This window comes from Epinephelus fuscoguttatus, linkage group LG9, assembly GCF_011397635.1.
Source record: "Epinephelus fuscoguttatus linkage group LG9, E.fuscoguttatus.final_Chr_v1".
In the NCBI taxonomy this organism is placed as follows: Eukaryota; Metazoa; Chordata; class Actinopteri; order Perciformes; family Serranidae; genus Epinephelus; species Epinephelus fuscoguttatus.
The window spans coordinates 20,658,929-20,885,110 of NC_064760.1; the positions used below are offsets into that span (position 1 = coordinate 20,658,929).

Genomic DNA, 226,182 nt, shown 5'->3' on the forward strand with positions numbered 1-226,182 from the left:
TTCAGCCTAGTCTGACAAGCATGAACTGATGAAGCCTCTTGGATAAGAGGTGAAACATTTTCTAAGACAAAACTAAGTCCAGTTGCGTTCGATTCAGTTGCCTTGAGATAACTATGACCTGGATAAATGAGAATATCCACAGGAACATTTGTGACAGCTTACCATACTTAGGATTATCTGACCACTCTCACATTTGACTTTAAGATGGCAGCTGCCAAAAATGTGTTTATTTCCTTGGGTGAAAACTTTAATATTTTATTTGGCAACCAGCTCTCTCTTGCCCAGACTGCTGAGATTGGCAACAATGGTCAACAAATGTTGGCCTTCTCACCATATTCCCCTGAGAGTATGGGAATCCACTGAGCTGGGCTCCCACATGACATTCATCAGCTGTTAAAACACCACAAAGTGAAATCTGTTGGAAACAACACAGGCAGGAGCACAGATGCTTTGATCCAGTTCATTCTCCAGCCTCATGACCCCAGTATACCCAGTGATGGCATATGTATTTAGACTCCTTGCTGAAGTAAAATTACCAATACCACACTGTTAAAATCCTTCATTACAAGAAAAAGTCCTGTATTCAAACCCTCACTTAAGTAAAAGCATGTACGTATTATCAGAAAGGTGTATTTAAAGTATAAAGGTTAAAAGTACTCAAGTGATTTCGGATCATTTTCCCGTCTGGAACACGTCCGTTTGTGTTTCGTAGCTTTCATAGGTGATTTTTTTTTTAATGGTAGAAAATTTCTTAGGGTTTACCACGTGTCTCCATGGTAAACCAAGGCACTTTAAAATCATCTTCTTCTTCTTAGTTTGTTTTTAGAGGCAGTTTGCATCCAAAATGTTGCATTACTGCCTTCTACTGGGTTGAAAATAAAGCCCCTTTGACATAGAACCAAACAACTGCAGCATCATGCCAAAATTGTGTGTGATTTTAGACAGCATGCCTATTAGATAAGCAAAAAAGGCGCGATGGGTGTGTGACGTGTAACACAACAGCATCGGCCTCTATAGTGTGACATAAAACATATGCATCAACAGTGCTTTATAAACAATAGAATGCTGCAGGGGTGACATTTTTTGTTGGACAACTCACAGGTTAATGTTGTCCTTGTTCCCTCGACTAAAAAGCCAGTCATATTTTTCCTCTGGACTTTGGATTATTGCAGAAAGTCTCTGTGTTCTACAGAAGTTTATGATAGTTACATGTTTTGTCCAGCAAGATAATCTTCACAAATGAACACCACTTATATGATTTTTGAAGCATAAATGCAATCGCCAGAAGTAAAACACTAATGTTAGACTGTAGACAAACGACACTGGCTGTAAAGCCGTGTTCTGTGTGATGATGTTCTGTAGTCTCATTTAGCCACTTGTTTAACCGCCTTTTTTAAGACACATAAAGGCGTCAAAATTTCCAAATGGATTACTTACTGGCATACATTATGTCATAGAACAAAAATGTGAAAGTCTCTTAAGCTTGTGTTAACCACAGACCTTATTTCAGGCATCTAACCAAAAACCCATTGACTTCGAGACGAAGTAAGAGGCAAAAAAATGCAAACTCGTTTTCAGGTTTTTGGACTCATTCCTGCACCATTCTATAACAATGGCATAACGTGGCAATAACAATCTTTTACTGCTCCTGTTGGGAACTGCCCATTGGTTCGACAGCCCATTGGTTCAACATCCCATTGTTCCGACCATATTAAACTCATTGTTCCGAAGTCCGTTCCGAAATCATCATGATGCCCTGTGTTTAAGGTCTGGTTAGGTTTAGGCACAAAAACCACTTGGTTAGGGTCAGGAAAAGATCATGGTGTGGGTTGAAATGAAAAAGAAAGTGACAAACACATAAGCCGTGAGCCTGCTCTGCCTCAAGCCGGTCGCGGCGCACCATACGCCCGCTGCGAGCCGTTCAGCACCGCGTACAGTCGGACTAATGGGATGTCGAACCAATGACATGGACCCCTCCTGTTATGGTGGTTAATCTCGTCCTCTGCTTGAAATAATATCATATTTTTGGAAAAATGAAGCAGTGATTCCAGAGAGAAGCAGACAGAGGGGTCTACAGTCTGTGTTTGAAGGATATATCCAGGATGTCAAACTGACTCAGCAGCAACAACAGGTTCAAAAGACAAAGATAGTTAGAAGCTAAAGCCGAACTATAGGCTACAGATCACAGTGTACAAGTGAACCACCACATCACTGCTGATCCCCACACAAGACAATGAATATAAAGGGAAACTTTGCTGATATTGAACCAGCTGTGTGGCATCGCAGCGTGTGCAGATGAACCGTGTTTGGCTTCGTCACCGTGCCTCTGCCAGCACCTGGACATCCACTGCCGGATGGGCAGGGGGAAGTCAAACAACATTCCTCTGCGCACAATGTGATGACACAGCTGGTTGAATATCAGCAAAGTTTCCCTGCTTCCCTTCACTGGTTCCTGTACAGCAGGGTTGGTCTTTGTTTTATAATCATTAAAAAGCAAAAGCAGCATGTGTACATTCAGTGGGCTATATCTTCAGTAGCTAGCTAGCTAACCCTACACTTTCCAGGGTCTGATTTTGGTTTTGGAACAGGGAAGAAACGTATATCTTTTTCCAACCCCTCCAGGTAACAAGTATCATTAATACATGACGTGTCCCAGGCACAACATTTAGCTCCAAATCCACAAAACCAGCCTGAAAATGAAGGAAATCTGAAATGACCGCATTAGAGTCAATGGAGCACAGCTGTGTTGTTGTCAGACCCTGGTCTGAGCCGATCTTATGCTATGTTATGATTGGCCAGTCTGTGTCTGGGGGCGGGACTTAGCGAACGGTCAATTTCGGCCACTGTTCTTCTTCACTGAATTAGCTGCTAACTGCTAGCTGCTCTTTTAAGTCTCCCAGCAGTTAATCACACATAAAACACATGTCACTTATCCCGTCCATGATCCTGTCCTACCAGCTGTCCCTTTAACACATACTTTGATTCAGTGCTGTTACTAGACGAGACAACTCTGTCCCCACCTTCTGTGATTACCTTCAATATAAAATGGTGAAGCGAAATAACACTGTGAAATTCCTGCCTTAAACAGGCAGTGTAAACGGGACTTATGACTCAATTCTCCTGTCCCCTCATCCTCTAATAAAACTAGCCTTGTCAATCCTGAAAGCCTCCCTCAACAGCCCCTGCACTTCCTCTCCTTTTCCCATGATATCCAAAAACCTTCTTGTAGCATCATTTCTACTCTCTCAGATTTTCTTTTTGCCTCAGCAGCACAGTTACTCACCATGACCAGAAATGCTAAGAACTCATCTGTCTTTACACAAACAGTTTTCATCATGTTTTCTACCTGATTTGTTCTCTCTTACTCTTTCCTAGTTGCCTCCTCATGACTTATCCTTTTCTTGGATTTGGTCTCCACATATGTATCATATCCACATCTCTACAGTGATGTAGTATATGAGCTGACTGTCATCAAGGAGTTCTGTAGAACACATACAGTACATGAAAGCAACATGAGCAAAATAGCAGAAGAAGACAAGAGGCATACAGGCCAGCAACATTCATATCACATTCCACATGAGTCAAGGATTATGTAAAACAGCTACATGTTTCCAACGGGGCCATTCATACAGACCTTCACAGATACTCAAATGACTAATCATTTGAATACCCGAATAACCGGTAGTTGTTGGTTGTCAGACATTTCCACATTTTTCATTTCCAGTGAGTCCAGTGAGTCATCCAACAGGTGAGTTCTTCTTAAGAACTCAAAACAAAATATCTTCCTTCCTCTCCAGAGCCTCTCTGCAGATCATTACCATACCTTTGTTATCAATCTTTCTTGTAATACGCCTTTTGCATCGAGGCAACGCACAGAGAACAAGGGTTTTCCACCTATAACAGTATAACCCTATATGGGCCCTAGGCCTTTTTGGGGTATTTTTACTGCCTTTACTTTTAAGCTCATATCACAGTCATTATAAAGGCTACATACACATGCTATATCTTGTTTTTTTCAGGACAATCTGGGCTAACCAGATTTACCATCATTCCATGTCCTCCTATGTGCCTGTATTTTATATTAATTTTTATATCAATGAAAAAAACAAATCCGTATGACTAAATTCTTACATTTACATTACATGTATCTCACCATAGCAAGTTGGAAGAAGACATATTCTGCCATATATGAAAAGGGGGAGACTCTCTGGAATCTGGCAATATAAGAACCATGATGGTGGGACATTCTGTCACTTCCCAGCTGTCCAAAACATGTGGTTTGTGCCAGGCGGACATAATTGCCAGTATTTTTTCATTATTGCAAGAAATTCCATTGACTCATTCACAAGTCAAAAATGTGTTTTATCTGAAAGAAACATGCAATATTTACATCTAAGATAATAGAAAAATAGTCAACCAAGTGCAATGATGTCCTCCAAGAAAGGTTATATACTGGGGGGACATTTTGGGCATGGGGGGGGCATGTCCCCCGCAATGTATATGGTGACTACGGCCCTGTCAGCATGCATAATTAGGCCTCAGTTGTCTGGGTGCGCAAAGGTGAAGTGGCTGATTTTGGTGATTGAGGTGGAGTGCCAACTGGACAATATGGAGATGAGATATTTGCATCTTGAAAGCCGGACTACAAATGTGGATAGACAGGGAGAAACACACACAAGCCTAAGATGTGGTAAGATACAATATTCCTCACTATATGAAGTGACTGATAACAAGATCTGTATAATGGATTGTAAAGAAATTCCTCAGGTTTTTATTTTGTAGACAATTAATCTGGATTTATAGCGTGATGGGATGACAGCACAATGATGTGTGTGGTATCACTGGAAAGCTCTGCTCCTGCACTTTCATGAGATATGTGTGGCATTTCTGTGCAACCCTGCATTCGCGAGTAATCCATCCAAGAGTAATGTGTGTAACTTTACTACTGACATGTGCTTGGTCTTCTCGGGAAGCTACGATTCCGCTGTTTCACGTGATATGAATGGCTTCTCGCTATGACGAACGGTTGCGGAGAAAATCCACAGAGAAGAACGGGTGTGAATTTGGACGCACTATGCGTCGTTCGGGCCCATAGGGCTAACTAACATTTACTTTATTATCGTTCACTCTGCTGATTATTTTCTCAATCAATTAATAATTTGGTCTGTAAAATGCTAGAAAATTGTTAAAAATGGCCGCCACATTTTTTTAAAGCCCAACCTGATGTAATCATTTGCTCAAACATTCTAAAATGAAAAGATATTGAAGTTACTATCAAATAACTCAAGCTGGAACTCACATAATTAATGATATATTATAGTATAACTGATCGATTAATCGATGAATCGCCGCAGCTCTTTGGTTTGAAGTGGTGAGCCAGCTATCTGACTTGCTTCTATATGCACCCATGTTGGTCCCATAGGAGATACAGACAGTGAAGTCATACATTCAGCCTTTTTTATGTCACAGTGTGTACTTTACTTGTACGTTCCTCTATGACAAACTGAATGTGGCGCCACTAACACCTCGATCCATATTTCAGGTGCTGATGTACAGACAACATAATCTGACACATCCCCGTGTAAGACTTTAGCTGTTCCAGAAAAAAAGTTGCATTTTAACTTCGGGGAAGACATTTAGGACCTGATCAAACCACTAAAAATCTTATGTCTTGACAGGAAACTTGCAGGTTGGTGGCCCCTCAATGTGTACCACAATGATGTAGGATAAAAACCTCTCTATAAAGTACAGTTACATCTCCAGCCATTTTGGTTATATGCCTATATTAAATAAAGACAAACTGGATGTGAGGTCACATTAGGGAGAGCGGCAAATAGTACATTTTTTGTTTTTAATTGTTGCTAATTGTTGGAGTTTATAAAGCGGTTTATTATTGGACACATTTTAAATGACACGTAGAATAAAGTTATTTTGATTAAACATTACTATTTTAAGTTCAGATTGGGTTATGTTCTTTTTCTGACAGAAGCGTTTGTTGCACATGATGTGTCCAAAGAAATCCAACCCTGATTTCTGTTCTTGGAGTTTCTGACTATGAGAAATGGTGTAATTTTGGAGAATTTTTAAAAGGAGTCCTAATACACTTCTTTTTGGGGTCATATTTGTAAAATTGGGGTCTACTGGAAAAGATTTAGGTGCTTTAATGTTCAAAAAACACTTTATTTTTGCGGCACCTCTGTCTGAAATACCCTTTTTTTTAAATGATCCTCATCCTCCTTAAGAAAACATACCTCCCAAACCAACACATTCTCACTTCGACCTCGTGACATATCAACGTTTGGTCATGGACCTTCCACATCCCCAACCCCCCCCCCCCCCCCCCCCCTTCCCTCCAAGGAACTTTTTCAAGGAATGTCTGGGGTTGAGGGAATGTTTTTTATCTGGGTAATTTCGGTGGAAACACACAGAAATGATAAACGCTCATGCGGTGGAAAAGGGGCTGATGTCTTCTTTCAAAATACAATTCTGTTTTCAAAGGAAATTTAACGTTTACATATAGTTTCTTTCAAAATAAAAGCACTTTTTTGCACCACCCTCTCCCCTCTCACAAGTATAAACAGTCCCTAAAATGTGGGTCAAGGTGGCACCCCCTGCCCTTACAGGCTAGTGTTGGGTAATTTAATGAAAAAACAAGTCACTGTATTTTATTATCTCACTATGAAGTTTTAAAATTTTGCAAATTAGTAACCAAGTTAAAGCCTAACTGTAACTGTCTAATAAAATACACTATGAGGAAAAAGTAACGCCACCTGAAAAGTAGTTTCAGTATAAAGTAACACAAAATGGATCCAAGTAATAAACTTTGCAGTAAAATTGCTTCAGAATTATTAGGACTATATAGGTGAGCTGTCATTCCACTACTGCTGACTGGGTCATCCCCCTGAAGTTGTACTGAACTGAACTCAGTGTTTGCTGTATGACAGCCAGATAATGTTGGCAAACACAAGCTGGCAAGTTCAATTCACGGTCAACGGCTACAACTTTAGCTGTAAGTATATAAAAGTAGAATGAAGCTGGCTGTTCACTGAGAGAGGTTTCAACAAATGAGACAACTGAATGAATGTCGCTCTCTGTTTAACTCACCAGTCTGCTGAGCGTCTGGTCGGCTGTCTGTGGGAATGAACAGTGAATCATCCAGTGATGTTTATCTGAATGTTTGTCTGTCTGTCTGTCTGTCTGATGTTTGTCAATCTGTCTGTCTGTCACTATAACCCCATAAACAGACAGGCAGCCTGTTTACTTGATAAAAGTTAACTGGGGGGGATGACATATTTTTATGTCGCTGCTTATTCATAAACTCATGCCTTGGTTCAGGACGTAAAGAAAAAACAAAAACACCACAGTTCAGGTATTTTGATTCAGCTCATCTCCTTATCTGTGACCAATCTCCTGTTTGGTTATTTCCTTGAGAGAAAATAACTGTCTATGAAACAGACAGTTATTTTCCTTGAGAGAAAATAACTGTCTGTTTCATAGTACTGCTGTTTACTGTCATAGAAAACTGATCCACATTTGCAGATGTGCAATGTAATGAAGTAATAGTACTTAGGTGTTGTTGGTTTTTTTGGAGTATTTGCTCTTTACTTAAGTTTTAATATTTCAACTTTCATTTTTACTCATCTTCATTTTCTTGCATAAAATGTTGGAAAAGGCCTGCCTTTACTCAGATACATTCCCCATAAGCATCTTTGTAACTTACGACGAGATAGGGAGGGAAAGGAGGAAGGAAGGAGGGACCAATGGAGCAGACCTAATTTTTCTTCAACTGTAATGTAAACTCCATTTCTAATGTCATGTAGGCCTACGTGTTAAGAAGAAATAAACTTCATAATCCTCAGAATTCCGACGGCTAGCATTTTCAGTAGGCTACCAGAACTTACTTGAACTTTTACTTTCAATACCTGAGTACGTTTAAGATCATGAAATTACTTTTGATACATAAGTACAGCAAATATCAGATACCTTGACTTTTTCTCAAGTAATATTCTGATAGGTGACTCTACCGAAGTTATTTAATGTGGGATATCAGGTAAAATGGGACAAATTAGGTTTAGCATCTTGGCTCTATAAGCAGCCAGTAACAAAACATGTTGTTGTATTGTTACTTCAAATGTGCTTTACATTAAAAAACAATCATTTTGATTGGTCCGTGATGACTAGTATGGGCAAGGGTTAAAAAATTCACTGGTTCCAGAAGTTGCAAGGTAAGCCAGGTAACATGTTGGTTTTCTCCTTCTCATAATAAAGATACAGCAGCTAAAACAATAATAGTATAACAAAATGCTAGTTGTAGGATGTTGCATTTTATTAACTGTCTGACTTATAATCAAAATATCACACAAAACACTACTTCTCATGGGGAAGGGTTTTGAGTGAGTACTTAAGTGAAACTAGCATGTGTTTGGGCTTCCAGGCGCCCCAAAATCATGAGCTGTGCTTTTGTGTGTCACTCTGTAATATATATATATATAAAAAGATATGTTTCATATTTTTCTTATGTAAAAGATATTAAAGATGATGCGGTGAGTCCATGTCTGCAGGGCCGGCTCTAGCCCATTGGCTGCCCTAGGCGATATTGAGAATAAATAAAGCTATAGAGACCAAAACCGTCTTTTCTATCAGGCTGTAAACATGTTTATTTCTACTGTAAAGTTGGGCATTATAACATGGGGGTCTGTGGGGATTGACTGGCTTCTGAAGCCAGCCTCAAGTGGCCATTCAAGAAACTACAGTTTCTACAGTTTTTGCTGCTTGGTCAGCACTAAAGAAAGCTCTTATTATATGGGGGAAAACATGCTCACAATTGTCTTGGACGAAGCTAAGCCCAGGATGCTGCCATGCTGCCCTTGTGAAACAGTGTCAGGGGTGAACTTGTTTAGGGGGAACATTTGCACCTGGGTAGGTGAGCAATGTCACTCTGTGCTTCAACTTTCAGTGATAAAAAAGACAAAGATTATTTGATAGTCAGTGCCCTAGAAGTGAACATGACTGAGTTCACTGGACCCATTAAAGCCCCAGACAATATGCTAGCAGTGTGTGACTCTTGTAGAAAATTATTAAGACCATATCACAGAAGCTCATGTGAAGTGGAATGAATCGGCACATTTGTGAAGTCACTGTCACTGGCTCAAGATGCTGCCAGAGTTTAAGGATGTGGCAAATCGACTCAGATTGGCTGTGTCAGAACGTTGGGCATGAGAGTCCTGCGAGATAGAGTCTGGACTTATCGGAGGTGCATTCACAAGTTGTTTTATTTGAAGTAGATCTTTACAACAATTCACTGAAAGAACAAAGCAGACATGCATCATTGCAACATCCAAATCTACGACAGAAGTTGCCACTGCCAGCGTGTAACTTGATAGCTGGGAGGTTGTTGTTGTTGTTCCCCGGAACAAAGGGGATTTGGAAATGGTAACACGCAGATAGCAGAAGGAAGGGAGAATGCTGGCTGAAAACAATGGCCCAGTGACAGGCTTATAGCCACAGTCTACACCTGGTCAGACAACATGCAAGCAGGCACACACATGCAAGCGTAGACAATATGTCACCAAGGAAACAGGCAGCAAGAGAACAAGGAAAGCATGAAAAAAAGCTGAGACAATCTTTTTCAATAAATGGTTAGGTTAGATTAATGACTGAATAACTAATGACTAAACTGATAAATGGATTTAATAATTTAAAAAACAAACAGGACTGTCCCATTTTACCTGAACATGTCATTAGAGTGAGGTAGAATCAGAATTAGAAATACTTTATTGATCCCTGAGAGGAAATTATGATTCATTACAGTCGCTCCGATGTAAAGAATAGAGAATTATAAGAAGTAAGAATAGGAGTATGAAATAAAAGTGTATAAATATAAAGCAATAAATAAAATGAAATAGAAATGAAATGTGCATTATGCTACTCCTTACACTACAACTTAAGATATAAAAATCAACACCTTGAAATGAGGCTGTAATTGTGAAACTACAATATATGCATTAGTAGAATTAAACAACAATATAATTAGAGTAAACATAAGAATATGTGCAGTCATGTGCATTGTTCGTTGACATAATATGTACATTCAAGAAGTGAAAAATATTGCAAGTTGCAAACTTGAATAATTGCACTCAACAGATAATTATGAATTATAAATGCAGTAGGTTTAAAAAAGTCCAAATGCCAGTCCACTGACTCAGAGAGGCTGACACTCTGAGGGAGGAGTTGTACATGTTGATGGCAACCGGTAGGAATGACTTCCTGTGGCGCTCTGGGTGCATCTTGGGAGGGTTCATCCCCTAAGAAGGAGTTCTTGACGTGTTTCAGTGTTCAAAGTTTTTAAAGTGTTGTACTTGACAGCATATTTTCTTTATAGAAAGTGCCCGAGTTACTTGACTTTTTTACACCTATAATGATTAAAATAACAATGTCAAAGACATTTTGTCAATTGTAAATCCAACTGTGGAGATGCATTTTAAAAACAAACCAGGTGCTTCAGAATGCTTCAAATCAGATGTTTTTTTCAAATCTGATTATAACATGGTCTCAAACAAAAGATAATTTTCAATGCTCACCTAAATCCAAAAACTAGATTACTCAAAACTCAACTTTGTGATGTCATCAGGTATAAAGTCTGGAGCTGCTTCACAGACAATACATTAGAGCACCCAGGAAATTGTTCTGAGTATATGGGCACATTTTCTGTTTCACAACTGAGAACACTTCAATAGAAGAAAGCTTATTTATAATCTATAAATCTAAACACCGTTTATGGACGGTCGGTCAGCTAAACATTATCAACTTATAACAGACAGTGACACCTCTTGGAAAGTTTTTGTGGCACTTATCTTTCAAAATCTGTGCAGGAAGGTCAGACACACCAGTGTTTAAAGATTAATTAATCGATTATGCAGTGGCTTAAATTAAAATCTAAACATCATGGAAAAAGCTAAAATAAATGAATAACTCAAGATTTAATTTGGACTTGGGACATTCAGAGGTTTTTAAGGACCTGCAGACATCTTGATCATTTTCAACACATCACAGTCTGCCTCAGTGTTTTAAGGTGAGCTCAGAATGTCCAGACATTCATTTTAAATAGCTCAGGTATGTATTTTGACCATTGCATTCTGTGTATGTTGGCCGATTAAATGAAGAGTAAGGTAATAGAAAATCTGGACTTCACTTCACTACCTCATGCTGCCAGGTTACATCTCACAAGCTCAATTTTTGCCACAAGATTCAAGTCTGGAAAGACATCCACTTGAGAGTCAATTCAGCCTTGTCAGATACACACCGGACCAATCAGTAATCATATTTCCCTCTCCAAAGCCAGATTAGGCAATGTTGATTTTAAACGAAACACAGTCATACAACTGCAGGTTTTCTGAGGATACTTTTGACAGCTGCCATATTTTTCCAGTCGTGGAAACTGGAAGCAAAGTTGACGGCCCAAGTCAACAGTGGTGTGTTTGTCCAGTCAGCAGAGGCCCATGATTATGTCTGGGTGAGAGACAGAACTGTACAGAAACTCTATTGTCCAGCCTACTTGAAATGGCATCTGTGTCCAGATAGTTTATCTGTGGCTGGAGGATTTGGTTTGCTATTTTTAAATAATGGAGGTGGTGGGGGGAACACATGAAAATAAGGACAAAGTAAATGTCTGATAGATTTTTGGGCTGGTGATGAACACTGCACCTGAAACTTGCCTCTTAACAGGGTCAGGGTGTAATAGTTACAATAGGTTTGGTCGCATACAGTTGTTTGGGGTCCCTGGGGCAAAGAAATCTTCTAATGTTTTTTGTGATTGTTTTTTTATTGATGTGTGTTGCTGGTTACATATTCCTGCTGCGTTCTTGTTGCTTTGGGTCCTGCTCTGTGCTGTATTGGTAATTAATTGCGGAACTGCAGCTCTGAGTTCAAAACGAAACTCCCAAAGAGGACAAACACAGTAGATCTTGATTTTGATCTTCATTTTGAGTCCAATATAAACTCAAATAATAAAGGTTTTATCGGACTATCGGTGGGCTGATTGATCCCTAAAATTTTCAATACTAGCTAGTACTAAGAAGCTTCTCTAACTACTAGTAGCACTAGTAGGGGAGTGGCCCGGGTCGAACCCAGGCCACTGCGGCAACAGCCTTGTACATGGGGTGCCTGCTCTACCACTAAGCCACCTGTGCCCCAGCACTATTACCACTAATTACTGAAGCTACTAGTAGCTTCAGTGTTCGTTATAATAGGTTCAGTAACTTCAGTACAATAGAACTGACTCTGACAAATCACTGAGTAGTAATGACAATGTATTCAGAAGCAGCCTATGATGCTGTCACCCTAACATAATGACTCACTGCCCTCTCCTACGTGAAAACAGAGTGTCCCAGGAATAAGTCCTAAAATGCGGTAATGACCTGCCCTACTCCCTTCATGACTGGCTAGTACTCATTGTCTTTGTTGATCGGATTGGTTAGGTTAAGGCAAGAGGAGTGATAGTGGTTAGGGTTAGGGTTACAGTGTCAGGGTAAGCCAAGCTGAGGCAGAGTAAGGCGAGCCATTTCTTTGCTATCCTAAAATTCGCAAATTCACTCCTGGTTCCTTTGCCTTAAAGTCACTGTGTCTTTTTGAATTGGTTTTTGGTCAGATGCCTGAAATAGGGTCTGTGGTTAACACAAGCTGAATAGACTTGACTTGAAGAAGAACTATTTGTTGGCACACTGGGAAAACAATGAGGTCTGGGACTTCCCTCCAAGCAGAGGACGAGATCAACTACCATATAATAGGGGATGTAAATGATTGTTATTGCTATGTTATGTCATGGTTATAGAATGGTGCAGGACTGAGTCCTAAAACCTGGAAAGGAGTTACCATGTTTTGCTGGTCACCTCGTCTAGAGGTCAACAAGTTCTTGGTTCTTGCTTGAAATAAGGTCAGGGGTTAACACAGGCTTAACAGAGTGTCACATCTTGTGCTACAACTATGTCAGTAAATAATCCACTTCTTATTTTGACACTTTTATGTGTCTTAAAATGGTCAGTTGCTAACAAGTAGCTAAATGAGACAACAGAGTGGTCAGGAAACAGTTGGGCTGTGGACACTGACTGAGTATGACTGTGGAAAGGAATTGAGGGATTTTAGTGAAAACAAGGAGATAATTAAGGAAAAGTTAAGAATGTTAAATATAGTTTGACTCATCTAAATAATAATCTAATTGCCTGTAGAAGTGCCTCACTACATGCAGCATTGCATGTAGCAGCTGTTAAAACTGTACTTCATGTTTTTCACCCTGGGAGGCAGTAACGGTCACTAACGCCTCTGCGCAGGCGCAGTGGCACTTCACACAACCGCAATAAGCAAACATGGCGGCGGCCGTCGACAGTGTTGTGAAAGTGTAAGTTTACCTTTATTTATTGTAAGAGTAAAACGAGCTTTCATAGAGAGGTGAATGTATGATTGGTTAAACATCATGTTAGTGCAGAGTACTGAAAACTGTGAAGAGCGCATCCTCAATATTCAGCACAATATTTGTCCCAAGAGAATAACGTTATCCACTGAGCTAATGCTAGCTTGTTAGCTTTGGGCAAATCTAAATGAGGCGAGCCCATTATGGAGCTGTATTTCAGCCACAACTTATCCCTAACTTAACCACTCAGGGTATGTTTAAGATGGTGTTACACACATTATATTCACGCTGTTACTAGCCAGCTGCCTGTAGGTGAAGAAGGTAGTTAATTTAGTAGTAACCTGTCAGCTTGGCGGGTGCTTTGTTGTGACGATAGGCTTGCTAACAATCAACCTTTTGTTCTGACATCCCTCCATCGTTACTGTCGGTGTTAGGCATTGTAATGAAGTCAGGCTCGGCTATGTGTGTGCTGGTAATAAAAGCAGGGATAGTACAGTCAGAGCAACAGTGTGTGAGCACTCTGAGAAAGCAATGCGACAAATTGGTTTCAGGAGAAGCCGAGAATTAATGAATACTGTGTTGGTGAGGAAGGGCACTTACTCCTGTAGCATAGCGATTATTCATTCATTCATTCATTCATTTGGTTACACCGCCACATAATTATGATAATATTTAAAAATGTCAGAGGGGGAGTGAGAATTATGAATTACGGTGCAGTATGTAAGTAATTTAGCAGTAGGTTGTCCATTAAAAGCATTTACAGTAATTCCACTGCTCCTATTGTAGGTCAGGTTCTTTGTCTATCATATGCACAGCAGTTACAGAGAAGCAAGTTTTGGCAATAAAAATCTTAAGTTTTAGGCTCCCTCCAACAATGCTGACTAAAGCTGTATTTAAAAAAGACGATAAGTAAAAGCAAGAAAAAGTAAAAAAGTAAAACATGGCAAGTATGTGTACGCACAATGGTGTAACCAGTTGTAACAGTGTATCAAGTGGTAAGTGAAGTGAGGATCATTAGACGCCAATTTGTGTGGTTAGTTATCACATAATCAAAGTTTAGATTACTGCAACATATAACCATTCAAGAAAATGTGTTGAATGAGATTTTTTTTCCTTTGCTCCTAACTCTGCTATGTTTACAGTTACAAGATCTGATAAATTGGCCAAACTGATATCTGATGGCTGATATGAGCCCCTATGAGGATAGATCAGTATCAAGACTTTAGTTTGGAATAAACAGATAATAAAGATATTTTATGTAAAAACATTCTGAGGTTAAAAAAAAAAAAAAGTGCTTGCTGTTACATAGTTATTTGCCCAGAGGGCTCTTAAAAGTTATTTTTTTAACTTCAAAATATCTCACAAAGTAAATATCTTGCCTTGGTCACAATTTCTTAGAAAAATGATGGCGTTCTTTATGAACAAAAGACAGAAAGAGGCAGGAATTTCTCAGCTACTATTCTCAAGGTCAAGAACTTTGTTTGTATATGAAATGTGCTTATGTTAAAAAAAAACAATACAATGAAATCTGTGTCAGAGGTTGCAGAGATAAATGTTGCCAACAAGTTCAGTGCAACTCGCCATTAAAAGAGCAAAAAGTATGGCAATAGGGAGTGGAATACATAATGCATATATTTTACAGATACTACTTGGATACATTAAAGTAATCGCTTAGTAGTGTTTGTGGCACACACTTTTTTATTATTTTAAAGCTTAATTTGCAATATTTATTCATCACTGATTATTATTAGTCTACCCTGAGCTTTGTAATTTAACTTGTCTGTTTCCAACTTTCACATTTCAGGCTGGGAGAGCAGTATTACAGAGATGCAATGGAGCAGTGTCATAGTTACAACGCTCGTTTGTGCGCTGAGCGTAGCATCCTCATGCCTTTCCTGGACTCTCAGACTGGTGTAGCCCAGTCCAACTGTTACATTTGGATGGAGAAGAGACACCGGAGTGCAGGTATATAACTAGTGCAGAATGATAATTCAGCATTGTCATTAATTGACTTTCAAGTCAGTGATATAAAGATGATTCAATCAAAGTCATGTCATCATGTTGCAGATACTACTATATGCTATAATACTCCATGTTTGTACTGTACTTTGAAGCATGACATCTACACAAAAATCACAAGACACAAGAAGATCCAACTATTTAATAGTTGTAGTAGTTGACATTACACCAAAACTTACTTCACCTGCTGGTTCCTCTACATGTTCTGTGTCTCATCAGGTGTTGCTCCGGGGCAGCTGTACACCTACCCAGCCCGTCGCTGGAGGAAGAAACGCCGTTCTCACCCTCCTGAGGACCCCCGCTTGGCTTTCCCCCCTCTTAAAGCAGGTATCGCCTCTGATGGAACAACCTGTCTCCCATCACATAACCAGTCAAGTTGGGTTCATTCATCCTGCTATTACCTTTCCAGTAAAATGTTACGAATATATTTACTATCTGTTCATATTTAACGGTTGGATGTGGGACGCCCTTTCCTGTTAATTAATTTGGGTTTGTTTGTGTGTCTGTTTCTATGATCATGTCATGTCATGCATGCATTACATTTTTAATTGGTATGTGTAGCAGATTTGGAGATGAGTCTGAAGCGCGATGCGCTGGGGGCGGTGGACGGCAGCAGTCTGGAGGCTCTGCTGAAGGGGGAGCCCCTCGACAGGAGGAGTGGAGTTTCTGACATCCGTGGCCCTGAGGATGACTCAGCAACCGTGGAGCCACCTGCTACCTCGACAACCACTCACACGTCTTCTGGGCGTGTTCGCAAGGTATGGCTCAAAGCTGGCTGAATATTCTTGTTTTCTGTCAATGCAACTGATGTTTAGAGCTTCAAAGTACCACTAATGACGTGAAAAATTTTAAAAAGCAAATACCACCTAACAATTGGTGTCGACGGGTAAAAAAAAAAACTTACAGTTGGTCTAAAAGGATTTCATTTAAGGGCAGAGGACAAACAATGGATTTAGGTTGTAATACAACTGTCTTGTGTTAGATGGACAACCTGTGAAATCCTGGAGGGATTAAACAACTTGGAGTTCCTCCCAAGCAGTGTAAATTTTAAGGAAATTTTAATTTTAAGGAAATTTAAGGAAAGTTAAGTCAGTGGGACTTAATCCACACCCTCTCACGACAGAGAGTCCTGGACCATGATGACTACTTGGACGATCTGGATGATGAGGACTTTGAGGACGAGACCCCCAAGAGACGGGGCAAGAGCAAGTCCAAGGTGAGTGCCGCATAATTTTGTGCAGTCAGTTCCTTGTGTATTTGATGTTTCAGTGGTGTACAATGTGTCAACTGTTCAATGGGTTCCTTAGGGCCGCAGTGACAAGAACGGCAAGAAAAAGCAGGAGGCTGCAGCTGCAGCGCTGGAGGAGAGGGACAAACCTTACGCCTGCGACAGTGAGTAGGAGTTTGCTTTGCAACGGCTGTGTGTGTCATGCATGTCAGCAAGAGAGGCTTTTGCTTTTTCCCCTGACAGACAAAAACAAGCCTTCTGCCATGCATGGTGTGATCTGAAAGACCCCATCTGGAACTTAAGTTTGTTAGCTTAGAAATTTGAAAAGTTGCCCATTCAAATGCGTTTTCTATTTTTTTTTTTTTTTTTTCTTGATGCCGCTCCGTGTGCTCTGTAACTTCCTGCTGGCCAAAGCTCACTCTGCAAATGCTCACCTCCGCTGTATGAGATTGCTGCTACCGTGTCAGCCAAATATTAACCATGTGAAAATAAGTTAAATACTAAAAAAGTGAAGCCGGTTGTGGATTGATGAACAGCGAAGTTTTGTGGTTCCACCTTGGGCCTTTTTTGATGGTAGAAGTAGCCGCCATCACTATAACACTTTTGTATGACCGTGTGTGTGTGTGTCAGTCTGTGGGAAGCGCTACAAGAACCGTCCTGGCCTGAGCTACCACTATACACACTCTCACCTGGCCGAGGAGGAGGGCGAGGACCGCGAGGAGATCGAGGCACCACCCACTCCTCGCCAGCCTGAGGAGCAGAAGAGTGAGTCACTCTCTAGTGCTGAGAGAGAGACAGAGAGAGAGGGGAGGGAGGTTTGGTTGCATGCCATGTAGCATGTGTGTGTTTGTACAAGGGAAGTCTCTCTGTCATTCTTTTTTTTTTTTTTTTTTTTCATTTTGCTCTTTTCATTTTTTGATTTTCATAATTTTGAATCCCATGTTTGGGATCAGACTCAATGTTCCTGACTGAAACATGCTTGCACAGTTGGGATCCCTGCCATTTTTTTTAAGCATATCATCCATCTTTTTTTTCTTCCCCCCCAACACATTCATTGCATTGCTGTTGTTTTCTTCGGTGCACGCGACACCGTGTTAGAAAATCCATTCAACAAGTGCGTTTTGTCAGTTGTCACTCATTCATTAGTTTGGATCATCAGTAAATTACATCATCAGCCAAGTATTGAGATAAAAAAAAAGGTGGTGTTGGCTGATGCGCCATGAACAGGGGTGTAAAACTGCTTCAGAGTTTAAAATATTTGAGTCATGAACTGTATTTTAATGCACTTAGACAAATAACATGTGGATGATAATAGATGTATTTAACTCATCCTCCTTTATAACTCCTTTTAAGTGACATTTTTTATGTGTACTGAACTATTTCTTCACTCATTCACCTGCTCAGCAACTAAGAAGGGTCCCAATGGGCTGGCAATGCCCAATGATTACTGTGACTTCTGTCTGGGAGACTCCACTTTAAACCAGAAGACTGGCCAGTCAGAAGAGCTGGTGTCCTGCTCAGATTGTGGACGCTCAGGTATGTCCTTGTCATATCACTAATTGACTCTCCCCCCCCCCTTAGTTACTGTTGCTATGCCTGTTGAGCTTTCTGTTCTCGCATGGCACAGAGTGCAGTTTTCATGGTTATTTTTATCCCACTTGACAACATCTCTCCTGTGTCGTCTCCCTCCTGCAGGCCACCCAACATGCTTGCAGTTTACACCAGTGATGATGGCTGCAGTGAAGACATACCGCTGGCAGTGCATTGAGTGCAAGTGCTGCAATGTTTGTGGCACCTCAGAGAATGACGTGAGCCCTTTTTGATATAATGTCACTGTATATGTTGAATATACCTTATAGACTTTTTCATTACTATTCTGTTGCTAGAGCAACAGCTTTGGTTCCTGTTTACTTCCTGTCAGCCACTGCATAAAGAAACATTACCACAGGAAATATAAAAGCTGCGTCTGAACTTACATACTAACATGCTGTTAAGTAGGTTGAAACAGCAGGTGATGTATTTTAGTATATCCAAAACCGTAGTCTAAAAACCATTAGAACGTGAATTGCATGCTATTTCCAGAGAAACATTACAATATGCAACCACTAGACACTACGCTGGCATAAATATCCCAAACTGTAATGCGGTAGTGACAATAATGCTTATAACAATGGACAGCTACTGGGGCATTTCTGTAACGTCAGTAAGTAATAAATACCTCTTTAGAGGTGAATGACTTTGGACGTAGCCTGCTGGATGTGGAATTTAGTAGGGTTGGGTACCAAAACTCGATACTTTTTGTACTTCATACCGATTCACGTCGGTACTACCGAGTATTGGTGCCAAATTTCGGTACCTGAGGTGGAGGCGGAGCGAGAGCGCATGACTCGCACCTCAGACTCAGCAACAATGGTGACAAAAGTTAACGTGCAGCAGTGTTCCTAAATGTTCTCAATAAAATGTTGAAACTGAGAAGTTTAGACTATGGGCCCGAACGACACGTAGTGCGTCCAAATTCACACCCGTTCTTCTCTGTGGATTATCTCCACGACCGTGCGTCATAGCGAGAAGCCACACATATCACGTGAAACGGCAGAACTGTAACTTTCCGACAAGGCCGAGCACTTGTCAGTAATCCAGTGTTTTCACAGTGAAAAAAAATTGATAAAGTTAAAATAAAATGATGTATAACAGAGCTTTCATACAGCTTTGCACACACATTACTGTTGGATGGATTACTCGCGAATACACACTCGCACAGAAATGCCACACATATCTCATGAAAGTGCAGGACCACACACATCATTGTGCTGTCATCCCATCACGCTATAAATACAGATCAGTTGTCCACAAAATAAAAACCTGATGAATTTCTTTACAATCCATTATACAGATCTTGTTATCAGTCACTTCATATAGAGAGGAATATCGTATCTTACCATGTCTTAGGCTTGCGTGTGTTTCTCCCTGTCTATCCACATTTGTAGTCCGGCTTTCAAGATGCAAATATCTCCATATTGTCCAGTTGGCACTCCATCAAACTTTGTATGACAAGACCAGCCACTTCACCTTTGCGCACCCTGACAACTGAGGCCTAATTATGCATGCATGACAGGGCCGTAGTCACCATATACATTGAGGGGGACACGTGCCCCCCCACCAATACCCAAAATGTCTCCCCAATATATAACTGAAACTGAAAAACAAATATTATTTTGGAGGACATCATTGCACTTGGTTGACTATTTTCTATTATCTTAGATGTAAATATTGCATGTTTCTTTCAGATAAAACACATTTTTGACTTGTGAATGAGTCAATGGAATTTCTTGCAATAATGAAAAAATACTGGCAATTATGTCCACCTGGCACAAACCACATGTTTTGGACAGCTGTGAAGAATGTCCCACCATCATGGTTCTTATATTGCCAGATTCCAGAGAGTCTCCCCCTTTTCATATACGGCAGAATATGTCATTTTCCAACTTGCTATGGTGAGATACATGCAAAAATGTAAGAATTTAGTAACACAGATTTGTTTTTTTCATTGATACAAAAATTAATATGAAATACAGGCACATAGAAGGAAATGGAATGATGGCAAATCTGGTTAGCCCAGATTGTCCTGAAAAAAAACAAGATATAGCATGTGTATGTAGCCTTTATAATGACTGTGATATGAGCTTAAAAGTAAAGGCAGTAAAAATACCCCAAAAAAGCCTAGGGCCCATATAGGGTTAAAAAGTACCGGAATAAGGTACCGTTTGGTACCGGTACCGAATTCCAGATACCGGTACCAGTACCATATCGGTTCAATTATGAATGGTACCCAACCCTAGAATTTAGGGAAAACTATTGACGAACATACCTGTGAGATTACGTGAAACAGCCTGTTTGCTGGTGGTTTACATTTTCTAACAGCTGAAGTAAAGTTACTCTTACAGACGTGATAAAAATCCAAAAGGTTAATCAGGCCTGCAGGTGCTGTAGAGCTGAGGTCACCACAGGTTACCATGGTTATATGTCTCCCTCAGTTAAGGAGGCTCTCAGGATGTGCTGTGGTAATTACAGCTCAGTGCATGTTGTTTCATGTTGAACATACACACATTGGGTATGTAGTGCATAGTATGTGATTAAAGTTGCAGTCATAGGGACCCATTGAGAACGGTTATGTTGTCAAGTTTGAAAAGGTCTAGATTGATGCATTTATATATTTATATCATTATTTCCTCCCCCAATTATGTCAGTGATGGACGCCTGATAAAGAAATACTCCTCAGCCCAGGTTACATGATGAAAACACATTATTTAACCACAGTTCAGTCCTCTGTCTGCTCTCTGTGATCACCTGTGCTGTGTTTTAAAGCAGCCTTAGTGAGGACAGAGGGCTGAAATAGAGAGAGAAAGGTGCGTGTTCTAAATTGGGTGAACATTTTTGTTATCAGTCTCTTGCCTGGTTTATCTATTTAGTTGTCGACAGTTGCAGATATAGCTTTGATAAATGTCCAGCCAAATATCTAGCTATCCTTATTGAACACAAGTTAGTTTGTACAGCAGCTCATGAAACCAAATGAGAAATGGTTTCACCTACTGTGTTTTTGTTTGCCATTATCCATCCAAAATATTCCCCCAAGAATGTGACCTCCAAACGTAAAGCAAAGGTGGAAGCAAGATGGTAAAAAGTTAGTTGCCACCACTTAAACATGTGTCAGACAAATTGGATCCCTTCACTGCTGTTTCCTCTTAGTATATAACAGCACCCACAATTTTTAAACCCACTCCTCAAATGTACTGAATCAAGTTGGTGGTAATGCTTCAGTTGAATAAATGGCTTCCAGTGTAAATGATATGTACATGTAGCAGTCACTCTTTTGTCCTCTTGTCTAATCAGTAGCCTGACCATGATGTTTTGTTTTTGTAGGACCAGCTGCTGTTTTGTGATGACTGTGACCGAGGCTATCACATGTACTGTCTAAGTCCTCCCATGACTGAACCACCAGAGGGTAAGCTGACACTGAACACTTTGCTGCAGAAGTTAACAGAATGGAAGGACGTGCTTGTTGTTACACATCCTTGATATCATCGCCATGATGCACCCCTTCACCCAGTACATCCAAGGTTACTTTCATGGCACCTGCAACACATCTGGTCTCATCTGCTCTCTTACCCTTGGGAAGTGAATGTTGTTACACATTCCTGATATCATATCGTCACTTTGTACTGGGTTTAAGGCTGATACCATGATCAGAATCAGAATGCCTTTTATTGTCATTGTATTATCAAAAACCACAAAGAAATTAGGAGTGCTTCCCCTACACTCAGTATATCCAAGGTTGCTTTCATGGAACCGGCAACCCATTCATAAATTTTTCAATTCAAGTCAGTTTTATTTATAAAGCCCAATATCACAAATCACAGTTTGCCTCACAGGGCTTTACAGCATACAACATCCCTCTGTCCTTTGGACCCTCACAGCGGATAAGGACCCCTAACCCCTAACTTTTTAGTGATTACACAGTCCAGTTGTCTTTCCAGAATTAGATACTATAAGCCTGTGCTGTGATGTACAGACAACAGAGAATAATCCATATTCTTCTCTAAATGGAGACTAAAGCCCCGTTTTCTCCACACACTTACAGTATGGTACCTTTGGAACCAGCAGTAACCCTTCAGACATGGTACCTAGACCGTAGTGTTTCCACTGCAAACAGTACTCTTAAATGTTGGTGGGGTTGTTGTCACTCACTGCTCCGTCCAGCACTCACTATATTTCCTCATTACCGGTGACGCAGATGGAAGTCTGCACCTTGTTTATCGTGCACGGAACGAGGCTGCACGCCGACATTTTCAGAACAAAATAAAACAGGCTGCAGTGAGAGTCTCTCTCCATGGGATATTTAAAAATAGTGTGTTTGTGCATTTAGTCCTTCTCAGGCAAGCTCAGGGGTTTAGTGCTGGTGGAGTCCACAGGAATGACGCTCCACGGCACTTCTTTTTTTTCTCTGAGTGAGGTTTAGAATATATGCAGTTCACATAACCAGGTTGAAATTAATCTATATAAATGCTTGTAGATCCGCTTATTACTAAAAGTGTCACATGTAAAAACTACAGTAATGGTCACAGTGAAATTTAAGGTGTGCTGATGGATTCATGTCATCAACTCATGCATTGAGTAACATTACAAGGAAACGTTCCACCTTAAAAATTGCCAGCAGGCGGCCCAGTGAATTAAGTAAATTTTTCCTCAGACTCCAGCTGCTGAGAGAGGCAGCAAAACATCCTTTCATTTTACAATCTATGAGTAAAACTCTCCACGGTGTGAACAGTGGTTACATGAGCCTCAAAGCAGAGTGACTGCCTGCTACTGACCAATCAACAGACTGCAGTGTTCACAGCCCCACCTTTTAGTACTAGATCTGTGTGCTAGGTACCCCAACAGAGGGGTAAGTGGTACAGAACGGTTCCATTGGTACCACCCACAACTTTTCACAATGGGAAGGGAAAAAAAGCGTACCAACCTGGACTGAAGCGCACTGCTTGGTGGAAACGAGTCTTAAATAAACAAGTGTTTCCTCACAGTGATGTCAGACTAGCTGATGGTGGATTCCTTTGTGTGTTTACAGGGAGCTGGAGCTGCCACCTGTGCCTGGCTCTGCTGAAGGATAAGGCCTCCATATACCAGCAGAACCAGAGCTCTGCCCCTGAGTGACATCATAGCAGCAAGTCCCACCCCCTCAGCAAAGGGACCCCGCCCCCAAATGGAAACGTCAGACCTCCTCTCAGTCCGGAGCTCCAGGCTCTGTCCAGATGTAGCTGAGCCAGATCGCAGATCAGCTTTAGAAGTCTTAATATCTACAGCGTCAGTGGGGGGATCAGTCAACACGGGGATCAAACTATCACTACCAACCTGCCTGCAAAGCCCCCACAGGCTTGCCGTCAAACACATACACATCGTGCGTATAAACAGTATCGACACACACACTCTCTCCTGGACTGTTACACACACTAGATACAGAGACAGAGAGCATGCAGTAACCATAGTAACTGCTGTCTCCTTGGGAGCTCCCAGGAGCAAACGGATTAGCATTACAGCTAATTATCTGCACCCTTTCACACTCAAAGACAGCGCGGACTGTCGAGACAACACAGTTTTTTTTTTTTCTGCCAAATAATCTATTTTTACTCCCTGAGTGTGGGAGAACAAAAAAAATCACCACATACACAGTGGAGGAATATTATTATTATTATTATTATTATTATTATTACTGTTGTTATTGTTCTGGTTACTAGTGGACTTTTGTAGTGGCATTTGTCTATGTACTTTTGTCTGATCCATCGGAGCGTTAATCTTTTAAAGAGGTTTCCCCGAGGGGAGCCGGTCAGTGCCAAGGTCCACCATCATATGACATACACACAGCAGTGACCCATGGAGCTTATCATAATCATGTTGGCCATCTTTGTTTCATTTTATATCTGTGGGACAAAGATGGTTTAAAAAAAAAAAAAAAAGTCTTAATTTTTTGTCAACAAAAAACTTTGGCTTTGACTCGTTAAGCAGTTGGCACAGAATCTTTGGCTTGTTTTAGGATTGCACCAAAACCAACTTTCCACCTCTGATTCTGTTACTGGATTGATCAGTTAACAAAACATTATACAACGGAGCATTTACTGTTAGTCAGACTCAAGAGACAAAAACATTTAGTGTGACGCCAGTCTTCAATATTATGATTCCATCAGACTGTAAACATTCTCTTATTTTGAAAAATCTGACTATAAGTCCAATAATGTTGTTTTTATTGGAGGAAACTGACCAGTACATGAAACTAGTAACAGAGGTGCATCCTTCACTCCAAGATGTTTTGTGCTGGCCTTTTACAAACAGTTTGGCAGTGACACCACCCTTTTAAACAGCCGCTGTCAAACCAGTGACACAGGATCATTCACAAACTGTAGCTGCTTTTATCATTTGTCACACGAAGGCAGATTTGCATGCAGATTGCACCTGTATGAATGCACACACACTCACACCACAAATGTTGTTTTTTTTTGTTTGTTTGTTTTTTGTTTTGTTTTTTACATTTTATATTACCTGATATTCCATTGGTACTGGGAGTTTTTTCTAGTAGAGTTTTGTAAAGTCTATGGTATAGCAAACACTTCAAGTATATAGCTCCTAATGCATTCAATGTACTGTATTGACTTTTTCTATTTTTGTTATGACTGTGACATGTTTGAATTTATTTGATTATTCTTATATGTCAGACCTCCATTATGAGTATTTGTAAAATGATGTACTTTGTTGTACTATTTTTATTTTTACATTTCTTTGGTATCAAAGCCGATTTAGCCTGACTGAAATAAAAAATCACTTTGAATTATGCATCCATTGCAATTTCTTTAAATGTATCATTTCTGAATGCACAAGTCTAAAACGTAATGACATCTCTGTGAAGTTTAACACTGACACATTGTACCATTTCCTGTACATACGGAACAAAGTAAGCACATTCTTTCTAGGCTAAGAGTAGGGTGGTGTACTATGACAAGTAGATCACATTACATACTGTATACAATCTATATGAAGTGTGTAATGACACCCCATTATGTGTTAACAAGCTGGATCATCTATGATGTGGACTTAATGTGTCCCAGCTTCAGCACTTGAACAGCTCCTCTCCCAGCCTGCTGAAGGCTGTAGAGCTGTCCCTGGTGCTGACGTGCTGCTCTATGTGACTCCAAGTTAAAAAGCAAAGAAAACCATAGTACAGCATATCATATAAAGTAAAAAAGAAAAAAGTTCATAAAATCATGGGTGATGAAACATTAAAGAAATGGTCATAGTATAGCATGTCATAACAAAAAAGTCACCGTATAGTATGTCATAAAAAGTAAAGTAAGTAAAAATAAAAAAGGTCATACTGTAGTATGTCATGACGACTAAAAAAAAAAACTCACATTATAGCATGACATAAAAAGTAAAAATAAAGGTTGTAGTATAGTATGTCATAAAAAACTATGAAAAACAAGTCCAAGTATTTTTTTCATGACTTTTTTTCATGTTTTTTTTTTTTACGACAAATTTTACTATGACTTTTTTTCATGATTTTGGACGACATACTATACTATGACTTTATTTCATAGTTTTTGACGACATACTATACTATGACTTTTTTCATGGTTTTTTTACGACAAATTTTACTATGACTTTTTTCATGGTTTTGGACGACATACTATACTATGACTTTTTTACATGACTGTTGACGACATACTATACTATGACTTTTTTACATGATTGTGGACGACATACTATACTATGACTTTTTTCATGGTTTTGGATGACATACTATACTATGACTTTTTTCATGGTTTTGGATGACATACTATACTATGACTTTTTTCATGGTTTTGGATGACATACTATACTATGACTTTTTTTATGGATTTTGATAACATACTATACTATGACTGTTTTTCATGGTTTTCGACAACAAGCTATGCCATGACTTTTTTTTCATGACTTTTCATGACATACAATACTAGGACATTTTTTCGTCGTTTTTCACGACATACTATACGATGACTTTTTTTCAAGATTTTTGACGTCATATTCTTTTATGACCCTGTTTCATGATTTTTGACTGCAACTATACTATGACTTTTTTTCATTGTTTTCAACGACACACTGTAATATGACTTTTGTTCATGGTTTGTGACGATATACTATAATAAAAAAGTCATTTAATCATGAAAAAAGTCATAGTATAGTACACCATAAATGTAAAAAAAAATATTCTGAGAAAGAAAGGTCTTTTTTTATGTAAATTACGAAAAGAGAAACCTCACAGAACAAAACATTTTATTTCACTCAACAACACACACACTCAAGGACTCTCTCCAAACACATTCAAAAACACCTTGTAGCAAACAGTGGCTTTTGTTTCAGCACATTAACACCACCCCTGTGCTGAGAAGCTTTGAGGAAAGAGGGGGCGGGGCCTATGTCATGTACAAGGTCAAAGACAACAGTGGCTTAGTGCAATTATCTGGAGCGTGATGTTCAGCCATGCTATGCTGTGTACAACTACAGACACAAAGGCATGATGAAAACTCGACATTAAACTTTACAAAAAAATAACGTCACACACTGAGAAGCAACTATATAAACTTACACGTGTATTCATCTGGTCATTGAGGTTACCTGTGGCAGTCATTAAGTATTAATAAGTAAACTAACACACTTTGGGGTTCCTTATACAATGGTCTTGGTTTCAGAACACAATTTCAATACTTTATAAATTTGTTGTGAGACAGTGCATTATCAGTTGGGTTTGATTTCACAAAGTCTGGGCTTGAGGTGCTCAGTACAAAACTATGTAAAATACTCGTTTATCAAAGGTAAACAATGCAGCTTTCAGACAGCTGGTGTCACACGCTGCTCAAACACGTACAGCCACTGTGGAGTGAAATGAAAAGTCATCCATCTGTACGTCTGATGAATAATGGCAGCAGTGAGGGTGGAAAACAAGTCGCACCACTTGTTTGTGCATCCTTTTGTGTGACTCCGTGCGTGGGTGTGGTACATGAGAAGTGCGTGTGTCCTCTATAACCTCTCGAAGCCGACGGAGCAGAGGAGGAAGATGGCGTAGAGCAGTATGAGACAGAGTCCCAGCTTGCGGTCCAACCTCCAGCAGTTCAGATGCACACACAGGACCTGAGGAGGGAAAGGTGGAGAGATTAATTTCCTGTTGCACTGCCCTTAATATGATTCACTCGGCCTGAAAACAGAGACGAGGGCTCTCAGGCCAGGCTTTAATGTAACAATGGTCAGATAGGACGGAGATCTAACTCACAGTGAGTGTGACTGAGGCCAGCAGCAGAATCACTGAGTACACCAGGCCTTTGCTGTTGATTGTCACCTAAAAACCAGACATGATAAAGCATTAGTATGTTGTGAAATCATGAGGGCTGCTCCGTAATGGTCGACCAGAAAGGTCATTATTCGGCAAGATTTTATTGGTCGCTTAGTCGCATAAATAAAAAACGTGAAACTCTGTTAGGAGCTGCGCCTTGTCAAAATAAATCAAAACCTATATGTACCATGTGGGAATTTAATTTGAAAGGACAGACACAGGAAGAGGCCATGCTCAGCAGTCAGACAGGAGTCACGTTACAAACCAATTGCAGCCGACAGATATCTTTCCCTTCTCCCGTAAATATTCAGTCTGTGGTAACAAGAGTCACAAGAGTAGCACCCAGCGCCCGACCTCACATTTTCCAGGCGGTTAAAGACGATATGTAATAATTAAATTAATATTGCAAACATGTAGGTGACTAGTCGACTAATGGCCCTGAAGTTGGGTTGATTTTAACACTGGAGCGTTTACCACCTTGGTGCAGTTTGTTTGAGCAGGTGGGAACACAGATCTTGCACTCAGGCACGGACCAAAACAACCAGACTGAGATCTTGTTGAAAAGATGGTCTCTGTCTGCGCTATGGTGTGTTTGTGCTGTGGCTACAAAACAGCCCACGCTTGTCCTCTCTATTCACATCAGCGCTGAACAGGTGTAGGCTGTGTTGAAGATCACACTGATGCCCTGATGGATCTTCAGAAATATTTTTGGCTGATGAGCATGACACAGCTCAGGATGATTAATGTGCGCGTCCTTCTCTCAACTGTCTTCGTATGCTCCTTCAGCAACACATTATTTCCTAGCTGCACCTTAATTTTCAAACTGAATGGAAGGACAACTACTTGGTTCGGATCGAGGTCGGAGCACGTTCTCACCACAAAAGAAACGCACCAGAGTTTATTTGTAACCGGACCGAGACCACCTCTTCAAGAAGGTCTCTGTCTAGTTGTTTTGGTGCAAATCAGAGAGCAACTGCTGTGTTCACACCTGCCCAAATGAAGCGCACTTAGGGGCAAATTAACTTGAGTTCAATTGAACTGAACCAAACAGGACAGGTGTGAAAGCATCCAATTACATCCTAGTTCCTGACTCTGATCAGAGCAAACGAAACCTTTAAATACAGTAATTTACTTTATTTCCCCACCAACATTCATGTATAAAAAAATGTGTTCACTTCCTCTTTGAAATGCTTGACTGGAGTATTTTTTAAGTTTTTTTAGAGAGGTAAAAACAAAAAAGAGAGAGACAGAGGGATAACCAATAGGATGTTGCTATGTTTTAGGATATTGGGTCGAGTCAGCTGTACAAGAGACAGAAAACAGCTGGTGTTACCACTGATCCGTAGCTGACGATGAGAGTCCTCAGCGCCCAGGGGAAGCCCAGACCGAGCAGTACATCAAATATATTACTGCCAATGGAGTTGGACACAGCCATGTCACCCATCCCTGCAACATGTGACACACACATAATGACATGCATGTGAAAACAGGAAATGTGAAGGCATTCAAATGACATCAGACATCCAGTCAGACAGCTTGAGTTTTTTGCATAGTTTCTGACTGAGAATTAATTCGATTTACTTTTGTAACACACTAAAATGTGCAACAAAAGCTTTGTGGTACAAATCATTCATCTGCTGCTGTAAAAGAAAAAAAAATCATAAAAAAATCATAATATAGTGTGCCAAGAATAACCTTGATTTAGTTTTGTGACACAGCAAAATGTGCAAAAGAAAAAAAAAGCTAGGTGGTATAAATGATTCAGTAATGTAAGGATGTGTTCAGACACTTAAAGTCCTCCTTTTGATTATGTTTATGTCACCTGAAATGTCTAAACTTGACTAAACTGACTTGTATCTGTGCAAAAAAACAAACAACATAAACGAATAAAAGATGCTAACTTCACTGATCATTCTGGTAAGCCTACTAGTCACTGATTTTGGTGCACAACAGACTCGTCATCTGGGTCTGATTGAAAAATATTTGTTAAGTATTTTCTTTAAAATGTGTCTGTAGAGGAACTTTAAACGCACACACACACACACACACACACACCTTGCCGGGCGACGATGAGGCTGGCCATGCAGTCGGGGACACTGGTGCCGGCTGCCAGAAAAGTGATGCCCATGATGACTTCTGGGATTCCAAGTGTGTAGCTGATTATGGTCACCTAGACAGATACACAAAGGGAAGACGCCGTGTATCTTTACGTGTGTGTGTGTATGTGTGTGTGTGTGTGTGTGTGTGTGTGTTGGGGGGGGGGTACATTAGTGCGTCTCGTACCATCCAGACCATGAGGTAGGAGAAGAGGGCTATCCAGAGCGTGGAGGACAGGAAGGTGAGCAGATACCAGCGCTCCCACCGCGGCAGGTTACAGTCGGGGATGGTGCAGTGAAGCAGGATGCTCACGGGCCAAGAGAGCAGCCACTTCAGACGCACACACCAACCATCTGAGGAAAATATGCAAAAGACACACACACACACACACACACACACACACACACACACACACACACACACACACGTGTGCACACAAGTTTCCCCACAGGGATCATTACAGATTCATCTAAACTTGTAAATTATTCATGCAGCACGGCCTGTGAATCTTAGCATCATCCCTTTTTAATTAGCTCCATTAGCGATTAGCCCATCTATAACACTGCGAAACATTAGAAGTGTGTGTGAGAAAAGCCAAAGAGGAAGCTGTTATGTTTGTAGCAGCATCAGCGATGACAGTCTGAGTTATGAGTTATACAAATCTGCTTGCTGATAAAGTAAAAGGTCCAAAGATTTTGTAGCTTTAATATCTAACACATGACGAGTGTCTGCTCTCATTCACCACTCACCTGGCAGGATGAAGGGTTTGAAAGGAGCACTCTCCTCCTCTCCATCCTCCTGCTCTTCCTCTTCCTCCTCGTCCTCTTTCGGCTGCACTCCCCCACCTGTCTCCCCCCCCGCCTCTTTAACTCTCTCCCTTTCTCCCTCCAGCGGCTGCCTGTCTCCCTCGGCCATCGTCCCGTTCTCCCTCCCCCACTGCCCGTTAGCACCCAAACCGTCCTCCCCTGAAGCTCCCCCCTCCTCTGAGCCGCCCCGGGCCCGAATCAGCCTCTGTCTCTGTGAGCGCAGAGGGAGTGAGAGAGGAAGGGAATGGAAAAAGGAGAAAACAACATGACATAAGAAACAACTTCATCTGACGGCAGCTGACAATATGAGCACTGGCAGGAGGAGTGGAGCATCCACCAGAGGGGATTTGGAAAGCACTGATCGGGGGGCATGGTGCAGAGCAGGGGCAGGAGCGGCGGTCGCACTTTCATTTGGCACTGGAGATGACAAGCACACATGCAGGAGAGCTGAGAGAGTGAGGAAGCCGATTTGGAGATTGAGTTCTTGTCTGTTTTTGTGTCTGGGATAATGTTATGCATTAGGCAGCAGTCTGTGTGTGTGTTTGTTTGCGGGGAGCAAACAGGATGTTGTTTGATACGACATCAAAAATCCATCTCTCCGTGTTTCTGCCTACCTGCAAACCTCCTGCACAAAAACTGCACTATGAGGAAAATGTTGCTATAGCAAATTTGAAATATCAATACAGAAACTGAGAACACAATTACCTTAAACAAATAACACCACCGCCAAACTGAAATGGCAGCCTCTAAATCAAAGGGACTTTTCTTCAGGCACAAATGGAGCTTAAAGATTTCTCATGATGGCAGACTGTGGGAAGACTGAAAGAAAATAACCTCTTCAGTTCTGTTCAGCAAAGAGAACAACAAACAAGTCTCACTGAGGCCTGCTGTTTTTCTCAACATCCCTTCGTCTATATATATCTATATACGCACTTTTTCTTTGTTTTCTGCCATGACTAAATGACTAAAGGGTGTCAGTTCAGCATAATCAGATGTTACCCAGTCATTGTAAACCTTTCACCTCTTCCTAGCTGGAAGCAATGTGAACAAGTGAGCCAACCAAAATCAGAATTGTTTCAATGTTTCCCAATGAAGATGTCCTCATCTGCTCCGTGTGTAAGCGAACAGGCTAGGCAACATGTTGCTTGTTTGAGAAAATGTTCACCCTGGCACTATGTTGGTGTCGCTTTGTAACGACCAACCTATTTTCAGAGCAACAGCAAGGCATTGTGGAAGCTCACTCAGAGCTCAATAAGCTCCCTGATGCTCATCGTAGATCTGGATACTTTTTCACGAAACATCCACCACAGTTTGCTGGCTTGCTGCATGTTAGGATGGGGTGTAAGTTATTGCTCTGATCTGATTTTTTTTTATATCTTCACATAGTTTTTTAAAATGTGGCCAATATCAGATTCCAGTGTGAACTGGTCGCTGTCCTGAACTGACTGGCTTGCGCAAATCAACAATAACAAAGACGTCATGCACAGCCATTGGGAGCAATTTGGGGTTCAGTATCTTGCTCAAGGATACTTCAACATGCAGACTGGAGGAGCTGGGGATTGAACCGCTGATATTTCCATTGGTGAACAAACCGCTCTACCTCCTGAGCCACAGCTGCTATTTGTAGTGAGGTGTGTGAGGATGCGGAGTCAGAGGCAGGAGTGGTGGGATTGTGATGCGAATGGCTTCATTGAAACTGATTTCATCCAAAGTATCAGAAGGTAAAGTGCGACTTTAAACAACATCTGTTCATCACAGCTGTGTTTCATGTTTGTGTTCACCAAGTGACTTTAACCAGGGCAGAACTGAGACAATTGTCGATCTTTAGTGAATAAAAGTCCCATGAATTCTGCTGTGACTGTTCAGACTAAGGTCAAAAAAGGTTGCAAGAAATCAGACCAGTATCTGTTTTTTGGATTGCAAATGAAAGTGGCCCAAATCAAAATTGATTTTTGCTGTTTGCACTGTTATGGGGGGAAAAAAAAACACAGATTAGTCACAAACGAGCAAAAAAATCTGATTTGGGCCTCTTTTGACAGCAGTCTGAATGTAGCCATAGTAAAAGCCCCGGAAACTTTGCAGTGATGTCATTTTTAATGGTGCAACACAATTTAGTAAAGCAGCTAGTTAGCAGTTACTGAGAGCTTAGAGACGACTTTACAACACAAACTTAAGAACAGATGTGCGAGTGTCTGTGCTCCAGTTCAGGAACATAAGGGTGAGCGCAGTGATCCTTCACCATATTTAACTTTTAACATGACCCTGCTCATCTGACAGTGACATATTAAAATGCAGCACATGCACATTTAAATACCCACCAACCCAGCCAAAAAAACCAGGGGAACTTGATGTTACATGAAGGGTGTGAGGAGCGCGTGCAGTGTACCTCGTTGATGACCATGCGTCCTGCCATGCGCAGGCGGGTGAAGGGGGGGAAATGCGGGGTGATGAGAAGGCGGAGGCTTGCCTCTGAAAAAGAGAGCTGGTGGGGGTGCAGGTTCAGCAGCTCATCCACCATCACCACCCCTGAGTCCTGGCCGGCCACCACAGACGAATCTGGGGGAAGTGTGGGGAGATGGAGGAAGGTTAGATGAAGATATAAGTGAAAAGGAGAAGAGCTTAAAGTTATGCTAGGCAGGATTTTCCTAAATCATCATTTATGACTCACTATAAGTGTGTGGTGGTGTACTTATCCGCAGAGACTTTGCCCTCTGCCTCTATTTTCTTATTATTTTGCTGTGTTTGAGACATGCAGGTGAGGTTGGGACATTATAAAGAGGTAGCAACCAGGTAGTAGCAGCATGCATCCAAAACGAAGCTATGAAACTCACAGATACAGCCCAGAAAAAAACAGAAATCTGGCAAAGCTTGCTCCAGAACAAGAGTGAATATCTGGTGTTGGCTTTCACTTTCGCTGGTGAGCAGCGAAGGAGAGGATAGGGATGAAGAGGGACGCACAGTTGGCTTGTTTTCTGTTGGACACGTAGGCTCCAGCGGTTAGCTCAGTTAGCGTGTTTAAGTATTGGCTTTCCATTACAACAAATGTAACAGTCTTGCAATAGAAAATAGCTTGCAGTGTACACACAAGCAGTTTAAGTAAGACGGCCAAGATTGTTGTGTTTACAACCAGTAACCAACACTTCCTGCATTGTAAACCTTTAATAACACAGTGAGCGACAGGCAGCAGACAAACACGGAGACAAAGAGGACAGAGTGACAGAGTGGAAAAAAGATTTGTCCATCAAAGTGGTCTAGTTCTATTTCAGCCTGTTGGAAATCCACAGGGGAACAGAAATGGGTTTGACTGGCAGCCGTAACTGTGTCACTGGGTCTGCTGAATACTGGAGCTTCTTTGATATTTTGGATGTACACATGCCAACGTACAAACACGAGCTCCAGCACCTGGCTTCAGCGGCACCATGTCATTGTCACAGTCTCCGATACTTCCGACAGCAGTGGTCCGCCGCAGGCTGCTCAGACACGGCTGACCTGCCCTGCTGCAGTGTCTCTCTACCAGGCTGCACAGAGATCTGTTGAACCTACACACACACACAGGTGTTCTGTCCTTAGTGGGCATGGAGCACATGTTGATACAAACAGGATGGAAAGGTGAGAGGAAGAGAGAGACTCACTTCATGATGAGTATGTAGATTCCGTACATAGAGATCAGGATGATGGTCTCCCACCTGAAACACGCACGCAAACACAGATTCATAACCACAACATTCATCACAGTGACAGTCAGAATACCTTGCAAACTAATTTTCAAACAGTGTAATAAAGTTTCATTACAGTCTTACCACATGACTTTCTCATCATAGATCACCTGCAAACACAATGAAAACACACTTAAGTTACACCTCAAAGAAAATCACTTTACACACCTTATCATAGGAACACAATAAAAGATTGATTAGCTTAATCACGGGTATGTTGAAGAAACTGCAACACACAAATGAAAAGTACATATTTGAAAACATACATTTGTAACAAGTTTTGACTTAAGCCATGTGTACACATACACAGATATTTTAAAAAAAATCTGTAATTTTTTTTTAAATGAATAAAAATCTGTCCACATGACCTTCGTTTAAAAAAAAAAAAAATGAACACACTCAAGTGCAAAAATGACTCTATATGCTCGCCGGCGTTAGTGGTCTACTGCAGTCTGCCCTCATTGCAAAGGTAGTATTCAGGTTAATGTTATCTTTTTTCAAAACATCCACTGGAGATCTAATCACCGTTGACTGCCCTGCGATATAAGAACAAAGAAGCTCACTCAAAGATACAAGAAATGCTCTGCACATGTAAAAGTTTTCCTTCATGATGTCAAGCTCAGCTCACATCCCAGCTACATCAGCTGATCTCAAACAGCCCAATCAACTGATGCTCTTGCCTGCCTACTGTTGCTGCTTCCTCTGCAAGCCGCTTTGCAACCCGCCTCCACCCCAGCTCCTCCTTTTCATGCTGGGTCTGACTTATCAATGTCATTTCTGTTTGTCATTGATGCTGCTCTGTTCTGTTCCAGGGAAGTCTTTGCTGCTGCTCTCCCTGCCCCAGGCTTTCCTTGTTTGCACGTGGAAGGGCAGAGAGGTGTGTTCTCTCTGTCCCAGGCTTTCCACATAGGCACAAGGAAGAGGCTTTCTGCATAGACCCGAGGAGAGGCAGAGAGGCCCCAGTACAGAGCCATACCACCAAATATAATACTGCAAATGGAAATAAAGTTTTCTTTGACTGAAGTGTTCCTGACTGAATTATCATTCTAGGCAGACTTTAAACTGTAGACACTGAGGTAAACCAAGTAACACCCGGCAGAGCAGACGTGGTGCAGCAGTGCTAAGTTTAAGTGTATGGTAGTCATTAGACCAAGCAGTGCTAATGATACGTTATTTCTGACGCATGTTGATTATACAAAGTAATAAAGTAGTAAAGTAGTAAATCGGCATCTTAGAAAGCGTTTTTAAAAGTCTTCATTTTAGTGACCTAAAACTCTGTTTACGTGGTGACAAAAACGTAGAGAAAATATCTGTTTAAAAAATCTTGTTTGCAATTCTAAAAAACAGACACATTTAAGTGATCCTAATTGAAGGTTTTTTGTGTGTGTTTATGTTAAAAAAAATTATTGACTGACAGGATAATAAAAGAATATTGCCCTCAAAAATCCAGTATCAAGTCAAGCAGTAATATATGAACTCAGCAGCTTCTCCCGACTGGTAGCCAAATATATATTGTAGTTTGTGGTCTTGTGAATGTAGGCTTTAAAGTAAGTAAAGGTGATTTCTGGAGGCTTCCTCACCAGGATAAGCACCACTATGGACAGGATGTAGAAGACAGCATCACGAAACAAAGGCCACCAGCTCAGAGAAATGGGCTGCAGAGAGAAGACATGCACATTTTCATTAATGAAATCAAGCAAAAAGTGTAAGATGTATAATGATGTGATCATTTTCTGCACCAGAGAGTTTTACACTGGCAGAAATTGCTTTTACGTTTGAGATTGTATTTGGTCATTTGTCCTCTTTTAGTTACTAAAATAAGATCCTGGGGCTCCTTCTAGCTTCTGGTATGAAGACGGTGTGTGTACCTGTCCAGCAAAGATACCACAGAGCCCGATGATGACCAGGATGTTAAAGACAGCTGATCCCACGATAGTTCCCACACCCACATCTCCTTTTGTGATAAACACTCCTAAAAACAAGGGACATGAAAGAACAAGCTGTAAAACATTAACAGAAACAAATGTAATGTGACAATCTGTGAGAAATGGTGGATTGTATCTCCATCCCATACATTAAATTACACAAAAATGGACATTATCTCTCTCTCCTCTGAACAGGAATATTGCATCTTTGTTCATATCCACAGGGGCTGGGCAGATATCTTTTATCTTGTGTAGAATATTCACTGCAATATTGCCTAAAGTCCCTCCAACACTTATGAAAACCAGCCTTTTTTTCTGTAGAGAATAAAACAGATTACTTCTGAGGCAATATATGAGGAAATGTCCATTCTTACAAATTACAGCCATACATCTGTTTCTAGGCCATTTTAATAAGCTGCATGTTATTTCTTCTGTGAACAGCAGCAGGATCCAGGATCAGTCCCCTGTGGTGTTCCAGTTTCTCTCAGTGTGTGATGGTTTCTGTCTTTGCTTTATATCTGGGCCACAGTTTCCACAGACTGTGAACAACAAGACGTCTTTTTAATTTTTCACACAGGAAACTTTGATCTCATCGATGCCAGTGCCTGGATTTTAATATTTCAAATTTCTTTGGTCGTTTCCACTGAGATTGTACTTTTTCATCTCAGTCCACATTTACTGAAACCCTAACTTGCAGTGTTAGGAGTAACTGTGATTCAGCTACTTTTGGAGGTAACTAATTGTATCTGATTACTTGCTCAAATTAAATAGCTCAATCATTACTCATCACTTTTGTCTTGATAATAGCCAACAAATGTAGCCTGTTTTTCCAGGTTATGATCTAACGTCACCTGTAGTGATATGTGACTCAGTCAGAGTGGAGGGTCTGTCAAGGCTACGATAAATGCGCCTATCAAAACATATCCATATTATTCCACTACTTCCTTTTCATCATATTGAAAACGGTAATAATTGACAGCTGTCTTGTCTCACACTGTGCCACAGCAACACTAAATAATATAGCCAAGTGTGGATTAGTAAGAGCAGTGGTTCCAACTGGTGGGTCCCGGTCCAAAAGTGGGTCATGGGTCCATTCTGAATGGACTGCAAGTGACTTGCGAACATGTCAAGTTTTGTAAAAAAACACTTTATTTTGAAGCACAGTGAATTTCTGGCACAGAGCTTTTGTTTTAAAGTGCCATTTCCTGCTTTAGAGTGAGCGACTAACGGGCAGCTACTTGACAGAGACAGCACACTAGCTCGACAACATGGCCAAACGCAAGTAGGGGGCAGAATATATTAAACTGTGTGGACCCTGAACAAATGACTAAGGAGATATCTGGACCCCGTGGCTGCACCAGTTGGAAACCACTGAATAAGAGAATTGTTGCAGATATTAAAGTAAAGTAACGTAATTAAATTCACTGTGAGATAAGTAACTAGTAACTGCAACTAATTACTAATTTTCAGTAACTTGCACAGCACTGGTGATACTGACTTTGCAGCCCAGGTGCCAGATGGCCTGACGACCTATTTTCTAATTCACAATGAAATAAACTGACTCACACTATGATTATTTTTGTGCTTTGAATGTCAATAAGGTGCCAGAGAGAAAAGAACAACATAAAATGAGCTTGTTTTTTCTGTTTTTAAAAAGTGCATCTAAATCTAAACGATTTAAGACTCCAAATGTCCTGAAATCCTAGAAATGCCCCTGCATACACCTGAGCTTTGCAGGGCTACTGTGACTGGACTTGCCTCTTATCCAAGAAGAGTGAGAACAGCTTACCAACAGGCAATTGAGAAATATTATTAATGTGTGTTTATTAACTGGCCCCTGACCTCATGTCATTTTGCAAAAGTGGCCCTTGGGCAAAGCATGTTGAGTATCTCTGTCCTAACTACTTTGTGAACCGACGAACAAACAACACTAGCAAGAACATCTGAAACAATTCACAGGTGGACTGTCAAACCATCCAATAAAAATGAAACACGCTCCTCTGGCTGTCTTTCTTTATGTCTACTTTACGCTTGAAATCGGTTCCTCTGCCTGCAGACACTTGAATTCTCTCAGTCTTAATCAACTGAAGATGCATCTGATTGCAGGTAATTGGAGTGCTGATGAACAATCCACGGGCTAACTCATTTGAGCGAGTTACTGATTACACGAGTGTCATACTGACCAATTAGAGAGGTGAAGAGCTCGGGGGCGGAGCTCCCAGCTGCCATGAAGGTTGCCCCGGCAACATCTTGACTGAGCTGAAGGTTCTGGAGGGAAAAACAAATCCCGAATCAAATGACTGATCAGACGAATAACTGTGTATCCAAAGTCTAACTATTAAAAACACACAAGTGAGCGATATGTGATATGTTCCTTCAGTACAATGAACCTGGGCACTGCAGTTTAATTTGAGTCAATCTCACATGCAGGGAATAATCACTAGTGCGCCAAATGTGTATTAATCCGCGATTGAAAATAGTCCCCAACAAATGCACTTTACTCCTGTTTGAGTAATGTTTGCTAAAAACTATAGTGCCCATCTGTTTGGGGAATTTTTGAGCCTTTCATAAAAGCAAATAAACAAAAACTAAACAATACATCTGTAAATTTTCATTTAAGATTTACATCTTCAGCTGAAACAAATTTAAAAAAGGGCTTGTTGCTGAATTATACAGATGGGGAAGACAGAAAGTGGTGATAGATGGACTGATGCACTGTTGGTCTACGTCTTTTTGAAGGAAATATAGACAGTAACAAAATTAACTCTGTCCTAACACAAAGACAACATGAACTATCGAATTGTAGACTCAGATTGTTTTCGCACTCAAATGCATGATTTTATTTATCTATTATGATGTTGTTAGTTCATACCTCTGACACTTTTTCCAGCGATGGCACAAAGTAAACATCACACACGATGGCCAGCGCATGAAACATGTAGATAGCCTGTGAAATACAGGAGACATGTGAGCACATGGCTTAAATAAGTGAGTCTGTTTCTAAGTTTAATGCAACAAAATGTAGCTTCCTTCATTTTAAAGAGCAACTAAACCCCAGGCATTTGGCTTGAGCGTCTCCTCTCTGAAACGTGAACAAGTATCAAAAAGGGGTGGGGCTGGGAGGTCTCCATCGTGCCAAAGCGCACGCACACAAAATAAAATAAATCCAATCTATAGCCTGTGCTTTAGGTTGTATAGCTCAGCAACACTTAGAGAAAAACAGCTCCCTGCACTCAAGGTGATGTTTTTTTTTGACAAAGTGTAAAATGACAGACCTTCTCTGTAATCTTTTCGGCCTTGTCACAGTCTCGAGGGGATTCCTCTGTCTCTTTAAGAATGCGTTCTCCAGTGTTTGTTACCTTGATGCAGCCTTGCATGAATTACCCTACATGAATGAACTGTATTCCATTGAGTGTTTATTTTAGTTGTCTGTACATCTTTTGCACCACTTAGGCTACACTAATATATCTTCTTATTGGCCATTTGCTCTCAGCCTTCTGTTGCACTTACAGTGGCATGGTGAGTGTGACAGACCACTCAAGAGACTCTCTCACTGAGCTGAAATCAAACGAGTGCTTGTAACTTCAATAAATAACGTAAATAAATAGTCTCATACTGCCTTTTTCGTTTACGGTGTGTGGTGTTTCGTCGTGGGTGGGGCTCACACACACAAGAGCTCAGCGGAGTGGAGGAGAGACAGACAGCTGACAGTTGGAGAGTTGATAACGGCTGCACTCTATGTTGCTGTGAACAAAAGCTTTTTGAGTATAAAGTTCCTTTTACTAGCGGAGTTTGGCAACTCAATTATATAAATTAAAACCGGTCTCGATGAGACGCCAGGTCTGGTCACAATTGATGCAGCAAAGCTGTTCATTTTTATAGACGTTCTTTGGATTTAAAGCTCTTAAAGCCCAACAAGTCGGCAGCTACCTGCTTGAGCCAATGTTAGTTAGGTGCTTTGATCACACAGACAAATATGAATGTTAAAACTGTTGTCAGTATGGATATGCTACACACATTGTTAGTTTGCTTAGATACTTCACAATTAAATTGTTCAGTTCATTTTACTGAGCATCAAAGAAGACCATAATTTATTCAGATGTAGAAGTTTTATGGTAACTCACTGACTGACGGCTCGTCTCAGTCTGCCACAGTTTGAGTGGGTGGTGACAAAAGCTGGCTCCGTATACCTCTCTTGGTACAAGATTAGTCAGTAGCAAAATTCAATTCCAGGAGCCAGGTTTCAACCTGTCGAGGGTAGTCACAAATCCAATCATGTAGAATTTAAATACGTTGCACTCAAATGTGCAAAGCTGCACTCAAGATTTGGACCTGAATCAATCAGCAACACTACTAAATACCCATATATATTGGTTTTCAGCTAAAAAGTGGTTTGGGGGTTTAGTTACTCTTTAAATTCTGGTTTTCAGGCAGAGCTGATACTCACACAGAGGACATGAAGGAGTACCGCTCCCTGTCTCCTCTGCTCCATAGTGAAGATGTCTTCAGGAAAATCACTGATAGCTGGAGAAGAGATGGGAAGAAGCAGAAAGACATCTAATGATGTATAAAATGAGGGAAATCCCTGAACTAAAGATGAAACGATTAGTGAATTAACTGATTAGTCGATCCAAAGAAGAATCGGTCGGCAAGTAGAATCAATTAAAGGGGACCTGTTACGCTCATTTTCACATTCATACATGTATATAAAGTTTCTACTAGAACACGTTTACATGCTTTAATGTTCAAACTCTCTATGCTACAGCCACTGTATTCACCATCTGTCTGAAACACTTCATTGTAGCACCTCTCTCGAAAGCCCAGTCCTCTCTAATTGATGAGTGTTTCCGGTTCTTCAGTATCTCGCCAGCTGGGGAATGACTGTATCAAATTATAGCGGCACTTTCTACCATGGAAAAACACCAACTAAAGCCTCACGAGCAGACAAGTTCCAGCAGAAATATGATCTGAAATTGTGGAGAAATTAGCATCTGCAACCAAGATTACATGTTTCCCTGACATTAGCATGTAGCTACATTTAGCAGTGTAAGCTACGTAATGTAAACACTCGACAGGCACAATTTTTTCCCCAAGAAACTAAAGGTGACTTTGCTGTACTTTGTCTTCTGTGATTGCACACTGAGTATCTCTGAGTTTGGGAGTGTCAGTTAGATAAAGCAAGCAATTAGATGACACCGCCTCGGGCTCTTATTTCCTCAGGAGATTATAGCTGGCATTTTTTTCTATTGATTAATGAAGAAAAATAATCAGCACATTAATCAGCCATGAAAATGACAGTAATTTGCAGCTCAGCCCGGCACCTCCAGTCACTTGTGTGTACATGTGCGATATGTGTGTATGACTTGGTGTTATGTGTGTCCGGTTGTATCCCCTAGCAACAAGTGCCGGGACAGCTTGAGGTCATGTGACTACACAGGTTCAGTTGCATTCAGTTTCTCGTCCAGTTTCGTTGAAATAGCTCATCCTGTAACACTGTGTGCCACACTGTCCCTCATGCCATCTACACCCAGGTTCATTCATATTGACTTTCTTCTGCAACTCGAGCAACTCCTATAAAGTCAACCTTCAGAGCCATCTAATTTGGCTGAGTTAAGACGATGCATCACAACCACCCTCTGTCCAAATGTGAGGCTGTGCTTGCCAGACTGCACTGTCTTGCACATAAGCTCAAACAAATGCCCCGGCTCACTGCGCCATAAACAAAGCTTTTATTATTGCGAGGCAGTTCAGAACAACACTAATCTGGAGCGTCGCCTCCCAAGTGACTTTCTGATTTATAGAGGAGTCTGGATTTATAAAACCTCCACTGAAGATGAAGGTACAAAAACATGTGAGTGAAACAAGCGTGACTGAAGTGAATGAGATCCTGCACAGAGGCGACATTGTGCAGCGAGAGGCTAACATGTATCATTTGCAGGGATGGAGACACAGATATGGTGGGATATTATGACAACCTGTCACATGATTTTGTTTGGACACAGATCAAACAGTATATTTTTATCACCAAGAACAAGACGTGCTCTTGAAAACAGCAATATGGTAATCTGAAGAAAATGTCTTTGAGGCCTTGAAGTTAATCTGTACTGTATTTTCCCAATGCAGTTTCTCTAGCCTGATAAATGCAGATCAGTGTATTCTCTGTAATTGGCTCCAAAATCTCTTCATCTCACACCAGACCATAAGACAATGTCACTGTTTTTCTTCGTCTCTCGAAAACAGCCAAATACACCCGAGCACACACACAAGTGATGAGAGAACTGCTGATGAGAGGCCACTAATCAGCAGGTCACCACGACAGGGCAGGCACTTTGAACAGCTCCAGATGCACACACACCATCCAACCACAATTTCAGCATTCAGTTTCCTAGCAACCGGGTCCCCTCAAAGGCCTAACTGTGTTTAAACATCTAGATGAGCAGAGTTTGAAGAAATGAAGGATGAGCTGGAGTGGAGAGGTAGATCGATGCACAGAGGAGATAGACTTGGATTAAACACATTAATAGAGATGAGACGTGCTGCCTCGACACACAACACACACACACACACACACACACACACACACACTGGCGTTACCAAGATCATCACAGTGATATCACATTCATTATGGCATGAATATCAAAACCTGAGCTTAAATCTGGGCCTGTTAATGATTGAAAAGCTTATCATTTCACTTCATCAGCCTCAAAAGTGACTGTATATTTTACATTTTTTAAGGTAAGAAATTCTCTTCTTTGTATATAAACACACATGGTAAATGCCTCACCAGATCTCCTGCTGTCAGTCTGGTTGTCAGCTTGCTGGATGAGCCCTCTCTTGGAAAAGGAGATGCTGTGATCCATAGTGGGTCCATGTGAGCCTGAGGAGAGGGGTTGATATATAAATGCATACACTGATAAAATATACAGGAGTTATGATACTGGATATGTGAGTGGCTGTCAAATACAGTGAACTTACCTAACTATGGTATTTATTTTGTCTACTGTGCTGCTAAAACACTCTTTAAGGTTTTAATTAGCCTTTAATGTTATGCAAAACATTTTAATAATGTGCTTTACATGGTTATAAAGAACATATGTAACAGCAGATAAAAAAATCAGGACAGCTTTATGTAATTTTTCCTTGAGAAGCACCTGCAACATCACTGAAGTTGAAGATCCAGGCGGCTGCGAGCAGACCGACTCCACAAACGCAGAACCGGGGGAGGAGCCGCGTCTGCCCCGGTCTCCTCGGCGCCTTCATCCCGCCAGCCGCCGCCGGTCGCCGGCTCTCCGCTCAGAACATGTCGCCTCCTCCTCCACCTCCTTCTCACGCAGCCGGTCCCGTCTCCCCTCTGTTTGCAGACCGGATCCAACTGGCCTGTTGCTCTATCTTCCCAAATTTATCCTCTTTCAGCTGTTTTTAGCTTCTGGATCCATCCACGGTGCGGGAGGAGGTTGGAGAGGTCCGGCCTGCCATCATCAGCATCTCAGCACCGACGCAGCATCCGCATCCACCGGCTCAAACTCTAGCAAACACACAATGAATCATCGGCCAGCTCCTACATACAATCATCTCTCGATTCAGAGCATCCCCCTGTCCCTCCTGGCCTACATCTGATCCCCCACTTTATGATGCTCCGTGTGAGAGGGAGGGGGTGTTTTCCTCAAGTCACAGACGAGACCACCAGGGAGCGCCTTGAGCTGGGAGGGGCGACTGTGGAGACTGTGAGGCATGGGAGCACACATACACGTTTACTGCATGTAATCCAAAATGTGGCGAGTAATTAGAAACATTTATAATGTTGAAGTGAATCTGGGGGACTCAACAGATGATAACAGTGACGGGCTGGTCTGTTGGTGGGTTGTCAAAGGTAATTAATGGTCTTACTGAGAGAAGAGAAGAACTCATCTCTTTGTGAAAGGGCAGGTTCACTTTATTTAGGTCTATCTTGACAATACAATACTCCCTTAACAATAGGTACAACCCCAATTCCAAAAAAGTTGACAGTGTATAAAATAAAAGCATAAATAAAAACAGAATGCAATGATTTGTTTAGCCATTTCTACCTATATTCAATTGAATACAGCACAAAGACGAGACATTTAATGGTTGTCTTTGGTAAATATGCGCTCATCCTGAATTTGATGCCTACACACGTTCCAAAAAAAGTCTGTAGAGGGGCAGCAAAAGACTGAGGAAAGTTGTGGGATGCTCAAAAAACACCTGTTTGAAACACCCCACGGGTAAACAGGTTAACTGTTCACAGATTAAAGTATCATGATTGGGTATGAAAAGTGCTTCGTCAAATGGCTCATTTGTTCACAAGCAAGGTTCATCACTTCATGAAAAACTGTGCAGGAAAATAGTTCAACAGTTTAGAATCTTTCTCAAAGCACAATTGCAAGGACTGTAGGGATTTCACCATTTACAGTGTGAGTGCCTGTGACCTTTGACCTCCTGTGGCAGTAGTTCCCAACTGGTCCTGCCACAGGGTCAGGATTTCTCCTCAGTTATTAGTTCAAGGTCCACACATTTTAATACATTTAGTGTCATACTTGCTTTTGGCCATGTCGTTGAGCTAGTTTGCTGTCTCTGTTACATAGCCGCCCGTTACTCGTTCATTCTACAGCAGGGGATGGCACACGTTCCTGAGTCACTTGTGGTTCATTCAGAATGGACCTGCAACCCACCAGTTGGGGAACCAATGCCTTAGGCGACAGTGCATTAAAATCCGACATGACTGTAAGAGGGATATTTCATGGGCTCAGGAACATGTTCATCGCTGCATCGTCAAAGGGAAGACATATATCAACAACATCCAGAGACACTGCAGACTTCTCTGGGCCGCAGCTCATTTGAGACGGACTGACACAAAATGGAAAAGTGTGCTGTGGTCTGAGGAGTTCACATTTCAAATTGTTTTTGGAAATCATGGACGTCTTGTCTTCAGGGCTAAAGAGGAAAAGGACCATCCAGATCACTGCAAAGTTCAAAGCCAGCATCTGTGATGGTATGAGGGAGTGTTAGTGCCACTCTCACATCTGCGAGGGCTTTTTGGAACATGTTGCAGGCATCAGATTCAGAATGAGTGAGTATTTACAAAAAGAAAAACAACAGAGTTGATCAGTTTGAACATCAAATATCTTTGTACTGTAATCAGCTGATTATACATCATCAGTGCTTTCTGTTTTTATTTACATTTTACACAGTGTCTCAACTTATTTGGAATGCGAGTTGTACATTGAATGAGTTATTGGTTGCTGTAACCATCTCCCCCTAATGGCCACGAGGAGATCCCCTTCTCAAACAATTTTAATGTAAGCAAGGTTCCTACCCCACTTTTCCAGACTCAGATTTTCATACTTCTCCACAGATGTTTCAGACCATATATGACTTCAGAGTACAAATAGCTAGATGTTTATTATGTAAATAAACTGTTGATATGTACATTAGATTCTGACTTTGTATGCTTCTGTGTTGCCAAATAATTGCCAGAAAATTGTAGCTGAGTACTGTAGCTCACACAAATCGATTAACGTCAAACTAAGAAAAGTTCATGTCTGCACAGAGAGAAAGTAAACTAACCAGTTCTACCTACAGTCATATTATTTTCCTTTAAATGGTCCCTATAATTGTGACTGTGTTGGCTGCTTGTTCCAAACGCCATGAAAATACTCCGCTTGTAGATCAATTAATTTAGATATACTGAATTTTATATTTTAGAAAACAGAAAAGGGGCAATAGTCTAGAAACACAAATATTTTTTCATAGTCTCTTTTCTTAACACTCATCCAGACCTAAAAATTACTAAAAATCAAATTCCATACTTTTCCATACTGTGTAGAAACCCTATGTAAGTGAAATCTTAAAAAACAAAACAAAAAAAACAAAACAAAAAAAAGATGTCCACAATTCAGCAACCTGAGTTTAAAAAAAATCAAGTGTTTTTTCAACCAAACTTAGTCTTTTTAGCAGGAGAAACAATGGCAAGATTTTTTTTGTTCAGTTTAAATAAAAATATTTCTGTACATTATTTCACTAAAGGTATAAATAAGCCATGCTGATAGATATCTGATATTCCAACTCACACATTCAAGTCCTGTTAAATCAGACTTACTGATATAATTAAATCTAAAAAGAGGGGCTTCTCAGAGCAGATGGTTTCAAATCAAATTGGCCTTTTTTTCCTGCTTTGATTCAGCCCTGTGATCCGCTGGGTAGAAACATATTTAACTACCATAAGCAACAACAACAAAACACATTCAGGCAGAAAAATGGAGGTAATGCGTTTATAAGAGCGTTCAGATCAAACAGGAGGTAAGGCTCCATAATGCACACTGCAGTAGGGCTGTAACATCAAGCGCGCACCACTCCACAACTTGTTGATGGGAAAAAAGTTTCCTGAACAGCTTCCTGAAGCTACGAAGGCTAAAACTGTGAGAGCGATGACAGACAGCAGAAATACTTCTGCTGTCTGGAGGGCTGTTTCCAAGATACCTGCACACCTTCGGCAACAGAGAAACCAGAGGGATGATGATATATGAGCAAATGTAAAGAGAAAGAAATACAAAATGTATTCCTATGCAGAATAATGCTGTTAGTTTGACCTTTCACATAAGAAACTGAAGTACCTTCTGTTCTGACGTTCTACTGTGAGACTTTGAGGTTTCCGCAGCTTCTCAGTCTCCTCCTGTAAACACAGAACCAGACATCACTACAGCGCTACAGCTACAGTCACACAGCTGCTGTCTGACAGACTGTTAATCTGGGTGTTGTAGTGGCACACTCTAGTGGTCATTTGTAGAAGTACAGGATACTGAAACAAATCTACTCTCAGTTGGCTCGCATGTGCGTGCTTGCGCGAGACTGTGAGACATGGGCACCGCGTTCGTGTGTGTTCACATGCTTTTGCTGGTCTCACGCACAAGTGCGCACACATAAGAGAGGCAGTTAGAGCTACAGCCTACAATGAGGCTACAAACAGAGTTCAAATGACGTTTTTCCAAACAACTTTTTACGTCAGGGCTTCAGGACACTTGGATCACTACAGACGAGCAGATATTTTGTGGACGTTTGAATCTGGGGCGCCATAAGCCTCCATTAGGTCGAGTTGTAGGTGGAGAAATAAAATGTATTATTATTATTTATTATTGTGTTGCTACCCCCTCTCCTCTGGGATCTCCGCAAGTGTTGTGAGGACTCTAAAACTTCACCTGAGTCTCCCTCGGCATATGGGTGAGTAGATAATGGCTGAATTTTCATTTTTGGGTGCACTATCCCTTTAAAGTTACAGTAAGGTGTGAGGTCTCCTGTAGGTTTAATCTTGAAAGCAAAGATTTGGTTAAAAAACATTTCAGGTTATGGTTCTGTTAGGTTATCCAAAAAGTGATGAGACAACCCAGTTCTGTCTCTAATAAACCAAGTTGGTGATGGCAAATTCGTCAAACTAAAGGCTTCAAAATGGTATCTATAAACCAATGGGTGACGTCACACTGGCTACATCCACTTCTTTACAGTCTAAGGTCTATTTACAGGAGGGAGGTGTCATACATTTCTGAGATCTGTGGAGTCTGACATGCTGGTTTTCACTTCAGCTGACGAGGCCAGCAGCTTCATCTCCAGTGCAAAGGACAGAGGGGGACTAAGTGGTCCTTCCTTTCCTCCCATCAGGTCATTCTCAGTAGCACTGGAAAAAAACAGCAGACACACACTGTAGTGTGGGGCATACAGATGGCTCACTGTGCGTCATGATATTCATTCAAAGCAAGAGGATATTGTCTGTCAGGGTTACAGTGAAGCCTCATCCAGTCTGTCCTCCAACTGCTCTTTCAGCGCCTGGTTGGTCAGCCTGAGATCCTGGAGTACAGAAACGTGACCAGACAACAAAACACACTTCAACATCTCATAGCATGAAGACTTCATCTGACCGTGGTCAGCAGCTGAGTGAATGCTGTTATCTCTACCCTCTCTGAATGAGAACATCTTTACCTCTATGATGTTGGAGCACTCTTCTACTGTTTCCTTTGCGTATTTTAACTGCAAGTCTCTCTGTAACAAACACACACAAGAAAAAAAGGTGATGTTTAAATAATAAAAGACAAAAAATTGTCAGGATATTCATGGTGACCTCCAAAAAGAAAGATCAATATTTATGACTTTTTGGTACGTGGCTACTGACGTCTCTGTTCTTACCTGATGAATAACCTCATCCCTAACCTGCAGCCCTAACTCAGCCTCTGCCATTTCCCACTGAAGAAACACACAACATGACAAATCACAATGTATACTGACTAACTGTAGAATGAATGTAGAGAGAGTAAAATGGTTCTCCAAGTTGAATCCATGGTGTTACCTCGAGGGCTTGAAGTGTAGCCTTGGACTTTCTCAAGGTGATCTTGTCTCGGTCTCTCTCCTGCTGAAGGCTCTTGAGCTGAAAAAGTCAGGATGACATTTAAATGTAAAAAACTGTTTTGAAATTTCTGTACCACTTCTTAGTGTAGTACATGACAGATTAAAGTTGCTGACTGAAAAGTAACAGACATACCTCTGCAGTTAGCTGCTTATTCTGCTCCTTCAAAGAGCTGGATTCCTTCTCCTGCAATAAACACATCATGAAGGGACACCTGGAGATATTTAAAAAGATAACCATCAGCCCATATGACTGGTTGAGTTTTAACTGTTCTAAGGAAATCTGACATGTGATTTACTTTACCAACTGTGACTGCAATGATGTTTAGACACACTCACTATGATAGTGCTCTGTTGGACAAATAGGGGTAGTGTAGATGAATGCTGATAAGTCCCAGAACAAGTCTGATATGGTTGATAACATAGTTGGCTTTATGATGTCAGGATTACATATTCACATTTAAACAGACACCAGTACAGAATCCAGTGCCTAGAATTTGGTAATGGTACCCAATGGTACCTTTAGTCAGTAGTTTACTTTCTCTGTAATGATGAAAATGTAATTTTTTGACAAGCTACAGGGGTGAAGTATTGGACAAAAATCACACTTCTGCTCCTCTGCACTTTTCTAATCATGCATGGAGTGAATCTTCTCTTTTTGTCTGTGGGCCTACGTATATGTGTGCTCAACTAGCAGAAATGCTAGGCTTAACTAAAAACAATCTAAAAAGAAAACAGATCAGACACCAAAACTATCCTAGAGGATCAGTATTTTGGCTAGCTGGGAAGCTGACAGAGTGGCAGTGGATCTCCGTGCCCGGCTTCCAGACTTCAGGGCGCTCCTGCTACCTATCTGACACTAAACCCGGCGCCTCTGCAAAGCTCTGTTGCTGGCCTTGGAGCTACGTGGCTGGCTTCCAGGCTTAGGGGCGCTTCACAGCCCTTCCATCTCTTATCTAAACTCAGCATTCTCACTCAGATGCAGTCTCAAGTACCAAAAATTGGTACTGATGGATTTAAAGTGAATTTATACTCTGTGGTACCAACATAATTCGGTCGGTACCTTTAAAAGTACCAAGTTCTTTACCCAATCCTTGCTGACATTACTCTATGTTATGACTGTAATCAACAAACTCGCAATCAATGTTTTCCAGTGACATACATAATGAAAAATACAAAAATCTGAAACATACAATTTTGATGAGAAAGTCTGTCATTTCTTATCAAATGTTGCCTTAAAAGTAAAATCTCTGACATAAACTTAAGTGTTAATGCAAGTGAGATGCCACTGCAGTGAGGGCCTGCATACATATGTCTACTACCTGGATTGGACTACAGTACAAGACACAATTACAATTACACTAAAAATCAAGAGGAAATCAAGGGTGACAATATAGAGGTTTGTGAAAGATTACAAAAACATTCAAATGTAAAGCTTTGTCTGTGAAGTAACCCTGAAATAGAGCTGAGCACTGCAATTTAAGACTAGATTTCATCAAGGATTCTGCTGTGTGTGTCTGATGTCATGATTTAGTGTGGTCTTAAAGACAGCATAACATTTTTACATGATAAGTCTAAATATCTTTAAAAAAAAAACACCAGTTATACATTGTAACACAGTTACACATCTGGTTACCAATTCCTGAATCTTTTTTTCGAGGCATTTCTTTGCTTCCAGGTCATCAGCCAGGAGACCTCTGCAAGGCTCTGCTTCAACCTGCTGTGCTTCCCTGATGATCTTCTCCTGGCTGCAGACACACAAACAGTTTTTTTCTGACCACAGCCTGAAAGCACTGGTTCAAAGCCACTAAATAAAGCAGAAATCAGGGCAGGCACGTACCAAAAACGCTGAATAATTAAGTTAAAAAAAAAATACATGCTTTAACATATTCTGTGTTGGAGGTAAGCCAACAGCATGTCTGTGTACAGCAGGAAGATCAAACAGATGACTGATACGCTTAAAGATAATTGCAGTGTTAAGAGTGGTTATCAAATGGTTGAGGGACCCTTCTGCTGATGAATATAGAATATCATGTGTGACTACTTACTCTTTCACTTGTTTCCTGAGGAAGGCATTGTCTGAGCGCAGCATTGCCATTTCATCATCTGAGACATCCAGCCATTGCCTCATCTTAGCATTTAGGTCCTTCTGCTGGTTTAGGCTGAAATTCAGCTCTGCTATTTCCTCACACATCTCCTTCTGTGCCCTATACACACACAAACAGACACATACACACACACACACACACACCAGCGAATCATCAAATATGCTGCTAAGTAACTAAACCAAAGATTTTTTGTTTTGTTTTTGAGGGTTCACTCAGTGAACATCACTTACAGATTTTCCTCTGTGACGTCCATCCTGCTGGCTTACTCCTCCCTGGTGCTTGTGTGTGACAAAAGGTCCAGCAAAAAACATACATAAGCAACACAGCTTTAATGATATATCTTTTCTCCAACCTTTTTTTCTTTAAAATGACACATTGTGACTGGGCCCACTGGATAGTACTGACAGTGTGAATCTCCAATATTACAAAAGGGTTACATCTGAATTCATTATTTTAGGCAGAAGTTTATATGTTGAGAAAAAAAAATTGTTGCATGAAGACAAAGGAGTAGAAGCACTGCTGAGTCTTGGTAGTAGTCACACACAGGTGCTCTTGCACTTTATATGTTTTGATTGAGAGTATACTTTACTCATGCAATCAGCCCTTCACAAGATGAAATATTAATTCTGTTGCTTTGCATCTTATCACTGTGCAGCATAGCCTGTTTCTGGACATTTTTCAGCCTTATTGCCCAGTTTAAAAGTAATCAAAAAGTTATCAAATGAAATGACTACCATTGTGAAGTAATCAAAGATCAATATTTATTAAAGATACTTTTGGCAAGTATCAGAAGAGCCATAACTTGCAAATGGTTGCAAGTTGATCCTCCAACATTGGGCCATGGCTGGAGATTATAAATGAAATATACTGTATGGTAAGACTTCATTTTATTCTAAGACTTGAGATGGAAAAATATACAAAATATTGGGAGAAATGGACCCTGCGATAGTCTGGCGACCTGTCCAGGGTGTACCCTGCCTCTCGACTAATGTCAGCTGGAATAGGCTCCAGCTCCCCGTGACCCTCAAGAGGCTACGGAAATGGATGGATGGATGGGAGAAATGGATTGTGTATGAATACTGCTGAGAAAAATGTGACACTGTATGCCAGGATGTAAGTGAAAAATGTATTGTCATTTGACCTTGTAACACCAATGATGACCTTATGTTCTTTTTTTCTCATATAAAAAAAGTAATCAGATGTTAAAAGTTACACTACTTTAAGGAAATAACACATGTAGTAACAATAGTCACATTATTTTTAACAGGGTAATAGTAATCTGTAACCTATCACATTTTAAATGTAACCTTCCCTACACTGCTAGTATACTGTACAATAATTCTTACAACACTGTGTAAAGCAGAAATACTTGCAGGAAGACCATAATATCCATTTTCCAACCTTTCAAGGCTGATTTCATGTGACATTTTGAAAAAAATGACAGATTTGGGGATAATGATGACTGTATCACAGCATGTTAGTGGGGGGAAAGGTCACCTTGAGTATGTGTGAACATTATCTGCCCCTGCTGAAATACTTCAATCTTTTAAAGTCACCCAATCTGGCATGAATAACTCAACATTACCCCATAAGCACAATTTCATTAGCAAGTTATAGTAACAAGGCTGTTTCAAATGTAACGTTAGCTCAACACAGCTAGCATTGTCAAGTTAACATTTAAAACAAGTGAAGTACACGAGCTTATCTCATCATTAATTCGCTAACTGGCTAAAATACTAACATTTCACATAAGTTTAGAAGCGTAAAATATGCGTAAGTTACTGTAATTAAAAAAAAATACGTCGTGTCATTTCTAACACCCTTCATTTACGTTTCCACAGACTTTGCTAGCTACTGTTACTGTTAGCTAACATGTAGCTAGCAAGACAAACTTTCCCCAAATTCCAAGTTAACCAAAAAAAGCATACTGCTTAAACTGCAAAAAATTTATAGTGATATTCACTATAAAATGGACAACAAAAATGTCTTACCGGCGAGTAACTCCAAACCACTTCAACCTAAATTAAAGAAACTAATTGAAGTCCTAGCTGTGCAGGAAGGAGGCGTTGCCAGGTGCGCCCATACGCTTCGTAGCAACCGACGGGAACACCAGCGGTTACCACAGCGTCATTTGACGTCAGACCCGGAAGAGCTACGCTTTATTAATTAATTAATTAATTAATTAATTAATTAATTTATTTATTCACTTATTCATTTAAGGAAACAATCAGGTAAATAAATAAGGAGCACAAAGAGCGATGTTTTTAGAGTTACTCTTCAATTTGTCCATGTATTTTAGTTACTTGAAGTTATTTATGAACACAGTGAAAGAGGAAGTACATCTTTTCCACTCACAAGTATGAATGTAATATTTACCCAAAATAATCACAAGAATATACAGTACAGGCCAAAAGTTTGGACACACCTTCTTATTCAATGCGTTTTCTTTATTTTCATTACTATTTACATTGTAGATTCTCACTGAAGGCATCAAAACTATGAATGAACACGTGGAGTTATGTACTTAACAAAAAAAGGTGAAATAACAGAAAACATGTTTTATATTCTAGTTTCTTCAAAATAGCCACCCTTTGCTCTGATTACTGCTTTGCACACTCTTGGCATTCTCTCCATGAGCTTCAAGAGGTAGTCACCTGAAATGGTTTCCACTTCACAGGTGTGCCTTATCAGGGTTAATTAGTGGAATTTCTTGCTTTATCAATGGGGTTGGGACCATCAGTTGTGTTGTGCAGAAGTCAGGTTAATACACAGCCGACAGCCCTATTGGACAACTGTTAAAATTCATATTATGGCAAGAACCAATCAGCTAACTAAAGAAAAACAAGTGGCCATCATTACTTTAAGAAACGAAGGTCAGTCAGTCCGGAAAATTGCAAAAACTTTAAATGTGTCCCCAAGTGGAGTCGCAAAAACCATCAAGCGCTACAACGAAACTGGCACACATGAGGACCGACCCAGGAAAGGAAGACCAAGAGTCACCTCTGCTTCTGAGGATAAGTTCATCCGAGTCACCAGCCTCAGAAATCGCAAGTTAACAGCAGCTCAGATCAGAGACCAGATGAATGCCACACAGAGTTCTAGCAGCAGACCCATCTCTAGAACAACTGTTAAGAGGAGACTGCGCGAATCAGGCCTTCATGGTCAAATAGCTGCTAGGAAACCACTGCTAAGGAGAGGCAACAAGCAGAAGAGATTTGTTTGGGCCAAGAAACACAAGGAATGGACATTAGACCAGTGGAAATCTGTGCTTTGGTCTGATGAGTCCAAATTTGAGATCTTTGGTTCCAACCGCGTGTCTTTGTGAGACGCAGAAAAGGTGAACGGATGGATTCCACATGCCTGGTTCCCACTGTGAAGCATGGAGGAGGAGGTGTGATGGTGTGGGGGTGTTTTGCTGGTGACACTGTTGGGGATTTATTCAAAATTGAAGGCACACTGAACCAGCATGGCTACCACAGCATCCTGCAGCGACATGCCATCCCATCCGGTTTGCGTTTAGTTGGACGATCATTTATTTTTCAACAGGACAATGACCCCAAACACACCTCCAGGCTGTGTAAGGGCTATTTGACCAAGAAGGAGAGTGATGGAGTGCTGCGGCAGATGACCTGGCCTCCACAGTCACCGGACCTGAACCCAGTCGAGATGGTTTGGGGTGAGCTGGACCGCAGAGTGAAGGCAAAGGGGCCAACAAGTGCTAAACACCTCTGGGAACTCCTTCAAGACTGTTGGAAAACCATTTCAGGTGACTACCTCTTGAAGCTCATGGAGAGAATGCCAAGAGTGTGCAAAGCAGTAATCAGAGCAAAGGGTGGCTATTTTGAAGAAACTAGAATATAAAACATGTTTTCAGTTATTTCACCTTTTTTGTTAAGTACATAACTCCACATGTGTTCATTCATAGTTTTGATGCCTTCAGTGAGAATCTACAATGTAAATAGTCATGAAAATAAAGAAAACGCATTGAATGAGAAGGTGTGTCCAAACTTTTGGCCTGTACTGTATATCATATATCAGAAGTGTTTGCATCCAGGTTGTCCATAAAACAAACTGTACCAATGTAACTAAGTGATGGTATATTTTCAATTTTTAATGGCAGCCAGTTGTGAATATCAGAACAAAACAAATTTACAAATGGACATTTTTTAAAAAGACGGTCTTTGGTTCATCTTCTGAGGAACAAAATGTGCAAGGGTCTGCTTCAAATTTAAATCTTTAAGAAAATCATTAACAGAGCATATTTTACACAATTTCAAAGTGAGTTTCATTGGCTTTAGGAGCAACAGCACATGATAAGTGAATTGAAAAGGACTTTTTGTTTAAATGGACCTCTTTTTTATCCTAATCATCATAATCACTGTTGTCCTACTTTTTATTGTTCAGTCAACATCATCAACTTCTAAACAGGGCAGGCAAGATGCAATCAGAGAAAACTGCATGGTGCTTTTTATCATACAGAGTAACAGAATGGGAACCGTTTTGTAGATTTGGTTGTATCTTTTTGTTGAAACGGTAAATTTTATGGAAAAATCTTCAAGGGGTGAAAGTTTCCTGCTGAACTCAATAAATCATACATAAATAATACCAATCAGCTTTAAAATCGATTTCTATTAATGGTAATAACCCTGTTGTTCCATAATAAAGAATAGCATGGTAAAAAGTAAATGCTATGCTTGTTTGTTTGTGGAAGTCAGAGAGCTTTACAGGAAGTTTAGACAAGTCAAAATCACATTTAAGGAAGAATTAAATCTTTTTTTTTTTTTTTTTTTTTTTACAGCTGATTATTATAATTGATCTATGAACTTAAACAACTACAAGTACAAAAGACAAAACAATCAAACTGAAAAAATGTTCAACGGACATGAACTTCCCTTGAAACAATTTATTCAAACACTGTCAAATGGCAAAACCGAACATCAAATGGTGCGACTCATATGAAACTGCACAAAAAAAGAAAGAGGCAGACGTACTGTATATATTCAGCAAACAATTAACAATATTTACAAACAATATTTTTGGCTGAAATGTAAATTTAGTGTCGGTCAAATAAGAGCACCTGTCAAAACAAATGCTTGTAATGTTGCACTGTGTTTTAAGGCTCGGAGGATAAAAAAAAAAATACAAAAGCAAAAGTGCAAAAGAGAGGAGAAACAAAATGATTGTACTGAGGTAATAGATGTCCAGTTGGCATGTGAGACATGTTGGCTGTGTCCTCAATCTGTACTACAGACTAAACCAAAGCAGGATTTGAGCATGTGTGTGTTCGACACACTCTAAACAGTCAAGTGAAACAGCTACAGCAGCACCTCAGGAAACAAAGAAATAGATATATATATATAATTTTTTTTTGTTGAAAAAACACTGTTAGTGTTTTGTATCAAACATATTGTATAAAACAGCAATGTGTGGTGACTTCCTGTGTACTCGCTGCAAAAACAGGATGCTGTGAAGGTTATTTACAGTGTACACTGTGTACGGTTAGAGTGTAGTAGGGAGTGGGGACACAGCTGCTGCGTGAGTCAGTACACCTCATGCTGTTATACTGTCGGTCTGTGTTCCCTGACTGACTGAAACGTGGACAATGTGATGTGAAACATGGGCAGAGACTGTTCACATGACGTCCATAGGTAGATTTACAATGCTGTAGTCACTAAATGACTTCACATTAGGCTGCAAATGGAACACTGGATATCATACCATGTACAGTCTCTATCAGTTGTCTTCATACACACACGCTGAACCCTTCGCATTCTCATTGAGTGTGTTTACATGGACATGAATAACTTGTTTATGGTCGTGTTTTTGGCGTATACATTTCATGTGTTTGCACATGTAGACACCACATCCTGTTTTCAGACACCCAAATATGCTACGTGGAGTTCTCCAAAAGAAATCAGGATGCTGTTGCATGTTAACACCTTATCCCAGTTATGAAGAGGCGCCAACTTCCTGCACAGGTGTCACTTCAACCAAGTGGCATAACAGAAATACAGACAATGGTGGCATCCACTGAATCCCTGTCCTATACAAAGTGGTAATAACTAGGGCTGCACAATATATACAAACAAATCATATTACACTTATTTTGACACATATTGCGATTGTGATATAAGTCACGACATTAGTAGAAATGGTCATTTTGAATGAAATGTTCCCTGATGTCTGGAGTATGATTTGTAGTCCGAGGCATCTTTGTACCAACATGTGGCTTTATTTTTAACGGTAATGACATATTTAACCTTTATCAAAAATTGCAGCTCCTAGGATTTGGATATTTCACTTGGTCATACTGCAATTCTGATAATATTTTCATTCACTGTGCAGCCCTAGTGATGACAGCTATGGGCTGGCACCAGTGTGGAGGACGGTGTTAAGCTGCTTTAAGGAGTAACATTAGGTGACAAGCTACTTTAAGTTAGTGTGTGGTTGAGACAGAGAAAAAGTGATGGTCAGTGCGGTTGGTAGGGGTGGGGGAAAGAAATCCATGCAGCATATATTTTGCATGGCAATATTCTATCAATACACGGAAACTTAGTGTTGATCTTTTATTATGCACATTATTATCATTCATTTCATTTTTCCATGACTGCTTATCGTGTTAGAGGTCTTCCAGGTACTGGAGCCTATCCCAGCTGACACTGGGCGAGAGGCAGGATAAACCCTGGACAGGTCACCAGACTATCACAGGGCTGACACATAGAGACAGACAACCATTCACACTCACATTCACACCTATGGGCAATTTAGAGTCACCAATTAACCTGCATGTCTTTGGACTGTGGGAGGAAGCTGGAGTACCTGGAGAAAACCAGTGCTGACACAGGGTGAAAATGCAAACACTCTCTCTCACGGAAGGGCTCCCCCACCCTGGGTTCGAACCAGGAACCCTCTTACTGTGAGGCAACAATGCTAATTAATGCACCACTGTGCTGCCTATACATATATATATATATATTTTTAAAACAACTTTTGGTGCTAGAATAATAAAATCAATTGCTTTTTTGGGCTACAAGATGTTGCTGGTGTTTTTTTTTCCTGGTGAGGACAGCATTTGTCTCAATCAGCGGCATTTGGCAGGAAAAAACAAAGATGGAAGCACCGGAGAAATAAATCAGAAGTACGCCGTTGGTGTTTAAATCAAACGTCTGGACTTAAATCACAATATATTGTATCGCAATACTCAGCATATTGCAATAATACCGTATCGTGACCTAAGTATCGTGATAATATCGTATTGTGGGTCCCACCCGTAGCTTATAAGAAGTGATGTGGTAAATTTACAGTGTAGCATCAAACATTTCCAGTTGCTCTCATCTTCCATTGCCAGTTTGTTTTTGTAAACGACCCAGTGCCCGCGCAAATATACTGCAATAATCAGCGTCCGGGTTATTATGATTCTTTACGTATATGGGGAATATGAATGACCCAATTTCTCTGTGCTCTTGTAAGCACCATACCCTGACTATGATCATAACTGGGATAAACCTCATAAACGGCATATTTATGTCCATGTAAACGCACTCAGTGTCTCATTTGGTGCAACAAGTGCAGCAGTAGTTAACTCAGCTAGAGCTCAGGAGTGGATGCAGACAGGTGGAGAGCAAAAGCAAGTCATGATGCTAGCAGCCAGTGCACAACAGCAGATTCATAATCCTATGGACTATTCAGGAACAGTGCCAGCCAAATTTGTAAAACGTTCAGATTTAGGCAAAATAAACACTTCTAGAAATTCCCATTTAAGTAGTATACCCTAGAGGGCGACTACCCAGGAGTCTGGATCAGTAGCTGCGACTGCTTGTTTATGAAGACTTCAAATTATAATTTCTGTCAAGATCAATAAAATACATTCTCATTTCAGTGCTGTTTTACATAGATTTTCAGTGCTCAGTATTCCAGAAGAACTCTGCTAATTTCCGTGTTAATATCCTGAGGCCAGCCTCAATAAGCGTTACTTTAAGGTCGAGGTCTCTCAGAGTAGACTCATAATTTCTTTGTCTCAGCACAGGTGAAGGCTACAGAGAAGATACTGGTAAACATTTATACCCAGTGACACCTTAAACAACCACACACTTCTTCCCATCACAAGCTACCTCTTCGTGAACTGAGGCGATCTTCCCTGTTTCTGCTGCTCCTGATTACATTAACCATCACCACTAAAGCAAAGACACACAGTCTGTTAACATTCAGACTCTTAGCTGTTACCGGGTGGGCTCCAGCGACCCTGTGACCTGGAACGTTATCCCGTCTCCGGGCAGAGGTGATGGGATGAGCGGGCAGAGCCAGCAGATGTACCAGCGAATGCCCAGAGAGTGACGCAGGTTACCCAGGAGCCCCAGGCTGTAGGGTCGGCGGGTCGAGTACCACTCCCTGGTGGTCTGTCCCCGAAACATCAGGAAGAGATGGAAGAAGAAGAAGGCGGAGACCAGCAGGAAGCCCACCACGCATGTGTCGGCGATGAAGGCGAAGGCAAAGGCACGTGCTGAGACCTGGCCTGGAGAGAGAAGGGACAGCAGGTTACATTTGTATGCGTAATAGATTTGGTTACATTTCTGGGATTCAGCTCAACACAAATAGGAGCATAAATACATCATCATGCTGCTGTAAAATTTAAAGAGAGCTGTGGGGAGAGTAAGTAAAATCAAAGACATAAAATATAAAGTTTGCCTCCACCATCTTCCACACTTTGGTTCTTAACATGTCGTCCACATGTATTTATTAATGCATCTTTCCCTGGATACCACTGTGGGTGATTAATGGGACGTACTAACCGGAGCTTTCTCTCTAGTGAGTTCTAGCAGATAAAAATAGAGCAGACAAGAAACTAATGAAGCAGGCAGCACACGACATCTATGGCATGTCTGTCCATTGCTCTTACTTAAATTGTAGAGATTATTTTCCCCTGAATTGAGGGTCTAAGGATAGAGTTATATGCTGAGCAGCTGTGCAGAGGCAAAGTTGTGATCTGTGAAATAAGGCTTTACAATTATTATTCATTAATTTATGATGACTACTTTAATGGATTGCCTTCTCCAGGTTGGGAGAGAGTTACTGCCTCGAGTTCTCAGGGTCTTGTTCACAAATGAGGGTAGAATAGAGTGTGAGATGGACAGGTGGTTTGGTGCAGCCTCAGCACATCCGGAGGGAGCTCGGAGTAGAGCCGCTGCTCCTTCATGTCGAAAGGGGTCAGTTGAGGTGGTTCGGGCGTCTGATCAGGATGCCTCCTGGGTGCCTCCAGTTAGAGGTGTTCCAGGCACATCCCACTGGTAGGAGGCCCTGGGGCAGACCCAGAACACACTGGAGGGATTACATATCTCATCTGGCCTGGGAACGCCTTGAGGTCCCCCAGGAGGAGCTGGAAAGCGTTGCTGGGGAGAGGGATGTCTGGGCCTCTGATAAGCAGGTGAAAATGGATGGATGTCTATAAAATATGGAAAATGCCCATCACAGTTTCCCAGAGCCAAAAATGACTTCTTCCACGAGGAATGCTTTCCAAAGTCATTTCAGCTGCTTGTGTCCGTAATCTCATTCTTTCCATCACTACCCAGAGCTCATGATCATAGGCAAAACAACTAATTGATTAATCAAGAAAAGAATCATCAGATTAAGTTTTAATAACAATAATCATTAGTTGTGGCCCTTTTTGACCAGGAAACCAGAAAAAGATTTTCTGCATTTGATAAGTTTATAATGACTTTTCTTTCCTCCAACATACCTTGTTTCTATGTAGGAGCACACTCTGCTTTAAAAGCAAAGTCAGTGTGGGAAAATATATAGATTACATTCTGCCTATCACAGTATGAGTAACGCTGGTACAGATTTAGTAACCACAACTATGGCACAAACCAGATCCTACCTGAAACCAGCATGATCCAGGGTATGAGCAGCAGCAGGACACTGTGCATGGTCACACCTTCCTTCAGTATGACGATGAAGACCTCTGCGTTCATCAGAGTGGCGTACAGCAGCCCCGACCACATAAATAACAAGCAGCTCAGGAAGTAGCGGTAGTTACGGAAGCCCACGCACTGGCCAAAAAAGACGCAGTGGTGATCCCGTCGCAGCACACACACTTTGCAGTCGTAGCAGTGGGAGCAGCGAGGAGGGGTGTGTGTCTCGCATGTATAGCAGAACCTGTGTGGAAAGATAAGAGGGGAAATACTGTTATCTATAGCTGGAGATGCTCCCAAACATTTTATGGATGAAACTGGCCTGTTTCTTTAATCTCACTGAAACATGAAGACTGTGACCATCAGTTGGGGCACACACCAATGGATCCAACAAAGTCTATTCTGATCTGTCCAACTGTTAGGGTTACACAATCTCTTTTCTCTTCTATTAAACATAGAAAAAAAGGATCTGTAACTAAGGATTATGATCGTTCACAATTAATCTGTTGATTATACTCTACAACAGTGGTTTTCAAACGTTTTGGGCTAGTCAAAATCTCAAGGCACAAATGTATTTACACCTCTGCACAAAAGCTTCTATAGCGTGTTCTATTTCGTCCCTACTGACTGCCAGAGGCGGTGCATAAGCACTGGATAACTCCGCCCGCGCTAGCGCATGTCGAGTACGAATATCAACAATGTCACCCGTGACCCCTGCGTGAACTCCGGGAGGCTATATCTTCCGGTGTCAGCAGGTGATCTGTTCCTTCATTCTTCTCGCGATCGCGCGTCGAGGTGTACGTAAGTGTTTGCTGTTGGTTTCATGTGTTGCTGGCCCTGGGCAGCCTCGTGCCTCTGTGGTGGGAGTAACGGGCTGATGCTCGTCCTCCCAGGGGCTGTGGCCAGCGTGTTGCACAATTGCATGTATGTCGTTGTTCCTGCTCTAGTATTGTGGCTTTGCTGGTATGACGGCGTTCCCGCCCCCCGCTTCCAGCATTGCCTGCAGCTGCTGACGGCTGTGTGAGCAGGTCAGTGGAAGTTGAATTCTGATAACTGTGCTGTTTTTTGTTTGTTTTTTGCAGTTTGGGATTCAAAGTGAAAGATTCAATTGTGATTGGTGACGGTGGTGTTTCCGCTACCCTCTCCCAGCTCAGTTGTGTTTGTCAGACTTATATTCACACACATATATATATATATCTATATATATATATATATATATATATATATATATATATATATATATGTATAAAAAACAACAACAAAAAGAGAAAGAAAGAAAAGAGCGGAAAAGGAAGAAGGCTGATAACCTTGTTGGTGACGGTTGCGTGCCCGCCCCCTCTCCCAACTTGGTCTGGTGGTTTTGTTCAGTTGTGTTGACATTTCCGCTCCCGGCAGTGTCATACTTTTCTGGGCTCCTCACTGGCTTCTCCACCTGGTTGCGGATGGCGCACGCCTGTGGCAACTGCATGACCCCCCTTGAGCCTGAAGACGGCCATGACCACTGTGTGGCCTGTCTTGGCGTGGACCACCTGCAGGAGGCCCTCACTGACGAGGCCTGCATGAACTGCAGTATCATGCCTCGGTCAGTGAGGTTGGCCCGACTGGCCCAACTGGGTCCTCCGGCCTGTCTCCCTCCCTTCCAGTCTGAGAGGCCGGACTTCTGCGGGGCTCCTGCGCAAAAGAGGACTGCCACGCGGAGTGGGAATGCTGCTCCCGCGAAAAGGAGGAAGACGGCGGCAACGGACCAGCTCTCCTCCAAGGTCGACTGCTTGGCTGCTGACATGGAGCACATGAAGGCGCTCCTCATGAATCTCCAGCCTGCTGGTGGGGTGGCACCTCCTGCTGTTGTGCCGGCCCAGGAGTCACCACCGCCACTGGACGATGCGCTTTCCATCGCAGCCGTCCGAGTCAGTTTGGGACTCACAAGGTAGTCCGCCCCTCTGACGGCGGCAGGCTCCTCCCGTTCCTCTGCCCAGAGTTCTCGGCGGGGTCTGATGACTCCTCCATGGGGCCATCATCCAAGCAGCCCTGGCACGTCTACAGCTCGATGCCCCAAGCCGGGGGCAGGCTCCCAGTGCGTTCCATAGGCGCAACCCTCCCCCGGCGAGGGTTACAGTGCCGCATTCTCCGGACTTCTTGAAGGAGCTGCACTCCTGTTGGAGGGACACTTCAGCCCTCACCAGGCCGGGGTCGGATGATCGGGCCTTGGCTGCCATGGAGGATGCCGAGTCGGTGGGGCTCCTCCACATGCCGGCAGTTGAGCCTCCAATCGCGGCCTTGATTGTGGCTCCGGATGAGGCGATGAAGTCCGACCCTAAGTGCCCTTCTGCGCAGTGTAAGGTTACGGACGATTACATCTGCAAGGCCTACAACACAGCAGCACGTGTCGGCCGCTTGGGGAACACCCTCTCCCACTTACTCCTTGCCCTCTCAGCCTCCCTGCAGGAGGCACAGGTGGACGACTCCGTCCGCGACATGTGTGATGCGTCACTGCAGGCTTTTGCCTACCAGACGAGGGAGCTGGGACGGCTGATGTCGACGCTTGTCCACACTCGCCGTCATGTCTGGTTGGCACAGTCACCTCTGACGGAGGCGACTCGTAGGGTCCTTCGCCGGGTGCCAGCAGAACCTGGGGAGCTATTTGGCTCTGTTGCTCTGGATGCACTGGACCGCACCGCTGAGGCCGACGACACCAGGCGGCGGCTTGCGAGCCTCCATAAGAGAGCACCTGTTTCCAGGGGCAGCTCAAGTTTTTCATCTGCCCCTCAGGGTCCTCCACGACAATCTCCCCGGGGTGGCCACCGGCGGCGGCGGGACGAGAGGAAGTCAGCGGGTGACTTTCGCTCCACTCTGCGCCGCTCACCTCGGAAGCCTCAGGACCCCAAGCCCGACCGCCGCACTTCCGGCTCCTCCAGGGGCCGGGGGCCTCGGCGCTAGGGCCACGGGGCCGGTCGTCGGCTGCTTTTCCCAGCAGCAGCTCAGTCACTGGGCTGCCTGCTCGCCAGACCCCAGGGTAGTTGCCACCCTGACCCGGGGTTACGAATTGCAGTTCCGATGCCGGCCCCCAGCCTTTGGCCGGGTCACCATGACGGTCATCCACGACTCGGCCAAGGCCCAAGCCCTAGCCCAGGAGCTGTCCACCCTCCTGGACAAGGGCGCCATCACACCGGTGGACCCCCTCCTTCAACCCGGGGGACTCTACTCAACCTACTTCCTCGTCGGCAAGAAGGACGGCGGACTCCATCCCATCTTGGATCTACGCGGCCTAAACAGGTACTTGAATTTTTTACCGTTCCATATGTTGACCTCAGCGGACGTGATGCGCGTGATCCGGCAAGGCGAGTGGTTCACGTCCATCGACCTGAAGGACGCGTACTTTCATGTACCCATTGCAGCTCATCATCAGCCCTTCCTGCGATTTGTCCTGCGATCAGTTCAGGGTGCTCCCCTTTGGGCTCTCCCTGTCTCCCAGGGTCTTTACCCGGTGCGTGGCAGCGGCTCTGGCGCCGTTAGAGGCTGGGGGTATGAAGGTGCTGCCATACCTGGACGATTGGGTGGTGTGCGCACCTTCCCGGGCCCAGGTGGTCCAGGATACGGCCCGCCTTCTGACACATGTGGCTGGGCCTCACGGTCGTCAGCGTGGAGAAAGCTGTTTGGTCCCCACCCAGCGAACCGCCTACCTAGGTCTGGTCCTGGACTCTGTGGCCATGAAGGCCTACCTGTCAGAGCGTCGTGTGGGCGACATCCTCCGACTCCTTCTTCTCTTCAGGAGGCGGCGGCTGCCGTTAGTCATGTATCTTCGCCTACTGGGCAAGCTGACGGCGCGTCGACGGCCATTCCTTCTGGCCTGTTGGCATTGCGCCTCCAAATGTGGCTGAACGGTTTTCGCCTGGACCCCAAGCTCCACAGGCGCAGACTGATCACTGTCTCGCAGGCATGCGTTCGCATCCTGGCGCCTTGGAGGGACCGGGCGTTCCTGCTGGGGGGTGCGCCCCTGGTTGCTATCCCATCCTTTCGGGAGACCGTCACATCGGATGCATCCCGTTCAGGATGGGGTGCGGTCTGGCGTGGCAGGCCGGCTCAGGGACAGTGGTCTGTCCGGGACCGCGCATGTCACATCAATGTGCTGGAGCTGCGGGCCGTCCATCTGGCGCTCAGGCACTTTCTACCGCATCTACAGGGGAAACATGTGCTGATCCGGTCAGACAACGAGGCTGTTGTCTCCCAGATCAACCATCAGAGGGGCACCAAGTCGGTGCGACTGTTAAGTGCGTCCCGGTGCCTGCTTACATGGGCCGCTCCCCGTCTGTCCAGCCTGCGGGCTGTGTGGCTGTCCGGCGACCAGAATCGGGTGGCGGACTTCCTTTCCCGACACAAGCCTCCTCCGGGGGAATGGAGGCTTCATCCGGAGGTCGTGGGGATGGTCTGGGGCATTTTCGGCAGGGCGGAGGTGGACCTTTTTCCTCGAGGGAGTCAACTCATTGTCCCCTCTGGTTCTCCTGGACAGAGGGGGACAGTCCTCTGGGACGGGATGCCCTGGGGCACGAGTGGCCCGACGGCCTCCTGTATGCCTTTCCGCCATTGCCTCTGATCCTCCCGACGCTACAGCGGGTCCTTCAACAGGGCCACCGTCTCCTCCTGGTGGCCCCGTTCTGGCCAGGGAGGATTTGGTTTCCACTGCTGCGGAGGCTTTGCTGCGGCTCGCCATGGCGCCTCCCAGAGAGGATGGATCTCCTGTCACAGCTGGGGGGTCGGATTTGGCACCCCGACCCCTGCCGTCTCCAGCTTTGGGTCTGGCCACTGCAGGGCCCGACCCGCTCCTGACTGCTTGCACTGAAGCGGTCAGGTGCACCATTTCGCATGCTCGTGCACCATCCACCCGCCTCCAGTATGAGTGCAAGTGGCGGAGGTTCTCTGCCTGGTGTGCAGGCAGGGGGGAGGATCCCGCCTCTTGTACGGTGGCCACCATTCTGGAGTTTCTCCAGTCTCTCTTGGAGGATGGTCGCACTCCTTCCACCTTGAGGGTGTATGTGGCGGCAATTTCATCGCGACGTTTTGGTTGAGAATGCCACCGTGGGGTGCCAGCAGTTGGTGTCTTCTTTTCTCAGGGGGGCACTGAGGCTGCGGCCTCCGGCGGCCCCCAGAGTTCCGGCATGGGATCTCTCCCTGGTGCTGGATGTCTTGTCTTCCTCGCCCTTTGAGCCCTTAGCCCAGGCTGATCTTAAGTGGTTGTCAATGAAGACAGCCTTTCTCCTTGCTGTCACATCAGCAAAGCGGGTTGGGGAGCTGCATGCTCTCTCCGTCAGTGAGTCCTGCCTGCGTTGGGGCCGGATGGTTCGTGGGTGACTCTCTGGCCGAACGTTGCGTTCCTGCCAAAGGTGCTGCCACGCACCCATCTCAACCGGCCGATTCATCTGGCTCGGTTCGACCCCCCGTCGGCCGACTGTGGAGCACAGTTGTTGTGTCCTGTACGGACCCTGGCTGCTTACCTCAATGCCACTGCGCCTGTGCGACGAACAGACCAATTGTTTGTGTGCTATGGGGTCATAACAGAGGTTGTGCCCTCTCTAAACAGCGCCTGTCACATTGGATTGTGGATACCATCTCCTATGCTTACAGGGTCACTGGCCGTCCGTTGCCAGCCGGGGTCAGGTGCCATTCGACGCGGGGGGTCTCCACGTCCTGGGCTGCTCTGAGGGGTGTTTCACTGGAAGACATCTGTGCTGCGGCTTCTTGGGCGTCACCTTCCACGTTCCATCACTTTTATCGCCTCAATGTTGCTGCTCCCCACCCGTTGGGCGTGGTCCTCCGCCACAGGACTTCTGATCAGTGAGGTAGGTCTGGGGGATTCTTCGTGACATTGTTGGTATGTGTCATCCAGTGCTTATGCACCGCCTCTGGCGGTCAGTAGGGACGAAATAGAACGAAAGTTACAATGGTAACTACGGTTCTATGAGTCCTGGATGACCGCCAGAGTGTCTGGTCACTCTGAATCCTCGCGCGCTCGCGAGCAGATTTTAGGAACAGATCACCTGCTGACACTGGAAGATATAGCCTCCCGGAGTTCACGCAGGGGTCACGGGTGACATTGTTGATATTCGTACTCGACATGCGCTAGCGCGGGCGGAGTTATCCAGTGCTTATGCACCGCCTCTGGCGGTCATCCAGGACTCATAGAACCATAGTTACCATTGTAACTTTTGTTATCACTCTTATCACAACATAAGACAATAAAAATAAGATAAAATAAGACAGGTAGCTTTCATGATACTGTCTACTGTGAGTTCTTTGTGCTCTTTTCTTTCAGTGTCAGGTTGTCTTCACTGCTGCTTTGTTGTAATTTGCCCTGTACAATAAAGCGATCCATTGTCTCACTCAAAGCTTTCTCCTTTTAAATGTCATCATCCCTCACACTGGCTGCCAATCAAGGCTTTAGATGTGTCACACACTTATAATTCCCACATGCAAACGGTGACAAATAGGTTCCCATGGAGGTTTTTTTTGTAATCAAATTAAATTAAATTACATTTTTTAGCTAGAGTTTGCCTCTTTATCAGGAAATGGATGCGCACAACATACTGATACAGTCAATTAAACAATCATCATAACTTTTTTATGGTTTAACATTGCAATAATAATGTGTAGTTATCACAAAATCCATTTGAGGACCACTGACCTACAATATATTAGCAAAAACTGTGAGAAAAGCCTGTTAAAAAAATGGCAAGAGCCTAAAGTGACTCCATCAAATGTCTTGTTCTGACCAACCAACATTTACAATTCACACCCAAAATATTACATTTACTACACTATAGGGCCAAGGAAAGCATCAAATCCTACATTTGAAACCTGGAAATGTCACATTACTGCTTGAAGAATTACTAAAATGATTACCAAAATAGTGTTTGATTAATCTTTGTTGATCCAATATTTGATTCATTGATTAGTCGTTGCAACTCTGAAGACCACTACTGTCTAAAATACTATTTTAAGCTTTACACGTTAAATTAACTGGAAATAAGTGGCCTGGCACAAACTATATAAAACAGACCAGAAGAACAAGGATGTTCACACACAAGCCATATACTGTACTGTATATCCACACACCAAACCAAACCCACACTATAATATAAATGATATTTCCTAATCTACAATAACGCCTCCTGCCTCACCTCCAGCCCTGACCCATGCCCTCTCCCCCCAGGAACACCCCCTTGATGCTGGGGTTGGTCCTGAGGAACAGCAGGGAGTTCCAGCAGATGTTCCCCAGCATGAAGTACTGGGCCAGCAGGTGGACCGCCTTCCACCAGCTCGACCACACCGTCTTCTTCTGGTCCGCCTCCAGCGGAGCTTCGACCAGCACCAGGTAGCTCACCTCGCCGGTGATGGAGAAGACAAGGAAGGTGTTGAGGACCACGGGGAGGTGGCGACACACCCTGTCGACTTTAAAAAACACCTTGCTCGCAAAACTCGTCATGTTTCCTGTCCGTCCACTTCGTCTCCGTGATGTGACAGCTGAGAGGGCGAGGACCGATTTAACAGACGCACTGTGGGAACCGCTGGTTAGCTTAGTTAGCTAAATATAACTCTGTTAGCTCTCTGCCCGAGCTCAAATAAACCGCATCATATCTACTACACTTTATATAACTTCCGGACAATTCAATGTCATGTCATAGCTGAAATAAGACGCCTTCACTCTCCCTTAACCCTCTCCTTACCACGATGTCTGCTACTGGACGGAATCAGGTTTCTGCTACCAGGTGTTACATGAAAATACAGCCGGAGTGCAACAACACACTGGTTCCGCTTGTAACTTATAATACCAGTGTGAGCCACTTTAAAAATATAAATCAAAAATAAACTTAGATTTTATTGTGGGTTTGTGTTACATATTATTATTGAGTCTTCTTTTTCATATTTGAGCCGAAAAAAGGTTGGTCCAAACTCACTTCTCTCTTTCTGTCCCCTGTATTGGTCCAAAAAAAAAGATAAAATATTTGTATTCAGTCTTTTTATTTGTACAAATTTGTGCCTACAAGAGGTTGGTTCAGACATGTCCCCTGAAAAAATGTAATTTCTGACATGTTCCCGTTCCCTATATTGGTGCCAAGAATAATTAAATATTAGTATTAAGTCTTATATTTTATTTCATTTTATCTTTACATATTTTGCTGAAAAAGGTTGGTCCAAACACACCTCATAAACACTTCTCATTTTTGGCCTGTTCCTATATTGGTCCCAAAATAATTAAATATTAGTATTAAGTCTTTTTATTTTATTCACCTTAACATTTTGTGCCTAAAAAAGTTGTTGCAAACACATCCCCTGAAAACATAATTTCTGGCTTGTTCCTGTTCCCTGTATTGGTCCTAAGAATAATTAAATATTAGTATTAAGTCTTTTTATTTTATTTTATGGCTTGTTTCCATCTGTCTTTTTTCTATTTTATTTTATTTTAATACATATTTGTGCTGAAAAAAGGTTGGTCCAAACATACCTCCAAAAAACTTCTAATTTCTGTCATGTTTCTGTTCCCTGTATTGGTGCCAAGAATAATTAAATATTAGTATCAAGTTATTTTATTTAATTATTTATTTATTACATATTTGTGCTTAAAAAGGTTGGTGCAAACATATTTCCTGAAAATATGTAATAATTGGCATGCTCCTGTTCCCTGTATTGGTGCCAGAATAATTAAAAATTAGAATTGAGTCTTTTTTTTAATTTTTTTTTTTTAAATTAATTCTAGAGCACATCCTCAGCTGCTGTTCGAAAGCCCTGGGTGAAGGGCGCTACCGCTGGTGCCATGACCAAGTCCTGAAGGCCATAGCGGATACCATCTGCAGTGGTATCAGCCACTGCAAGTGCCTCCGCCCAGTGAAAAACACCATCACTTCCGCCAGAGTTGGGAAGAAGCCTACAGCAGCTGCCCGGACCACCTCCTCCGGCCTGTTAGCAATGGTACAAGACTGGGAGCTGAAAGTTGATCTGGGGAGGCAGCTGAAGTTCCCAGAAACTGTCACCATAACATCGCTAAGGCCAGACCTAGTGCTGATCTCTGAAGCCTCCGAGCAGGTCATCCTCTTGGAACTCACTGTGCCTTGGGAGGACTGCATTGAGGAGGCCAGTGAGAGGAAGAGGGCCAAGTACACCGAGCTGGTGGAGGAATGCCGAAGCAATGGGTGGCGAGCAAGGTGTGAGCCCATCGAGGTAGGATGCAGAGGGTTCATAGGCCAGTCCCTCTAGGGTCTATAAGATGCTGGGCATCACAGGAGCCAGTAGGAGCCATCAAGTTGGCCACCAAGGCAGCAGAGGTGGCATCGAGGTGGCTGTGGATCAGGAGAGGAGAGCCATGAGTGGGGTAGAGCTACCTGGACACAAGTGGGGGCTTGATCAAACCCGGCTGGGTCGTATGGGAGAGGGTGCCTGATTGTTGAAAGACCCGAAAAACCCAATGACCCCAGGTTACATCACTGAAGATGTATCCAGGAGCACCAAGTTGGTGTATTTTAAAGATTTATATTTTTTACACTTTGTGCCTAAAGAAATGGTTCAAACATATCCCCTGAAAACATATAATTTCTGGCATGTTTCTGTCCCCAGTTTTGGTGGCAAGAATAATTAAATAATTTTTTTAATATGTGAGTTGTCTGTCTAAACTAATTTCTCATGTGAAAGTGAATACAATTTTCTAACTGGCAGAGGTGTCCACTTCAGGTCCTTCATAGCCCCTTGAATTCTCCATCTCCCACAACACTGCCCACACCTAATTATTACCAACACTTACATGAGTATATGATTCATCAGTATGTGTAGTTGAAGAGTAGCTTGCTAAGATGGATGCATATGATTAAAACAGGATACATGTTTCATTATAAAAATGTGTTCACGCTTAATAGCATAGAGGCCTTAATAGAGCGCTCAGATGTGTATGTAAAGTGCATGTCTGGTTTTTTGTATGTTTTTTCCTGAGGTGACAGTTTGCTGCTGCACATCTCTGAATATCAGAAACTGAATAGAACTTCGTTTTCAATATATTGCAAAAAAGTAGAATATTAAAAGGCATTCAGACCCATATGTAAGTGGATGTTTCATTTGGTGGTATAAAACAACTCTCACTAGTTATTAACCATCATCGAGCCCATGTGTGACCTCGCAGCATGTCTTTTGTCCCTCCCCCAAAGCTCAGACCTTAATCCCTGATAATCTCTGCAGTCAGTGAACGCCTGCAGTCATGGCTGCCCCGATGGAGAATTTGCCATCTCTTGGACATCTGACCGGCACAGAGAGGAACACTTTGACAAGACAAAGAGAGCACCGGATAAAAAAGAGGTAAGACCTTTGAGTGCTGCTGTGAGGTCAGGGAGAGGAAGTCATGGGGGTTTGGCATTTTTTTTCTTTCTTCAAAATGCATTTAGTTAATATCTTTCCATACAAAAATGACCACAATACTGTTGAACTGCTACAGATATTTGTACAGTAAGGTAATACAGAGAGAGCCCATAGTGTAGTCCTATAACATTTATAGATTTTTATATAGTCTAGTTTACAGTAGTCTATGTAGATCCATGTACCCTGGCATCGCTGACAGGATGCAGAAGATCACACCCCTGGCCCCATCTGCCATAAAGGTAAAAATTGTTGCCCCAAGAGTGTAAATACTCTGTCGGGATCGGAGGCTCCATCCTGGCCTCTCTGTCCACCTTCCAGCAGATGTGGATCAGCAAGCAGGAGTGCGATACACAGGTTACTATGATGCCGCATAATAATGCACTCTAATGTCTCTTCCTGTCACAGCATCAACAGGCCAGTGATGTTGCAAGCTGACCTTTCAACTCCTCACAGTCATCAACAGCTGTAAGTGCACAGACAAAAGACACTGTCCCTCACTGTGTATGTTGGTGTATATATCTCAAATCTGACTCTGTTTCCTGCAGCAGGGCAATGCATCTGCAGCAGCGCTGGCAGGAGCTAAAGGAGCGAGAGCTGACAGCCAAACAACACAACAGGCAGCTGCTGCAGCAGTTTGAGGAGGCACAGGACACTCTGAGAGAGATGATAACCCTCACTGCGGCCATGAAAACTATTCGGGTGCACAGACATAAACACAACTAACACTCACTTCTGTATTTTACCTCTGCCTCTGTGAAGCTCTGGCGCTGAACCTTCTTCTTGACCTTTGGCCCCCTGCAGATGGAATATGAGAGGTACCTGGAGGAGAGCTCCCCCCGCTGGAAGCAGCAACTCAAGGAGAAAACACAGACTGCTCAGAAGAAGGTAAGAGCGGTTTGTGGCCAACACATAGAGCAGGTTATGTCCTTTTAGTAGAGCTATCAAAGTTTAAAAAATTGACACTGGAAAGATATTTATATAAATTCAACCCTAACAACAGTTGCAAATTAGATGATGTGCAAATGTTTCTTTGACAGAGGATGGAGGATTATCTGCAGTCATGTCTAAAGAGCACAGAGGAACGAGTGACCGAGTCCTCTGCAGATCGACCTTTACCTTCACAAGGTTTGTCCTCCTCCCTCAGTTTTAATGGTGGGTTCTAGACATTCCAGACTATCTAATACGCATCTTTGGTTGCAGGTGCGTCCACAATGCCACAAAAAATGTCTGCGCCTCCACAGCACTACAGCCAAAACAGACACTCAGACTACAGCACTCCTCACCTCCCCTACATGCAGCCTCACTGGCAGATCCACCCTCAATCCCAGACAGCTAGGTTTCCCATCAGAGCGCCCTATCAACCTCAGAGCTCCTTTCATGTCCCATCTTTTCTCCCACCACCTCACCCATTCCAGCCCTACCCTCTCACCTCCACACCCACTCATCATCACCCCAGACCCAGGCAGGATCCACCAGGCTGGGCTTCCCACTCCGACTACCCTTGGTCCTGGACTGTTGGTGCAGCTGCTGCTGGTGGTGGTGGTGCAGCTGGTGCAGTTGGGATTCCTTCAGGCTCCGAGGCTCTGTGGGGCCAGCTCTACACGGAGGAGCCCCCTCCTGAGATGAGGGTGGCGCAGGTGGTGGGAGAGGAGGCAGGTGCAAGCAGGGCACCGAGCTCAAAGAGGGAGAGAAGTGGCAGCAGCAGGAGCAGTCATCTGTCCCAGGAGCTGGACATCAAACCAGGTGGGGAAGAAAATACGATAAGTTTAACGTCAGTGTGTGTAAGCTTATTTTTCCTCAGTAGATATGACTTCACCTCTGACGTGGGTTGTAATTTTTGTTGTGTGTGTATGTATGTATGTATGTATGGTGTCTAGTTCGTCTGTCAGGTGGCCATGCAGAGAGCAGTGAGAGCAGCAGGGAGTCCAGTCAGGCGAGCAGAGAGAAGAGGAGGGAGAAGAGAGGAGGATCACAGCATTCCTCCTCAGACGTAGAAAGGTGCAACTCTCAGCAGTAAGTGATATTCAAGAGATCCATCTGGTATTTGTTACAAACAATTTGCCTAATCTTTACATACCGCACCAGCCTTTCACTATTCAATAAGGTCCTCACCCAACCTGCTTGTCCGCTCCACCCAATTTACTTACCTACATACCTTCTGTCTTTGTAAGATGTAAAACTGTGTTGGTGGCTCCTAACTCTTCTGGATTGTCACAAGTTGAACATTTGAGTTGTTAGCAGTTTGATTTAATCATAAACGGGGGTGTCGTAGTGGGGGAAATTGGGACCTTTTGATCCAAAACCCTGGAATTAAAAGTTTGGTTTCATTTGCAGTTTTTTTGTTATTTCTAAGTAATTACTGCCAAAAAATAATTAAAATTGGCTGAATAAATAAGCTTCAAGCCTGAACTGTCTATAAAAAAAACAGTGAAAGCTCTCCGAGGCCCCCCTCACCCGTTAAAGGAGTAAAATGGTTTAGTCCACCCTGCACTAGGGTTCATCCTTTAAATCAGCTATAGCCGAGTGAGTGACTGCTTATAGCTTTCCCAAAGGAAGTAAAATCAAGAAAAGAGGGAAAGACAGCAAACAGACTTTGTAAAATAGATTTCAAAAGGTGTTTGTGAGAGACATGAATCAAAAGACTAAGGGTGAGGGGCTCACAGAGACTGTTTAGGCCCAGAATTTGGTGCTACGCCCTGATAACAATACACTGAAGACCAGCTGGTAACCGTACACAAAGTCAGACAATGTTGCACAACAACTACCTCCAAAGTGATTTTGAAAAGGTTAATTTAACCATAATTACAAAACTTTAAAGGGACAGTTCACCCCAAATCAAAAACCTTTAGAGGAACCTTTACCTTACCTTTGGGGTGGCAGTGGTTCAGTCCATTGGAACTTGGCTTCAGAACCGAAGGGTCACTTTAGTCCCTCTAAGGACCAAATATGGGGCGAGGACTGGTAGCTGGAGAGGTGCCAGTTCACCTCCTGGGCACTGCCATGGTGCCCTTGAGCAAAGCACTGAACCCCCAATTGCTTGGGGCACCTGTCCAAGGCAGCGCTCCCTCATTCTGACATCTCTCCATTTAATGCATGTATAGGTCCTGTTTGTGTGTGTGTATTTCAGGCCTGTGTGTATATGACAAGAATAAAAAAAATCTAGTTTTACCCTCAGGGATTAATAAAGTATATCTTCTTCTTTAGTGCTATTTATTAGTCTAGATTGTTTTGGTGCGAGTTGCTGAGTGTTGGACATATTGGCCATAGAGATGTCTGCCTTCTCTCTAATATAATGGAACTAGATGGCACTCAGCTTGTGGTGCTCAAAGCACCAAAAAATAAAAAATTGAAAACCAGCAATGTCTCTTTCCAGAAATCATGACTTTATTACTCAAGATAATCTGCAGACCTTGTTGTGAGCAGTTTCATGTAGGAACTATTTTCTTTTACTGAATCTCCAACTCTCAGCAGTTCACACCAAAACAATTTTTTGATAAATAGAATTACAGGTGAGATGGAAAATATATGACTTTGGGGTGAACTGTCCCGTTAATACTTAAATAGAAATACAGCTGCTTCAAGTGGTCATCCAAAAATAAGCCCTTTCTCCAAAAATGTATATTAGTTATAAATTATAATACACACAAAGGAAAGCATAGAATTTGAGCACAGCACACCTCAACTTTCCTTTGAATAGTTCTTACATTAAAGTAAAATTAAGCAGTATTTCATAATTTAAAGAAAAGGAAAATAGAGGAAGTGATTTTTTTTATCCTTTAACTCTTTGGGTGACCCTGAAGGTCCATATAACCCAACTTATACACAACCCTATCTTGTTCTGTACCATTTTATTTTTCATCAATTCCTCATTTCAGGTCATCTGGGACTTCCTGTGCCATCATGGTTGCTGCGGTCACAGTGGCCCAAAGCTCAGAAAGTGACAGCTCATCAGTGAAAATAAGAACCAGTTCTAGCAGGAGGACGAGGAGAAGTGGGGGGCTTGCTGTGGGATCACCGAGTGCTGAGAAGGTGACGAAGGAAAGGACCAAGAGCAAGGGAGATGACTCAAGTAGTCCATCAACTAGTGAGGAGCTGGGGAGTCCAGTGGAGCAATCCAAGAGTAAAAAAGTGGGGGATCAAAGTCCTGATGACAAATCAGAGAGCTGCGGAGAGGAGTCTGGATCCCAGAGGGAGGAGGACTCAGGAAGTGTTAGTATAAAGATTGAACATGGAGAAGAAATGGAAAAGCAGGAGAGTAGCAGCTCTGAGCAAGGCAGTGTGGTGGAAAAGGATGAGGAAGAAGAGGGGCATGAGGAAGATCTGGAAGATGGAAAAGATGATGACGGTGAAGAAAAAGAGAACAGTGAGACAGATGAAAAGCAAGAGGAGAGAGGAGTGGAAGATGATGATGAGGCTTCTGAGGGAAAGAATACAACAGAGGAAGAAGATGAGGAGCATGAGAAAGATCTGGGGGACGGATGTGATGGTGGTGACGCTGAAGAGAAAGAGAACAGTCACACGGATGAAGAGCAAGAGGAGAGAGGAGGAGTGGAGGATGATGACGAAGCTTCTGAAGGAAAGAGTACATCAGAGGAAGACGAGGAGGCCGGAGCAGAGGATGAGGCTGAGGAGGAGTCGTCGTCGGAGAAAGATGATGGTGAAGAAGAACAGTCAGACAGGTTGAAGAATGAAGACAGTGAGAACGGAAAGAAGGGTTCAGCATCTTCTCAGGATGAAGAGGTGGACGAGGATGAGAGTGAAGGAGATGAGGACAAGATGGAGGAAGGAGAATCAGATGAAGGAGAGGAAGGAGCGGGGGAGGAGAAAGAGGAGCAGAGAGATGGAGCAGAACCAGAGGATGAAGAAGATTCAGACGACAGTATCATCTTACCACAGAACAAGTAAGATAATGAAAGACTTAAAAGATCTAAATCACAAAAGCAGCACCTGACCTTCATTCAATCTGTTGTTTCTAGATCTAAAAAGATGCACATCATCCAAGAGGAGGCACGTGAAGATGATGAAGAGGATGAGGAGGGGAGTAAAACAGCCTCCTCCTCCGATGACTCAAACGAGGGCAGTGATGAGGATGATGTCGAGCATCTCCTCGCACCTCAAGAACAATCACAGAGGAAAGAGTGAGTTCTGTTTTTACTTTTCTGACAGAAAAATACATCATGAAATATAAATCTAACTTTTTTTTTTTTTTTACACATTTTCAGAGAAAAGGACCTGAAAGCCAACGAGGAATCCAAAGGTACAGTATCGTCTGTCTTAACTGTTAAAGGATGGATAGATACAAACAAAAAGAAGGTCTTGAAGCTGCTCTCTGTTTAATTTGTTTTCCAGCCGTCTGTGACAACGTGATGGCTTTTCAAGTGAAGCCGGACAAATCAAAGTCTGACCACCAAAGTGACTCTGATGAGTTTGACGACTTCTATGGCTAAATGTGTTTGTCTTAACTGCTGAAACCGAAAGGACAAAACACTATCTCAGAATTTAGAGTATAAAAAACTACTTATGTTAAGTCAATGCTAGATTTGATTGTTTTATTTGATTAGAGATATCTGTCAAAAAAAAAAAAAAAACTCTTGCCTAGAATAACTCCACTGCATTAAACTACATTATATACATATCAAACAGTTGTTTCTTTTATTTATTTGGACTACAAGTTAAACTACAAAGCAGCTTTCTTTTACCTTTGATCAGAAGCACAGACACAAATACAATCCTCTGACAAACTGCACTCTGGGAGCTGCGAGTACAAAGAGTGACGGTTTATTGAAGAGATTGTTATTGCTGCTGTGTTTTATATTCCACCACAGACATGTTTGTCATATAAAAATAAACCAAAGGGCACGACGGTTGAAACATTACAGTGAATTGTTGTGTTTGTGTTTTTATTTTAACATATCTTACATCAGCGTGCCTGGAGAGCAAAGCACACTGTTCCTGTTCATCTGGCTCATTTCTGGTGATGAGCATTCAAAGTCTTAATTTCCTCTCAGATTTTCACCACCTGAGCAGCCAAACAGGGGCTCACTCTCTGTCCATCCTCTGATGCAGTGCTGCGCTGAATGAGCATCCTGCCATAGGTCCCGCCCACCTGGCCTTTGGTCAGCCGTCCAGGATTGACGCATACACAGCCGACCACGTCCTGATGACAGGGAGAGGACATTTTAAAATACATAATGTATAAAATAATGCAAAAAGACCATGCCCATTTGAAGTGTTTTTTTCCAGACAAATGAAAGTAAAGCTTGACCCATTAAAGTCTCTAGTGCGCTTACTCCATTGGCCCTATGATGTGGAAGATCCCGGTAATTTTATATAAAGAAGTCAAACATTTTTGGCTTTATTTACCACTGAGCAACGTTCATAGGAATGAAGGAGTCCCCGCTTTCAATGCTGTATCATGTTCTCTTTATACATCCATTAACTGCATTAACAGAAACAGGAGATCTTGTACCTTAACAAAGTAGCGCAGCTCAGAGGGAACAATGAGGACGTCAGGGGTCAGCGGCATCTGACCGAAGCTCTGGAACTTCTCGTAGTCCATGTTCACCTCCTCCACAGGTGGATACAGAGGGTAGTAACTGGAGGTAAAAAACCCAAACATGCCATTCTGTTAATAGAAGGGCATCTTCAAAATAGAGATAACAACAGAGCTCTATCAGGACTCCTACCTCCTCTGGGTCAGCATGTGTTTCAGTATGCGGGAAAATCTGTCTGATCCAGTGCCGCTGCAACACAATACATTTTCAATTTCAAGACTGTACAGTGATGCCATCCATTGAAATATATAATAATAATAACAATAATGCAATCGCTGCTTCTGAACTTTAAATTAACTCCCATAGAAATTCAAGTGTGGCTGAGAGGACGGTCATGTGAGCAATGTCACAAAACTACGTAAAAGTTTTCAGTTCAACATGTTTTCCTGTCATTTCTAACTGAATGCAATTGCTGGATGAAGATGTGAAAATTAGAAATCTTCCTCACTAGCTGATCTCCTCTGCGCCCATGTGGAACAAGATGTCAGTGGACGTCACGCCAAAGGTCACACCATCAATCAGCAGGGTGCAGGGGTCAGGGACGAGGGTGACACGCTGCAGAGTATGAAGAGAAATGCAATGTAAGACGAATAAGTTGACATTGATTTTGCCATCACTGGGCGAGTTCTCTGAGTTCCTCTGCTTTAATCTTCTTCATTAGACGCCTGAAAAAGGGGGCTGCTACTTGACCTATTTTAACTGTGCGTTCACACCAAATGCGATGGACACGATGAACGCCACAAGTTTCCATTCAAAATCAACGTAAATGACGCGATGTCGCTTTGGGCGATGCGTTTCAGGCGATAAGAGCGACGCGATGAAGCGATGACGTGTCCATTGCCTCATCGCGTGTGTCGCTTGAAGTTGAAAAATTTGAACTTTTCAAGCGACATCGTGTGACGCTCTGCCACGACATCCAATCAGCGTTGATATCCAACCACGTCACCGACGTAGTTACGTCAGACGCACATTTCAAAAAATGGAGGAAAGAATCATTGTGGCTGTGTGTGGTTACACCGAGCTATATGACACAACGTCACCTTTTTACCGGGACCATAATAGAAAAGAAATGGCCTGGAAGAAGGTCAGCGAGGAGGTGCAGCTTCTTGGTAAGTTGTGAATATTTCCAGATGCAGCTCTTGCAGGAGGTGATGATATTCACCCAGCTGCGTGCGTTTCTGGAGGATATTGTGAACCCAGACATGGCGGCGTTTGGGTCTCCAATCCAAATCAGATGTCCACCACAGATAAAGAGCAGCTACGGTAGTTAACTCAGCCATGGCTGACGAGAAAATAGCGGGAGGTGAAGAAAATTGCAGGAGGAGGGTTGCGTCATCGCGATTGAAGCGATGATCAAAAAGGTGACATTTGTGATCAAGCAACGCGATACTCGCGTTACGGGCGTGGACATCGCGTCCATCGCGTTTGGTGTGAACGCACAGTAAGACTAACAACTCCCTAAATCTGAACTTTAAAATTCTCCTATTAAAATGAGGTTTGCCATAATTTCTCACAAGCCTGTTGCATGTGCTCATCAGCAATAAACATTTATATAATGAACATGTACAATTATATAGTCAGGTCTTCGTGTGTCTAACCTGGGCCTGGTCCTTGCCGAGGTTTGGCAGCGTGAAGGGAGGCTGTGGGTAGATGAAATGATGGTGGATGTCTCTCTGAGAGGGCACAAACACCAGGCGGCAGCCAACACTGGATGAAGAAAACATTAGGCTTCATTATGGTAAAGGCTTCTGCTTACAAGATGCCATGACAAAAATGGCAGTCTTGAAGATTAAATAGCAGAAACAGTTCAGGGAATTATGAGACAAACCTTCTGGTGCCATCCACAATGCTCTCGATGCATCTTGAGAAAATGGCCTCAAACGTCTCGGTCACCTGGGCCTTCTATTTCAAACAACAGGCGGAGATTGTTATAGTCACATACATCAACCAACATGAGTGGAGGAGCTGGACACAGGTAATGATGGTATTGAACAAAGGGAAATTCCCATTGCCATGTATTGATGACATAAATTCAAATTAGACTGTTTTACAATGCAAAACATTAGATCTAGGAGCAGTGGGTATTTTAGGATAAACACACAAACTGTCCACTGTCAAACGTACCTCAATTTGTTCATGTTTGGAATCCACAAATGGGCCCAGCTGAAGAAGAGAGTGGAGAATTAGAAAACCTACACATAACACGCAGTCATGTGACAACTGTGTTTGTGTGAGATACTAAACTGTGACAGAGGAACAGATACGAGCATTTTGTGCATCTTGTGAGATGTGTTTATCCACCTGTATGTGGAATAACTGCTGTTTGTGATACAGCAAGGATAAATAAATAAATAAAAGAAAGTGACTTTACCAGCAGGCAGACATCAGGACGATCTCTGACAATGACACTGATTAGGTCCAGCAGAGGGTCAAAGTTCAGGCTGTCAGAGGGAGTGTACGGCCCGCATGCCACCAGTACATTTATTGGCTCTGCAATCACATCATATGATGAGTGTGGATGCAGTTTACATGACAGAGAGAAACTAACTTTAACACCAGCAGACTGCAGTCACTCCTGATATTGAGGTTGAAAGCTGAAAAGGACAAGTTATTGTTGATGGTAAATGTAGATAATTGAAGCAATAAATTCCTCAGTGTGTGCTATATTGACAGGGAAAGCTAAGTTCTCTCGAATATCCGTGTCATGCCTACATGTACCAGGATGCATTGCATGTTCTGGATGGTCCCCACCAGCCATATCCTCTTGTGTGGCAAATGCAGCAACAGCTGCAGCCTCAGTTGCTCTCTGCTGCATTTCTTCAGCTGTCTATTCTAGCTTGAATAAATATGACTGAATATCCAGGTCAACAGACTACTACCAACACTGGCTGGCTGTCCACATAAAAGATGGCAGATTTTTCCTTAAAGGATGTATATTTATTAATCTAATCATTAGATTTACAGAAAATGTTACAGATTTTATCAACAAACATCACTTACCTTCATCCGTTTCCATTTTCACCTCAGAAGTGTAGAAAGGAAGAGGAACTCCCTAAAAAAAGAAGACTTTTAACAGAAGATACAAACAGGCCCCAGTTCTAAAAGTTAAAGTAATCAGAACTGCTAAAGTTGTGGACAATATCTCAAGTTAATATTGCTTTGTAAAGGTATAGCTGACCTCATAGAGTTTCGACGCCATCATTTTTCTTCCGGTCGTGTTCATCCCCTCCATCACCACCACCTGAGAGAAGACAACAGAGTTTCATACACTGTAGGTGGACAGTTTTTTATTCTTATGTGGCAACTGGTTGTCAGAGTTCTCGGTCAGACACTGGGTGAGTCTGCTACCCAGGTCCTTGGCATGCTCTGTTACTCTTGGTGGTCATGTATCCTGCTACACACAACTCAGTGCACAGGAAAAGGAGTGACCACCGCTTTGTGCATGCATTAACCCTGCAATCAGTATGCACTCTACTGTAGATTTCAGTGGCAGAATACAAGGCAGACAGTGGCAGAAAGCTGCACAGTTGGGTGTAAAATCCATCTGTAGCTTAATCTGCTTAATGAGAAGTGTCCTTTGGCTTACCTGACCAGGAAACAGGGAGTAGTCTTTAAGCTCTGATAGGTCAACAGGCACTTGCTGACCGCCCTGCTCTGGTCCTGCCTCCAGCAGAACCGACTGTGCATTCAGTTTGCCATTACTGTCACAGCAAATCTGACCCAGCACTGTTATACTGTCCTAAAGGTGGAGAGATGTAAAACACACCAAAGTGAGCAGTCAGGCAACACTTAATTATACACATATATTCAATAACTATAAACTGTATCTGGTTTAAATCAGCTCATAAAAAAATGTGGGGCACATGGTAAAGTTATATTGATAATCAAGATAAACATGTATAATATTGCATATATTGCAAGTTGCAACTCATCATGCCAATCTTTGGTCTGAACTCAGATTAAGATATCCATAAAGTTACCAGAACATTTGCAAATCACATTTTAGGTTTCTACGATTTTACAGGTTTTTGGCAGCAGTAACACACTGCTGTACCTGAGCAGGCAGAGAGACGGGGGAGAACTCTTCGATGTTGAAGTGAGACTTCAGGCTGTCACCAAGCTCCTCTATCTTCTCTGTTAACACTGGGGAAAACAGACGCACACTGTTCAACTTCAAACAATATGTAGTAATATAAACTGTTTCTATTTATCTGTGACGGGTGTGCACAGTTTCATTTAAAATTCAAGAGAAATGTATGAATGTCAGAGTTATGCCATGTGGAGATTTAAAACTAAAGGAATCTTCCCTCCAAAGTAGTTTTATGAATTCACGGCTCTTTTACGTTTTTGTCTCTCACCATTTCGAACATCGCGCAGCCTCTGAAACATGTACTTGTAGCTGCACTGGAGAGAGTCTTCAGGCCCTTCCAGCAGCTCCAGCTGGACGCCTGCGCCCTTCCTGCCTGCCCAGCGGGTGCCCTGCACGGCTCCGAATGTAACCACCACCTCCCCTTTTCCTCCTCGCTGGCTGTACTTCTGGGATGGCGTTGCACTTCCAAAGAGAGAAGGGAATAAGTGTCAAAGTACAGCTAATGTCCATCTTAACAAGTGATTCAGTCTATTGGTAAAAAGTTCAAGTGCCTTGGTAGCAAAGTGTTTACAGGACATTGGGTCATCCCAGGTTTAATTCCAGCCTCGGGACCTTTGCTGCAGGTCATAAAATAAAGGTGAAAATGCCCCAAAAGTTATGTTTAAATTTTCTTTAAAAAAGTATAGACTTCATCCATGCTTGGTTGAGTATTTGTAACTTTGTAATTCAACTAATCAAAAAAAATTACACTTTGAAACACAATACATCCTCACACAAGCTTTGTGATTTTAAGATAAACTGAGATTAAATAATCCTGTATATTGCTTGTTAACACTAGCCAAACACCAAGTGCAGGAGCACTATGACCTTGTGTGGATTCAACTGAGTGTTTGTCTGTGTTGTTGAGTACCTGGGAGAGAAGCTGGCAGGTGACAGCAGCAGGCCCGGGCTGGCCAGCAGAGCTGCAGTTCTTTTTGAATGAGGGTGTTCAGGAGTGGTCAGTGCTCGCTTCTGAGAGCCCTATGCGCGCACACACGCACACACACATTCAGGGTTGAGCACACAAGTGAGTCACACATAGTTTATTTAGCTTCAAAGGCATATATCGCTACATAAACACTACATGAAGTTACTGGTGTTGGCTTACCTTAGCAGGAGTAGAGTAAGCATCCAGTAGATTCTCCTCCTCTTCCTCTACTTTCATTCTGAACAAATAATGTCAAGGACTGTGACACAATAGCATTACCCACACTCATTAAAGACAACAGATAAATCCAGATAGACAAGCATGAAGACTTCACTGTCAAGGATACAGGTCCTGTAATGTGTGGATATCTCTGGTTCTGTTATGAGTCTCTTCTTTCCTGAAGCTTTGTTTGGATTTATTCTTCTTATTTAACACCTGCAAAGACAATGAACTCGCTGTGAATACAAAATTGGTGCCGTTTGTGACAGTGAGGACAACTTTCAACTAACAAAGACCCAAGTTCGCAGCAGCAATATCAGTAACACAATCCATATATGACATGTGACAAAACATCAGTTTAGGATCTTGTTACCTCATGTTCAAATTGTTCCAGGGTGTCCATAGAGAGTTTTAGTCCATTTTTTGTGGTGCTGTAGGCCACCCACTCCAGCACCATCTCATCCGCCTGGATCCTGTTACAAATACACTGCTCCACCACTGAGGGACAGAGGAGATATAAAGGAAAGGAAGAGCTTTTAAAAATGGGATGTAGTGATTAGACTGAGTAGTTTGTGGTTGCTGTTAAGTGTGCTGTTTTCTGCTTCATAATGCAAATGTCATCTTTGTTATTGTCTATGGTTTGTCTGCTCAGAACATGATGGTTTATGCTAGTTATTGTCAGTTATGTGCAAATTTATAGTGTGCACCATTAGTGTGTTGCTATCCCTTTTCAAGTCTTTAATCTGTTGTCTGCTACATGTCATTAAAGGGCTGACAGTGTACAGAGCTATAAGGTATTCTCTGTTAAGCAGAAGTTGTCACTTAATAATAAGATGACAATAAATACTGTACAGTTACAACTGAAAATAATACTGTATATCAGCAGTGGGGGCACTATCACTCTGATATAAGTACATTTAAATCAAACATATGAATGATGATTACAGATGCTTATGATGCACATAAAATAGTTTGAATCAAATGAATATAATCCTTTTACTTATTTCATTTATCACAAACAACACACACTAATGAACATCAGTGTTATATAAATGTGGCAGATGTGTCCACCTGCAGTCACTGTCAAGATCGCTGTTAGGCAAATGAGCAAGACAAAAGAACATAAATGCCTACTTAATAACATGAAACCTCATCAACAGCGTTAAAAATCAGACACTATACATAGCATGTACCAGTACAGTAGTGTCACGTTACACACTGTTGACCATTTGGGTGGCTGCTGTTGCTCTTGGCTTAATTTGCAGACATTAGCGGGTGTTAGCTACTTACTCTTATCGAGGATGGCGTCATCTTGGCAGGATATGTCGAACACTTCCAGCTCTGATTTTAGGCTTTCTCCGTTTACTTGAGTCATTGTTTTGAGTTGTCTACCTTCGTTGTTAATCAATGCAAAAATGTAGATGATAAAACTTCAGTAGGTCTCGATGCTAACGTTAGCTATGCTTTCACTTCATAGCAACAACGACAAGCTAATCCTCTCCACAAAGCGGGTGCTAAATGCTAGCTACAGCTGTTAGCTACACGTTAGCGTGCAGAGTAGCTCCAATCGACATCAGATGCACATTTCAGTTTATGATTTTACCGCGAAAAAGTGCTGCCGGTGTTGGCGGCCGGACATACGTCACATCTCAAAACAATAGTAAGCGGAAGTGAGCAGCGCTACAAAAATAAAAGCTTCTACCGCCATCTTGTGGTCACCATGAGAATGTTTATTTAGTGTCAGCCCTCAGACCTGTCGAAAATATGTTAAACCAGACTGGTTATCCTTGCTTAACTTGTTGTACAGCCACAAACAATAGTATGAACTATTACTAAATGATGCAATATTTAATATTAAATAATAAAGGTGTTTATTTGTTTTTATTTAAGGGTTTAAGGCAAATTTAACTAATATAAATCGCTTTTTAAACTTTTTCTATTTTATAACTGTCTTAAGGAAACATCTGGTGTCACACCCAAACGTTGACAAGAACTGTGTATTTGTTCAATTAAAGGTTAAATAGATATCTTTATCACCAGCACATTTACAACATGCACTGCTGCCCTACTTTAAACTGCAAAAATATTCTACTTCACAGCCTTCCATAAACTCTTCCAAGACAAACAAGGACACGCTCAGATTTCTGTTCTTGTGGGCTCATCATCGCTCTCAGGATGTTCTTCCACCTGTGAAAGTAATGACGCGGTGTAAAATTGAGGATTATTGAGGTGTTGCTATAGTAACCGGTTGGTGTCAGTGAACAACAAACATCCCACTCACCTGGGCTGAGTAGCACCTGCCCCTGGGAGTGAATTTCCATGATGTCACCCTCCTCAGTGATTCACGGAGGGAGGCTGACAGGTTGTGAGTGTCACGCACCTGACAAACACATACATTATGGATGCACATCTGACTTCTGTCACACGATCAACACGCATACATGTATATAAGTGTGTTTACAGTGTCGCACATAACATCTTTGCCAGTGTTAAATTATGAGAGTTGTTGAAGTGAATGACTCTTTTATTTTAGAATGAACTGTATCTGCAGGGACTATAACTATATCTTTTCACACCTTCATCCTGTTCAGACAGGCGTTTCTGAAGTCCATGTTACTGCTGCAGCTCACAATACTGATGGACGAACTGAGAATCACCTCAGCAGATGAACGCAGCTTCTCCTGGTCCTTAACAGCCAAACATACACTATTAGGCCCATTAAGATATTTTCATTAACATACTGATTATTTTTTCCAATTAACTGATTAATCGTTTGATTTATAAAATGTCAGAAAATAATGGACAATGACCATTAAAATCTCCCAAAGCCCAGAGGTGACATCTTCAAATTCAACAACAGCCCAACGTGCAAATGTGTAACATCTTTAGGGCTGCAGCTGATAATTATTCTCACTGTTGATTATTTTCTTGTTTTATCATTTCATTATTTGGTTTATAAAATGTCAGAAAATGGTGAAAAATGTCAATCAGTGTTTCCCAAAGCTCAATATGACATCCTCAAATGTCTTGTTTTGTCCATGACCCAAAGATATTTAGTTATATTTAATGTACTATTCTATAAAATATATAATCAACTTTTAAAATTGTTAAATTAAATTAAATTAATAATTCATTATTAACTACCTAATGCTACTAACACCAATAATATAAAAATGTAAATTATAAAATTAACATTAAAGAGTGATTAAAAAAAAACTTTCATCTCCAGTGTGTATGTGTGTGTCAGACTTGCCTTTTTTCTGTAATTTTGGGCTTTCAGCGTGTTCTGCAGCTCGGTCTGCACGGCTGATGTGACTGCCCGCCTGTTGTTGCTCAGAATATCCTCCAGGTAGCGCTCTATCAGCACCTCTGTGGCTGTGGGAGGATCAAAGACACAGAAAAAAAAATGAGAAAGACCAACTTTAGTGCAGTGCATTGTGATTAGACATGCAGCTGTCTCTCACCCATCATATCAGAGAGCTGGCAGGTGAAGGGGTCACTGTGCTGCAGGGACAGGAAAAGCAGGAGACCCTGCTGCACTGCTTCTTGCTCTGGGTCCTCACTGTTTTCTTGCTCTACTGTGTACACAGTGCCTCCGCTGTGCACAAGATCTGCAGAGAGGATGTTACAACATGTTTTGCGGAGTAAAAAAATGAGAGAATATGGGAGGAAAACATGATCATTAGTGACGATATTCAGTCTAAATGATAAACACACTGCAGGTCTACACTGGTACAGCTGTGGGGATCAACAATCCCAACATGTGCGTAATATCAGGGTAATGGAAGACGCACCTTGGGGTTGAGCAACTAATTGTTACATTTGGTTTTACAGCTCTAGCTTTAAAACCTGAGTTCCCTTTAGTTTAACAAGCTAACAGATGTTTACAAAATCTTTTCTTGGGTGTAAAACAACAACAATTCTGAGGTATGGATCCTCTTCTCTCAAAATACCAGTGCAGACTGTGTTATGGCTCCTTTTTCTGTTTACATTCTGTACTGTGAATGAGTAAGCTGCTTGTGATTTCCGATGCCTGTGGTTTTACTCGTGGTTGTGATTCATTGTTTAATCTACAAGGACATGAAACGCTTATTATGCAAGGGCAGTTTCTGAGAAATCAGCTATGGAAATCAGCCATTTTTTAAGTAATACCAAGATTATTAACGGATGATTAAGCTACATTCCAGACAAAGTGTCCCTTCCCACTGAACCAATTTAGACCTAATCAGCTCACTCACACATGTTTTAGAATAATCCTAGCTTTAGCCTCGTCTTTAATTAACTTCACCGCCTGCCCGACAGAAAATCTCTAGTTACTGCAGGACTAAATTAAGGCCTAGATTAAACATTGAAGAAGGCAGAATTACATTTAGAAAGGCTGACTGTCTGGACACACAAGGAGTAGATGGTGTTTTTCAATGAAGACCAACCACCTGGTTGTCAAGTACATTCAATCATTGTCACGAGAACCATTTCCAAACCGTATTTGTAGGTACAAAGAAAATGCTCCTAAGAATTATGGTTGTGTCTGCAGTTGAAAAATTAATTTTGGAAAGGAGGTGTTATGTCGCCTGGATAGTCTTTTTTAAAAAACATATCAGATAAAACACTAATGTTGATCACCCCTGCAAAATTTTAGACTTTCTCCTCTTTTTTAATATTAAACTTTTCCACTTTTTCAAACTCTTATATCCGTCTATGCTCTCTTCAAAGCCACCAAACTCCTTTGACAGTAATAGTAATTTAACCTTGCAGAACACAGGAGCTACTGTTTTACCACTGCCTCAATCACTTACTTAGTTTGTGTTATTGGGTGTCTTTGGTGAATCTGAACTAACCCTTTAAAACACCAAAGTCACACAATAACACAAACAAACTAACCGATTGAGAAAGCGGTAGACCAGCAGGCAGTGTGCTCTGCAAGGTAAAATTTCCGTTTTTGCCAAAGGAATCTGGTGGCTTTGAAGAGAGCATAGATAATGGCTCCAGCTCCCCGTCAGAAAGGGAAGTCTGATGGCAAGGTAAAGTGGTAAAAATATTCTATATATGGCATCAATTTTAAATGTGTTTTTTTTTTTAACAAGTTCTTCTTTTGGGTGACTAAAATAAGTTTTGCTGACACTGTCATCCACAGCAGTACACACATAAAGTATTTCTTTATAAGGCATGATAAAATGTTGGCAGCTACACCCACTTAGTTAAAGTCGGGGTGACATCACAGTCCAAGGAAAATATGACCAATATTAACACTGATTTCTGGTAAAAGAGAGGAGCGTCCAGTGTCGAACTTTAACACGTTGTAAACCCTTTCTCCACCCCAAAATCTCTGTGAGAATGTTTTGCACAGTGACTTCACAACACCTCTTGCATCATAACTAACTGTACGCAATAACAATAAGACACTAAAGAAGATTAGTTGCATGTGAATGAATTCACAGGAGACAAATTTAAGTCATGCAATGACAATCATTTCACTGCTGAAGCCCAAAATTGCAGCGTTGGAGCCTTTTCTCCGTGTCACTCTGAGGTTTTTGTTATTGTATTCTGTGTGTGTGTTCTTCTTCTACTTCTATTGTTCGGTGTGGTTTCATTCATATAATTCAAATCAGGGGCCTCTGTGATCCATTAAAGTTTTTATAGGCAGCTGCAGGCCAGGGCTGCGTGCTCATTCTCTAATAAATAAACCCAGGTGGTTGAAATTAGTCTGGTTCATTTCAGGCCTCATAAAATGTTTCCGAAATTCTGCCTTTTAAGACAGGATGAACTGTCCGGGGCTTTTATTTTTACCCTGTTAAGGAGAAAAGGTTCTCACAGTTCCTCTAGGAAATGACCTAAACTGGCCATCAGTATGTTTTGTTCTTATCAGTGACTGTTGTCTACCTTTGGAGGACAAGCAGTGAAGACCGTGCAGGCCAAGTTCCTGACAGTCCAAATGAGAAGGGAGGTTCTGGAAGAAGGTGGAGGGCCCTGTGAAAGGGACATTACTGGGGCCGCATACCAACACCTAGACACATGTGAAGTCAAGGAAGACTAATCCAAATCAGATGCCCGAACAACTAAGTCAACACAAAGGAGCAGCAGTTATACTGATTTCCGCCCAAGATGTCTGATTTCATTGTTTTGATCATTAAAGCTTATGACCTTGAGGTTTCCGTTTGTAGATTGCGGTTTGGTTTGTAACTTTCTGAACCAACAGTCACACCCATTTTATGTCATGACTGGCTGGCTGTGCGGACTGCGGAGTAAGAGAGTAAGGTGGTTTTTAACCGTAGCTCCCTTTTTTACATACAACTATTTTAGTTTTATGTGAACAACCAAGTGCAACCCTATGAACGCCTTCCAGGAGAGACTGACTGAGAATGTGCACCGTCATCCCCATATCTAAACAACACTGCGTCTCCGCCCTCTCTATGACAAACAGCTTTTCCCTGGGCATTCGTGTTTAGCTGTTTGGAACAACTATTAACACTGTTGATTACAAATGTGGTCGGACAACATGTCTTTCAAGCTAGTTCTTTTCAACACAACACAACCCTGGTAAGACTGTTGACGATGTATTGTTGACGACAATACTCTCTTCTGTGTACTGTGAAATTGTATTATAATACTTATATTGTAAATTACAAATGCATTATTCTAATTGTACTTTTTATGGCCTCTCATGTGGAGAGTGAAGTTTTAGTTGTTAAAAGTACTTGAACTCAGTGAACTCACTTCCAGTGTGGGAGCAATGCACCATTTTCCAGCACAGCGCCATGGCCTCAGATTGGAGGTGCTGACCTTCCCATCTGCCTCCACAATACAAACCATCCCAGTGCGCACTGGAAATGATGGTCTGGCTGAACCAAACCATCTATAAAAATAACTCGGCCACGCCTAGAGGTCCTGTCCATGAAAACCACACACAAACTTAAAATAAAACATAAAATCAGCAAAGGATATCTGAATGTGAGTAAGCTGTGTTGCCAGATTAGGGTACTGCAGCACACAGGGGCTCAGGAGTGTAACAAGCTGGATGCTGAGCTCCCCGAACAGGCCCTGGTCCATGACTTCAGGTGGGATGCTGAGTGGCAATCTGCCTCCGAGGACAGGGTGTCCTCCCTGACACCAGCATCCTTTCTTCACACACTCTGGAGGCCTTTGAACCCAAGAAGACAAAATCACTTTCTATAAACAACAGTGAACATACCTCCATCCATCCATCCATCTGTTTTCATCTCCTTATCCGGGGCCAGGTCGCGGGGGCAGCAGGCCGAGCAAAGCACCACGTCCCTCTCCCCAGCAACGCTTTCCCCTTCCTCCTGGGGGACCTCAAGGCATTCCCAGGCCAGATGAGATATGTAATCCCTCCAGTGTGTTCTGGGTCTGCCCTGGGGCCTCCTACCAGCTGGAGGTGCCCAGGACGCATCCTGATCAGATGCCCAACCACCTCAACAGATTTGGAGGTGCTAAACACCTGTACATTTATTTTCAACATCTTTGTGTTGCATTAATAGATGAGGAAAAGATTATTTTGTTTACACATCTGCTACTAAGAGAATTGAGACAACACTGATCCACACAAACAACCACACCTTAAATAATATCAAAAACAACATTACTGACCTTGCACTAGAGGTGACATCCAAGATCAGTGCTGGTTGGTTTGCCCATGAAACTTTACTCGTCATCTTCACTCTGCAGGAATATGAACGATGATGTTAGCACATCATAAAAACAGAAGGCAGAAGAGGCCTGGCTAGAGTATTAAGTTTTTGTGTTTGTTATTATGTTGTAACTCATAAAGCCACAAACAGCCACTAGTAAAATCAGATCTATTGCTGTGAGGGAAATGATCACTTTTTATTTTTAAGTAAATTTGTAATACACACTTTACGAGACAAAATAGATCAGTTCTGTGTAATACAGAGTGAATGAATTAACCAATACATTGAGTGTGTCAAATGTATACAGAAGCTAAACATAATCCAAAAACACAACTTAGTTAAGCAAAAGAGTTTCATCATGAAATAATCCAACAGATGAGAAATGTGCTTGACCTCCAAGAAAAGTAAATCTTTGAGCTTAAACTGGAAAGCTGGTAGTCATACCTAAAGTCTCGCTGAAAGATCTGCTGACTGAATTTGAATTTAAGTTGGATTTTGATCTGTGGAAATAAAGGGCAGTCAAATTTTGCTACTTAATTTACCACTATCCTGTAGGTACATGTCAGAGGGAAACAGATCCTACCTTAGCGTTAGCCAAACTGAACGCATGTAAGAACGTTTCTATACGAGCGCACCACTCTGGACTGAAAAGTCTTTCATCTTTCATCTGTGTAATGCAAAGATATAGACAGAGATTATATGTCATCCACAGGCTCACCGTGATCATCTATCAGTAATCACATTGGAAGTAGAAGGAAATATACTAAACTAAAAGTGTAGCATTAATCATTGACATCTGAGTAAGCTTTGTCCAGCTACTACAATCAGTAAAGTGATTCCACCCAAATATCTTGTGCTTAATAAAAAGAAAATACTCAGGCTCTAATATTAGTCCTTATAGTGCAGGAGACTATTGTTTGTACCTGAAAAGACAGGAGTATTTTGAGGGAACCATACAGGTCGGTGAAGGCACCCAGCTCTTCAGGGTCAGGCAAAGGACACGGCCATGAAGAGGGGAACATGCTCTCCTTCAAGTCTCTGAGGACTAATGTAGTAAAAGACGGTGATGAAGTGTATAAAAGCTTAAGAGTTGTGTACATATCAAGTGTGTGTGTACATACCAGGTTGGAGTGCTTTCATTTTAATCCCTGTACACCAGGGACCAGCAGCTGCAACTGCACCACAGATGCGAACACTGTTAAAACACTTTCTGTACATTGCATGCTTTATATCCTAGAAATCACAGCTGCTGTCACTTCCCTTTTTATCTATAACCTAGGTTTTTCAAGCAATCAAGTGCGAGCTGAAATTAGTCAAAATAAATGCCTACTGGTGTGACTAATTCATTCATTCATCTTCTAACCGCTTCATCCTCTTGAGGGTCGCGGGGGGGCTGGAGCCTATCCCAGGTACATCAGGCGAGAGGCAAGGTACACCCTGGACAGGTCGCCAGACTATCGCAGGGCTGACACATAGAGACAAACAACCGTTCATGCTCACATTCACACCTATGGACAATTTAGAGTTACCAATTAACCTAGTCCCCAATCTGCATGTCTTTGGACTGTGGGAGGAAGCCGGAGTGCCCGGAGAGAACCCACGCTGACACGGGGAGAACATGCAAACTCAGCACAGAAGGGCTCCCACGCCCGGGATCGAACCGGCAACCCTCTTGCTGTGAGGCGAGAGTGCTAACCACCACACCACCGTGCCGCCCTGTGACTAATTCATTTTTTAAAATTATTTTATTGTGGTGATCTGTTCTGTTTTCGTACTGGATGGATATCTGTATCCTTTCCATATTGATGGTTACCAGTGTTAGCTTTTGTTGTTTACCAGTGTTTGCTATTTTTATTGAAACAGCCTAAAATGTATGACACTGCTATTGCAAGTGGTGGAATGTAACGGAGTACATTTACTCAAGTACAATTTCAATATTCTTGTTCTTTACTTGAGTATATAATGCTACTTAATACTTCTGCTCCACTACATCTCAGAGGCAAATATTGTACTTCTTACTCCACTACATTTATTTGACACTTATAAGGTATGCATGATAATATTGGTACATCATTGGGATTGGCCAATATCGATTTTAAAATAAACTAAAAGAACTGGCCAACATGCTTTCTCCTACTTTGCACAATGTATGAATATTACATACATTGAAAAGCACTGTATTTCATGTCTCTGCTAGTGGGCCATCACAATAAAAGTATGCATGTATAATATAACATTAATTTCACTACAGAAGAGACTTGATGATCACTTAATTAAGGGAGGGAAAAAGTTGATATATCAATATCAGAACCGTTAGTTCTGTCAGTCAAATGAGTTGTTACATACTGGCATATTGGATATTGGCAAAAAATCCAACATTGTGAATCCCTAACACTTATAGTTACTGAACTCATAATAAAACATTGATGAACTACAACATAAAATATTCTTACATGTATTTCTTTAAGATAAACACAGAATAATGTAATATTCTAAATTAATATAACACATTTCCCCCCTTTACTCACCAATTACTGCACACACATGTAGACATACTAACAAAGACTAAGAGCACTAACACTCCTAAAGCCATTCTGCATACTGAGTACTTTTACTTTTGATACTCTAAGTACATTTTGCTGATAATGCTTCTCTACTTTAACTTCAGTAACATTTTGAAAAGGGTTGGAAATGAACTTCTGAACCAAAATAAACCATCTGCCACTGTGGCTGGTGGTCTACAAAATCTACCAGCAACTCAACAGATTAACATTGTTTTGTAGGCTGGTGAGTGAAGTAAATCCAGCAGCCATTTTCATATTTTACCAGAATATGGCTGGTGGCTGGCGCTAATTTCCAATCCTTTTTGAATTCAGGACTTTTACTTTTAATATTTGTTTTACTGTGGCATTTCTATACTGACTAAAGTAGAGGGTTTTAATACTTCTTCCACCTATGACAGTTGCAACTATCTACAACCTGGTAGTATACAGGTGCTTGTGAATAAGGCAGCTCAATGTATCAGTGTTTTAATGCCTTTTTTCCACTTAACAGTTATTTAACTATATTTTACAAGTAAATTTAAATAGTGGTAATCAAATGTATACTATATTCCTGTTAGAATTGCTGCTCAAGCACACTTGGCCTCAAATTTGATACTTCTATTTGACAAAATGGGGTACCCCACTGTTAGGCACTTAAATGCCACTGGTAGTTCATACTCATGAGGCAGTTCAGATTATGAGACCATGATGTGGTGGTTTTAAACTTACCAGTGCAGTTTGTACTTTGAACAGACGCTTCTGTTTCAGTCCACAAAAGCACCAAAAGTCCTCCTGTAGTCTTAAAGCAAGGGTGTTGTCTGTGCTTACCAAAAAGCATGACCAACCGCAACACCTGCAGTCATAATTAAAAACACGAACTCTTACTTTAGCTAATGCTAGCTTAAACTATAACCTGTTAGCTAGCTAGCTTCAACCCTTTGATAACCAGTTCTTATTTTATCAATAATGACGAGTAGAGACAAACTGTCAATAAGACAATATTTTAACCATATAAACTTTATGTTTCTAGCTAGAACAACTCTAATTTACATTACCTGCTGTATTTCTTTGAGCATCTTTAGCTGACTGAAGCAGTTTAACTGCCAGGCACGCGCTGAGTAGCACGCGCTGGTGGTTAGATTGCGCGCGTGCCTGGCCCACTCATGTAGGCACAGTATATCTCCCTGTCAAACAATATACAAATTTCTACACACTTTAAATAACAGCCAGCAGAGATGTTAAATCTGTAAAATAACTGGTAATACCTTACAAGTAAAACGAGGACAATACAGTAGATAAATCAACAACACATTTGTAGAATTTACCATGACGTTTCCCATTGTTATAGAGTTCCTGAAAGCAGCACAGGACCATAGTCAGGAATTTCAAAATGCTGAGGTCATAAACCCATAAACTCCAAAAGCCAAACTTTGTTAATGTTTCTTGCACAACTTCTTCCCCTCTAATGTAATGGTGTCAAGATTTGCTGACTTAGATGAACAATACAGATTTTGCAACAATGAACCTGATCTGTTTGTTCAGTCTGTTCAGTTTTGGACACATTGGGAACATATGTTTTTAGAAACACTGGTCACTCTGTAAAGTTCAAATTCAGAGATGGTATTTTTTTTTTTTTTTTTTTTGAAAGTTGTTAATTCATTGAATTTGCATGATCATCAACAGCATGAAGGGTTCTGAGAGCTGTGAACGAACACAAAGCAGCAGGCCCAGATGGGGTACTGGGCAAAGTACCGCGGAACTGCCCATTGGTTCGACATCCCATTGTTCCGACCATATTAAACTCACTGTTCCGAAGTCCGTTCCGAAATCATCTTGATGCCCTGTGGTTAAGGTCTGGTTATAAGTTTAGGCACAAAAACCACTTGGTTAGGGTCAGGAAAAGATCATGGTGTGGGTTAAAATGAAAAAGAAAGTGACAAACATATAAGCCGTGAGCCTGCTCCGCCTCAAGCCGGTCGCAGCACACCATACGCCCGCCGCGAGCCGTTCAGCACCGCGGACAGTCGGACTAATGGGATGTCGAACCAATGGGCTGTCGAACCAATGACATGGACCCAAGTACTGAAGACCTGCGCTGACCAGCTGTCAGGGGCCCTAACAAGGATCTTTAACATCTCCCTGAAACAGGCCACTGTTCCATTGTGCCTGAAAACAGCCACCATCGTTCCTGTGCCCAAGAAAGCCTCCAGAAGCAGCCTTAATGACTACAGACCAGTGGCACTGACCTCTGTGGTCATGAAGTACTTTGAGAGGCTCGTCCTGCCCCACCTCAAGTCCTGCCTCCCCCAGAACTTCGACCAACACCAGTTTGCCTATAAGGCAAACAGGTCAACAGCAGATTCCATAGCCACCGTCCTCCACACTGCTGTGGGCCACACAGAGGGGTTGGGGAACTATGTCAGGATGCTGTTTGTTGATTTTAGTTCGGCATTCAACACCATATTGCCGAACATCCTCTTCCAGAAGCTAACTGACCTGGGATTCCCGCCCCTCACCTGTGATTGGATAAACAGCTTCCTGATGGACCGGCCACAGACAGTGAGGTTTGGGACCCTAACATCCACCACTCGGACACTGAGCACAGGTTCGCCTCAGGGCTGTGTGCTAAGCCCTTTCCTGTATGCTCTATACACATATGACTGTGCCCCCCTCCACCACTCTAACACCATTGTCAAATTCGCGGACGACACAACAGTGGTGGGCCTCATCTCTGGCGGTGGTGAGACAGTATACAGGGAGGAGGTCCAGAGGCTCGCAGCCTGGTGCTCAGCGAATAACCTCCTGCTGAATGCCAGCAAAACCGTGGAGATGGTGATGGACTGGAGGAGGAAGAGACCTGACCCTGCCCCACTACAGATAGAGGGCATCTGTGTGGAGAGAGTCTCCTCTTTTAAATTTCTTGGGGTGCATGGATGTGCACCTACTGCTTCTACTGTTCCACCATACAAAGTGTGCTTTAACATGTGAATAACAAGAAAAGTATATTGACCACCTATCATTGTAATCTGCTTTCTTGTTGCCATTTTTCTCCTACTTAAATGCTTGTTTCTGCTTGTTTGTTTTATCTTTGATATTTGTCCATTTCAGTCTGTCAATTCTTTTCTTTTCTTTTTTTTACAATTGCTATGATGTCTGACTTTGTATAAATCACTGCTCTTAATAAAGTTGGAATAAAATAAAATTAAATAAAAACTGTCTAAAAAACTGGGGAAAAAACCCCATTAGGTCCAAAAACCCTTTATTGTGAAATAATAAAAACAACCCTGCACACATGCTACTGCTTTATACTTTCATATTCAATCAGATGTATCCATATTTATTATACTTTAGTTCTTCCTAGATATGGTCTAAAAAATGCTGTGAGTGCTCAGAATCTTTCCTATACTGAGTATGTGTAATCGCAGAATTATGCACCTCTTCTTGTCATTAAACCAAACCAAATTTTAGTAGGACAAAAGGACAAACTCTTACGAGAACATCCACTCACAAGCATTTTCTTGAGCTTTAAACCACGTCTCACAGTCTTCCTCAGCTGACTTTTTGGTGCTGTATCCTGTCTGTACTACATTTGATCACTGACCACTGTGTAAATCTTTGTAGCATGCAAAAAGGAGTTTTTTTTCTCCTGTTATTGCATGTTTAGACATTCATCTCATGCAAATGAGCCCCACAAACACATGTCAATCTGAGTAGATAGCATAATTTACTTTATTTGTATCTATTCAAACATGTTAGTATGTATGAAAACAAAGTATGAAAATAAAACACTATAAAAACATTTTGTCTGTCTAGCTTTCAAAGTGCCTATTTGTATAATGAGAGGCTTCCTTTAGCGGGAATCATTTTCCCTCTTTCGCAGACCACTCCTTGTATCCCCCTGCATAGTTACGTGCACTGAAACAGAAAACAGAGAGACAATAATAAGAAGAAGTGATACATGTAGAGCCAACGCTTGAAGGCAATATTTCTGTGAGTGAACAGAGTACACAAAATTGTTCTCAAGTGTACACAAGTTGTTGATTTGGGCTGTCTGTTTAAAAACAAGACGGGCTGTATGTATGTGCACGTGTGTGTGTGTCCTATATAATGTATAGTAACCAATAACTTATTCACTTCACGTATCCAAGTTCGGAGGCCTTGTTTGTGGCCGTTCCCCCTCGCTTGCCCATCTGGCAGTGAAACACCAGCTCTGGCGCATCCAACGGTGGCTTGGTTACTCCATACTTGGCCTTGAATTCTTCTGGCATCAGTGCAAGAGCAGTCTCTACTGTATCAACTGGATGAATAAAGGCAGGAGGAGGAGAAGGCAGAAAAACATTTCAAGATGAAATAAATGACAGATGATGAACAGATCTTTTCCCCTCTGTGAAAAGGCATTTAAATGAAGCTCACCTGGCATGTGAATGGATCCTGGAATTTGTCCTTTATCAAACTCCTCTTTAGTGCGAACATCAATGAGGAGGAGATTCTGACTCTTTCCCAGAAGAGCTTTCAGATCCTCATAGGAGATCTCCTTGGTGACTGGCAATGAGAGAGAAAACACATTAAAGGCTCTGCTAAGTCTGATAAGCCTTTGTTGAACTCCCAGAAAACTGCAGCATTCACTTTTTTAATTAACACAGGTCAGTCAGATACCAGTTTGACATGAGATTTCATTACTAACCATTCTTTCTCTGGTGTGTGCACCTGCACACTGTGGTACAAGAGTGCATACAGCCTGATAATAATCACACTCATGATGTGGTACAATCAACACTGATGGAACAATATGTAAGTTTCTGCCGCTATGGGGTCTCAATGCTGTCATTGCGGTCAGTTTCTCCTGGTTAGGATTCCTTGAGTGTTCATCATATTTACTGAGAGCCGAATTATCAGCAGATGTCTCCAAATCAAATGGACCAGGTGATTAAAACTGCTAAAAACACTGAATAAAGAAGTTTCACACTAAAAATCAGTGTTTCTCTGACGCTGTTCGGCACAGCAGGGGCTGAAGCCAAATTGCCACTTAGGTTTGCTTAGCTTGTTTCTCTGATAACTTATGATTTAAATGTTCAATGACTAAAATCCTTCATCCGGTTAAAACATATAGTTAAAAAACGAACAAGATTTTAAAAGTAAATTGTAACAATGAGGCTTAAAACTCCATAAAAAGTCCATTTATGACAGCTTCTGGCAGACAACCACAACCCTGATGCATGTGCAAAGGGGACATGACGTGACCAACAGGTGACCAAATCAATAAATTTACAGATTTCTCTGAGTTTGAACATTGTTGAAAATGTTTGGAACCTTGTAAGTACACACCTAAACAAAATACATAACAGTGGTCTAGTTGTTTTCAGACATTTTATGCAAAAAAAAGTTACATAATATATCTTTAAATAGCCTATAGTTTGTTAGTCAGTGTTATTAAATGTCATCATACTTGGTTCCCCCATCAATACCTCACATAAAAAGTATCCCAATAGGTTCCACACAATGGGGTATACAGATTTTGAATTTAGGGAAAAAGTGAGCACTAGTATTAAGCCTTGTACTTGGAAAATATCTTGAGGTATCAGAATCAGTATCAGGAGAACAAAACAGATTAAAGTGCCATTTGGTTTTAATTAGTTGAGAATAGTTGATGTGATGAATAAGGACATCTGGAGCCAGTCTGGGATAAGGAGCTGAATGCCGATTTTTTTTTTTTTTTTTTTTTTTTTTTTAACTCATGATGTCCACCTCCACCTTAAGGGTACATTCCTCTCTAGAAGATTGCTCCCTCATGTTGGCACACATACTTTTTCTTATCAGACCGTGTGTGTGTGTGTGTGTGTGTGTGTGTGTGTTCAAAAATAAGGAGTGAAGGCACAATAACCCCACTGGCCTTTGATGTAACAGGTTATGGTGTGAATACACTCATCATGTTTATTAAATCAGTTTGTTGGGTGTTGCTTGGGTTACAAACTGCCATTCCCTGGAGAGACTTGTAACTTCCGGTTTGAGCACAGTAACACTTTAATTGTGCTGAGTCATTCTGATTATGCATATTAAGAAATGATTAGTAAACATTCATACATTAATCAATTTGTTTACTTATTTAATATTTATCAGCTAGATAATCTGTGCGCGTGACAGTTATCTTAATACAACTAAGCACCCACCGTCAACATTAATCGTTAATATAGCTCCTGTTAATGCCACTTTAACGTTACCTGCGACAGGTACTCACTAACTAGCTAAACGAGTATTAGCTAAATCTTTAGCGCTAACTAACCAACATTAAGAATGTTCTATATCGTTATTAGAGTACAGATAAGCTGCAGTTAGTTAAATGAGTCTTGTTTCAGCGTGAGAGGTAGAAAGAAGGCTCACCCGGACTCGCCATCCTGCTTGTATATGAATGATAACGTCAAACGACTTACTACAATGAAAGACATCTTCCTCATATTGTTTAGTGACACGTCATTGGCTAAGACGCCGAGGGGAGGCGGGACTTAGCTTGAAATTCTCCAGCCGTTAGCCAATCAACGCCCCATAAGCAGAGCTAGTAGACTTTCAAAATAAAAGTCGAAGTTGGACTGTTGTAGGATTGAGATGAAAATACAGACAGCAGACTTAAAATGTTACAGTTAAAAGTCCTGCATTCAAATTTTCACGAAAAGTATTATAAATAAAATATAGTTTAAGTATTTAAAGTACTCCCTAGGCAGAATGGCCCATTTCAGAGCGTTACAATATACTGTATATACATCAACTGAATTAGTATTGATCCATTACCATGTCATTTTAATGTTGTAGCTGGTCGAGGTTGAGCTAATTTTAGCAACTTTATATCCCCCTAAAAAGCTCAGTCTATAAAAATGCATCATATTCTGTAAATTGATGATTTGTTTAATAAGTAAAGTAGGCGATAGTTAAAAGTATTAATAACCTTGTATGTCAAGATTATACTTTCAGTTCCTTATGATTTCCTTATTTCCTTGAGAGAGAATCTAAAGTGTGAATGAGGTGGAATAAAGGAACTGAAATCAATAAGCTAAAGTCGTTGTAGTAGTAGTTACAGCATCAAAACACAGAAACCAAAATAAAGAACTTGGTACAATACCAGACAAAAATAGGCATGGGAACAAGGATCCATAGTGGTATTAAGGATGAGATATAAGAGATTTAAGGTTTTTTTTTTACCCTTTTGACAGAAGACAAGAAAGGTTTGTTGAGACTGGTGGTAAGATTTAAAACAAATTCCCATCTAAAATGAACTTGAGAAGTATAAGATAACACAAAATGAAATTACTGAAATAAAGATAAACCACTTTAATACTTTCCAGAACCACGTACAGATGGATAACAGAGTTAAAATATGAATAAATGAGAATGCCAGTGTTCCCATACAGCCTATAAAGGGTCAATGACTGGTGATGAGGGTTAAAATGATGACAATCATATGGTCTGGCCTCTGCAGTCACCGCACCTCAACCTATACCAACATATACGGGGCATTTTAGGCCAATGGTTCAATTGTCCCTCCAATGAAGCTGCAGAGACTTGATCCTAAGGGACATTAAAGCTGTTCTTTTTCATTAAATTGTCACCCTGCTGTAGGTTATAAAATGTAGGCCTGTGTAAAACCTTTCAGATAAAAGCAAACACTCAGCCAAGCCATTTTACAAATGTTTTTATTAAAAATATCTTTTAGTTTATTACAAAAGTCAGTACCTAGAAATTAATATTTACAATGAAATTCGGCCATGATAAGATTAAAAAACACTACAACAGACCTAAAAAGGTTAAATTTGCCAGCAAATAAACCTGTAGTTCTACCACAAAATCACAGAATGACTCATTTGTTAGTGTTATTCAATGAACACCAATCCTCTATCCCCAAGTATGTTTACATATTCCTTTAAACAGGAGTGTAAACAAGTTCTTTGTTCTGTAATCAATGACAACACCACCCCAGAACTGTTTGTCTCTTGGTCATGATTACACCGTTGCTGTGCCCCCTGTGTCCAGGGGCCTGTTCAGTGTAAGTGGGATGGATTGTCTGTGCTGATGTGGATCACAGAGTCCCCTCTGTGCTGTAAGAAGGGTTCCCAAGTCCATCAGCAGAGTCTCTTTTTGCCTTTTTACGCATTTGATGCATCCAGATGATCACAGCTCCGATGATGAGGAGCAGAAGGAGGGCGACTCCTCCTCCGATAATCCCAGCCAGCAGTTTATGGTCAGAAGATTCAGGAGGGTCATAGCGTTTACAGGAGAATTCTGATGGGGGGCTCTGTCCTGCATTGTTCACCGCTGCCACACACACCTTGGTCCCAGCTTCCAAAGATTCGAGCAAACCTCGTCGTGAAACGTCCATAAACTGCAGGGGTTCACGTCCTTCTATCACCACTCTGTACGCGGTCACCACAGAAGATGGAGCACACCACTGGACCTCTATCTTCCCTCTGTCACCCCCTTCACTGACTGGCAGCAGCCCTTGAATACGTGGTGCATGAGGAGGCTCATCAGCCCTGCTGACCCCGGGACAGAGGCACTTAGTCCTTTCTGAAATCTGGTCGCAGGGCTCTTGATTCTCTGAGCAGGGGTTGAATTGGCAGAACTGGGGTGCCTGAAGAAGGACAGTTTTCTTCACGGAGTTCACCACCTCAGTAGAGGGCATGCGTGTGTGAAAGAAGTCATCATCATCGTCATCATAGTCATCGTCTGAGCCCATAGCAGTGTATTTGATCTGCCGGTGAGTGTCAGGAGGGGAAGTAGAGGCGGCATGAGTGGAGAGGTGGGAGTGGAGGAGAGGCGAGGCTCCCAGGAAAAGGAGAAGCACAGCAAGGTTCCTGAACAGTGACATCATCTCTATGGACAGAAATGACAAAAGATGAGAATGAATTCTAAAGAATATTAGTCATTGCAAACACAGAAAAAGGATATAGATGGATCACTGGCACAGTATGTGTATCCATGCAGTTGTAGAGAGGACATACATCTTCACTGGTCTATTAATTTCTTTTAACCTCATATCTTAAAGGCCTAGTGTGCAGGATCTAAGGGGATATATTGGCAGGAATGGAATATAATATTATTAGTAAATTTTTTAGTGTATAATCACCTGAAAATTAGAATCTTCATGTTTTTGTCACCTTGGAATGATGTTTATATCTACATAAAGAGCAGTCCGCATCCAAGGAGTCTGCTATGTTGGATTGTTATGTTTCTACAGTAGCCCAGAACGGACACACCAAACACTGGCTCCAGATAGGGCCCTTTTTGTGGTTGCATCGGCCACTCTAGCTGGCAGCCCTTCCGTGCCAAACGGCATCGAAACTGCCTCATTCAGTGTTTTTACCAATTTAAATCACCAGATCCACTTGTTTTGGAGAGAAGGACACCTCTGCGGCTAACTCTGCTCTCTATAAAAAACTCCGTCTGACTCTTTCAGCTTTGATATCAGCTTTTACTATTTTACTATCAGCTCTAATTTTGACCAAAAACACACCGACTGCTTCATCGACAATACACACATCAGAATATGTGTTCAGGGGCCTGAATCATGAGTTACATTTGATAAAGCCTGTCTCTCTATGAGTTATTAGGCTCCACTGAACATGACGCACAGCTGCTTACATTAGAAGATCAGACGAAACACTGATTTTTAACACAAAACTGCCTCATTCAGTGTTTTGTCCGGTTTAAATCACCAATTCCAGTTGTTTTGGAGAGGAGGAGACCTCCGCAAATAATTCTGCTCCCCAAAGACCTCCTGAATGCCTGGATCTTAAGTTATCAGAGAACAAAAGTAAGCACAAATAAGCAGGTGCTGGTGGCCCGCAAAACACGTTGACTGCTTCGTCGACAACACACACATCAGAATTATCTGTTCAAGGGCCTGAATCATGAGTTACGTTCAACAGAGTTAGTTTCTCTATGAGTTATCGGGCTCCACTGAACCTGACACACAGCTGCTGACATAAGACGATTAGAAGAAACATGTAATTTTGATATAAAACTGCTAAATTCAGTGTTTTTACCAGTTTAATCACCTGGTCTGTTTGTTTTGGAGAGGAAGAGACCTGAAGATATCTTAATGGGGAGTGCACCCTTGGTACCTTGGAGAAGGTTCAGCTGTTTGTAATTTGCATTCCTCACTGCCAGATGCCACTCAATCCTACACACTGCTCCTTTAAGATAAAACCTTCAATTTCTCATAATTTCCTTATTTGCTTCAGAAGAAATGTAAAGTGTGGATGAGGAGCAATAAAGGAACTGAAATCAAGAAGCTAAAGTCATAGTAGTCGACGTAATAACTGCGTCAAAACACAGAAATGGAAATACAGAACTTGGTTACAATAGCAGACAAAAATAAACAAGGCAACAGGGATCCACAGTTATACTAAGGATAAGAGATATGAGACTTAAAGATATTTTCCCCTTGTGACAGAAGACAAGAAAGGTTTGCTGAGCCTGACGTATATCAAACTTCTTTGTCTTGTTGACTGAGAGGCTACTCGACCAAAGTTTACAGCTTGGAAATGAATCTGTGTATAATCAAACATTTGCGGTGTTTTAGTTTCCATCCTGTAAACAGCCTTAGATAAATAAATGCTGAGTGCTGGAAGAAAGAAATACAACTATTGGGGTGACCCAATCAGCATTTCCACTGTCTCCTGGCGCCAAGAGTTCTGTGGGAACCCAGAGCTGGAGCACATATGGATTTTCACTTGACACAGCAGTACTGTTCGAACATCTGTTCTCGTGACTTAAATGACTAAAACTCTAAAGGTAAACACCAAACCAGTCCAGTGTTTTGCCTGTAGTCAGCACATATCAGAATAGTCATAATAGTGACTGGAAATAAAGTGTAAGAAATGGTTTACTGTACCTGCTTGATGGTGGTGGATACTTAAAGTCTTCTGTACTCTGTCTCTCTTGTTCTGTCTCTGTCTTCTCTCACAGCGTACTCACTACAGCCCTCAGCTCTCACACTGTCTTAAGCTGTTTCTCTCAGACTCTCCCCTCCTCCTCAACACCCCCTCATTTTCTCCCCTCGGTGCCTCTCCCTCCCCCTGTACTCTTTCGTGCTCTGCCTCGCTCCTCTGTCTTTTTTCACATCTCGGCACCCTCTCTTTCCCAACTTCCAACCAGTTGCTCTTTTATATTTCTTTGTTTGGAATTTTTGAGAGAATGCGTGTCGGCACAGTGAATGTGGGGTTGGTGGGGGGGGCATGTGCCCGGGTGTTGCTCAGCATATTAATTTGCTGGGCAGTAGCAGGAGGCAGGCTTGTGCTTGTTGCAGTATGTGTTTGCTTAACAATCCGTAGGTGCAGCAGCCTGTTTTTGATTACCTTTAAAACTTCCTGCATACTCTGCAGGTGTCCTCGTGGAAACCAACAGGACATAAGGTCACTTCAGTGTGTTTATGTGTGCCTGTCAGAGTGGGGGGTGAAGAATGCATGCATGTGTATTTATAATAGACCCCCTCCACATCTTCTGTGGTCCCCGTTGTGACAAGCTGGCTGCAGGGGAACGATAAAAGCTCTCCCTGCTCTCCTCCTTTTATGGGGTAGAGCTGGCAAAGAGGCTGAGTTCTTTCTTCTTCCAAATGCCCGCATTGTACTGATGAGGGGAAATCTACCCGGGCAGGAGCCTCCTTATTTCCCAACCTCAGAACTCGAATGACTTACTCAAGCTACACCAGTAAACATCCTGTTGACATCTGCTTTGCCTTGCAATAAATGGTTTCATTTAAATTTGAGTCTGTTTATTATTAAGTGCGTTGTGCATTTACAAGGAATTTCTGGAGGAGCAAAACCAACAACGTAAAGAAAACCGCAGTTAAGAGAGGTTGTGAGAGTATGCACTTGCATGTACAAATCAACTTTTCTTGTTCATATAAAGACAAAGTTATTTAATAAAATGTTCACAAGAAAAGGGCTGAAACAATAAATCCCTGGGAGATGAATAAACACTGAAGACAGATTTAAATGTATGGCCACTTTAATTGTTCAGCAGGGACAAGATTTATGTATTACTATTTCTGCATTAAATTTTTGGGGAGAGAATTTGGTGTTCAGAATGATGTATGAATATTGTGTGTTCAGTTCTATGCATGAATTAGTTATACATGTACATGCTAAAGATTAATAGAAGTGGGACAAAGTTGCTAGTAAGTTTTTGTACTCCTAAACTTTGAATTTCGAGTCCTAAACAAGTCAAATGCATTCTTCACTAAATGTAACAGCATTTCAAAAACAAAGTAATAACATATTACATTTACTAACACTGTGAATGCTTTTTAATATTTGTTAAAACACGTTTGTTATAATAAGTTTGACTGAACTTAATCATAAAAAAGTAGTGCTGACATGACACTTTCATCACACACAGCACTGTTAACCAGCAGCACAACAGAAATTGATTTTGTATGTTTCTGTCCATATAATGTCTACAACTTTCTCTTCCCAAATTTGAAAGACATTTTCTGTCTATTTTTCCCTTAGTGTGTTACTGTATGCTGTTGCATGTTTTATGTGTAAATGAAATTAAAAGAGTCGATTTAAGAAATAAAGGGAATTGAACTGATGTGCGGCACACTGTCTAAATAATGTATTTTTAGTCTTTGAACATGTTGGAAATTATCAAGTATTTTCAAGTCACAAGGCTTGAGTTCATGTGAAGTCAGGAGTCATTAGTGTTGTTGAGTTGCAAGTCTTTTTTGCTACTGTAAAGTCACATCTGAAGTCACAAAGTTGTGACTCAAGTCTGATTTGCGTCAAAGTCATGTGTCTTAAGACTGAAAGTGAAAGAATCCAAAACCTACTTAACTTCAGAATAAAATTTGCTGTAGCCTAAACAGTGGTGGGTGAAGTCTTCACATCTCGTGCTTTAGTAAAAATAGTAATACCATACTGCCATAGCGGGTAAACTCCCTTCATACATTTGTGTTTTTTCACAAGCTTTTAGTCGGGTTTTTAAGTGTATTTTTTGTTTTAGGAATTAGTATTATCATTGTCATTATCTACCCTTTTTTAAGAATAATAATAATAATAATACCTTTTTTTTTTATCATGTCCTGATTGTTTTTATATGTGTAGCACTCTGTTATCTTATATGATATTTTATGTTTGTCATGTATGATGTATCTTAAGCACATTGAGTTTACGCTTGTCATATGAAATGTGTGATATAAATTAAAATGGACTTGACTTGACTCTGCTCCTCTTTCTTGGAATAACCTTCAAAAAGAGTTCAAACCACGTGAACTGGTCTCTCTGCCTGACTTTAAAGCTCTCATAAGTACAAGGATGAATGGATCGGTTGGTTCTTGTCATTGTGGAGACAATATTTCTACATGTTACTGTATATCTTTTATGATTTTTATTGTGTTGTTGTTCGGCTATAACGTTTTTTGAAATGCTGCTGACTTGGTCAATTCTCCCATGTAAAAGAGATCTCAGTGGGCATAACCTGATTAAATATGGGTTAAATAAATAAAAATAAATTTAAAAAATTGCAGTTTTGCATTGAAAAATATACTTGAGTACAAAAGTATTTGCATCAAAATATACTTACAGAACGAAAAGTGCTGATAATGCAGAATGGCCAATTTCAGAATAACATACATTATATTATTGGATTATAAATATTGATTCATTCACGCATCGTCACTTTAAAGTTACAGCTGGTAAAGGTGAAGCTTATTTTATCCTGCTGTGTAGCCTGTGAATCACCCCGCCTGAGGAACAATAAAGTTTTATCTTAATCTTCAATATTACATCATAGTTAATTTGTTGAATGTACTTTGTATTATTATTCTGAAAAGTAACTAAAACTGTCAGACAAATGTGGTGGGAATGACAATATTACCCTCTGAAATGTAGTGGAGTAGAAGTGTTAAGTAGCAGAAAACTGTAATAATCAAGTTAAGTACAACTATTTAAAGTTTGTATGAAAGTAAAGTACTTGAATACTTAGTTACTTTCCACCACTGAGTGTAGTTTTTCATACTAGTAAGCTGTCTCCTAATTGCAGAGTGAGCTTGACGCAGCACATTGTTTGCTCATTCCAAACTGGCAAAGGGGCTGAATTAAATTAATCATGACATTACATTTATAGTGGGTCTAGAGCTGAATTGCAGTCTGTGGCAATCATTGTTAATTTTATCATCATGTGCTGGCTCAAAGAGAATGAGGGTGAGTCATGAATGAAGGCGTGACAAGTCCTCTTTAACAAGTTTTCTGTAAAATGTATTGCTTGTTGCAGAGATTCTAGGGAATGAGCTGAAGTTTTGAAATCTACTACATGGGACTGATTGGAAAAGGCGGTGCCTGGGAGACGAGAGACGTCAGTGATAGCTTGCACCTCCTGGTTCTTGTTTTCACATGGAGGGCATGTTGCATCCAAATGATCTTTTCTCTCTTGGCTAGATGACACACCCAGCTGTGTTTTGCAGTGGCGGGTGGCTGCTTCCAGCCAGATATTTCTATAGAAGGAAAGAGAAAATATGCAATGGAAAAGAAAATTGGCCCTTTTTGGAAGAGACTGAAATGTTCAGCTAATCATACGTCTGTTTTAGATCTTGGGGAATCATACAGTTCCCAAGACATTTTTAACATTATTTACTGTTTAACTATGAGTATCTGTTGGCTTTTGTGATCTCTTTCCAGTCTGAAATATCTCATCAGCTACATCAATTACCATGGAACTTGGTATTTATTGTAAGTTATTACGGAACACAATTTAGTGGAAAATTCAGACGTACATGTGCTGTTAAGACATTGTAGATGTTGATCAAAGAGGAGGGCTTCTCCTTGAGCTTATCCTCATATCTACAGTTTTTCCAGCTTCAAGCGTCAAGTTGTTTTGGCTGCATGAGACAACCATCTCTTCCACCCCCGTCTGTCCCGTCCACAATGTCTGATAACTTCGAACAACCTGCCCGAAACTGCATGGTACAGGTTGCTGTGACTTATCAGAAGTCGAAGTCATTCATTTCAACATTCATTCCTGAACAAGACAACGCAGGAACTTTGAGCTTCAAGTCGTTTCTCAGATTTCCAGTACAGTGGTCGTTATCAAGTATTTCACCAGCTGATTGCATAAGGTCATGTCAGAATCAGAATGCAGTTGATTGGGTTTCACATAGGAGGAATTTGCTTTGGTGTATTGGTGCATATCATATCTAGGGCGATAGGTCTAGGTCTACTCCTCTTCGTCCATCAACATCGGTAGTGACTGAAAGAATGAGATCACGAATACAAGTGGCTGAAATGAGTTTCCTCCATGGGATGGCTCGGCTCAGCCTTCAAGATAGGGTGAGGAGCTCAGACATCCGGAGGGAGCGTAGAGGAACAGTAGAGCCGTTGCTCCTTCATGTCGAAAGGGGCCAGTTGAGGTGGTTCGGGCAAATGATCAGGATGCCTTCCGTGCCTCCTGCTGGAGGTGTTTCGGGCACGTCCCATTGGTAGGATGGTAGGGCACGTCCCATTGGTAGGTCCTGGGGCAGACCCAGAACACATTAGAGGGATTACATATCTTGTCTGGCAAAGGGGAGCTGTAAAGCGTTGTTGGGGAGAGCAACGTCTGGGGTGCTTTGCTCGACCTGCTGCCCCCACAACCCGGCTTTGGATAAGTGGATGAAAATGGGAAAACAAACGGACCTGATGGTTTAAGCCAGTGGTTCCCAACTGGTGGGTCGTGGTTGCATTCTGAATGGACCACAAGTGACTCACAAACGTGTCAAGTTTGTAAAATGCACTCTTTGAAGTGCCATTACTTGCTGTGGAATGAGTGAGAGAATGGACAGCTACTTGTCAGAGACAGCAAACTAGCTCGACTACATGGCCAAACGCAAGTATAACGCTGAATATATTAAACTCTGTGGACCTTTAACCATGACTAAGGAAGAATCTGGGCCCTGTGGCTGGACCAGTTGGGAACCACTGATTTAAACTGAATTAAAAAAAAACTGAATAAAGCAGTTTTTATGTTAAGAATCAGTGTCTTCAATGCTGTTCAGCTCATCGCGGACAGGCTGCTAGCCAAAGCACCTGCTAATGTGTGCTCAGCTATCTGCTCTGGTAACTAAATGTGTGCTCGTCTTTTTTATGATCCAGATATTCAGGGAGTTTTTTAGCTCTGAGCCGGATTATCCACAGAGGTCTCCTCCTCTCCAACACAAATGGCCCTGCACATGGACTCCTGGCCTAGCAAACACTAATGTGCACCCATCTTTTTCCTCTCATAACTTAAGCTCAAGACGTTCAGCAGGTTTTTACTAGAAGCCAAATTATCCGCAGAGGTCTCTTCCTCTCCAGAACAAACAGACCAGGTGAAAAAATAGTAAAACCACTAATAAATCAGCTTCATATTTTAAAAAATCTGTGTTTCTCCAACACTGCTTGTCGCAGAGGGGCTGCTAAGTACAGTGGCCAACACAAAAACGCGAATGGCCCTATTTATAGCCAGTATTTGATTTGTCCCTTCTGGGCTACTGAAGAAACATGGCGGTGGACTTATGTACAATATATCTGAACTAAAATATAAGCATAAAACAGTTTAACTGCTAATTGTAATGGGCATACAACACTGTTAAAGCACCTCACCCTGTTCTTGAATCAACACAGTTTCAAATATAACGTGACATGGCACTGTATGTATGTCATTGTTTCTTTTGGGGATCATAGAATTAGCCTGTGATCAATACAGCTATTAATACTGTATGAGTGAGCCACTGGAAGAGGCATTAGAAACATTTTGACCAGCTCGTGTGCTATTTGTACGAGTGAGCTCATACTTGTGTACGGGTTGGATTACATTGTAAAACCAAAGAGCTCCTCTCTTGTTCAAATAAGGGAAAAGGACAAGAAACAAGAATGTGAAGTTTTTACAGCAACCTCAAACCATCTGTGTTTTTTTAGATCAACTTATTTTGTCTTGTGTACTTTGCCTCCGACTATTATATCCTTTATCACTTATCAGGGAGAAAACAAAAGGACTCTGAGCGCGTTCGTGCTCTTTGCTGAGTAACACTCATGGTCATGGGCAGGTTGGTCAATCCCTGATGAATGTCTAGACTTATCTTTTGGGTGAAACCAGGCGCTGCGCAGGAGGCAGACATGACAATGCTCAGATTGCACCACTGATTTGTCTTCACTGGTAGTGAGTTAGGTTGTCCTGGTATTCACCTTTGACCCTTCAATAGTTTTCTTCTAAGTGGGCGACATCACAAAGGAGACTGAGTTCACTGTGTACATTTTCCAGTGCCACTGACAGGCCAGCATGCTGGAGTTGTTTTTAAAACTGTTGCTCCGAGGCCTCCGAGGACCAAAGGAAGCCATAAAGTGAGTCATCCAACTCGAGAAAATGACTGGCCCGCCAGTGCATTCTCCCTCACTCACCACTGCAGCGTGTTGGAGCATGCTGCTGAACATGTGTCAGACAACCTGCACGTATCCGTGCTGCCATCATGGAATCAAAGACAGCGCCACAATTTCACCAGAGCGTTGTAGAGTCTTACAGAAACTTAATGCTTTCATTTCTTAAGTCAATAAAGTAATAGACGATTAAGGCAGGAATTCCCCTCCGTTTAGCAAGTTAAAACAAAACCCTCTCCTTTCACATGCACTCACAAAGTCAGTCAGCCTCCATCCCTCAGAGTGTGACTTAATCAAACTCAAAAATGTGTGGGCCTCTCTCACAGATGCTCATTCCCTCTCCTACCCACACTTCTCCGAGGAGTTGAAGTATTCTAATTTAAACAGGAAGCACTACTGATGGCTATGTCCCCATCACCTTTGACCTTTACTTCATTCAAAAGGAATCCCAGGGTAGTCTTGCAATCGGACCCTCTGAAGTTGTGTGAACTGCTATTTTTAGCTTGAAAACACTAGAGCCAGAGTTAGCTATGCAGTCTAACTGATCCTCAATGGGTTAATTTGAAACAGACGTGTGATGATGAAGCAGCTCCATCTGATGATGAGGTCCCGCATTCCTGCCTCCACTACATGTTTGTGTGATTATAAACTATGTGGAATCGACAGAGTGGGCTGCTTATCACAGAAAACATCCTGCAGCAGACAGAGTTCATCTTAAATCCACACAGCTTAACTGAATATCCATGGATGTTGACAGATATTAACCTTTGTTTGGGGAGGAAAACTGTCATATTAATTTTACACGAGACAATTCAAGACAAGATTTACCTGGATTAAGTGCTGATGCTATGGCAACATCACATGTTGACATGTCTCGAGGTGTTTCCTGATGACACACCTCAAATAGATTACACAATATAACATATACAGAGTGTGAGTGGAAAGTTGGCATGGTGGCCACACTGCACTGGTGGTCATGGGTCATTACCTGCCAGTGTGACTGCAGGACTAGATTAAAATCAATATTTACAGAAGGCCTTTATACTGCAGCATGTTCGTAGTGGTCTAAAACACATCTCACCTATTCCAGATAAGCCTGCTCTCACTCTCAAGGTGTCAAAATACACTATTTAGGCATGTGGCACTGTTTAACGTCTGTGTGAGATGCATCTGGTTTTCCACCAACTCCAGTATAGACCCATCTGTGTTATTATTGGACGTTCAGAACAACGGATGCAGTTTAATGAGCATGAAAGTGCACTCAGGGTGACCCAAGAGACTGGTGATTTAGACTGACAAACAGTGGTGGCAGCGTTTGTGCCACGCAAAGCAGGATGTTTTGTAGTGACACTGCATTTTGAGCCGCATTTGTGCTACTTGAAGTTGGATGTTTTTAGCAACCTCTGCTGTCTTTTCCTAACCATAACCAAATAGTTTTGCCGCCTAAACCTAATTGCCAACCCTCGCTTACTACCATGTTGGTGCCAGTCAAACCCAGGTGTTTTTTTGCGACATTCGGGATCTTTTCCTAACCATAAAAAAGTAGTTTTGTTGCCTTTACCAAACCGCCAACCCGTTCACAACACAAAAGGCTGCCCCTGACATCATTTTAGTAACTCCAGGGCTTTTGCCCAAGTTGCAAAATATGAGTAGGGATGAGATCATGTTGTCTACGTGCAGTGGTGGGAAAACTACATTAAAACTGTAGTTCACCAGACTACTAGCTACTTCACAGTGAAAAGTATTAAAGCTTTTAAGTAGTCCCCCAAAAAATTAGCTTGTAAAACTAAATTCAAAAAGTAGTTTAACTACATCCAAACTACTCTACTACTGAGTAAAGTGTACGTGTGTTGGATTTAGGGACCATATTGCGTACAGCCTAAAAAAAGGCGTACGCAACTTCCCATGCAAATGTTGTGATGTACAAAACAAGAAGACGTGATGGGAGAAGTTCTGGCCTGTGCTTAGGAACATTTTGGAGACGAAAATTGGTGACGCAGATAGTGAGGTGGAAGCCTGATTGTAGAAATTGTCAAAAATGGTGCACACCATTTTTGGCTTTTGTTTGTATGTATGTTTTTAGTATGGATCCTATGCACTGTTTTATAAATGAGACCCCAGGGCAGGCCAGTTCTCACAGAGGCAGCCTGAGGATGTGTTTTAAATAGAGGACAGGAAGCAATTGTTGGGGTGGAATCAGGAAAATGCTAAACTTTTATGGAAATTCGTAGTATTTGATTGCAGACGTCTTGGTTGCAAACCAGAGGTGATTTTTGTCAAATAGCAGGTGACTGTCATTAAATGACAATCGTTGACACTGAGAAAACATAAACTACATGATCCAAAGTAGTTGACTATAGGAAAAAACTACTGAGATTTGAATGTAGCTAATCTGTCACCCAGCTACTGCAAACTGTAGTAAAACTAGCACTTGAACTACAAGTATTTAATTACTCTCCAACACTGCATGATATGAAACAATTTGAATCAGTTTGGGATTGTTCTCTAAGTGTAATAATTTGGTTGACATTATATAAACATGAATTATGGTTAAAGTCAGCTGCCTACAACCTGTTGCACCATAAGGACAATAATATAATATTTATATGTCTAGCACTTATCTAAACAAGGTTACAAAGTGCTTCACAAAGTGCATAGAAATAAGAGAACAAAACAATATAAAGTAAATAAAACCTAGAAAAATATGTTTTAAGCAATGGCCAGTGTACTGGCCAGCCTAATCTTCTTCAGGCGGGGAATTCCAGAGCCTCGGGTCCTTGATGGCAAAAGCCTGGTCACCTTTAGTCACAGCAGCCTCGATCTAGGGACGACTAGCAAGGGTAGGTTTGAGGATCTCAGATCATGACTTGGAGCATAGGCAGTCAGAAGCTCAGCTATATAATTAAAAAAACAAAAACAAAGACAAATACATGGGCTAAGTAACTGTGTACTCCGCTGAGAGTCAAACCTCGGGTCACTTCTGCCCTGAACAACTCCTTACACAGAGTTTTAGCTCCACTTAGTGGTGAATACCTGTATTTCTCAGCTGTATCACATGAATCCAAAAAACACACAAATCCCCTGGAGTATCTCTGGGAAAAATTTGACAGTGGTTGTTGCGTGTTTGAGGTTATCTAATGGACTGGTAAATAGGTTTTGATTAGATTTAGTCTTTGTGCCGGGGCAGCACACAAGACAAACACACAGGATCAAAAGGGCACAGTGTGGCTAAAAGCATTTCATATTCTGAACACTCATATTGCATAGTTGGCATATCCAAAAAGATTATTATACAGTCTCAGCTAGAGCTGGTGTTTTTGTTGCTCACTCACTTAAAAACTCTGCTCAAGTGTGAAATTTTTGCCTCTTTAATTTTCTCTGCCTGAGGAGCCTCTCTTTCTCTCTGGCTCCCTCTCACTCACTTCATAAAGATGAATCAGAAGAGGCAGAACATCTTGCGTTTGGAAATGTTACACTTGACCTACATGTTTAGAAACAAAATATAATTATCATCCCAGCCTGACTGCAGACTATAAATTGTTGTTTTTGGCAGTGATGTAAGGAGTATTCAGATGTTTTACTTGATTAAAAGATAACAGTGAGACATGACGACATCTATACATTCACTCCATCACTATACTTTGTGAAGCATGTATATATAACTTGAGCATTTCAATTTTATACTTTATTTCTCTGTTCAGAGGATCAGTTCAGATGACACATTGTACTTTCTACTCACCTACAAGGATCGCCTGTTGCAGTGACAGATACTTGATCATTTGTAGATTCATATTTTACATACATTACATAACATTACAACTGTTTAGCTGAAGCTTTTATCCAAAGTGACTTACAGTAAGTGCATAAAAAATGTGGACACAACCCAAAAAATGGAAGGCGGAGTAAAATGGGGAGAACATGCAAACTCACACCCCAGGATTTGAACCCCACACCTCGGATTCATACTAGGAACCCTCTTGCTGTGAGGCCTTTTTCTGCATAGATAGTCGGCAGTTATAAGGAGTTTTAAATCAGATCTCAAGAAATGGTTGTACGTAGGCCTATTTAAATACCTGATGTTTCATTGTCTGTTTTCTTTTAATGTTTTTTTTTATGTTTAATGTAATTCTTACTTTGGTATTCAGTTTGCTATCTTGTAAAAGAGGAAGGCTTTTTTTTGCATATTTCAATTCTTGACAATTTCACGTTTTACACAGTCTGTCATTGTGATTAGCATGTCATGTATGTTTTAAGTCTTGTCAGTTAAATCTATCTATCTACCTCTAACCATAATTACTGCACACATTATATTTTTGGCTTATTTATTACCCAAGTTACTGTGTTATTTAATGGGTATATTATTTATACTTAAGTAACATAGATTTAACAGTATTGAGTTACTGGTAAATTATTATTTCATTGTCATTTATAGTACTTTGTATAATGTTTCATTTGTATTTTCATGTGTGGTGTTTAAGTGGAGTCATTGTGTTCCCTTGGTTATGAGCTTATTGGTTCCCAGCTGCTCTTGTTTTGTGGGGATGATAGAACTGGGGAACACCAACAATCAAGAAAAGAGGGTTACATATCTATCTATCTATCTATCTATAGAGACTACTTTATTGTAGTTATATTGTGTGGGCTACTTACACTTCTACTTGTAAAGGGAGTAAGTTCATACTGCTAAGGTACTTTGAATTTTGTAAAAGATATACTTTGTCAAAAATGCAATCGATAAAAAGTAGGCCACCATATTCCCCTTTGAAACAAAACTAACCGCTTTTTAAATCTTTTATTCCCTCTTTTAAATTCTCTGTAGATTTTTATTGTTCTTTTATTGATAATCAGTCTATTAACTTTGTATCATTTATTCATGAATTCATTTATTCCCCTGAGTTCCTTGGTACATTTTGTGTTTGTTTTCATTTATTTTTACTCATCTATTTATGTGTCTACATGTTACAGTATGTGTGAAAGGCAAGCTGTTATAACTAATTGCCCCCTGGTCTGATTTATAAAGTTGTCTTAATCTGAATCTAGTTTTTGATGGATATATTTGAGTCACTGAGGAGTGGACACCCACCTTAGCTGGAGTCAGCCCAGAAATAGGCGGGAACATGGAGATAGCCTTTTACTCCTGGGACAGTATGTACAGGAAGTGTTATGTAGGCTACTGTACATGAGGTAGGAAACCATTAAACACATATGGCAACGCAAACTTCTGTGGTTAAAGCACCATATTGTTTCAGGTGTCAAAGGAGCACCGGCTGAACTTGTTTTGTTTGTTCCCAACTGTTAACACCTACTTTATAAACATACTTAACACGCTGATAAATAGTAAACTCACCAGTACTGTAGCGTTATATGGCCGTTATATAGTCTGGCTGCTAACCGTCACTGCGTGTGGTTTGACCAAAGAAGCCTTCAGAGGATTTTCGACCATAAGTTAGGAGACATTTTAACAGCTACAAAAAAATAAGCAACCCATCTCCCTCTTCGATAAAATTATATTAATTTATGCGCAAAAATCAGGCATTTTAACCTCAGATACGCCTGGACCGGATGTAACCGTCGACGGTAAACTATTATAGGATGTAGCATTAGTTCGTTAGTGTTACCCGCCCAGTCTGAGGACGAAGAAAGTAAGCTCGCGTCAGACCAACTAAAGCTGAAACACTCGGCTATTTCCGTTAACCCGAAAAAAAACGAAGTGCAAACTCGTCCCACAACTGTACCGTAACTGTACCGAAGCTCCGCCATTGGTTCCAACCGTCCATCCGCCGGGGAAGGGAGGCGGGGGCGAGCTGTTGAATGACGGCCGTAGCTCTGTTGACACTTTTAAGAGCCGAGACAGCCTCCGGGACCCACACAGGCCTACCTATTTTACATTTACACCGTGTAAAGATAGCAGATGAAAGAGGAGGAGCGCCCAGTCGTTTCTTTAAACACCGGGGGGGATGTTGCGGACAGCGCGCGGACTGCGTGACGGGACGACACGGTGTCGAGACTGAGCGGACGTTTTCACAGGTTGATGATCCTTTTTGGCACCGAGCGGGGGAAGCCAGCAAAAGTAAATATATGGTTTTAGTCTATAGGCTGTGTGTGGTGACACGGGCTCGCTGTTAAAGGAGAGAAAGGCGGTGCCTGCTAGTTCCTGGAAAAATACAGACCTCCGACCAGAATGACACATTTAACGTCTGCAGATTTGGGTTTATTCGCTGAAGTTGACGCTCAGACTTGGGCTCCGAGCAGCGTGTAGGAGGCTCGTCTCTCAGCCAGGGACCGTCTGTCTCGCACATTTTGACAGATAGCCAATCAAATTTGTTATTCAAATCAGTGCTCTTATGTCAGTGACCTATATCTCATGCATGTGCGCCAAGAGCCCACAGTAACCTCTCCACCACCAGACCAGACAGCATGGGGATCAACGGGCTAGACAATCAGGCGCAGCCGTCCAGCGGAGTGTCCCAGACTGAGGATCCAGCTGCAGACTCTCAGACGGAGCAAAGAGATGCTTCCCAAGAAGCAGACAGAGGCAAGGATGATCAGGCGGCGGGCAGCGAGGGGAAAATAGTGCAGGAGGACAGCACCGTGCAGCTGTACAAGCCGCCCCCATCCCCAGCTTCTGAATCGGAGGTTGTTGTCCAGGTGGAGGAGCACGGCCACAGACCCGCATTCGTCCCACCCGAGGGAGGCTTCGGCTGGCTGGTGGTTTTTGCGGCAACCTGGTGCAATGGGTCGATCTTCGGCATTCAAAACTCTTTCGGCATCCTGCACATGATGCTGGTGAAGGAGCATGCAGTCCCAGACGACAAGACGGCGCAGTTCAAAGTGGGTGAGTACCAGACAGTCGGCTGAGGAGAGTCTGATGATGACGATGAAACAAAACAAGTGGTGCACTGAAGTACATATGCATGCATGCTTTATTACAACAATTCATTTGGATATTACACCTGCAGTGGATATTCATTAGATGATGAGAACAACACCACCTTAATAGCAGTGAACACAGTATAGGTTGCATGCCACACACATGCATCCATGCCTCTGAAGAGATGTGGGTCAGCTCAGAGTTCAAGTGAGTTTACCCTGCACTTTAAGTAGCACACTATAGTGTCATATTACACATGTGCCTGGCACTGCATTTGAAGTCTGTACATTGTTTTTTCCTCGAAAGAAGCATCCATGCATTGCATCGCAAATGCTGCTCGCTCCTTGTTCAGAATGTTTTGGAGAGCACCATGCTGATGTTCAATCATTAACAGGCATTTAACTGATCCACTGTGATGTGGGTATTTTAACTCCGTTGACTCTCTGCTGCAAATCCATTTACCTCAGTCACAAACAACCCTTTGATAAAGTTTGTTCCCCTGACGGCTGAAACTTATAGAAACACCACAAACATTTGAAGTACACTTGAAAAGTGGGACCAGACAAACTTTCGAACTTGTACATCCCCTAAATATGCCCACAGAGTGTGATATGTGATCTATTGCTGCATTTTGAGTTTTGGTTTTCCCCTATTATGGCTATTAAAGACATGGGAGAGACTGAGGAGTATATGAAAAGCTAAAAGACCTCGTGATCATTTAATTTCAGGAATTTATATTCATTGTGTCACAATAAAGCTGCTGTTGAACACTTATTCTGGCATTCGTGACCGGAATAAGGCCAATGTTCTCACAATTTTCCTGTTTGTGTTTGTTACCATGGTGGAAATTTTGAGCTCTAAAGCTGGAGTTTAAACGCAGCATCCAGTTTATTGTCACTGAAGCATCTCTGGAGGTTAAGTCCCCTGATGGTGTTTGGAGTCTTGGCCTCTGTAAGTGTAAGACTGTTAATCACATTAAAGAACACTGTCTAAATGAGTAATGACATGAGCTTTTTTTGGGAATCGACTCTCTGGATGGTGTGTTTACGAATGTTTTTGAGGAAGGGAGCAGCATGTAACAGGAGTCGTATTTTTCTTAACTTCCTGTCAAGATCCACAATAACTAGCGAAGCTTAAGGTCAGGGTTGCAGAAGGGATTACAGCAATAAGACTGATCCTTGAGACAAGTTCAACCCTTTTTAATCTGCACGAAACAGTTAGCGAGGAAGAGAAGACATACATTGAAAAGACTCATTTGATTTGTTTATCTAAGCACAGGTTATTATCTTTGTAGGTATCTTGCACCTTGTCATTTCTAATTTATGTCAAAGTTGGGGGGCAGTGTGACGAGGCATCGCATTACCTTCAGGATTTGGGGCCTGAAAACAGACACCGGGCCAGATGCATAACGTAAATCTTCAACAGAGGGCAAGGTATTTCAATATAACTCCCTTCGTACTTTTGTTTTTGGCCTGTGAAGGATTTCCAGCCGTTCTTTGGATATGATTCTTGTTTTTTTCTCATATGTGAAAGGATTAAGCTAGCAGTCTGAGTACTGACCTTTTCCCCCTCAGCAACAGACGAAAACAGAGAGGAAACGGCTTAACAACAATAGTCACGGTTGTAAAGGCTCCTTTTGAACAACTCTCCAGTCTGAGGGGGAGCAGTCTGTAAAAGTCCTCTTATTCACATGTGTGGGACATCTTGAAAAATACACGTTAAAGTACTTCACAAACTGCTGGACCGTAAGGAGAGAAGGCAACAAGAAAAGATTGGGATGTGATTAGGTCTTTTTACTGAGCTCTATTATACTGGGTGTTTATTAAGCCTCGAGGGGTAAACAAGAGATTATCAAAATAGCTCAGATGTATCAAGGTGGGGGATTAGAACAACTTTCTTTTTAAGTCCAAGACAGTAATGAAGGAGTGGATTATGAGTTGCAGATGGTGGTGTTGTTGTTCTCAGTGATTATTACAGCATGGCACAGTCGGAGGTTTAATTCCTGTTGGGAATGCATGTACAAAAATGCCTGTGTGTCAAGGTGCGTAACGGACACGACATTTTTTTAAATTAAAAACCAAAACCACGGTGGACATGATGTTCAGATTGCAGCACTGTTTCGGCAGCATCAGAGTTTGCAAAACCTGGGAATGTGTGTGAAGGGGCGGAAGAAAGGGACTGAGCGAGCAAGTGATTAATTTTTTATCGATACTTGAAATGATTGCTGTCTATGTGCCGCTAGTGTGAAACTGATGAGTGGGATGATTGGGATGAGAAAGAAAAACGGGGGTTCATTCAAGCACATTGTGTCCCATGTGTGTCTAAACGTCGAGATGAAGAAATTACTTAGCAGTATTAACCGTATTAGCAGTATTTAGAGAATTTCGTTGCCTTGTTCAAAGTCATATAGATGATACTGCAACACAAGCTCCATTAGTCATACTGCTCCATCAGTAAAAGAGAGTTTTTTAATCACTTTAACTCCAGTCTTAAGTGGATGGACGATAAATCTTACTGACAGCAGCATTTGGCCGATATGAGAGTTTTCCATTAAATGCTGAAGACACTGATAATGTATACATGACACATAAGGAGCCTGGCTTTTAACAACGTAAGTGTGAAAATGGGTCGACATCACCTCCATGCCACACCTGCACAAACATGCAGGATAAATTGTATACAGTGGCTCAGAATATTTTTGCTGCGGCTGCAGTGATCTTTGAGCAACAGTGGTATCATACAAGTTCAACTAGTCAGAGATTGGCCTGTGTGTGTTCAGATGTCAGGTTGTGTGTTTCATCATGCCACTGTGTTCTTTGTGAAACTTTGTTCTGTGTTATTTGGCTTGGCAATCATGAGTCTTAGGGTAAAATCAATATCACTTTTAAACTTTTTGTACCTAAGCTGCAGATAAACAGTATTCAGCAGTTTATTACTGTTACTATTAGTGCTGGAACTGTAGATGTCAGGGTGGAGAAGCTGGACAGAATTAACAGTGTGTGCCCAAGGTGCACCGAAGGGCAAGCCAAAATCCCAAGGCACACTTGTATTTATATCTGTGTTATGATGTGTGTTATCACTCTTATCACGACATAACACAATAAAAATAAGACAGGTACCTTTCATGATACTCACTACTGGCATTTTTTTTCTCTTCTCTCAGTGATAGGTCGTCTTCACTGGTGCTTTGTTGTAATTTGCTCCGTACAATAAAGCGATCCATTGTCTCACTCACAGCTTTCTCCCTTTAAATGTTATCATCCCTCACACTGGGTGCCAATCAGGGCTTTTGATGCATCACACACTTTTAATTCCCACATGCAAATGGTGACAAATTGGTTCCCTGTGAAGGTTTTTAAATTAAATTAAATTAAATTACATTTTTTTATCTAGGGTTTGCCTCTTTATTAAGAAATGGGTGTGCACAACATACTGATACAGTCAATTAGAAATTCATCCGTAACTTTTTCTATAGGCTCAGTTGAATATTGCCATAATAATGTGTAGGTATCACAAAATCCTTGGGATCATGGCACATCATTTGAGAACCACTGCTTTAAACGACAGTGTCCAATTCTAGCTATTCAATGGTGGGATCCCCTCAGCCCTCAATTAGATAAGATGACGTTGCAGATTTCAACACTGTATTTTTTAGTTTCTTAGAGTGGAAACAGACAGATTTTCAACTGTTTCTGTGGCAGTAATTCTGATAAATATAGGGACTCTCTCCCCCCAGTATTCAAATGTGCTCAAAATGTCCTCCCCATACACTGTTTGCCAGTTCTGCTACAGGAGATACTAGCTGCAAAGAACTTACTTTAATACTCTTTGGTGATTGGGAATAGCTACCGAAAGCTACAGAGGAAAACAAAAGCGCCACCCTCTTCCTGTTTTGGTTGGACAAGTGTTAACACGCTTCATTTGTGCCGTAAATTGAGCCTTTATTTTCTCAGGAGATCGTACCTGGTGGCAGACAGAATTGCATAGTAAAAGATGGTGTCATCATTCTATAGACATTACATTGTGCTAGTGGTGGTATATCAATATTATATCGGTATCGTGATATGAGACTAGATATTGTCTTAGGTTAACTTTCTGAACTTACCGGACTGTTCTAGCTGTTCTGTCATTTGCCTCTGGACACTTAGTCCTAATACATTTAAATAACTGATGACTATCAAAAGTCTCATTGTGTAAATATTTTGTCAAAGCACCAAAAGTTAACACCACATTATTGTCACAGCATTGATATTGAGGTATCCCATATCACACAGCAGTCAGTTGTGCAATCAACATTTACTTCATAATGATAAGTTAAAGCAAAACATGTGTTTCCACTTTAAAAGGCAAACCTTAGCTCAGTAAAGACAATTTAACTGTCAGGATTCAAACAGGTGTCTGTTTTGTCTCAAGCAGACTTCTCCGATCATTAGCATACCACTGTGCTCTTTGTAGCTTCGCTGCCCCCGATTTCACCAGCATCTCCAGGGCAGCTCGAAATCCCAGGTTGGCAGATCAGAGAGTACTGTGGCATTTTTGGCATTCCACAGGGCAGGGGGGATGGGTTCAGGTAGGATCAGAGTCTCCTAAAGCTCCATATAAACAGGTACAGATGATCAGAAACAGACGTGGGCTGGTCTTTGTTAAATGTGGGTTCGGTTTAACATCCAGAAATGAGTGGATTTATGTATAGACAGTTTTCTTGCAGGTGTAAATGTTAATAGTTGCTAAAAAAGAACCAATAAAAAGAGCAGACAGATAGGTGATAAATAGCATCATCCAAAGCAAGTGTTTGTGATAAGTATGGTCCCGACATAAGCTCCTTGAATCACGCTAGTATCAGATAGAGGCTGCCAGTTGTAATATAGCATTGGAGTAGCACAACAGATTGTGTACAAGGAGCGAAGGCTGGGAGCCGAGTTGTTACTCTCTGCAAGACAGGTCCAGTATATATCCATATAACTGTCTCTTGCATTATTAATAGTGTCAACACAAGTTTGTTTGTACAGCATTGAATATTGGGAGCCTGGAGCACGATACGACTAGTAAACATCTGAAAGAGTTTCTCAGGGTTAGTGAGTGGTTCCAAGTAAACAACCCATGGAGCATCCAGAAGTTTCCTGCTGTCAGAACACATTTATGGGCTCTGGCTGACTTGTTTGAAGGCACTCCTCCTGTGTCGTTTCCAGCTAGTCCCCCAAAATGACTTACACTCGCAATCCTCCGCAAACTATGCAGTCTGACCTCATGTACTGCGAGGTAGTTAACCAGTTAGGTAACTGATGCTGAAGGATTGATTTATGAACACAGTACCCAAGTCTGACAACAAAATAAAAGCCTTCATTCTATTTCCTCTTGGCACTTGCCTCATTTGTTTGATATAGTGCGAACATGTCAATGACAGACACTTATGTGAACTACTTTTTTGGTGCCAGTAAATATTAAGACGTGACTTAGCTTGCTAGCAATCCTACCATACAACAATACACCATGGTATTTCTATCTCTGGTTAGTGTGCACTCTTACTGTAAGTCCCTTACACACCAGGGGTGGCACGAAAATGCAAACTTGTTGCCTGGAAATATTTACCCCCTGGGTAAAGGTACGTAGTGTATGTCAAGGGCTTTTATTGTGGAAGGTAAAGTATGTAAGAAGTGGTTTTGGTATGTGCTGTCTTTTTTTTTGGATAAAATGAGTAACAAAATTTGCCGTCTTGGTTCAGACCATGGAGCTGCCGTTGTTGTTTTAAAATCCTCATAAGTGTGGATGAAACGTGATTGGTTGATGTGTTTTTTGCGGCATGAAGCTCAGGAAAATTTATCTTATTTTTTAAAAAAAATTACCTTGCATATGTGACAGTGCTTATGACAAAAAACACAGTTCAATTGACGTGTAATTTCATTTCACAAAAAAAGCTTGTTGTGTAAAGGCCTATGATTATAGAATATTTTTGGTAGATCCAATACCACCAAGTAGTGCTGTGCAGCATAGGCAAATCATCAAATCACATTTTTTTCCTAATTTCCAAGATATTGCATCATCGTATTTTTTACTATGTGTGTTTTCCAGTTGAAATGACCTTGTACGTCATATAACATGATATCGCTCTGTCCTAGCACATGATAAAGGCATTAAATGCGTCCTTGAGGGAAGGGGCTCTTACCTCAGCCTTTCCGTTAATGTTACAAAAATATGTTTGAGTGCCCAAGACAATTTCAAACACAAGATGTTGCATTGTTCAGTTGATGTAATATTTCCCCCCTGAGTCCTGGGAAAATAGCTGTTGGAAAGCAATTGGACAGTGATGTACTTTTGATTATTTTGGCACGTTGCCTTTGAGGTGAAACAAGGACTGTTTTTTTGTACACTGAAGGGTTGGTTCAGGTAAATCCCCTTTAAAAAAAAAGTGTCTTACTGCAGTGGCATCTATCTGAACATAATATTTGATGTTATTTGCCCAGTTTGAAGATATGCTGTGTCATAGATTTCTACCCATGGGGATCACATTTTGTTCAACTTTTTAAAAAGTCAGCAGTAACACATCTTTCCAGGAGCAATGTCTTTGTGTCTCAGGATAATCCACGGAGCATGCTGTGAACCGCCTTCCTTCTCTTTACTCTCTGTCCGCTAAAACTGTTAAACTAAGGCTATAATTCCTGATCTGGTCATTTTATAGGAATGCTAACACTCTAAAATTAAAGCTGACCTAATTTCAATTTCTTATATTGTCCTGTAGTATAAGGCAAACACATCAGTATGGTGCCACTGTCCAAGTACTTTGTTAATACACTGCAGCAGCCAGTAAACAAGTCCGTCAGTGAATTTATAGCTTCATATTGTAGCTGCAGTGTTGAAGTAATCGTGCCATCACAGCTATGTAAATACAAGTGTGTTTGAATGTCAGTGTTATTTTGAAAGGAGTTGGAGGACCTGAATGACATGAATGATTCATTGTTGGTAGAAAAGGTGGTTTGTTTGGCATGCACAATGTTTATGTAGATATTGAACTAATCTTGGACCAGTTTCAGCTTTGTACTTTCACAAGACATAGATACATCAAAGGAGACACATTCAATATTCAGAACAGTTGTTGTTTATCATACAGTGTATCTCCTCTTCTTGATATCAACGATAAAAAGAAAACAATCGCTGGTACCTCATAGAATACCTCTTAGTAAGATGCATGTTTTTCTCTACAAAGACAAGCATATCTGCCCAGTTGCAGCGTAGTCTATTTGTCTTCTCATCCAAGATGTGAGTTGCAGAGCTGAACAGCTGCTCACTGAAGCAAATGTGAAAACAAACCATGTGTATGCACAGCACTCATTGCCCTCTCACATCAAGCCAGAGTCAGGTCCAACCAGTGGCTTCTTTTCTGAATCAGCAGCTGGGTACGCCAGCCACTCTTGACTGAGTCCAACAGCAAATATAGAACAAAATTCATGCGACACAACATGGGCCACTACCATCGCTGAATGTCATCTTATTTGCCGATAGGCAGTCAGCAAGGCCCAAATCAGCTGATACTGATGTCTGGCTGATGAATCGGTGCGCCCCTAAAGGTACAAAGTATATTTTGGTTCGGTCTAATTAAAGCAGCAACCTCTGGGGCTAAAAATTGAAGCCAACACTGAAGTGCCAAAAACTGCAGTTACTCAAATCTGTGCTTGAGGCTGGATCCAGAAGCGAGTCCATCTCATTGACCCCCATGTTAAAATGCCCTTGCAACAGAAATAAACATGTAAAAAATAAAGTTTTGGCCTCGATAGCTAAATTCCCCCTTCGTGACAGCTGTACAGGGGTGAATATTTATGTAACCCACTCATTTAAATGCTTTTAAGGCTTAAAGCTATGCATAATTAAGGTCGGGCCACTTTGAGCAACAGGCTGCCTGCCGATAGTGTCCTCAGCTTCTGAATCAAATCCACCCTTCGTTCCTACACAGCACCTGCCTTTCAGCCGAGTATGGTCACTTCTGGCTCCAAAAAACCAAGATAGTGACAGCCAAAATGCCAAACCCAAGGTTTCAAAAAGGGAGTCCACAAACCAATGGGTGACATCACGGTAGCTATGTCCATTATTTTACATAGGGTTCTCACAGTCATGGAAACACTGGAAAAGTTGGGGAATTTCACAATCACACTCTATACGCCTGGAAAAGTCATGGAATTAGGTTTTGTGTAATGAAATTGTTAGAGTAATCTGCAGTAGATAACCTTCTGTGTAATGTAACATAATGCAAATTTACTTAATGAAGCTGTTGACATAACGTGGCTCTAAAAAGCATCAATGTGTGATGTTTAGTTCACCATCACATACATATCTCCATTTTCTCCCTGTGTTCCATCTCTCCCTCCATGTATATCAGCTAACTGAAATTATGTTTAAACAGTTTGAAAATGATATGTTTCAAAAACACCAGACAATTAGGGCAAGTAAAAAAAATGATCATGGGTCCTTGAAAAGTCATAGAAGACTTTGGAAATGTTGTCTACAAAGATGTGTGGGAACCCTATTTACAGTCTGTGGTCTTGTTCTGTCATGATGTACATTAAAAAAGAGCACAGAGTTCTCAAAACAAAGAACACGGATATCCTCTATGCATGCCAAATACAAGCTGTACTCTTGGCTAAATCTCTTGGTACACTGAATGTCTCCAATAGCGTTTCCCTGCCATAAGAAGTTTGTTCCTCTGATGCACAGATGGGTCCTATAGAGACTCTCTAACGCTGTCAGATTGCATCCGTCACGTAAAGAGAGGAAAGCTTGTTAAGCCTCTTGGCCACACACACACAAACACACACACACCTTTTCATGTTCCTTCAGTGTCCCTCACTGTGTCCTTTTTCTTTTGTTTGGAAGTGTTCGGGGCTAATCGTCTCTAATGAGTACACTCCACTCGGTCTATTCACAGACCTTTTGCTTGTGCCAGGGCAAAGGGAAATGAGGGTTCGGAGGTGGGGTTGGCTGGAAAACAGAGGAGGGAGAGTGGAGGAATGAGACATGTTTCTCTTGCTCTGTTAGCCTCTAACAGACCTTGTTCGATGTAGACAACGAGCTTTGTTTGTTTTTTTTGCACAGTAACATGGTGTGCACTTTCAAACAGAGCCTGCGATAATTTTCTCCGCAGTGGTTCAGTCAAGAAAGCCTCAGATGCTGGCTCGAGTGAAGTAATTGCGTAATTTGACATAACATGACAATAGGCGCCAATTGATGGTTCTGCTGGTACTACTGGTACTTGTATGTTGCTGCTTCCAGTTAAACAATTTTCTTTTTCTGAAGCTGGGTAAATGATTGAGGATGTGGACAGTGAAAGGAGTAGTTTGTGGAGGATTAACCCTTTAGACTAGTGCAGTGGGCTTCAACAATATGCTGTCTGTTCTCTGGGCTTTCCACATTATACTGTCTCTCTGCGATCTCGTCTCCCTGAAATAATATATCAAATGGGAATGGATAAAAAGGAGGAGATAGGCAAACTGTCAGTCTTAGTTTATCGTGGTAATACTTGGTTGTTGTTATGTCGTCTCCATCCTTGATACTAATGTGGAATTTATATACTAATGCGGAATATACTATATACTTTCATTTTTATGCATTTACATGTAACTACACGTTACAGCGACGCAGACCTCCTGTTTATTTCTGTACGTTGAAACCATTTCTCTCAGTGGAAACAAACTTTTATTTACTTTAATAAAGACAAGAAACGATAGATTGTGAAGACAATAAAGCCTCCACAAAACAGTCTTGTGTGTGATCTACCCTGGCCTCATATGAGCATAGGAAATAACCAATCGTCGTTTGGCTAATTTATACAATGTTAAATGCCATAGGCTTGTGCTAATAACGTTAGTATGTTTTATTTGTTTGGCAGATGTGTTTAGTATAAGACAGTTGTCTTGTTGGTGGACCCTGTGAGTTGTAATGGAGCCAAATTATGTACCGTTACCTTTGTTAAATGTTGCTGTTGTCCCTGGCTTCATGAGTAGACAAAAGTCTGCTAGCTGCTAGGCTAATTTATACAATGTAAAATGCCATAGGTTTGTGCTAAAAACATTAGCATTTTGTATTTGTGGGGAAAACGTGTCCTGCAAAAGACAAGTGCTTTGTCTGTGAATGCTGCAAGTTACAGTGAAGCTGATTTGTGTACTTGTGTTTGAAATTGTCTCTATTAAATCATGTTTAATGTGTGTTTTAGGTGTGTTTTGAATCAATTAAACTTTACAGTTTTTCAAAGAAACCTTGCCGCCGACTAGTGTTTTGGAGGTGTAACTGTTGTGCAGCTGTAATTTTCAAACATGGGAATAATCCCTGTCTTTGCATTTTATTTTGATTACAGTCTGTATTTATAAAAGTGCTTATGACATCTCAAATGTGGCTTTGACTTGCAACTGAAAACACGTAGCACATTTCGTAGAAAATACCAAGATATGTATCGTGTATCACCATTCAGCCTGAAAATACTGAGATATGAATTTTTATCCATATTGCCCAGCCCCAGTATGTAGCAGCATATGGGAAAAGCATATGACAAAAAAAATGTACAGATGGAAAAAGTAGTTATCCAGGACCAGACTGGCCAACCTTATCAACTATAAAACATTTTTACGAGGCCTTCTGAAGACAACTGCTGAATGAGCGTGCAAGACACAAGTGGAAATAGCGAACATATAGGAGCGCAAGTCCAGATGGGAAACAACACAGTGGGTGGTTGAGAAAGATTTAATATGCTGTGGTCTGAAGTGACAGCAGCATCCATAAGAAGGAATGTGAAAAACTGAAGAAAAGCCAGTGAAGGCAAAAGTGATCCCAATGGTAGAGGCATGCAAAACTGTGGACATAAATTTCTGAGATTCCAGGCGCTGGAGGCGATGCAAACTAGACCCAGTTCTGTCAGGAGTTTCGGGCTGAGCATATTTTTTGGGTGATTAACTTTTAGGGCAAAGTACATATGCCATTAAATTTCCAGGCTGTATGTTTTATTCTTGACTGGATGCTTTGTGGTTTGGCATACACAGTGGAGGATGCACGATGTTCTTGTGGACCACGGCCACCGCTATAGTGTGGGGAGAGATTTAATGACTACCATGGTCTTTCCCTTAGAGCCAGCATTAAACCACACGTAAAGGGGTAGTTCGGGATTTTTGAAATGGAGCTGTATGAGGTACTTATATATAGACAGTGTATTACCTTCAGTAGATGATAGTCAGCGGGTATCAAAATTTAAAATTTATTTTTAGCCACCTTAAAAGAGGCCCACCTAAAAGTATCAATATATGTCTAAATGGATGCTACATTGAGGATTTTTTCACTGCTATACCTCGTTGTCAGACAACAAATTTCTTTGGCACTGCATTATCTCAACTGTAAATATATTATATATTATATATTATATATATATTATTATATATTACTGCACTGCCACTGCCACGCACTGTATTCCCTGTATGCAGATGTCTTATCATCTACACAGTATAGTACCCTAACTGCAGAAATTATTGGCCAAAGTCAGCACTCTTTGAATAATTTATAGTTCGTTGTATGCAAAAATCCATAGAGAGCAGTTTAACATTTTGCACCGTGGGGCCTTAAACCTTGTTATTTCCATACTGGAAAGCCATATGTTCTACCCCTCAGGCAAATGTGGAGCAGAAGCAAAATGGAACAAATGTGTAGTACATCATAACGTACATTTTTGCTCAACATTGTTTCATGATGGTCAGTTGTGTCCGTGATAAGGCCTCAAACAATGAATCAAATGACTGTGTAATGTGAAAAGGGTCGCTTGTAATGAACTAACAGAGAATTATAACCCAGCCCTGCAGTTCCCCTCAGCCCTATGGAACGTTGAGCATCTGTTAGAGCATTCTTTTGTCTTTACGACCCCTGTGTCTATACTGATTTGATACACTATCACCGCTTCATCAGGGTCATATTCAGTCACAGCAGGCTGCTTTTTTTTAAGTGAGAAACCCAGCACCAAATGGTCGACAGGGAAAGTTGGTGACGAGCAGGTGAACGAACTGAAGCATTTACTAGCGAAGGAGCCAGATAGTTCCCTCAGATGGAGAAGAAAACAGACTGCCTCAGAGAGGGGTGGGGTAGCACTAGCATGTCAATCTGACAAGCACTAAGGCTGCATTCACAACAAATCAGACATTGTGGCGAAAACGCCAGTACTCCCAATTATTTGAACGTGGGAAGTGGGGTTAGGCTGCGGTGGTGGAGCGGTAGGGGATGTAAAAAAAAAAAATGCAGCGGCCCACGGTGAGAAGTTGAAACAGAGTCAACTTTTGGAGAAACACAACACGATATCATGCTTCCTTGGCCAATCATGAAACAAGTAATACTTTCTTTTGTTAAATATTATCATGAATCACAGAAATAAAGTATGTATTAACAGCTCGTGTGTGCTGTCCAACAAAGGAGAGCACTGGCTTTGTTTTTGTGTGCATGCAGGTGTGTCTTTGTGGCTGTAAAGACTAGGGCTGTAGAGGTATACAGTGAAACCGTATACCGTGGTATGAAAGTGAACAGTAATTATACGGTTTACATTTGCTTGTACTGTACTTAGGAATTTTTTTACAAACTTCCATGGTTATCATACCGTGAAAATCTCATATTGCAACCCTAATAGAGATACTACAGAGGCTAGTGATAATCAAAGTGAATTCTACAGATCCTTTAAGCCAACATAAACAAATTTATCAAAGACAAATACTTAGTCGCTGAGATGGGGAGATGGGCCGTCTATAGTCGGTCTCCACCCTCCACGCCCCCCACCAACGGGCCATTAAAGTGACACTCCCACATGGTCGCACAATCCTGCGGCTGAGAGCTGCAGTGCCTGATTTGGTGTGAAAGCAGCCAAAGTTTTAAGCACACTGAGAGTGGTTGTTAGCTTTCTAGATCAGTGGTGCAATATGGGGCAAGTGTAATTCTAAGGTGCTCACAGGAAGCCAAACTCTTTGGCTTATTAAGTAAAGTCGGTTAATCTGATCCTGTGCAGCTTTGTCATTGATTTCCGTCTCTGTTGTATATTCTACCATCAGGCCCACTTTACTCTTGCACCCACTGATATGCAGTTCTGTATTGTCTACAAATATCCACATAAATTCAGCTTTTGTCTTATGGTTCACACATTATTTAACTTTTAAGACAAGGGTATGGATCCCTTTAAAGGTGTGTGAGGGAAATGGTAACTAAGGACCTTCTTTGATAAGGGAATACTTAAGTAGCTAAGGGCAAACATTAAGAGATCAAAGGGTTTTCCCTTTCAATATCCTAAGGAAATCCTTATGTGAATTTATGCAGCACATTTTTTTCTCAGGCATACTTAGATGGAAATTGAAGGGCACCCTTAGCATAAGTGGTTTTATGCAACCAGGCACTGCTGTATGTCTTGAGAAATGATATGAAAAGCTTTTGCCAAGAGCAGTTAAGTGCTTTTTGTCAGTGTTTCACCTCAAGGTGAAACATTAAACATTTTGTCGGTGAAGTTACAAAATGGTGGGAGTTCATGAAGTACATGTTAAATAGGAGAATTCCCCCTCTCTTGTTCCTTTTGGATAAATAAACTGTAGGAAGGCTCGGGTGCAGTCCCACCCTCAAACTATACAAAATCTGACTTTGTAGTGTACACTGTGTACCAGCAGATTTATCTTACAGAATGTTTGGATCAAGCCTCACAAGACTGTGTTTGTGCAGTGCTAGAGCTCATGTTTCACACTGAACTTGAGCGTGTGTGTGTGTGTGTGTGTGCGCGTGTACGTGTATGTAGGTAGGTAAAATCAGTCCATCCACCTGTTTATCGGCCTCTCTGGTCTCATTCCCATTGAGCTGTTGGATCAGTGTGACCTACAGCCCAGACACCACGGTAGACATTAAAGCTACCTTTGCTCCCCGGGAGACTGGGCCCAGACATTTGTTTGTTTGCACTCCAGGGTACGCGGTGTCTCTGTCGGATCATTCTGGCTCGTTATGTTTTAACACTGGATTGATATTACACCACAGGCCAGATTGGTCCACTTTGATCCACTTTTTGATCTGCTTAATCACCATGAGAAATCTTATGGAGCGTGTCTGATGTACACGATGCAAGCGAAGACACAATAAGGAGAAGAGTTACATAAATTTATAATAATAGCAAATCACATCAGATGGCGGAGGGTCGTGGAGAGAGAAACATTTCAAAGAAAGCCCAGTGCGCACAAAGGGTTTTTAGTTTTTTAAAGCTTTTGCAAACATGACATTTAGATGACTTTAATGCATTCATGTTGTCTGAGTCATGAAATGCCTACAAGACAATGAAAGAACAAGATTCAACAAGTTTGCATCTGACTGTGGCCTCCATTGAGATCACAGCTGATAGATTGTTCATACAGTAACCAAATGTAAACAAAGGACATATTATAATTGATTTTCTGTTTTCTCGTCTTTCTCCTATAAGAGCTTTTTTTCTATCCTCATGTTGAGTGATGTACACCTCAGTTGTTGTAACAGTAGCTCCGAGGGAAATTCTCCAGCTGTGTATGACGTGGGAACTGCCGTAACTGTTGAATGATTATGAGTGTTAAAATGAGCCGGTGTATTGTTTCCATACAGGAAAGGAAACACATTTATCCTCATTATTTTTTACTGTACATCACTTGTACTGCTCCGTATTGTATCCTGTGTATCTATCACATGTTGATTTACAGCACACGTTTTATATTACACAAACTTTGATCCTTGTTTGGTGTATAAACAGGTCTTTTCTGTAGGTGGTAGCTGCAACATTCAGGGTTTCCTCATGTTTCTGACAATGACTTTCTTCTCCTCTCCATTTCCTCTGCAGCCTGGGTCGGAGCTCTGGCCATGGGCATGATCTTCTTCTGTTCACCTGTGGTCAGCATGTTCACGGACCACTTCGGCTGCAGGAAGACAGCCGTCAGCGGGGCAGCGGTGGCTTTTATAGGACTGCTCAGTACATCCTTTGCAAAGTAAGCTACAGCACATTTATTATTCAAGTCATCACTACCACCAGTTTGTGCTTCTAATGTATTACTAATGTAAGGCAGTTACGACGAGCCCCAGTGCACACTACTATAACAGGCACTCGTGCACGCTAGCTACTGTATGTCATCTCGTCTCGACACATGATCAAACAGATACATGACAATGTATGTAGAGCAAGTATATAATTGGTTGGAGATTGCTAATGACTAATTTAATTTAAAAAAGAAGAAGAAGAGGAACAGACATGACAAAGATGGGTTTGCCTTTTCAAAAGTATTAATAGCAAACTGCATTATTTTTAATTTTACTTGAGTTCTTCCATAAGGGTCCAAGTGCATCTGTACTGCCTACACTGTCTACATTTATGCCCCTGGTATTACCATTAGATGTTTGTCACAGAGCAAAGCATTTGCTTTTCTGAAAAATAAATACCTTGTGATGTTTGAAAAGCCCGGAGGTCCAATTAACAACACTAAGAGCTATCCTGAGGGAATCTTTAAAGTCTTCTTCAACAAACCAGGCTGTTCTCATTGACTGATCGTACTTATACCTACAAAAGTTAATGCACTATAATTTGTATATAATCTGCGTAATCATGAGCCAGGAGGCTGTGATCACTTGACCTAAATGCATTGCAGACTGCCGGGAGGAAAGGACAAAGTCAGGCGATGTATAAAGAATGACAAAGTCTGCTTAAAGAGGCAGTCGAGGTGGTGATTGGGTCAGACAAACAAACTTGGCCTTTTGACCAAGGAGACCACTTCAAGTTACTCATGTACATAGTGACATGTCACATCACGTCGTCATGTTACTTTAAGTAGGTATACCGTGAAAATGCCCAACCATGAATGTTTTCCTAAATTGAACCTAACTGGTTGACGCACTAGTTCGTAAAATATCATAGGAACTGTTGTATAAGATATGTTGAATAATCTGGTTAAAAAAAAAAATTGTTTGCCCAAGGGATTCTCAACTTGCTTTGCCCGGGGGTCACTCTCCAAAATGACGGGAGGCCAGTTAATGAACAAACATAATTAATTCATTGCCTGTTTTTAACCTTTTAATGTTTGCAGTCCTTTATCATCTTTGCCAAGAAGCAATTCCAGATGCAACAACTGCACGCAGGTCAGGTGTGTGCAGGGTTGTTTCTAGGGTTTGAGGACGTTCAGAGTTTAGCCACTACTTGTGTCAGGAGGTCTTGGGGATCCTCTCCTTGTGTTTTAATTTGTATTTTTTTCAACAAGCACTTAAGCACTCTGACACTTAACATTCAAATTACAAAAACATTACCACTGAATTAGTTTATTTTCATTGTCCGTCCATCCATCCATTTTCATCGCCTTATCCGGGGCCTGGTTGCGGGGGCAGCAGGCCAAGCAAAGCACCCCAGATGTCCCTCTCCCCAGCAACGCTTTCCAGCTCCTCCTGGGGGACCCCTAGGCGTTCCCAGGCCAGATGAGATATGTAATCCCTCCAGCGTGTTCTGGGTCTGCCCCGGGGCCTCCTACCAGTGGGATGTGCCCGAAACACCTCCCAACAGGAGGCACCTGGGAGGCATCCTGATCAGATGCCCGAACCACCTCAACTGACCCCTTTCGACGCAAAGGAGCAGCAGCTCTACTCTGAGCACCCTCCAGATATCCGAGCTCGTCGCCCTATCTCTAAGGCTGAGCCCAGCCACCACATGGAGTAAATACATTTCGGCTGCTTGAATCGGCATTCTCATTCTTTCAGTCACCACCCAGAGCTCATGACCATAGGTGAGGGTTGGGACGTAGATGGACCAGTACATTGAAAGCTTAGCCTTTTGGCTCAGCTCCCTCTTCACCATGATGGACCAGCGCAGGGCCTGCATTGTGAATTTGACAATGGGTGGTGGGCCACCTGGCACCTTATCGCTGCATTAACATGTCTGTCATTATAGACAAATATAGCTGAAAACACAAATTTTGATTCACATTGTGAAAAAGAAAAGGCGTTTCCAGCTACCATCTTTTGTTTGGATTAGGAAAAAGTTTAAGTTTATTTACTTTATTAATCCCCCTGAGGAGAAATTCAATGTTTTCACTCTTGCTTGTCAATTACACACAGGTCCGAAAGACACACACATGCACAAACAGGACCTATACATGCACAAATTGGAGAGATGTCAGAGTGAGGGGGCTGCCCTTGGTGAGGCGCACCGAGCGGTTGGGGGGTTTGGTGCCTTGCTCAAAGGGCACCTTAGCAGTGCCCAAGAGGTGAACTGGCACCTCTCCAGCCACCAGTCCACGCTCCATATTTTTGGTCCGGACGGGGACTCGAGCAGGCGACCCTCCGGTTCCCAACCCAAGTCCCTATGGACTGAGCTACTGCCGCCCCAGTCAAAAACAGTCACAGCTTGGCAAGTCTCTTTTTTCTATTCTGAAAATGCTTTCAGAACAGCAGTAAATCTTGTCCACACTTCAGGGTTTGTCAAACATCGGCTTTTCCTTCTTTCTTTCTTTTTCCCTCCAGAAAAAACAGTTGCTTAGTTCTGTGTCTCGAATGTCATGAGGTTCAAACTGGGGCTTAACTTGTTCAAGTCTCACTGCAGCTGCAGTATGAGGAGCCTTAGGCATATAAATTCCATAGAATTTGTGTTAGGAATACTCAAATTAAACATATTCAACTTTGCTATGACAATAACCAAATCTTAGTGCCATGTACAGTAATATGAAACTGCTTTGCTCAGTTTCAATGACACAGGCTCACTAAATCATTATAGTCATGCAATAAGTCATGCTCAGCATCTGAGGTGCTTTGTATTGTTCAGGTCAGTACATTAACTCCTTATCTGGGAACACTTGGCAATATTTTCACACTCCCACAGATTTTTAGGAAGATGTCTCAACTTTGGGTGCTTTATTATCTACAAAAATCTGATATGAACAGTCAGAACAGCCAATCTTTGTTTAACCACAAGCCTTTTAATAAATGAGTCTAGTCATCTCTTATTGCTTGTTTCTATAAAAAGTCAAGTCAGTTTTATCTATACAGCCCCGTGACACAAATCACAGATTTGCCTTAAGGCTCTTTATGGTCTGTACACCATTTGTGACTTAGTGTTTTATCATAATGTTAATTATTAAAGATCATCACGACCTGTTCTTTTCATGTATTTGCACAGCTGGAATGACAATAAAGAATCCTTTATCCTTTGAGTCTCAGTTTATTGAATAATTAATGTTGCAGCAAAACACATGATCAAATAATTACCACATCATTACTTCTCTGTTGCAGCTCCCTGAGCCTTCGCTATTTCACATATGGCATACTGTTTGGCTGTGGCTCCTCCTTCGCCTTCCAGCCCTCATTGGTCATCCTCGGCCACTACTTCCGCCAGCGCCTGGGCCTGGCCAACGGCGTGGTGACGGCAGGTGCCAGCCTCTTCTCCATGGGCCTCCCAGTTTTTCTCAAAAAGGTGGTGGGACCTCTAGGCCTCAGCAGGACCTTCCAAATCCTCAGCCTCTTCATGCTGGTCCAGGCCCTGCTGGCGCTGATGTTCAAGCCTTTACTGCCTGCCGGAGGAGGCATGGGACCACCTGGCATGGGTCCTGGTCTTGCCAAACCCCAAACCCAGCCAGGGGCCACTGGTCAGGGGGGCAGCAAGTGGAGCAGGGTCCTGGGTGGGGTCAGGAAGTACTTCAACCTGCGTGTGTTTCACATCGTGACATACCGGGTGTGGGCGTTTGGAGTAGCCACGGCAGTGCTCGGCTACTTTGTGCCGTATATCCATCTGGTAAGAACAATAATCAGCATGTTTGTAGTCAAATTATAAGTGCACGTGTGCTTGCTCCTGCCTAGAATCAGCTTTGTCACATTTTGTTAATATTCAATAGATGTTAGTGGGAAATTGCATGTTGACACTTAGCTTTGTTTACTCAGCAGTCATTCATTCACAGTAGTACCTAAACATTATCTAATACAAAATTCATACCGCAACATTCTCGCATTTGTTATGTAACTGTGAAAATGTAAAAATCCTGACCTCTTTATTGATATTATAAGGTTACATAAACAGCAATAGGATGTTGATTAGTCTGAGCTGTATAATCACATCTCTCACGTCTATTGAAACGCTTCATTTTAAACCATATTTGCGTAAAGCAGTTACATCATGGTTCTGTCTTAAGTAGATATCAGCCTGCTACACAAGGCAAGAGCCTCACACCTTACAAAACAACTTAGATTAGTTAATAACTTTACTTATGCCTCATTTCCAGTGCATGGTTCAGCTGAAATCGACTCAAATCAGTTTGGGTACCAGGTCCTTTGATCTGTTTTGTTTCCCAGTGATGATAGCACCCTCTCAATGTCAGGAGGATTTTCAGCTGATCGCTGTAGCAAAATGCTTTGACATCATTTTTGATGTGACACTCGCTGAATGCTTACATCAGCTTTCATCTGCACTATGAATCTCAGTTGTACATCGAAGTATACATAGTGTTGGCTGTAGTTCTGTGGCCTGCCATTTTTAAAAATCAAGGTCAAGTAAATGAAAAGTTGCGGTCACTATAGACGTTAACTTGATTGAACAGCAGCAGGTTTGTGCAGGATTCACTGTGTTGCACAAGTATGCATACTCCCAGACCGATCAGTGGTCTGCAGTGGATAAAATGGATTGAAAGGACATTTAACTGTTTGCCGTGGTCATTTCACTCTTTGAAAAGAAAAGGACGATTGGTGTTAGTTGTTAAGGTGACAACAAACATCAGTGTCGTAAAGTGTGACACACTCACTAGTTTGAGAGCTCTGTTTTTGCCTATTCTGACACAGTTTGTCCTTATTAATAAGAGGCCGTTTACACGTACATGGTGATTTTGATAAACGGAGACATCTTCCTTCGTTTGTGCCCTTCGTTTACACGCAAACGGAGATTTCTCCTTTGAAAACGAGTCTTTCTAAAAACTCCGGCCAGAGTGGAGATTTTGGAAAACTCCGGTTGCGCGTTTGCATGTAAACTGAGATAAACGGAGTTATAGGTAGTCGACGTCACAGTATGCGCCGGAACTTGCGCCTGTGTCAAAAGTGCGACCTATGTTGCTATGGTGACAGTGGATACATGGAAGGCTTGAGCTTCTCGTTACACTGCCACCTACAGGTTTGGCATGCTCTTGTTTATATATACACGGGTAAGTGTAAACGAAGATGTTTTTGAAAACGGAGATGGTGAAATGTCCGTTTATGAAAATAGCCGGCCACGTGTAAACGGCCTCTGAGAGAAAGAATGGCAAAAATACCCACACACCAATTCAACTGGGCTGGACAGCCACAAGAAAGGTTCACAGGCTGAGATCAATTCCAAAAAAATGTCAATTTATTCAGAACATCCATGCACAAAAAGAAGGGTGCTCAAAGTGCAGTGATTTAAAACAGCCGCAAACACTTCAGTCCTTCACTATCATCGATGCTACTGACATGTGCTCCACAGAACAGATATAGACACAGACAGATTACCACCAGGTGTGATGAATCAGTCAGCTGGTGCCACTAATTAGATGAGATCAACTGTGAGGAGCAGAGGCCTGACTCTTAAATCACAATGACCTGTCCAGTGAGTATTGTACAAATCACGACATCTTCAAATACCAATGTATGATAGCAGAACATATACAAATGTATAAAAAACACGAGTATACAAAGAAAGAATAAAAAAATTAAATTAATAAAATAAAAATAAAAAAGAAAAATATATATATTTACCCACACGCACATAGGGTCCGTCCCAAGTCTCTTAAATTACTGCTAGTTATCTTACCTAGCCAACTTTGCTAGCTGTTTAGCCCCTCCCACCTAGGAAAAAATGAGAGGAGCTAGCGCTAGGAGCGATGAGCGAGCGTTGTCGGTTTAAGAGACATGAGTCGTCCTTTCCACTGAAGCGTCACGTGAAGCGATGTCCATTCCTGATGACGGCGGCACCGCTGGATCTGCTCCGTAAAGCAGCCAGCGTCTGGCGTTACTATGGGTACATCCCAAGTCTCATTGTATTCACTGACCAAAACAGTAGCCCCCACCCCCTGCCGTCATGACTCTGGTCACACACTTTTGCATGTAGCAGCCGCACATCACCGACAGTACGATGAACAACGCAACGGGTTGTGGCTGAAATAAACCTAATTGCAACATAACAATCTTGCATGAAATATCATTACTCTTTGAAGTAGGTACGTGAATTACAGCGATTCATTGCAAAGAATGCATGTAACGGGTACTTACTCTTGTACTGTTTCTCCACCATCTTGTTCAAATGTGCCAGATGTAGAGGGCGGGTATTTATACGTCATAGCATTCAGCTGAAAAACTCTTCCGGATAGGAAGCTCTCGACCATCCTAGCTCGTAGCTGCTTAAAGCTTGCTGCTAGCTCCTAGCACTAGCTCCTTGCTGCACAAATAATAGACTTGGGATGGCCTAGAAGATGGCAGACCTCGAACGACTTCTGGTTCAAGCGAGTAGCTAGCAGTATCACTATAAAAATAAGAGACTTGGGACAGACCCCATATATACATACAAGTATAAAAGGAAAAAATAAATAAATGAATAGAAAAAAATAATAAATTAATTAATAAATAATAAAATAAATGAAAAATTCAAAATAAATACATAAATAAATAAAATTTTAAAAAAATCATTTGTTTCTTTCTTCCTTATTTCCTCCTTATTAAACAGAAAAATACAATTACACCAATCCAAGCTTCTCTTTCTCACCAAACTAGCTCATTGTAAAATACACTCAATAAAAACAAAATAAAACTCACCAAAAAAGTCATAGTTAGTCTTGTTAATTTAAGTCGTAGTAGTTAGTGTAGTTAGTTCGTCCATTGTTCCAACAATCACCAGCTCTTGTTTGGTCGGAATATATTCTTAATTCACAGAATTATATTTTAAAATGTGCTGATCTGCTCACTGTTTATCCCTGCGCTGTTTGCCTCTCAGCTGTCTGCTGAGCAGTGACTCTCACTTGTTCTTCGGAGGCGGCTACAGTAGTATGACATCATGTTTCAACAAACATGCATTTAATGGCAGGAAAAGAAACAGGGAAAGAACAGAAAGATATTGCTTATTTGAAATTGTACTACTCCTCTGCTCCTTGGTTCGTTACTGCAAAACCTCACATCAGTGAGTTTGCAGTTTGCCGCAAGTCGGTTTGTCAGTTATCGGTTATAATAATACACATCAAAATGCCGCTGCTCTGACCATCGTGCCACATTGATTTGAATGGAAATGTCTGTTTAACTGTGATTATATGTCTGTGGTTTTAAATCCACCTGCTAATATTGACTCAGCTTGCTTGGAACCTCGACCAAGGTAGTACAAAAAAAAGTACCAGGTGCTACCCACAACTTTGGCTAATATAATAACTGTACCTGTTTATACCCCCTTGTACAAACTGCTTTGGCAATACTATGTTTCAAAATGGCCATGCCAATAAAGCCTCTTTGAGTTTGAATTTGAGCAGGTTGAGTTAAGCAGAGCCGAGCCGTATCATGCAGTGGAAATGTGGCATGATTTCTGTTGGACTTTCATAACACCATGATGAAGAAAGAAGTCAAAGCACAGTAATTTTGCGTATAGTATATTTGAAAATTCGGCACATGACCTTTGGCCGACTTTGGTGTGAGATAGTGAATGATGATGATGAAGTGTAAAGCTTCAGCATTTAGTTGTGAAGTTGATCTCCCTCTATCCAGATGTCGGATGTTCCAGCTCCGGCCTCCCTCTGTCAGGCCTGTTGTTTCAGGCCAGGGCCCAGATGTAAACACAGCCCCGGTCTTTGTATTGGCTCAACCACCTCAGGAAACCTCTCCTGTATGGCCTCTCTGTATCCCTAAACATGCCTATCCTATGGCCATTGATGAATGTAGAGCCCTTCAAAGCAGAGCAAATATTTCGCAAGTTCAGGAAAAGACTTCAGAGGGCGGTTTAATGTTTTGGATCTGATTTGGGGGGTCAGGGCTGAGGGGAGTGGGAGGGTCTGACCTATATGCGTTGGGTCTTCCTGTCCTGCTGTTCCAAAGGTCTGTGGATGAAGACATTTTGTTATTGTTAGACCTCGGCTTTGGGGATATGGATGGACAATTCCTCCATCCCACCAAATGCACACCCATTTGCAGCGTTCATTGAATTCTTTGGCATGAAGCACAAAAACATACGAGAAAGTTCACCTGCAGGTTGTGTGATATCTTTGTCAGCTCATTCATCATTGGTGGCATCTGAAGTGAGTTTCTCGTGCAGCACCATCACATCTAATCACCATCTAACCACATCCAAAGCTAAGGCAGCACTGTGTCTCTTCTCTCTGTGTTTCAGATGAACTTTGTGAAGGAGCAGTTCAAGGGGACCCAAAAGGAATGGGTGCTCCTAGTTTGCATCGGAGCTTCATCTGGGGTGGGACGCCTCGCTTTCGGGAAGATCGGAGACCACATTCCTGGTCTTAAAAAGATCTACATGCAGGTAAGGAAGTGCCTGAAGACATGAAATATGGGCAGGTCATTTTTTTTCTTTTATGGTTTGCTTGTTTCAGTTAAAACTCATGAAGTTAAAAGTGGTATGTGGGCGTGGAGCGTTGAGTCGTGATTGAAACTGGTTTAATTTTAAGGATTAAGTGTACTGTTTTACAGTCAGTCAAAAAGTTTGCGCTATATGTTGCTGCAAACCACAAATACATTACATTTGCTTAATATGTATCATATCAACATTTCTAAAGTAATGTAATACATAAGTTATGTCATTGGGAGCTTAAGAGGATGATGGATGCAGACCACTGTTCAAAACCAAGAACACGGGTGTTTTCACCAAAACATCCTGCCATTTCCTAGCATCGTTTGAGCCACCAAAACCTGTGTGTTTTTCACCAACACATCATTGCATTTCCCAGTGAAGTTTGAGCCACCGAACCTGGGTGTTTTTCATCGTCAAATTGTTGTATTTCACAGTGATGTTTGAACCACGTAACCCTGTTGCTTTTTATTGACACATCGCGGAGTTTTTTCCAGCTGCATTTGAGCACTTGAATCTGGCTGTTTCTAACCAGTGTGAAGCAGCATTTCCTTGTTTTCCAGCACCACACATTGTTGCGTTGCCCTGCATCGTTTGAGCCATGTAACCTGGCTGTATTTTACATACATATTCCGGCATTTCCCAGTAACGTTTGAGCCACCTAACCAGGGTGGGTTTCATCGACACATCATTGCATTTCCCAGTGTCGTTTGAACCATGTCACCTGGGTGTTTTTCATCAACACATTGCAGCATTTCCCAGCACCATTTGAGCCACCAAAACCTCAGTGTTCATCACCGACACATTGTCGCGTTTCCCTGCGTTGTTAGAGTCACATAACCTGGGTGTTTTTCACCAACGCATCGCAGCGTTTCTCAGCAGTGGTTTGAGCCCCTGAACCTGGGTGTTTTTCTCTGACCTGTGCCTTTTGTGCTACCAAACGTGGGTGTTTTAACATTAAACGTGATATTTTCTTAAGAGTAGCCAGTTAACTTTTGTGCCTAAACCTAATAACATCTCCACCACAGCATTGTGGAGAAGTTTCAGCGTATCTGCTACAAAATGATGTATAAAAGTAATGCATCTGTGGGTTATAAAAATGCACATTTTTCCTGGTGACTGGGTTGAGTCAACAGTAAATGATGTCTCATTTCTAAATTCCGACGCTTTATGATCACTGCAATAAACATTCCTGTATAATTACATTCTTATGCTAGCTCGTTAAGTAAGAATGTGTTATTAGAACTAACATTTTACATTAAAGTCTCCACATCAACCTTTACCTCAGGGCTATTCAACTTCACTAACAATAGGGCCAAATATGAAAATCACTGGGAGTTTGTGGGCCGCACTGAATATTTGTCAACTAATGGCTAAAATAATAACTCTTAATAATAAAGAAGGCGACTTTTTTTTAAACAAAGGTCCATATTTATATAAATGTCATGTTCAAGGTGAATACAACAAAGCCATCAGACCACAAATGGGACCGTTTTCACAATAGGCTAACATCAGATAAACAATTCCAAACCATACCCACAGTCAAATGTATTAGGGCTGGACAGTAAAACAGGGAAAATAAAAAAACATAAATAGGTCCATATTTATATAAATGAAACTGTTCATAACAGCCTAACATGAGATAATGAATTCTAGCTGCACAGTAGAACAGACAAAAATAATTAACATAAACATAACTGTTGTCACAGAGAGTGATAAAAGTTCTCCCTCAGACTGCAAGTGCTGTTTTAAGCAAAGGAGAATTGCACATAAACCGTTTAAATCTGAGGGATGCTGTCATCAATAGTATGTAAAATTCTCAGTCAGTTTTGTCATAACATATTTCAGAGATATATTTGTCAGAGACAGTATCACATGCCTCCTGTGATGTAAAAAATGGCATACATCACACTGCTGTCATTTTAAACACATTCAGGTTAATGGGAAAAATTACACTGTCTTGCCTTTGCTATTTCAACATAGTTTGGCTCATATGTAGTGAGGGCAATCCTCAGACACTCATGCAACTTCTCACTGGTCATGGAGCAACGTGCTCTTGTTTTTATGGCATTCATATGTGAAAAGCTGGACTCACATGTATAAGTGGACCCAAACATTGTCACTATTAGCACGGCCACTTTCTTCACTGTGGGTACTGGAATTTGTTAACATGGTTACACCAAAGGTCTCTGCACCCTCAGACTGCAAGTGCTGTTTTAAAGCAAAGAGGCCTGCACATCAACCATTTCCATCTGAAAAATGCTCTCAACAATAGAAGGCATCACCACTTTTACTTTTGCACAAAAGCCTGCCTCGGGTTTGACAGAAAAGGGGTCACGAGCAAAGTGCAACACCTCAATGGGAATGCTGAACCCTTGGAATCTCTCAGTAAAGTTCTCAGTCAGTTTTGTCATGAAATCTGTCATGATGGGCGTTATTTGTGCCCCGGGTGCTGTGTTCATGAATCCACGCAGTCTTGGAAAGTGCAGCATTTCTCTTGATGTTAGGTCTGTTGAAAAGATGGTTAACTTTGTTTTGAAAGCACAAAGCCTCTCAACCAAATCAGCAATACACTTTTCTCGTCCCTGGAGCTCAAGATTCAGGGTGTTCAAGTGTTTAAAAATGTCACACAGAAAGTTCACCTCCGCCATGAACTGTTCATCCAGCATTCGCTCCAGGAGGCTTGCTGCCCGTTTGTGTTTACACACACGAAGGAAAGACACAATCTCCTGGTGGAGGTCACAGAAACGGTCCAGGACATTTCCTTGCTAAGCCACCTGACATCGTTATGAACAAGCAAGTCCGTGTGTTCCGCAAACATGTCGGCGAGCATCATACGGAAAAGACGGTGTTGTAGGCTGGAGGTTGAGCGGATGAAATTCACAATGTTCATGACAGTGTCCATGGTGTTTTTCAGATCACCGCTTAGCTTTGAACACAACACAGACTGATGAATGATGCAGTGTAAAAACTGCATGTGTGGAGCTACGGTTGACAGCCTCGCTGTCAGCCCTGGTAATCTACCAATCATAGCTGGAGCGCCATCCGTGACCAAAAGGCAAACTTTCTGTAAATCCAGTTCATGCTCATTAAAAAATCCGACAATCTTTTGAAACATCACCTCACCTGTGGTGTGTCCCTCCATTGGAATAAGCCCCACAAGTTCCTCTCTAAAGCAGACTCCGTTGTGAAATCTGACATAAACGCACAGCTGAGCCATGTCAGTACAGTCAGTTGATTCATCCACAGCGAGGCTCATAAAATCTGTTTTTTTTTCAGGTCATCCAAAAGCTTCGTTGACACATCCTTTGCGAGAAGTTCCACTCTGCGAAGAGTTGATGTGTCCGAGAGAGGCACTTTTTTAATCGATGAGACGACGCTTTCCTTCACTTTTTCATCAATAACGACTTCATCAATGACAGCGAGCATACAATCTTTAACCGTCTCCGCCTCTGTAAAAGGCTTCTTCTGCCGTGTTAGTGTCCAGGCTACTCGAAGGGATGCGATCATAGCCCTCTCTTGCTCCGTGCAAAAGCGTCCAAGGGCAACCTGACATTGTTGAAATGAAGCTAGCAGACGTTGTACTTTACTTCGCCTTTCATCCGAGCCCTCTGGAAATCGCGCTGAAAAGGAACCGTGTATTGTGTTGTAGTGCCGCTTCAGGTTGTATTCCTTCATAACAGATATGGATTCATTGCACAGTAAGCGTACCGGCTTCGTACTCGTTGTGGCTGGCAAAAAAAAGAAATATTTCTCTGTCCATTCGCTCTGGAACTGGCGGTTTTCTGAGTCAATTTTCCGCTTCTTCGGTTTTGAGAGCACCATGTTAGTGCTGACCTCCGCTGACCGCTCTCGCCAGGCAACTGCAGAGCAGCGATGTGATTGGTGCGATTGGCTGCGACTGGCTGCGTGATTGGCTACATACCATTCACCCGTATATCACGAGATTTACCACAGAATGTAGATATTTATGAGTTAGATCAGAACCGTTGTTGAATAATTTTCCTACATCACACACTATTATTTACTGGCGGCCTGGCGGGCCATAAAAAAAATCAAAAGGGCCGTATTCGGCCCATGGGCCGCCAGTTGAATAGGCCTGCTTTACCTGAAGAGAAGACTAAGTGTTCAAAATAAACAGTTTTGTTTTGTGGCTCTGTTCTGTCAAAAGCATGATGTAGTGTCACTATTGATTTGCAATCTGCGTGATTCATAGTCTGTCTTTAATGGCGTATAGGCTGCAGGTAAGCATGACACAAATGCTAATTTGCATACATTTACAGTACCAGAATAAAAAGCTTTGGTGTTGCCAAAAGAATTACCCACCTGGATAATAGCAGTGGCGATGATTCAGTGCTGAGAAAATGGAAGCACAGCAGTTCAGAGTGGATGTGAGAGGTGAATACAAACAGAATCTGACATTTCTTGCTGGTGTGTAAGTAGCTCCTGCTGAATGCAAACACACGGTTGATCCATAGGATGTGTCATCCAGAACCACCACACCCAATCTGCATGTTGTTAATCAAGTGTGTTGTTCAGCGGAGGGACACTGAGTCATAGACAGACGTGAGATGCATGCTGAAACTGTGCAGATATAAATACTCAAAATATATATTTTTCTTCAGAGATTTTTTTTGGGCCTTTTTGCCTTTAATGGACAGGACAGATTGAAATGAGGTGAGAGAGATCACCTCTGTACATGGGGCGCCGGCACTATCCACTACGCTACAGACGCCTAGAAAATATATATTTTTCTAATGCTGCTTTAGCACAACAGGACATTTATACTGTGCAGAGAAAAGGTTTTTCCTCATACAGAAACACAAACTGGAGTCTTTTTATAGATGGAAATGTTTGTTCTTTTTTTTTTTTTTTTATCCAGTGTATTTTTAAGAGTTGCTTTCTTGTACAATGTGGTAATTGTAAAGGGTTTCAAGGTAACACTTCAGTTCATTGTTAAGGCACAAAACCTTTCTTCACAGTTCACAGTATTAAACTTATGAACTCTCTGGGCTCAGTGTAATGCAACCGCATTAGCCAACTGTTCACACACAGCACAGACCTAAATTCCTCGCTCAGCCTATAGAACAGATGGTGCGATTGAGAGGTTTAGAAATTCTTTAGCTTTATATTCCTTTATCTCAGTCGTAATCTGCACATAACACAGCTTTCAAAAGCCACACATTTGATCTAAATTTTTGCAAATGTACTGGAAAACAGCAGCTACCTATTTTGTAATATTAAAGTCAGTTTAATGGTGGAAAAATATTTTCAGCTTTTGGTTTTCAGTGCTCAGATCCCCCTCTGTGTAGCAAGCTGTTCACGGGCAAATCAGTTTATCTTTATCACATTTTTTCCTGACTGAAATATGTAGGTTTATATGAAGTCCTAATAGTAGGTGGAGGGTGCATTCTGTCGCACAAGTAACAAAATGTTCACCATTACATCAGAGGGCCTGGGGGCCTGTTCTCCATGTACGAGCACAACAAGCATAGAAACTGAGCCAACTAATAACAGTCCATACAGTCTCCCCACACCTGCCATCAGTGTGTCTGTTGGCAGTGAAGAAATCAAACACTAGAAACAAAGCAAACACTTACTGCAGTTATGGCCCGTGAAACAGGCAGCCATGTCCTTTAGAATACACATAATGGAGACTTAAAGCTTAAAGGTAGAGTGTGTAAGATTTAGGGGGGTTCAGTGGTGCCTAGGATTACAGATTGCAACTATCTAAAACTTCTGGTTAGAGCTCCTTCAGTTTCATTGTTGAGATTTTTCACTGGGAGCCAAATTATTCGCAGAGGTCTCTTCATCTCCAAGACAAACATACGAGATGATTTAAATCAATAAAAACACTGAATGAAGCAGTTTCATGTTAAAAAAAAATCAGTGTTTCTTTGATGCTGTTTGACTTGTCAGAGGCTGGCCGCTTGCCAAGAACCTGCTAATGTGTGCTCGCCTTTTTTTTTTTCTGCGAACTTAAGATCCAGACTTTCAGGAGGTTCCCAGCCAGCACGGGACGTTACGTCAGAAAGACATCGGACTCTTACATCAGACAGGCATTAAATTTTAGTTGGAAAGAAAATTGGGCTGACGAAGTTTTAAATGTCTAATAATGGTAAAAATTCACGTTCTGTGGGCGTTACCGATTCAAAGTTTTGCTCTCCATACCAAAAGACTAATGGTTGTTATGCTAAGTCAGGATGAAGTTGGCATGACGCGTTTAAAAGGCATTGAATTTTGGTTATTTAACACAACTTAAAACCAACAACATATCAACGTCATTTGTTGTCAGTTTTCTGTATTAGATGTTGTCCTGACATAGAATTTTGTTCACCTGACACCACAACCTAAAGTCAACCAAATATCAACATCTTAAGACGTGTGGGGTTTTTTTTTTGTGACACAATAGCATAATAAAGAAAATGAAATAATTGGAAAATAATAAGAGCTAACGAAACAAAAACTGCTTGGGTAAATACACATTTTAACAGCCTTAAGGATTAGTGTATCTATTGATTATTAATTCAGTCCAGTGTCGTCTTTTTGAGTCTTGTGTAGAGTCCATTCTCCCCATTTTCTCTCTAGTTGTGCTTCTTGTCGTCTCAGTACATGTGTCAGTTTTCCATGAAAAAGATTTCTTCCACAGTTGTTAGCCATTGGTCCTTCGTTGGTGGTGTTTCTTTACCCCAGTTCCTCATGACAGCTTTCTTGCTTACTACTAGCAATATTTTGATCGAATATTAATCACTAGCAATAAAATTTTCTTCAGAAACTGCTACCAACCTTATATCCTAGTGTGTACATAAGCTCTTTACATAACATTTCCCAAAATACAGTTATGTTCTGACATTTCCAAAAAACATGAGAGTGGTCAACATCAAAAGACCCGCTCTCTCACCAACATGTCTTGCAACTATGGAGATGCTTGCTTTTCAGTTTTGGTGTGATAAAGAAAAGACTCCGATTCTTTCATGAAAATTCCCTCTAGGTTTGCAAATTAGTGGTTAAATGGTGTATTTTCCACATATTTTGCCAATCTTTGTCTGAAATTTCGACATTGAGTTCAGCCAACTGGGTTTTTACCGGGAGCTAAATTATCTGCAGAGGTCTCACCCTCTCCAAAACAAATGGACGCGGTAATTTAAGCCGATAATAACACAGAATAAAGCAGTTTCATGTTAAGAAATCAGTATTTTTCTGAGGCTCTCATTGCCGAAGGGTTGCGAACTATGGTGGCCAACATGAAAATGCGAATGGCCTGTCTAGCGCCAGTGTTTGGTTTGTCTGGTCTGGGCTACTTTAGAAACATGGCGCTGGAACATGGCAGACTCTATGAACGAGGACCCACTCTTTATGTCAATATAAACGGCTCATTCTTAGGTAAAAAAAGATTCTTATGGCTGTGGATGTTTGTTTGCTGAAGTTTTGTTTTTGCAGTGTTTTCCTTTCTCTTTTTATTGCACTGATCTGTATCAGGCTCTTAATTTCGTTGTATTCGGTGTAATGACAATAAAGGCTTTATATTCTGTTGTGTCTGTTTCAGGTGGCGTCCTTCTTTGCTTTGGGCCTGATGTCCATACTGATCCCTCAGTGTTCAGTGTTTGAGGGGCTGGTGGCTGTGTGCGTGTTCCTGGGGCTGTGTGACGGCTGCTTCCTCACCATGATGGCGCCTATAGCGTTCGAGCTGGTCGGGCCCATGCAGGCCTCGCAGGCCATAGGCTACATACTAGGCCTTATGTCTCTTCCCATGACTGCGGGTCCACCCATCGCTGGTGAGAAGCAAAACATAATGCTGATTTATACAGTATAACTCAAAGATGTTGGCAGTAACAGCACAAAACAAGCTGATTGATAGAGTAAAAGTGTATGTACAGAGCGAAGGGAGAGTAAGACCAATGCAGCGGAGGATAAATTGTACAGTGGATTGTATTTACTGTAGAGAGGTTTGGGCTCGTGGCCAACTGCAGGCTGTCTCTAGAGATTTGTCTTCAGGGGGAAAAAGCACATACAGGGTCAGATCTCAGTTCTCAGCTCCCCTTATGTCTCCTCTTCCTCCTCCCTTTGTCCTCTTCTCTCAACTCTCTCATGACATGAGCGTATAGAAGAGCACTGAAGGCAGACCATTAATTTGATGACTCAGGCATACTCCTGCTCTCTCTTGCCAACTTCTTTCAGATCTCACACAAACCTCAACTGCTTTTACTAGAAAACACTCTGCCTCCCTTTTGTGGCCACAGCTCAGCATGCCAGAAGGTTTTTATTATTAGTTTGAGATATTTGTCCAAATTGAATTTCACAAGCTCAAAACAAAACAAACGAAAAGCCCAATGTCACATGGCAAGAGTATTGAAGTTCTTTGACGAGGAAACCACGGGGATAGTAGTTTCATCATTAGTCTAAAGCCACTGGAATTTCACCTGCATAACCTGCTACAGTGGGATCACTAAAAAATCAAAAGAGTAGCTTTGAAAAGCTCAGAACAAACTAATGAGGGTCGTTTTAATCTCAGTCCAAGAACACATAATAGCCCAAACCATTTTAAAGAGCTGAACTGGCTCCCTGTTGAATGCAGAATAGTGAGCAAGATTTTACAAGCTCTGTGTGCGAGTTTTTGATATCTGGTATTTTCTGTATGTTCGGAACTCTCATGGCCTGAATATAAGGGCTAGTGTCTCTAACCTGAAATAAACCAATCTGAAAAGCAAAGTAGGGAGAAGCACATTCCTCTAAAGAAAAGGGGAATGAAATTCCAAACAAGATTAAATATGCCCATTCTAAATCACTGAATAGTTTTAAAAACAACTAATAAAATGAATGCTGGATAATCACGTACAATGAAACATCCTTTCTATGGCAGCTCTAAGTTTTGGACTGCTTTTTGAATTTGTGTGGGGTTTTTTTTCTTTTATGACTGTATAATATTGATTGATCTTTGATTAAATATACTAGTATCAAAATGGGATATTAGTAGCAGATACATGTCATCCCCCTTTGAATGCCCAACCCTAACAGTGCCCCCTAGCCTAGACTTCAGGGGTCTCATTTATAAAACAGTGTGTAGGATGCATACTAAATATATACGTATAGTCAAAAGCTAAAAAATGCTGTGCACCAAAAGATATTCAACAGTTTCTACAATTAGGCTTCCATCTCACCATCTGCCTTGCCAATTTCCTGTCTCCAAAATGTTCGTAAACATGGGTCAAAGTTTCTCCCATCAAGTCTGTTTTAAAGGTAACAACTTTTACATTAGAAGTGGTGTACGCCTCTTTCAAGCCTGGTTTCGTGTGTTCGCTATGTTTATAAATGAGATGCCATGACTGCAATGAAAATAAGTCATATGAGTTGTCAAAGTCAATGACAGCCCATTGTTTGTGACAGCCCATTATTTAGAGATCCCAGTACTCCGAAAAATGTCTGAATGGACTGATTGTCCATTTGTCCGACAGCCTGTCATCTTGAAAACAATAGGCCATTACTTGGAAAATACTCACTCTATAAACAGAAGCACAGGGCTAATTATTATTCAGAAAAGACATATTGGACCTGATTAGCTAGTACTTGCTGCCTTCATTGGTTGGGTTGTTTCGGTTTAGGAATGAGGAGTGAGGTTGCTTAGGGTAAGAGTTTCAGGGTTAGGCAATCAGAGGTAGAGTAGGGCGCGTCATGCCTTCATCTTAGTAGGAAAAAATATTGCAGAAGCAAGGCTGTCAGACTCACAGTCCTAACAAACCTTTTGCCCTGTTGTTATTATATAGCTTTCCATGCAGCAGTGATATTATAGCTTAGTATAATGGCAGAGTTGGCAGTTCAGCGTGCCGAGATGCCACTAAAACTTCAAAAAGTATGGCTATGGGTTTAGACTGAAGTACTTTATTGGTATCAGTACCACTTTAAGGGTACTGATACTGACACTGGTGTCGTAATTTTTGAAATTGTACCCAACCCTATTTGTTGGATTGGAGGTTTGATGTTCGGAGTAGCCCAGTGTAGTTTGTAAGTTGCCCGACAGCCATATATACATACCCACGTGATCCAAGTCAACCAGGGTAAAGAGGGTCTGAAACATTAGGAGGCTGGGCTGACTGCAAGGAGATTGTTCATTTTCAGAGAAATGGACAGGCTGTCGGACAGTGGGCTTTCGGTCCAATGGGACATTTTTTTGGACTTGGGTTTCATGAACAATGGCATGGCACAATTTCAGAATTCCAATTTCTGTTTTAGATTATGTCTTTGGAGAAAGCAATATACTGATGTGTATTAATTACATATCCAAAGCTATGCACAGGGATATCCATACAGTATAGCAAACAAGACCTGAAACAGTTTGAAACAGTGGATTAGTTAACTGTTAGAATTATTCCAGGCTGTGGGAGTTTTCTGTGGTCATTTCTCAGCTTTGTAGTGTATATATTTTTCTTTTGTTCTCTTTATACGATCTAAGCAGTTATTTGTGGATGAAACATTCTGTATTTTCGAAGGCATACATACATAAATTCTAACAATATGCTAGTTTCAGACTTTGATCATTTTGGTAATGTAGCTGCTGTTCACATTTGGAAATGTGTGATGCAGTACGTGCAGCAGAAACCTTTAGACTGTGAAGAGCTTTGTGCTGAGAAAGAAGATGCAATTACTTTTTGCCACCTGTTGTTGTTCTCAACAGCTTTTACTTATTTTTAGCCTGAAAAGTGTCTACCTTTGTCAGTGACTACCACCTCATCCAGTGCATGTGGAGACTAACCACCCAACTGATAGCACTTTATGTGTCTGCACACAAAGACCTGCATTCAGACACAAAGCACAGCATAGTTGCATATGGTTTAAATTGTTCTTTTGGCTGACCACAGATGTAGATGTTATCTGCTGTATACAAATTAACTGACATGATGCGGACTATTATAATGTGTAGTATATACATATTATATGTAATTATTACATTGTGTTTATTATTTAATAAAAGTCTTGCATTTACTCTGCACCCAAAACAAAGGCAGCTATGCTCCTCAGAAGTCTGAATGTGATTACCTCCATGTTGTTCTGTACAGTCTGTACAGTTCATGAGGAAGAATGCATATGGTACAGGCAACAATGTGAGTGCACACCCCTCCCGTTGCTCCCACGTCACAAGCCCAGCGGTAGATTAAACATGTAGTGCAGTGTGTTAAACTCGTTGACCTTGTTTTCTCACTGTCAGTACAGCTTGTTTGCCTTAGCTCACGTGCAGATAAATATAGAATGTGGACATACGTACTGCAGACAGGGAGAGGTTTTAGTGCTGTGTTTCATCACAATAGTTAGCAGCAATAGTCCTTGCTGACCTCCACTGCTGAAATATGTCACAGAAATGCTGTTGCTACTTATGTAAGCAGGTAAAGACCCTTTCAAACAGATGGAAGTGCATTAATAAGTCATAACAGCTGCCAGCCAAAGCTAAGGAAATGTCACTGTAGTCGGTGCTGATGATGTCACAGTGTACTGACACACACTGGAACACACTTTAACAAACCTGCAACAAAATGGGACATTAAACCACAAGAGGTCAGCAAAAATAATATTTGTAGCTGCTGTTATGTTGCTCTTTTCAGAGCAAACGGACATCATGCTTTCTCTCCCATACTTACATGATAACATTGATACCACTCACGCTCGTGTAATGAGTACAGAGCTGGAGCCAGGGTGCTATTAGCCTAGCTTAGCATTAAAGCCCAGAGCAGGTGGGGGAAATGGTAAAAACGTTAAAATGTAAAAATATGCCCACTCGAGTAGCACCTTTAAAACAAAGCTAAGCTCAAACATGTATCAGTTTTTCACGTAATGTTTTTATTTATTTTCAGCCGCAACCACCGATAACAGCTAGTAACCAGGGGAGTGGAAGATGAAAAAATACACCGCACAAGTTTAATTTTGACCAGCGAAAATAATAAATTTGCTTTTGTGTCACATATACATTGGTGTCAGTACAATTCAGAGGCAGTGATACTCAACCTGTGGCCCCAGTAGGGTGCCCAGTGGCCTGTCGACCATTTCCTATAATTCACAGTAAAAATAAATTGATGCACATTGGGTTTTTTTTTTTTTTTAAGTCTAAATAAGGTGCCAGGCTGTCGTAAAAAAAAAAAAAAGCATTAAAATAGAGCTTGTACCGGGGATTCAGCCTGTAAAACAGTACCAGGGAGGATCCTCCCGACCCCCCAACAAAGGTGCAGGCTAATTATTTATATATTATGTAATTATTAACTTGCAACTTTTCAAGCAGAATTATTTTAATACACTGATCAGTGGTAAACCAAGCCTGAATACGACTTAAGAAGTCTTGATCTTAAAATTCTACCTAGGTATTTGCTTTTAAATGAAGTAAAGAATCAAACATAAAAATAAATTTGAAGGTTTTGTAAACCTATCGGATGTTTAATTATGCCTGTGAGTGACATGGAAAAGCGGTCGAGGCTCAGCCTTTTTTTGTTTTGTTTTGTTTTGTTTTTTAAATTATCACATGACTATATTGGTACAAACATTGCTCTGCCAGTGTAGCTGATAGCCTTCTGCGATTTACTCGCCAAGCAGAAAATCTACCCACATTTGGCACTTGTCGGGTGTTAAATTGGACCCTGGTCGCAACTGATAACATAAACTGTGTCCCTCTGTCTCCGCTGCCCAGGTCTCCTACGGGATTACTTTGGAAACTACACAGTGGCCTTCTCCCTGGCTGGGGTGCCTCTTATGGTGGGGGGCGTGGTGCTCTTCTTTGTGCCCCTGATACACCGTAGGCTCCAGGCAGCGGCGTCACCAGAGGAGACGTCCACCACTGCCCACATGCTGCCCACCGCCCCACCAGTGGAGGAGCCCAAGAGCTGCTCCAATGGAGACATCCTGCCTGGCTACACTGATGTAGAGACACACATCTGAGTTGCACCGTTCAAAGGTTACATATATTTACATCATGACTGTACACCAGGAAGCACAATGCACGCATATTATCTCACACGTTACTCTCCTTGTGCTCTTTTTCCTCCCAGGGATTCAGCCCACCAGCACCTTTTCTCATCCTTAGATTTCCCTTCTTTCAACTATGGACTTCCTGTCGGCTGACCTTTAACCCTCTCACCCTCCTGGACTCTCATGGGCTGTTTGTTATTTTCACACGGAGAGAAATCGAAAAGGGCGCACTGGCTAAAAGCCACAGAGAGGACAAAAGAAGGCACATCAGCGTAGGACGATGATGGGAATGTATAAGGAGGATAAGCACAACACAGTCTCAACTAGGATTGTTGAATCAGCGGAGACTCTGTAGTAACACGTACCTCCAAGAGGAAAGAAATGTGATTTTAACCGACAGTGGTTTCTGATTTCACAGGATTAATCTTGCTACTTTAGCTTTTTAAAGCTCTAAAAATACTATGCTTTGTTTCTAGATTTCATATAAACACATGGTTAAGATTAGAGGCATATGAAATAAGAATTAGTGAAGGGATAAATTCACGTTTCCTTTATGTAGTACCTCATGCATCTATTTTTTTTATTTATTTTTATTTTTTTTTACCACAATGCATTTTTTTCAGTTTGATTAGCGGAATCACAATCTTATTTTGATTTGCTTTATTCTGTTCTGCAGTTTTCTGCTGTGACAGCTGCAACAGAAACACCTGTTGTTTCATCATAGGAGGTATCAACCACCAGACACAGTCACCTCAACTTCAACAGCACACTGCACTCACACCCAGGGTCCAAAATACTTCAGACTGTAACTGCTCTACCAGCCTGCCTGCATGGGGGGCAGATGTGTGAATGTGGCAGCTGTTGGTTCCCACGTACTCATACACCACGAACCCTAGACTGTTAGAGTTTTTCACGGTTTGAATTTAGGTCAGCGACTTTGAAGCTTGTGGCAGGTTAAAGGAAGATTTCACACCCCAAATGACAGTTTGTATATCAGTTACTCAGCCTGTGTTTTGTTAAATTCATGAAGAAATTTTGGTTTCTCTCACATGCCTCCATGGTGAACAGTGATTATAAAACGGAGAAAATTCTTGATGGATTGAAGTCATAGGGGTCTGCGTTCAACAACAGCATGTTTTCAAACTCTCACAACTCGTGCAGTGTACTCCAAGTCTCATTTATCCAGTTGTTTGCTCATTACTTCCCAAGCAGGCAGCTCTTACAATTGTGAGCTAAAAGTGAAACTTATAAACTTAATAGCTCTCTTCAAGGCCAGACTACATCCAGAAAAACAGTAATTTTACCTCACTGAACACGGGAGCTGCTGGTCTACCTCTGCCTCGATCTGTTATTTAGTGTGTGTTACTGCATGACTTTGGTGAATCTGAATTAACACCAAAGTCACACAAACTGTTTGAGGCAGTAGTAGACCAGCAGCTCCCGTGTTCAGTGAGGTAAAATTACTGATGGCTTTGAAGAGAGCATTAATAAGTTTCACTTTCATCAGTGCACCGATGGGAAGGGCTGTCTGTTTGGGATGTACTGAGAATAGGCCCGTTTCCACTGAAGAAGTTCCTGGTACTATTTGGGGGGCAGGAACTACTACAGGAACGTCCTCTCGCTTGGCCCTCTCAACCACCGTGTCTCCACTGAGAGAGCGGAGTAGGAGGAAGGTTCCTGTAAAGTTACCAGGCTCTGTATGTGATGTAATCGTTGCGCAACCATTTTGACCGGGGCGACGTAGTGGCGTAGGGATGCCGTTAGCCGATAGCGGTGTCTGTAATAACTCACTAAACTCACAAAGTGGCCCGTGAAAAAAATATTTTTCCAGTGGATGTCTTAGTTACAACATGATTGAGCTAACTGGAGTAGTTTCATGTCGTTTCCGACAACGGGAGGCTTTTAACAGATGACGTCCTGATGTTAGCTTTGCTGCTGCTGCTGTTAGCTGTCCCTGTCAGTGGCAGCCACTGATGCTTTCTAGACATCAAGATTTCCCTAAACTGAATAAATACCACACATAGCAACACAAAACTGCTTTGCTAGCTCAATCATGTTGTAACTAAGATATCCGCTGGAAAAAATATGTTTTTCACGGACCGGTTATTGAGTTTGTTTACATGGCGGTGGAAGCTATGAACAAGCTAACCCTCGTCTGCTGAGTTTTAAAAATGCCGGCTATTTTGTTGCTTTCTGTTGACGTCACATTCCGCCTTGAGTATATCCAATCAGCACCAAGTAATCCCCAAGCCCCAGCCAGGAGTTTTTTGGGGCCATTCTGAGTACCTACTCCGAGGCAGGGACTTGTTTAGCCCCTGTAAAAGTTCCGGAACTCTGTCCTTCGGGGGTGGTTCCTGCGGTGGAGACACGCACCAACGGCCCTGGCTCCGTAAAATTACCCCAAAGTTCCTGCGGTGGAAACAGGCCTTATATGACTGGATAAATCCGACTTAGATTAATGGTGTGCTGTGATGCCAGTCCAGGTCTGTCGTGGGATTTTGTGATAACCACACATTATTATTGCAATATTCAGCTATGAATTAATTTTTAATTGACTGCCATGAGTTGGACAATGGATCGCTTTATTGTACCGGACAATTATGACAAAACACCAACGAAAACGACCTAACACTGAAAGAAAAGTCAGTCGACAGAATCACAAAAGCTACCTGTCTTATTTTTTATTTTTATTTTTTATTGGCCTATGTTATGATGAGAGTGACAACACATGTTAAAGAAGCTACTGTGCACAGATATAAATACAGGTGTGCCTTGAGATTTTGGCTGGCCCTTTGGTGCATTTGAAAACCACTGGATTATACTGTGGTAGATGTGTGAGAGTTTGCAGACGGATGTTTTTATATAGTTTTTCTGTTGTGAAACGCAGTCGCCTATGACCTCAATTCATCAAGAATTTCCTCTGGTTTTGGATTTTTTTTTTTCACCATGGAGGCAAAAACTGTTACTTCACATGTTTAATGTAACACAGGCTGAGTTATTGATAAACTAGTAGTCATTTGGGGATTGAAGTTTTCCTTTAACTTGGTGAATTGTGAGAGCTGTGCATCTGCTGCCTGATATTAATGAAACGAAACACTACAGTTGGTACAAGGTCTTCTCACGAGTCTGTACAGCCTTAACTCTCAGTGTTTGTTTGTTTTTCCAATCACCAAACTCGACAGTTATTATTGGCCTTTTAAAGTTTCGGCAGGGTGCTAGACAAGTCTACACAAACCGTGTTTGTTACGGCTTGGACAGTAGTTTTTGAATCGTGCAGTCCTGATGGGAGATTAACAGCTGTTGGTAGCATAGGATTTCGAATCATTTTGTTCTGAACTTTTCCTCCGTGTGAATGTGTGGGTGCGGCACCTGTGCATCTGCATTTTTGACAGAAGAGTCAGTTACTGCATTACAGTCTGTTGACGAGAGGGGACTACTGAGATTAAAGCTGCCAAATGACCTGAGCCCTCATCAGGCCACCTCACCGATAATCCAGTCAATTTGCTGCTTTAGTTTAGCTCTGTGTCACGAGGGTGTCGCTCACTGTGTTGGCAGTAATGAGACAAATCGAGATATTCCCTCGCAAGGACAGTTTGCAGTCGTTATGTTTCATAAACATTTGGACCACTTACCTCTGCACTCTTAGATTACTAGTTCTCCTGAACTGTGAACTTACGTGCACAGATGTGAAGTAGAGCTGCAATAATTAACTGTTCGAGTTCAACGCTGGTTATACGCATAACTGAATAGCACAGAGGGGAATTGGTACACACAGTGGGGAGGGAAACGTTCCTTGTTGTCAATCCCCCTCTTTGCCGTCACTGCCGTCATTCAGTCGGTTTCTGTGCTGCAACACTTTAGAGCCTAAAAGCGACACAGACCTCACTGCTGAGTGTAGCTTTTTTGGTAATGTTACAAACAGTTCTGAATAGGAAACATACATCTATACCTCAGTCATCAAACAATCCTCAGCAATCCAGTTGAACAAGTTCTTCATTACGTTAATTTCACTCCTCTGTGTTGTGGTTTTGTCATCGGAATCAGAATCATGTGTCAGAGCCGCAAAGCTGCCAAACGTCTGTTTTCAATCACCATTGCTTCCTCCGAAACCTCATTAGTGTCTGTTTAGGAACCACAAAACTGTGGAAATGTCAGACTTCCATTCCCTTTAATCTCATGGTGCGTAATCCATTTAGAGATTTACTCCTCCTCCTTATTTTGCCTTCATATCCATTTGCTCCTTTATTCTTCACCCTTACCATTCCTGCTGTCTCACGTGTACCTCCACGTTTGGTGGTTATCATTCTCTTATCACAGCCTCACATTTTATCTGTCTGTGTTTGAGGAAATACAGTTATATAAATGTCTAGATGATAGAGACACTAAGCTATAAGCAGTGGTGACCCATTTAATGGTGAAAGCATGTTTAAAAGCAAAAACCATCGGCCTCTAGTTTGACTGATGAAGTGTTACATTTTGTTGGCAGTGCAAACAGTTGTTGACACTTTTTGCAGCTGCCACTAGCAGACGGAAACTACAGGTTTTTGTGATTAAAAAGTACCTGGCTGCCTGAATTGTCAGCGTACCAGTCGTGTAAGCTAACTAATATCATAAATTGTCATCACAGAGTTTGAGGTTCATCGGCCTCCAAACAAATCCCATTAACCTGAATGAAGCTCCTGCACAGTAATCTGACTGAAAACACTGAGCCCAGTTAATCTTAAAGATAATGGGATCATTCTCGTTTTACAGTATTTTTTAAAGGCCTTTATGTAACCGAATCAGTGTCCTCCAGCCTAATACAAGTTATACATTTATTTATTTATTTATTTGTTTAATTGTTGTGTTATGAAGGTGGCAGGTGCTTTCCATAACACTGCAGAACTGCATGAAATATCAGTAACCCATCACTCTAATTGGACAGCACCCACCCATAATGTAAAGATGACGCTTTTACAGAAATAAAATGTCTGTTACTGCCCCACTGAGAAAACAGTGCCAAGTGTTACTTACAAGTTGCACTAATTTACTGCTGTCAAACTAGAGGCCCGTGTCCCACAATCTGGCAAACGAATGAGTGAATGAAAACGACCACAGGGGGCTTCCCCTCTGGCGGCCATTTTGGAGGACCTCAGCCTTTCGTTTAACGATGGCTGCAACAATCTGATTGTGTTTCTATGCAGAAAAAAAATCCGTCTCAACAACATTGACTAGAGTTGTTTAGTTTTTGTGTTTTTCTGACTGTGAACTCCATCCATTGTTTTGTTTTGTTTTGTTGAATGTGTCGTCACCTTGTTAGCTAGCAGCTCAACGCGAGTGTTGTTTTCTAGAGCGTATTTTTGAAGAAGAGACGAGGACTAGAAGAAAAACGTTTCAGTCACAGCAGTGACCTCAAATCTCAGCCCAGTCGCCAGAGTAAATGTCGACGTTGTACGTTTCGGCAAACCAAGGTTTCATGTGTAGTGGATATGTTGAAACTTTATGCTGTGGTTAACACAAAAAGCACTTGCTTACAGTTTGGAAAAGATCATGTCTCGGCTTAAATACTACCTGGTTTTGGTGCCACAAACGCCGCTGGAAACACACCAGTTTTGTTATTTTCCGGTGTTGAAAAGAGGATTGTAGCTTGGAAGGTGTCACGCCATCCACCATCCTCTCCATTTCTCAACAACAAAGTCATCTCATATACATGTTGTCAGAGCTACGTCACTTTAGAAATGTTATGATATGTATGAAATGTACAAATGTATCCATGGTTTGCAGAAATGTACAATTCTATGTGGCGACTGGGCTGCAAAAATCTGCCTTACAGTTACTGACCCAGCTGTGATCCACCACAACTAGATCTGATCAGAGTTGCTAGATTTGAGACTGTATAGTGCATTTTCAAGATCTTAATGTGACTTTTACTCATTATTGTTCTTTTGTTTTGTTGTTTTCATTGTTAATTCTGGATCTTTTTCTTAACGGCCTCCTCACTTGAGTTCACCTGAGTCAGACTCGGACCCAGTTTCTGGTCAGAACCAGCTGAGTGCTCCTTTTTATCAGTAGCTCTATGTAGAGAAAACTGACATGTATCGGCGTATGTACTTTATATACTTTGTAATGGTTTTTAATTAACCATAAAATGTTTTATTGTTTTTAAGAATTGATTTTTATGTGTTTGTTGTTTTTAGTGATACACTTAAATGACTACTGGAAACCGTTGAGGGTTGTTTATCTGTTCAGTATGGAAATGAAATGTAAAAGTGAAGGAGCTGAGTGAATGAATGAAGAATGATTCAGTACGTCTGGATGGTTGCACAGTGCCTGTGCAACCAGTGTTGGGCCTGCCAAAGTCTTTTTGTCTATGCAGCATTGCTGGGCTCGCGGCACACTCTGTGTGACCGCTTCGCTTTCCTGAAGTCATGTCAAACTCTAAACGATGAGGATTTACTTGGACTCCAAGTTTGCATTTGTCTGTTGTAGCCTGCAGTAGTTTCAGGACCAGCTAGACCTGAAGTAGTGCCCCTTACCTAACATATAAACTACTAACACTACTACTTAATGTTTTTTAAGACTGTTTTTATAATTAGAAAGTTTTCGAGCTGTGGTTGAACTGAAGCTGTTTTCCCTCATAGTCAAAATGGTGAATACTTAAAGGGACAGTTTACCCCATAATCAAAACCACATAATTTTCCTCTTACCTGTAGTGCTATTTATCAATCTAGATTGTTTTGCTGTGAGTTGCAGAGTGTTGGAGATATCGACCGTAGAGATATCAGCCTTCCATTGAATATAATGGAACCAGATGGCATTCGGCTTGTGGTGCTCAAAGCACCAAAAAAATACATTTAAAAACTCACCAGCAATGTCTCTTTACAGAAATCATAACCCATTTACTCAAGATAATCCACAGAGCTTGTCATGAGCAGTTTCACGTTTCAAGAACTATTTTCTTTCTACCAAACTACACCCACCAACGGTATCACTGCGCAGATGGAGGTAGGACTGTCCTGAATACCAGTTTTGGGGCATTGCAGTTAATCAAAGAGGACATGTTTTGACACATTTTCAGTCATTGGACCTAAAGTACTGTGACAGTTGTCCACTACATTAGCATGCAGGTCACAGCAACGCAACATAACATTAGCCATAATAGCTAAAAAAAAAAAAAGAATACTTAGCTTTTGGCTAAACTGTTACTTGCAGTTTTCAGATGGCTTGCCAAGCTTGTTGTGTGATGTGCAAGTTTCCTTTGGCAAATCTGGCACTCAACTTTTTATCTGTTCCAGACAATTGACTTTTTCAACATCTTGCTAGCATATCTCCAAGGCTGTCACAGGTGGTCAAACTGTCAGAGTCACAAAAACAGGCCTGTCACTGAGTTTAAATGTTCTTGTCTGGGCATAACGAATAATCAATGTTGATGCATAATGAATTATGCTGGATTCAGATTTCTTGATTTATGGGCTATTTGGGTTATGGTGTAAAAAAAATGGAGCGATTACCATGGCACCGATCAAAGCATTGAAGCAACTGGGTCAGCCCTAGAAGGAAGAGTGCATCTACTCATGGAAGAGAGGCTCGTGCTTGTATGAGATATAAACATTAATGGCGTCCTCCTTGGCTGAGCCCGCTCACAGTTGGCAGGTGTAGTTTGGTAGAACGAAAATAGTTCCTACATGAAACTGCTCACAACAAGATCTGCGGATTATCTTGAGTAAAAGGGGCATGATTTCTGGAAAGACACATTGCCGTTGAGTTTTTCAAATGCATTTTTTTGGCGCTTTGAGCACCACAAGCCGAGTGCCATCTAGTTCCATTGTATTTGAGAGAAGGCAGACATCTCTACGGCTGATATCTCCAACACTCAGCAACTCACACTGAAACAATCTAGATTGTTAAATAGCACTACAGGTAAGAGGAGAAATATGTATGTTTGGTTTTGGGTTGAACTGTCCCTTTAACATTTCTCTCCTGTGTCTGCTTTTCTATTTCTTCTGGTGCTTGCCTTGGGTGTACAGTGCACAGGTCAGAGCTGCAGAGAGGCACAATCGGGCACAGTTTGGGCTTGTTAAATTCTCCCAAGATAAAAATGTGTCATATTTACTAACTAAACCAGTTTGTCATGTTATCCAACCGTGGCATCATGTCATTTAGCATTTTCTTGGATCAACTGCTGACATTTGTCGGCTGGTTGCCAGAAAACAGAACGCAGCCTCTGAGTCTCACCTCATTAGACTGAAGTCAACCCAAAGTTACTGCAGCATCGAGCCTCGTTACTGGACTCTGCAACGTGCCGCTTCTCTGCTCCTCTGACCTCACTCCCTGCTTGCTGTTTAACTGCTGTGCTTTCGTCTCAGCCTGAAAACTGTGCAAACAATCTGTGAAACAGGATAGCTAAAGGTCTAGATATATCATGAAGCTGAGCCATGATCTACAAAACACCTCATAAACTGCCATGGACCACCTCCAGCAAGAACACCAGTCACCATTTTTATTTTCTTGTGAAGGAAATCTCTCGGTCACACCTGAGTAATGTCTTTATGTGCTCCATATGTTCTGTTATTCGTGCATATTTTCATAATCTTGACTTTAGGCGTCATGCCGTCACAGCTATAAATACTCCTGAACTTTCTGTTGTGATATATATCTGTATGGTGCCATGGCAACACTTGGCCCAGGCCTTCCCACAGCCTTACATGTTGAAATATTTCTAATATTTCAGTACCGAGCTCTGCTAAACTTTCCTCCTCTGAACCTCTCTAAGGTTGCTGCAGTTAAACCTCTATTGCCTCTCTTCACTTCTTAAAGCTGTCCTCCCTCATCCCTACACGAGCTATACCTTTTTATATAAATACATATTTGTTTTAGTCATTTTACAAAATGTTCTAACAAGGCCAGTGATGCCACAGGATCTGAAATTAAGTCATGCTGCTAGAAAAATTAATGTAATTTTTTGTGTTTTTTTTCTTCTTCTTTTTTGTCGAAGTAATTTTGAATCTGTATCAAAAGAGGCACATTTTTTTTCTATTAAACCAACAATAAAGATGTAATATGAAAACAACCCATGCTGTCATTGCCAGTCACTCCTTTGTTGGCTGTGTGCTTTCAGTCCTCAACTGCTCCACTTCCACGTCAGAAGCTGCAGGCGATCACGTCGGAGATTAACCCCAGAACCCCTCGAATGCTCGAAGACGTAAACACTCTGCTGCTGTTTCAGGACACGCTGAATGAGTCTTCAATCGTGGGATCTGCTCGTTATCACCACAGCAACACGGTGGAGTTCATTCAGGCACAGAGTCCTCCCTTGACTCCTCCGTTCCCCCTATTTAACCTCGGTATCTCACAGCCGGGCAGCCATTCATGCTGAGTCTTGAAGATCACGCTGAAATCACGCTGAATCAGTTCCGAGCTGCAGAGCTCTTTATGTACATACAGGGATCTGTTGTTTAATATGTCACAAGGCAGAGAATACGTCACTTGTTGAGGCTGCCTTTGAGCCCGGGGCTGTCATCTCTCTGTCTGAGGAATGAGCATTAATAGAAAGAAGAAACATCCTTAGCTGGGGCACAAATAGAACAAAACAATCATGTTATTAAATCAAATGCAACATTAACACAACCATTCACATCCCCTTAGGTTGCATATTAATTTAGATTATGAATATCCTCCTGACAAAGCTGACTCATTCACTTATCTTGGACCCTGACTCTCCTCTAAGCCCCATATTGATTTTATTATTAAAGGATCAAGTCAGAAAAAGAATAATGCCACAGTTTATATTGTCTGTTATTGATGATGCTGACACTGCCTAACAAAACACATCTGACACTCATTTTAGACCCCTTAGTGTACTTTGTAATTCTCTACGTAGATTTATGATTCTATGTATGAATCACTGAATCTAGAAGGCAGTTTCACTGGGTTCAATTCATTTTCAAATGTGTTCAAATGTCAAGAGCCTCAGAGTCATTCTGGACAGCACTCTTTGATTCAAACCACTACTGCTTTCTTCCATCTCTGCAGCATTTCCAGACTCCGCCCATCACTGTCCCAGTCCAGCACTGAGGTCTTGGTCCATACATTTGTCACATCTCGTATTGACTAGTGTAATGCAGTACTCTCTGGTCTTCCCACCAAACTCATTCACAGGCTTCAAATCATTCAAAACTCTGCTGCCTGGATCATCAACCACACCAAATCATCCGACCACATCACCCCCATTCTCATCCAACTACACTGGCTCCCTGATTGAATACAAAAACCTTCTGCTCACCTTCAAAGCCCTCCACAACCTAGCACCCACCTGTCTCCCTGACCTCCTCCAGGAGTACACACCCTACCTCTCCCTGCGCTCTTCCTAAGCTGACCATCCCCACCTCACACCTCAGCATCATTGCTGCCAGGGCTTTCAGCAGCACTGTCCCCAGGCTCTGGAACTCCCTCCCTCCACACATTCGACAGTCCGACAGCGTAACATCCTTCAAATGTCTGTATGTTATTTTATGCTCTGCACGGTGACCTTGGGTGTTTTGAAAGGCGCCTTTTTAAATAAAATGTATTATTATTATTATCATTAGGGTCCGGGCAGCTAAGCTACCAGGACACTATTGTAATCTTAGGTCGTCGTCGTCGTCGTCATCGTCGTCGTCGTCGTTGTCATCTTCTTCGTCTTCTTCGTCTTCTTCTTCTTCTTCTTCTTCTTCTTCCTCCAAGGAAATCATACTTCCCATGGGTGAAAACTCACCAAACTTTGCACAAAGGTCCAGTCTCATGCCAGATATCCTCAGCTGTAAACTCAAGCCAATAGTCCTGATGGTGTCACTACAGCAAGCATCTAAAGTTCATAACTTGGAAACTTCATAACAAGTCAACCATACGTGCTACAACTTCACAACTTTCATCAAACTGCAGCCCCAGTACTGAAGAAACTTTTGTACATTTAAACCTGTTAAAAATTATGATGTTCATCACTCTGTTTTTTTCAAAAACTGTAAAACTTCTTAAACCTATCTCCTCCCACAATTTTTGCTCAATTGACACCAAACTTGCTACAGAGCATCTTCAGACTGTCCTACAAAAACTACATTCAATTGTCCCTCATATTTGAAACAGTTTGTGACTCCATGTAATTCCTCATATCCACTTAGACACATGCAATATCTCTTTTTCTTTGTCCCCAGAATGATGTTCAAGGATGTTGGATGAAGGTCATTTTAATACAATCCTCTTCATTTCTTGAGATCTGTTACCTCTTTCGGCTTCTTCATATTCACATCTCCAAACAACTTGCTCATGTTTTTAAGTTGTTGTACTGAAAACTGCTTTGTAAGTATTCAAGGTCACGGTATCCAATTCCAATTGTTCTTGTACAACAGCTGAGGGCAGAGGCTGTGGGTGGGAGATGCCGAGCGAGATGTCTGTATCTGTGTTTGTAGTGTATGTTTGTTATGTAATGCAGTTTGTCTGTGTTTTTGTTCTGTATTTGTGCCTGAGGACCCCCTCTGAAGATGAGATGCAGCATCTCAAGGAGCTATCCTTTCAATAAATTCAAATTAAACTACGACACAGTTCTTTTAATGATCTGATATAATTCCTTTTTTCACCAAGGGTTCATTTACATGATCAGAAACTTGTTAGAATGAGGCACGATGCAGCAGAAAACTGCACCAAAGGTTTCAAGCACTTTGCTTTAGAAACAGAGAACTTTTTTTACAACAATCTAAAGCATCATTCTTAAATCATCGACTTAGTAAGATTTGATTGTTGTAAACAAGTGTCACACACTCTGGCCCCATATGCATTTCTTTTATTCGGATGATGTTTCGGCCTTTGGGCCTTCTTCAAGATCAACAAACATATTGAGGCACAGGTACACTCGTGTTAAATGGACCACACCTTTGTCACACAGATGATAATGATGAGGTGATCATGCTACACCATTAGGTCGATCTAAATCACAGTCACACAGCTGACAGTGGTTAGATAATCATGCACAGCATTAGGTTGAGCCAAAAAAAAAAGAAGCAACTTTGAGGCCCTCAGCAAATCAAGACCTTTAAACCAAAATGTTGTCAGGAGCTACAGCCAATCACACGTCATGAAAACAAATGACAGCCACTACATAGTAAAATACAAAGTATTAAACAGATTAATTATAGATAGACAGCAAAAGTTTGTATGATTCAGTTTTGTTTTAATGATGATCAGCCATTGACAATTAAATTTTATTGCAGTCTACTACAAAAATCACTTTCTGTTTAGTGCTTTATTTGTGCAAATGATAAAAGTAGTTTTAAAAAAAAAAACCACTGATACAGAAAAGCACAGGTGGGGTGAAATAAAAAAAAAAACACGTGGGCTTGAAAAAGGACTCCACTCAACACTGAAATTAAAACTAGCTGTATGTGTTTCAACAACCATTTTTAAATATCTAAAAAGAGAAAAACACATATTCCAAACAAGTAAAACTGAAGATAAAAAATGGGGGAAAACAGCTTTAGTTGTGTGTGTATGGTGTAAAATAACCAGAGGTACTGTGTCAGAGTGTGAAAAGTCAAAGAGGATCAAACAGTGCATCTTAAATGTCATGACCCAGCTCATGTAGGCCACGACAAGAGCAGGGAAATGCACACTGGTTGAAGTGTTAGTCAGTAGCAGTAGTAGTAAGAGTGTGTAAAGACAAGACACGGTGCAGGCAGGAGTGAGAGGAAAGAAGAACAAGGATTCTAAATGCATTCTGGGTAGACTGACCAGGTGCACCCAGTTGCACTAATTCAGACTCCGCCTACCAGGACCTGAAGGGAGACACTGAACACCTGAAGCTGCCTGGAACAAGACACAAACATGCAGGCTGTAGCAGATACAGAGGGCTGTCACATGAAGCTGACTGAGGACTGTACATGCTGACAGACAGATGCCTCCTTACAGTAACAGCAAGTGCAGGAATCCACTGTGCCTGTGCTACAACTAATGCAACACTGTGGATTGTCCAGGAGGGGGCGCCCCTCCCTCATGTCTCTGAGTTACACACATTGACCTCATGGAAAGGATCTGACATACAGTCAATGTCAAAATATTTCATTGTCAGGACTGAAATCAGAAATATTTTATTGATCCTCGGGGGTAACTGTGATATGTTGCAGTCGCTTTAATGTATAGTATAGAGAATTATTAAGTGTAAAAATAACAAGTGTGTAAAAAATATGTGCATGTGTGCATTGTGCTACAGTGTAATAATTACACATGATTTATATATTTATTTATTATTATTTTTGTAGTTTATTTTATTATTTTTATTTCTGTGTCATGTCAAAAATCTGAACTGACCCACCTTAGATTACAGGATGTATATACAAAAAAAACAAAAACAAAACACCACAAAAACTGCTTCTATAATCTTTCAAATACAATAACATATTGGACAAATAACTAATATCAGTGACGTGTACACTGAAAATAAGCGCTACATATCTTTATCATGATGCAATCCTCCCTAGTTTTCCGTTGCTGGCTTTCTCCAAGCTAATCTAAATGTTTCATCTGTGAACAGCCAATTCAGTCTGTTTGTTGTCCTTATTTACTAAATAAGTATTGTTTGGTTTTATTTATATTTGGTAATATTTCATTGTGAGGAGGGTTAGGAGTCAGTGACTTACAGATTCCTAGAGTAAGAACAGGACAAGCGTTGTGAAATGTTGTCTGCAGGAGTTTTCTGTTTAACTAATAATGTCGTCACACTGGAAACTTGTGTGAATTAACCATCAAACCAGTTCACACACACACACACACACACACACACACACACACACACACACACACACACACACACACACACACACACATCTGTGAGCAATACCTATCAGAGATTATACTTAAATATTAACCAGAATGTTAAAAATACATTTACAAACTAGAAAAGCACTCGGACAGTCAGACCTCCGCCAAGCAGCTCGGATTTCCCGCCATTTTATTATTTTATCCACTTCGCTTCAACCGATCACCACCAACATTTTATCATCTGTTCCTTGTCCCATTATCAACCTTTCCTGAAAATTTCATCATCGTTTGGAAATTTTTGAGTTATTTTGCAGACAAACAAAAACAGACCAAAGCTGGCGAAAATATGACCTCCTTGGCGGAGGTAAAAATGCTGATTTGTTTTTATCAGTAACTAGAAATCACACACATTTTTTTGGTGCGTCATGACAGTGATAAAACACATGTCTCACTTGTGACTCTTCCGGAAAATATATCAGGGTGGAGGTTAAATGTGAAGTTGATGATTCTCAAGTTAAATATAGAAAGTATTACTTAACAAATGTGTTGGAGATCCAGTGTGCACACATTACCACAGTAAATGGAGTAACTTTCAGAAGAAGAAGTAGAAGAAGAAGAAGAAGAAGAAGAAGAAGAAGGGTTAGTTTAAGGTCTACTTGTGGTTTGTGCTACCTTACAGCCAGAGGCCTCTCGGTCCTCAAGGGTCTGGGAACCAAAACAGGAAGTGATGTAAGAGAGAGTGATAAAACTGTGGTCTTTTTTTTTCCTGTTGTATCACACTGTTTTTTTCCTGCCCCCTTCATGCCACTTCCTCTCTGAACTGCCCACAGAGAGACAGATTCCTTCACACTGCTCTTACACACTGGCAGGTTGTGACAAAGGAAAATGTGGCAATCATTCTCTGAAGTCCAGAGAAACTGAAAGCACAGATCACAAATTAGTTTCATTATTCGGCGATTTTTGTGAAATTATGCTTTTCTTGGGAAAGCTATTGATAATGAAAGCCACCCCTTTTTTAGAAATGTGTACGAAGCATTTCCCATATTTGTCATTGCTGGAGGCGAGCTCGGGCCTCTGCTCTGCTGCAAAAAGAGGAATTTGAAGTTTACCATTTTTTAAAGGAGCTTTGTGGTTAATTGCAAATTTTAGCCCATTAACCGCAAAACCTACAGTACACAGTATATTTAGATTTAGTTCCCTTTATTCTTAACAACCTCACATGAACACAAGCATTTGTCTGAACAGCCCTGCTTGTGCTTACACCTGCATCAGCGATTAAATTATTAGTAGTTAAATAAATTTGATCAGTTTGATGATGATCGAGCAATAAAAAGCAACAACTGGCAAAACTCCACGTCTGGGGCAAGAGTGAAACACCATCTTGTGCTCTGTGCTCAGGAGGAGGATCCCTTGAACACATCTTAAGCTGCTGCCCGAAGGCTCCAGCAGAAGGTCACTACCGCTGGTGCTTAAAGCAGAAGCAGAGATGGTAGCCTCAGCCATTACCACCAGCAAACACCATCGCCCAAAGACAATCATCCCCTTTGTCAAGGCTGGAGAGGAAAACATCCCACAACTAAGATCGGTATCAAACTAGCAACTGAGAGTTGATCTTGGCAAGCAGCCGTGGTTCCCAGAAGACACTGCATCAACAACCTTCCGTCCAGACATGGTCATCTTTTCGACCATGTCTGGAAACGTGCCAAGTACCAGGAGCTGACAAGAAGCCATCAAGCATACCATCAGTGCCTCAGAGAAAGCCACTACAGTAGGTGGCTCTGCCTGAGGAGGGAGGCCCCGTGGTCAACTGCTGCTGGGGTGCAAGCCAGGGACTGATCACCCCCAGCTGGCTCACCAGGATGAGGTTGTCTCATGCTTGAAAAGACCTGAAACACCCGATGACCCCATGATACATCACTGATGATGCATCCCAGTGCATCCATGGGATGTGCTCTATAAGCTAAGTTAGGAGAGCACTTTTGGGTTTCGGACTGTTGGCTGTTTCCTGAGATTGTATGTAGTGTGGAAGAGTATTAAGGTCAGGCATAAGGGAAGAACTGAGAGGAAGAAGATTTTTTTCTTTCGCATTAGAAGAAAAAAGTCAAAATGTGAAAAAAATCCAACTTCCAGCAGTGCCAGGCATAAGAAATATAAATCAGAGGAGGATGTTTTTTATTTATATTTTGAGGGTTAAAGCGAAATGTCAAAAATAAAGTTCAACTTTTACTAAAGGTATAATGTTGACAGTAAAATTGAACTGTAGAGAATAAACTTGACATTTCAACATTAAAGTCGAACTTTGAAAAAGAAGTTGCACTTCAGAATCAGTTTAAGTAACTGAAATGATTTCACTTTTAGCCCATGGTTACGACCCCAACCTCACCCTGAGGTCAAGAGTTTTAAATAAACCCTTAAAAGAGCTGCTAATCCTTTGTTGCTGGTGGTGCTTGGGAGTGCAGATGGAGTCTCATCTTATCTTTCCCCCAGGCCGGGTCGTGACAGCAAAAACACAGTGTGATGGTAAGTATTAGGACTCAGTGGTGCCCCCAGAAAGATTTCGTAGAGCTTGCCAGATGGGTCTACTGAAAATCTTGGGGTGGCACCAAGTAGCAACCTGCAGGGCTGAAAAATAAGCCAACATGGAAGTACTGAAAACTGCAGTTCCTCTAATGGCCACTTGAGGCTGGCTCAGAAAGCGAGTCAATCCTCATAGACCCTCATGTTAAAATGCCCAACTCTACGGCTGAAATAAACATGTTTACAGCCTGGTACAAAAAACAATTTGGTCTCTATAGCTGATTTCCCTCTTGATGGCAACAGTCCGAGGGGTGAATTTTTATTTTTTGATTTTTGATTTTTTTTAATAATCCACCTGTTTACATTTTATTCAGGCTTAAAGTTACACATAATTAAGGGCAGGCTGCTTTGAGTGACAGGCAGTCAGCTGATAGTGTTCTCAGCTTCTCAGTCAGATCCACCCCTTGCTCCTTTAAAGCTCCACCCTCTTGCCCAAATATGGTCACTTCTGGCTCCAAAAAATCAAGATAGCAATGGCCGTAATGCCAGACTTGAAGCTTTAAAGTGGGAGTCCACAAACCAATGGGTGACGTCACAGTAGCTACTTTCATTATCTTTACAGTCTATGGGTGGCACAAACTAAAAACCATACTTGAATTTCAGGATTTCTGCTGGGCTGTCGAAATATGTAGGCCAGGTGAAAATGTCAGTACTTGTAGGTTACAGTTAATATTTTACGTTCCACAACAGTCATGGATCTATACATGTGAGGCAATCAGGGGCAATGGCCTCCCTTGCACCCCCTTGGAGGCACCACTGCTACATGTTTGAGGGCATTATGCCCAAACTGAAATGGTTGGGAATGGACAGATGGAAGGGTATCAATGGTTACAACTGCATATAATACAGAGAGGATACTGTTATATGATTGTATCACAAGACACAATGACTTAATTCTATACATTTCAACTCATTTTTTCCCGCCTTGTGCCAGGCCAACTAAATGATGGATTGAAAAATTAACCAACTCAAAAAAAGAGAGTTGTTCTCTGCGTTGGATTAACTGTTACAGGAAGCTTTAATGTCTCTGGGAACTGCCCTGAAGGAAGGAAATTAATTTTCAAATTAAAAAACGATACAGTTAAGTCTGCAACAATATGAAGTATAGGCTGTACAGAATATGGAGATAATGAGCAGATCATGCATAAGCCTCAGCTTGGCCTCCTGTGTTCACTCTGCTCTGTGTGTGATCGGCCTGTATTTGTTGTCTCTGGTTCTTTCTCACAGTCCCTGCAGCTGATAGGTAATCACACCTGGGCGGCGGGCCATGACCCAACTCACCTCCTGGTGCAGACCAATTATATTTACCATGACTCAGTTGGAGCTGCATACAGGTGCTCTGTCTGCAGCGGAGATTACAGACGGTGTGTTATTGTTTTCAGAGAGATAAAGTGTGACAGCCAGGCATGAGTGTGCTGCTGCCATGTCTCTGCCAACGCATGTCCTGTCCTCCAAACGAAACATACCCCCTGCCTGGAAACTTCCTCCGCTGATAACGAGGTGATAAAGTCTGCTTGTGTTTTCACGTTTCACACAGTCAGGCCCAAAATATACAATTTAAGACACAAGCGTGCACACACCTTGTTGTTCTTACTGTTTCCCCTTCAGTCACCTCATGTTTTCACCCTCATCTGTAAAAGTACTTGATTTCCTCTGTTTAACAGGACTGTGTATTTCAGCTTGTAACAGAACAATGTTGGAGCAGAGCTGTTCATTGTTCCTGCAGGGAGGGCCTGGTGGAGGTGGATAAGCCAAAATAACAGCTCAGGAACATTTTGGATAGATTAAAGACAGACGGACGGAGAAAGAACAGAGATAATGTGCTGGAAAGAAAGTGCCATGAAGAACATAAAGAACAGGACAGGAGGCAGTGCACAGAGAAGAAGACTGAACCTGGTAAAGAGTTTTGAAAGCACACTTGATTAGAAAATACCTTCAGCTGGAGCAGAAGTTTGTGTGTGTGTGTGTGTGTGTGTGTGTGTGTGTGTGTGTGTGTGTGTGTGTGCACGCACACAAGAGGTTTCAGGTGTGAAATGAATGCTAGTGAAACCCTTTGAGATTTATTGTTTATATATAAACTCTAGTAAAGCAGAAAAATACATAAATACAAACTATATTCCAACAATATACATCAACCATTCAAACTTTATACATCCAACTGAAATAAATACACATGCTTACATTCAAAAGGTTTGCTCTGCAGTTTAAGAAATACTTCACCACCTGAATGATCATTTATTTATTAGTCACTCATCCTGTGTAGCGCTTAATTTGTGAAGAAAATTCTTGATGATTTGAAGTCATAGGGGCTCACGTTCAATAACAGCAAAACTATAGCTAAACATTCATTCATGTTCTGTAACTGCGTATCCTGTTACACCCGGTCAGGTCACCAGACTATCACAGGGCTGACACATAGAGACAGATAACCATTCACACTCACACGCACACCTACGGGCAATTTAGTCACCAATTAACCTGCATGTCTTTGGACTGTGGGAAGAAGCCGGAGTATCCGGAGAAAACCCACGCTGACACGGGGAGAACATGCAAATTCCACACAGAAACATCTGTTTAAGAACTGTCGCACAACTTGTGCAGTATAATCTAAGTCTTATTTATCAAGTTGTCTTCTCAGCACTTCCAAAACAGACAGCCCTTTCCGGCTGTCTGCTCGAGAAACTGAACAAAGAGTGAAATTTATCGGTGCTCTCTTCAAAGCCAGGCTCCATTGAAAAAAAAAATAGCAATTTAACCTCATTGAGCACAGAAGCTGCTGGTCTACAACTGTTGGGTCTGTTAGTTTGTTTGTGTGACTTTGGTGTTTTAAAGATTAATTCGGATTCACCGAAGTCACACAATAACACAAACAAACTAACTAATCGAGGCAGTGGTAGACCAGCAGCTCCTGTGCTCAGTGAGGTAAAATTACTGTTTTTCCAAATGGAGTCTGGCTTTGAAGAGAGCTTAGATAAGTGAAGCTTTTAGTCTAGGTTCCCACTGGAAAGGGCTATCTCGTTGGGAAGTACTGAGCATACGACTGAACACAAGTTGTGTGAGTTTGTATACAGATGTTTTTGATATAGTTTTGCTATTGTGAAACCCCTATGACTTCAATTCATCAGGAATTTCCTCCATTGTTAGATGTTTTGTTCACCATGGGGGCATGTGAGAAGAGTTTTCTTCATGAAGTTGATGTAACGCAGGGTGAGTAATTTATATACAAATGATAATTTGTGGTATGAAGTACTCCTTCAAAGCAAATACTGCGTAGCTCAGCTTTGTTTTCAACACTGTGGCTCTGTTTAAACTGTCATCTTACAATACATTTTTTCTGACATCCTCCTTAACATGACATGACGAAATGACCAAATAGCATGTTGTGAAAAAGGTATAACTGTAAACAAAGTTGTGACCACAGAGGAAATAGCTTCTCTTACACAACCAGCTACGTGGAGTATATAACTTAAGAGGTGCTCTGTGAAACAAATAAACATTCTGCGTCAACTGTCAAACTCCAAAATGTAAATTAGGCTACTAAAATGTTGCTGCGTGGCGTTGGTGGGTTTGCCAGGCGGCGTCAGAGCCCCTGTTGCGTGTCACAGCCCAGGACCTCCAGACGCAGCGCGATGTCGTTGACCCAACCCCGCGGGTGGATGCGGAGGTAGCGCCCGAACAGAGGAGGCTCAAAAATGTTGAGAGCTTCTTCGTCTGAGTCGCTGTTTCCTGTGAAGATCTGAGGGAGGAGAGAAATAAAGAAAGAAGAGATACATTAAAGTACTAACACTGAAGACAATGTGCTACTAAAATAATGAAGACACATTTTAAGTGGATTTCTTTGGTGTGTCGTCAACTCCACAATACAAAGTGACTCATCTATCTGTGCTACAGTGAGGGAAACTCTGAGGTAGACCTCCTGCATTAATGATCAAGTGAAGGAGTAGCAACATGAGTAAAGATCTCGTTAGTCACTGCACTTTTATGGGACTGTGGTCAGGCAGGAACCTGGATCATGTTAGCGGCATCACTGAGACTGCTTTGCTCTTACTGGTAAACTGGGGTGTGTACCTTTTCTCTTTGGGAGCTTTCATCCAACACACTGCTCCAGGAGTGTTCATCATGACTGACGGTGACCGAAAACTCTGTCACCATCATTTGGGTCAACATTGATTGTGCTCCTTGGGTTACGACCCCTGTGATGCGTTTCACTTTGCCAAAATCAACCTGCAGCCACTCGTGAGGGTTGTTGTTCTGGAGTGAAACGAGACGGAGAAGGAAAAGGAAAATGTTAACATAGAAGAGCAAGAGAGAAAATCACAATAAATCATTTTCCATTTAATCATATTTCTTTTGTTCTATCTCTCTAGTTTACTATTCGTTGCAACAGACTTAAATCCTGAGAGGCAAAAATAAAATGTTGATTTCTTTTTTCTGTTGTCTCCATATTAGAACTACATGATATCACGTGCACAAGGATGGGATTATGATATGAATATGACTGGAAACACTGAAGTCACAAGTGTAATGCATCAAATAAAAAGGAACATTTCTGAAATGGAAAGACATTGATACCAGCTTCTGTATGAAGTAGAAGGAGACAAAGCAGAAGAAAAGCAAACACAGATGAAGGGAACACCACTCTGCTTCCTCTCCCACATCGATCTAAGACAATTAGGAAACTTATAAAGTAGGAAAGTGTTTCTGGCAGTGCATCTGTTTTTCCACTGGCATGATGTGGCTGCACACAGAACAACCCAGAGGAACTGTGGGGATTTAATTCTTTTAACTACCATTGGATAAAAGCTTTGGGTTTTAAAGGGGACCTAATGGGCTTTTGAATATTTTCCCAGCTGGCACTGAAAGACAATACGACGTCCGAAAGACTGTTAGATTGGATAGATGTTAAATTGTGGATGGAATCAAAACTGAGTTGACGGCTTTATTTTCTGTCAGAATGAAGTTGGCATGAGATGTTTAATAGACACTGGATCTTGGATACTTAACAACACAACTTAAACTGACAAAATATCAACGTTATCTGTCGTCAGTGTCTGTATCAAGTTGAAACTGGCATTTAAGCCCAGACACACCAAAATGACATCAAAGAACTAGCGGTGATGAAAGCCAACTGTTGCATCACTTCATGTTACCTGTGTCTCAGCCAAAAAGTTGGACTTGGACACTCTGCAAAGACTGCAGTGGACGGCCAACCAGCATGTACCTTCTGCGCCTGCGTGAGAGGAAAAAACTCTCCACACCAGCAGATGGCAGTAGTCTATAATCCTCATTCAAAAAGAGAAACTCTTTTAGACTTTCTAATTATTATCCGACAGAATGGATCAAATCCCTATAGTAAAACAAGTAATTTTGATGCCCAAACAAATGATTCCACTGATTTACAGATGTTTCTTTTGCCATGTAAGCCAATCGGAAAAAGTCTTTTGGGCAGCAGGGCATTACGTGATAGACTAAGAAGTTCCACTAGTAATTCCACTGTTTGGCTACTACATAAACTTCAATGCTGTATCCAGGTCTCTTTATAAATCCAAGGTGAAGACCAAGGCCGAATGTTGCATCACCTGTGTCTCGGCCAAAAAGACGCATTTGAGTGCGCCACAAAGACTATAGCCAACAGGCAACTAGCATGAACGTTATGCGCTTGAGTGAGAGGTAATAACACTCCGACAGGATGGATTCAAGATGCTAGTTAGCCACTTAACAACCAAATCTAATGTTGAAAGAACAAAGCATATTTACCATGCAGCAGTGAACAATAACACAAACCATCACAAAACGTTTCTGCTATAGAGCTCAATAGCTAACAAAGACAATTGTATCTTATGTAACAAGTTTGTTGAGTTTAGCTGTTTGTTTACTTTCCTCACTTCTGTCTCTCTTCTCATGATTTCATTCACCAACGGTCTCTGCCATCTGCAACCCCTATTTACCACGTTGAATCGGTTAAAGAAAAGTCGACAAGGGCAGACGAGGGCCAACAGCGTGGGACACATCACAAAAACTAGGACGACAGATGCTCGCTGATAGTCAAACACTGACCGGTGGCTGACCATCAGCTTGGTATGTGAGGGCCCTTAGACATTGTCCTGACATTGAATTTTGGTCATCATACATCACAACCTAAATTCAACCTAATTTTGATGTCCAATAACGTTGGTGGCAAGGTGGGTTCTGTCATACAATGTTACAGTATTGGATTTTCATATTAAACGTGGCCGAAGTTTCAAATAATGATGTTAACAAACGTACAAGTGATCACTGTGAGTAGAAACCTCAGGCTGTTTTTGACCATTAAAGTATGTGAACATGTTCTAGTAGAAACCTGAAAATGAACACAATAGGTCCCCTTTAACTGACATGGAAAGGGTTGCCTGGCAACAGGGAAAGTCAATTTTAAAACCTTATAAACACCTAACACTGTTATTAACGCAGAAAAGCAAATCAAGGCCCTCCTGTCTGATTCTGTTTCCTGGAACACATTTGAAGTTTTCCTGTTTAGACTGATGCTGAGAACAATGAAGAAACTTCACGCCGGCTGCAGCTCCTGTTAAAGCTACTGTCGCCCATCAGTTTAGGGCACTGCAGCCCTCTCAGGACACTATATCCAGAAAACAGTTGGCCCACATTGCTTGACCTTGTCCACTGATCACAAGTGCTACTGTCTGACATGTGACCTTTCATAACAGCTCAACAGTCTGACAGAGGGGCAAATCACACCTCTGCAGTTCAGTGCCGCAATGTGTGAGAGCGATAAGCTGAGGAGGAGGAAGAGAGGAGGAACTACGCTACAAAATGATAACAGGATAGAGAGAGAAGGGTGAAAGGGTAAAAAGTCAGACTATGCATAACGAGAAGAACTCCCTTTTTCAATGCATTGTTCTATTTTTCATCTAAAAAATTGTGCTTAAGACAAAAAAACCTTAATTCAATGTTTAGAATCCAGAGCTTAAATATCAAGTGATCACCAGCTAAAGAAATCCTGTCTCTGCTGCCCTCCAGTTGTTTGCGTCTCATCATGGTGCAGTGATGTAGATGTGCACTTCAGGGTGTGTCCATAAAATCTGACATCAGTGCTGGGTGTGGTTACAGGTGCCACAGGGCTCACCTTTGACCCTACCCATCATGGATGCAGACTTTCAATCAATGAGCCGGGCTAGCTGTTTCCCCCTGTTGTCAGTCTTCATGCTAAGCTAAGATAACTGTCTCCTCGTTGTAGCGTCATATTTTTCAGACAGATGTAAGTGTGGTATTGATCTTCTCATCTGACTCTTGGCAAGAAAACGATTGAGTGTATTTCCCCTAATTACTCACAAATTGTCATATTGAGGGTCTCTTTTAAGTGACAGAATTTGTGTATTTTTGCTCACCTTTGGCCTCCAGGCGTTGGCGCCGCCTTCCTGATGGAGCCGAGCGAGGCTGGGGCTCCAGCTACGCAGCAGAGAGTAATAAAATGAGGAGGCGCTGAAGTTGCCGTCGGGGATGTACCTCCTCTGCCCCTTCGAGAGCCCGAGAGGGAGAGAGCAGCCTGGACACACACAAACACACACACACCAGAGTCACTCTCAGTGCTTACATATAGTAAAAATTAACTCAGTGATAACGTCTGCTGCTGTTGTTGCAACTCACTGTTGAGGTCGCAGCCCAGCAGCTCTAGACGGAGAGCAGGCCTCTGCACAAAGTTTTCAGGGTGAATCCTGATGTAGCGAGCCACAAATGGTGGAAAGAAAGCGTTGTTTTTCACTTTAGAGCTGTCCATGTTGCCGTAAAGTACCTGAAACAGAGCCACACAAACAGTTCAGCTCACACTCATTACCTGAAGAATCAATCAGTCAGTGCTGTCACATGGTGACCCTAACTGTAACAGATATACAGTGTGTGTGTGCCACATCAGGGGACATACATCATTCTGCCTGGTTCTGTTTCCTCTGTAGGTAGTCCAAGTCTCCTGGTCCAGGCTGTAGGAGACCTTAAAGATTGTGATGTAGTTGTCCCTCAGCTTTGATCTGACTCCCTGCGTCTGCACACCGTGCAGCAGGGTGGGCCTCAGAAGGTCGACCTAATAACACACACATGTCATTACATTTTACCCTACTTTATTTCTCTTTTACACACAGACAGTACAAAGAGAATATTCAGCTCAGGTCTCTGGGCAGTACAGGTGGGGGAAATAATCGATAAAGCATAGTATCCTGATATTTTGTGTGGCAATATTGTATCAATACATGGACGCCACATATGTTTTTTTTTTTTAATATAACAAATTAAACTTTTGGTAGCGTACTAGAACAATAAAATCCATTGCTTTTTCAGTCCACTAGATTCATTTTGCTGCAAGAAAAATGACCTAAAAAAAAATGTATCTTTAAAACTTTGTCTTGTTAGATAAAACAGATGTTGACAATATTATTTTCCTTTGGGGACATAATTTACAGTTGAAAACAGGTAATGAATTGCAATGTAAAGCTTAATATATTATCGCAAAATATTTAAAATCTCAATAATATTGTATCGTTATAACGTATCGCGATAATATTGTATTATTGGGCCTCTGCTGATTGGACACAAAATAATGATAGCTATAATTATAATAGTAACAGTACATCCTGTGCAAAGGTTAACAGGAGAAAGGCTGTATATCTCACCTGTAGCCATGATGTCTTATCTCTGCCTATCCAGGCATTGATATAACCAGACTGCTCCAGCCTGGCCAGCCTTGGCTCCCAGGTATCTGGACACACATGTGTAAACACCGTTATAAACCACCTCAGTGTGCGCCATTTCCAGGCTTTCAGATTTAATATCACTGTCAGGCAGCCCCAAGCCGTTTTCATTTTCAGTGCACTGGGTATTTGTGATAAGCATTTCCTCTCTCTAGAAGTGCATAGGCTCTTCTGGGTGTGTTTGTCCTGTTAAATGAAAAACATTCTTACTTATATGATCTGATGCTGTGATCTGGGAGTCCTCGATCCTTCCCGATTTCATTCCCAGAGGCGTGACACATTCTGCATGTCAGTGAGAGAAAATTCAAGCTCAGAGAAGCATGTTGAAATTCCAGGTGTACATGGCTATCTCTTCAAAATAAAGCCCCTTCCTGTGCACTTCATACACGTGGACAGTGCAGAGCTATACACTGTCTGTTGTGACATGTCTGGAAATGACAACTCGTGTGGCTCCACAGATTTACCTCAGATATTTGGCCTTGCAATATGGGAAGTCCTCATTAATTAGAAAGCCCCATAAATGACACAATCACAAAATACTTCCCCCGAAGCCTCTGACATAACACACACAACGTGATGAACGCTTCAAAGTGCAGTGACAGGAGGTTCCTTATTTAATACAACTGTACGTGATGTAGGAAGGGTGAAACGTTTAACCATTTCCCCCAGTGTGTCCAAGGGTTATTATTATTGGCAGCGCTGTTGAAAAGACATCCAGATCGCTTTCAACTTTCCACAAAGCAGAACAACTACTACAGCTCACACAGTTACATCACAGTTGTTCCACAGCCCGCCATTTCCACTACTGGGGATAGTAGCTACAAGGGAAAACAGAAACACTATCCTCTTCATGTTTCAGTTGTGCAATGGTTGATGCACTTCCCTTAATCTATAAACCAAGCCTTCATTTTCCAGGACATCGTACCAGATGGCAGACAGAATTGCACAGTGAAGGCAAGGCTTATAGGGTCATTATTCTGTACCCACTCAGCATTTACTTTACAGTGATAAGTTAAAGCAAAAAACTTAAACTAAAAAGGCAGGGGAACACCAAAATCAATGGGATCCTTATTGAAATAACCAGCAGCACAGCAAAAAGCAACAGTAACTATTAGATTATATGTCATATTATATAAAAGAAATGCTAACAATATCGAAATATTTTCACAGCGTGTATCTACCTCGGTCATAGACCAGTAGTTTAGCCCTCATTCCGGCCAGCTGGTATTCTCCTATAGTGCACTCCACCAGCCACGTGCCGACTGTAGGGGGTCTCATCTCCACCGTGCCGAACACTCCTGGGTGACACAGAGCAATGCAACACATGAAACAACAGTCAAGAACAAGGTTTTCAGAGTTCAAGTGAGATAATTATTCAAAACAGAGTTAAGAAAAAGACGAAAGCTTGGTTATTGTACAAATAAAAAATGTGTCTTAAGCCCTGTTTGCATGGAACAAATATTACGAGAGGACCTGAGGTCATTTGGAAACTCTCCACCACGTCTGTGTTTCGTGCGGTGGACTCTACACAACACAGAAACATTACTCAGCACCACAAGCTGTGATGAACAACCTCCTTTTTTTCTTTTTAAATGTGGATTACACAAACAGAATGGATTCTGCCACACATGGTCACACGTCATCCATCTCATCATCTTCAGAAAATTTGCTCTTATGATGGATGTGAGCTGCTCTTTCTGTGAAAAGTTCCCCATGCAGTGCAACGAGATGAGCCTCCTGCACCCAACATGCACTCAAAACTCTGTGTGTGTGTGTGTGTGTGTGTGTGTGTGTGTGTGTGTGTGTGTGTTTACCAGGGAAGAGGTTGTAGACCCCCATACGATGTTCCTTCTCAGTGTGAACAGTGAAAGGCAAACCGTGGAAATGTACAGAATGGTACTCTCCGTCACTTCCTACATTCAGCAGGTGCCACCTGACGAGCTGGTGCTGGGCGATCAGCAGACCAGGAAGTGTCTCCGCCACGTAACCGTTTATTGCTAAGAAAAAAAGCCAGCATTACTTATGAAATTTATTTTAAGTTTGAGAATACAGTGCACTAATTACAACATGATACCAACGATCAAACTTATTTTCTCCACCTGCAAACTTATTGCTGATGTGGTACCAGGGGTCCTCAGTGTTGGCCTGACAGGGCGGAGCACAGTGCCGCTGCAGGTTCTCCTCCAGATACCAGCTTTTAGTTTCATCAAAGGTGTGGAAGAGAAGGGCGAACTCCTGGACCTCTCGCAGTGTCTTACGGAGGGTGCCGGGCTTACAGATCACCATTGGACCAATCAGACCTGAATGAAGGTCCCTCTCCTAGAACATAGAACAGAAATACTTATTTTCTCCTTCTCATATAACTATAACTTAAGATTTTAGCATTCATTTTTGGATAAGTTGGACATACAGAACATGTTGTATTTCCATGGAGGATAAAATGTAAGAAGCTAAAGCCGAAGATGTTTACACACCTTGTCCACAGTGGAGTAGTAAGCCCCAGTCTTACAGTCAAATTCAGAGTCAGTGGGTCCTTGTTTCTTGGTTATCTTCCAGTTATAGGTCCGCGCCTCCCCAGGAGCCACAGGCTCTCCTGGTACCCCAAGTGGAGCAGAGGAATGTGCCTGGCCCATGCCGGCCCCCTGGCTGAGATCATAGACTCCCTGAAGGTGAAAGGAGTAAGGCCTGGATGCCTTGTTCTTAAAGACCACCTTGAATAAGAGATAAAAGGAAAAGATAAGTCACCAAGCACCATTAAAGAGTGAGGATTTTTTTTCCAAATTGAGGGACAGTATCACTCACAGTGACGAGATCATTAATCTCAGCTTTGATGAAAGGTCCCATGATACCCAGGTGTTCCTGTGGCTCTCCTCTGCCTACAGGAATTAGGAAGTCTTTATCGCTGTAGGCTCGAAACACCACCTTCTTATACTCTGGCAGGAACTTCCTCATCCCTCGACGCATCTCTCTAAAGAGAGGAGTTGAATTAATACAGCTGCTTTTAAAGTTAAAGCAAAAACTTGTCTATTGACCTTTAAAGTAATCTCTCTGTTGTAACTGTGAAACATTTAGTTTTTCTTTGACAGTTTCTCAAATTTGTAGACACTGCTACCAAAGAACCAATCATCCAAAGCATTACCAAGTTCAGACAACAACTAGGCTAAGTAGGGTCACATTAGCAGCCTTGTGAGGAATGGATGCAATGCTTCCTACACACCAGATAATAAAACTTTTGGATTAAACAAAAAAACACAATTTGCTTCTCCATCACATGGCAGAATGTGTACAGTTTGCACAGGAACCTGGAAGAATCATTATTTATACCTGGGTTTGATGAGCTGATGTGGTTTTCTGATGCCGTAGTCCCAGGTGATCTCCTCTGCAGCTATGTAGTAGTGGCGATATTTGGTCCCTGCAGAGCGCAGGTCCATGTAATCCGTGCCAGACATATCTGATGTGTTGTTCACCTATAATGAAATGTAGAATTTGCCGCAGGTGAGGGGAGATGTTTCGATTTGTGAATCAGTATCCAACATAATGAATTGTATGCACTTTAAGAGTGATGTTTTTCAACCTGGGCCTCATTTTCCTATTACTGTGTCCATGTGACTAATGGGAACAACATTTATAGAAACTGGTTCAGTATTAAGCGAGAAGGCTGCAGCTGGAGGCAGCAACACCAGCTGCAATGCAACCACTCTGGGCATGTTTGCATCGTCAATGTACGTCCACTAAAAGTGTTTTTTCTGTCACTGATAGGCTCCAAGTGTTATTGTAAGTGTCTGACAACATTATGGGAAACAAAGTAAGATCTATTTCGTTTAACCAGAAACCCAAACCAAACCCAAGCCCCCAAATCAGTATCGCCAATTTCACCAAACTCCAGTCAAGTAAACTTTAACACTCTGCATTCGAAGTTGATAAAAACAAAATAATGCTCACACAAACTGCCTTGGTTCATCTTCTCACTTTTCCAACAATCACCAACTCTAGTTTTGGTTGAAATAAACCCTTAATTCCCCCAGTTAGATGTGAAAATATGCTGGTTCTATACACACCAAATTACTGTTAAATTGAATGGAGTCTTGCAAAATTGTCTATGAAGATTTCAGGGCTGTTTCTGGTCAGACAAAAAGGATCTTATCTGATGTTTATCATAATGTTGTCAGACACTTACAACAATAATCTGGGCTTGTCAGGATGTAAATTGATGGGCAACATGCCCCGAGTGGTTACATTGCTGCCTGTTTTGCCAAAACTGGAGCGCCTTTATTAGTCACTTAAGCCCCTTTAACACATACTCTTCAAGACAGGAATTTGATGCCGTTAGGTAGTAAAAGCACAAAAACAAGTTATGTATAAAAGGGACAGTCAGCAGGACCAGATTTTGGATGGGACAGGTGTGATATTTTAACAAGTCTAATGCATTCGACCCACCATGGGAGTTTAAAAAGTAGCTGATAGCAGTTAGCAGCTAACTCAAGAAGAACAGCGGCTGAAAATATCCACAAATTGTGAAAACAATGAGGTGTGGGATCTCCTTACCCTCTGAACAGAGGAAGAGATCAGTTGGCATGTGACAGGGATAGTAAATGATTGTTATGGCCATATAATGTCATTGTTAATGTTTAGAAAGCGCTGCCGCTGCATCATTTACACGTCACACTAGAGGCCCATGCTGTTATGTTACATGTCACGCCTGTTGCGCCAGTTTTGCTTCTGTAATTCCAGCATGCTGTCTGAAAACACACACTGGAGAGGACAGAAATGCAAAGGCGACATAAAGAAGGGACTTGGTAGCGGCCCTATAGCGCAACCTCTGTGAAAAAAGGGCTTCAGACACAAAAACATGGGCGTCCAGATTGAAAAATATAAGAATTACCCTTTAATAAATGTGCACACACACACACACACACACACACACACACACAATAGTACCTCTTGGCCTCCGTAGTCATCATACTCAAGGTACTCAAGGGACCGGTCAGTCCTTGATGTGTTGTTGTTGTTGTTCTCGGCAGTTTTGTTGTAGTCCAGATCCAACAGATCTTCTGTAATTTGCTCAGGTTCAGACTGAACGGGGTTTTGTGGTACTAAGTTTTGATCCATCTCTTCTGGACTGCTCTGCTCTACACTTGAGACCTCCTCGCTCAGCTGTCGATTGCTGCTCAGCAAGATGTCGTTGCTCTCTTCAAGCTCTCCCTTTGTCACATTATCCACACTTGACACTCCACTTCTGTCCTCAAATAATACTTCTGCGCCAGCGTCAGACTTATTTTCCACAGCCTCCTCTTCAATCTCTACACTAGTTCCTCCATCTTCTCCAGAAGTGATGTCTGTGTCCGTCCAGTTGCCCTCTGCCTGTCTTCTCTGTCTGCCACTTCTCTCTCCTTTAAGTTCAGTCCCATTCTGAGAAACCGTCCACTCACCATCTCTCGCTATTTCATCCAAGACATCCTGTGGGATTCCTCCCTCAGACACCATGTTGGGGTTTTCTCCTTCTCCTACCATCACTTTCCTCAGCTCACATTCGGACTGTCCTTCAGCTCCGGCGCCCACAGCTTTATCATCAGTGACATTTTGACTGGAAGCATTTACTGACAGAGTATTGTTATCAGCACGGGGTTTCTTACACATTCGAACCAACACTGTGCGATTTCCAGTTCTTCTGCTCCTCGGTAGATTTAAATCATCAATGTAGTCAGAGATATCTTCTTCAATCCCGTCACGGTCAACTATGTCTCCATCGTTGCTGTGAAGAACGCTGTAACGGATGCTCATCCCTCGGCTCTTGAGGCTGCCGTCGTAGGCACCGATCTCCCACTCACCTGAGAGAAGACATAGGTAAGAATTACAGTGATTTAAGATGTGTGCTGATGCATTGATAAGTCAGGATATTCCACTATTTTCTCAGGAGCACCATGTCAGTGCTTCGGAAAAGCAGATCTATTATTAGTGTGTCTCAACTACCACTTCTGACTGTATCTTTATTTGGTTATAGTGGCCTATAAATTATTCTGATTATGCTTATGTTTCTGTAGAAAAGAACGCTGGGGAAAGTTTTTATCTTATCTATGATTCAGAGTCGGTGTTGTCTGCACACGCCTCTTAACATGGAGGGGGCTGAGTCGAAGCAGAAGCTAACAGTGCTAACAGTGTGAACAGTGCTGACAGAGCTAATGGGGTTAATGTGGGGGGCACTTCTGTGACTGTGTTCCCGCTAGTGGTGGGTGATACAGCCCTAAAATAATATCACAATATTTAAAGATATGTTTTTGTGATAACGATGTTCTTGACGATATGACAAATTACTAAAAAAAAAAAAAAAATTCATTATTAATCCAAGAAAATAGAATTGCAACAAAATTAGTGATATACTTTTACAGGTTACCTTCAAATATTCAGTAAAAACTAAACAAAAATGATCTCTCATTTCTTTAGTTAGTAACAACAAACAACAGTAACTCAAAGTGAGATTAAGATTCTGTTCAACAAAATAAAATCTACCACAAATTACACATTTAAACAGCTCCCAAATATGAAAAATGTCCCTTTGGATCTATATATATAAATCAACAGGTGACAGTTGTAATTGTACTTCACAAACTTATCATGTGAACTGATTATGTTGTTAAATTTTTTCCGCACTGCGTCTACACTGATTAAACTTTTGCCAGAATAGTTATGCCAAATTATCTATTTGGCTATTCCTGTCTGACTTGGGAGTGCTTTAAAAAGGGGAAGGTAGCACATGCTATCAAGTGCTGTTTAGCCACACAAATATAGAAAGATGAGTTCTTTCTTGCCCTTTTCCAAAGACATGTTGCCTTGTCAGCAGTAGATTATTGTACTGACAGCACACGAGTGACTTACCTATAGCCTGAGGCCTTTTAGCATAATAATTCTCAAAATAATAAATTAATCAATTGCTTCAAACTAGACTTCAACCACCAACGCTATTCAACAAATAAGACTTCTGTCTTACCCATCAGGTCGGTTTCCATGGGAACGGTTATGCCAGTCATGGGGAAGAGGGTGAGAACGGACTGGTAGAGGCCTTGGTACTTAAAGAGGTTTCCAGTGAAGTAAACAGAAAGGAAGTCACTCTGGGTGCCTACATTGGCCACATGCCAGAGGGTGACGTCAGTTTGAAACGCCACAAACTGACGCCCAGCGAACATGGTGCCATTTATACCTGCAGGTAAAGGAAAAAAAATCAATAACAATTGAATGCAAAACAAATAACAACAAAAAGAAATACAGTAACACCTGTATTTCACTGTGCTCAAAAGTGATGATTATTATAGATTATTAGATTTTAGAAGAAGTGGTTACACAGATGTAACTCTGAGGTGGACTTACTGTAAATGACATTAGAGTTGTAGAATTCAGGGTCGGTGGCGTTAAAGGAGGTCAGGGTGGAGTGCTCCATGTTTTCGTTGAAGTACCAACTTCTGTTCTCATCAAACACGGCAAATATCAAGCTCCACTCTTTATCTGGGACCAGCTACATGCAACAGAAGGTTCAGTAAAAGAGACACAGGGTATTATATTACATTAGTGCAGCAACTTTTCGCATTTTAAAAGGATTTCATTCAAATAAGATCTTTTTGGTGATTAACCTGTAAAAAGCAGTGTTATGTCGAGCATATTTATTATTATAGAGATGTTCTTCTCACCAGACGTCCTCTGGTGTCCATGGTGTCGTGCTTGCAGATGAGCAGGGTGCCCACCAGCCCAGAAGCCAAGTCCCTCTCTGGGGAGATGGTGCTCTGATACAGCTGGGTCAGACACTGGGGGTCTCCTTCCAAGGGTCCATCGTCTATTGTTAGCCTCCAAACGTAGGTAAACGTCCCGTTAGGGGGCACTTCCAGGGAGCGCAAGTCCGTCTCTGCAGCTGTTTAATTAGATGATATTAGGTGAAACTTTAATGCTGGAAAATTGAGGGACTGCAGCAACAGAATCACATCACATGACAAAAATAATACACTGAAAACATTATGCCGACGAATTACTCAAAGGTCTGCAATAGGGTCAACGATAGGGAATTAAGCCACATTCATAATGTACTGTATGCGGAACACAAGGTATGGGCTGGGTCTGGATCAACTGTTTTGAAGATATCTGCAAGCTTGCACCTGCATTCACTAGAAACAACAACAATAGTGGACTACCTGACTAATTTATACTTAAACCCAATGTTATTTGGTCAACCTCAGCATCCCCTAGGACAAACAGTTTTGGATCAAGCCCGGTTGAACCAGTTGTTGTCAATAAGGAGTGGATGGAAAACTTTCACATGTCCATAGCATCACTTGAGTGAGCTCCTTCATCCTTTTATCAAAGCTTACCATTTGCAGATCTGTGCAGTGGATAGATCCTGGTGAGGCCATTCGGGTAGATGTTGAAAGGTCGACTGGCCATGTTTCTCAGAGTGATCTGGAGACACAATTTAAACCAATGCGAGATCAACAGAAAGCCATATGAAAAGCTACACAAGTTTGCCTCTGTTTTTCCATGATTGATAGTTATTTTGTTTTAGCTCAAATTTGATCATGCACACAAGGCCAAGTCGCATACTTTCTGTCCTTACTCACATGGATTTGATCGTTGACTTTTCCTTTCAGGAGCGGACCCAGCAGTGTCTTGTCAGAGCTCTTCCTCTGAGTGAAAGATGCGTCTGTGTACTCCACATACCTCGCCTTTTTATACTTGTAGCCCAGGTGATGGGGAGCTGCAGGCAGATATCCCGACTGCAACTCACTGATGTGTCAAAAGAGGAAAGATACAATCAATTCAAGTTGACTTTCGCTTTGCGTTACTCCTCCTCCTTCCTCTCCTCCGTCTCTCCTACCTGTCTGTGGGTTTGAGATGACTGGCGTAGTTCCAGACGACCTCTTCAATAGCGATGTAATGCTGCCAGGTTCTACGTGGCTGTCCCCCAATGGATCTTACCTGCACTTGTGGTTTCTTAGGGTAAAAGCTTATGGTGTTAAACAAATTATCGTCATCTTCGTAGCTGTAGTCTTCACTGCTGTCCTCGCCAACTGTGTGCTTGACGTTACGCAGGTCGGGTCCTGGCAGAGTGACGGGCTTAGGGCAGTCCTCCACTGTGAAAAAAGCGCTCATACCATCTGGATAGAGCAGTAGGGCACAATAACAACAAGAGTTATCATTTAAATAGAGGTGAAGCTAATTTAATTAGTGCAACAGATTGTCTTTCGTCTGGGAGGTTTATCTGGAGTTTCTTACCGTGGCGGTGAGCATGTATCTGACAGCTCATAAGGAAGCGACCTATAGTGGAAGGTCTCATTTCTGCAGTGATGAATGTCATGGGGGTCACCTCCACAGTGACTTTACGATGATTCAACACCTAAACAATAACAACACAAGTGTTAATGAGTGAGCTTTAGAGGAGCTGGGAGGTTTATGCTAAGATAGGCTAATCACCTCCTGGCTTAGCCTAGTCTCACTCGCAGGGTGCTGAAATACAGCAATTGGCAGCATCCCTGGCATCATTATAGTGACAATGGGGACACCTGGAAGATGCACGGGACTTTGAACCAACTGTAACATAAACCTATCCACGTCATTGTTAGACAATTAGAGCAACTGACATCGTATAAAAGGTGCGAAAGGCAGCTTACGGTGGGCGGGAGCCGAGGTCAATGAGCCCAACAAGTACAGGACTTAGACCCAGGAGAACGATGTTTGTGTCCTGTGTGAAACTAAGGGTGCTTTCAGACCTAGAACTGTCTTGCTTTGGTCTGAATCAGAGACTGATTTTGTTGCATAATTACCTAGAGTTGGTTTGTGTTCTCACGGCAGCATTTACAAGCGGACCAGATAAAATGCCTTGCACAGGAAAGCTGCTCTTGATTGGTCAGAATGTCCATGCGGGAAAAATCCAGGAAGTAATCAAAACGTTGAAGAAGAGTACACTTGCAAGATAAATGTGACACTTTCTAATGTCACAGTGGAGGGACAACTACGCAGGTTGATTTTAGCGTTGGTCATCGTGGACTATATTGCTGTCATTGTTCATTTTAGTCAAACCATACAGTTTTAAAACGAGGCGCAGCTCCAACTAGAAAACAATGTTTTGATGCATTGGATGTGCTGAATGTGCATATTAAGGCAGTACAGGAGGAGGTGCACATTAATAATCCTCCAGGACTGTAACATGCTCATGTTTAACCCAAACAATGTGTCATGTGACTGCAGTTGGTTCAGATCAAGGTCGGAACACGTTCTCACTACAAATGAACCGCACCAGAGTTTGTTTGCAACCGGACCGAGACCACCTCTTCAAGAAGGTCTCGGTCCGGTTGTTTTGGTGTAATTGCTGTGTTCACACCTGCCCAAACGAACCTCACTTAGGGGGCAAGCGAACTTGAGTTTGATTGAACCGAACCAAACAGGGCAGGTGTGAAAGCACCCTAAAAGTCAATGTTGAGTTTTTTTGTCATGTGAGTGACGTCAATCATGATCTCTTCCTAACCCTCACCAAGTAGTTTTGTTCCCTAACTGCTGACCTCTTTGTAGTCACCTGAGTCGACTCATGTGACTCAATGCCAACCCCCGTGCATCAAGTTACAATGCAAAAGCCTGCCCACAGCATCAGTATAATAACTCTGGGGGGCTTCTGCCCAAGCATCAAAATATGAAAAGTAGGGATGAGAAATCCTTTTAAATTATTTTGCAATTGAATTCACTGTCAATAAAAAAACATCCTGAGGTAGCACTTGTTCATTTTATATTTGAAAGATAATCTCTATACTTGAAAGAGTTTGACAAACAAGCCAGACAACAAACAGTCTATTATTTCATTTTTCAAATTTCTATTGATTAGCCACTTAAATATTTAATTTAAACGTTTAAAAAATATCTCAATATACCTTTAAATCTATCTGCTCTGACAGTCTTTTATGCGGAAACTTGAATTACCTCCAGAGTGTGATCCTGAAACTGAATGGAGTGAATTTCTGGAGCCGTGCCCATCCCAATCAGATGCCAGGACACTTGATTACGGCCCTGACACACTGTCAAACCTAAACAGAGAAACAGACGGAAAGAAAATGAGGCCAAAATTCCTGTGGGGACCACAAACAGCGCAGCCACTGATACACTGAGCGCAGTGTTAGCAACACTTAACATTACAACACAACTCCATGGAACAAACTGCGGCCAGTCTGCTTCATTACCGGGTAACGTAGAGTTGATATATCCATTGATGGTGTGGTATTCCTTCCTGCCGACGCTCCTCTTAAACTTCTCTCTGCTCTTCCGCTCTCCGACCTCTCCATACCAGCTCTTGGTCTCATCAAACACCGCAAACAGCAGGACGAACGCTGGATTTCTCCTCTGGCCGTCCTCTGTAAAGGCACCTTGGAAAACACACAGAATATATGTGATGCAACATGTGATAATACGCCCGCATCTCTACTGTGAGGTCTAACAAGCATCAAGTAAATCTGTATATTTACTTGTATATATGGGGGGGGGGGGGTGATATGGCCAAAATCTTAATAGTTTATATCACGGTAACAGTATATATCACGAAAGTAATTGACCTTAAAAAAATTCTCAGAAAAGGTTTAAAATAACCATACCATTGTTTTCTTCTTCCATACAAACAAAACAACAATCGACCCACATGAGACAACACAAGTTAAAAACAAGACTCAAAACAGTAAAACTTAAATTCTTTCAGAATGAAAGCTTTAAGGCTCCTGAGAACAATTGTAAGTGTCACAGGTTTCCGTATTTACAACTTTACTCTTCTCTTTCATGTCTGCCCAAACCACCTTAATATGTAAAGCAGCTGAAATCACAAGGTCATGCAACAATCACGCAGGAACAACCTGAAACTTTAGGTTACTTGTGTAACCCCGGTTCTCTAAGTAGCATCGGTTTCGTGTCACGCTGTAGGCGTTTCCAATGTGAGACACGAAACGAATGCTACTGTATGAAAGAGAACCAACAGAACATGCGATCAAATTAGCCTGCCCTGAATAGCTTCCATGGTGGAAACAGTATCGCCAAATATCTATTCCTGCTTTCCCATAATACCATCATATCACCAAACCCTACTTGTATACAGTATATTCTTTTTTCTATTAAATTTCTATAGAGTGAAACTCTATTAGTGTCTCTATTAAGTGTTTTTGTAGCCATACTAGTGACATCCACCAATTGGTCCAGATTGAAATATGTCAAAGGCTAATGGATCGACTGCCATGGAATTTGGTACCCATCCACGACATCCATGGTGCCCATCTCTTGACTTTTCCCACAGTGCCACCATCAGGTTCACGTTGGTGTTTTTGAGTGAAATGTCTCAACAACTGTTAATTATTTGTCTTTGTTTATTTCTAACTAGCAAATGCTAGGTCACTTCATGCTAACACGCTAAACTGAGATGGTAAACATACCTGGTTAGTACATTAGAAGGGTCATTGTTAGCATGCTGAAGTCAGGGGCGGACTGGGACTAAAAAACAGCCCTGGACTTTGGCTCGGCCCAGCCCACAACAACCGGTGTGCATACAGTATGCGCTTCCTTTTTCTTCAAGTTGATTGGCGGCCGGCCGGCTCATAGATATCTATGGGCCAGCTGGCATCCAATATAAAGACTGCCGCCTAGCGGACTGGACGTGGAACAGTAGATTATCAGGGAGAAAAAAAAAAAAAAAAAAGGTGATGACTGCGTGGCGGCCGCCGGCCGTCCTGGAGTACCGGCCGTTCTGTGATTCTCCAGAACCTCCAGATGGCCAGTCCGCCCCTGGCTGAAGTTAGTATTTAGCATCTAAGTACCTAATTGGGTTCTAAGCCTCAAAGGCTGCTAGCATGGCTCTACTGGTTCCCAAATATTTTTTAAAGTCAGAGCTATTTTGTAAGCAGTCATTTCCTTTATTTATTAGAGTTAAACTTCGTTTGAAGAGATCAATTTAGCAAACCAGAATTATGGTCAACCAATGTTGTGGAGTAACTAGTTAGATAGTGTTATGCTGTTGAATTAAAATATAAATGTAACTGTAGTCAGCTACAGGTCAGTCAATAAGTTCATTAAATTACAGTTACTTATCAGAAAGTTGGTGATTACAAAGGAGTTACATCTGGATATATATCAGCTTATATGTAGAATACAGCATCCTGTATTCTTCATTATATTTACGAACTTTTAATAAAAGTTTGACAGTGATCAGTGTTGAGTACTTTTGTGAGGTTTACACTGCCTGGTTTATATTTATGTTTTTAGGACTTTTCTAGTTTTATTGCCTAGTTTAAGACATTTTTTTTTAGAAAAGTAAAATAGGAGTTAAAAAAAATGTAAAAAGTTGCATTACTGTAATAAAGTAATTAAAATAGTTACATCACGTAGGACATTTTTAACAGGGTAACCAGCAATCTGCAACCTATTACCTTTCAAAGTAGCCCTCCCAACACTGTAAACAACACAACCATGCATAATTTTAGCATCATGTTAATTTGGCTAGTTTAAAATTGAGTGAACAGCTACGCTATTAGGCTACAGCTAAAGCCTATTTTCAGCTAAGGGCTTTTCTGTTATTTATCACCTCTTCTTTTTGTAATATCGTCTTGCGTCAATTAGCCGGTTGAAAATTTGGCTTAATGAAGATAAACTCAAACACAAAACTCCATTTTCTGTTCCTTAATAATGTATATTAGATGCTGCGTCTGTGTATGTGCTCTCTGTCCTCCTACACACTCACTTGCTTTGCAGATGAGCAGGGCGCCGATGAGTCCTGAGTTCACGTCTCGCACCGTGTCCACCTGGGAGGAGTAGGAGTAAGTGAGACACTCGGGGTCACTGGTGGTGGGGCCGTCTTTAGGGCTGATGTCCCACACGTACTCATAGTATCCTCCAGGAGAGACTGCATCATCCTCCTTCTCCTGGCCCGCTGTGGAGTCATCATACCCGGCTCCTGGAGAGAAGACTCAGTGTGACTCCTCTGTATTCATTCAGCAGTGGAGGTCAGTCAGAATAGGAAAACTGGTGTCACAAGAATGCACGTCATTTTGTCTTATCTTTACTGACTAAGTGTTGCGAGAATTATTTTTGAGGAACTTTAACTATAGAAACCATACTGTCTGAATAAATGTACGCTTCTGCAAGAACACACCCAGGTGACACACTGACTCATGTTAATGTGCAATAAGGACTTACATCAGATATGTGCACACACCCTAAGGCAGCGACCTTTTCCTTCACCCTTAATCTTACACGTTGGTGCGATTAGACCTGCTTCATGACGCCTCATTCCTGGACGTGACAGGTGCAGATTTTCAGATTATAATAAACTCCATTATAGGAATCTACCCTGTGGCAGGAAGACGTGAGCCGTTAACAGGAACTGAATGCTTTGGATCTACAGCAGCATTAGGGCATATGCCAACACCTTCTGTGAAGGGTATTATCCTTCAAAAGCCCCTCAGATTAGGGACATTTCCTCTGCAGTTGGGCATTGTAATTCAGAGGAACTGACAATTGATTATCACACTGTAAGTTTGACCGTTTTCGCTCTAACATGCTGCACAGACGCTGCACACACAAGATAATGATAACTGTTGCTCACTGTAATTTCTCAAGAATGAGGAGTCGACTTTGTTTTTTTATCTTGTCACCAAAATTTCGCCCCCAAATGACCATTTGTGTATCAAATACTGACCCCATGTTGGCTTAAACTGAAGAAAACTTTGTTTTTCTTGCATGCCTCCACAGAAACTGCAAACATATTGATTTACTGGTTGCTACGAGATTACTATGAACCCTGTATGGATGTGAAATGATTACTATCGATGTTGTATGGCATGGCTCTGGTTAAACCTTAAATTGGTGGGACTTTCCAGTGTAAAGTATTACCAAATGGTAGACAGTTTGCTAACAGCTAATGTTGCACAATTAATCAGAAATCAGTTCTTCTTTGCTGCTCTAAAACAGCAGCTGCTTTAGAGCAATAAAGAATAACTGATTTTCAGAAAATGTTTTATGTAGGTGTGAGACTACTTTAATGTTTAATAATAAATTACATGGTATCTGATCAGTACACAGACCAACACCCAATATAGCATTTTAGGGAGTATCAGAGGCATTTCTGATACTGGCATCAGTTTCAGTCAAATCAAAACATGACTTAAATAACTGTCACACAGCTTGTGCAGTATAATCCAACTCTCATTTATCCATGTGTATACTCAGAACTTCCCAAACATATGCATTTTCACTAAAACCTTACTATATAAAATACTCTGCTTATACAGTCTGATGGATGGACAAGTAGCACGCCTGAACAAGTGCATGGGTTCAAACTCCGCTCAGTCATGCACTTACCCTGGTATGCTACTCATATGTGGAAGTGTTTTACATAATAAGGCATGTGTTTGGAGAGTACTGAGCATACAACTGGATAAATGAGGCTTGGATTAGGGTCAGGACACATGCTGTGTCTTTAATCGCCTGGTAAATGCAAAGTTTTGTCTGAAGTTGCTGAGCAACAATAACCAGCACTGTATCATAGCCCACTTCCCAGAAACCCTGAGCTCGGAGCTGATCTTCTTCCAGGCATTGTTTTGGAAGAGCATATCCAGCCTAAGGTGTTGCCATGGGATAGATGTAAAGCTCTGAGCAGCCCCACACTAATATGAACAGCTTCTCCTCCATATTTATCATATACAAATATTTACAGAGGAAAGAAAAAGATGTCTGCCAGGTGTGACTGGTTGTTCCTCATTATCTGACGGGTTGCGCTTTGCTCCCTTCCAACAGTTGAGCTTAGTTTATCTCAGGGGGCAGCTGTTGCACCCTAAAAAAACAGGTGCTTTAGGAAGCTTCACTCTCACATTTGCGCGTGTCTAGATTGAAAACAGTGGATTTTAGGATGCAAAAACAAGGCATGTATACAGTTATGAGAGTTTGTAGAGGAATGTTTTGATATAGTTTTGCTGTTGTTCACCACGGACCCCTATGACTTCCAAGTTACAAGAACTTTCTCAGTTTTTGGATTCTTCATTCATCGTGAAGGTATGCAAGAAAAGTTTTCCTGAGAATTTAACAGAACACAGAGTATATGCAGTTATAACTGATAACTGCATATATAACTGATATGCAAATGATCATTTTGTGGGTGGCATATTCCTTTAAATCAGTGGTTCCAGTTTGATCCAGCCACAGGGCCCAGATTTCTCCTTAGTCATTAGTTCAAGGTCCACCCAGTTTAATACATTCAGCGTCATACTTGCATTTGAACATGTCGTCGAGGTAGTTTGCTGTCTCTGTTAAGTAGCTGTCTGTTCGTCGCTCACTCTACAACAGGAAATGGCACTTGAAAATAAAAGCTCTTTTCTTCTTTACAAATTTTTGTCATGTTAGCGAATCACTTGTGGTCCATTGAGAATGGACCCGCGACTCACCAGTTGGGAATCACTGCTTTAAATGATTACTACCACACTGCTCCTGGCATGACTCTGGTCAGTAGTAATTCAATGTATTTTCCATGACTGACTTTCTCTTCTGTGGCTCCCAAAATTATTCAGACTTCTATAAAAAAACATGTGAGTAAGAAGATGAGAATCGGATTTCCCTTTAAAGCTGCTAAAATAGGATTGGACTAGTAAGCTTTTTGCCATTGACTCATCTACACTGTAACATAGACTTCACATTAAAGAGTGATTATGAGTCTGCTGACTAATGTTCAGTGTGTGGATGAGAAACAGTAAAAAAAGGATGACAGCAGCTCCTTCCATTCAGCGCTCTACCTTCAGACTGTTTCCAGTAGGTGATCCCCACAGGGCTGATACTGTAGGATTGAGAGGCAAGGTTTTTGAAATGGACCACCACCCTGTCACCAGCCCGGGCTACGATCACAGGACCCTGAATACCTGCAACCAGAGGACACGACACATATACAGATGATCCATTAATCTGAGGATACATGCTTGGAAAATATTACACTTTATGTGTGTTAGAAAGTCATGCAAACACCAAATTTGGCCATAGCATCATCTTTAAATCACTGTCTTGACTGTAAAACTACTTTAAGTGCCATATTTGTTTGCAAAAATATTTATTGGATTGGACGATAATAATATTTACCATTAATACAAATGTGATAAAATGACACAAACCGTGTTAAATATTTGAGAAAATAGAGAATAAAAAGAGGAGACCTACCTGTCCATGGCGGCCGTTTCTTGGGAGTAGTGTATGTGGAGTCTGTGTACTCCCTGTAAACAGCTTTGATGTATTTTTGAGGAATATCTTTGGATCTTCTCCTAAAATAAATGAAAAAAATACAGACTTTAAAACAAATCAACCAATCAAATAATTAGAAAACAGCTGGGAAACACTTAAAACCCCTCTGAAATCAATCCTAACCATCTTAGATAGTTGTAAATTTTTCTTTTCTTTTATCAAACAAGGTATTTTTTTTGATAATTCAATAAGATACACAAAGCATCAACAAACAAACATGGAGCCAACAAGGACAGAAATCAACCCCAACCACCCACAAACCCACAAACAGAGAGCCAGACCAGCAAAAGGAAATAAAAATAATAAATAAAAATAAACTAATTTGAAAAATATATATACATAAATATAAAAAAGGCAGAAAAATAATTAAAAATATATGTATATATTAAAATAAATAAATAAATAAATAAAAAAGGGACGACAAATTAATTAACTTGTGTATTTTATCATTATTTTTAACTTGTTTCTAAAATATTCCCCCAGAAAACTTTTGCTCAAGAAGGCTAATTAAACAAAAACAGTCCATGCCGTCTAAATGCCACGAGTGGGTTGCTCAAATCAAACAAAGATATATTCACCTTTGCTCGGACGCTGGGTCATCATCATCCAGGTGGACATAGTCCCAGCCGATCTCCACAGCAGCTACATAATACTCTCTGACAGCAGCGGCGGACTGTTGTGGCTGCTGCCCGGCCGGGAAGCAGAGCAGCAGCGGCGGCAGCAGCAGCACAAGTATCGCGGCTCTCATGGCGGTCAGCTCCATCGTGTCCCGGGTCACACTCTGCCCCTCTGGATCTCTGGATATGCTGCTCCCTCTGCGGGCTGAGACTTTTAAAGGGTCGGGGGTGGGGAGAGGGCAAGTTACAGGGAAGCTGAGGTTGCACGTGTGGGCGTGTGTCGGTTGGAGTGTGTGTGGGTGAGATTGCGCGCGCTCTGCTGTGATAGGATCAGGTCCAGTAAATTAGATACATAACTTCTTTGTAATCTTCTGCCTTTTTGTCTTTTAATGCAGTCTTTAATTATCTATGCGCTTGTTCTTGCTTTTTGTTTTTGTCTTTTAAATGCAATATTAATTTTTTTATGTTTTATTTCTAATATCTTCCAGTGAACTTATAAAGTAATGTGATTGCCGTGTGTCTGCACTCATGCACATGTGGAAAAAGGCACCAACACCTACAATATACTGTACATATAAAACAGTAGGCTACTTGGGCCAAATCCATTTCTTAATAAGTGCTATATATAGTTATATTAGTAAGGAACAACTTTAGGGTTGCCAGGTTGTGAAAAGTTCTGTCTTGTGTTTAAATTGCTCCAGCCCTTTGGTCAACCCCGCTTGCTTTAAATGTGCTCTATAAATAAAGTTTGAGTTGAGTTGAGTTGAGCATGACACTGGCTGGATCATCTGGATAAAAAGTAATTGCATTAAAATCAGTTTATTGACAACTTGTTAACAGTGTATCCACTTTAATTATCCTTATGATTTAAAACAGTACCTGACACCAAATATATCCTCATACTTACTACGACATACTCATCAATCTTATTACTTAGTGCCCAAAACTAACAAAGAAATTGGCAGATGTGTCTTTGAATTCAAAGCTCATTCTGACTGGAATAATTTGCCCATCAACATAAGCCCCTCTTTAGAAACTTATTATCCTTTCTTTAAACATCATGTTACTGTTTTTGATGGTGGTGTCTTCCTGTCCTCTTGTATTGTGAGGCATGATACTACTACTGTTATTATTATTATTATTGTTATTGTTATTATTATTATTATTATATTGATGATCCAGATGTCCCCTTTATTATGTGTTGTGGGCTTATGGTAATGATGTGGGGGTGGGTCAGTAAATGAGAGTCATATATGTTTGTGTGTTTCATGTTGTGACTGTGTCCATTGTAAAGAAGTGTGTTGTATGTTTTGTGTTGGACAAAAAAATGAGATGGTTCATCTCAAGGGGCTACCCGTTAATAAACTTTATGACATTTATAACGGCACACTTGATCAATACTTTAAACCAAGAGAGATGTGACTATTGATTTTTAGACTGTCAACATTTATATGTGCATTATTACAGTCATATGACTATTGTTATAAACATTGTTGGGTAGGTTACCTTTGAAATGTAAAAGGTTACAGGTTACTATGAACCCTGATAAACATATAATATGTGATGTAGCCTAACTATCAGTTATTTTGTCAATGTAATAACTTAGTACGTTTGATTACTTTTTTGTGTAATGTTTTAAACTGGGTAATAAAGCGGTCCAGTAATAGGTTATGCCAAAAGAGGCATTCCTGCATGGTGACAAGATGCAGTGTAACTGATTGTAATGACATTTGTTTTGTAATTTAGGCACATGTAACTAGTTATGCCTCAATATTGGCTATTACTGGGTTATAATGGATGATTCATCAGTGATTAATAAAGCCATTAGTTACAGTTTATCAGCCTTTGTATAAAGTGTGGCTTCTTTGAAAGATGTACCTTTGAAGGCAGTGAAACAGTGCTTAATAAACTGTAAGATCTGATCCAAACTGTGACCACGATTTAATGAAATGACAAACTTTAAGAGCTCTTAGCTGATTATGTGGTGCATTAAGATTGTATTACATAACTAATGGAATATAACTCGCACACATTGGACAAATGTGATGTAAAGTGCAAAATTTAGAGCCACTTACTTAATTTAGGATTGCACTATTTGATGCCCTGGGAGCGGGTTGCAAGATAAAATGGAAATCCCAAACCAAAAATGGTCAAAGGAAGTGATGGAAAGATTTCCGAGGTTGTCGTTACTCAAACACTCCTGGATTTGAGAAAGGCCTGTTTTTATTACTAGGCTTCACTGCCTCCCTGTGGTGAAAAAAGGTACTGCAGTACATCGGCATTTAGAGCTGGACTGATGAAGAGGAAGGTGTTCATTAATCCTGACAGTTAAAAACAGTGTACAATAAATGGTTTCAGCATTTTAATGCAAACATGAAAAGTCTCGTTTATAAAGGATGTGCGAACAAATTAAGAAACAAACATGACACATTGTTAAAAACGTATAAAACTTATTTAAATAGTAAAAACAAGCAAAACACAAATAGCAATACATCACACTGGAACTAAAGAGGGGGAGTTTTAAATAAAAAATATCAAATTTGTACAAAAATGGGGGAAAAAAAGCTCATGACAATGTGTCTTACAATAGATGAGCTCCAGGAACATAATAAAATCATGTGACAAAAAAACTGCCACTTACTATCAGTATGCATGTGCAGCCAATGGTAATTTGATAATCAGTGTGTGTATAACAAGGCTGAACACTTCAAGGCTGAAACTTTAAACTCAAACTCAAACTCTGCATAAAAAACACAAGAAAACATATCAATCTCTGCCGACACAGATCTGCAGGATCTTATCACAGTGTCAGTGAGTTGACCTCTATGATCTGCTGCAGGATGCTGTCCACGTCGGTGGTCTCCATGCTGATGCCTGCCAGGTCCAGTTGGGGCAGGAGGGCCGTGAGAAGCACCACCACGTTGTTCCGGATGCTGCGCAGATTCTCCTGTGATGATCTGATTGGAGAACAGCTTCATTATTAAAGCTATTAAACATAGCAGCCGTTCAGGTGAAACTCTATTAAGGGGAAATTCACATTTTATAACATATGAATGAGGACATGACTTAAAGGTCCAGTGTGAAGGATTCAGGGGCATCTAGTGGCAGAAATGGTGTGGGCACCAAAAGCCATTTATATCTACATATGGAGTCAGCCATGTTGTTTCTACTGTAGTCCAGAACAAACAAACAAAACACAGGCACTAAATAGGGCCATTTGCAATTTCGCATAATGTGGGATTTGTACTTACGCGTCCAATTGAAGCTGTACCTATTGTAAAGGCTCTGCGTTGACATACAACCTACGCCATACCCTACACTGAACCCTACGGTGTAGCCAGACGTGCACCTCCCCAGAAATGTAACTAATTTTTGTAAGCTCAAACCATTTCCCTCCATGGAAACAAAGCTTTTATTTACTTTAATTTCACATATAAGACATAACAAAATTGTGAAGACAATAAAGCCTCCACAAAAATAGCATTTTACGTCTTGTGTGTGATTTATCCTGGCTTCATATGAGCAGAGGAAATCTCTACTTGTCACAAGGCTAATTTATACAATGTAAAATGCCATAGGCTTGTGCTAATAACGTTAGCATGTTATATATGTTTGGAAAACCCGTTTAATATAAGACAGTTGTTTTGTTGGTGAACCTTGAGAGTTGTAATAGAGCCGAATTTTGTAACGTTACCTTTGTTAAATGTTGCTGTTGTCCCTGGCTTCATATGAGTAGAGGAAAAGTCTGCTAGCTACTAGGCTAATTTATACAATGTAAAATGCCATAGGCTTGTGCTAAAAACATTAGCATGTTGTATTTGTGGGGAAAATGTGTCCAGCAAAGACAAGTGCTTTGTCTGTGAATGCTGCGAGTTATAGTGAAGCAGATTTGTGTACTTGTGTTTGAAATGGTCTCTATTAAGCCATGTTTAATGTGTGTTTAGAATCAACTAAACTTTACAGCACTTCACAGAAACCCTGCCACAGACTAGTGTTTTGGAGGTGTAACTGCAGAGTACATAACTTGTAGTGACAGTAAATTACGTTACAGACACTAACATTTGATTCATTTTTACTGCTATTCATTACCAAAATCTTTTTTAAAAAACAAAAAAGCTATTAGTGAAACCATTTTTTTCAGTGTCATGAACCACTAAAATCTGTTTACTAAAAAAAATTACCCAAAAGTTTAATTCACCAAATTGTTCAGTGCTTTACCAAAACAGTTACACACACTGAACTAAAACACGGCTGAACATTTAGTTCATCTCACCGACTAGTTCAGCTGAGAAGGGAAAATGTAATTGGATAAAGATATCATTTGAAAGTCCTACCTTATTATGCACCTAATCAATAAGTACCTGGTTCAAACTCGGGGTGGGGAGCCCTTCTGTGAGGAGTTTGCATGTTCTCCTTGTGTCAGCATGGGTTTTCCAGGTACACAATCCAAAGACATGCAGGTTAAGTGGTGACTCTATATTGGCTGCAGGTGTGAATGTGAGTGTGAATGGTTGTCTGTCTCTATGTGTCAGCCCTGTGATAGTCTGGCGACCTGTGCAGGGTGTACCCTGCCTCTCACCCAATGTCAGCTGGGAGAGAGGCAGGAAATAGCACCAAATATTTTGGTGTATGAGGTATGTCCTACTCTGAGACTTACAGACACTAGAGGGAGGGAGAGGGGTGGGCTTGTTGGCTCAGGCCTTACATCCACTGTATAGTACATTTAGTGAAAGAATCACTGAATGTGCACTGTTTCCTCGCAGTGACAGGAGTGAGTCTGTGAACTCTTGCATGTTCGCTTGCGACTGAAAGCTCAACTGAACTAAGAAATAAATGGATCGTTTCAGGAAGTGATTCAGTTCAGTTCGTTCACTTGAAAGATTTGTTCTTTTGACCTTAATGTTCGCGAACGACACCACACTAGCTTTGTATGAGTACCTAATTTTTCATCAGTCAACAAACTCAATATGTTCAGCCAGTGGTGCCTGTACACTGCCTGTCTAGAATACACACCTGCTGTCTTCACAGGCCTCGCTGTCACTGGCTATCATCTTGCTCGCAGTCTCTGTCTTCTTCTTAGATATGTTCTGCTCAGGCTGCTGCTCCTTCTGCTCACACACAGGTCTCTGACCCAGGACCACCAACCCCTGACGTTCTGCAGCCTGGGTCGGGCTGCCTGATGAGGTGGAGCTCTGATGCAAAGATAGAAAGCAGAAGGTTAGTTGGAGTTTGCTTTCTTTTAGGATTAAAGGGATAGTTTTGATCTTTTGAAGTGGGGTTGTATGAGGTTCTTATCCATAGTCAGCAAATTAGCTACAGTAGATGGCGGGCGGCACGCTATCAGTTTGGAAAAGCGGGAAGGAGTTGCAACATGGCAACTAAGCAAAGGACTGCTGTTGACTGGGGCAGCGGCATCTAACTGCTTTAAACACAATGACACAAACTAATGGAGGCAGCTCCTGTGTTCAGAGATGTTGAGTCACTGTTTCTCTCAGTGCAGTGTGGCTTTAAAGAGAGCAATATAATGGCTTCCGGTGGAAATCACTATCTGATGGCAAGGTAAAGCTGTGAAAATAGTCTTAATATAGAATACAGTTAATGATTTTTTTTAGATTGCTCAACATATTTTGCTGCTGCCCATGTCTAGAGCAGTACTTTCTTTGCCTCTGTTTGTGATTTATCATCAGAATGAGCCTAAAATAAGGGCGTAAGTTTCAACATTGTTGGGGACACATATTAAACAGAGGCCTGAGGGTCCTCCCCAATGAAATTTTGAACATCAACGCCCCAATTCCTGCATTCTGGTGAAGTTTTACACACTAATTTATGGTGGTTATATCTTTCATTAAAACACTACATTCAGGCAACAGGTGACGATTCAAAATATAAAAACAGGCTATGATAGAATATAATGCAGTGAGGCTTTCAGGCATTCTGTATGTTTACATACTTATTTTCCTGTAGGTCAACTTTCCTTCTTTAATGTTTTCTCTGCTGAGTCAACACACATGTAGGTGAAGTTTACTTATCGGCCCTCCTGTGTGTCTTAAAGCTATAGTTGGTAATGTTGGAGAGCTAGCAAGATTTGGAAGCGGCACCTCCTCTAAGCTCCACCCCCTGCTCCCCCTCCCGTCAGTGCCCCATCCAAAGTCACGAGCCCAGACACGCCTGAACGCGCATCCTGCAGTCAGCAGAGGAGAGCCAAGTAAAATAACAAATCCCCCCAAAGCAAAACAAATTACCTGTCCAACAGAAAGACAGCAACCTCTGCATCACTTTTCAGGCCCTTCAGCTCCCTCAGTTGTCTCCACTGTTCAAAAGCTGGACTGCTGTTGATGTCTGCTTTGTCCTCTCCCTTTATCCAAAGCCTTTTCTGCCTCTGACTTTCTCTTCTCAGCCTGTTTAGTGGGGCGAGCCTTTACAAGTAACACTGGAAGTGATACTTTTGGCTGCATTTTCTCTGCCATTGCGCAGCAATCTCCTGCTAACTCAGTATTTCTGCGTGTGCTGAATATTTCCGGCAACGGTGACATGTGATGAGTGCGCGCAGGGAGGAGGGAGGGAGGGACGGAGGGGGGCTCAGGCAATACGAGACATGAAGGCATCTGATTGGTTCTTTCCATTCGCACTGAATGGCAGGGATTGGTCAGAGTTTTTACAGGCCTGCAGCTGCCACAGAGGTCAGATTTTTTTCATTCCTTTTTCTGAACACATTATGTATTGACTACTCTCAGGATGGAAGGACTATTTCACCCAGTATAACAAAAAGTATTTCTGAACAGGATTACCAACTATGGCTTTAAGTTTGATGATGTAACCTCTTTTAATGAGCATGTGTGGCACCTATCCACATTAATTGATTTTAATTTATTCATAAACCCCTGGACATTAACAGCCCGTATGTGTTTCAGAAAGATTTCTGATAATGTTGATAACTTTCTGCGCATTAAATCATATTCCACCTATCTGTGCTCTCTGAAAGGTCCAGTATAAAGTTATATTTTTAGATTTTTTTTTTGTAATATTACGCAAATAAACTTGCAATTTAAGGAGAATCAAGTCATAATGTTTCAAGATGTATTATGTAATTGCTCTGCATTCTAGCATCTCCTTTGGACTGTCTGACAGACAAAGAACCCCATGTGGGACACTCTGTGGCAGGGGGGGCATGTTTTTTTTTGGATTATAGGACCGTTGAAGATAGATAGGAACGGTTGGGGAAAGAAAGGGGGGAACTTGCAGCTAGGGGTCCATACTGAAAAACAAAATGCACCGTCCCTTACTGAATCAATACGAGACGTGATTTGTCCTGTATGGGACATGACCCTACCATCCATATGCAAACCAACACTCTTGACCTAAAATACTGTGTATAAACTCTGCTGACCTCAGCCGTGTCCGTCTGGCAGCCGACCTCTCTTCCTGCTTTGGATACTGGCGGAGTCACCAGCGCTCCATTTGACTTCTCAGCGCTGCTATCAGGAGATGTCATCGTCCCTTGAGTTGTCTTTGTGATTTCCAGACCTAGAAGCCTCCGCAGCCTCTGGGCCTCTTTCTCTACCCAAGCCAGCTTCCTCACGTTAGCTTCCCGTTCAATCGTCTCTGGAGGCGGTGGTCTGCTCAGTGTCACTGTTGGTCGACTCAGAGGAGAAACCATCACAGTCTGGGTGGGGGGCAGTGGGTGGGTCCAGGTGAGGTTGGTGAGGGTTCGCTGTGATGTTTCACCTGGTTTCTCTACTTGGCCGATACTGTCCTGGCCGGTCGTCTTACAGGACAGTTTTTCAAATATATTTGTTTGTTTCTCAGGGTTCGTCTCTTCTGCCACGTTTTCTGGGACAGACTTTTGCTCCCCCCGAACACATAGCTTCTTTTTCACACAGTAAAACAATGACCCTGGTTTCCTTTTGAAGCTGCAAAGGACAAAAGCTGGTCAGTTTGTTTGTTTACAGTGTGAAATTAACTTATAGACACTTTAACATCCTTGAAACAGGGCACCCTTCACACTCTGACAAAATCCCAATTTTGCTAGACCACCCTGTTAACATAATTGCGTGCCCCCGAGCAAAACTTTTTTTTTTTTTTTTTTTACCGCTGTGAAAAGGTAGATTTTGAAAGGCTGAACATCACCAAATGTGAACTGCAGCAAAATGTTTTTCAGATGAAAGCATGTTGTGAATTTTGTCTTAGGGACTGTGGACGGTGTTTGTGTCCTTTAAAAAAGGGTTAGGGTTAGCTAACCCTCTCCTAAGCCTAACCTACGTAACCTCATGCTAAGTACGTAATGGTTAACGCCCAACCATGATTCTTATCCTAAACCTAACCTACTCAACTTGTCCAAAACTAATCTATGTAACTTTGTCTAATCCTAACCTACAGTACATAACTTTACTAACCTAACCTATGTAACTTTACTTTCCTAACCCTAACCTACGTAACTTTATTTTCCTAACCCTAACCTACGTAACTTTACTTTCGTAAACCTAACCTATGCAACTTTACTTTCCTAACACTAACCTAGTTAACTTTACTTTCCTAAACATAACCTAAGTAACTTTACTTTCCTAAACCTAGCCTACGTAACTGTACTTTACTAACCTAACCCATGTAACTTTACTTGCCTAAACCTAACCTATGTAACTTTACTTTGCTAAACCTAGCCTACGTAACTGTACTTTACTAACCTAACCTATGTAACTTTACTTTGCTAAACCTAGCCTACGTAACTGTTCTTTACTAACCTAATCTATGTAACTTTCTGCTAAATACTTACAATTAACATCCAACCATAATTCTTATCCTAAAACTAACCATCTTACCTTTACTTTTCCAAACTTAACCTACATAACTTTTCTTTCCTAACCTACGTGACTACGTAACGGTTAACACCCAACCATGATTTGTATCCTACACCGAACCTTGGTAACTTTACATTAAGTACGTAATGTGACGATGCCATTTGTAGGGCAATAATTTGTTAGATATCATACGAACTGCTGCATTTTAATAAAATGTAAGATATGAAACGTTGTATTATTCATGTGTCTGAACTTGTACACAGTCAACATGCAACATAACCCACCAAAACATGTCTGCGTTGTCCTCCTCTGTTTCCGCTGACTCCATGTTTGTGTCTTTTTCCTGGAGCCTGTGATCACTCGTCTCATTTTCCACATGTGTGACTTGTGCTTGGTCTTTAATGACCGTGCCTTTTCCAACAGGCCTCTGTTGTGTGTGTGTGTCGTCAGCTGTGACCGTACTTTGCACTGGTGCATCATCATGCATGTGTGTAACTGTGTCTGCATCTGCCAGGTGATCTACGTTTGTCTGATCTTGTTCCTGTGTGTTTTCCTCTGTGTGGTGACGACCTGCTGTTCTTATGTGTTCAGGTGTGTATGTGGACTGGAAGGTGGGCTGGCTCGGCTCTGATGAACTGCGTGACAGGATCTGATGTTTATCCGCTTGGTCCTTGAACTCACACATCTGCAACACAAACAACAAAGCACATGTACAATACACATAATATATGCAGATGATATGTAGTAAAACAGCACACTGAAACCTTTAGACAGAATAGTTTCAAACTTTTCACTCACTTCCAATGATTTTTCTCGTTTTCTGCTTTTGGAATGCTCTCTGCAGGAAAAACAAACAGATTAATGAGTTTAGAGGGGCAGATACTCAAAATATGGTGAGGTTTGACTCCAAATTATACATTTTTATTTGCCTGGAAACCACACGAATCAGTGACCTCATGTTTTATTGGCTCTGGCGGATGTGTCTGGTCCCCCTCTGAGTCAGACAGATTTTTTAGCCGACTGGCTCTGGCGAATCACAACCGTTTATCTAATATGGGGCGAGTTTAATATGATGATTATCTAATAGCATCCAGAGGGGATTTTGGTCTACGACGATTAATCGCACCCCTGAACTGAAAATTAACCAAGAGGTTTCAGACGTATGCTGCCTTCAAATGAAATCAGACATATTGTAGGCTGATGGGGTGGCAGGACAGTAAAACGAAACATGCATGATGATATGTTGCGATGGTGATGTCGTGTTGTTTACAAAGAATGGAATAAAATATAATCGGTAAAATGATTTTGTGTTTACTATGTCATGTATTTTTTTAGTAGCCTAGTGTACAGTCATTGTCTAGGTCGCCCATCATGGAGGATGGCAAAAACTTAAGATATTTCAACTATAAATGGAGATGCCATCTACCGTTATCATTGACAGTATTTTCCACCAGCCTCAGCTAATTTCACCGTTCTGCTCTCCCCCACTAAAATGTTACTGTTTGCTGTCCACCGTCTCTCTGATTCCACGTGAACACAGCATAACTTGCATTTGCAAAGTGGACTAAAAATGTCACTTCAGTTTAGGGATGCCCCCTAATAGCTGACCAAATGTTAGTCGACTAGAGAGGTCATTGGTCAGCAAGATTTCATTGGTCGTTTAGTCGTAGGAAAAAAAAAAAAATTAAACAAACATGAATCTCTATTAGGAGCTGCGCCTTGTCAAAATAAATCAAAACCTATATGACTGGGCCATGTGGGAATTTAATTTGGAAGGACAGACACAGGAAGAGGCAACGCTCAGCAGTCAGACAGGAGTCATGTTACCAACCAATCATAACTGACAGAGATCTTTCCCTTCTTCTGTAAATATTCAGTCTGTGGTAAATACGGAAAAGTTGATCATGTTAGTGTAGGGCTACCCAGAGCTTTACATCTGTCCCACAGACGATAGACCTACACACTTATAAACAGCACCTGGAAGAGGATCAGCTCTGCACTCACAGGCTAGTTAACAACATGTCGGGCAGGAAATCCAAAGTGTGGGATCATTTTGAGAAGGTGAAGGACGAACCCAAGGTGATATGTAAACTCATCTTCATTGGTCGACTACAAACATGACGTATCATCTGAAACATAGAAGTAGCTACGTGCCCATTAGCCACTTAGCACAATCATTACTGCTTTGCTGACAGTGTCATTAACAGGCGGCTCGCTCAGTGTGTGACGTGCACTTGTAGATAAAATATAGGCCTATATTAATGAAGGTTCATTAGTACGGTTTTGTATTTCCCTGTAATGTAGCACAGTGTTAACAATGTTACTGATACTATTCTTTCTCACACCTTCAACTCAAACCATTGTGTTGCCCCGCCCAAAATATATCATTTAATTATTAAATTAATATAATAAACATGCGGGCGACTAGTCGACTAATGGCCCTAAATGACTACTATTGGTCGACTAGGAAAAATCTTAGTCGGGGGCAGCCCTACTTCAGTTGTTGAATAGGCTCTCACCTAATTTTACTCTTTTTGACTCCCAAACCCTCAGACACTTGAGATCTTGAGATCGGGGCAGGTATTTCTGATTGGCTCTTTTGTCTCCAACCTGATTGCTGGTAGGATTATTGATTACTAGGGAAGTAGGGCGGCACTGAAAATAAAAAGTAGGCACACCACAGCCATATATTTATAGTTTATACAGATCTGGATACCAAGTTTTATGAGCTTTTTTATGGTATTTTTAAACTTTTATGAAACTGGAATCTCACACTGTTAGTTAGTCTTTACTTTATTAGTTTACAACCTAGCTATCTCGCTAATTTCTGCCAGATAAACAGTAGCTATCTAAGCCAGTTAGCTAATTTGATGATTCCAGGTACTAATATATATATATTACTAATATATATATATATATATATATATATCAGATGTTATATCAGATGTTAAAAAAAGTTTGGGGTTTTAAATGAACAAAGTGACTAAAAAAAAATCAACATAAATATTCTTTTGCATATGTGTGTAACAAGTCACCATGTGTTTTTCACTGTCAGTGAGAATGCAGCAAAACTAGAGACTGAGTCACAAGAACCGGAAATAAGAGCATGAAACCGACATATGGAAACCAAAATGGCACATAAACCCACATACACACACACACACACACACACACACACACACACACACGTACAGGAAGAGCAGCAGTGAGAAACGTCTGTACGTGTGTAGACTCTCACACAGGCAAAGTTTGAGAGGTCTAAAGAAATGAAATGGGAATTTACTGTTTCTTGTGGTTTTTCTGGTAGCTGGGTGTTAACAGTTCCTCGCTGTCTTCTGCTTCCTCTGGTGAAGAGCAGCTTCTGAAAGACAAGCAGACCAGGCTGAGCAGCTCAACTACTGCTAAAATTCACCTCAGGGCCTTCCTGTTACAGCCACACACACGCACACAGCCACTGGCCACCATGTTAATGCACATATAGATATCTTCAGTCCTACATGACAGCCTATCTAGAGAGGTTTTACATCTCACAAATCAATCAGAGAGATGAGCACGTGATCACCTATTTATTTCGGAGCACTGGGAGCCTTGTTTCTCGGCAGTGAAGAGTTCACATGATACGAGGACAAGAGAGATACGACAAAGAGGACGGACTTGAATTAGGGATGTTGTGGCTGATGGTCGGCTTCTTAACCCCTAAACCTCAGTGAGGCCCAGACACGTGACCACTTCAAGCTACAGTGGTAACTTTTACAAAAATAATGTTGTGTCATATTTGCTGAAACTGTCACATTCCCACAGAAGAACATGAGATGAACAATCTGTGAAAAACATCATGGCAGCCGCGTCACAAACTTTCTAATTTTACGACTAAACAGTTTAGACTGATATTTGAACAGTGCTGCCTACTACTGACACTCCATACTACTACACACTAGGAACACTACAAGGAGACAGAGGAACATGATTTGTCTACTGTACCATTGTGTGAATATAGTGACAGTTTCAGCAAATATGACAAAGTTATTTTTATAAAAGTGACTTGCTGTTTGGGAAGGAATGGTTAAAAATCAATGCACCAGAAGAATCTGAGATATCCTAACTGTAACACCTAGCGAACTCCAGCGAACAAAGCACAAACTTTGTCCAAAGATACTAAGTGACAACAACATTCAGGAAGCCTAGTGAGCCCTGATCAGACCTAAGGCTTACTGTTGCTCTGAAAATAGGCTGGCTGTGTGTGAAGTGTCACAAAAATAGGGCAAGGTCAAGCAGTTTTTCAAACAAACTACATTCTCAGCCTGTTCACTGACGCAAGTTAGGACATCGTCATTGAGAAGTATGGAAACAATCTGATGTTCACTCGTTCACATCGTGTCAAGTTAGGAATATGTTGGTGAAGATCCTCAGTCATCCAGGTCATGGTAATCCTAAGTGCTGTATAGTAGGCAACTGGACTTGCTTGAGTTTCTTAAAGACATTTCACCTCTCTTCCAAGAGGCTTCTTCAGGTCTAACGGACTGGTGCCGAGTCGCAGGCTTCAAACCCCGTGTTGGTATGAATGCTTACAGAGTCATTAAGGTCACATGTGAGTTGCTGACCCACTCGGCCATCATCTTTGTCAGCAGGGTTACACCTGGACTCATCTAACCCTAACGACACACATGATGGTCTGGTGGGTCAAGCAAGTCCAGTTGCCTACGATATAACTCTGAGGATCCCAGTTAGGAAGAACTGTAAGTGTTCTAGTATTGGTCAAAATCAAATGGCAACCTCCAGGGCTCGAAAATAAAGCCACCGTGAAGTGGCAAAAACTGCAGTACCTCGAATGACCACTTGAGGCTGGCTCCAGAAGCGAGTTAATCCCCATAGACCCCCATGTTAAAATGCTCAACTTTACAACAGAAATAAACATGTTTACAGCATGGTAAAAAAAAAAACAGTTATAGCTAATTCCCCCTTCATGACAAATGTACAGGGGGTGATTTTTTATTTAACTCACCCTTTTACTTTCATCAAAGCTTAAAGTTAAGGGTGTAGCCACTTTGAGTGACAGGCTGTCTGTGAGGCGTCACCACAGCCTATGAATCAGCTCCATCCTTTGTCCAAATCGAGGACAGTGATGGCCAAAATGCTGAACTCAAGGCTTCAAAATACGAGTCCACAAACCAACGAGTGATATCAACTCAGTAGTGTTTTCCAATAGGACCTTCCTGCGTGGTATATGCCAGTGTCTCCACTCCATGCTCTTAGGTCATAATGCAACCTCTCCAACATCTCAACTCTTAAGTCCAATTCAAGGACAACAATAATCATGAATACACACCTGTAACGTGGATTGGGGTTCTGGCTGCAGTTCCAGTTTTCAGGAATCACACTATAATGATTTGCAGCGATTTTTCGCCACTTCAGGCATTCTTCACACTGTAACCACATGGGACCCCTGTAAATACAGACGTACATGTATGACAAGTGTCAGTATTATCATCATTTCTTTCATTATGTCTGTATATGTATGTCTGTTTATATTTGTAGCCCTTATCAAGTTCACAACGGGCAGCAGTGTAGGTTAGTGTGGAGGATAAAGTGTATATGGGTCAAAGGTGCTGCAGATGTCACATCAAAAATCCAAGCCGACCATAATGTCATCATTCTATTTGCAATAGAACAGTAGTTTTGCTGCAATGGGAACTCTTGATTAAACAGGAACTTACAAAACAAAAATATTTTCTGTTGAAGCCCTGTTTAGTTCCTGGTTTTGCACAGCATACAAATAATGCTCAGTTGGTTATAACAGCTCCTGCCTCAGCATGTTTACTCCTCTTTGCTACTGTCAAGAGAACAGATCAAGAAGCAGCGTCTCTCCTCTCTGGTGTCAAGCTTTGGAAAACAAAGTACCTACCTTCAATTTCAGTTTAATTGACAAGTTCCTACATGAGAGGGTTATCAACTGACTTGCACTTTCTTGGACTGTTACCAACATTATTATTAGTCTACAGAACGTGGACAAGTTATTTTACTCACCAAGTGGTTTTAACGGTTTGGTGTGCTGATTTAGAGCCAGACAGACCAAATGAACCACAATTCTCTTTCAGTAGCACACAGAACACTCACTGAACATGTAGCTCACACTGAAAGGAACAGTTCACCCCAAAATAAAAAACAAAAAATTTCCTCCCGCCTGCCATTTTTCAATCTAGATTGTTTTGGTGTGAGTTGCAGAGTGTTGGAGATATCGGTCATAGAAATGTCTGCCTGGCTTGTGGTCCTCAACACGCCAAAAAATACTTTTGAAGAACTTAACATTAATGTCTCTTTGGAGAAATCTTGACCCAGTTACTCAAGATAATCCACAGACCTTGTTGTGCGCAGCTTCATGTGGGAAGTATTTTGTTGCTACCGAGCTAAACTCACTGACCATATCACTGCACAGAAGGAAGAGTGCATCTACTCATGGACGAGAGGCCTGTGACAGCGCAAGATGTAAACATTAATGGTGTTCTCCTCAGCTGAGTCGTATCATTAGCTAGCTCAGTGGTGCTAGGTGAGCTAGCAGTAGATGCACGCTTCCCTCTTCGCGGTGATATGGTTGATGGGTCGAGTTTGGCAAAAGAAAATAGTTCCTACATGGAGCTGCTAACAACGAGGTATGTGGATTAGTTTGAGTGGCTGGACTGTGTTTTCCGAAAAGAGACATTACTGCTACGTTTTTCAAATGTGTTTTTTTTTTTTTGGCGCTTTGAGCACCACAAGCTGAATGGCAACTCACACCCAAACAATCCATCCATCCATTTTCGTCCACTTATCTGGGGGCCAACCTCTAGGTTGCGAAATAGCACTACAGGTAAGTGAAAATCTGATTTTGGGGTGAAGTGTCCCTTTGAAAGTACATTTTCTTTCAAGCACCTTATGAAGACACTTGTAGGTGAAAAGGAGAACTTTGTTTTCACTTTTAGCACTACAACTGACAGATAAAAACAGTCATCACTCACTCGTCGGCATCATGCTCCTCTTCATTTACTTCCTTCTCTAGAGCCTGAAACTCTCGTTCTCTGGCCCTCTTCTCCGTCACCTCTTTCCAGTAGTCGTTCAGTTTTAGGCCCAGAGCGCCCAGGGTGAGTCTTGGGAGAAGAAAAAGACATTCAATTTTTTTAACTGTTTTTCTTAATATCATAAACACAACATCACAACTAAGAGTGTGTTAGGCATTAAATTCTTGACACACTAAAAGAAAAGAACGTCTGTGGTCAAAATGACTTTTACGGTGACCAATTTCGGCTTCCCTGCTATAGAACGCTTGGCGCCACATATGCAGAAAAAAATGAAAGAGGAAGAGTTGCATGAGTCTCTGGTGCTACGTGTCCTCTTAAGTTTGTAAACACTATATGTAGCAGTGCCCTTATCTGCTGCAGCATCACAGCCAGCTAACACCACAGCTCACATTAGCAGAAAGCCTCTTGTGTGTGTGTCTGGTTTTGTCTTTGCATGTGTGTGCTGTACCTGTACTCTTTGGTGTATTCAAAGTCTTGCTTGTTGTGAGCAGGCTTGAGAAAGTTACACTCGATGATACCGATGACCCCGACTCCTGCCCTTTGACCTGACGCCTGTGGAGAATTGGGAGGTGAGATTTGAGCAAAGGCAGATATCCTTCATACTGAATTTGGAGCAGAGCATGAAGACATACAGTGAATTAATTTTCCTCTACCTTCAGCTGGCAGCCCACTTTCTCATAGGCTTTAATGAGCCGGTTCCTGTGGTACATCATGATGCCATAGTGGTCTCTGTTTTTCGGGTTCAGCCCAAAGGTCACCTTCACCTTCTCTTTCTGGCAGACAGTAGTCAAGGTAACAGCACTGGAATAATATTAGGTAATACAAATATTGTGCAAGCTCAAGGTATCAGTGGTGAACAGACGCAATAGCTAAATTTATATTTTATGGTTGATACTGATTACAAGAATATAAATGCATATAAACTATAAAATAAATGCAAATAAAATTACAATTTTAAATGACAGGAAGTTGGTTTTTAACTGCTTTCGGTGCTGAACAGTTCTAAGTACTCTGCGCTACAGGCACACTTCAGCTGCTGCCAACTGTGGTTTGCTGCTCAGCCCAAACAATTAGCTATTGTTAAAGCAGTGACATGACTCACCTCTGCCCCTGGTGTGATTAATAAAGTTATCTGAATCTGAATCTGAAGCTCTCCAAATCACAGACATTTCTCAGCATTAACACTGACTGCAGATGGAAACAGCATGATTTCATAGTTGCATGGCTTTTATCTTACCTCTGGTATACCTTGGTGGATTTGGGTGGCATTAAACATTTCGATCAATAATGTAAAACAAATTTAAGAGCCACAGTGTGTTACCATTCTGACCACTGGTGAAAAAAACAAACAAAGAAAAACATTGTGACAGCGAATAGATTTAAATCATGTAGAAGAGGTTCACATATATAGCCTAACTAACGTAAACTTTTAAACTGTATTGTCTGTAGTAGCCTCTAGAGCTGCAACGATTAGTCAGTTAATCGATTAGTTGATCAACAGTAAATAGAGCTACTATTTTGATAACTGAATTGTTTTGGTCATTTTTTAAGCAAAAAAGCCAAACATTTACTGGGTTTGTGCTTATTACGTGTGAGAAATTGATGCTTTTCTTTGTCATACACCATGAACACAAACTGAATAATTAAGTTTAGTTAAGTCATGGATTTTTGGACTGTGAGTCTGATAAATCAGACCACCTGAAGACATCACCTTGCACCTTGCGGGTACTCTATTTTCTGTCATTTTATTGAGAAAATGATTAATTGATGAATCCAGAAATGAATGGGTAAATTAATTAAAAATGAAAATGATCATTACGTGAACGTCTCTGCTGGGCCAAAGTAAAGTCGCAAGTCAAATATTCTCCATGTGCTGTTCTTGAGAGGAGATGAGACAAACAAAAATCTGAAAGTGAAACAATAACGCACTCTAAACTGATATATAAACCACACGACTTTCGTTTTCTCCTCTGATGCATCTGTTGCCTTGTCAGATCCCAGCAAAAGCAACTCTTGTGATTTATCTCCAACTTCCCACTTCCTGTTTGCACCTAAATAAAGGTACACATACAGGTAATACCTTGGCTTTATACCACACACACCCACCCACACACACACAGATAGTGTCAGGATACGCTGAACTGGGGTTTGTACACATCATGCTCAATCAGTTTCAGCCTCTTCGACACCAGTTTAGCCAGGATCTTCTTCCCCCGCAGTATAATCTGTGTCCTCGGCTTCAGATACAAGATACTGAGGTAGGCCTGAGACACACACAGAAACACACACAGAGAGACGATAAATTTCAAACATCTGCTTTTGATTTATTCTTTGGTCTGACAAAATCTGCTAACACACATTATTTTCTAAGTAAACTGCATCTAATTATGAGTTTTAAGATTGTCAGATTAGAGATGAAATTTACAAAAAACAATGTGAAAGGAAACTGGAGCTGGGTTACTACAAAACCACAGACATGTCTGCGATTGTGAAGGAGTACTCCAGTTAGTGCGTGAAACTGGCACACGAACACCTACACCCTGCCGTACACACTTCTACATAGGATTTGTATTTGCTATGTACTGTAGAGGCTTACCACACATTAACCACAACCACTACATGTCCTGTCCTGAATTTTACTCTTACCTCCATCTTAACTACTAACACTAAAATCCCACAGACTAGTCCATACCCATTGAGTAAAGCATACCATACCATGACTTAGTCATACCAAAAATTAGTAAAAAAACAAAAACCATTCGGCCACAGGTGGAGCCACAGCGATTGGTTGCATTTTAGCCATTTTTAAGCATTTTTCTGTTGTTATAGCGCCACCCAGTTGCCAATTAGAGTTAAATTTCTCCAGTCACCTTGAGGCGTCCTGTTCTACATATCTACCAAGTTTAGTAAAATCGATATGGCGGTTAGGCCTAGATAAGAAATTAGCTCTCTAGCGCCCCCATTTTGTTTGATCGGGTCAATAATGGAGGGGTCCCCTCAGATTATGTGTGGTCATATGCCTACAAAGCTGCGTGGTGATCGGTGAAACCCATGAGATGTTATACACCTTTATGTGATGAGCCACGCCCTCCGCAATATTCATTGCCTTATAGAAGCTCAGTTTTAGTAAGTTTTCCAACTTTTGCCAAGAGGGAACTTTAGATATTGGTCCCTAGATTATGTTCACAGAGTTTCATGCAGATCGGTCATAATTCCTAGGAAGAGATCGATTTTAAGTGTTTTTCAAAAAATTCAAAATGGCGGAAAACCTATATAACCGGAAGTTATGGCTTCTTGAGGCAAATTTGTTCCTCATGAGGAGAGGCATCTCTGAGCAAAGTTTCATGTCTCTACGACATACGGGGCATGAGATATGCCCATTCAAAGTTTGCAATTTCAATCGGTTGCTATAGCGCCCCCCTTTGGCCAATTGATGTAATATTACTTCATTTGCATCCTCCCATGACCCTCTACCACTGTGCCAAATTTCGTGGAACAGACACACCCACAGACAGAGTTTTCGTCATTATATAGTAAAGAAGATTGGCTTGAGTGAGCGCCTTCATCACCCCCCGCCTGGACTACTGCAGCAGTCTACTCTATGGCTCATCTTCAAAAACCCTCAATAAGCTCCAGCATATCCAGAACTCTATTGCTCAGCTACTCACCTACTCTCGACCCCGTGACCATATCACCCCTGTTCTCCATAAACTCCACTGGCTCCCATCCCCCAGAGAATCCACTTCAAAATCCTCCTCATAACATACAAAGCCCTCAATAACTAGGCCCCACCCTACCTGTCTGAGCTCCTCCATCATCACTCTCCCACCCGCCCACTGCGCTCTGCCAATGCCAACCTCCTGTCCCACCCCACCCGGACCAAGCACAAATCCTGTGGGGACAGGGCCTTCTCCATCGCTGCTCCCACCCTCTGGAACTCACTCCCCAAACCCATCCGAGACTCCCCCTCTCTCCATATTCAAAACATCACTCAAGACTCACCTATTCAACGCTGCTTACAATCAGTGAAAGTTTCTTCTCCTCATTTTTTTTCTTTTTGTGTCCCTGAATTTGTAAAGCGTCTTTGAGTGTCATGAAAAGCTCTATATACGTATAAAGTATTATCATTATTATTACTATTATTATATAACTTGCCACAGCATAATATAATTGCATTCAACTTGAGACGAGTTTAACCCAACACCGTAAAGATTACATTTGAACTTAGCTGACTCCAATCCTCCAGATGGATGACGGAAGTTTTCTGAGTGATTTATTTTATTTTATTTTTTTTACTTTTCCTCTTCATGTCCTACTATTTTTTTTGAAGGACAGTAAACTAGCTCAGCGACATGGCCAAACGCAAGTATGACGCTGAATTTATTAAACTGTGTGGACCTTGAACTAAAGACTAAGGAGAAAGGCTGGACCAGTTGGGAACCACTGATCTACAGGACTGAAAGGACATCACTAAACAAAAACCAGACCCAAAGATGTTTTGTTGCAAAAGCAAGCGGACATCCAAACCTCTCCTCTGTGTCTCTAGTGATCACGTTTGTCCAACTCACCCTGAGACTGTAGTGCATGTCGGGGATGTTATGTTCGGCTCTCAGGGATCCACTGTTCCTCAGACCCTTCCTCAGCTCCTCGATCTGAATCTCAGGCAAACGAAAGTCACTCACATCCGTCTGGAAGTCAATCTCTGGCTTGCCATCTTTGGCCCTTCAGGGTAACATGAAAGGGAGCAGTGGTTAAAGCAGGTAATGACACATTTTATATCACTGCTCTCAGACGAAGCTGCAAAAATAAAATCAGGTTTTCCAGTGTTAAAGCTACACAAACTGGGTCCGAATGTGTCAAATGGGCCCTGATGTACAAACCAATATGAGTTCTGCTGGAGTTCAATCAGCACAATCTCATTTACTCTGGCCAGTCTTCATGAGCGCAATACCGAGTGTGTGATAATGATCAACATGGTGGTGACACTCTTTGACTCCAATGTAAAGAGGAAGTGAAACAGTCTGAAAAACCCCTTTAACATGAACTGCCGCTCAAAGTGTGCTTTCACACCTGTAGCGCGGTTAATTTGGTCCAAGGGAAGAAAAAAAAAAAAGACACGTTACTGCATTGTAGTTTTGGTTTGGTTCCTGCTCACACTGATGTTTTACAAACAGACCAAGAGGGGAAAACATGAAGTTACACAGACTGAGAGGCCACTTGTTGACTGGACAGGTGTGCAAACTGTGATACTGCATCATCAAATCCTGACTGACAGAAGTTTATGCAGCTTTAATGTATCTGAGGTGTATATTTATGTTCTTTGAAGTCACAAAATGTTCAAAAAGAAATAACTGATTATTAACATCAGCAGTATAATTAGACTACAAAGTGCAAATCGACTACCAGGAAGGAAACGTCTCGTAAAGTAATGATTCAGAGCTTATTGCTGCCACTGTCACACACTTTTTAATGGACTTAATAAACTGACAAAGTACACAGCAGGGGAAGTACCTGCGCCGATGTGCATACATGTTACCATGGTTACCAAATTATTTGCATAAATGGGCTGAATACAGGGCTTTATACAGATCAGATATAAGATTACTTCCCAAAACATTTCATGATCAACAGATGAAGTTTTTAGTAGTTTAGCCTTTGAAATCATGCTGGTTGGTTTGTTTGTTTTCACACCACAAACCAACCACTTGGAAGCAGATCAGAGTCCACCTTTTCAGGCGATCTCGGTTTGCCTGGTCTGCACCAGTCTTCGACTGACAGGGGCAAATGGACCTGTGTTTGGTTTAACTGAACCAAAGAGGTTAGGTGTGAAAGCACGCCCTTGGTCGAGAGAACTATGCCACGAAGAGAGCAACAAAGAAAAGGGACTTCAAATCTATACACTCAAATTTTCTCTGCATTTCATACAGTGATGATGTTATGAGGCCTTGTGTCCGGACGTGTTCTTTTGCATGGATTTGTGTAAAAGCATACTTAAACAAATATCATATTGTGTGAGTGTGTGTGTGTGTTCATGTTTGTTTGCCTGTCTTTGTTTGAGTCTGTGTTTGCATATTCATCAATCTCATGTCAAGGGATAGTTCCAACATTCTGGAGAATATGCTTATTGTCTGTGTTACCAAGAGATAGATGAGTAGATCAGTTTCACCTTCATGTCTGTATGGAAACATGATGCCACAGCCAGGAGACGGTTAGCTTCAAATAAAGACTGGAAGCAGGGGGAACCTCTACTTTGGCTCTGTCCGAAGGTTACAAAGTCTGTCTACCAGCACCTTTAAAGCACACCTATATAGTTGATAGTTGAAGTGTAAAAATGACAATTTGTGAAATAAAACATGTTAATAACTGTGCGTTAAAGGTGCATGGCACAGTTTTTTAAACTATTTCTGTCTGCTTTCAGTCTTCAAGCTAAGCTAACTGTCTCCTTGCTGTAGTTCATATTTAATGGACAGACACAAGACTGCTATTAGACTTATTATCCCTCCTAGAAAGCTAATAAGTGTATTTCACAGAATGTCGAAGTGAATTTTGAAGTACGAACATGCAGGTGAGAAAAATCTTTTAACACTTACTCTTCACCTAAATTCAGCAGGAGCTAATGTGTGATTCTGACCTGCGGATGTTCCAGATTAGTATCTTGGTGCCTTTCTTGGAGAGAATGGAGTCAAAGTGTGCAAGTATCTGCTCCTGGGAGGTGATGATGGAGTGTTGGAGGATGGCTGCCAGGCTGGCCTCTGAGTCCTCGGTCACCACCAGAGACTGTAACACTGAGTTAAAGTCAGACCATAAAGGAGCTTGCAAGATGACAAACATATTCTCTATCAATCAGTGTAAAAAAATATTGTTTTATGGAGGATATTGGTTTGTTGGTTGAAGGGGACGATGGGGACAATGACGGCCTGGGCCTTGATGTTCTCCAGGTAGGTCTGAGACAGCATTCCCACGGTCTGGCAGCCGCCGTTCTTGGTGAAGATGAGCGCGTCGCGGCCCAGACGCATGGAGCCAGACTTGAAACCGTTGCCGTACACGCCGATGGCATGCTGACTGGCCTTACCCGAACCCTTTTCTGTAAAACCAAAGCTGGACGTAAAGGTGAAGGGGAGAGTGAGGACAGAAGGACGCGCATCTGTGTGTACATTAGAGATAGAACTTGTAGAATACACTGTTATCATTAATCGCTAATTAATAGAGGCAAGAAAAAATGTAAAAAAAAAAAAAAAAAAGAGAGAGAAATTGTGCACAGAATTGTTTAAAAAAGGAACAAATTCAGAACAGGATTACTGAATATTTTATACATAACTAAAAGGTTCTTTGTAGAGCAGCAGCAGTATTACTACAACGGCAAAGTCACTATGTAAACTTGATAGTCCCTCACTGGTGACAAATCTAACATGTCAATCAAATAGAGTAAAGTTTAGAAAGAATGATAAACACAGACATCTGTCAGTATGAGACATTCCTCCTGTCGTCTCTGCTCCTCCCTCTGCTGCTGAGGTGATTTCACTGCCTGCAGGTAGCGCTGGTAAAGTTTAACATACGTGGCAAACTAAGCGGAACAGTTAAATGCCCTACAGAAAGATCTTTTTGGTTTAAGCTTGTGTTGTCACTATTACCTGGGCTAATGCGCTGTGCTTCTGTAAAACACGATGTTAGCTGCAGGGGAAGAGAGACTGTGGACAGAGCATTGATTGACTGAAATCAATAAGCAGGCTTATTGATATAATATTTGTTTTTTACTCATGAAGGTTTTATCGCAGTAACAGTAATGAGCATGGTTGTTATTAAATTAAGTAAACTCCAATTCACTGTCTCCACAGCGACCTCTATGCTCCGCTGTTTGCTCCATATTTGTGTGTGTGTGTGTGTGTGTGTGTGTGTGATGAAGGAGCAGCACAGAGCAGCGAAGAGGCTGCAGCATGGTAATACATGACATTAAGTACAGATAAAAGAGCTGCTAACATCGGAGCTTAACAATACTGCAATCTTTAATGATTTAGCGCTGGTGCTTGTTTAATACTGGCGAGGTTAACGGGGTCAAAGCTTCATGCATCCGTGGGAAAATGCACATATCAAAAGATTGATCTCGGGTTTTCTGAACCAACATAGGATCATTCAAATGAAGATCAATTTGAACCTGTTGAATCGATTATTTTACCCCGCGCTATGGGCTATGGTCTCCCTGTTGTGGTTGTGCAATGGTTGATGCACTCCCTTTGCACTGCAAAACTGAGCCTCTACTTTTTGGGAGATGGTGCTCCATGGGGGACGGAATTGCATAATAAAAGTGAGGCTTATAGGGAACCAATCTGAATGCTGATGGTATAGCCACTACATTGTGCAATCAACGTTTACTTCATAATGACAAGTTCATTAATTCATTAATTAATTAACGAATCGTTTCAGCTCTGTGTGTATGTGTGTAGCTTTGCATGTTTGAATTCTTTAGACACTGTGACACGTGTCTAAAGACAAAAATGCTGGTGAGTCACTCTTTGTGGTTGACACGCAGGAGAGAGGAACACTATCAGTGTGTGTGACATCATGCGAGTAAAATGTGTCTGATGCAACACGCTTTTAAAATCTGTAGCACGTGTTTCATTCACATGTAAACTTCATGTGGATGTGCATACATGTGTCTTACCTGAGCATCTTGTGCAGCTTGTTGGGTGTCATGCCGCTGCCATTATCAGTGAAGGTTAGACATAGGTGACCGGATTCATCTATTACATCTATCCAGATCTGTTTGGCCAGTACACCAGGATCTGACGCGTTGTCTACAATATGTAGAAGATAAATAAATTATTGACAGGGAAAGAGAGATGGTCAGAAAGATTGTAGTGTAGAGGCAGATGTCATCCAAGCATAAATCTACCACCGCTTTACTAAAAAGAGTTTATCCATCATTTTTTATCATTACCTCATTGCACAGGAAAACCGTGTCATACACAGGAACAATAAGATGGCTGTTAGCTCATCCTGAATGAGGAAGTTGGAGCTTAAACTGTGTAGGACATTTACTACAGTCAAGCTTGACTGTGTGGGCTTAACTCTGCCCAGTCAGTTCCCATTGAGTCTATTCATAGACTCTAAAGATGACGGTCATCGCAACCATGACATCACCCACTGGTTTGTGGACTCCAGTTCTGAAGCCTTGAGTTCGGCATTCTGGCTGTCGCCATCTTGGTTTTGGAGCCAGAAGTGACCAAATTTGGGCGAGAGGGCGGAGCTATGGAGGAGTGAGGGGTGGATCTAACTGACAAGCCAAGGACACTATCGGCAGACAGTCCGTCACTGAAAGCGGCCCACCCTCAAATATGTGTAACTTTAAGCCTTAAAGAGCAACTTGCAGGTTAATGTTTTTGCTAAATTTTTACTTAATCTTTCCAGAAAATGGCCCTTTTGAAAAATTAATGCATGATTTTACATGTTTTACAAGTCAAATGCTTCATATTCCGTAATGTGGGGAGTTGTTGTACTCGACTCTGCCTCTGCACATTGCACATAAGTGTGTGCTATTGGTTGTAAGCAGTCATGAGCTGGCTTTTTTCAATAGATTTGCATTGTATTTTATCATTTTCATCATGGTGAAGTTTTGTGTGTGTGCAGGTTGCACAAATTCTGTTTTGTCAGGACACTGAATCCATGGTTTCCCTGACAGGAAGAAGAATGGAGCTAGCTTTTACGTCTGGGTGCTGTTTTTTAAAACATTTAAACGGATGAGTTATATCCTCCTGAGACCCAAAGTTTTGTGTGGTGTACATTTTTAATTTCTCCTAGCTATTGTGGATCAGTAGGACCTGGTAAGAACAAAAAATGAAACATTGTCCCAATGTCCTCAAACAATACGACTAATAAAGTTCCAACGTCCTCAAACAAGACAATAAAGTTCAAATGTCCTCAAACAAGACAATAATAAAGTTCCGATGTCCTCAAACAATACGACAATAATAAAGTTCCAACATCCTCAAACAAGACAATAAAGTTCCAATGTCCTTAAACAAGACAATAATAAAGTTCCAATGTCCTTAAACAAGACAATAATAAAGTTCCAATGTCCTCAAACAATATGACAATAATAAAGTTCCAACGTCCTCAAACAAGACAATAAAGTTCCAATGTCCTTAAACAATACGACAATAATAAAGTTCCAACGTCCTCAAACAAGACAATAAAGTTCCAATGTCCTTAAACAAGACAATAATAAAGTTCCAATGTCCTCAAACAATATGACAATAATAAAGTTCCAACGTCCTCAAACAAGACAATAAAGTTCCAACATCCTCAAACAATACGACAATAATAAAGTTCCAATGTCCTTAAACATCAAAAAAGACAATAATAAAGTTCCAATGTCCTCAAACAATACAATAAATCCCACCTCAAATGTTTAAACAAGACATAATAATTCCTCAAAGTCCTTAAACAAGACACATGTTCCAATAGGTTTATGTTTATTTAGAAAGGGACAGTCACATTAATTAACACAATCACTTAAGTCACATAAATTTGCCAGATTTAGCCGTACAGGCTCATTTTCATCTGCAGTTCCTTGCAGGTTGATGGTATATGTGTATATGACAAAAATACATTAAAATAACATACATAAGCACAGAGCAAACATATAACCATAGACAAAAGCACATAGCAAAGCACATAAGCAAAAACAACTAGACATAAGCACTATTAATAAAACAGTGACATTACCATATAACCGCTTGAGTCTATTGCTATTTTTATGCTTCAGACTTTAGATGCTAATACACACATATTATAATCTAGTACTAGTTTACTTCTCTAATCTTAACCATGCATCTGTGGTTGTCCTTTGCTGCTGTGGCCCTTCCTTGCTTGGTGTGTTTATCTCATCTCATATCTTTATCAAAACCACTCTCATACAAGACTGATTTTACACGATTTAGAGTTCTAATTTGAGTCTCTGCTCTGAGAACCACGGGAATTCACTTTACAAACATATGTTTTAATGCTAAGATATGAACCCAAAGTGAAAAAAATGCACTTGGCTCTTCGCTCATTGCATCATGTGAGCAGAGAAAGCAGTGATGTCAGCGCCTCTGCATTTACACAGCGCACTCACACTGTTCTTCCTGTTAAAACTCAGCAGCCAACAGAAGGTCAACACGTCTGAGCCAATCACAGAGCACACAGTGGAGGACTGACAGTGTTGACAGCAGAGACACAGAGGCTTTGATCATGAGGAGGGACAGATCATCCAGTGATTCATGCTGTAGGCTACTAAAGTCCACATCATGTGTCCCTTTAACACAGATATCAGAGATCAGAACATATAAAAGTACTATAAAACCTGATCTTAGTGCAGGCTGTAAGAATCTGAGGAATACTGTGACCAATGCAGGGAGGAAGCAGACACCATAAATACAGCAAGCTCTTTTGTAATAACTTAATAACATAATTATTACCATGCTACTCCTGTATATTGTCAACATACAAGCGTGCCACAGTGATAAAACCGTTTACTGTGGGAAAGAGGAAGTCCACTCGGTCCATCTTAGCACCAACACAAATATCTCTTCAACACACGCAGTCAACTTTTGCCAAAGAGTGCATGACATTAGTGAAAGCTGCAACGAGTTGTGCAGAGCGCACCAGAGCTGCAGGTGCGCACGAGTACACGTTTAAGCGCAAGACTTGACAGTGAGACCTACCTATGAGCTCTGCCACCGCGCTGAAGGGCCAGGTGTGACTTGTGGAGTTGCTGTTCAGGAAGGAAGGGCTCATCTTGACAAGAAAATAAAAACAAAACACAAGTGAGTGTTTCAGTTTCACACATCCTGGAGCACATATGAAAAATGTGAAATACTGTACATACGGAACTCAGGCGGATCCCATGCTCGCTTAACCTCGCCATTACTGCGTCTGTGTTTTTGCCTCTTGTGGCGCCTGTCGTGTGTTTTCTGCGCGCATGCACGTAAGCGGACACAAGCAGTGGGCGTAGCGTCCTGCCGGCTGTCAAAGGAAGTCAACTGACTGTGCACCAGTGAAGAGTGAATTCTTTCGTGCATATCTCTGTACTCTCTCAAACACTCAAAGGACAATTTGTGCATATTTCCCCCCATGTTCTGTTTCTCATGAGTTATCTGTGACACTACCTGTGGCTGATTAAGCTCTCACACACACTTTCACTTTTCCTGGTCCCATTAATAGGGGAGACCGGGGCACAACCTGACACGTTTTAGTTTGGGCTGAATGTTAAAGTGTTTTATTCTAATATGCACATCTCTGCTACAAACAAACAGTTAATGTCTTTTTTTTAAACTTACCTTTCTTCTACAATTGCACTGAACATACTGCAGAAGTAGTGGAGGTGAAATGTTACAGCCTGCCCCATGGGTGGGGTTAATTGTAACAGGCAAAGGGTTAGCTGTAACACTTGGTGGAAAAGTCTGTTTAACCCACTAGTTTAACCCACTGGTATGGTTGTGGCAAGGAAACTTATTCTACTTATGTGGAAGTCAGATAGTGCACCAGCATGTGATATGTGGATAAGAGAGCTGATGAAAGTATTATATTTTGAAAGGTTAAGGTTTTTTTTTTTTTTTATTAAGAATAAGGTTCAAATATTTGTCTGAATTTGGAGCCCTGTACTTGATTATCTCAGGGGTGGTGAATTGTAATGGTCTAACTAAATGACAGTATACCCTCTATCACTGTGTATCCACCTTATTCCTAGCCCCCATGATACCTTGTGTGAATTATGGGTGCGACTTCCAGCGTTGAACCAAAAGCGGCGGTTTCCAATGGTAACAGTTTATTTACAGTATTCTATTCTTCTTTCCAAGAGCAATTGGGAAATAAAACATAGAACACAGCACCTGTTATAGCTCAAACAGAATTATGTGATCATACCATCTCAAAGCATTGTTATTTTTTCTTTTCAACTGAGCACGCTAGCAATTAGCTTGCCTTGCTCCGTTAAAATATCGTTAACTTTAGCATGGCCCGAGCTAGCTTATGGTAAATATCTGCTCCTTCTAAAGATGATTTCTGATGACTTATTAAGAGATACTAACACATTCAGCAAACATTTAACATAATTCAGTATGAACTGTAGCTCCATGTAAAGTGAATAAATGTGATATTTCCCAGCTAATCCTCCACTCGTCTGTGTTAATGATGCAGTTCACACATTTTTTTTTTTAACTTCTGATTTATTTAAAACTGTTCTGAACGAAACATGATGCTGAATTTAGCAGCAGACTTCAGTCCCTTTTTGTTCTGGTTACATGTTCAACACACAGCTGGTGAAGACAAAAATCTAGCTTGTGCTGGTTGTTAGTCATTACAGGCACCGATAGTGCAACATGTACCAGAGCTCCACAAAGACATTTTAGAAAATGCTAAGTTAACATTGGTTAAATATTTGTTAAAAAATAAATCAGTATTTGCTAAACTGAAAACAAATTACTTTCGAAGAGAACCATCGTTGGCAGAAGTTGTGCCCATAATTATTTCTGTAGCAGTGGCCTCAGGAATAAGGTGGATATGTACTTTATATTAGTTGTGATGTTGAAGTCCTAGGACTTGTTTTTGTTTTTCGAACTATGAAGATATTTGTGACTGAGTTGTTAAAATGATTCACTAAGCATTTGTTTTGTATTGAAAATCCTGAAATAAAGGTTAAAAAAACACAATTAATTCCATCCAATTTTATCTATATACTATAAG

The 226,182-nt window shown here is 41.5% G+C and overlaps 12 protein-coding genes across 21 annotated transcripts; 3 read left to right on the forward strand and 9 right to left on the reverse strand.

The window, feature by feature from the left end:
* The first annotated feature begins 13,264 nt into the window (after window positions 1–13,264).
* LOC125894651 (zinc finger protein ubi-d4-like) lies at window positions 13,265–25,031 on the forward strand. 5 transcript variants are annotated; one of them, XM_049586205.1, is made up of 11 exons: window positions 13,265–13,393; window positions 15,210–15,370; window positions 15,644–15,799; window positions 15,986–16,182; window positions 16,548–16,640; window positions 16,732–16,816; window positions 17,283–17,417; window positions 18,057–18,188; window positions 18,348–18,460; window positions 21,573–21,654; window positions 23,275–25,031. In XM_049586205.1, exons 1-11 carry the CDS (start codon window positions 13,362–13,364, stop codon window positions 23,358–23,360), a joined length of 1,272 nt encoding a protein of 423 aa, XP_049442162.1. In that variant the 5' UTR covers window positions 13,265–13,361; the 3' UTR covers window positions 23,361–25,031. The 5 variants fall into 5 exon arrangements, with proteins under 5 accessions (XP_049442162.1, XP_049442163.1, XP_049442164.1 ...); XM_049586206.1 differs by having other exon boundaries at window positions 15,989–16,182; XM_049586207.1 differs by having other exon boundaries at window positions 15,644–15,751.
* Window positions 25,032–26,547: 1,516 nt separating this feature from the next.
* slc24a6a (solute carrier family 24 member 6a) lies at window positions 26,548–43,388 on the reverse strand. Of its 4 annotated transcripts, none has more exons than XM_049586553.1 (17): window positions 43,257–43,388; window positions 42,890–42,982; window positions 40,553–40,629; window positions 38,978–39,052; window positions 38,289–38,373; window positions 36,049–36,152; window positions 35,761–35,835; window positions 34,265–34,290; window positions 34,097–34,150; window positions 33,867–34,003; window positions 32,932–33,020; window positions 30,408–30,675; window positions 29,845–30,011; window positions 29,617–29,731; window positions 28,895–29,007; window positions 27,502–27,567; window positions 26,548–27,362 (listed from the first exon to the last, which is right to left on the reverse strand). In XM_049586553.1, the coding sequence occupies exons 1-17, from the start codon at window positions 43,363–43,365 to the stop codon at window positions 27,252–27,254; spliced, it is 1,764 nt and encodes a 587-aa protein (XP_049442510.1). In that variant the 5' UTR covers window positions 43,366–43,388; the 3' UTR covers window positions 26,548–27,251. The 4 variants fall into 4 exon arrangements, with proteins under 4 accessions (XP_049442510.1, XP_049442508.1, XP_049442509.1 ...); XM_049586551.1 differs by having other exon boundaries at window positions 32,851–33,020; XM_049586552.1 differs by having other exon boundaries at window positions 33,849–34,003.
* Window positions 43,389–43,499: 111 nt separating this feature from the next.
* On the reverse strand, window positions 43,500–52,713 carry LOC125894888 (microtubule-associated tumor suppressor 1 homolog). 3 transcript variants are annotated; one of them, XM_049586556.1, is made up of 12 exons: window positions 52,613–52,713; window positions 50,852–50,899; window positions 50,562–50,720; window positions 50,150–50,261; window positions 48,650–48,700; window positions 48,458–48,535; window positions 48,298–48,354; window positions 48,094–48,153; window positions 47,897–47,961; window positions 47,656–47,791; window positions 46,737–46,795; window positions 43,500–43,630 (listed from the first exon to the last, which is right to left on the reverse strand). In XM_049586556.1, the coding sequence occupies exons 2-12, from the start codon at window positions 50,872–50,874 to the stop codon at window positions 43,624–43,626; spliced, it is 807 nt and encodes a 268-aa protein (XP_049442513.1). In that variant the 5' UTR covers window positions 50,875–50,899; window positions 52,613–52,713; the 3' UTR covers window positions 43,500–43,623. The 3 variants fall into 3 exon arrangements, with proteins under 3 accessions (XP_049442513.1, XP_049442511.1, XP_049442514.1); XM_049586554.1 differs by lacking the exon at window positions 43,500–43,630 and adding an exon at window positions 46,397–46,610; XM_049586557.1 differs by lacking the exons at window positions 43,500–43,630; window positions 50,852–50,899; window positions 52,613–52,713 and adding an exon at window positions 46,397–46,610 and having other exon boundaries at window positions 48,650–48,728; window positions 50,562–50,701.
* A 2,802-nt stretch (window positions 52,714–55,515) lies between these two features.
* Window positions 55,516–68,503, reverse strand: zdhhc24 (zinc finger DHHC-type containing 24). Its single transcript, XM_049586365.1, has 3 exons — window positions 67,702–68,503; window positions 60,496–60,773; window positions 55,516–59,133 (listed from the first exon to the last, which is right to left on the reverse strand). Exons 1-3 carry the CDS (start codon window positions 68,004–68,006, stop codon window positions 58,841–58,843), a joined length of 876 nt encoding a protein of 291 aa, XP_049442322.1. The 5' UTR covers window positions 68,007–68,503; the 3' UTR covers window positions 55,516–58,840.
* Window positions 68,504–69,487: 984 nt separating this feature from the next.
* On the forward strand, window positions 69,488–76,570 carry LOC125895021 (protein starmaker-like). The gene is made up of 10 exons (XM_049586790.1): window positions 69,488–69,739; window positions 70,745–70,887; window positions 71,467–71,620; window positions 71,723–71,806; window positions 72,163–72,664; window positions 72,799–72,934; window positions 74,797–75,822; window positions 75,898–76,059; window positions 76,144–76,178; window positions 76,271–76,570. Exons 1-10 carry the CDS (start codon window positions 69,488–69,490, stop codon window positions 76,366–76,368), a joined length of 2,592 nt encoding a protein of 863 aa, XP_049442747.1. The 3' UTR covers window positions 76,369–76,570.
* Window positions 76,571–76,683: 113 nt separating this feature from the next.
* pola2 (polymerase (DNA directed), alpha 2) lies at window positions 76,684–84,386 on the reverse strand. The gene is made up of 18 exons (XM_049586502.1): window positions 84,042–84,386; window positions 83,125–83,249; window positions 82,879–82,967; window positions 82,713–82,770; window positions 82,476–82,585; window positions 81,834–82,027; window positions 81,530–81,618; window positions 81,062–81,214; window positions 80,654–80,716; window positions 80,476–80,527; window positions 79,847–79,965; window positions 79,600–79,638; window positions 79,304–79,377; window positions 79,074–79,182; window positions 77,924–78,030; window positions 77,608–77,664; window positions 77,391–77,517; window positions 76,684–77,078 (listed from the first exon to the last, which is right to left on the reverse strand). Exons 1-18 carry the CDS (start codon window positions 84,124–84,126, stop codon window positions 76,926–76,928), a joined length of 1,803 nt encoding a protein of 600 aa, XP_049442459.1. The 5' UTR covers window positions 84,127–84,386; the 3' UTR covers window positions 76,684–76,925.
* Window positions 84,387–84,460: 74 nt separating this feature from the next.
* On the reverse strand, window positions 84,461–95,200 carry zgc:195212 (DUF4554 domain-containing protein). The gene is made up of 15 exons (XM_049586504.1): window positions 95,187–95,200; window positions 93,996–94,124; window positions 93,670–93,793; window positions 91,519–91,572; window positions 91,321–91,442; window positions 90,981–91,064; window positions 90,842–90,897; window positions 90,357–90,428; window positions 89,694–89,889; window positions 88,632–88,755; window positions 86,216–86,362; window positions 86,005–86,126; window positions 85,328–85,438; window positions 85,033–85,131; window positions 84,461–84,938 (listed from the first exon to the last, which is right to left on the reverse strand). Exons 1-15 carry the CDS (start codon window positions 95,196–95,198, stop codon window positions 84,888–84,890), a joined length of 1,503 nt encoding a protein of 500 aa, XP_049442461.1. The 5' UTR covers window positions 95,199–95,200; the 3' UTR covers window positions 84,461–84,887.
* Window positions 95,201–96,645: 1,445 nt separating this feature from the next.
* Window positions 96,646–99,399, reverse strand: tstd1 (thiosulfate sulfurtransferase like domain containing 1). Its single transcript, XM_049585674.1, has 4 exons — window positions 99,319–99,399; window positions 97,354–97,482; window positions 97,075–97,237; window positions 96,646–96,855 (listed from the first exon to the last, which is right to left on the reverse strand). Exons 1-4 carry the CDS (start codon window positions 99,329–99,331, stop codon window positions 96,801–96,803), a joined length of 360 nt encoding a protein of 119 aa, XP_049441631.1. The 5' UTR covers window positions 99,332–99,399; the 3' UTR covers window positions 96,646–96,800.
* Window positions 99,400–100,605: 1,206 nt separating this feature from the next.
* On the reverse strand, window positions 100,606–103,974 carry si:ch1073-303k11.2 (LRRN4 C-terminal-like protein). The gene is made up of 2 exons (XM_049586369.1): window positions 103,823–103,974; window positions 100,606–101,799 (listed from the first exon to the last, which is right to left on the reverse strand). The coding sequence occupies exon 2, from the start codon at window positions 101,795–101,797 to the stop codon at window positions 101,006–101,008; it is 792 nt and encodes a 263-aa protein (XP_049442326.1). The 5' UTR covers window positions 101,798–101,799; window positions 103,823–103,974; the 3' UTR covers window positions 100,606–101,005.
* Window positions 103,975–116,114: 12,140 nt separating this feature from the next.
* On the forward strand, window positions 116,115–162,601 carry slc16a2 (solute carrier family 16 member 2). The gene is made up of 7 exons (XM_049585313.1): window positions 116,115–117,150; window positions 132,023–132,167; window positions 135,445–135,943; window positions 140,513–140,656; window positions 148,248–148,476; window positions 153,366–153,629; window positions 153,724–162,601. Exons 1-6 carry the CDS (start codon window positions 116,733–116,735, stop codon window positions 153,611–153,613), a joined length of 1,683 nt encoding a protein of 560 aa, XP_049441270.1. The 5' UTR covers window positions 116,115–116,732; the 3' UTR covers window positions 153,614–153,629; window positions 153,724–162,601.
* A 9,421-nt stretch (window positions 162,602–172,022) lies between these two features.
* Window positions 172,023–198,047, reverse strand: f8 (coagulation factor VIII, procoagulant component). The gene is made up of 27 exons (XM_049586014.1): window positions 196,575–198,047; window positions 195,916–196,016; window positions 195,501–195,623; window positions 192,458–192,670; window positions 189,927–190,109; window positions 189,670–189,773; window positions 187,975–188,095; window positions 187,577–187,856; window positions 187,320–187,485; window positions 187,074–187,161; window positions 186,402–186,619; window positions 186,085–186,229; window positions 185,708–185,917; window positions 183,661–184,550; window positions 182,047–182,189; window positions 181,525–181,690; window positions 181,197–181,433; window positions 180,822–181,041; window positions 180,537–180,719; window positions 179,904–180,020; window positions 178,933–179,004; window positions 178,645–178,730; window positions 177,903–178,058; window positions 177,629–177,773; window positions 177,370–177,527; window positions 174,053–174,235; window positions 172,023–173,720 (listed from the first exon to the last, which is right to left on the reverse strand). Exons 1-27 carry the CDS (start codon window positions 196,757–196,759, stop codon window positions 173,565–173,567), a joined length of 5,049 nt encoding a protein of 1,682 aa, XP_049441971.1. The 5' UTR covers window positions 196,760–198,047; the 3' UTR covers window positions 172,023–173,564.
* A 915-nt stretch (window positions 198,048–198,962) lies between these two features.
* zgc:152774 (uncharacterized protein LOC553526 homolog) lies at window positions 198,963–224,447 on the reverse strand. Its single transcript, XM_049586020.1, has 17 exons — window positions 224,327–224,447; window positions 224,163–224,235; window positions 221,120–221,252; window positions 219,337–219,558; window positions 219,092–219,238; window positions 217,029–217,182; window positions 214,596–214,724; window positions 213,114–213,233; window positions 212,909–213,012; window positions 212,401–212,529; window positions 210,735–210,851; window positions 208,692–208,769; window positions 206,207–206,246; window positions 205,693–206,093; window positions 204,001–204,523; window positions 201,627–201,805; window positions 198,963–199,570 (listed from the first exon to the last, which is right to left on the reverse strand). The coding sequence occupies exons 1-17, from the start codon at window positions 224,363–224,365 to the stop codon at window positions 199,414–199,416; spliced, it is 2,745 nt and encodes a 914-aa protein (XP_049441977.1). The 5' UTR covers window positions 224,366–224,447; the 3' UTR covers window positions 198,963–199,413.
* Between the last annotated feature and the right edge of the window lie 1,735 nt (window positions 224,448–226,182).

Excerpts from the sequence above, each read along its gene's own strand:
- LOC125894651 (XM_049586205.1), top strand. The coding sequence starts at position 13,362 with ATGGCGGCGGCCGTCGACAGTGTTGTGAAAGT. Across the intron at positions 15,371-15,643 it reads GAAGAGACACCGGAGTGCAG|GTGTTGCTCCGGGGCAGCTG; the intron begins GTATATAACTAG and ends GTGTCTCATCAG. Across the intron at positions 21,655-23,274 it reads CATGACTGAACCACCAGAGG|GGAGCTGGAGCTGCCACCTG; the intron begins GTAAGCTGACAC and ends GTGTGTTTACAG.
- slc24a6a (XM_049586550.1), bottom strand. The coding sequence starts at position 43,365 with ATGAAGGCGCCGAGGAGACCGGGGCAGACGCGGCTCCTCCCCCGGTTC. Across the intron at positions 40,630-42,889 it reads GACTGACAGCAGGAGATCTG|CTATCAGTGATTTTCCTGAA; the intron begins GTGAGGCATTTA and ends TCTCTTCTCCAG. Across the intron at positions 30,012-30,407 it reads CAAACCCTTCATCCTGCCAG|ATGGTTGGTGTGTGCGTCTG; the intron begins GTGAGTGGTGAA and ends TATTTTCCTCAG.
- LOC125894888 (XM_049586554.1), bottom strand. The coding sequence starts at position 50,874 with ATGGACGTCACAGAGGAAAATCT. Across the intron at positions 50,262-50,561 it reads CTCAGGAAACAAGTGAAAGA|CCAGGAGAAGATCATCAGGG; the intron begins GTAAGTAGTCAC and ends GTGTGTCTGCAG. Across the intron at positions 48,355-48,457 it reads CTACACTTCAAGCCCTCGAG|TGGGAAATGGCAGAGGCTGA; the intron begins GTAACACCATGG and ends GTGTTTCTTCAG.
- zdhhc24 (XM_049586365.1), bottom strand. The coding sequence starts at position 68,006 with ATGACGAGTTTTGCGAGCAAGGTGTTTTTTAAAGTCGACAGGGTGTGT. Across the intron at positions 60,774-67,701 it reads GGCATGGGTCAGGGCTGGAG|GTTCTGCTATACATGCGAGA; the intron begins GTGAGGCAGGAG and ends CTTTCCACACAG. Across the intron at positions 59,134-60,495 it reads CTGGATCATGCTGGTTTCAG|GCCAGGTCTCAGCACGTGCC; the intron begins GTAGGATCTGGT and ends TTCTCTCTCCAG.
- LOC125895021 (XM_049586790.1), top strand. The coding sequence starts at position 69,488 with ATGGTACAAGACTGGGAGCTGAAAGTTGATCTGGGGAGGCAGCTGAAG. Across the intron at positions 70,888-71,466 it reads CCTTTGAGTGCTGCTGTGAG|CAGGGCAATGCATCTGCAGC; the intron begins GTCAGGGAGAGG and ends TGTTTCCTGCAG. Across the intron at positions 76,060-76,143 it reads GAACAATCACAGAGGAAAGA|AGAAAAGGACCTGAAAGCCA; the intron begins GTGAGTTCTGTT and ends ACACATTTTCAG.
- pola2 (XM_049586502.1), bottom strand. The coding sequence starts at position 84,126 with ATGACTCAAGTAAACGGAGAAAGCCTAAAATCAGAGCTGGAAGTGTTC. Across the intron at positions 82,771-82,878 it reads ATCCACACATTACAGGACCT|AATGAAAGTAGAGGAAGAGG; the intron begins GTATCCTTGACA and ends TTATTTGTTCAG. Across the intron at positions 82,028-82,475 it reads CCTGCCAGCTTCTCTCCCAG|TGCAACGCCATCCCAGAAGT; the intron begins GTACTCAACAAC and ends TCTCTTTGGAAG.
- zgc:195212 (XM_049586504.1), bottom strand. Across the intron at positions 93,794-93,995 it reads TGCTCAAAGAAATACAGCAG|GTGTTGCGGTTGGTCATGCT; the intron begins GTAATGTAAATT and ends TTATGACTGCAG. Across the intron at positions 88,756-89,693 it reads CACAGCTTACTCACATTCAG|GTGTTGGTATGCGGCCCCAG; the intron begins ATATCCTTTGCT and ends ACATGTGTCTAG.
- tstd1 (XM_049585674.1), bottom strand. Across the intron at positions 97,238-97,353 it reads AGGATCCATTCACATGCCAG|TTGATACAGTAGAGACTGCT; the intron begins GTGAGCTTCATT and ends TTATTCATCCAG. Across the intron at positions 96,856-97,074 it reads TCCGAACTTGGATACGTGAA|TGCACGTAACTATGCAGGGG; the intron begins GTGAATAAGTTA and ends TTTCTGTTTCAG.
- si:ch1073-303k11.2 (XM_049586369.1), bottom strand. The coding sequence starts at position 101,797 with ATGATGTCACTGTTCAGGAACCTTGCTGTGCTTCTCCTTTTCCTGGGA.
- slc16a2 (XM_049585313.1), top strand. The coding sequence starts at position 116,733 with ATGGGGATCAACGGGCTAGACAATCAGGCGCAGCCGTCCAGCGGAGTG. Across the intron at positions 117,151-132,022 it reads GACGGCGCAGTTCAAAGTGG|CCTGGGTCGGAGCTCTGGCC; the intron begins GTGAGTACCAGA and ends TTTCCTCTGCAG. Across the intron at positions 148,477-153,365 it reads TGCGGGTCCACCCATCGCTG|GTCTCCTACGGGATTACTTT; the intron begins GTGAGAAGCAAA and ends TCCGCTGCCCAG.
- f8 (XM_049586014.1), bottom strand. The coding sequence starts at position 196,759 with ATGGAGCTGACCGCCATGAGAGCCGCGATACTTGTGCTGCTGCTGCCG. Across the intron at positions 187,162-187,319 it reads AAGTCAACGATCAAATCCAT|ATCACTCTGAGAAACATGGC; the intron begins GTGAGTAAGGAC and ends TTGTGTCTCCAG. Across the intron at positions 178,059-178,644 it reads ATAAGACATCATGGCTACAG|GTCGACCTTCTGAGGCCCAC; the intron begins GTGAGATATACA and ends GTGTGTTATTAG.
- zgc:152774 (XM_049586020.1), bottom strand. The coding sequence starts at position 224,365 with ATGGCGAGGTTAAGCGAGCATGGGATCCGCCTGAGTTCC. Across the intron at positions 219,239-219,336 it reads CCCTTCAACCAACAAACCAA|GTCTCTGGTGGTGACCGAGG; the intron begins TATCCTCCATAA and ends CTCAGTGTTACA. Across the intron at positions 214,725-217,028 it reads ACATGCACTACAGTCTCAGG|GCCTACCTCAGTATCTTGTA; the intron begins GTGAGTTGGACA and ends TGTGTGTCTCAG.